Below are 258,411 nucleotides of genomic sequence, written 5' to 3'. Positions count from 1 at the left end.
GGAAGCAGCAGGGTGGTTTCCCTTACTGCTTTTGCAAGGCCTTTTAACTTAAGCCAAATCCAACATGTGGAGATTTCATTTCACATTTCACATTTCATTTGCGTAGTGACTGAAGGTGGACCTTTTTCAGGAGCTGTGTACACCTGATAGACAATGTTCCTGAAGACAATCTTCCTGAGCCTGTTGTCTCCCTTGTAAATGGGGGAAATGAAGTGTGACGGATAATGAAACAGTGCACAGTGCCTGGGACACAGTAGGCGCTCAATAAATGGTAGGTTATTATTCTACTTCCTCCCTTCCCACCTGCGGGGGTCCTAGCACCTGTATAAGGAAGGAATAGGTAGAAAGGAGAAAGGACAGGCTTGAAATGGCCCAAAGGGGTGTGAGAGCGCCCTCTGCTGGTCACTAGTGGTTGGAGGCCGAGTCGGAAGCTGTCAAGGTGAAAGGGGCTGCACCCACCACTGGAGAAACGGATCCACGTCCTCCAGGGCCCAGCACCAGGCCGGCTGGGGACAGAGCTGTCCCATCCACTGTCCTGAGATCCCTCATGAGGAGGAGGGAGCAGCTTCCGTCCCTGTAGGGACAGGTACCAGGAGCCACCTGCGCACATTTGCAATGGCAGGGACGCCCAGCCCCCAACCCTGACCTTTGCACTCTGAGGGTCTCCCGGCTGCCAACACTCACTGCAGGTGTGGGTGGAGGGATGGGATGTGGGAAGTGAGAGAGGAGGATCCATGTGGGTCTGGAACGCCCACCATAACCGGCTTCTCCAAGGTCTGGGAGCCTTCAAATACCTGGCCCGCTCCCATTCACCCCCTACACCCATCCGGGGCCAAGCCTGGTGCTTCTCCTCTGGGTGCCCAAGGTATCCTGGGTTCACCCTGCACAGTGGACAGTGTCTGCTCAGAATCTCCCTGCTCTAGAAATTCCTGCCGTAACATATAGAGCAGCCATGGTCTTACACGACTCAAACCCCTGGCCACAGTTGGCTGGTTCTGGAGGAGGCACCTGATCTGGATCGGTCCAGACATAGTCCCTTATCCCTGGCCAAAGCTAACTGGATCCAGGAGAAGAGAATAAATCCCTTCCTTGTGGACTTTTTGAAACTGGAATCTAAGGAGCAGTAGTCAATCCCCTTTTCATGTGGGAAGCAGTAAGAATTCAAACTCAGAAGCTCTTGGAGTCCATGTGGGTAGAACATCTGTGGTTTCTTCCTCATCTTCAGGTGATAGCGTCCTTATCTTCTTTTGGGAAGTGCTGGCCTCCCCTCCCTGTGGTCTGATAGGACTGATGGACCAGGGGCTGGGCCCATCAACTGGGCTGATCCATCAGATTCCCTCCAAGGGCTCTGGAGCTTGTACAGAAATGCACAGGGAGATCAGATGGTTGGGGTTCAGCTGTTCCCTAGCAGGGCCCCAAAGATGGGGATCCCTGAAGCCCCCGTTCTGTCTTCCCTGAGACCTGGTTAGTCAACTGTATTTTTTCCCCAATTCTCTAAGCCAGGAGTTTCCAAGAAATTCTGCCCTTCTTTCTCTTCTCCAAAGCTTCACCCACCACACACACGTTTTATTTTGAAAAATTTCACAAGTTGCAAAGTTGAAAGAAGAAGAGTACAATGGAATTCTTATTCCTTTTGCTTAGATTCACCACCTGGTAACATTTTACCACATTTGTTCACATAGACGCTCAAACTTTCTTTTTCCTTCTTTATCGTTTGCAAGTAACACTTCATCCCTAAGTCCTTCAGCAAATTCTCCCAAGAATAAGGACATTCTCCCCCGTAACCATAATACCGTTACCCCATTATGCAGTTGTGCAAAGTTGTGCACGTTATTCTCTGTTGCACAACGAATCACCTCAAAACTTACTGGCTTAAAGCAACAACTGTTTTATTCTCTACCTTGATTCTGTGGGTCGACGAGTCTTGGCCAGGTGACAGTGGCTCAGATCTCTCTTGCAGTTGTAGTCAGACGGCTGCCTGGGGCTGGAGCCAGCTACCTTCTCCTTGCTCACGTGGCTGGTGGATGAGACCGCCTGCTGGCTGGGACCTCCACTGCGGCTGTTCGTCAGAACACCTATGGGTCGTTCCCCATGTGGTCTGGGCTCCTCCCGGCATGGTAGCTGGGGACCGGGACACCGGACGCGGAAGCTGCAGGTTCCACAGGGCTGGTCCTGGCACAGCATCACTTCCACCATATTCTTCTACTGGGCAAGCAGTCACAGAGCCCAGATTTAGGACAGAGCCCCATCTATTGCTTGGAGGAGTGTCAAAGAACTGGGGGGCTATGTTTTAAAACTACCACAAATCCTCGCAAATTTAATGTCGACACCATAACACCACCTAACACGGTCTCTTTTTAAGTTTGTCCCCTCGTATTTTGTCTTTCACGACATTGCCAATTTTGAACAGTCCGGTGGTCTCTGTAAGAGTATCTTCCCATCCATATTTATCTGGCAGTGTCCTCGTGAGCAGATTCAGGTGAAAGTGTTCCTGGCAAGAATACTACCTAGATGGTATCGTGCAGCGCCTGCAGCACACCCGGGGCACGTAATGCCAGTTTGTACCTTCGCGGGGAAGGCTGAGCTGGGTCACCAGGTTAAGGTGGGGCCCACCGTTTTCTCCCGGTAAAGGTACCTTTTCCTCTTTTTCTAGGTGTTATTAAGATTTACCCCACGGATGGCCATTCCAGGTCAACTTTCCTAAGTATGCGATATGCCCCTTCAATATGTAGATTATGTTGTGTATTTCTAGAAAGTTCCTTCTTTTGGGGGCAGGGGGGGTTCTACCTTTTGTTTGATATGAGTTCTTTTCAGTTGTTTTGTTTCCTTTGGGCACTCCAGTGACTTGTGTTCTCCTTGTATATCTTCTTCTGCCATCTCTTTCTCTCTGACACCCTACTTTTTTTTAAACTTTGTTACTGATTTTTTAAAAAAGATTCATATATTTATTTCAGAGGGAGGAGGGGCGGAGGGAGAGGGAGAGAGAGGATCCCAAGCCAACTCTATGCTGAGCACGGAGCCCGATGTGGGACTCGATCCCAGGACCCTGAGATCATGACCTGAGCCAAAGGCAGACGCTTAACCGACTGAGCCACCCAGGCGTCCCTACTTTGTTATTGATTTTACTTTTGTTTTCTTGGTTCTTTTCTTTCCTTCTTTGATATGAATGCCTCTTATTATATTCTCAGTTGAATTTAATTTCTCTTGAGTACCTTGCAATTTAATCATCACTTCTGAGAAGACTTCGACTTTTTTTTTTTTTTTTCAATTTCTTTCCGGATATTTGTTAACTCTTATTTCGGTTTCTAATTTTTTGACGCATTTCTGCTGGATGCTCCCAAATTTCTGATTTAAATTGTTTTCATCTCTGCAAATGGTCGTTTAAGAATATAGTCCAAGTTGAAGTGTTACGTCAGAGTTGTCCTCTGCCTGGTGGTGTTTTTCTGGAGGAGACTTCTCATCAGCTGAAATATTTGTCTTTTTAAAAAAAAAATTGTGGAAGGAGCGCCTGGCTGGCTTAGTCGGTGGAGCGTGTGACTCTTGCTCTCAGGGTCATGAGTTTGAGCCCCATGTTGGGTGTAGAGATTACTAAAATGAACAAACTCTAAAAAGTTATTGAAGTGTAGTTGACACACAGTGTTGCATTAGCGTCAGGTGTACAAGAGTGACTTGATAGTGTCCACGTTCCTCAGCGCTCACCATGGTGAGTGTAGCTACCATCTGTCACCACACGTTCCTACAACATCACTGGCTATATTCCCGATGCTGTACTTTTCATCTCCGTGACTTAGCTGTTTTCTAACCAGAAGTTTCAGCTGAAATGTTTTGATTCTCATTTCTTGCTTTTCTCTTAGAGTTGGATTTGTATGGATGTTGTCTGCTTTTTCCTGTTCACGCTGAGGTATCTATTTTCTTTGACCAGCAATAATCGGCATTAGCAGACCGGGTGAGAGGTTTGGGTGACTTCATTTCTTAGTTCAAGAGCACCCTCAGGGCGCCTGGGTGGCTCAGTCGGCTCGGGTCATGATCTCAGGATCCTGGGATCGAGCCCCACATCAGGCTTTCTGCTCAACAGGGAGTCTGCTTCTCCCTCTCCCTCTGCTCTCTCTCAAATAAATAAATAAAATCTTTAAAAAAAAAAAAAAAGAGTAGGGCGCCTGGGTGGCTCAGTTGGTTAAGCGACTGCCTTCGGCTCAGGTCATGATCCTGGAGTCCCGGGATCGAGTCCCGCATCGGGCTCCCTGCTCGGCAGGGAGTCTGCTTCTCCCTCTGACCCTCCCCCCTTCTCATGTGCTCTTTCTCTCTCTCATTCTCTCTCTCTCAAATAAATAAATAAAATCTTTAAAAAAATAAAAATTAAAAAATTAAAAAAGAGTACTCTCTTCTGTTGGAAGAGTGAGGTGACATTTTGAACAAACCGATGAAACCTTTTGGGGAGGGAGGATTGATACGTTTGTTGATTTGCTGGCTCTTCTTATTTCCATCAACTTACTCCCTTACTTCGAGCCCACAGCTCACGCCCTTCCCTCCATCCACCAGCAAGCCTCCCAGGGCCACCTTCCCCTCCCCAGTTGCCCCTGTCACCCAGAACTGGTGCCTTTTCAAGACAGCTACTCCGGCCCCACACATTCAAAAACGCCTTCCTTCCTTTATTTAAAAAATTTTATTTTTAAGTAATCTCCACATCCAACGTGGGGCTTGAACTCACAACCCCAAGATCAAGAGTCGCACGCTCCTCCAACTGAGCCAGCCAGGTGCCCCCAAAACACCTTCCTTTCAATTCTGCCAGATGCCAGTGCTGTGATCTACTGGGCATCAGACCTCTTCGCAGTATTTCCACACCAGGGCAGGGCTCGCAAGCTCTCAGGATCATTTTATTTGTGTCCCCATCCAGGCTCTTGCTGCCCTCTCTTCTTTGGCACGGAGTCTCCACCTGACCTTCTCTACTCTGTGGGGTCCAGACCTTGTTCTGCTGCTTTCGGAGGTTTCTTTCTCTACTTAGTTGTAGACTGAAGTTCCCAGCACTCTGTTTCTTGGTTATGCTGAAGGCAGGGGGTTAAGGGTGCTTAAGCTCCTTCTTCCTTCTGTGTGGCTTTGGGAGGACATGGGCAGAGATTTGGATTTGGGCTGCTGTCATTATCCTAAGGGAACCTGAAACCCAGCTCAGGTCCTCTTAGTGAACTGGCTGTGACCACTGGTAAGTTACAGATGAGTTATCAGGTCAGTTCCTGTTAGTTAATTTTTGTTCAAGCTGGCCAGAGTTATCCTATTGCTTCCAAAGAATCCTAGCTGTAACATCCTGTTTCCGGCCACCCTGGATGGAGCTGGGTTGCAGGGAGAGGCAGATGGGAGCTGGAGAGAGAGGTGGAGGAGCTCTGGAGCCCTGATTTTAAGCCATCCTGAGGTCCAGGGGGCATTTCTGGGAACCAGGTGGCTTCATAATTCTGTATATTTACTGACACTTTTACTGAAGTAAAACACACTTTCACAGAATGAACACACCCATGCCATTAGCATCCAGATGAAGGACAGAACATACAAGTCACCAGAAGCCCCCTCATGTCCCTTTTGGTCACTATCCCCTCAAAGGTAACCAATATTCTGACTTCTCTCACTATAGGTTATTTGTCCTGTTTTTATACTTTGTATGAATGAAATCACCAGAATCACACAGTATGTATACTCAGGTCTGGCTTCTTTTTGCTCAATATTATGACAGTGGATTTTACCCACGCTGCCGAGTAGATTTGGGATCTATTTTGGGGATTCATCCAGTGCCCTGGGAACCACTCCCTTTGTCTAACGAGCATAGCTGTGACAGAGAGCCCTTGAACTCCGTGGGCCCCCACCCCCACCCCGAGCGGGAAACACACGCACCTCTCCACCCCCTCGCCCCTTGCCATTTACACTTCCAAATTTGGAAACACCTCTTTTCCTGGAGTGCCCCCCTGCACCTGCTCTCCATCCTGTCCCCTCAGAATGCAGTCCTCGGCCGCTGGGAGGACATGGCTGCACTATTAGTAAAAATATCATACGGATAACTGCGTGTTGGCCGCAACCTCTTTAAGTTGTGCGGAGTGGAAGTGTGCACAGGAACGGCTTGGGGGGCTCCATCCCCGCTCTCTGTTAAGCTCTTCAGGATGGGGGCCACGCCATGTACCTCTGGGGGACCATGGTGAGGATGACAGGGGCTTCCCCATAACAATGGGGTTGTCAATGCTGTGCCCGTGATGCCTGACGCGGACGTCCTGGGCAGGTCTGGACTTTGCATCACCTGGGATGAGGAAGCCTGCGCCCCCCCCCCCCCAACAGGGGCTGATTTAATTGGTTTGGGAGGCGCCTGGACATGGAGAGTTTTAAAAGCTCCCCAGGTGATTCTAGTGGGCAGTAAGGTTGCCAACCACGGGCCTGGCACATAGTGGGAGTGCGGCCAATGCTGACTTTGGGCGGAGAGAGAGGCGAGGCTGGTTTGGAAGGCTGGGTGTGCAACTTCCTGTGGCTGGCGCCCCCCTCACTCCCCTTACCTGCTTCCTCATTGCATTCCCCCCCCCCCCCCCCCCCCCCCCCCCCCCCGGCTTCTGCCCACCTAGGAATCCAGGACATCCCTCACCTGCTGCTTTCTGCCCCCGGGTCAGCCTGGCTCCCTCTGGACTTGGCGGGGCATCAGAAGAGGCCCCCTCCCTCCCTGCCATCAGAGCAGGTGAGCCGGGCTGCACATGAATCCGAGGGGGCGGCGGCCCAGCTGGGAAGCAGCCTTGAAATAGACCCCTCGCCGCCCCCGCTGCTTCGCCCCGGAATCTGCTCAGGTGAAAAACAGGCCTCTCAATCCCGGCGTCTCACCGGGCGTCGGAGGGAGGAGGCGCCGAGCCCTCCCCGCCGCGTGGATCCCGGCCTGGGTCGGGCTCAGAGCCGCGCAGACCCTCCCCGGCCCGGGCCAGCGCTGCAGTGGGGGCGCTCGGCCACCGGGCGGCGCTGCTGGCCCGCGCTGCGGCGCCCTCGCGGCGGCTGGGGCTCCCGGCCGGACTGGTCGGGGCGGGAAGGCCAGCGCGGCCGCTCTCCCGAAGGGGGGCTCTTCATGCCCCTCCCCTGTCCGGAGCGCCCTGAGATGTGGTATCCCTGAAATTCTGGGGTGGAGTGGGGCTGAATGGGCCCTTCCCGAGGAGGCTGGGAGGGCGCGCGTGCACAGGCCGGGGCGTGCAGCCTCCTGCCGGAGCCGGCAGGGAGAGAAGCGGGGCCACCATCCCTGCTCTCCTGGTTCTTCGTTTCCTCGCACGTTTCCCACCTGCTTCCTGATTCTGAACTTTGGGATGGGGGGAGGTCAGGACCATCTATCCATCTAATCGTTCATCTGTGTGTCTGTGCACCCGTCTACTCAGGCACCTGGGTTTGCTCCGAGGCTGTAAATCCAGCGCACGCAGGAAATAAAGGGGCGAGAGATGATCCTTCCCCGCTGGGGAAGCGGACCACTGAACTGCAAGCTCGAGAATTCTCCACCAGGGGTGATGGTTAAGCTGGGCCTTGAAGATCGGGGAGGGGGTCTCTGGACAGAGAAGAGAAGGTGATCCAGCCATGCAGGTGAGATGGAGGAGGAGGGCCAGGGTCTCACTTGGGCTGGAGGGTGCAGGGGAGCGAGGGCAGCGGGGAGACGGTGCCAGGAGCTCCACCATCTCTGGGGCCAGTCATCGGAGCAGCCCTGTGAAGGGAGCCATATCAGCCCCTCCTTATCAGTGAGGAAACTGAGGCTGGAGTGGTCAAGGGACCTGCTGTGGCCCTGCAGTGACACAGTAAGTGTCCTGGCGGGGGCTGAATGCAGGTGTATTAGGCTCAGGCAGAGAACGAACCTGGCCTTGAACCACAGAGCACATTAACAGGCCACACCAGGCCAGGGTCGGCCGAGTCAGCTCACAGTCCTGCACACCCGGATGCTGGCCTGCCAGAAACATAGAGGGTCTTTCTTGGCCCTGGCTTCTACTTTTGTGCCCCTGAGGTTCCCCCGGCCCCTCTCCTCCCCACTCACACCCTGCTCTTGGGACGGGGTCTACCATCAGCCACCACCTCTGCATTGTGTGGGGAGAGCCTTTGGCCCTGGAGAGGCGAGTTAGGCTCTGCCAGCAGGTGGGGAACCCTTGGTGGGACCAAGCCAGTGCCTCAGGGTGCCCACTCCTCCTGTGACCGCCAGGGGCTGGGGCCAGAGAAGCCTTGGGTACAGAGGGTAGGGGCTCAGAGCTGGGGCTATGCAGAGTTGGGCCAGGGACAGAGGTCAGACTGAACCCCACAGTGAAACTGGTATGCCATGCTGGCCCAGTGCCCCCCCTTTCTGGGCCTCCGTTGCTCCTCTGTACCCCAAAGGGGTGGTTCAAGCCCCTGAGGTGGGGAGGGCTGGGGAGGCCCACGTGTGGGGATGTTGGGGTGGGGCTTCGTGCGTGGTGGGGAGCCCAGGGTCCCAGCTCAGCTTGAGAGGCCCCTCCTCCCCACCTCCCCGCTCTCCCACCTTGCCCCTGCTTATCCCCTGAGTCTTCAATGGTGGGTGGGTCTCATACCCCACTCCAGCTGGTTGGAGTTCTATTAATATTTCAGTTTGATGAATTAAGGATTCTTTCTACCCTCCTTCGGATGTCCCAGGAGGGAATTAAAAGCACATCCGATCCAGTCAAACGCCATTAAAATGCAGCCCACGAGGGGAGGAGCTGGTGGGTGTGGGCTTTTCTTTCCCAGCACTGCTTTGTCCTCTTTGGGGGGGGGCGGTCTGCATGATGGGTTGGTCTTTGTGAGGCTGGTACAAGAGGCAAGAGAAAACTGGGGCAAAGGAGGAGGGCAAAGGGTATTTGCAGGAATTCGGCTGCCTTAGTGGGGGATCGGATCCCGCGTGTGGCTCAGGTTTCCAGGATAACTGAGGGTGTGGGGTGAGGAGGGGCCATGCAGCTGTGACCCCAGCCCCATGACCTGATCACGACTGCCCCCGATGGGAGTTGGATGTGTTCCGGGGCAGCTCCTCCTCCCTGGCTCTCTGGGCTGTGCCGGAGATACCTCTGCAGTGAGGACCAGAACCTTGGAGACAGCGTGAACGGGGTCGATGCTCCTGAGGCTCTGAGAGCCGGAGGTCCTGGGGGTCATTTCCAGCTTTCTGTCCCATCAACTGTCTGGGTCCCCCTTCAGAGGGAGCAAATGCTGGGGCTTCCTTCCAGCACTGTCTGGGAGGTTCTTAAGGCTGGACTGTGTTGGGGGGGTGGCAGGGACTGACAAAGGGGCTCGGTGGCAATTTCCAGCCCAGCTGTCAATCGGTCAGTCAAGCTGTGTGGCCTTTTCCTCTTCCCAAGGGCCTGGGGCCCATTTGGAGGACAATCTAAGGCTCTAATCACAGAGTCCCTTACACTTGAAAAGGCTTTCTTCTCCCCTTCTTTCCTTCCACCCCCAAATTGGCCCAACCCAGCGGCATCAGGATCCACATTTGAGGGGCACCTGGGTGGCTCAGTCCTTAGACGTCTGCCTTCGGCTCAGGTCATGATCCCAGGGTCCTGGGATCGAGCCCCGCATCGGGCTCCCTGCTTAGCGGGAAGCCTGCTTCTCCCTCTCCCACTCCCCCTGCTTGTGTTCCCTCTCTCGCTGTGTCTCTCTCTGTCAAATAAATAAATAAAATCTTAAAAAAAAAAAAAAAAGAGGATCCACATTTGACAGGAAGGACACGGAGGCTCCCACGGGGCAGGGGACTGGCGTGGGACACCATTAGAACAGTGGTGCTGTGGCCGTCTGCGGCTGGGCGGTCCGCGGAGTGTGCGACTGAGATCGGGGAGAAGTGTGGAGGGACGCCCTGGAGAAGGCAGAGCAGGTGGGGCACAGCCAAGCAAAGACATTCCCTTTCCAGCTTGGGCCTGTCCCCCTCCCACCATGGCCAGCTGGACTGCGTCCCCTCCTGCGCCTGGCACCTGGCTGCCCCCTCTGGGGCCCAGAGCCTGGCCACTCAGCCAAAGGAGCAGGCCCGCCATGAGGCAAGGCCAGGCGGGATGGGCTTTTAAATGTTAATTGTATTTTGACATCCCGGCTTGTGACATCCATCCTAATGACATTTGGCTCACAGCTGACAGCCCCCGGACATGTGGAGAGAGAGGGATGATAAGTAGTTTTAAATTGCAGTGTGGCAAAGAGGCTGGAAAATCCTGAGTCTTAAGAAAAAAAGAGAGAGAGGGAGAGGGGCGGGAGAGGGGAGGAGGAGGAGGTGAAAGTAGAAATCAGGGAGGAGAAAGAGGAAGCCTCCTTCTCTGGGGGGGGGGAGGGGCGGGTCAGCCATTCATTTGTTTAACAAGCGAACATGTACTGGGCGCCTACCGCATGCCCTACACCGTCTCAGCACCGAGGGTCAAAAGCCCAGGTGGGCTGTGCGCCCCACCGCCCCGCCTGGCTCTCAGCTCTTGTAATTCCTGCTCCTCTGTCAGGGTCTAGGTGACTCTCTCCCTGACCTCCCTTCCCCGCCACCCTTGAGCTTGAGGCAGCACGGATGCCTCCCCTACTTTTCCTTTCTCCTCTCCCCTCCCTCTTCAACCCTAAAGGTGGGGAAAGCGAGGCCGAGGAAGGGAAGGGGAAGCTTCATCTTTCAGGCCAGGGAGCTCCAGGGCAGAGGGAAGGAGCTAAAATTGACCTTAGACCCTTTCTCTCCCTTCCTCCACCCCACCCACAGCTCTTCCCCTGCGCACCCACTTGGTGAACCTCCCCTCCTTCCCAGCTGCCTCCCTCACCATGCAGGCAGGAAGAGACGGAGACCCCCTAGCCCAGTGTTCTGTACTGTTCTGTTCTGTACCCCCATTCTCGTGGGGTGCTCCTGTAGCATGTGTTAAGCTCTCTCTAGCAAGCTGGTGCTGAATGTCCCCTAAGTCCTCACGTACCTCATCTGGCTTCTGCCTCTGGTCCCACACAGCTGGGTTTAGCAGAGCTGTGTTCAGAATCTGCTCTTTTTTGCTCTCTGCTCTGTCCGGTCCCCTCGTTCCCTTTGCAGGCGCAGGTGGGAGAGCGTAGGTACAACTGGGCTGTGTAACGGGAAAGTCCTTGGTCCAAATGGGATGATTCCAGGCCCTTATCGGAAACCATTGGGGCTGAGAAAGAATTTAGAAAGAAAACATGGCACGGATATTATATATTGTACGACACCCCAGGAGGCCTTGGAGGAGTATCCCCCAAACAAATAGGCCGGTTCCTGTTCCTGCCATGAGACAGCATCTCCCACCGAGAGAGCCAGACAGGGGCAATGACTAGCTCTTACATCCGGTTTTGCAGCCAAATGGGTTTGTGGAAAACTTAGGGACAAACTTGTGGTTTTCAGAGCCTTCTGGACTTTGGAACTGTGGAAAGGAGATCGCCGCTTTAGCCAGCTTGTGACTCCTGAGAAAGTCTGGAGCTCATCGGAGCGGTCCTGGAGGTTGGACCCATACTGGCCTAAGGGAAGAGCAGATCCCCGGGTCCCTCTTCTGCTAGTCCCCAGGGGTGTCAAGAGGGGGTCACTTGCACTTTGTCCTGGCCTGTCCCACAACCTGGGCTGGGGGAATTTCAGAGCACCCATGCCCTTGAGACTCAATATCTCCGTGGGGCAAAGCAGAGGGCTGGTGTGACCCTGGGAGGCAGGAGAGGAATGACTGACCCCAGGATTCTTAACCCCAGGGTCCCCGCCTCTGACCGCAGCTCTTCTCCACTCCTCCCTGCCTGCAGAGTGACTTATGCCCCACTAGAGAGGCCTGGAACCCCTGCCGTCCCTTGTAGTCGACTCTTCATCCTGGGAATGTTCTGCCGGGGGACAGTTATTGTTTAAACAGACTACCCCTTCAGGGGCATTTTCATCTAATGGACTGGTTTAGGGGAAACCAATATTAAAGCCCATCAGACATGGAGGTTGAGCCAACTTGACACGGGGACCATCTATTAGGTGTCCCAGGCCTGCCAGGCTCTCCCCTGGCCCCTGTACCTTCAAGTTCACTTTGATTGATTTCAACAGATTCTAAACTTGAGGATTTTCAAAGGCAATCACCCTCTCTTAGTAGGCTTCTTTTGCAATGCAGAAATCAGAGGAGCAGCTTGGTGGGTTTCAGGTCCCAGCACAGTGGGTGGGAAGGAGCGGGACGTGAGAATAAGAGCTGGAAGAATCTGCAGCAGCATGAGGGAGTTAGATCAGACTTCAGGAAGAACTTCCAGGTCACAGAGACAGGAAGCACAGGTGTATTATTATTTGTATTATTATTTTCTCTAGGACTACCTTCCTCTTTCTCTCCTCCCCGCTGAGCCCCTACCCCCAATGCTGAGATGGTGTCTCCTTCTCTCTGGGTAAGCCTGTGCGCATGGGATTGATGGATTAGAATGACCACCGTGCTTACCGCCCTGGTGTCAATCAGGTCAGCCTTTTTAAAGGTTTCAGAATGAGACCCAACCCTGAATCTCAGCATTCTTAGGGAAACCTCACCCAGCCCCTCATCTCACTGATAAGGAACCCAATGCTCAGAGAGACGGGGCAACTCACTCAGGTCACACAGTCTTAGCACCAAGGACCTAGCCTCTTGCTTCCAGCCCTAGGCCCCCTCCCCCCACCTCAGCCCCTCCCCGTCAGGGTACAGCTTGCTGAATGGGGCATCTAGGAATTCAGGCCCTTGTGCCACCTGGTCTGGGCCAGGACCCTTTGTTTCCTGACCCCTTGAGGTCACTTTTGATCCTTCTTCCCCTACAGAGGTGGCTCTGTAGCTCCCTTGTTTCCACGTGATGCCCCCACTCCCCCAGGTCGGGGGACACCAACTGAAGTTCCTTGAGGTGTATGTGTGTGTCTGGGTGTGTCTGGGTCTGAGGGTCTCTGCGTGTGTGTGCCTGTCTGTATATATGTGTGTGTGTGTTTGTGTATCTGAATGTGTCTCTATGTGTGTGTGTCTGTGTGTTTCTGCGTCTGTCTCCATGACAAGTCAAGTCAGCCCAAGTCAGCAGGAGGGAGAAGGAGGGTGTCCCAGCCGGACCAAGCTAGGGCTCATCGGAGAGAGTGGGCGGCTGAGCACTCTGGGGAGGGGTGCAGGGAGGCCCGGAGTGGCCCAGGACGGCTGCCCAGAAGAATGAGGCTTCAGGCTGGGCACCTTCAAACTGGACGAGTCCACAAACCCAGCCATCTGCCAGCCAACAGCGTTTCTTTTTTTAACCCCTGAAAAATATAGCCTGCCCAGCCTTCTGCGACACAGCTGGTGGGGGGCGGGGGGGCAGGATAATTATGGCCGGAGTGAAGGCAACACCGAGGGGCAGGGGGTGGGAAGAATGGCTTCCTTCATTTGGCTTCTCCATAAACCATGGCCCATTTATTTTCAGTTTAATTGATTAATTAACTAATTTATTAATTAATTCCATACAAGGATATTGAGGACTATATCCTGTGTTAAAAATGTGGTTCCCACTTACTAGCACCTAAACCCAGGACTGGGCGCTTTGCACACGTCCTTTCATACCCAGGTGCTTGCCCTTATGGTAACTTTCCATGAATTAGACGAAGGACCCCCTTTTTGACAGACACACCTACCTCAAGGTAGGACGAGCCACTTGCCAAGCCCCAGTCAGGCTGAGCTTGAGCCTCCCAGCATTCCCTAAATGGGTGGCTTCTTGCACCCCAGCCCTGCCCTGTGAGGGCAGCTTCATGGCCCTTGTTCTCCGGGTGGGAAACTGAGGGACCCTGGGCAGGAGAACCCAGGCAGCCTGTGCCCAGGGCCAGGCTTCTCCGGGAGTGACTCGAGTGTCCCATAAGCCCAGAGCAGTGCAGGTTTGGCTGGGCAGAGCCACTGGATGGCAGGAGCTTTCGTGGCCTGAGCTTCAGTCTCTGTAAAATGCGCCATGCTGAGGTGTGCGTGGCCACGGGGTGCACACCTCAAGGGCAGGACGGCGTCCAGTCATTTGTGGATTCCCAGGGCTGGGAATGGAGCAGGATCTCGGCCCGTGCTGGTTGCATTAAGAAAAGGCATGAATGAATGCATGTTCTAGGTCCTTCCATCAGAGACTTCGGTCTGTCTGGATAAATGAGACATGTATTTGGGGCCATTACATGTGTCAGCAAAGAGAGTTCATGCTTTGCCAACATTTATTCTTTCACCGAACATTCATTGAGCTCACAGTATGGGCCAGGCAGGGTGCCAGGCTCTGGGTGAACCATGGTGAACAAGTTGCAGTTCTAGCTTGGCATAGTCTGGAATTCTGGAGGAGGGGATGCCTGAGATGGTCTTCGGGAAGGAGCAGGGGTGTTGGATGAGGGGCAGGGAGAGAGGAAGGGCAGGCCAGTAGGGGGAGGGTCATTCCTGCTATCCTCAGACTCCCCAGACATTCCCGTGACCTATAAGGGTGCTATCTGTGGAAATTAGGGGTTGGGCTGTAAGGGGGCGCTGAGTCCCCCCCAGGCCCAGGCACATTTGAGCTTGGGGGTGGCACCCTGCAGATCAGCCAAGAGGACTGGGGTGCTGATGGGGAGGGAGGCCACTGCCAGCCACTCTCCCCCCAGCTCCCTGGCACTGTGCTGAGCACCCTCCCTGGGACAAGGACAGTCACACGTCACAGCTCTAATTGAAGCTGCTTCTGCAGTCTGGGACGAGATGCTCTTGCAATCCTAAGAGGGCTGCATGGCTCCCTCCCCTCTTTTTCCCCTGCCTGCCTCTAAGGCCAGCCCTCTCCTGGGATTTTTCACAGCTGCCGCCCCCCCGCCAAATGCCCGGGAGGATTGCTGGGGCTCCAGCTTCTCCCTGACTGAGGGATTCTTTCCCGGCTTGTGTTGGCCTACTGGCCAGGCCACCTGTTACACTTTGCAAACCAGTGCTGGAGGGAGACCAGCAGGCTGTGGACCATGGGCTGGGGGTTCCCTTAGCCTAGTGGGGTTCCGGGGAGGAGGGGGGCTCAGCGGAAAGGGGCCCTCCAGACAAGCTGTGAGACTAGGGGCAAATGGAATGGTCTCACGGGGCCTCAGTTTCCCCCCTTCGTGCTAGGCTCGCACCGGGAGTGGTGGGGCGTGCAAATGAACATGCCACATGGGGCATACGCCACGTGCATGCGGATGTGTGAGAAGAGGCCCTGCGGGTGGGGGTTCTAGTGACGCACAGGGGTGGGGAGGAGCGCAACCCCTTTGCATCGCCGCGCTTTGCTGTGCTTCTCAGGGTGTGTGTCGGAGGCTGTGTTCCCTGACCCTCGACCTTTGGAGTCGGGAGGGCCCCCGACACCTCGGGTGGCTGAGCTGACACCCGCAGTGTGTGTGCGGGGGGGAGGGGGCAAGGAAGGGGGCTTCCAGGAGAGGGCGCCGGTGGGGCGTGGCGGGAGGGGGAAACACTGCGCGGCGGGTGTGGCGGGGTGGAGGGGCGCTTTGCGAGCCCCGGCCTTCCCGCAGTGGAGGTGCGGGGTCGGGGGGTGGGCGCCCAGGTTCTCTCTCTTTAAAAGGCCGGCGGAAGCGCGGCGCGCTCGGCCCGCACTCGCCGCGCAAACTTGCCGGGCTGGGCTCGCGCCTTCCCCGAGTGCGGCAGCGGCAGTGGGCGCGGGGGCTGAGCGGCTGCCGTCCCCTCGCCCCCTCGTGCTCCCGGGCGCTCCCGCAGCCTCCCCTCTCCGCGTCTTCCTCGCTCCCCCGTCTCTCGCTCGCTCGCCAGCGCGCTCTCTCGCTCGCTCTCATTTTTTCCTGCTGCTGCTGCCGCCGCGGCCGCCGCCGCCGCCGCGGCGCCGCCGGACGCCCGCATCTCAGCCGGGTGCGCTCGCCGGTCGGCTCCCGCTCCACTCCCTTCCCCGCCCGGAGCCCCCGGCTGGACCCCGCTCGCTTCGGCTCGGACGCCGGGCTCCGCGGGGCCGGAGCAGGGCTGGCCGCCGCTCCCTAGCTCGCTGGCTCGCTCTCGCCGGAGAGGCAGCAGAACGCCGCGCGCTTGGAGGCAGCTCCGGCCGGGCAGCCGCCAGCTCGTCCCCGCTGCGTCCGGGACTCCGGGCGGCTCCGCGCCCGGCTCGGTCCGCAGCGTCAGCGCCGTCCGCCGCGGCCCGGGCTCTGGGCAGCGCGAGCAGCCAGCCTCCGCCGCCGCCGCCGCCTCTCTGCGCCCCCGGGGCAGGCGGGAGCGGAACCGACCCCTCGCCGCGGCTCAGACCTCGCCGGCGCGCGGTGAGTTGTGGCCCGTGGGGAACCGGCGGAGGGGACCGTGCCCTCCGGCCTCTGGGGCGCGGACTGCGGCGGGGACATCGGGGCTCGGGGAGGTGGCCTTTGACGAGCTCCCGCGCTCAGGGCTGCCCGGAGGAGGGCCGGCGGACCCGAGACCGAGGCTGGAGGGTCTCCCTTCGGGGCTGGGGCAGGCTCTCCGAATGCCCCCGAGGGAGGCAATGGGGCAGACGCTTTTTTTTTTTTGCGGGCCTGGGGGAAAGTGTCTCTGTGTAGGGGGGGTATTTCGGGTTCTGCCGGATGGGGGGTCGGGCCAGCTCTCAGGTGGGGGCGGCGGCGTTAGCGCGCCCCCTCTGCGGAGGGGCAGGGCAGGCGGGGGCGCGGGGCGTTATTTGCACCCCTTCCCCGCCGGCTCCCGGCGGGAGGGCTGGCAGCGCCAGCCTCGCGCGCTCGGCTCCTTTCCCTTGCACCGCGTCCCGCTCCCCCGGCCGCCCCAGCGCCACCTTCGCCACCGGCCGAGCCCGGCAGCCGCTCGCTCGGAGCCGCGGCGGGTTGGGACGGCTCTCCAGGGTCTGGGGTCTCCCCGCGGCCCCGGGACATCAGGGTCAGGTGCTCCACGGATACTCGGCACCGACCCTCTCCGGGACCCTGGTGAACCCGAGCCTCTACCGGGGCCGCCGGGAGGGTGGCCAGGCCGTGTGTGTGTGTGTTGGGGGGTCCCCTCCGAGGTCGGGCTTCCCCGGCGCCCAGGAACTGGCAGCGCCCCCTCCCCGCGCGGGGGCGGGGCTGCGAGGTGGAGGCCCGGACCGAGAGCGGCGCCCCCGCACCGGGGCGGTCTGAGGCTGTTTGTGCTGAAATGGGGCGGCGGTAGCAGCGGCGGGAGTCCTGAGGCCCAACGTACGAGCGCCCCCTGCCCCCAGGCCACGAGTGACACCCCCTCCTTCAGACTTAAGGTCCTTTTTGGAGGAGGCTCCTTGTTTCCTAACCCCTCTTGTCACCATGCCTGCCCCTGGGTGCGGGGAGAGCTGCTTTGCGGGACTGAGCTGGGCTTGCCGAGTGGGGTGCCGGAATCCACGTGTTTGTTGGAGCGGTGGTTAGTGTGTCTGACCCTCTGTCGTCTGTCGGAAAGCTCTCGGTGACGGGGGAGGGAGTCCTGTGTATGTGTGTATGTGTGTGTGTTCCCATCATAGTTCTCCATTCTGGGGTGAGAGTGGGGGCCCAGGGCAGGCAAGGCGGCCGGTGCTCCAAGTCTTCATACTGGGCATCCCCTTCCCACAGCCTGCTGCGCAGCCTCACGTCCCTGGGGCCAGCTCATGGTGGAAATTAAGAATGTTCTAATTCCCATCTTCCCACTCCCCCAGGGTGAGCGCTGGGTCTGCCCCACATTCCTCCCTGAGATCCACAGGGGATGCGGGGCCTCAGGCTCTGGGTCTGCATGAGCTCCTCCGAGGCCAGTGCCTGGGTGGTGGGAGAACTTCAACCAAGAGGTGAGGAACGGCAGGGAGCCTTTCCTGGTGACCTCTCCTGAGGTGGCAGACAGAATTCCCACAGAGGTGTCTGGAGGCTCCAGGTGTGGTCACCTCTCTTGGGCAGGCTCTGGGGGCCAGTAGTGAGGGCCCCTGAAGAGAACGTGTCTACAGTGGAGAGTGGGGGTCAGAGCCCTTGTCCCTTCCCCTGGTCCCTGCAGGGGACCACTTGGTGGGCCTCTTTAGGCGTTAGTCAGAGTCCTGTTCTTGGCATGGGGTGGGGGGCCTTTGGGGTTGGTGCCCCTGAGCCTTTGCTTAGCCTTTGCATGCCTGCCCACTTATGAATTAGGTGACCTCTGTCTTCACCTTCCTCCAACTTCTGTCTATTAGCCATAAACTTTCCCCCACCTGTCACCACCTTCAATCTCTCAGAGACGAAAATACCAAAAAGTTAGATCCCCCTGAGGTCCTGGTTACTGCAAGGGCTACCCCTCCCTGGGACATCTGCATTTAAGAGAGGCCCAGAGAGGGAGATGGCAATGCTGAACCCCAAAGAATGCTCTACTGGCAGGGGGTCTCAGGAGAGAGATGCATGGGATGGAGGGGGGCAGGCAGCAGGCACAGAGAAGGGGTCCTGAGCAGGCAGAGGGGAAGGAGGGGAGGCGGGAACACGTCAGGAGTTGAGCTGCTTTCTCGGCCTCAGTGGCCTAGCGTAGGCCGCTGTCTTCCTCCCTCATCCCCCCTCCCCCACCCTGCGTCTGGGCGGCTTCATTCTGTTGGAGGCGTGACGTCCCTGGGAGGAGCGGCAAACAGGCCGCCTGAGGTAGGTGAGGGCACCAGTGAGGGAATGAGCGAGAGTGAGCAGCATGCTAGCGGGAAGCGTTGGGGGGTGGGCCCAGGCCAGGAACGCTCTGAGGGGCCCCCGGCCCAGCTTCCAGGATGCTTGGCCCCACCCAAACCCACCCTGCTGCGGGGGGCATTGCTGGCAGGAAAAGATGGGGGGCTGGGACCCGCGGGTTTCTGCGCTTGATAATTACAGCCAACAGACACATCCTCTTCCCTAGACAAGTGCGGAGCCGGCAGCCCCTAATTACCACCCACCCCAAGACATCTGTCCACCCTGCTGTCCTCCTCTGCTTGGCCGAGAACCCAACTTGGCAGTGGGCAGGCCCCACTGGCAGCCTGGGCAGCTGGGCCCCGCCGGCTGCGGGACAGAAGGTTATCTTACTTCTGCAGAGTGGAAGCTGCCTTTTGCAGCCCGGAGAAGGTGTGGGGTTGGGGGGCCGGTGGGGCTGGGGGCTGCATCAGGGCTCGGGCCCTGCTCATGGGGGCTGCCAGAGAGCTGCCGGCTGGCTGGGCTGACCTGAGGGAGGAGACCCAGGGGCTTCCCACGGGGGGCCGCCCGGCCTGGAGCCAAGGACGCTAGCTTTGTGTGGCTCCCACCCAGCCTGGTGTCTGCTCCTGGAAAGAGCAAGGAGGGCTTGTTTTCATGTCAACTCTGCCCTAGTTAGCAGGGGACTATCAGAAATTAATTGAGAGATTTCACTGCCTTTGGCCCTTGCAGCAGGGCAGGCCACCTTTTCCCGGCTCCTGGGAGCTCGTTCCTTTCCTGGCTGTCTACCGTCTCTGGCCTCCCTCTGTCCTCTCGCCCTGCCTCTCTCCCAGTATCCCCCTGCTGCCTCCCAGCCCAACTCCAGGGCCGCAGCTCTGCATGCCCGGCAAGCTTCCTTCTCCCCGCCAGTCCTGGAGTCAAGCTGGGGGTGGGGGGCTTCGGCCTCCGCTCCCTCCACCTCTCTTTCCCTGCCCAAGCCTGCTCCTGAGAAGGAGGCGTATCAGCAGAACTTGCTTGGAAAAGACAAGACTACCCCACAGCCCTGCCCAGCCCGCCTCCTAGCCCGCGGGCCTGAGAGGGCCTCTTGCAGCCTGTCCGTTGTTTCTCTTGGCTCCTTGGAAAAACGAGCACCACAAGGATAGTAAAAATCACCCCTTAAATTAAAGCTGATGACTCCCGTCGAAATGTTTTATTATTAACCTCACCGTTTAGCAGTCTCGCGGCAGCAGTGAGGCATAAAGATATGTGTACACACGTATATTAAATAAATTGGGGAACGCAGTGCGTAATGACATTATCTGGACCCCGTTCAATTAAGGTCGATATTATCTGCAGTCATTGGGAAATGCCAGCCCGTAATGCCAGCCCATGCCATTTTGGGCTGAGCCGTGCTGACTAGCTGGCTGTGGCGTCTAGTGAAGCCTCCTTGTTCTGGAGAAAGTACTGGCTGTGGCCCGGGGAGTCCCAGGAGAGCTCGGTCAGCTGCTGGTCCCAGTCTGGGTCCTGCTCTGTCCCCTACCCTCAGGGGGACAGGAACTAGTCCCCCGCACTTGTTTTCTGGTGGGGGCTGTGACTTCTAGTAAAAACACTGCCAGTGCTATGGCTCACACCTTTACCAGCGATTTTAGATCTTTAGAAATCAAGACTGGGGACTTGACCCGGATTCTTAGGTTTCTAGTGAGTGATTACTTCTCAGGTGTCACCGTCCCTTCTCCCTGCCTGGCTTCAGTGTGGCCTACTAGGGAGGGGAGTGTCACCCACCAGTGTGGTCATGTTCGTGGCCGTGCCAGACAGTGAGTCTGCTCTTTGACTTGCTAAGCCAGTCTGGGCCCTGGCCTGGCAGGGCAGTGCTGGGGTGGGGGGGTGGCGGTCTTATTTAAGGAGAGGGGGACAGGAAGAAGGAGGAGAGAGGAAGAAAGCACATTAGCCGGGAAGCCCACAATGGCACCAGCTGCAAACAAAGACACTTGCCCACTTGGATTGTGCCAGAAGACTGGGGAGGGGGGAGGTAGGTGGGGGCAGGGCGAGTTGGGGCAGGAAGGAGAGGCCTGGGGGTCTGCACGGAAGTGGGAGCTGGAAGTGGGGGCTGGCGGGTGGAAGAGATTTGGGCTCTGGCTCTGGGGGAGGGGGAGGGTCAGGGTTGGGCCTTTCATGGGCTGAACTGGTTGGCGGGGGCGGGGGGGTCCAGGGCTGATGAGATGGGCTTGCTTTGCCCTCCAGGGCTGTGAGCTGCTGTGGCCTTAGCAGGTGGCAGCTCTTGGAGTTTGTCATGAATCCTTGCCTGTCACGGTGCTCCAGGCTCTCCAGTGGGCTCCCATTTCTCCAGCCACAGAGGTCTTGTTAGATCTTGTACTCGATGTCCTCTCTGACCTCCTCTCCCACCTCTCCCCCTTCCCGCTGCTCTCCAGGTCCTTGAACAATGAATGCTAAGCACGAGCTCAGGGACTTTGCACTTGCTTCCCTCTACCTGGGACACTTCTCTCCCAGAATGGCTCACACCTTTTCTGTTTTTAGTTGCTGCTCCTATGCCACCTCCTCAGAGAAGCCTTCCTTGATTATCTTTTTCTGAAAAAGCCGCAGGGTCTTGACCTCTCTCCTTATCTGCCTTAGGTTTCTTCCTAACCCCTGGATTCCCCGAAGTGCTGCACATCTTTGTGCAGGTTTATTTATTGCCTGTCCTGTGCCACCCCCTAGGTTGGCCCCACAGGGCAGGTGCTGGTGTCCGTCACTCGTAGCAGTTTCCCAGTGCCCAGAACAGAGCCTGCACACAGTAGGTGCTCAGCACATATTCGAATGACATGGTCAATAACTGGATGGTCGTGGCAGAAGGGATTGTATTCTATGCCTGACCACATGGGGGGTTGTAAGAATTCGGTGCCAGGTCCGAGTCCTACTCTGCCGACACAGGATGCTGCTGCAGACCCTGCCCTGGGCATCACCTGTGGCTGCCTGCTGGCTCTGGGCAAGGACCTGCCTGTGTCTTGTTGCTTATTGAGAATTTCCTGTGTTCCGAGCCTTGGGCTAGGCACAGGGGATGCAGAGATGAGGGTGGCCCACGCAGGCCCTTAAAATCTTCCAGGCTCATCATTGCCAGATAACAACAGAGAGAGAGGCGCGAATGTGCGAGAAGGAGGGAAAAAACTGGAATAATCAAGGCAGGCTTCTTGGAGGAGGAAGGGTGTCAGTTGCTACCTGAAGGGTGGGAGTCACAGGGAGGAGGGAATCATAGAGTGGGGGAAGCACAGCGATGGATTTGAAGTTTTCTCTTTAGTTTCTATGGGCATTAAGCTGAGGAATGACTTCCTCATCCCTCCTGTCCTCCAGCCGTTTCTTCTTTCCTTCCCCATACATTGCGGTGCCCAACACAGGCCCAGCACAGAACCAGTCACTTCTGAGTCAGGCCCTTGCTGTTCCAGTAGAGCAGGGAGGGGATGGCTTGGGAAATGAGATACGTGGTTTAGGCACTTGGGAGGGTTCCTGATACAGGCTGGTGAGCTGGAGCTGCTTGGGGCTGGGAAGGGAAGGGGGCACGGAGCCCAGACCTCCACTGTGCCCTCCTCCTGGCTCTTCAAACATGGCTTGGCTGGCCCGGGGAGTGTCTGGGAGCAGGGCTTCTTCTCTATTAATGTTGACATTGATCGCCTGGGAGAGAGGGTGGGAAGAGCCCAGAATCCTTCACTCACATCACATCATTCATTCACTTCCACAACCCCTGGTGGGGGGTGCCAGGCACTTGCCAGGCTGGGATGCAGAGATAGCAAGCAGAGTCCGACACGATCCCCCAAGTTGTGGTCCCTGTGGAGAGAGGGTTGGGCTGCTGGGGTTTGAGGGAGCTAACTGGCCATCCCCCCTCTCCCCATGGGCCGGGAGTCCCGGGTGGAGATTGAACTATGGGCCTTGTTGCTGTGCAGCAAGGTGGGGGGCAGCTTCCTGTTACCTCCCTGGGTCTAGGCCCTGTCCATTTGGGAGGAGACTGTCCAGCAAAGCACACCTCTGCTGGGCCAGTGTGGCGTCCCAAGGGGGATAGGAGGAGGTTCTCCCTCACTTTTGCCATTGGGGAGCCAAGCTGCCAGCTCCTTCTAGGGAAGTGTGAGATGTGGGCGATGAGGCATCTAAACAACTCGGGAGATTCAAAACAGGCTCCACTCATCCATCCACGATGCCTAGCTCTTCTGAGCATCTGGACTGGGCCGCCTGCAGGGGCAAAAGTGAAGAGAGAGGACTCAAGTGCTGGAGGGCGAGTGGAAAAGCTGAGGGGGGGAGGAGGCCTGGCTTAAGGAAGGCAGAGGTTAGGGGGTGTGCTGGGGGCGCGGCAGGTGGAAGAGCCCAGAGCTTGAGAGCAGCTCTGGGTGCGGCCCCCATCCCCGGGAGCAGAGTGCAGGCTCATTCCCTCTGACTCTGTCCTTGACTTTGGGGTTTGGGAGAATTCTCTTTCCTTAGCTTTGGGAGAATAAAAAGCAGCTTAGTGAAAAGTAAATCAGAGGTTAGTAAATCACAGTGGCTCTCTATGGATCTGGTTGTTGTTCCGTGGTTTGTGGTTCTTCCTGGCTCGCTCCCTGGTTGTGGAGGGAAGGATTTAGGTTAGACGTGAGGAAGCATGGGATCCAGATCGTTAGGACTTGGAAGGGGTCACTGAGGCAGGTTGGGGGAGTTTCTCCCTGCAGGCCTGCAGATATCAGAGAGGCCCTCAGATAGTGGGGTGCCTGGGCTGGGGGGGAGGGTAGACTGCCACCCCCCCCCCACCCTGGCTCTCCTCACATCCCCTTTCATTGAAGAGGATGTTTTGAAAAATACTGTTGTGTGTGGAGATGACCATGTGCTCTTCCCTCTGCTCATCCCTCCCGCCTGTCTGGAGCCAAGGATCTGACAGGGGGTAGAGGGGAGGAGAATACAGGGTTGAGGAGAGAGGTGGGGAAGGAGAGGGAAGGATAGAATAAGAGGCCCCCTGGGAGTGGGTGGGCACACTGGTTTAGACATGCGGCCTTCCTGGTGATTTCATCTGGGGAGGGATATGTCCCCCTCCACCAACCCCCAAACGTCTGAGGTGTGAGCTTCCCTGGCTATTTTAGATTTGGGGGGGGTGGTCTGAGGACTCGGAGCCTCCCCCTATCTGGTCCCCCTTCCCTAAGGTGGAGGCAGCCCTGTGGCGTCTGGAAGGATGGCCTTGCCTCCCCTTGCTGCCCCACCCCCAGGCTCTGTTCCTGGTGGCTCCTTTCACTTAGAGTATTTTTACTTTTCCCTTGTTCCTGTTACAGGATCAAAGGAAGGAGGGGAGGCTAAAAGAGGCAGTGGTTTGCCTAGCTCTTTGGAGATGTTCAGTGAAGGCAGACCTGGCAGGGCTGAGGGATGGAGTGGGACCCACTGCAGGCTGGGGTGGGGCCCAGTCCTGGCGGAGGGAAGCCCCTGAGCAGTCTGACCAGCTTGGGGCAGGGCCGGGGCCTTGAGGTCTTGATTCCAATCCTGCAAGGATTTGCTTTTCTTCTCACCGAGGCCTCCTTCCTCCATGTTGCCTCTGCCTCTCCCCATTGTGCGCGTGCGCGCTTGTGTGTGTGTGTGTGTGTGTGTGTGTTAGTGTGGTAGGTGTGGGGTGTGTGTATGTTTCTGTATGGTGTGTGGCGTGTAGCTGTCGGGTATATGGTGTGTATGTGGGATGTGGTATGTGTATGTGTGTATGATGTGTGTGCATATTGTCTGTGTGCTGTGTGTGTGGTGTGTTCCTTTTGTGTCCGTGTGCGTGTGCGTATACGTGCCTCTGTGTGCACGTTGCTCGGCCTAGAGGGGCTCAGGCTTGCAGGAGAAGCCAGTGGCGAGCCCTCACGAAGAATCTGGAAGCCTGAGCAGGGCCCGACTGTCGGGAGCTGCTGTTCGTCGGTCTCCCGGCCTGCATCGGCCCTGCTGCGGCCTCGGCACCCAGCCTGTCGTGATGCCAGCCATCCCTCCGTTTTTCATCCAGGCCGACCAAGCCTGGACCTGCAGGGTGTTCGGGAGGACCCCTGGGCGGGCGCGGGGGGGCGCGGGGCCTGCACAGCGCTGTGTGCCTGGGGCGGAGGTCGTTGTGTGAGTGTCGGAGCATCAGCTTCCTCATCTGTGCGGGAGGGGTGGGAGTGCCAGCCGGCTCCTGGGGGTGGGAGCGCCACCCGACAACATAAGCCAAGCGCTTAGTATGGTGCCCTGCACGGCGCAGTACGTTGTCATTGCTCCCCAGGCCTTCCAGCCTTTGGACAAGACAACGCTTCATGGTGCAGGCCCGGAGGGGACTCCTTCCCATCCCTGTCACAACTGAAAATGCCCTGCAGGGGCAGTATGGCCCCCAGATGGCCTCCTCCTCCAACCCCTCTGTCTTAGAGATTTGGGAACAAGGCCTTTCCAGAGGATGGCAGGGCGGGTGCAGGACTGTGGGAGTTGTCCGAGGCTTCTCCAGTTGTTCCTGTCTGAATTGCGGTGCCCTGAGTCCCCCATAGCCCCTCACTCCCCGTGGTCCCCGTGGTCCCCGGGGAAAGCGATCTGATAAACTCAGGCACAGGGAGGCGGAGGTGGAGATGACAGTTCCATCCAGGGGTAGCTGCCCCCTTCCAGCATCTTAACAGCTCTTAACTCTCAGCCTTCCTCCAAGCACTGACCGCCCCCCCGCACTGCTAGGTCACTGGCTCCTGGCTTCATGGGGGACAGTGGGATTAGGAAGCTTTCCTGCAGGCTGCCCCAGGTCTCTCCCCAAGTCTTGCTCCCTCTTGACTTGCTCTGTGACTTTGGCAGGGTTATGGGATGCCTCCGGGCTTCCGGTTCCCCTGCAGAATGGGGTGCCGGGGAGTTAGTAGCTGTGTTCTTGGCCTCTGAGGAGCTAATGGGTGAGGGAACATTTTGATGAGGGGTCAGAGGTGAGGTGAGGGTTCAGAAGGCACTTGCCAGAGAAACCCAGGAGTTGAGGCTGGACTCTGGGGTGCTGTACCCTCTTCCCTCTCCTTTCCCCAGATCTGGAGCAGTCAGGGCCTTTGCGGTGGGAATTACAAGTAGGGGACAGGTGGCTCTGAGACCCCTGTTTGGCCTGGATGCAGGGATCACATCTCTAGGAAAACCTCCCAATCCAAATGCAAGCCCTTCTTCTAAATGGCTAGGGAAACTGAGGCATAGGATGGGCATGTGGCTTGCTGGTCTTCATTTGACAAGCCCATAAGGAGGGAAACCTGGGAGTCAGCCCCCCAGCCAATCCCTGACTCAGCTTCTAGCTTTTCTCCCTGTGGCCTTTTAAGTTGAGGGGAGGGAGGTTGCTGCTGGCTTTGAGCGGGAGGCTGGGGCAAGGGAAGGAACCCCAGGGGAAATTAGCCCAAATTAGCAGTAAGAATGAGGAAGAGCTGGTGTTCTCTCCTCTACCCTTGCAGATAAATATTTAATCACAACAACAATAATAATGACAACGATCATAATAATGTGCAGTAGCTCAGGCCGTAACCTGAGCCCCACTCTCAGAGGGAGGAAGTGGGGGAGAGAGGAGGAGCAGTGGAGAAATTGAGAGATAAAGACCATGAGAAAGATGGCGGGGAAGGAGGCCAAGCAAATGAAAAGGAGGCTTGCCTTCTTGAGCTTGGAGCCCCTGGGGTTACCCTCTGTCCCGGGGTGGCTGGGCAGCTGGGGTGGAAATGTGAAATTTCATTGCCTGATTCAGGAGGAGGAGTCTGAACCCGGACAGCCCCAGCTTCTTCCTGGCTGCTCACTCTAAGTGTGAGCAGCTCCCAGCTTCATTTGTTCTGCAGGGGGCCTTGCAGGCTTCCCTTATCCCTGAGTCCCCAAGGAGCCTAAGTGTCTCTCGTTCCAGAGCGGGGAGCTGGGTTCTGCGCGGTGTTTTGCTTCTCACTACCTGTGTGACTTGGGCAAAATGCTCTCCTGCTCTGGGCCTCAGTTTCCTCATCTCTAAAATGGGGTGGGACCCTGTAGAACTGGTTTCTTGCTACTCCTTCATGTGGGTGAGTGTTGAGGAAGACCCCTCTTCCTCCCAAGTCAGTTCCAGGCTGTTCCTGGGGAGTGTGCTCTCTGATGCCCGGATTTCTGACGGCAGTGGGTACAGGCCTTGTGAAATCTTCGAACATGACCTAATTTCTGCCTCAGGCTCTCCCACTCGAACCAAAGTTGAGCAGCAGCTGGGAGAAAACCAAGTTCAGATTTGTGGAGCCTGTGGCAATAACCTCCAGCATCTCCTTCTCTCAGGCTCCTGATGAGAGATCAGAATAGCTAATGTCTTCTTTGGGCTTCTGTTTGATTCTCTCTCTCTCTCTCTCTCTCTCTCTCTCCCTTCTAAGGTTGGTAGGAGGAAAGCACTGAAGCTGTTTTCTCCTTGATGCCAAGATACGTCAAGCTAGGAGCACTCTCTTTTCACGCTCCTCCGTCAAGAACAGGCCTGCAGGACGTGGGGACCGAGACTAGCACTTTGCTTCTCCCTGGCCGCTCCCGGCTGCCTGGGAGCATGGCCCGTGTCGGCAACTGAGCACTGCCCGAGTGGCGGGGAGCACCAGCGTGGGTTACCCCGTTGGCCGCCCTCAGCCACCCTGCTGCTGAAGCTGCCCTGGAGAGACTTGTGGGAGCTGACCCACCCATGCTCACCCAGGCTGTGGGGCCAGGGGCCTGCCAAGGCTAGGAGTGGGGCCTGCCGTTCATGGGTCTCTAGGGATTTCCGAGATGCCTGGGAAGACAGGCTGGGGCTGGTGGTGGGCCCAGTTGCCTCTTTGCCTGCTCCTTAGCCTTTATGGCCCCTGGGTGCCTTTCTCCCTGGGGAAGCCCAAGGGCCACCCCCACATGAATTCCATCCGCATAGATGGGGACATCACACTGGGGGGCCTGTTCCCAGTGCACGGCCGGGGCTCAGAGGGCAAGGCCTGCGGAGAACTTAAGAAGGAGAAAGGCATCCACCGGCTGGAGGCCATGCTCTTTGCCCTGGATCGCATCAACAATGACCCGGACCTGCTGCCCAACATCACGCTGGGCGCCCGCATTCTGGACACCTGCTCGAGGGACACCCATGCCCTCGAGCAGTCACTGACCTTTGTGCAGGCGCTCATCGAGAAGGATGGCACGGAGGTCCGCTGTGGCAGTGGCGGCCCACCCATCATCACCAAACCTGAACGTGTGGTGGGTGTCATCGGTGCCTCGGGGAGCTCAGTCTCCATCATGGTGGCCAACATCCTTCGCCTCTTCAAGGTTAGTGCCTGGCTGGTTGGCCCCAGAGGTGGTCTTCCAACAGCCCCAGCCCTCCACACCCAGGGTGCTGGGCCTGGCTAGTTTCTTTCTCCTCTTCCCTCCTGGACTCTGAGGAAGAGGAAGAGAGTTATTCCCCCCGCCCCCCGGAGCAGTATCTGAGAATTTGGGGGCAGTCCTGTGGTCAGAGCTTAGGTTCAGCGGAGTGAAGATGTCGGGAGGGCCCCAGCTCCGTGGTGCTGACTATGGTGCTGAAACAGCACCATCGCCCGGAGCTCCTTGATCAACTCAGCTCCTCTGTGGGGAATTCTGAACCAAGAGAGGAAAAGGAAGTGCTGGAAAACAACAGAAGGGAGGAGGAGATAGGTGGACAGATATGTAAAAAGACAGTTAGATGGATACGTAGAAATACAGGTAGACAGAAAAGGACAGAGTCGAAGAGATAGATAGGCAGAATGGAAATACGAATGTTGGAGATTGCCGGAGACATAAAGCAAGACTTTTGTTTTGACATTGTTTTCAAATAATTGCAATTCTCAAGAAAGATATGTTTTTCGTCTAGTAGCTGAGAAAGCCCAGTGTGGCCCTCCTACTCCACCCCAAGATTATGCTTATAAAATGTGTCTTGATTTTTTTGGAGGGGGCACTGGGCTACAGCACCTGCAGAGGCTGGACGAGGACAGGGAAAGGGCCTGGCAGGAGCAGGCAGTCTCTGTTTCTCTTGCTCCCTGCCTGGAACCAAGCTTCCCTCGCTCATTTCCTTCCTTCTGCCCTTCTCTCTTGCACACCTTTCTCCCTTTCCTTCTGGAATCCTTCCCCACCCCCTCCTTGCTACCTCCCATCCTCTCTTCCTGGGGCAAGAGCTGCTGATTTGCAATTCAATTGAAGCCAAGTGCTTTGCTAAGCTGCTAAAACAACTGAAAGCTACCGGGTAGAGAGAAAAACATTACAAGCATTTTACCAATAATTATGAGCCGCTCTTCTCTTGGAGCCTGCCTTGTTTGCTCTGTGTGTTTGTGTGTGCTTGTGCTTGTGTGCGTGTGTGTGTGTGTGTGTGTAAGGGGTAGGGGTGTGTGTGTTGGGGGGGAGAGAGAGAGAGAGGGAGGGAGAATAAGCTGGAGGAGGAGGAAGGAATGCACAGAGGAAGCTGCTGGGTCCCTCCTTCACCCTGGTGTCAGGTTCTCAGCCTCTGGAGGTGGCCCCTTCCCTCCTCAAAGTCTCCAGAATTAGGCGCAGTGGGCTGAGAGAGGCTGTCTGGGCCCATGCAGAGTGGGAAGTGCTGAGGCCATTTGCCCAGTCCCATGATACATAGTACTTGGGGGGCATTTCTAGGGGCCTGGGTAGAATTGGGGATGAATGGTGTAGAAGGCCATCAAGATGGGCAGGGGGGTGGGGGTGGGTGGGAAAGAAAGAGAGTTAGAGTTGTCCTGTCACAGCATGGGGTGGGGGTTGGAACTTTCCGGGGTCATGTGCCATGTGGTTCTCACTTATGGGCCTTCTTCCTGGAGTGTTGGTTTTACGTGATGATCAAGATGGAAACACTATCTTAATTTTCAAGCAAATGGATGCATTATGAAGAATGCCAGATTAAGATGAAACAGAAGGCTTGAAGGAAACCTTGCCCTTGCAGTAGACGATCAGAACAACCCCTATGGGGCTGTACTGCCAGACGTCATTCCTCGTAGATGGTTTGGGAACGGGTAGCCTGGTCCAGGTCTCCCACCTGCGCTGTTTTGCATTGAGGAGTGGAGACCCAGAGGGGAGGAGGAAGCAGGGCTCAGCTGCCCAGGCCCTGGCCTGGCGGTGGCTTAGGCTAGCTGAGTCATCGCTTCAGCCCACCTGCCCCAGGCCTGAGAGGTGAAGCCACCTGGGGCCATCAGCAGAGGGGATGAGCCCCAGACTCCTTGTCAGTCTGTCTGGGTGGGGCCTAGACCCCTGTCTTAGAAAAGGCCAAAAGTTTCCTTATTGGAGCTTTTTATTAAACGCTTTCGGTGACTCTGGGTGTTTCAGAAGACAGCCTGATGGGGCCCTCATGGCTGTGACCTCAGTGAGTGACCCCGCCTGCCCCGCCATCTCCCAGGGGCGAGCCAGTGCCCACTTCATAGGGAGGTGGAGAGGCTCAAAGGAGTGGAGAAGTGTCACGACACAGGGTAAAGTCTCCAAGAATAGGATCTGTGAGTATTAGGACTTAAAGCATGTTCTTGGAAATGTGGCCATTTTGGGGTGAGGCATCCAGTGACCCCACATGGGAGTGCACTTTGACTTCTAGTCCCTCTCTGGTTGGGGAAAGGTCTCTGGTGGGATGAGGGTGACTCACCAGCCTAGGGGCTCCCAGGTGTTCCTTTATCTCTGCTCATCTGGTCACCTAGGAACATGCCGAGGCCTCAGTTTCATCTGTGCCTCCTCAAATTGCAGAGAGATGAGGGGGATGGGGCAGGGGGTCAGGAGTCTCCCTGGCTGCACAGAAAGCGCGATGGGACTGGGAGGTAGAGGCCTGGGGAGGAGAAAAGGAATGGCGGGCAGAGGGGGCATGTTGGAAAGGGCAGGGCAGGGCAGGGGAGATGGGGAGAGAGCCAGAGGGAACCAGTCATCTGTGGTCTGCATTCCCTGTGTTCCTTTTAACAGCGTTAATGTTCCAGGCTGGCGACAAGAAGGCTCCTCAATAATTAAACTGATAGAAATGAGAGGCTGGGTGAGAAACTTAAAAGCCATTTACAGAGGCAAAAAGGTTAAACTTTGGTGGTGGTGGTTGGGGGGAGTCGGGAGCAGGAGCCCCTGGCTGGAGAGCATGAGGGAGGGGCGCCCAGGCCGGGGCAGCTCCTGTGTCAAGTGTCTCTCTCAAAGGGCACCGCTGCGGCCCCAGGCCCGCTCTGCCACGGCCAATAAGTGGGGCCTGCTGGGAGCTTCCACCAGAGGCTCTGATTATAGCTCCCCTTCCTCCAAAAGGTGAATTTCCTGTGCGCAGCTCAGAAAGGAGCTCTGGGCTTGGGGGTACAAGACGTGATTTCCTCCCTGGCGAAAGCTAACGGGGTGCTGTCGGGGTCAGGGTGTGAGCAAGACTCAAAACTAGTAGCGCTGGAAGGGGCCAACTCCCCATCATACAGATGTGGAATCTGAGCCCCGATTAATTGTCAGGGCAGGGCTGGAAGTCAGGTCCCCTGCTCCCAGGCCTGACTCCTTCCAGAATGTCTGTCCAAATAAACTGGGTTGGAAAGTGGGACCCAGGCCTTCATGGGGACCAGAAGCCCTGACTCTGGGAAGTTGTGAGTCTGACTTGACAGCTTATATCCCTTACTTCCTGTTCCCATCCTCTTCCTTCATCCTCATTTTGGCGCTCTCTTCCTGGGACGGGGAATATTGATGGGTGTAAAGAATACGTTTTGGAAGAGATCCTAAAGGCCGAGGATGTGGCCTGCGCAATACTATGTTGGGACAGCCCAGGTTCTGGAGCCAGTTCGGTCTGGGTTTGAATCTTCTTTCCACCGGACTTCCTTCACCTCCATTCACCCTATAGGTCATTTACACCATAGTGTGAATAAGCCAATAAGATCTTTTCCCGAGAGCAGCCATTGCTGCGGGGAGAAAGAACATATCAAGTGCCTTGGAAGGAAGCAGTTTTCAAATCCCAGACTTGTAAGAGCGAGAAGGATTCAGAAATCATTGCATTGAGTCCCTCATTCATTTGCAGCAGACAGAAAAGCTGAGGCTTGAAGAAGGGGGTGTGGCTATCCAGCATGGTGGTTAAGAATTTGGATGCTCGGGCCAGATAGTCTTTGTCACTGTGGCTAATGGTTTCTCTTGTTTGTGCCTCTGTTTCCTCATGTGTAAAATGGGGATGAGAACGGCCTCGTAGGCCAGGTGGGAGAATTAAGAGTTAATGTCCAGAGCAGGCCTAGCACGGTGCCTGGCACACAGTCAGCCCGCAGGAAATGTCACTGCACAGCTTGTCGAGGGGCCTGAAATCAGCATGAGAGACTCCATTGATGTGGAAGAGGCTGGAGCGGGTGGGCAGTGACAGACGGTGACCTTTGAGGCTGATCCTGGAGAGGCCCCACCATCTGCTGGGTCTCTCGTGTCTTCCTGCAGACCGAGCAGCCAACCTAACTTTCAGAGAACGAGCTATGTCTTGCTGTCACACAGTGGGGCATGGGAGGAAGGAGTGGAGGGAGGGTAGAAGGGGGCAGGCAAGAGAGGGGGCGGAGGGGACATCGGTGAGCGGGGCGGGGGGGAGGGTGGAGATGGGCAGGTGCCCCAGTTTCCTAGGAGAGGCTGGGCCAGGGGCGCTGCTGAGCTATATTATCCCTTCTGTGCACCCCCCCTCCCCCGCCTCCCCGCCTGGCAGTGTGATGCTCTTGACCCACGTGGGGCCGTGAGTGCTGTAAAGGTTTGTGGCTTGCTTCTGGAGAAAGCTGCCTGCCTGGTGCTTGGCTCGTTCTACTCCTCAGCGCCTGGCCCAGGACTCTGGGGGAAACTTTGTGGCTTAGATAACACAAGATGTTCTGTTGAGGATGTGGCTTTGTGTCTTCAAACTGTTTTCACTGCACAACCAGGAGGAACTTTCGAGAGAGTCCATCCACACTCCCAACAGCTTGCCCCTATCCCTTGAAGACAGCTTCATCCTTCCAGCGCCCAGGCCAAAAAACTTGGTGACAGCTTTGACCATCCTTTTTCTACTGTCAGCAAACCCTATAAGGCTTTCCTTTCAGAATGTGTCCTAGATGTGACACCCCCACCTTTCCCACCCCTGGAGCCTCTCCCCCAGACCATTGCAGGAAACTTCTCTTCTTCTCCCTGATTTGGGCCTCTCCACAGCCAAACCTTTGCTCAGGGGCCACAGCGATCTTTCTAAAAGCCAGATGGAATCTACTCACCCCTATTAAACCTTTCATTGGTTTTAGATCAAAATGCAAACTTCCAAACTCCTGCTTCTCTGAGAGGCTCTGTGCTACCTGGCACCCTGACCACATCTTTTGTCTCTCTTGGGTATACTCCACACACTCATACCATTTTCCTTATGGTCCTTGATGACACTATTTTCCCCACCACAGGGCCTTTGCACCTGCTGTCCCCTCTATTTCAATGTTCTCCCTTGACTCTCTGAGGCTAGATCCTTCTTATTCAACCTTAAGCTTAAATGGACTCCCTTCAGGGAAGGCCCCCCCCCCCCAATTATTCTGTCTTGTTTCTTCATCTTTCCTTTTATGGCACTCATCACAGTTTGTATTCCTGTCCATATTTCCTCGTTTTCCTGTTTGCTGTTGGCTTCCCCCCTAGACTAGGGGTTAGCAAACTACAGCCCAAGAGCCAAATCTGGCCCACCACCCGTTTTTGTGTGACCCATGAGCTAAGAATAGTATTGGTATTTTAAGTGCTTGAAGAAAAAAATCAAAAGAATCATATGTTATGACACAGGAAAATCATGTGGGATTTAAATTTCGGTGCCCATAAATAAAGTCCTGTGCCAGGGCTCGTCTTGATCCTCACAGCAACCCCCAGGGGTACAGTTGTTATCCCCATTGTACAAATGGAGAACTGAGGCCCAGAGAAGCTAAGCAACTGCCCCAGGTCACACAGCTGGTGTGGTGGAGCTGGAATACAAACCCAGGCTGTTTGGCCCCGAAGCCACCCATTTTGCCAGTCTGCGCTCCTATTGCTTGGCCATCAGACAGACTTGGGTTTTACACCTGGCCTGATACTCACTGTGGGGCCTTTCTGAGCCTCAGTTTACTCACGGGCATGCTGGTATTCACCTGGCAAAGGTGCTAATGTGTACAAAGCCCTTAGTTGGTGGTTAGGGGACGCTGGTGTTACCCGAAGGTTTTTTTTTTTAAGATTTTATTTATTTATTTGACAGAGAGAGACACAGCAGGAGAGGGAACACAAGCAGGGGGAGTGGGAGAGGGAGAAGCAGGCTTCCCGCGGAGCAGGGAGCCCGATGCGGGGCTCGATCCCAGGACCCTGGGATCATGACCTGAGCCAAAGGCAGACGCTTAATGGCCGAGCCACCCAGGTGCCCCTACCGGAAGGGTTTTGATAGATGTTAGTGTTTGTGAGGTGCTGGGCCCCTGGAGGGGTGGGGGAGGAGTGGGCAGTGGGGCTTGCTGAGGGTGACTATCAGGGGCTGCTTCCTCAGGTGGGGAGCACGTAGCCCTTGCTTTTACTGCGTCCCTCTTTCCCCCAAGCACTGGGTGTCCCTCTGTGGTGAGCATCCCGGAAGGGGGACCTCAAGACAAGGGTCAGGCTGGAGCCTGGACAGAAAGGGGAGGGAGGTGGGGGGAGGGGACACATGGCACCGGGAAGAAGCTGCAGCCCCACGGGGGAGGCTCAGAGCCCCCCACCCCTGTGACTACTCCTCTGCCCATTCTCTCTGTGCCCTCTGAGCTCTGTCCAAACCACCTGAACGTTGCCCATGGTGGAGGGGTTCGAGGGGTACCCCCGCCATACAGTCAGATACTGGGGAGACAGAGGTGGCGGGAGGACGGGTGGGTAGGGCTGCTGGGGTAGAGGTTGTGTGGCTTCAGTGGTTCTCAAGCCCGGCTGCTTATCACAGTCCCCCAGGGGAGTTTACTAGAGCATTCAAATCCTCAGCCTCCAGGGGGCTGATGAGACCTGAAGGCCAGGCTTGTGTTTGGACACCTGCCGGGAGGCTTGGTTGACCACCAGACCCAGGTGCTCTGAGTCAGTCTAGTATTCCCCCCCTCCACCTGGCTTCCCCAGGGGGCACCCTGCTCACCCTGCAGTCCTCTCAAGCTTGCTGCCTCCCAGGTGCCCCCTGGGCTTGCAGACCAGCTCTGAACACAGGAGGTTTGGGGGTGGAAGGTGGGATTCTGCTCTGGCGACTGGACTGGCAAACAGGCTCCTTACTGTGAAACTAAAAGGAGGGAGAGGGTCCTCCAGGGCGACTTCCCAGAAATGCCCGGGAGGGAGGCCTGGGGTCTCCTGGAGTCCAGGTAGGAGCTGACAGGGTCCCTGGGCGAGGTGTGGGGCTTTGCGGAGGGGCTGAGGTGGGACTGAACTTGGGGAGGCTCAAGTTCACGACTGCTGGCATCTCGCTCTCTCTCCTGTCTGGACCTCGGCTTGCCCATCTCTAAAAATTAATTCCCCACCCCAGGAATTCAGATTAATTGGTCTGAGATGGGGCTTGGGTTCCCCAGGTGATACCCACGTGCAGCCCAGGTGAAGAACTACCGCTCTAAGCAACCTTATAAAACAGGACACAAAATGGAGTAAGGCCTAGCCCTGGTGAGCTTCCATGTTTGAGAGGGAAGACAGGCAGTGAACAGGTAAAACAGATAAATATCTCACGGGGAGGGGCAGTTTCCTGCAGAACGAAGCAGGGAAGTCACTAGAGAGGTGAGGGAGAGGGGGACCAATTTAGATGGCATGGTTGGGGGTGGCTTTCCTGAAGAGGGGACATTTGTGCAGAAGCTCGAATAGAGTAAGGGGGGGGGGTTGCCCTATGGATATTTGGAGGAAGAGTGTTCTACGTAGAGGGAACAGCAAGTACAAAGGCCCTGGGGCAGGACTTTGCCTAGTTATTGACCTAGGAACTCAAGAGGGAGGACCAAGACAGTCCTGGGGACGGGGGGTGGGGGGGGGTGGACCAAGGGGGTTCCAAAACCCACATCCTGATCCTTATTACTGCAAAACGTGTTGTGCGAGGGGGATCAGCAGGAGTCTGATGGCCTTGGGCAATCCCTGGGCCTTTTAGGACCTCAGTTTCCCTACGTGTAAAATAGGCAAGTGGTCCCTGCACTGTCCTTGTGGAGCCACGGAGGCGATGGGGGAGGATCTATAAGGGCAGAGCCTGAGCGAGAGGCTCATTCTTTCCCTGGGCTCCCATCCTGCTGCCTCTTCCCACCCATGCCCGCACTGTCCCTTTTCCACACCACCCCCCACCCCAGCCTGAGGAGGGAGAGCTGGAGACAGGAGCAAGGCAGGGCCAGCCAGACCGGGAGGCGGCAGGGTGCAGTGGTGAAGGCATGGGCTCCGGGGCCAGATGGCCTGGTTTCAAACCCCTGCTCTGCCATTTATTGCCGGGGTGGGGGGGGGGCACCGCTCGCTGCCTCAGTTTCCTTATCTGTGGAATGCCAGAAACCCACGTCACAGGGCACTGGGAAGATTACATGAATGCATTGCAAGTGCTCGGGGCAGAACCTAGCATTAGGCTGCAGATGGCGGCTGAGTGCCTGGTTGTTGTGGGCAGCCAGGAGCACTCACTGGCCTTGGCGGCAGCCACATGCTGGGTAGCTCAGATCTTGGCCCCAGGTCACTCCGCCTCTCTGGACCTCGCTCATCTCATCTGTGAAATGGGCAGAATTACATGTACCTTTCAGGGTGAGGATGTGGAATAATGCAGTGAGGAGCTGGTGGTGTGGTGGGTGCTCAGTAGGGCTCAGGAATGTTAGTCCTCATCTGCTGACAGCATCCAAGAGGGGGCTCAAGGGGGAGGGGGTGTGGTCTGAGCCATGCTGGCTGGGGAGCTGGGCAATGCCGAGGGGCGGATCACTGGCTTCTGGCAGAGGGATGAATGGTGAGTGTACTGAGTGTCCCCAGTGTGATGGTCCTGGGGCTCCCCTGACCCTCACTGAGAGGTGTGGGGGATGCTGGCGTGATCTCCGGCTCACCACTCAGGGGAGGGCTGTGGGGCCTCTTACCACTGAGGCCTCCCATAGCTCAGGGACCTGCCTTCTGGGTCTCGCTCTGCTGCCAACTCACTGTGTGACCTTGGGAGGAACGAGGGCATTGGATCAGGCGGGCTGACCCCACTCCTCTACCCCGTGGCCTCTCCTGCGGAAGGAGCGCTGAGCTTACTCCCCAGTGGTCAGGTTGCCACAGGATTGCCACGGGCCCCGTGACCTTTCTGGTCGTCTCTCCGGTGGAGTCCCGACTGCCTCAACCCTGCATGTTCTCTGAGCCTGTGCCGTGCTTTCCAAAACCTGCCTTGGGGATTTTCCTGGCTGTGCGCTCCTCCTGGAATGCCCCTCTTGATGTCTGATGGGCAGAGTCAGACTCCTCCTTCAAACGCTGACTCAAAATCCAAGACTTTCCTGAGCTTTCAAGGACGGAGGTGATCCTGGGGCACATGGGGCCCTTTGTGTGGCTCTTGTGGGTCTCCCTCAAGTCCATGGGCTTGTCGAGGGCAGGATTGGGCTGGACCCCTCTTGGTCGTCCCCTTCCCCCAGTGCCAGGCCTGGTCTGTCAGTGCCAGGGAGTTCCACCAGGTGTGGAACCGTGTGTGAGGGAGCTGCGCCTGCGGCAGGGGTGGGGCCCACACTGTCCGAGGAGTTATGCTCACAGTACCTCCCCCTGCCGAACCCTGAATGAGCTGTTTGCTTTTCAGTTTCCTCCCAATTTATTAAACTAGCATTTTTATGACCCGGACATGTTGGAAATGAAAAGAAGGCAAATTCTACTTTATATGCCAATTGACCTTTACGCTTGCCACTTGGCTCAGGGGCCTGGGCTGGGGCGAGGTAATGAGATGCAGGCTCCAGCCTCCGGGCTCTGGGGTGGCGGGGCGGAGTGGTACCCTGGAGCTGTGTTGGGGGCAGAGAGGCAGGGCCCCCCTTGGCCCCCAGCCCCTGCCTCATTCTGTGGGACTCTGGCTTTCTCTGCTTCCCTCTCCTATTCTCCCCACATCTCTCTCCTTGCTGGCCCGTATACCTTCTCTGGCTCTGCCTGGGCCACTCTCTGGATCATGTGGGGGCCTCATCCATGGTTAAGGCCAAGAGGTAGGAGTGGCCCACAAGCTCACCAGGTCCTGCACAGATGTGCCCCAGCCTCATTGGCCACTCTGGCCACCTGCCTGCCTCAGCCCTTGATTATGGCCATCTGCGTCTCAGGACTGAGCGCTCCCTGGTGGGCACCCGACCCCTCCAGATCCCCCTTCCTGACTCAGATTGTCCCCCTCAACCCCAACATAGTTCCAGAAATTTCCCCTTGATTGAAAATGTGGCCTGGCTGTGGGCAGCTGGCGGCTCCAGGCTCTGCTCTCCTCGCCTGTGGGGTGGCCGTGGGCCGGCTCTGCGAGAGGCCCAGGGTAGTGGGGAGGGGCTCAATCACTGGGATGTGACACTGTTTCAAAAGGGCAAATCCTGGCTCTGCCCCTCCTGGCCATGGGACCTGGGGCAGGTCCTGCGAGCTATTTGGGCCTGTTTGCAGATCTGTGAAATGGGGAGGACGGTTGTGAGCGTGAAATGGGACAAGGCAAAGTGACTGGCCCAGCGCCTAGCGTGTAGTAGGTGCTCAGGAAACAGTAACTGTGGGGAAGTGTGCTCATGCAGGAGTGGGAGGCTGGATTCTTCTCCCTGTCCCCTTCTTTCACTCTCTCACTCCTGGACCTGAGTCCTCCCCAGGGTTTAGTTTTTCCTGGGGCCCACTGAGAGGGGTCCCAGGATGACGAGGGAGGCAGGAAGCGCAGGTGCAGTGAGGGTGGGACCAGGCCTGGCTGCCTGCCTGCTCCCCAGCCATCCCCAGGGGCCTAGGAGGAATTTAAAACTCATTAAGGCTGAAGTATGCTGGAGGAGCCCGCTGAGCACCACCCCCGCACTGTGCAGGAGCAGCAAGGGGCCCTAAGGGTCCTCTGGTGTCTCTGGCCAGGGCTGCAGGGTAGAGAGACAGCACTTACCTCATTCTCCATCCCCCCCCCGCCGGGGGTTTTGGGGGAGGCCCCGGGGGAGGCCTGGCAGCATTAACCTCAGTCAGGGTCAGGACTGTGGGTGTTTGTGTTCAGTGCAGTTGCCTCCTGCCCTCTGAGTTCAGGTCCTGAGAGCTGTCAGGGGATCCAGTGTGCCCCCCTCCTCCCTCCCGCGGTAGCAGAATGGAGAGGGCGAGGCTAGACCCTTAGGAAGGACTTTGGGTGGAAGACACCCCTCCCTCCCCCCCTCAGGGGAGACATTTGAGGGTTAGGACTGGGCCCCACCCCCTGGTGTGTGCGGGAGGCCTGGCTTCCAGGATCAGGTCTGTTCTGAGGGGGGATGGGGGAAGTGGGGTGCACAAAGCTTTCACAAAGGAGCCTTTTATCCAAGATGAGTGGCATCTCCCATGTGGGCCTGACAGAAAAGGGGTTCCCCTCTCTCACAAGGCATCATGAATTTTATTACCCCCAAATTTCAAGCATATGGAGAATTATAGAGCCTAATAAACTACCCTGTGCCCACCACCTGGCTTGGTCAAATATTGATGTTTTGCCCAAAAGCATCAACATTTGTTTTCATTTTGAGAATGAAAACATGCCAAAGGTCATCAGAGGCCCTGCGTGTACCTCTTTGTGCCCCTCCTCTCCTTCCTCAGGCAGCCACTGCCCTGTCCTGTATGGATTGTTTCTTTTTTATTTTTTAAGATTTTATTTATTTGTCAGAGAGAGAGCATAAGCAGGGGGAGCGGCAGAGGGAGAAGCAGGCTCCCCGCTGAGCAAGGAGCCCAATGCGGGACTCAATCCCAGGACCCTGGGACCATGAACTGAGGCGAGGGCAGATGTTTAACCGACTGAGCCACCCAGGCTCCCCCTGTATGGATTGCTGCTAAGTCTTTTAATTACTGTGTACTTAAACATAGTTTTATTTTGCATGTTTTATGCTTGCTGAAAATGTGATCGTCTTGCATGTCCTGCGGCTTGCTGGGTTTGCTTGGTATCACATTGCTCCTCAGTGGCCTAGTTCCTTCTCTTGGTCGTGTAATTCCCCACTGGAACAGTGCCCCGTGCATTTACTTGTTCATTTGCTGTGGGCACCTGGGCAAGTTCCCTGATGATCTTCCTGGTTCCACCAACGGTATTGCACAACCACCCTTGCCAGTCTGTCTTTGTGTTCTTGGGAGAGTTTCTTGTGGGTCGCACCAAGGAGCGGAATTGCAGACTCATGGGGGATAAGCCTCCTGAACTTTCCCAGAGGCTGCCAGGCTGCTCTCTACATTGTATGCAAGGGCGCTGATTTCCAAACCTGCCTCCCCATTGGAACCTCCTGGGGCTTATTAAAACACAAGTTTTCACCAGGTGCCTGGGCCTACACAGCCTTGCTAAGGGGACTCTCAGGGTGTGAAGTCTTATTTCACCAAGCTCCTGGGGGCTTTGTGGACCTGCATTTGGAGGTGCCTCGCCTGGGTCTGCCACTCACTTGCTGTGCAACTTTGGGTGAGTTGCTGGATCTCTCTGAGCCTGGGTGTCCTCCTCTATAAAATGAGGATAATGATAAATGGTGAGGACTCAGTCAGGGTTGGCCCTTGCCTCCCCCGGGATCAGCTTGATATTTTGAGGCTTGTGATGTGCCCAGGGTTGCCACAGCCTGACTAGGCTCTTGTGTCATCCAGGGGAGGGTCGTACCTTCTTGACTCCATCTGTGAAGTCAAGCTTGGATTCATTGTTTTACTCAGCAAACATGACGGACCTCTGCTTTGTGCAGACCATGCTCTAGAAACCCGGTGTATGGGTCAAGGCCCCTGACTTCGGGAGTCAAGGGGTCAGGGATTTCATGACAATGAGATGAGGGCTTTCATGGGGTGGATGAGGTGCCCTTCACCAGCCTGGTAGGGGGTATCAGAAAAGGCTTCCTATAGGAGGGCAACTAGCTGAATAGCCAGGATACAGTGAGCTGGGTGGGGGGCTGTGCTGGCCAGCAGGGGAGGGCCTTCCAGGCAGAGGGACCTGGAGTCTGAAGGCCTGGTGGCAAGAGGGAGAGCCTGGTGCTTGTGTGGAGGTCGGCTGTCTCGCTTCGGGCACTGCCGAGGCTTGAGGTGACACGGTAGGACCCGGGGCCTGACACAGGCGCCGACCTCCTGGCAGTGGTCGCTCTGAGGCCTCAGGTGGCAGCTGGAAGGGGGTTTATGGGAAGCCTGAAGTGTGAGGAAATGTTAAGTGCCTTCTAAGTACTTTGATTATTTTAAATTGCTTAAGTGGTTTCTAAGATGGTCCTAAGTATCCCGGGGATACAGACACAAAATCAATTAGGAAAGTACAACAAGCCTCCATGAAGGGAGAGTTAAGCCCCCTCGCCTGCCTGCCCTCCCCCATGCCCACCTAGGCCTGGTTCTGGCCCTGGCCAGTCAGCCTGGATCAGGACTTCTCCTCTTACCTCCAGCATCAGGCGGGGAAGCCCCCAGCCTCTGTGCTGGGCCTTCCTGGCCTTGAGTCCTGGCTTCTTTCTCAAGCATTTTGAGAGGTGGGGGGAGAGGAAGATGTGTGTGGAGGGGTAAGGGTGGGAGGCAGAGAGAGGGATTGTATGTGGAGGGGCCTGAGGGGGTCTCCTTTAAAGATGCTTCTCTCTCTTGAATGTGCCTTTTATCCAGGGGCCCTGGATCCCCTGGTCCCCTAAGCCTATAGTATTATTTTTGAAGTGCATCATACATTCCCACGGGCATTCGAAGGAAGCCAAGTACATACCCCAGCCCCACCACGGAGGCAGCCACTGCTTCCTTTCAAAGAGGGCTCGGGGCTGGACTCGGGGCTGGACTCGGGGCTGCCGTGTTGCACACTCTGGGGGCGCCGTTCATTAGTGTATCAGGGGAATGCTTGCACACCTGTGCTTTCCTTCGTGTTCACACGACCGCAGCACCTGCGTGGTGACCTTGGGGATTGTTCAGCGGGGAGTAAGGAGCTTGTCCTTTGTATGACCACACAGTCCTCTGTGCTTCCGGTCTCCTTGCGACGGACACTAGGTGGTTCCCAACCTTGCCAGTTTGTGAGCAGGCTGCGTTTGTGCATCCACCCCCCTGCACATCCCCAGAGTGCCGGGTCAAAGGGCCAGTGTAGTTGTAATCTCTTGGCCTCCTGCCAGCTAGGGGTGAGGCCAGCACTCCCTGGGGCTGGGTCTCCACCTCTGCTGGCTGCTGGGAGGGGCTGGGAGGAGGCCCCATGGCTGATGCTGACCTGGCCTCTGCAGCCTTGTGTAGCAGATCGTGGGGAGCAGGGACCCCAGTCCTTAGCTCAGGAGCTGCCCAGAAGAGTGAGTGGGCCCTCCTTCACTCTGAGTCTGCGTGGGGCAGGGTGGGGGCAGTCCCAGGCCTCTGTGCAGGTCCGGCAGGAGCAGGAGGCCCTGGGCTCCTGGGCCTCCATCCCACACACATGCTCTAGGAAGGTGCTGAGAACTGGCAGGGGTGGGGGTGACCATTGCTGTCCCGGCTTGGTTGTCTGCCGGCCCATCCCCCCGCCCCCATCATTCAGGTGCGACTACTAGCAAAACCGCTTTCATGCCCATACTCTGCTGTCTTTGGACTCCATGACTGCCTTGTGTATCCACCTAACAGATGCAGCTCGGAGGGGTGATGACTCCTAGGGTCCCGCAGCCACTCAGGGCTGGAGTTTGGCTCGTCCTTCGCCTCCCTGGCTCCTCAAGGAGCACTCCCGTCCCAGGCCCGCACATTATGCTCATCCCTCCATCTGCACCTTGGTTTAGACACTTCTGTCTGCTGGGAGGGCCCACCTTCTGTTCTAACCAGCCTTGGGCCCTTGACAAAAATCACTCAGACTGTCAGCTTCTCCATTTTCCCATCTGCACAATGCATCCAGACCCAGTTTCACTGAATACTTTCTGAGGGTGGTGAGGCAGGAGATTTCCCACTTCTTCCCGGAGGGCCTCAAAACTCTCCTTTTGGGGGGCTTGAAACTGTTCTTCTTGTTTTCTATGTAAATTTTCCAGGTAATACGTCCTCTGAAGTATCAAGGAATCCGCTGCCTTCTTTCTTCCACCCCAAGGTACACAGTGAGATGCAAGAAAAGCCTTGTGACCCGAAGCACATTGTACATATTTATTATATTAATTTTGCATAATTCACCAAACTCTCTTTGAAAGAGCTGTGGCTTCCCTTACTGAAAACCCTCTTTATTCGTCCCCATTCTTCACATCCAGTGTCAAACCTCCTCCTCCTCTGGGGCCCTTCCTGCCCTCACCAGTCCTCACCTGGATGGGCTCCAACTCCCCTTAGTCCGTGCTGGTCCCAGAGCTTTCTTTCCTTCTAGCCTCCCCGCCAAGAGAGACCCTGAGGTTAGGGACTGAGTCACCTATTTCTTTTGTGGGTCTCCACAGAAGCTAGAGGGATGAGTTGAAAAATATATTTTTTAAAGATTTTCTTTATTTATTTGTCAGAGAGAGAGAGAGTGAGAGAGAGAGAGTGTGTGTGAGCATGAGCAGGGGGACCGGCAGGCAGAGGGAGAAGCAGACTCCCTGCTGAGCAGGAAGCCCGATGTGGGACTCCATCTCAGGAGCCTGGGGTCATGACAAGAACCGAAGGCAGACGCTTAACTGACTGAACAACCCAGGCCTCCCAAGTCGAAAAATATTTTTAACAGAAAGATGTCAATGTGGAAAAAAAAAAAAAATTCTCTGTTCCTAAAAGAAATCAGGCACAGAGCCGGCTGGAACTGAGGCAGCAGGTACTTGCTTTGACAATGAACTTTCCCCTATTTCATGAGTGATCAAATGAGTGGGTTTTGCTCCAATTTGTACAGTGGTCTTTGGCAACGTTGAAGGAGGAAGTGGCTTTTTCCTTAGCTTTTGTTGGGTTTCCAGTTTAATTAAAAATATGTATGTTTTCTGTACAGCTTGAGATTCAGCATGTATGATTTTGGGAACTTTCAGGCACCTGCTGTCAGCAGCTTCTGAGCATTTCTCAGAAACTGTGGTAGGGCCTGAGGGCCCGGAGTAGAATAGGAATCGGGGGGACAGGGGTCACTCAAAACCACTGATAGTGTACGATCTTTCACAGTTACTCCTTGGACAGTCCTACAAAGATGTCCTAGTTTACATGAAGAAACTGAGGCCCATGGAAGTTAGTATGTGGGGCCACCTAGCTAGTCAGAATCAGAGCTGGGCTTAGAACCAGATTCCCAGCCCAGTGCTTGCCCTTGCACCTCCTGGATGTCACGGGCAGGTCCTTTGAGGCCGCCGCTCTTAGTGTGGGAGTCTGCGGGTGCTGTCAAGGGGGTTTGTAGGCTGGCGTCGTGTCGGTCTTCCCGCGGCCCCGTGGAGCACAGGAGAGTCAGCTCTGGGTTCCTATGTATGAGTGTGGCCCCATGGCCCCTGACTCCTTCCTGTGGGTGCTGTTATAAAAGTCAACGCGTTCATTGCAGAATTTGGAGGAAAATAGCAGAGCCTGAAGACGCAAATGAAAATTGCCCACTCATCCTACCATCCAGAGTTAAAAACCTGAAGCGTGTGTGTGTTTCCTTCTAGCCTTTCTTGTGTATAATTTATGAAGTTGCGACCATAACATCTCTGTGGTTCTGTAGCCAGCTTTTGCCCACCAGCCTACAGTTGGGAGCATTTTCCACTCTCCTCAGTCTTTGAAACATGGCGCGTAATCCCCCATCAGGGGGCCCTATCGTGTTTTAAGGCTGGCGGGGTGTGGTTTCTGGGCTGCTCCCTCGGCCGTGTCTGTGCCTTTCCAGTGGGCTGTCTCTCCATGAGGCAAAGGAACAGTGAAGGCTTGGGTGCTGGGTGGTGGGGAGCAGGAGGTGGGTGGGTCCTACCTAATTGGACTGGTTATCCTGGGAGAGACAGGTGCTCAGGTGAGCTCTCTGAGAGGGCGGACGGGAAGGTGGACATGGCAGGTGGAGCGTGGGCGGCAGAGTCAGGTGGCCCCAGTGATGCCATGGGCATGGGACACCAGGGTCTGGAGAGACATGCTCAGCTCAACTACAGGCATGGGGCTGAGAGGTTGTGGCTCCCACTTTATTCCCGCTCAGGATGGAAGCCCCCCAAAGCCCCAGAAATGAAGCTCAGGGATTCCAATCTAGGGTGGTGGAGGAGGGAGGGGGTGGGCTGGGGGCCAGGCTGCCACAGAGGGGAAATGACCTCACCTGTACCATGTGCTGTGGACAGGTGGGAAGTGTGGCTGGGGATGTCTGGAGAAGGAGGTAGAAGACCCTGGGCTCCCAGGGTGGCTTTGCCTCAGCGGCCCATCTGGCTGCCCTCCACCCCAGTTCTTCCCTCTGGCCCTTGCCCCTTCTGCTTTGGTTCCCCTGCACCATTCCCTAAACCTCCCAAGGTCTGATCTGCTGGCTTCTGCTTCTGCTGTTCCCTCAGTCCCTGAAGAATGCTCTGTCCACCTTTTCTTTCCTCTACATTAAAAGAAAATTGGGGCACCTGGGTGGCTTAGTTGGTTGGGCGACTGACTTTTGCTTGGGTCATGATCCCGGAGTCCCGGGATTGAGTCCTGCATCAGGCTCCTGGCTCAGTGGGGAGTCTGCTTCTCCCTCTGACCCTCTTCCCTCTCATGCTCTCTCACACATTCTCTCTCTCTCAAATAAATAAATAAAATCTTTAGAAAAAAATAAATAAAAGAAAATTGAAGTTTAACTTATATACAGTAAAATACACACATTTCAGGTGCACCACTTGATGCGCTTTTAATAAATGCATGTACCTGTATGAACATCAAGACCGAGAACATCTTCAGTACCCTAGAATGTTCCCTTGAGCCTCTCCTAGTCAATAGCATTGCTTCCCCAAGGCTAATCACTAGCCCGACTTCAAACAGCATAGATTATTTGCATCTGGCTTTGAGCTTCATATAAACAGAATCATAGAGTAAGCCTTTTGTGTCTGGCTTCTTTCACTCACATTGTCTGGGAGATTCATCCGTGTGGTTGGTATTGTTCTTTTTCCTCGCTCTGTACTATTCCATTGATTGCTTAGTTTATAATTTTTTTACCCATTCTGCTTCTGCTGGACATCTGGGTTGAATCCAGTGATTGGCTATTATGAATAAAGCTACTCTGAGTATTTGTATACACATCTTTTAGTGGACATAAGCACTCATTTCATATATATATATATACATGAACATGCACACATACACGCACACACGTGCGGAATTGCTGGCTCATCAGCTACGTGAATGATTAGCTTAAGAGGCACTGCCAAGAGGCGCCTGGGAGGGGTGCCTGGGTGGCTCAGATGGTTAGGCGTCTGCCTTCGGCCCAGGGTCCTGGGATCAGCCTTGCGTGGGGCTCCCTGCTCAGCAGGGTGTCTGTTTCTCCCTTTCCTTCTCCTGCTCCCCCTGCTTGTACTCTCTCGCTCTCTCTGTCAAATAAATAAATAAAATCTTAAAAAAAAAAAAGGCACCTGGGAGGCTCAGTCGGTTAAGCGTCTGCCTTCAGCTCAGGTCATGATCCCAGGGTCCTGGGATTGAGCCCCGCGTCGGGCTCCCTGCTCAGCGGAAAACCTGCTTCTCCCTCTCCCTCTGCCCTTCCCCCTGCCTGTGCTCTTTTGGACTCCCTCTCTCTCAAATAAATAAAAAAATCTTAAAAAAAAAAGAAGGGACTGCCAAACATTTCCCCAAAAGGATTATACCTTCTTGCTACATTTTTTTTTTTTTTTTTTTGCTTTGGACATTTTACCTGTGCCTCAAGGCCCATCTCAAATGCTACCTTTCCCATCATCTTGTTGGATAGCGACACTGGTCATTCGGGTGTCAGCTCTACAAGTCAGGGTTGTGTCTCTCTTCCTCCCGGTTGGAAACATAGTAGGTACTTACTAACACCCGTGGTTGAATTTATGTGTCTGGCCCTCAGTCAGAGCTTCACAAAGGTCATCGAATGTGGGTGATCAGCTGGGAGATCCCACAGGTGAGGAAGCGGGCTTGTCCAAGAAGCAGCAGAGGCCTGCCGCAGCGCCTATCCCCGAAGCCGGTGCTCATTCCACTGTTCTTGGCGGCATGTGTTTGCAATTTCTTGCTCTTTTTCAGCTCGCCCACTTTGATTTCACTCGGCCTCATATTCCAGTCCGGGGGTTGTTGAATTAAATCTCGTGGGTGACCTAGTTAGCTTGTGACCCAGCCAGCTCCTGAAGGATCTGCCAGCTTCTTCTTCCTCCTGAGACTGTGCCCCAGAATCAGGGATTTTCAGGTTGGGGTGCGGGTGGTAAGGCTGCAGAAACCCACTCCTATGAAACAAAAGCCCTCTGCTAGCATGGCCCACATTTGTACCTCACTTTAACGTTTCCAGGTCCCTCTCCATTGAACGTGACACTCCCTGGGCATCACAGCCTGGGCATCGTCATTTGCATTTTCCAACTGAGGAAGGCAGAGCCCATGGAGGTGGTGTGATGTGTCCAGAGTTCATCGTGGAGGTTGGAGAAGAGCTGGGGTGCCCCTTGAACTCCTGCCTTCTAGCCACGGGCTGAAAAGTGTTTCAGAGAGTGCTGGGAGCTGGTAGAGAATCGGAGTAAGGCTCAAACCCAGCCAGGCTTGTCTCAGGGCCGCTTTGGGAAGCTAGAAAGGCTCTTTTAGGTCACTGATTTACTAAATGGTCTTTTCAAGCCCTGAAGGTTTTGCCAGGTGTCTTAGGGGCAGCCTCCTAGAGGACGGGGGCACTGTCCGTGGTCCTGAACCAGGACTTGGCTGTGGGGAGGCGAGGGAGGGCAGCCGTGTTGGCCTTGGGGGCACTGATGGCTTCCCTGGGGGTGCTACCCTGCCAGTTTTGGTGGGATCTGGGCATGTGGCCGGGAAGACGGTGCGGGTGCCTTGATATTTTAATTGAAGCCTGGAGACACGGTTGCTCTCTCTGCTGCGCTAACAATGTACGGAATAAATAATTCAGTGGTGGCTGTGTTGTGCCTGCTGTCCTCACCCATGGGGGTGGCCACATTTGTGCTCATGCATGCAGGCTGCCAGGTGGGCCAGGAGCTGCTATTATAGGCTGGGCCAGAGGCAGTGCGTTGCCATTTTCACAGGGCCCTGGCCACCTCTCAACCCTGGTGAATCGGTTTCCTCCAAGGCATCCCCCAAGGAGAGGTTAGTGGAATGTGGGGCCGGCTGCGCCCATGTGCTGCAGTTAAGTGGCACTGAAAAGTCCGTTTGTCCTCAGACCAGCCTGAACTGCCAGCAAACTGGAGGAAAGGCCCCTCTGAATGGACACTCTCCCTGGACTGTGTTTGAACTGGTTCCATTTGATTCAGCAAATATTTATGGAGCTCCAAGTTTGTGCAAGATACTGGAGCAGGTGGTAGGGATGGGAGAGATTGCCAGAGTGAATAAATCTGGGTCCTTCCTGGATGGGGGGGTGACATACATGTGATTTGTCATAGCTCAAGTTGGGGTGTGGGAGGGCTGTGGTGGAGGAGCAGATGAGGGTCTGTGGGGCCTCAGAGGAGGCAGAAGTCACTTCTGACAAGGCATGCATGGGAGGGGGGGCTGCCTGGAGGAGGTGGTCAGTGTCCTGCAGGCAGAGAGGAAGCCATGACAGTGCTCTAAAGGGCAGGTGTAGCTGGAACTTTAGGTATGTCTGGTTGGATGCAATAAAGCTTGTGGCATTGGGGGTGGGGGGAGTTGGGTGGTGGATAAGTGGAGAGTGGGGCTGGGGTAAATTGGGGCCTTAGACCAAAGGTGTGGACTTGATCCTATAGAACAGTGCCCTGGTTAGATTTGGGGTTAGAAATATTCCTTTGGGTGTGGAGTGGAGTGTTGGTTGTAGGCTGAGCCCGAGTCTGAGAGAGTGCTTGGGAGCCAATGGAACAGTTCCGACTAGAGGTGATGGTGGCCCGAATGATGGCCTTGAGCGTTCATTCATTCATTCATTCATTCACCCATTCACCAGTCAAATAGTGACTCAGATGCTGGGGGCTCAATTAGGAATGTATCAGTGAAGGAAAACACATACATACAGTCCTTGCTCACATGGAGCTGACCTTCTAGAGGGGGAGAAAGATAGTAAACAAGGTAAACAATAATTCAGGTGGTGACAGGCACTATGGAGGAACATTGCATAGAGTGAGGAGTTTCGAGAGAGAGGAGGAGGGGAAGGGCTCTTTTAAACAAGGTGCTCAGGGAGAGGGTTGTGAATATAGATCCAGGCAAGTAAGGAAGGGGGCAGGTGGCTGGATGGTGTTTGGGCAGAGGGCACAGCCAGTGCAAAGGCTCTGAGGCAGGAACACTCATGGTTCATCTGAGGAACAACAAGCATGCTGTTCAGAGAGGAGGGGAAGGGGTTGGCAGGGCTGGATCGGCAGGGACTCCTGGGTGCCAGGACAGAGTTGGACTATTCCTTCCAGTTGTCATGGGCAGCCTTTGGGGGATTTTAAGCAGAGAGTGATGGGATCAGATACATGGTTTAAAAGGTGCTCGCTGGCTGCCCTGTGTAGACTGGATTTATAGCATTGTCAGGGGTGGCCGGCGGGGAGGAGTTTCTTTGTAATAACCCTCCATCCTCCTCCATCCCTCTCTCTTCCATTCTTGCCTCCCCTTCTCCTAGGGGGCCAATCAACCCCCAGTCCTCCTCCACAGAAAGCCCCCGAAGAGGCTTCCCAGGGGCCTGGCAATTCTGAGGAGCCCTGCCCTGCACCCGGCCCCGCACCCCTGGTCCCCGCGCCCCCTGCCCGCCAGGGCTGGGACCCTCAGCCACAGCCAGATGCACCTTGCTCATGGTCCTCTCTGAGCCTCAGCATTTCTCCCCCATCAAGTGAGCATCAGTGACAAATACCTCCCTCACCTGGTTGATGTGAGGTTTAAATGGGAGAATGTATGTGGAAGCTGAAAATGGCAGGCGATTATTCTTATACTTTTCAAAGCTAGAGGGAAACCAAAGCGAGTGGTGGGGGGGGGACCCTGAGAGTAGTTATTTAGGAACCTGTGACTCTAAGAGGTGGCCTGGCAGAAGCATAAGTGGATTTAAAGGCTGTGAGGAAGAGAAATTCGGGGAGGCAGCTGCCCAACAAAGTGCCAGAGGAAGTCGGGGGTGTGGGGCACATTCTTGGCCTGAGGGTGATGCAGTGACCTGTGGTGCTTGGTGCCCTGATCTGGGGAGACTCAGTCCTGTCCTCACAGGAGTCCTTCCTCAGCATCCTCTGTGCCCTGCACCCCCTTCCAGCTCCTTCCTACCAAGAGACTGGGGCCAGGAGGGTGTTTCCAGCTGGAACCGTGGGCATCGGAGTGTCCTCACTGGGAGGGTGGTGCTCATGCTCCCCGCCATCCACACCCAGGCCCTTCTCCCCCCACAGAGAAGCTGGTGAGTCCCCTGCCCAACCATAGGTAGCTCCCTCTGTCCCATCGCTGGAGGGTGGTTGAGTTAACTGTCATTCATATTTTTGGCAGAGAGCTGGCAGTGAGACCTAAACTGGGAGTGCGCTAATTGAGGGGCTCCTTCTGGGGAAACCCCTGTGATTGGCATCCGGGTGTCATGGCTCTGCCATGGTCCTCCCAGCGGCACAGCTCATAGAGCTGTAAGCAGGAGACACCGCCTCCCTGGGGCGGGAGAGAGGACAAAAAGAAAAGGCCTGTTTAATTTAATTCCATGTTTTATTGCTTGTTGGATAAATAACCTTCATTAAGATGGAAGGTGGGGGGATGGACAGGGAGAAGTTTGATTAATTTCGAGCTGGTTTCTCGTTTGTTAATTTTCTTCCAGTTCAGCAGGATTATTAAAACAAATTACAGACACTGCTCTCTCCTCCCTAGGCTCGAGTGGGGCTTGGCTCGCAGGGAGTGATCCCGCCCCCCACTTTCCACTACGGCTATTTAGGTGCAACTTGGGGTGAGGGAGGAGGCTTCCCCACCTCAGGGTCTCTGGGCAAGGCCCCCCTATTTCTTGTTTGGGTTTTCATGTCCCCACAGCCTCATGGAAGATCTAGACAGCCAGGAAAAGGAGCATGGGGGTGCTTGCCAACGCATCCTCCTCCCAGCAGTGCCAGTGACCTGGGCAGTTAGTGCCTAGGGCAGGGGGCAGGCCTGCCAACCCCAGCCCCCACGCCCGGTATCCATGGGAGCAGGCCAGGCGGGCAAGCAGAGTAGGCGAGTACACAGCTTCTGGGCTGCCCCAAGCTGGTTCCTCAGTCCTCCTCCACCCCCAGGACCTGGCCACTGCGTGGTCTGGCCCTTTCCCTGCCCATCAGCTCTCTCCCACCTTGAGCTCTGCCCCTGCCAGGCTGGATCTCCCACTGGCTCCAGCCAGCCCTGCAGAGAAACTGCCACCTGTCAGGTGTTAAAGGGCGATAGCAGGTCAGCACTTTTCCTGCTCACTTGTGGGCAGTTAAGAGTTCCAGCTGCTTGATGGGCACCTGGGCTTGGCAGTGACTTTTGGGAGGGGGTTATGAGCACTCTTTTGTGCTCCCCAAATGTACTGTGAATGATGACGCCACCGGTTTTAACTGTACCAGAGTGCTGTGTGTGTGCGCGTGTGCATGTGTGAGCCTTTCTGGGATATCCGCGTGGCACACCCATGTGTGCAGGTCCTCCGATTTGGGTGGACTGACTCTGAGTCTGCTGGGCCTGCAGTCCAGGGCTGAGTTCTACCATGTGTGTCTGTCTGGGTGTGTGTTTCCTCTTTCCTGGCCCTGCCACCCTCAGCTGAGACTCTGGAGCATGCGGTAGGACTGTCTGGAGCTGTCCGCCTGGCCATGGCAGCCCCCGGAGGACTGTGGAGAAGCCTCTCTCTACTTGGCTCCTTGCAGCCCGTGGGGCACAGGGTCCCCTTGGAGAGGGGCCATTTTCTGTGGGCTTCTAACTCTCCACATGCCCAGCCCACCCCTGCTGTCTTCCCAATCTCCAGGCGGGCACTGGAGGAATGGGTCCAGTGAGGGACAGATGGCCTGCAGCCAGGGCCAGGGAGGAGAGGGGCACCGTCTCGATCTCCAGCGTCTGGGAGCCTTGGCCCCTGTGGCTCTCGGGCTGTTGGGGCTGCCAATCCTGTGAGGCACAGCCAAAAGACTGAGCTAGACACTTACTCAAAGAGAGACACACGTTATATAAGGTTGAAGTGAGCAGGGCCGTGGGTAAGGGGACAGGGCATGGGGTGGAGCTGCTTGAGACGAGCTGTTCAGTGACAGCATCTCTGGGAAGGTGCCACTTGATCAGAGGCGTGGATGGAGTGAAAGAGAATGCTCTGTAGCTGTGTGGGGAAAAGCCAGTGAGGCAGAGGGCTAGACAGCGCTGGGATGCTCAGGGGCTGTTTACGGAGGGAAGTGGGGGGGTTGGTCAGAGCTGAGGTCAGCAAGGCAGCAGGGCCCACACAGGTCTTGGCTTTCCTTCCAAGCAGGGGGCTGGGGACTGGGGAGGGCGTTGGGGCAGAGAGTGATGTGGCCTGACGCATGTTTTAAGCAGTGGTCCAGCCTGGGAGTGCCTCCACTGTGCCCCCTGTGTGTCCACGTGGGCCCACCTGTGACCTAGACCCCCAAATGGAGGAGAACAGGCCAGATGCCCAAGAAGGGCTGCAGGTGGGCGTGTAAATATAGTAGAGTCAAGGAGCCCCGGGGGGCCTTCCAGCTGGGGGCACAGGCTGGGTCTCTGTAGCTCCAGAGAACCACATAGAAGCACGTGGAAGTGACAGAGAGGCAGATTTCAATTAAGAGTCCCGAAAAGCCTGGCAGACATTGGAGCTGGGATGGGATCCCTTGTGAAGTGGTGAGCTGCCTGTCCTAGGAAGTGGGTAAGCCCAGGTCCCTGTCAGGGGCACTGTAGGGGGGCAGTCCCACCGTCCTCATCTAAGAGTCTGGTTCAAGGCTCCCTCTTCCAGGTAACATGGGGTTTGAAAGAACTCACTTTGATCACAGTGATGGGGATTCTGGCCCCTGTAGCAGGTGTTAGAAAATGCTTGGAGGACTTGAGCCGAGCTTTATGCTCCTCTGAATTTACCTTGTAGATGCCTGCTGCCTGCTGGCGCTGAGGGAGGGCCCGTGTCCTAGCTACAAGGGTGGCCGGACACTTCACCAGGCTCTGCTACCCGAGGCTCCCCCCCAGTGGGACCTGCGGAGGCCTGGCTTAATGGGCAGAGCTTTGTCCACCGCAGAGATCCTGGGGCAGGGGCCTGAGTGGATGAGACAGGGTGGAAGGGGCCAAGAACCACTCAGGGCTTCCCTCCAGAGAGCGGTGTCAGTTCAGATTACCAGTTGCTGGAAACTGGACACATTGGGCCAGGACAGGCAGAGCCTGTGGGCATCTCCAGCCTGTCCCCTCATTGTCTGGACAGGACCCAGACGTGCTGGTGGTTCCTGCCATGGGCTCTGTCTCTGGCGTTGGTGGGCCTGGGTTTTGATCAGTAGCTGTGATTGAGGGAGGATGATTTCTCTCCTAGTTCCCAAGTTTTGCCAACAAAATGCAGATAGTAATGTCTCCCTGGAAGCGTTTTGTTATGAGTGAATTAAGTGAGGTAATGGTAGAAAACACTGTCTGGGCCCAGACCCCTGGAGGTAACCTCAGGATGTACCAGTGACAGAGGAAAAGGGAAGGGGCCAGTACATGTGTCTTAAAGAACAGGTTTGCTCAGCAGGGGGGCCAGGACCCATGCCACTGGGGACTGCTGGGACACTGTGTAGAGCAGGTCCTTGGTCCTGGGTGGGGACTGTGCTCTCCCCCACCATATCCGAATATCTGGCCCATTGTGGGCAGGTGGAATGTGGTCGCTGAACTGAATGGAACATCTGGAGGTTTCTGCAGAAGGTAGAGAGAAGTAGAAGGGTCTGGGGAGAGACCCACCCAAAGTCATACCTGCCATCCTTCTGGAGATGCCGGGGCCTTCCAGGCTGGAGGCTGGATCTCTGGGCTGAGAGTCTCAGGAGGCAGCCACTGAAGAGCTGAGAGGGTCCCAGAGGGGATTCAGTCCGGTCCTTATTTCATAATGGGGGTGGGCAGTACAGCCCATCTGCCAGGGCTCAAGTCCCTGTTGGGCCACCTGCCAGATGCCTATCTTTGGGCAAGTAATTTAACTTCCCTGGGCCTCAGTTCCCTCTCCTGTGAAATGGGCAGAATTCTGGTATCTCTGCCTGAGACAGGATTCTGGGGACGAGTAAATAAATTAATGTTGAGAACTGAGACTGGCCCACAGTAAGCACTCAATACATGTAAGCTATTGTTGTAGTTGTTACGATTCTTAGACGAGAAAGCTGGAGCACTGGATGGAGGAGCGTCTAGTTCGAGGCCAGGCGGTGAGTTGGCGACAGCCTGGAATTCAGGTTCTTTCCATCGTGGCAAGCTCACGGAGCTGTAGAGGGTGAGGGCAGTGGAGGTGAGAGGCAGGGCTGGCCTTTTCCTGCTCTGGGCCTACTCCTCACCCTGCCTGTCAGGGTGCAGCCTCCAGGCCTCTGGAGCACCCCTAAGAGCCTGCTTATCTTGAAGGAATGGGCTTGGCTTAGAGGAGAAGCCGGGATCCGGATAACCTGTTTGCCTGTCTTCTGGCTCCAGGCCCTTCCTTCGGTTTTGGTGAGCTTGGAGTTTAGCGAAGGGCTCGCTGAGTGTCACAAGGAGGGAGATACTTGGGAACTGGAGGGCTTGTGGGGAGGGCATACTTCTCTCCATCTCCACAGGTACTCCCTGGCCCTCTGCCCTCCCCTCTTACCTGGACTAGTGCAGTGGTGCTCCAGCTGCTCTCCTCTGTCCTCATCTTGTCCCCACGCCTGTTTTTTGTACAGGTGCATCTCATGCTCTATTCTCCCATCCTCTTTGTGTTCTTGCTTTTCCTTGAAACTCCCTTGAGCTCTTGGCCACAGGGCCTTTGCTCTCGTTACCCCTTCTGCCCAGGATGCTCTTTCCTTCCCTCTTCACCTGGATATCCATCCTTCAGGTGTCAGTTTACTGTCTGTCCTCAGGAAGCCTCCTTGGGTACCCTGACCAGATCAGGCCCTTACTCCAGGCTCTCAGGCCCCTTGCCTCGTCTTCTCAGCACATCTCGGAGGCTGTGATTGTGTCTGTGTTGGTATGCATATCTGGTTAGAGAGCATTTCTCCCACTGGACTCAGCTCCCTGAGGACAGATATTTGTCTGCTTTTGCCCACCCGCATGCCTGGTGCTTATCATGATGCTGCACACACAGTGAGTGCTCAGTAAACATATTTGAATGAATGCATGTTGGGGTGGGAAGCCCATATCCCCTCTACCTTTGCCAGGGGCCGGAAGCCCTCATTTTGCAGGCTGAGATGGGGCTTCCACAACAAACGTCCCCCAAGAGGGACCCCCGGGGTGGGACACCATCCGGAGCATGCCACATGGGGGCCCCTTCCTGACGGTGCTAAAGAAAGATGCTGGTTCAGGGTGAGGGGCTGCTGGTGCCTGAGGACAGAGGTGGGGGCAGTCAGGGATCAGAGAAGCCCTGGGAGAGTGGTAACACCCCCTGCAGGCTGGGTGCTCAGCAGCCTGCTCACCCCGGAGCCCCACTGCATGCAGGGCTGGTTCAGAGGGGAGGGCAGCAGAGAGACCAGCTCTACTCGTACTCCTGGCCAGCCGGCAGCCCACCCTGTGGTCTTGGCTAAATTGTTGCCACTTGGCCTCTCCGCTGCTGGGTTTCTTCATCTGGACCAGGCCAGTGCTTTGCAAACTCTTTCTTTAGAAACAGATACATGTCACCAACAGAATCATGTAGAGAAACTCATTTATGAGAATCAGGTAAAAGCAGCCTGCTACTTTAGTTCATCTATTCATTCATTGATCATTCATATTTATTTGCAGAATCTGCAAAATTAGGGCTTTGGTGCCAGGCACTGTCCTAAGTCCCGGGGCTATGTAAGTGAGCAAGGCAGACAAAAACCCCCATCCCTGTGGGACTGACATTTCACTGGGGAGGCAGATGATCAAGAGGACACATGAATGAAATGTATAGTATCAACAGGTGGTGATGAACGCACAGCCAGTGCCAAGGTCCTGAGGCAGGCTCCTGCCTAGTGTGTTGGGAAGAACAGCATGAGGCCCGAGTGCCTGGAGCAGAGCAAGTGAGGGAGAGAGGGGTGGGTGGTGAGATCCAGAGGCTCGGGGGTGGCTTGCGTAGGGTCTAGTGAACTCTGGCTGAGATGGGAGCCTCTTGAAGAGAGGAGGGACATGATCTAAGTTGGGTTTTAAACGGGTGCCAGCTGGGGAATGGGCTATGTGATGGGATGGGTGGTAAGTGTGGGAGGTGGGGGACCAGTAAGGAGGCTGCTGGGATAGTGCAGGCCAGAGATGCTGGAGCTGTGGCCCAGGGTGATAGTGGCAGCGTGGTTGAGCCGTGGTTGGATTCTGGGTTTATTTGCAACGTAGAGCCACCAGTATTTGCTGATAAATCAGGTTTGGGTGGTGAGAGAGGAATCAAGGACATGTCTGATCCTGTGGACTGAGCAGCGATTACCTGGCTAGGAAGGACTTTGGGAGGATCTGGGGGTCCCAGTAGATGGCCAAGGGGAGCAGGCAGTGGGTGGGAGCCTGGAGTTTGGGGGTGGGTCAGCAGGCTATAGGTGGCCTGGGAATGAGTGGAGAGAGGGGCTGGAGGACTGAGTCCTGGGGTTGCCAGCATTCAGGACCAGCCAAGGAGGCTGAGGAGGTGCTGTCTTAGAGGAAGGAGAGCACCAGGGGAGCAAGGAACTGGGCAGCCAAGTGGAGGGACTGCATGGTCAGATGTGCTGTGGGGTCAAGTGCTGTGAGGACTGGTCGCAGGGCTCAAGAAAGAGCCCCCAAACCACAGGGGATCACCTGGCTCTTGCCTGCTTGGTGGCATGTCCCTCTTGCTCTGGTCTTGGCTCCCCTCCCCCGCCCAGGGCTCAGGCGCCCTTTCTCCTCTGCGGGAGCCCCAGAGCTCCAGTGGGGCCTCCCCTCCCCCGCCAGCCGGCTCTGGCCCAGGCTGTGATATAAATTACACGGAGTGATGGTGATGTGACTTTTATCGGCTCATGTGTTCAATAATGTTAATACATCCCATTATATCATATATTAATACAGAGCCGTATATTACACGCGGCGCAGCACATTAACTCGGGAGAGCCCTGGGGCAGTCGCTGTGGTTAATTTCCCTCCAGCCCGGCCACGCCCCCACGGCTGGCGCTCCACGTGCAGGAGCGGGCGGCGGGGCGCGGGGGCAGCCGTGGTTCCGGACATCTCAGGTGCACCCCCCTTGCTGAGCTTGTCCCAGGCTTGCCCGCACCTCCCGCGGCTTGTGGTTGTGGGCAGATGTCATTCCCGTGTTGTGGAGGCCCCTCCCTCTGTCCTGACCTTATAAATCCAGCGGGCAGGGGTCATTAACCTCTCCCCCCTTGAGCAGATAAGGAAACTGAGGCTCAGAGAGGCGAAGCAGTGTGCTCACGGGATGTGCTGGGGAGAAACCTGGGGCACGGACTCTTGACCCCCCATCCTGGCTGCCCCCCCCCCCCCCCCCGCCTCCCCGGAGCGTAGGGATGGTGTGGACAAAGGGCAGGAGCCCGCAATGAAGGTGGAGGGCAGGCCAGGTGTGGCATAGGACTGCGTGAGCTCTCAGGGGCTGGAGTCAGACAGCCCTGGGTTCAGGTCCTGCTTTGCCACTTGCTCTAGTTTTATGTCCGTGTTTTCATAGGCCTCTGTTTTCTCTTCTGAAAAAACGAAGGTAATGAATAGCATTCTCTTCATGGGGTTATTGTGTGAGGATTAAACCAGATAATCCCTGTGAAGTGCTCATTAAGGCACAGCTACTACCAACACCTGAGCAGCCTCTTGCCTGCTGACCCTCCCCCCATGTCCAGCCCCTGCTCAGCCCCGCAGGTTGGTCCCCAGGGGTGCCGGGCCACTCTGGGCCCCCCACCCCTTGGACACTTGCGTGTGGCCCAGTGCCGCCTAGCTCCCTGGCTCATGGGCAGTGCTGTGGCACAGAGAAAGCCCAGCTTTGCCATCAGATGGGCCTGGGTGACCCCAGGCATGCTCCCCAGCCCCCTGAGCCTCATATAAATGGGGCTACGGCTTCCTGTCCCGGGGCTGTGGTGAGAATCAACAAAGGGAGAGTCTGTATCAGCTAACTGCACCCGGTGTGCAAGCAAGAGGTGTCATCATGGCTCCTAGTGTTTGGACTGCTGCTCTCTTTCTAAGATTTAACATCCATCCTCCCATATGAGCCTCAGAGTAAGGCTTACAGATGAGAAGATGGAGGCTCACCGCTGTGCCCATTTGACAGATGAGAAGATGGAGGCTCATGGGGAGGTGACCGGCCCACGGTCACACAGCGAGGCAGTGGGCGGACGGTGTGGCAGCCTGTTTCCTTGCCTCTGGGAACTTGGGCTTTGAGCCCTTCTTGGAAAAAGGGGTGCAGGCCCTGTGGCCCCAGGGGCTCCACCAGGCCCCTGGCCCTTCCTCTCTAGGCCTCTGGGCTCCTCCGTCCCCTGGCCTCCCCTGATATGTATCACTCTTGACAAGGTGATGGAGTCAGCATGTAAAACCTGCAAAAGTGAGTGTAATTTATTGATCTACATTTTGCTTATGAAATAGGACAAGTGCTGATTTGAGGATCTTGTTTGCTCTCTCCCTTGCGCCGCCCGCTCCCCCACCTGTGCTCTTATCTGCGGTAACTCCTGCGAGCCTGCCTCTGAACGGCTCCTTTGTCAGCCCGCCCAGGCCCTCCATTCTGGGCCCTCTGTTCTTCTCCAGCCTCTGTGCCTTATCGGGGCCCCATTTTTTCCTGGGCTCCTAAGAAAGCATATAATGTTTAAAAGGGTGAGACAAGGGACTGAGTAAAGCACTTTCTGGGGAAATATTTGTTCAAAGGCCTGTTGCCTGCATCTGTCTGGTTCTCTCCTGGAAAACATAATTCAGAACAGTCCTGGAAATTAATCCAAGTGTCCACGTGCTCTCCTGATAAGAGGCCGGGTGGGCCCTGGGGAGGGGGAGACAGAGGTGGGTGTGGGCCAGCTCCACAGTGATTGCCTTCTAGGGTGTCGCTGGGAAATCAGGGGGCTGGGGGGGTGGGGACAGGGCTCAGCAGGCCCCAGGAGGTGAGGGACACCCCTGCTGAGCCCTGGGGAGGGAGGAAGGAGACCTCTGAGCACCATCTGTGCGTACCAGGCACTGTCAAGGAGGGGCCTGCTCACCCAGGCAAAGCGTCAGACCATGTGAGAACCGGACCTCGGCCAGTGACCGGCTCTGGGACCCGGGCAAGGCCCCAGGGCTGTGTGGTTGGGTCTCCACAGCTGTCTCACGTGCTGGCGAGACTGCGGAGCTGGTCCTCAGGCTGCTCCGTGGCAGGAATGCGGTGGCTCCTTTGCTTATGGGGCACCTGCCCTGTGCCGAGTGCTGAGCGAGGCCTCCTGTGGGGAATAAAAGAAAGGTCCCTGGATTTGTGGAGCTCATGGGTCACGAGGAGGTGGATATTAAGTAAGAAAGTAAATGCTGAGTGCGTTAGAAAGCGATCATTGTTCTGGGGAAGATCAAAGGAAGGAAGGTGGAAGTGGGGTGCAGGGGAGTGAGGGAAGCAGGATGGGTGTTAACTAGGGTGGCTGGGGAAGGCCTTCCCAGGAAGGTAATGTTTGAACAGTCTTCTCTCGAAGGGAAGGATGTGAGGGAGCGAGCCACATCCGTGTCTGCGGGGAAGAGCATTAGGGCCGAGAGAACAGCTAGCGCAGATGCCCCGAGGCAGAGCGTGTCTGGTGTGTTCAGGGTTCAGCAAGGAGGTGGGTGTGACTGGAGCCCCGTGAACCAAGCAAGGCCAAGATGGGAGTGGCTGGAGATGAGGTCAGAGGTCATGTGTTGGAAATGCTTTGTTGAAAGGCCAAGTGCTGCTGATAATTTTGACAGACTGCCCTGAGCTGAGCTGTAAGAGGTATTTTATTAGCACCTGGCAGGGGCTCCCAAAGGGAGGCTGCTATGTGAATTTTGCATGAAGAGGGGAGGTCTGTTATATCTCCCGGCTCCTGCTCACCTTCAACACCCCAGTCCTTGCTGCAAGATGATATGAGTTCTCGCCAAGCTGTTTCCCCCATTATGATGCCAGGAGGGAAGAGGCCACTTGTGACTGTGGGGCTATGTCACCCCGTGTGGGGTGGGACATGGGTAATGGTCCTGGCGAGGGGCCCTGACCTGGCCGGCGGGGGGGCAGTCCCCGGTGACGGTGGAGCTGCCCACACATCCTGGCTCTGCCTGGGGCCTCGGGAAGAGAAGCAGGGGCCAGGAGCCCACTTTCTGGCAGGCTTGGGTGGGGTTGGTGATCCTAATTAAAAGCTTGGATCCGAAAGGCTTGATGATGGAATTTCTAATTAAATCAATTTCATCTCGTCCGGGAGACAGAGGTTTGCATATGATAAGCATGAAATTAATAATTATGTTTAGAAATTAGCTGTTGCTCAAAGCAGAGCCATTTACACAACCCTCTGGGGCCCCTGGCCCCCACCCCTGCCTGATCCTTTGTGCTGGAGACAGATGGGCCACTTCAGCCCAGCGTGTGACAGCCAGGAGTAGAGGGGGGGCCGAGCGCGGGAGAGGAAGTAGGGCTGGCTCCCTCTGCTGCTGCCCTAGGGCCCCACCCTGCAAGAGGTGTGGGCAGCCCTCCTGGTCCCTGGAGGCTGTCAGCATCGCCCTCAGATTCTGTGTGTGCACCAGTGTGCGTGTGTGCATGCACATGTATGTGCGGGCCTACTTGTACAAGGGGGAGGCTGGGGCTCTACACGACAGTAGCCTGGGCTCTGGAGCTTGTCCTTCTGCGTTCAAATCCTGCCTCAGCCACTTGCTAGCTGTGTGGCCTTGGACAAGTTTCCTAACCTCTCTGAACCTCAGTTTTGGGAAAATGGGAAGAATAAGAAGGTCTGTTTCATATGGTTATTGTAAGATCAAAGGTGTGAAGGCATTTGTAACTACTTAGGAACTACTTAGTTCCTCGCACATAGTAAGCACTCAATAAATGCTAGTTTTCTTTTCTTTCTTTTTTAAGATGTTATTTATTTGAGAGAGAGAGAACAAGAGAGAGAGTACGAGCGGGGTGAGGGGCAGAGCCACAGGGAGAAGCAGATTTTCTGCCGAGCAGGGAGCCCAATGTGGGCCTCGATTCTAGGACCCCAGGATCATGATCTGAGCCGAAGGCAGATGCTGAACCGACTGAGCCACCCACGCGCCCCTGAATGCTAGTTTTCATGACGATGATGATGATGATTGTGTGCGTGCATGCGTGTGTGTGTGTGTGTGTGTGTGTGAAGGTAATTCAGTTCAGCCCAAACTAGCGTGTGCTGAATGTGGACCGGACATCTCCAGGCTTGTGAGATGGACATAAGGAAGACCTGTTCCCGGGCGTGCCGGGGCCAGAGCACGATGCTTCTGCCACTCTGTCAGTCATCACTGGTGAGGCTGTGCTGAGAACAAACCACCCTCACGTCTCTGTGGCTTAAAATACATAAACTAGGTACTTACCGCCTCACACGTCTGTGTGGGTCGGCTGAGTGCTCTGGCCCATCTCCTCAGGGACCCGGGCTGGTCTGGAACGTTGCTGGTCTTGGTAGCAGAGGGAAAGTGTACCCTGTAGGGTCTCACGACTGCAGGGAAATGCTCCAGCCCCGAAGGAATGGCATTTTCTGCTCCCGCCTTATTAGCTAGAACGTGTCACACGGCCGCAGCCAACCACAGGGGTCAGGGAGTTGGATTCTGCCGCGTGGCGCCGGGAGGGCAGGAGCTGGACATGTCTCCCGCGGCTCTAAGGACGACATCAGTTGTGTGTGTGTTTGTTACTGGTTATCCCTCCCACTAGAATGTCTGTCCCACGAAGGCAGGAATTTGTCTCTGTGTGTTTACCCCAGAGCCACAGAGCGTGCAAGTGCTGTGGAAACCGTTTTCGGGCGGGCAAATGAATGAACAAATGAACGAATCAACGGGGTTTCTGAGGAGTGCGGGTGGGCCGGGAGAGTGTGGGAGGTGAAGGCTGGTGGCCTCGAGAGCAGCCGGGTGGAGGGACCACAGGGGCCTGGTGGGCAAATTTTGCTGTCTTTTAAGATAGCGTTTGGCTCCTGGGAAAATCTGATGCCCACTTCTCAGTCGCAGCGAGGAGATGTTGCAGGCCACAGTGTGAGAGGAGGGGGGTCTCCAGGCCTGGGGGGTGGCAGAGCCCGGGGGGTGAGTGCCCCGGGCACTGAGGTGGAGACAGAGATGAGATGGTGGGCGCAGCCCCCAGCTGGGGCCGAGTGGCTGACTGGTGGTGCTGGGACACAGGCCAGCCCAGGGCCCAGCCGGGGTGCATGGCCAGGCCCCCGAGTGACTGGACACCTGGGGCTGGGAGTTGGTGGCAGGTCTGTGTCAGCAGAATAGGGTAATGAGATCCGATTAATGAGGCGTCCTGGAGTGAGCGGTGCAGGCCAGCCTGACCCGAATTCCCAGAGGATCTGTGGGGAAGTGGCCAGTGGGCCCCAAGTGACCTACTGAGTGTGGGGAAAGGCCCCCGACTCGGGGGCCGAGAGGAAGCCCTGGGGCAGGCGTATCAGCGTCTATCCAAGTCCTTCCGAAGACTGCCCAGATGCCAGCTCAGCCCCGTGCCCAGGGTGCCCTCTCCACCGCCCCCACTTCCCAGGCTTCGGAAGTCCATTTCTCTGTTCTTTAGGGGGGCATCTCCATGCGGTATGAGTGTATGAGGCCTTGTGGCTGTCCTATGCAGTAGGGTTACTCTTTTTTTCTGCTCTTAAACCCTGGGGTCCTTGTCCGAGATGGGCCCAGTCAGGGCCGAGGGTGGGGGGCCATCCCCACCCCCTCCATGTGCTGGGTCCACAGCCCCCCTACTCCTCTTATGTCTCCCTGCACCCTTCAGGCGTATCCCTGGTCTCTCACTGTGAAGGCCCTGCCCAGCTGTGCACCTCTTCAGCCTGTCCAAGCCCTCAGCCTGCACTGCCAGGCTTTTCTCTCCTTACAGCTCCCCCGCGAGGCCCCCAATGAATCTCTTGTTGTCCCAAACCTGGCATGTCAGCCTGGAGGTGTGTCTGAACCACCTTTTCCAGCCCCCACCAGGCTAGTTCTCAGCACCTGGCTGAGAGGAGGTGCTTGGTACCCCCACAAGAGTGGGTGAAGTGCCTACTGTGGGCCCAGCTCTGATGGAGACACAGTCCTCCTCCTCGTCTGCCCTCCCGAGGCCCCGTAGAGGGAGGAAGGGTGGCTGGCAACACCCACAGAGGAGGTGTTGCAGCAGAAGCCCCTTGGGAGACGGCGCGTGGCTCAGGCGGGTGAGGGGGCTGGGGGCGGGGGACCGTGTCCCTCAGCCCTGTCCGTGCAGGCCCAGGCCTTCTCTCCTCTCACTAGCTCTCTGAACTCCAGTTCCTGCTCGTGCAGCTTTCATGTACCTAAAAGCCTGGCTGCCTTTCATCTGGGAGGAAAATAATGGATGCTGAGAGCCGGGCAGTTGAGGCCTCGAGCAGCCGGGATCAGAAGGGCAAAGAGCAGGAAGCCAACCGAGGGTCTGCCTGGCCTACTGCAGGGCCTCCCCACTTCCCTGGTGAGAGAGGGGCCGCAGTTAGCCAGCTGGGGGTCCCGAGGTCTGCGTGGGCCCTGGCCGGGGCTGGCTGCCGGAGGTGGCAGCAGGGTCCAGCTTCAATCTGTGGCTGCCCGGCCTGGCTTGTGGGTGGAGCAGAAGGGACAGAGTCAGCTGGGAGGGTGGGCAGGGCCCGAGGCCAGGATTCCGGAATGGCAGAGCAGCTCAGTCTCTGCCTTGTTTCTGGTATCTCCTGGCTGTGATACTCAGAGGGTACTTTCATCTCTCTGAGCCTCCGTTTTCTCATCTGCAAAATGGGCACAATGGTCCTAGCCTCGCCTCCCTCTCTCCTGCTAATAGCTAGCATTTGCTGAGGGCCCCCCTGTTTGGAGCACTTGGCATGTATGTGCCAGTGCAGTCTTCTGTCTTGTCACTGTGGCTTCTTTATAGGGGAGGAAATTGAAGCCCAGAGAGGCTGCTCGCTTGCCTGAGGTCACAGAGTTGGATGACAAGGCTGGGTCACCACACAGCCCCAGGCAGGCTGGCTGCAGGGTGTGCTGGAAGCTTCCGTGCTGTGCAAAGCATTAGGGAAGAGACAGGAAGGGGAGGTGCTTTTAAACATTAAAGCACACAGGAAGAGGGTTGGTGTTATTGTGGGGTGGCCTTGGGGTGGCCATGGTGATGGTCATGGACACCCAGCTGCTTGGCTCGGGGTGCTGCAGGCCTCGTGGAGGTCAAGGTAGAGGTTTGATCCCTGGCTGTTGTAAACAGCCTTGAATGAAGTATCGGCTTTCAGGAAACTGTGCCCTGGGTGGCTCTGGGGCGCGGGGCAGGTTTCCTACCTGTCAGCTCGCTTCTCCTCTACTGGGTGGTGTGGGACATGGAGCAGCCACTCTCAGGGAGTCCCTCGATTCTGCTAGTCTGGGAGCCAGTGAGTCAGAGCCTGAGCTGTGGGCATCCTGGGGCCTACCAGTGTTGCCGTACCTAGTGGGGATGTGGGGCTGCTGGCCAGGCCTGGGACAGCCTGAGAACAGATTCAGGCTCTAAACACACACGTGTGCGCCTGGACACACAGGCATGTAACATACTTACACATGCACATGCATGTGCACACTCACACACGCACACATATGTGCAGGGGCCTTTGCATTGGCTGTTCCCTCTGCCTGAAATGCTCTCCCTCCAATACCCACATGGCTCCCTCCTTCACCATCTTGAAGTCTTGACTCAGATGTCGCCTGGTCAGAGAGACTTCCCCCGGCCCCTCTAACAGTCCCCTGCTCTGTTCTTCCTTTTTCTCCTGGGCCCTTATTTCCATCTAACAGCTTAGGATCACCTTTGCATGGCCTACCTCTGTGTCGATTGGGAGCCCCACGAGGACAGAGTGTCCACCTGTCTGTCGCCAGCACTCAGAACTATGCCTGGCAGGCTGTCAGACTCAGTGACTATCGGTAGGAGGAGTAATGAATGTGCTGGGTGCTCACGTGCTTAGGGCACATGCTCCAGCACGTGCACACACACGCGCACGCACGCGCACGCACACACAGATGCACTTGGCATTCATCTTCATTGCTGCTCAAGCCCGGAAGCAGCTTTTGTCTTTCCCCACGTGGCATGGACCTCCTTGTCACTCGAGAAGCCTGAGAGAGAGAGAGGGAGAGCGTGATTGCGTGCGCGCGCACACGGGGTTGGGGGGTGAGTGCGCATGGAGTGGGGAGAGATTTCTTCACTTCCTCCCTGCCTCCCATCTCAGTCACTCATCCCTTGGGTGGGAAGTTCTGCTGGGTGCCAGCTCCAGCCACAGTGGGTCCCTCTGGGGTGCCCCACCTGGCCCTTCCGGGGATGCAGTGGGTGTTGGGAGTAGTCTACTTTTCTTTGTGTGTCCTCAGAATGGCCTTGCCCAGCATGATGGGGGCACCTTAGGATGCCTGCTGAGTTGACAAGTGGGCCAGGCATCCTCACACCAGGAGGACATGTCTGGTGCCCCTGCAGCAACCCCACTCGGTGCTGTGGGAGGTCTGAGCAGGCTCTCTGGAGCTCAGGGAGGGCTGCCTGGAGGAGGTGACATGGGCTCTGTGGGCAGAGGAAGCCAGGCAGATGGGACCGAGAGTAGGCCAGCTGAGGTCGGTCAGGGGCCCCTGGAATCTGGGTTCCGGCTGACGCTGTGCTGCCTTTGGCATGGGTGAGGCTGGAGGGAGGAGGGCCTTGGAGGGCCTGCCGGGCCAGCATTCCAGAAGGAGGCGCCCCAGCCCTGGGAGCATAGCCGTAACTGGGCTGGGAGAGGGGCTGGGAGGTGTGGGGATAGAGGGCTAAGGGAGGTGTAGCAGGAGGGATTATAGCTCACCTCAGAGCTAACTTTTCAAGTGTTTACTGCCTGCTAGCCATTCACAAAAATTCCCTCATGTGACCCTTGCAACCCTATGAGACAGGGATTGTAATTATTCCCATTTTGCAGCTGAGAAAACTGAGGTCTGGAGAGGTGAAGTAACTTTCTGGAGGCTTCCCAGCTAGTGGGTGGCTGAGCTGGGGTTTGAACCTGAGCAGTTGAGCTCCCCAATCTCAGCTCGAAACCACCCTGCTAGGAAGCTTGGAGGGTCTGGAGCTGAGGAGGAGCCTGCGAGGGTCGGGGGAGGTGGGGCTGGCAGGGGATGCTGGCTTATCCCCCTGACGCTACTCAGGAGGCTCTCTCCTCCTCTCAACCACTTCAGGGCTGGGTCCCTTTTCCAGGGTCTGGGGAGTTGTTGGCAGAACAAAGGTCCTTCCTGTGCGCGTGAAATCTGAGGCCAGGGCACCCCTGCAGACTGACCCACTTACCCGCTTACCCTGCGGGAACTCCATGCTTGGCCCTCCTACCCTTTGTGGGAATTGGGGTGTGCAGTGGGGCGGGGGCCTGGGTCCTAATATCTGGACATCCATCTGTCCGTCTGCCATCCCAGCCCATGCTGAGTGCCTGAACTAGAGGAGAGGTGGGAGGTGGCTTGGAGGGAGGAATGAAGGGTGATGAGTGAGCAGTCTTCTGTGTGAGGGGCCCTGAGACCTCCCTGGGCTTCCTGCCCCTCTGCTGGATGCAGTCCCTTTTGACTCCAGTGCCGTGTTGGGAGAAAACATCAGAAGTAGGAGACAAGCTTCTTCTAATTAGGAAGAGAGTGGGTTCCCGGGCGTGTGATGAGCACTCCTTGCTGAGGACCAGGCACCGAGGGAAGCTGACAAACAAATCTGTCTTCTCTCGGGACCTGCTGGGAAGGCAGGTCCTGGCCCTGCCCTCTCCAACACCTGCTCTGGCTCCAGCTCCAAATTTGGGGCTCTTCTGTTCAGCGGCATGCCCCAAGGGTGCTGTTGATTTTGTTTTGTTTTATTGTTAAAAATGTGTTAAATCCGGACATTTCGGCTGCATGCAAAACAAATGGGGTGGTGAGCCCCCAAGTACATGGGACTCAGAGTTGTCTGCTCTTGGCCATCGTTCTTTCTTCTTCCATGTGCTCCCATTGTGATGCTTTTGAAGTGAACCCCAAACCTCATCATATCACCGCACTCCTCAGTGTTTCAGTACAGACCTCTAAGGCAGTAGGTCTCCACTGGGGATGGTTCTGCACCCCGGGGGGCCCTTGGCAATATCTGGAGACATTTTTGGTTGTTGTGACTGGGGGAGGGGTGTGCTACCGGCATCTAGTGGGTAGGGGATGGGGATGCTGCCAAACATCCTTCAGTGCAAAGAATAGCCCCCCAACAAAGAATCAGACCCCCAAAGTCTTAGTAGTGCTGAGGCTGAGAGACGTTGCTCTGAATGACAGACCCTTAAACACCAACCAACCCCTAAAACCATGATACCCCTTGGCTGACCCTAAAAATAATGACACTCCTAAAATTAACCACCAACTGTCCAAACAGAGACCATGTTCTAGAGGGCACTGTGTTCATGCTCAGCGCTCTCCACGGCAGAGGGGACTGGCTAGTTTTCGGAGGCCATGGACACAAGTAGGAGAGGGGACGGATGCAGGTGCTCAGGAAGATTATACTGTAGTTTTCCAAGCAGGTGGTATGTTTGCATGATTCTGCATGTAAAACATGCAAAGGGTACCAAGGGAAGGCTCTCCCCTCAACACTGTCCCCCAGCCACCCAGTTCCCTCTCCGGAGGCTGTTTTATTTCAGAGTGGGGAGGGTCCATCCTGCCCCCTCCCATGATAGGCGGGGTGCTGCTCACGCACGGAGCTGGCCTTGCTGCTTTGCTCCTGCTGTGGGTCTTGGAGAGCTGTCCGAGCCTCGCATGGAAAGCTCCCAGGATCTTTTTCACGGCTGAGTAGTATTCCTTGTGGGGCTGTGTTTTTTTGTTTGTTTGTTTGCTTTACCAGATTATTTCCAAAGGTTTGCTCTTACAAACAGTGCCATGGGGGTTATATGCCATCTTAGAAAGACCACAAGAGCTACAATGAGAGGGCTTGGGGTTACCCTTAGTTGCTCAGTGAATCTGGACAAGCCATCATCTGTTTTCCCCACCCCATCTTTCCCTTTCTCCTGAGTGAGTTCAGTGAGGGGAGACAATGAGGGGCCTGCTGGGGCCCACCTGGGGGGCATCACAGGGGGCCGAGCTGGGCCATGTCCTTGTCCTCATGGGCGTCCTCCATGGAAGGTGGACCCTTGCTGTCCCTGGGGATGGGGACACCCTAGGCATAGGCCAGGTGGGCAACCACTTGTCCAGGGGGCACCCCAAATCCTCTTGTCCTCTGGAACATTTCCCACCCTCAGTGGCCAGACTGGCCAGGAGGTTTTTGTCCTTGGGTTGGATGTCAGCCATAGGAAGAAGGGCAGCTTAAGGGCTCTGCATCTCACCTTTGCATGGAGAGGGCCCAAGTGAGGTCTGTGGGGGCACAAAAGTGCTCTGTGGCTGGGAGCACCAGGGCTGGGGGCAGGGTGCTGGAATCTGCCATGGAGGCCTGTCTGGACCCTGTGTCCCAGGCTGTGGAGAGAGGGACTTCCTGGGGACCTCACCCACTCTGTCTTCCTGTGATTCCATCCTCTGGGTGGCCAGGGATGTGGGATAATGGTGGGGACTCAGGTTCTGTCTCCTCGGAGCTGGGCAGGATGAAGGAGCTGGGAGTTCGGCATCTGCTGGGTGCTGACATGAGGGGCTGCCTAGGGGCGGGTGATGGGCCAAATGACCTCTCAGGGCCCCTCTTGACACCCTCATCCCCACCCCATCCACAGCCTGAACTGTGTCATCTACCTAGGGATTTTCCCCTGCTGGGATCTTCCAGCCCTTTTGTAAATGGAGGCACCCAGAGGCTCCAGTGTGTGTTTATGTGTGTAATCCTGTATGATTCCCTGGTGTGTGTGTGTGTGTATGTGTGTGTGTGTGTGTGTTTGGGGGACCACCAGACACAGGACCCAGGTGATGCTGGTTGGGACACTTTTCTGGAAGAGGAGGGCTTGATGCTGATGCGCCAGTCACTTCTCACCCTGATGTCAGTCCCACTCCCACTGGGGATGGGGAGGACATGGGGAAGCCTGGCGGTGGGGGCAGCTGAGAGGAGGTGGGAAGCATTGGGACTCTGGGCTGGAGCCAGGGGAGGGCTACCCAACCAGGTGCTCACACTTCTGGGCCTTAGTTTCCTCCTGTGTCAAGCGGGCTAGGACCCACCCAGCTCACATCACAGGGTCTCCCTCAGGACAAGAAGGGCTGGGGCAGTCCCGAGGCTATGGGGATGGGGAGGAGACTGTTTGGAGTGGTGTGGTGCTGGCTGGGCACGGTGGGGATGCCAGCCACCCCCATCAGCGGCCCCTCTCGCCCCCAGATCCCCCAGATCAGCTACGCCTCCACAGCCCCTGACCTGAGTGACAACAGCCGCTACGACTTCTTCTCCCGCGTGGTGCCCTCAGACACGTACCAGGCCCAGGCCATGGTAGACATCGTCCGCGCCCTCAAGTGGAACTACGTGTCCACACTGGCCTCGGAGGGCAGCTACGGCGAGAGCGGCGTGGAGGCCTTCATCCAGAAGTCCCGGGAGGATGGTGAGTCATGCTCGGGAACAGGGGGATGTCAGGGCACAGTGGCCCAGCGCTGCCTGAGAGGCTCTCTGGGTCCTGCCGTGGGCTCTGCCTGCCCCGGGCCATTCCCCTCGTGGACCTCCGTCTGTCCCCTGGGCCCTGGGGAGCTGTCCGTGGCCTTGCTGGCCGGCTAGGTAGCCCCCAGGACTAGGGGGTGGATGGGAATGACTTTTGCCGACCAGGCCAGGCAGACGGAGGGACTGTTGATATTCTGGCATGGGATCCAGTGGAACAGGGCTGTTCTCAGGCAGAGGGAGAAGGGGATGGGGTGGAGGTGGTTTTGTTTAGTGAGGGTCTCAGGGACCCAGGAGATGGGGCTCAGCCAGCAGGTCCTGGGAGCCAGGGTTGTGTGAGGCATTGGCTGTGTGGTGGGAGGGAGAGACCGGGGCGGGCAGCGCTATGCTGGTTCCTTGTGGCTTCAGGGAAGTAGGTGCCTGTGGGTGGGATGTGAGGAGCTGGGAAAGAGATGTGCTCTCCTGGAGGTCTCCCCCACCCCCCATCAACCCCTTACCACAAGCCACCTTTCCCCCCATTAAGCTCCCCACCTTCCCTTAATTGTCCTCAGAAGCTCCAGGGATAAAGTTTTAGATATCCACAAGCAATAAGAGGCTGGCACAGCAAGGGTTAACACTCCGGGCAGCCTGAAGCCTGGCCAGCTCAGAGGGTCAGTTCTGATGGCCATGCTGAGGAGGGCAGCCTGCACACGGGGCCGTGGCGGTGGGTGGCCAGCCCAGCAGTCAGTCCCCTGGGTCGGGGGCTCCACCTGGGTCTGGGTGAGCCTTGCCAAGCAGGCCAGTTCATTGAGGGTGGGGTGTTGGGGGGAAGCAGACAGGCTCCTCCCCTCCTGACAGACCCAGCTCCTGGCAGAGGGGCCCCTGGCCTCTCCCAAGGCTCTATCTCTAAATAGCTCACTGTGGTGCCCTCGACCTTGGAGGATGGCATCTGTATATTTATACGCGCATAACCCTGGGACTCTAATTGCTTTTCCTGGGGAACCACAGAGTATCCAGAGGCTGGCGTTGGTAACACCCTGTGGGCATCATCCTGCTCTAAGTCTCAGATAAGCCCCTTTAATTGTACAGCCAGAGCAGCTCGGGAGCCTGCAGCCTGGTAGACAGGACAGAAGTGGGGCGGCCCTGACTGATGCCCGGGCTCCAGGCCACTCGCCACGCCGGCGGCTGGCCAGGCAGAGGGGAGCATGGGTCGGATGGGCCCCCACTCCCACCTCCAGGCAGGTGGGCTGCAGCTCCCTGGGGCCCCCTGGTGGTGCCACAGCCCCCTCCCTCTGGCTGCCCACATGTCCTTTACTGCTTTGCTCCAACGCGACACCAGCCCCTCTCTCGGGGCCGGCCCCACCCACCGCACTCTGCCGGGTTCCTGTCCTCAGTGGCTGGCATCCTTTCCCAAACGAGCCCACCGCCCTCTGTTTCAGGTGCAGTCTCTACAGGATTTGGGGACAAAGGTGCTAGAAGGAGGGACAGAAAGCCTAGAATTTTAGTGTTCCGTGGTATTCAGTCCCGGGCACGAGGGACCTAGAAGCCACTCTTGGTACTCACGTAGCTCTCCCTATGTGCCTCACAGCTGCTGAGCACACGTTTGACACCTGTTGTCCCCGGTAATCCTCCCTACCGGGTGAGGTAGACACCCCCATTTTAGAGGGGAGGAAGCTGAGGCACAGAGAGGCCTAATAATAACCAGCCCCAGGTCATACCGGTAAACGGGCAGAGAAGGGTTTGAAGCCAGGCGGTCTGGCTCCAGGGCTAGAGGTCACAACTGCTTTTGTAGTCATCACTCCATCTTCTGCCCCCGTTTCCCACAGATGGGGGCATGACAGGCAGACAGACAGACACACACACACACACACAGCCTGGAGGGACACTTGCTGACATCTTAAGGGTGCGAGAGGCATGGGATTGGGGTGAGGTCTAGGTATTGCATTTCTTAAAAAAAGATTTTATTTATTTATTTGTCAGAGAGAGAGAGAGCATAAGCAGGGGGAACAGCAGGCAGAGAGCGAGGGAGAAGCAGACTCTCCACTGAGCAAGGAGCCTGACACGGGGCTTGATCCCAGGACCCTGGGATCATGACCTGAGCCGAAGGCAGACGCTTCACCAACTGAGCCACCCAGGCATCCCTAGGTATTGCATTTTGGCTGAAACTTGGACTATTGTTTGAATTTTCCACAAGCATCTAATCAGGCATTTGGTGGTCAGAGAATATATAGTCTACTCAAGACTTTTACAGAGAAATTCTAGAAAAAGAAGAGAACTAGCTGTGCTGCCAGGGCCTGTGGCTCAGGGGCACTCCTGGCCTGGCGCAGGTGTCCCTCACAGCGCCCCCTGCACCCCATCCCATCACCGAAGGCCTGACCTCCCACGTCCTTAGACCCTCCTCCTGTCTCCCGTTGCAGCCCCAGGGCCCTGGCTGGGCCCGCTCTCGTGTATGGGCCTTTAGGCCTCCCCACCCCACCTGCTAAATGAAATTTGATTTGGAGGAACGTCTTTGGGTGGGTGAAAAGAAAAGGAGAGAGAAAGCCGCGCTCCAGCTGGCCAAATTGAAATCAGAATTGAGCGGCCTGTAGAAAGAGGCCGCTGTACCTTGTAGCCTAATCCCTGTGAAGGATTAAAGATGTCTTTGGCCGTATATGGTATTGATTCGTCCTCTGAAGTATAAATCATCTGTGAGTTGCTCAGAGGAGTGCCAGGCAGCGGCGTAGAGGGGAGGGCGTGCTTGCCAGGCGGAGGATGCACATCAGAGCTGAGGGGAGAGCTTGGCCAGCGAGTCTTGGGTGCCTGCTGTGTGGGCTTGGGGTCCTGCAGGGGAGCACCATTGCATCCATTTTATAAATGAAGAAACTGAGGCCCAAAGGAGTAGGTCATTTCCCCAAGGCCATATAAGCAGGATGTGGAGGACCAGGGACTGGAACCCAGCTCTGTCCTCTGGGTGGGGAGCTCTTGTGTAGCACTCAGCATGGGTTGGGCCATTGGCACGGGGCTTAAAGAAAGCCCTGGCCAGCGTTTTCCAGCCCCCATCAGCGCCGTGCTCTCCCACCCCAATCATTCAGTCATGTGGCTCATGCCCCAGGCCATCCTGTGGCCCTTGGTTGAGCCCTGCCCTGTACCAGGCAGCCTCCCTGCACTATCACGAATCCTGGTGACAACGTTGTGGGTCCGGTGTTTCTGTTCCCATTTTACAGAGGGGGGAACTGAGGCTCCAAGGGGTGAGGTGGCTTGCCCAGGCTCACACAGCGAGGTATTGGAGCAGGACTTGGAGCCAGGCTGTCTGTCTCCCCGCCGCCCGAATCACCAAGGTGGCAGCGTGTGGTTAACGGGCAGCTTCTGGAAGACAGATCTGGGCTCTGGCTTGGCTGCCTCTTGGCTGTGAGAGCCCGGGACAGTCACTCAGCTGCTCGGTTTTGGTTTTCTCACCTGTGAAATGGGGATAAACCTGGTCACTGCCAGAACGGAATGTGCTTCTGGCCCACGGATGTGGGAGCTCAGAAACACACATCAGAGGGCTCTTATCTGGGGTCCCGCTGCCTGGGCTGCAGCCCTCCCTGTTGCCTGGCCACTCCTAGGGAGGCCCGGGGAGAGCTGGAGGGCCCGTGGGGACCAGGCTGGGCACTAACAGTAGCTGTAGGTCATGTTCAGGGATGAGGCTAGGACAGGACAGCTGGGCTGGTGGTGCCCGGGCAGCGAGGTGAGTTCCAAAGGCAACTAGGGCGGGACACGCGTCGGGGTGAGGGCTGCATGTATGTGATTTTCTGGACATGTGACTGGGGGGCCTGCCTCGGTAGGGGTGTCCGTGGACAGGCCTTTGTGTGTGTGCATGCTCGCATGAGGCATCTGGTGCATTTCCCCATCTTTGAACGCCAGGACTCCCTCCTCCTGGCCAGGCTGCTGAGTAAAACCTGGGATTAGGCATGCCGAGCAGGCCCCGCCTGGGCTCTGGAGACAATGGGAGTTAGTCACCCCGGGAGGGAGAGACAGCCTGAGGGGGTGGTACCAACGTGGCCCTGTCCTCAGTGCCTCCCTCCACCATCCTGGGCCCCCTCAGGGTTGGGGTCTGGGGTATAAACTTTTATACCCCCACAGCATTTCTCTGCCCATGGGGCCCCATGTGAGCCTCAGTTTACTTCCCGTAGTAGTCCATTTCACGGATGAGGAAAACAAAGGCTCAGGGAAGTTAAGGGGCCTGCTCAAGGTCAAACAGAAGTGCTGAGTAGCAGCCCAGGCCTCCTGTGTGGGTGATGGGAGAATGGATGATATTAGTAGGTAATATTGATGGGAGTCCTTCTATGAACCAATTCTTGTTTTATGTACTTCATGCATGTTAACTCATTTAGCCCTCAAGACAATCCCATTATATGGATGGCAAAACTGAGGATCAGAGAGGTTAAGCAACTCCCCTGAGGTCACACAGCTGGAAAATAGCAGGAGTGGAATTTGAATCCAGCAGGTGGTTCCCCCACCTCTGGTGCATGTGGCAGGAAAGACACAAGCCAGCTCCTGGCAGGGGCTTCTCCATGGGGTCGCCTGGGGGCTTTGGTTCTGGTCCTCTCTGGTGAGCGATTCCAGCACCCTGGGCACATCCAGGCCTGTGCTCCTAGGGTGGGAACAAGATGGCCGCTCTGGGTGGTGACAGGGCAGGAAGGGGCGGGGGTGGATGGGTCAGCCTGCTCCTTGGAGGACGTCCTGTCCCTTGCTCAGTGAGAAGTTCCAAAGCCTCATCTCCCCGCTGTGTCCCTGTGTCCCCTATTGGTATTCCGGAGACACTGGTGAGTCAAGCTGTTGCTGGTCTGACCTCCAGCTCCAGCTCCCAGGGCTGAGCGTCAGACTTGCATTTAGATGGCTCGGGTCAGCACAGCAGCACGGATGGAGACTGGCAGGGCCGGCAGCCGAGGCTCAAGGCTGGGGCGCCTCCTCATCCCACTGCTATGTGACATCTCTGGACTCATCTTCTCTTGCTGTAAAAGGAACGCTCTCCTCCTGGAGGCTCCAAGGGGATGGGGGAAGAGCTTGGCCAGCTGGAAAGATTTGTGGTACCGGGGTTGGGGGTGCTGGCTCTGCTTATGTATCTGGGAAACCAGAGAGGAGAGGTTTGTCCCAGGGTGCCCCCAGGATCCAAGACCCCCTAATGGTGGACAGAATGCCTGCTTCCCGTCCCACTGCCCCTGGCCTTTTCTCCTTCTTCTCCCCTCCATCTCTCTGCTGCAGCCACACCTGCCTCCTCACTGCTCCTCTAGCACTCTGGGCATCAGCCCACCTCAGGGCCTTTGCACTGGCTGGCCCCTCTGCCTGGAACTGTCTTTCCCTGAATATCCACTTGGCCCACATCCTCCGTATATTCAGGTGTCTTCCCAGCTGTCCCCTCTTCAGAGAGGCCTTTCTGACCACAGTATCTAAGATAGCCCCTCCCCTGGCCGGTTACTCTCCTTTCCCTGTTCCTGGCTCTATTTTTCTTATAGCACTTGACAAGTGAATTTATATTTGTTTATGGTCCACAAGGGCAGAGGTTTTTTGCCCATTTTGCTCTCAGCTGCATCCCTAGGTCAGTCCCTGGCACATAGTACTGCCTAGTAAATGTCTAGGGAATGGGTGACCATAAAGCCCAGCCCCCAGCTACTTCTTTAGCTCTTCTCCCAGGGGCCTGAGGTTGTTCTCCCAGCCTGCAGAAGGGCAGACGGAGGCCGACAGAGCAGAGGCACCTGGGGTTGGGTCGGGTGGCCCTGGGACCTAGCTTCCTCCCCCAGTGAGCTCCCTGGCTGGCCCCGGCCCTCTCCTGACTCCCCGAGGACAGAATCCTTTCCTGGAGGCAGAAGAAGGGATATGAGAGCTCAGGGCCACTCTGTAGCTGCATCAGGCTGAGATGTGGGGCTCCACTTCCTCTCATTTCTTGCGACAGTGCCTGTCTTGGGATTCTTCATCCTGAGGGGCTGCCTGCCCCGGAGGGCAGGAAGGGGAAGATGCTCAGCCTTCCAGACCTGCTTGAGTTTCCCAGCTGGCTTAGGCTTCGCACCCCCCATGTAGGCAGCCCCGGTGTGAGGAGAGGAGTTAGGGGCCCTGCTGGCTCTCGGTGGGCACGGGAGGAGCGTACACCACCAGACCTCGTGCCCTGCCCTGAGTAGGACTCAGTAGAGTTTGCCTGAATAAGTGAATGAAGGGATGTGATGATGCATCTGTTAAAGGAAGAGCTATACTGCAGGGCTGCATGGGACCTGGCCCAGCAAGACGGGCTTAGACAAGTGAAGAGGAGGGGAAGGGCATGCCAGCTGGGGTAACAGCATGAGCAAGAGGTAGGAGTGAGTCAGGCAGATGGGACCCCACTGAGGGGCTTGGCCTGGTCCTAGTGGCCATGGGACAGGGACCAATGCAAGACAGAGCTGAGCAGAGTTTTTTCAAGCCAATGCTGTATTTTAATTTTTTTTGGCAGTTGGGGTCATGTCGGCTTACCCCAGGGAATGTATTAGCACACACCATTTCCACCTGCTGTGTCCCACTTGCTCAGGACCCTGGGGGGTCCTCTCTGCCCTTAAGGCTCAGGCCAAGGCCCTGCCTCCCTGCAGGCTTCCCTCATCTGCTCTCCCCCCATGCAGAGATGCTCACCTGGAGGGAGGATGATGGTCCCCAGGGCTCACCACCTGGGAAGCCTCAAGTACACCCACCACAGTGCCTACTGAACTTTCCCTGAGCCTCTTTCATATGGCTCTGCGCCCCCTGATGCTGGGGAAGGACAGGGCTCACTTGGCTCTGTGCTTCTCGCCCTCCCTTGCACACAGCGGGGCCTTAATAGATGTTGATAGAATGAACACGTGAGCCAACAGATGACCAGCCCTGTGTCCTTGGGTCTGTCACTGCCCTTCTGGGGCCTCCTTCTCTCCTCTGTAACAGGAGAGTCAGCTCATCTCCAGCGTCTAGCTCTGCCCCCCATAGGCTGTGTCCTCACAGTCCAGGGTGCCGGGCTCCAGGCATTTTTCTCCATCAACAAAGGCTCTCATAGAAGTGCTGGAAAAGAAGACACCCCTCAAGACCTAAAGGAATGGGTGTCAAATGGGGATGCTTCAGAGTTTGGTCTTTTGGTTCAGGAATGCTTGGGACCAATTGCACAGGGACAGAGCCTGGAGCATGCAATCTTCTCACCCCCAATCAGATGAAATGTGGTTGACATTAGCTAAGGGGCCGGGGGGCCGGAAGCAGGGAGGAGTCCTGCCACTGGCTTTAGCTTGGTGTGTATGAGCTTGCAGCATCTTCTCAGGGGGAGACCTCTGGACTCTCCCCCCAGGTGCTTCCTGAAGCCACAGCACAGGGACCCGGCAGCCAGGGCCCAGGATGCCCTGCCCACCGGCCATCCATTCTCCAAGGATGCTGAGCAGAAGTGGGCCCCACCTCGCAGCCAGTCGCCACCATTCTAGCTTAGCAACCAGGCTGCCCTGAACTTGAGACCCATCACGTCTTCCACTGCCTTGGTCTGCTGCCCGTCACTCTAACGTAGGTGGAAATTAAGTGGACCTGGCATGCGCACCCCCTGCCGGGCCACGAGGCCCACCGTGCGCCAGCTGGGTCTCCTGGCTGGCGCTTGGAGATTGGCAAGGTGCTGGCATCAATGTGACTGCTTGGTGATTGCCAGGTCAATCTCCGTACTGCTGTGAAGATGAAGCCCGAACTTGCCTGGGCCGCCTTGGAGACTTGGCCTGTCCACTCTGATTTCTCTGCCACTCTGGCCTTTGGCAGGGTGCTGACACCTCTTGATTCTGTGAGTCCCCTGGGTTGGGTGTCATTGGGTCACTTTTCCTGCTCTCTGCAGTTCGTCTTTGATGTGTTCACCCTGGCCTATCACAGCGGGGCCGTGATCCGTTCTGCGTTTGCCTCCAAGCTTGACGGGAGTGACAGGAGGAGGAAGATGTTAGCCGCCAAGCCCTTGTTGCTCTGAGTTTGCATGCCTGCCCTCTTGGACAGGAAGCAACATTTTCTCTCACCAGCCTCCTTTGTGGAACGCGTCTGAATATTTCTTTGGGGTTAAAAAAACTTCCCTTTGTTGGTGGCAGCCCCGTTGTAGCTTTGACCTTCTGAACCCTGTCCCCTGGACGCTGCAGTAGGGCAGAGTGGTTGAGAGTCCAGATGCTGGCTCTGCCACCAGGAGCTGCACCACCGTGAGCGGTCCCTCAGGGTCTCTGGGCCTCAGTTTCCACCTGGTGAAAGGTGGATATCGATAGTACCCGCTTTTTAGGTTGCTGTGAGCATGAAGTGAGTGAATCGGTGTAAGGCCCTCAGCACACGAAACACCATGCTGCCAAAGGTGTCAGTTGTCGCCGTGACTAATCAGAACGGGGGCGCGGGGGCCCAGTCTAGTTCTGCCTCTGTCTCTGGGTGGCCACGTAACCCTGGGCCTGTCACTTTCCCTTGTGGAGTGTCAGCTTGATGACCAACGTGAAGGTGATGGGTTAGGGGACCTCGGAGCTGCCCCAGCGTGCAGCTCTGCATGCCTCACTCACCTCTCTTGGCTTTTTTTTTTTTTTTTAAGATTTTATTTATTTATTTGAGAGAGAGAGAGTGAGTAAGCGAGTGAGAGAGAGCACAAGCCAGGGGAGGGGCAGAGAAGCAGACTCCCCCCTGAACAGCGAGCCCAATGTGGGGCTTGATCCCAGGACCCTGGGATCACGATCTGAGCTGAAGGCAGACGTTTAACCAACTGAGCCACCCAGGTGCCTCTCTCAGCTTTTCTATCTGTCCTCGCCACATGGAAGTCCAGGTACCATAGGGTTGGCCTCCAGCTTCCAGTATGTCTCTTGTTGCTGGGCCCCAACCTGAGCCCACAGAGGAGCCCTGTGCACACTAACCTGATCCCTTCTGAGCTCTTCCCCTTTGTTAAAGAGCAAGCGGTGAAGGCCAGTGACCTTCCCTGCTCAGGTTTGGGACTTGACCTCCAGGGACCCTCTTCACCTGTTGGCTGACTGCTGGACTTCAGCCTGTTTTCCTGTCAGAGGTGGGGTCCCCAGTACCCCCCACTCTGAGCTCCTTGGAGATGTAGCTGAAGCAAGCCCCATACTGCTTTTTCCCTGCAGCTCTGGAAAGACCCTGTGAGCTCACCGTTTTCTTTCTTCGTCACCCTGAGACTTCCTACTTCAGGCCTGTATGGGGCTGTTGAGTGTCCTGGGTGTCTCAGACTCATCCTCTACTCCTATGTGACCTTAGGCAAGTCCCTTTCCCTTCCTGAGCCTCCTGTTCTTCATTGGTAAGACCAGGAAGGGGCTGGGTGCCTTCTTCAATGGGCTCACACAGGTGGACACACAGGGATGCTTGTAGCCATTTTTGCTTATTATTCCGTGTCCACCAGCCCTCTGCCCAGAGTCTTTGAGCCCCAACAGGCTCCAACTCCTGCATTGGCCCCTCAGCCAGCCTGGCCTGGCCTGGGTGAAGACCCCTGAATCTCCTTTTTTTTTTTTTTAAAGGTTTTATTTGTCAGAGAGAGAGAGAGTGCACAAGCAGGGGGAGCGGCAGGCAGAGGGAGAAGCAGACTCCCTGCTGAGCAGGTAGCCCAATGCAGGACTGGATCTCAGGACCCCAGGATCATGACCTGAGCCGAAGGCAGATGCTTCACTGACTGAGCCACCCCAGTGCCTGTCTCCTTGTGTTTTAATATACATATTTCTTAGGGACATCTCATTAACCATCCTCACAGAAGCTGCCAGGCTCTGGCCCCAGTGTCAGCCCCTACACAGCCACTCTGAGAATTGTCCTTTTTTTTTTTTAAATAGAAGTGAGTGTGGCTCAGCATGCCCACAGGAGAGCCTGGGCCCCCACTGCTTGTCAGTGGCTGAGGTGGGGTTGGCACTTAGGTTTGTGTGACTCGGGAGCTTGAGAGAAGGAAGGTGGAGTCTTCCCTCAATGAAGTATTTGTTCCTGTCACCTGTCTTTCTCCAGGGAGACACTGATGGGTCAGCTGTGGGGAGGGACATAGGAGGACTGCCCCCAACAAAGGCCAGAGGTTCTGCTCAGGACCAGGGGAGAAGGAGGAGGTGGAGGGACTCCTCTGATGGGGAGTGTGTGTGTGTGTGGGGGGGGTTGGGGGGATGGATCAGGAGTCATCAAGTCATGGTGATTGTGTAGGAGTCTGTGAGAGATCCTGTCTAACAAGCCCCAGAGGTGGGGAGGGACATATCCCTTGGTGGTCACTCCTTCAGTGCTGGTTTCCCTTATGTTCCTGGGGTTTTGAAGGACTCAGAAAGATGGAGTCCAGGCCTCTAAATCACATAGAGCCAGCTTTGTGGGATGTAGCTGGTGAGGTGAGGGGCATTTCTTCTCCTCTTCGGTCACTTCCTCTCTCACCTCTGTATGGTAATTCATTCATTTGCTGGATAAATATTTATTGAGCACCTACTGTGTACCAGGCATTGCACCAGGATACCAGGCATATGGCAGTGGACCAAACAGATGAAGAACCTTGGCCTTGTGAGCTCCCATTTGGGGAGAGGGCCAGAGGAGCTTACACAAACAAGTAAATGCATCATTATATAATACAATTTCAGATAGGAGCTGATGGCATGTTATGGAGAAGAATAAAGCAGCGTAAGTGGGCAGAGAGGGCCAGGTAGGGGAGATTATCTCATATAAGGTGGTCAGGGAATGCCTTTCTGAAGAGGTAGCATTTGAGCAGAGCCCCAGATGCAGTAAGAGAGTGAGGCTTGTGATCTCTGGGAAGAGTGCCCCAGGCAGAGACACCAGCAAGTGCAAAGGCCCTGATGTGGGAGCCTGCCTGGCATTTGGGGAATAACCAAGAGGCAGGAGCAGAGTGAGTGAGGTAGAGGGAAGTAGAAGAGGGGCAGATCACGTGGGGCCTTGTGGGCCACTGGGAGGATCTTAGCTTTTGTTCTGAATGAGATGGGAACTATTGGAGGATTGTGAGCAGGGGAGGAATGTTAACAGACTTGGGTTTAATAGGAGCTTTTCAGCTGTTGTGTGAGGGCAGGGGCTGAGGCAGGAATGCCAGTGAGGAGGCCACTCCTCCTCCACAGGTGAGAAATGTTGGTGGCTTAGACTGGGGGTGGGGATGATGAGAAGGGACAGATTTAGGGTGTATTTTGAAGCTCAAGACGGAAGGACTTGCTCCTAGATTGCATGTGGATGGGAGGTCGCCCATGCGCTCCTGGGTTCAGCACCATGGACAGTGGCAGTGCGCCGCTCCCCCCCAAGGCCGGACATTTGGGGAAGTCCAGGTTGGCTCTGGTCCCAACAGACTGCCAATTCTCTGCCAGTCTGTGGCTGCTGAGCAAGGCCTCATCTGTAAGGTACAGGTTCCTTTCCCTCGATTCTGTTATCAAATTCTTTTTTGCCAAGTATATTTATTTCTGGGCACTGCTGCGAATTCTTTTTGGGATGAGTCAGGTCTAAATGTAATTACAGGTGATCCTTGCGCAGCACAAGGGTTAGGGGTGCCAAACCCTGCGCAGTTGAACATCTGCATATAAGTTTTGACTCCCTCAAAGCTTAACTATTAATAGCCTCTTGTTGACCGGAAACTTCACTGATAACGTAAACAGTTGATTAACACGTATTTTGTATGTTATAGGTGTATACTGTGCTATTCCAATAAAGCAAGCTAGAAAAAAGAAAATGTTATCCAGAAAATCCTAAGGAAGAGAAAATACATTTATAGCACTGTACTGTATCAAGAAAAATCCACATACAAGTGGACCTGCACAGTTCAAACCCGTGTTGTCCAAGGGCCAGCTGTTTATAGCTGGGAGAAGAGGTTTGGACACTTTTGTCTCCAGAAATCTCTGCATCTGGCTAAACAGTTGTTTTGGGGAGGGGGGGCTTCCTCGAGGAGGGGTGACGGGAGGAGAGTTAAAGGACAGGTGGGCCTGTCCCAGAGGAGCAGGAGGGTGTTCTGGGTGGGAGAACTGCATGACTGGTGTGGCTCTTCCTGACATCTTCCTCCTGAGAGTGAGGAGGGGCAGCCTTCCTGGGAAACCAGCAGGCCTACGTGGGTTGGGGGAGCCTGGCCCATGGCAGAGAGTGCTGCCCTCCAGGAGTGCCACAGCCTTGCTGTGTGTCTTTGGACAGCCACTCTTCCTCTTTGCCTCTCAGTTTATCCACCTGTAAAATGGGGATAATTGCAGTCCCTACTTGGCTGGCTATTGTAAGAATGACAAAAATAGGTGAATTAGCCATCAAAAAGGCCAAGAAAGGGCCCGAGGGGGCCTGATTTTGAGGCCTGAGACCCCAGTGGTGAGCACTTGGCCTCTTCCTGATTGGGGTTCTCCCCCCTCCCATTGTGACTGTCCTCCCCTTTCTTCCTGACTTGCATGGTGCCTTATATCCACGTCCCATTTTGCTGTAGACAGAATGATCATATGGATATTCTATGCAAATTCTCATTTTTAATGAGCCAGAAGGAAAGCTAATGACCATTTTACAGACATTTTGGGACCCAAGGGAGGCTTTGGGATTGGGGGAGGAAGCAGGACAAAGTGACAAGCAAGAGGAGAGGGGAGGGAGGGAGGAGAATGAAGATGGAGAGGGACACAGTTCCGGCTGCCGAGGGGGGTAGGGGAGAGGGAAGCACGGGCCCCATTTACCATCTCCCAGAGCCTGCCTTGCTTGCCTCATTTTATAGATAGGGAAATGGGCTCAGAGAGAGGAGGCAACTTGCCAGTCACCCCAGAAGGTGGGAGAAAAATGTAACTATAACATTATTCAGGAAGAGAAACGTGCATGTTCTGCTCTGGACAATCCCTGGGCCTCCCCACTTTGGCCCTGGGTTCCGCCCAGCTCCCCATCTCTGGGGACAGTTCCTGGTTTAGCATGGTGCCCCTGGTCTCCAGAGCATACCTCACTGGCGCTGGGTCCTGGAAAGGAAAATGGAAAGGTGGAGGAGAAGGGGAAGATAAGCCGGAGAAAAGGAAAGTGGAGGCAGCCAAGACAAGGCTCTGGCTTGTGGGTCCTTATCTGTAAAATGGTCACTTAAGCCATGGGCTGATTGGGAGGAATTAATGAGAGAACATGTGAGCACTGCATGAACATAAGGGGCTGTGGAATAATGGGGGAGTGTGCGTGTATTTGTGTGTGTGAGAGAGAGAGAGAGAAGAGACAGGATGGGGTGGGGGATGACAGAAGAGGAAAGCAGGGAGACAGGAGCTGAAGATGGAGCCAAGAGACTTTCTGGACAGTAGGCCAACTCTTAATTAGGTCGTTCCTCAACATCTGTTGTCTACTTCATAAATGGCTATCGGCTCCATGAGGGCAGGATTCTGGGTTGTCCTATTCATAGTTGTACCCACAGTGTCTAGGACAGCGCCTGGTGCTTAGTAAGTGGTTGCTAATCAGTGAATGCTCTGAGCCCGGCAGCGGCCATCTCCCATAAATTTCATTCACTGTGCTAAGCTCAGTGATGGAGATGTTGGGATTGCTATGGGTGCCCAAGGAAGAAGAAGCCTAGGGATACCCCTGAAGGCTTCCTGGAGGAGTGGGCCATGCACTGAATCCTCAAGAATGGACAGGGGCTGACTTGAGGAAGGAGGAGTTTGGGAAGGGGAATTGGGCACAAAGGCAGAGAGAAAAGAGACTGAGCAAAGGGAGGAAGAGAGGGGCACCTTGGTGTGTGTCGGAAACTGTAGGTGCTGTTAGAGGTGGGGAGAGATGGGTGATGAGGGTGCAGGGCCTCAGGCGGGACTGGGCTGAGGAGTTTGGACTTTGCCTTGAGGGAGGTGGGAGCCACTGAGGCAGGGGAGTAGTGGAATGGGGTTGGAGTTTGGGTGGGGCGGTAGTGGGCCAGGCTGGGCAGGCTGAGGTTTGTGTGTGGGTGTGGGGCTCTGGTCTGGTAAGATGGTGTTGACAGGAGTGGGGGTGCACAATGGGTTATGGCTGAGGGGTCAGCTGGCTGCTTCCAGGTGAGGCTGGACCTGCCCAGGAGCACTGTGCCAGCCTGGGGAGGGGCCAGGGCGGTGTGGGTGAGGACTGTCTTAGGCGAATCACGGCCCCTCTCTGTGCCCTGATTTCAATCAAAAAGGAGCACTCCCTCCCTCAGCTCTGCTATGCGGGATGAGGGTCAGCTGAGCATCCCTTTCCCAGCTCCCCTGCTCCTGGACACTCCGCTGAGACCTACTCAAGGCTGTTCCCAGGATCGAGGCCTGGAGCCCCTGTCTGAGTCCCTGTCTCTCTGCTCCGAGATGTGGACTAACAGTGTTGGGAGAGCCTGGGGAAGTTTTTTGGGGTGAGGTGGGCCCTGCAGCTCAGGGCCCACCCTGGGGCCTCAGCCCTAGACCTTTGTCCACCAGCCTCTACTAACCTGAGTCCTGGGCGGCCCAGCACCTCAAGAGAGCCTCTCATGGCACGCTGGGTCAGGCCGGTGTCCGCTGCTGTCCTCAGTGCTGTCCTTCTGCTGTCCTCTGCTGAAGCCAGTTAATGGAGCACGTACACATTCACCGTCTGGGTCCTCCCTCCCAGGTGTGGCGCAGCAGCCCATCTTCTGGCTGAGGAAGCTGAGGTCCAGTGGGGTGAAGGGATTGCTGGGGTAGGTCAATGCCAGGGCTGGACAAGGCCCCCCGGTTCGCTGCGTGTCCTGCTGTTCTCCCACCCCTCCTGCTGGCCTGGCCTGAAGAGCAGGGGGAGAGGACTGGTGCGGGAGAGGGTCCGGGAGGACTTCATTACCCAGTGCCTGCTTGTAGCAGGTGGGGGGGTGTGGAGCCCGCCGCCGGCGGGGAGACATGCTTGGCCTGCCTGGGTAATTACATCTCAACATTTCATTTTGCTTGTCAGTTTCCACTTCCTGGGGATGTGGGCTCCTAAATATTTTATTCCGGCCTGCAGCCGCCTGTTCGTCCCTGGCCAGACCGCAGGCCCGGCAGCCAGGCCCTCGCCCCGGGCCCTGCCTGCCCAGCTGAGCCTCCGTCCCTGCTGTGGGGGTGGAGCTGGCCAGAGGTCATCTTCTTCACACCTCTGCCCCACACAGGGGTCCCCGCCACCAGCCCCTCATTGGCTTCTCTTCTCAAGGGGTCTGGTGTGAAGAGGCTAGGCAGACAACATTGCTGGAAATGAGGCTCTGTTCAACCACTGTTGGTTAGTACCTACTGTGTGCTTGGCACTCTGCTGGAAACAGGGGAGTTAGAAAGGAGAAAGACACAGTCTCCCCTTAAAGGGGCGTATGGACTCATGGGGGGAGCCAACGATAATATTACAATACAAACACTTACTGAGTGTGCGTGTGCGCCTGGCAGCGTTCAGAGCACCTTTCGTATATTCCCTTATTCTTCACACTCTAGTACAGGGACATAAGGCCCAGAGAGGTAAGTAACTTGTCCAAGGTCACCCAGCTAAGAAGTGGCAGAGCTGGGAGGCCTCACGCCCTGAAGCAGGGGAGTTACCGAATGGGCCCAGCTCAGGCAGAGGAGGGGCGAGCTGGTGGAGAGGGTGTGAGGCGAGCCTAAGTGGACACGGTGAGTTCCGGCTGGGGCAGAGGTCTGGCATGTTTCCAGGGGGGAAGAGGTGGAGAAAGGGAGCCCCTACGGGTGTTGGGCGGGTAGAGGAGCAGGAAGGGTATTTCCGGCAGAGGGACCGGCTGAGGCTGAGGGTGGGAACATCCAAGTTCACTTGGAGAAAGAGGTCCTGCTGTGGTAGAATGTGGAGTTTGAGGCCGAGGAGGCAGGGGGTGTCACCGGAGCTGGGGGTCTTGTTCTGTGCAGGGCTGCTCGGCAGAGGACTCTGAGCGAACACTCAGCAGTCCTGGGTCTGGCTGACCCCTGACTTGCTGTGTGAGCCTTGGGCAGACTCTTCCTGCTCTGAGCCAAATCTGAGAAGTGGGTAGGATTCCTTCAATCAGAGGATGCCGGCCCTGGCCACTGAGAGTCGGGGAAGGTGCGGCCTGGGGGGCTGTGTCGGGGCAGGGGCCTCCCGGGGAGAGGAAGCCCTGGGGGGAGACGGGTAGGAACCAGCCTCTCACCACCACCTGTCTTGAAACCTCTTCGCTTCCTTTTCTATTTTTTCCCTGCCTTTCTCACTTTAAGGGTGTTTTGCCTAAATGGGTTTGTGTTAAGATATTAGGTCGATCACTCAGCAAATTTCCCTCTGCTCAGAGCTGAGCGCCATGAATAATGCAGCTCTGAACAACGCTGCCACTGCCCAGTGGCCTCCTGCGGGGGGACAGCAGCACTCAGCTCAGAGGCACTGAGCCCCACGGCTGCGCTGACGAGTCCCCCCAAACCTGCACCCTCTTCTCCCCCCAGATATCCCCTCGGAGGCCCGGCCTGTCCACGGGGCGACCCCTTCAATCCTCACAACAGCCCTGCGTGTCTGGGGTGGGGGTAATGTCATCCCGTGTTATAGACGCAGAAATGGACGTTCGGAGAGGTTGGGCAAAGGAGCTTTTACCACGAAGCAAGTAGGTGGTTGAAGTGAGACATGGGCCCCGCTGTGGCCACACTCAGCCTCTCCTGGTGTCACACCAGGACAGCTCTTTGATGCCTGTGTCCCCTGCACCCCCAGAGCCAGGCCTGTTCTCCACAGGGTGGAGGCAGAGGGAGAGGGTTTCAGCAGGAAGACAGGATTTGCCTCAGTTGGAGGGGCCACCGAAGCTGCTCGGCAAATGGTTGTTGGATGACAGGGATGCTGGACCCCGCCGTCAGTCACTAACCGCCCCCCAACGGCACTGCCCAGCCAGGCCCCCCTCTGAACCAGTAGCAGAGGGTAGGTGTGAATGGTGCCGAGGTGTGGTCCGGCTGGCCTGGCAGCTTCGTGGCCGTGTGGCTGTGGGGGGCCAGGTGTGGCGAGTGGTCGCGTGAGGCTCTGTGGTCGCCGTGGGAGCTTGCGTGGCTGTGGGATTGGGTGAGTGGCGCCCGTGTATGGCCAGGTGTGTGTCCTGGTGGCCGCGAGGCTGCACACAGTTGTCATCTGGTTTGTGCCTGTGATGGGTGGGGCTGTGCGTGTCCTCGTGAGGGTCTGTGGCCCTGAGGTTGTGTGAGATTGTGATATGTGATCTGTGAGGGTGCGTGTTGCCGTGTGTGCATGTGTGTGTGTTGGGAGGGGGCGGCTGGGAGTGGTGGGAGGTGCTGAGATTATTCAGGAAGAGAAACGTGCATGTTCTGCTCTGGACAATCCCTGGGCCTCCCTGCTTTGGCCCTGGGTTCCGCCCCGCTCCCCATCTCTGGGGACAGTTCCTGGTTTAGCATGGTGCCCCTGGTCCCCAGAGCATACCTCACTGGGGCTGGGTCCTGGCCCGGGCTGGGTGAGGAGGTCTCTGTCTTCCCGGCTCCTGCCCTCCTGCATGAGCAGCTCCTACGCCTACTCGCCTCACCTGTTCTGCAGAGGCCTTGGCTCCAGGAGGCAAACCCAGGCCTTCACAGACTCCACCGCACTTGACCCTCACTCCAACTCCACCCCGTGTGGCTTCTTTAAGTCCTTTCCCATGTTGCAGTTGGAAAGTCTGATGCTCAGAGAGGCTAAGTGACTTGTCCAAAGTCACACGGTGAGTGAGCTGTGGAGCCAGCATGCTCTGCCTCAGGATGGAGAGGCGGAGGGAGCTGAACGCAGGTGCAATACTCATGCTTTGCACAAACCTTTGGTGGAGTGCGATAGGGAGGCACCTCCAAGTTGGAAACCGGGGGACTGTCTTCCCCTCCCAGTCCCTTGGTACTGGGTCTTCCTGGCTCCAGCCAAATCTCTCACAGGGGGCCCAGCACTTCCCTAGGGCTGGAGTCATGCTGGCCACAGCAGGGAGGGTGAATATTCTACTTCATGCTCTTCTCCAACTGGCCCTGCTGTCTTCAGACTCTGAGGACCTGCCAGTTTGCATGGCTATCTTATACTTTTCTTCACTTCTTCTTTTTGTTGTTGTTTTTTTTAAGTAAACTCTACCCCCAATGTGGGACTTGAACTCACGACCCCAAGATCAAGAGTCGCGTGCTCTACCGACTGAGCCAGCCAGGGGCCCCTTCACTCGTTCTTCTTTTGCACATACATTTCCAAAGCGCTCATAGCAAGGAATTTGCATCTAGGTGGAGAAGCAAAATCTCAAGGCAAGGCAGGACCTGAGAGAGATGTCCAGGTGTGTGTGATGTCCAGCCCCTGCGTGTGCATGGAGTTCACGAGTGCGTCCTGAAGGGCAGATGCTGTGAATGGATTATCTTTGTAGCCCAGAGCCTGGCATGAAGTAGGTGCCAGGCGCAAAGTGGGTACCCAGTGCCTTTGCATACAGATGTCTGGGCACTCGGTGTGACCAGGCGGTGGCTCAGAGCGGAGGTCACGGTGGGTTGCAGGGCTAAGGAAGCTCCCAGAGGAGGTGGAAGGGTTTGAGCAGGTGCAGGTGTCCACCTTGGATTCCCACAGAGTCTCTGCCCCAACACCAGTGCTAGCAGCTCTGGCCCCTTCCACCTCCATCAGTCGGGTACTCAGTGGCTCATTCATGCAGCAACGATGAATCAGTGCCCGTCTCTCGAGCAGGTGCGGCATGATTGCTGGGCCCCTTGAGGCTCTGAGCGGAGTTGCAGACACTAAGGAGATAACCAAGGCCCAGTGAGGGAAGGCTGCAGAGGGTCACTGCAGCGCCAGGTGGGGGCCCTCCCGGCTGGGGGAGCAGCCTCTGCAAAGGCCCGTGGAGGCGGCGGATGTGGTCGGATGGCAGGTTCTCATAGGGAGCCGGGTAAGGCTGGATGTTGTAGACCTCAAGTCCTTGTCTCTGTCTCCCTCTCTGTCTGTCTGTCTGTCTCTCTCTCTCTCTCTCTCTCTCTCACACACACACACACACACACACACACACACACGGAGCCACAGAGGGTTGTAGGCAGGGAGCTGTGTGTCAGATGGAGGCTGGAGTGGACACTAGATAGTGGGGAGTAGGTCCGGGAGCAAGAGCAGAAAGGGACAGTGGCCATGAACCAGGCCTGAGCTGCCCCCTGCCCTCCCCCCCGCCCCGCCACCCCAGAGGCCTTGAGCCCGCTGTGGAGCCCCAGACCCAGCTGGAACCAGAGCTGGTTGGAGTCTGGGCCCATCCTCACTGTCTCCCACAGCCTTACTCAGCCTGCAACAGCCACGGGTCAGGGGCATTCTCTCAGAGCCTGGGCTCTTCCCGACCTCAAAACCCCTCAGGCCAAAGGTCTGCTGCCTGAAAACAAAAGTAGCACTGGAATAGTCACTGACCCCTCTGAGTAGCTCCCTTTCCTGAGAGCGGATTTGGGAAGAGGGCCTGGCTTTTGGAGCAGAAGGAAAGAAGGGCAGGGCCATGCGTGTGTGTGTGTGTGTGCGCGCGCACGCTCGTGCATGTGTGTGGCCATATGGTCCAGGGTAACTCCCAGCCTTCCCCCCACCCCCCCTCTCTGCTGGGAACCTATGGGAGCCTGGGGGCCCCCCTTGGGTTGTCTAACTCCCCCCACCTTTCTCTCTATGTTGTAATTTGCTGCCTTCACATTTTGCCATAATGTAGATTTTTCCACTTGATTTCCCAGGATTTGTCTTTTCATTGTTTTTCTCCCTTTTTAAATTTAAAAGGACAAACAAAAGAAAAAGCAAGGAAAAGAGAAAGAGAAAGCGGAGAGGAGCCCACGTCTGTGCTGGCCTCCTGAGGCTGCTTGCCTTCCCTGTGAGGGGACAGGCCTTCCTGGGCCACCTGCACGCTTCAGCCGCAGGGAAATTTCTCCTCCCTGGGCTGGAGCCCAGCACCCGGGTTGTAGAGTGTGATCCCGGGGCCCTGGGTGCTGGAGAGAGACCGCGTGGCTGTGGCGTCCCCCTGGGGAGCCATGGGTGCAGCGCGCTGTCCTGGCCACTCTGCCTCATGGGGCCCACCCCACTGCCTGCGTGCTAGCCGCTTAGCTCCTTCCTCAGGGCCTGGCAAGGGTGGGTCTCCTGGTGAGTGAATGAGAATAGGATGAGGACACAGATGTCCAAGCCGGGAGGGTGAGACCCCTGGGGAGGAACCAGAGAGCCCAGGTCCCTGACTGCCCCCACCGTGGGGGTGGTCTTGGCTGAAAGCAGGCTGCTCTGGTGGGAGGCCTTTTCTCTCTGCCTGCCCTGGCTGCCAGGGTGGGCACAGCCCACAAGGGGGGGTGCTGTGAAGGCAGGGGATCTGGGGATTGCTTGGGGGATGGCAGGATGGTGGGGAAGGCGTATTTAGACAGGTGGAGTGGGGAGAGCCATCTGGTGGGGGGGCAGGGAGGTGTGGAGAGGAGGAGGAAGCTGGGCGCAGGTACAGTGTGTGCAAACCCGAGTCCCCTGGGGCATTAGGGAGACCCCTCCAGGTGGGAAGTCTGGCTGACTGACTCCCCCTGGGTGTCCCTTAACGCAGCGCCCCTTCGTGCCTGCCCTGCTGGTTTCTGCCCGTCCCTGTCCTCAGACAAGCTCCCCAGATCGTCCGTGCTGATGGAGGGAGCCAGGCACACACAATCCCGGGCAGCGGTGGACAGAAAAACGAGGTCATTTCAGCAGCGAGCTCTCACTTGAGGGTGGGATTTACAGGTCCAAAGTATTTTCAATTCCTGGCTCACAGGCAAGGCAGCAGCTCCTAGGGAAAAGTCAGAGCAGAGTCCAAAGCGGCCTCTGCCTCCTGAGCTGCCTGGCCTGAGCCCCCTGTCCTCCAGGACACACCAGAGTGGGCCGAGGGGATGCCGCCCCCACCTCCCACCCTCACTTCACCCTGCTGGTTTCCTCCTCCGCCTCCAAGAGGTTTTCTGCCACTGCGAGTAGGCTGTCTGAGGGTAGGGGCTCTGGCTTCCTCCCAGCTGTGTCCTAGCATCTGGAACTTACCAGGCACCTAATGAGCTCAGTAAACATTTGTTGACTGCATGAAGGGAAAGCAGTGGGAGCACGTAGGCGGGGTGTGTTGGCCAAAGTGTGGTGAAGCGTGGAGAAGCAGGCAGTGGGCCCCGCACCCAGGGGGCCGTCCCCTGCCACTGTGTGCTCCTGCCAGCCAGGAGGGCTGTCCCCTTGCACTCCTCCTCTGGCCGATCGCTCTCTTTTCTGGTCTTGCTTTTCCCAACTAGACCGTGAGCTCCAAGGGAGGGATCTTCCTTGCTATCATTTCTCAGCATCTGATTGTGCCAGGAACCGAGCAAGGCACTTTTCGAATGGGAACGCATGAATAAATGCCTGAATGAATGAACACACCAACGCACAGACCCGGCCTTGCCCTTGGGGAGTGCAGTGGGGGACAGGCACTGACACAGGTACATCCGCTGGACCTGAAGAACACCCGGAAGGGTCATCGGACCGCAAATGGAAAGGGCTCAGAGACCACAGAATACAACAGGAAACCAGGATCAAGTTTTGCTAGTGGGGTCTCTATGCCACATTCAAGTCAGGGCAGGTGCCTGGAGGGGAAGATAGGATTTCAGGAGCCAGAAGGCTGGCGGGCACCCCATTCTCCTCCCCTCCAGCACACTGTGGATGCCACTGGGCTGGGAGTGGCTGAGGGGCTCCATTTCACAGACGAAAAATGGAGGCTGGGCTGTGTCCCGGTGTTCTCCATCAGGCAGCCCACGTGAGGCCTAGAACACCGTCATTGCGGCTTGTGTGTGACAGGAGTTTTGTCTGGTTTGGGTTCTGGGGTCCACGTTCACTAAGCATTGACATTTTGCCATATTTGCTTCTGACTATTATTTAAAGAAAGAAAGTGCGGATTGTCTAGAAGACAACTCCCCCCTCTCCCGTCCCCCTTGCCCTGTGGAGACCTTCTCGGCTCATTATTTTGCTTCCCTCCCTTGAGGTAACCACGACCCTGAAGGTGGTGGGTTCCCTTCTTGCCCTTGCTTAGTCATTCAGCATGCATTTATTGAGCACCTACTATGTGCCCAGCACTGTTCTAGGCACTGGGGAGGTTGCAACCAATGCAACGGACAGGAGCTCCTGCCTTCACATGGCTTTTGCTCATATGGATGTGTATCTCCGTATATGCTAAGGCTTATTACATGTGGTCTTTAAGTTTCTCATAAACAGGACAGATCACTTTGCGATTTGCCTTTTTGATCAACTTCCGGTTCTCAGGATTTTTATTGTGCCAAAACATGAGAGCTGTTTTCTTTCCACTGTACAAACACCACAGTTTATCCGTTCTTCTGTTGTAAAACATTTAGGTCATTTCTGTGTGTTTTCTGTTTCAAACAGTGCTGTGGCGCCCGCCTGCCTGGGGCTCCTGGGGCCCACGTGCGGGTTCTGAGCCCCCACAGGGGGCGTGCCTCCACACTCCACTTTACTACATGTCTCCACGGGGTCTCCAAAGGGTTCGGTGGACCCTCCCCCACTGAATGGTCCAGCTGTCCGGGATCAGCAGCAGGGCCTTGAGGGTTGGATCATCCTCGTCTGTTTTGACCAGTGGGAGGGGAAGGTGTGGAGGGCGGGCTGGGCCCTCACTGCAGGGCTGGGGGAGGGAGGGCGTTGGAGGTGGGGCCCAGGGAGGTGAGGGGATGCCCCAGCATTCACTGCTTGTTCCGTTGGCGCTGTGACAACACAGGCCAGAAGCCACAGAGCGCTGGCCCGGGTTTGAAACCCCCTGGTGCCGGGGTGAGAGCCTCAGCTGGAGGTGGGCTCTGCCCCAGCTGCCGCGTGCCCCTGGGCAAAGGGTGGCTCCTGTCCGGCCTCCTTCTCCTCGCTCCCTGCCCAGCTTGGGCCCGGAGATCTCCGAGGTCCCTACGCCTCCATGTGTTCAGATGTGCTTGGCAAGTGGCCGTGGCTTCGTGCCCATGGTCCTGCGAGTGGACGCGCTGACCTGGTGGACAGCAGAGCTTGCAGCTGGCAGCTGGGTGCTTGCCGGGGGCTGGGAGGCTGGGGTATGGAGTGAGGGGCTTGCTAAGGGGGGCTTCGGGGGACCCCAGACTCCTCCATGCCCCCTGCCTTCTTATGACCTGTGCCTGGAGTCTGAGAGAGGTAGAAGGTTCTAGCTTCTGAGCGGAGATAGGGAGTGGGCTTGTTCCTTGTTCCTTAGGTTTAATTCAGTTCTGTTTACTGTCCGTATTTTATCCAAAGAGAGAGGCCACAGGGGGAAAGGAGTAGGGGTGCAGAGAAGGGCGCCCTCCCTGCTAGAGAGGTTTGAAGAAGGAATCCCAGGCGGGTGTTAGCCACGGCCCCCACGGTGATGGTGATGGATCTGCAGCGGCTGGGATGCAAGAGGGCTGGCGGGCTTGGTGTGTGATTGGGGTCTTTTGTGGGGAGAGGGGCTGCAGGAAGTAGGGGTCCGCAGAGACCCAGTGACCCAGGCCTTTTCTTTCTCTGCCTGAGAGAGGGTCTGGACACAGACCCCGATTGCAGTCCCACTACGGGCTGTGTGACCTCCGGGGGGCTACCCAGCACGTCTGAGCCTCAGCCCTCATCTGTAAGATGGGACTATTAGCCCCTGCCCCGGGAGGTGTGAGGACTCCCCTGCCAGGCTTGCAGGGGCTGCTTCAGTAAATGCTGGGCCCTCGGGGGCTGCTCCGGTCCTCTCTGGCTGCAGCGGGGGCCGGGAGGGCAGCCGAGGTAGAGGCTATGCTACTCGCTGCTGGGAGCTCGTGTTATATCAGCAGAGGCCCTGGTGAGCCAGCCGCTTAATCCCTATTCTGGGGTCCCTGAGCAGCCAGGCTGACATTTGGGCCACAGTGCACCGGGATCCTGTGGGTACTTGGCTTCTCACCTCGGGGCAGTGACAGCAGTGGGCACTTCCTCCAGAGCAGGCCATGTGCCCAGACGTGCCCATGTCTACGGGCCGCAGGTGTTTCCTTGACCTTGTCCCCCAACTCCTTCCCCACGTGGCCTGAGCCATGGCACAATGGACTGGCTGAGGGGTTGGCTGTGGGAGCCAGACAGCCTGTGTTTAAACCCCCACCCTACTCCTGGCTATCTGCGTGACCTTGGGAAGCCCCTTAACCTCTCTGTGCCTCAGTTTCTTCGTCTAGAACTTGGAGATGTGCCGATGACACCCCAGTTGAATGAATCCATGTAAGATTTGCAGAGTTATATTCAACACACAGTAGATGCTTCTTAAACCGTTCCCTGGTATTTTCGAGCTCTGCCGAGCCCCCCAAACTCCCCTCCAGTCGCCTCCTCCTCTTGTGGTTGTAAGAGTATCCTGCTCAGACCGTACTCCTGTCTCAAGTACCTCGAGGCTCACTCACATTCTAGCTGACGGAGCTGTGGTCATTTAATTCTTCTTCCCCCCAGAGAAAAGAAACGTGCAAGATATGCCTGGGGCTGTCGGTGGGGCTGGGGGGGCGGGACCACCCCCGCGGATCCTCCTAGGGGGGCATGGCCCAGAAATAAAACCTGATCTGCAAGTTTCTTCCCGTTGGAGAACAATTAACTCCCATTCCCTGCTTCCCTCCCTTCTGCCCCTGGCCCCCCTCTTCCCTCCTGGAGCCAGGTGGCTCATCCTCACCGCCTCCCCCCCCCCCCCCCCCCCCGTCCAGCCGCTTCCCCTTGTCCATCTGTCTCTCCAGATGGGGGGGAAATGTCACAATTGGCCCACTTTCTAACTGGAAAGGAACCATATGGAGGGTTTAGCCAGAAGGTGAGCGTCTGCCCAGCCGCCATTAGGGCAAGGCCAGCGCTGTGGGCAACAGAAGGGCTCTCCTTGGCTCTCTCTGTGGGACCCGCGTCTGGAGAGACCAGTCCTGCCCAAGGACCCGGCCTCCTTCTCTCCCTTCCCCGGGATCTTCTGGTGGCCCTGGTCTTTCTAGTGCTTGGGACTTCTTTGTTGCCTTAGGAGAGAGCCAAGGAGCTTGGCCAGCCTGCAAGAGGCAGAAAGTAAGGGAGGTGGGTTCTAGTCAAGGGCGGGGGCAGAGGACCATGGCTGCTTTGCCAGCTGTGGAGAACCAGAGGGTCCACTTCCTGGGGACAGGGATGTGAGTGCGTGTGTCGTTTGGCCCCACGCCTGGCAGGTGCCCGGCATAGAACAATCCCCCTTCTAGTGGGTGTACCTTGTTTCTCCCCAGAATGCCCCCTATCTGGCTGTGTATGCCTCCTCCCTCAGATTCAGCTCAGGGTCACCGCCTTTGGGCAGCCTTCCCTGGTTGCCACCTCCCTGCCCAAAGGTAGAGCCTCCTTCTTGAGTGGGGCTGGGTGTTGGCATTTCTCCTGGTGGGGCCGGTGGGTGGGCCTCCCACAGAGGGGCATGGACTCTGTGCAGGAGCGTCAGGTGGCCCCAGCATGTGCCAAGAGACCATTTGGAGGCCCACGGGTAGCAGCCAGGTACCCAACAGAGGTAGATGGTTTGAGGCATTGCTGGGTCCCCGAGGGATCGTGTTTGGGGTGGAGCTGGGCTGAGACCTTTGAGTAGGACCCTGAGGAGACTGACAGTCTTAGATAAAGGATCGGCTTCATTAAGAATAATCCCCCATGCTTTTCTATCAGCTGAGCCCTGACTCTGCCACCTGGGGCGCTGGGGTTCTTAATCCAGGGAGGCTCCCTGCTCTGTATCGCAGTAGGGGCAGGGGACTGTGTGGCTTTGGGCAAGCTACTTCTCCTCTCTAGGGTCCTCGTCTGTCCAGGGCTGTTGATAACAGCAACAGTACTCCTCAAGTGCTTTCGTACCAGGAGGTCAGCTGGGATTTCAGTGCACGGAGGACACCTGTCCCCCGCCCGCACTGGACGCATGCCTAAGGCTAGGAACTGGCTGGGTGAAGTCTAAGGTGCTCCCAGGGTTTCTGTGAGCCCCACAGCCTGGGTGTGAATCTGGCCCTCGAGGTATTGACTCTGAGTTCTGGATGCTTCCAATGGCCTGGGGGCTGGGCTTCTTGTAGGGGAATGAGCTCAAGAGATAGTCAGGCCCTGGCCCCTGGCCCCTCCTCCAGGAGCCAGCTAGGTGGCAGTGGGCCAGAGGAGGAGAGACGGGAGGGCTCCCAAAGACCCCCCGATGCCTTCAGAACTCCTCTGGTCACCCCACCTGGAGCACTCCGTTAGAATGGTTTTCCTGGGGGCTCTTGAACTGGGACTGGGGGTAGAGGCGTCAAGGCACGCTGTGGGAGCTGGGGAGCCCCACCTACTGAAGACCTTGGAAAGGAGAGCCTAGGACGACCTGGAGCGATGGGCCTGGGATGGCCGGGTGTGAGTCAGCAGCTGTGTGCAGTGCTCTTGTCAAGGGGCCTGTTGATGAGCATGTGATCCAGGGGCAAGAGCCCTGGGAGGTGCGTGTGGATGTGGATGCATGGTGTGCTGATAGCCCAGGGTGGGCAACTTGCTCTCTTCTCAGATTTACTCCTCCAAAAAAAACTTTATGAGGTGGTTTCAATGAAAATAACCATCATTTACTAAGTACTCCCTGTGTGCCAGATATTCTTGTATTTATGTGCACTAACTCGCTTAGCTTTGTAACGACCCTGTGAAGTAAGTAGTATTATCTTCACTTTATAGATGATGTATCTGAGGCACAGAGAGGCTCAGTAACCACCCTGAGGTCACACAGCAGTAAGTAGCAGAGCTGAGATTTAAACGCAGGCTGTCTAGCTCCTAAACAGGATGCTGTATTGCCTCTTGCTGGAAGCCTCTGTTTTATATAGGGGGGTACTGAGGCACAGAGAACTGAAGTGACATGCCCAGGGTCATCCAGCTGGTGAGTTGTACCGTGGCTGTTCTCCAGCCTGGGCCTGGAGATAAGGACGTGGGAGCTAGGAGTCTGGCTGGGGGGCCGTGAGCAGCCCCTGGCTTCCATCTCCTGGAGGGAGTGTGTGTTGGGGGGCGTGGGGTGAGACGGGGAGAGACTGGCACTGCCCAGCTTCCCCCGGGGCTGACTGGCGCCCCTTCCCACAGGGGGGGTGTGCATCGCTCAGTCGGTGAAGATACCGCGGGAACCTAAGCCTGGGGAGTTTGACAAGATCATCCGGCGCCTCCTGGAGACCTCAAACGCCAGGGCGGTCATCATCTTTGCCAATGAGGATGACATCAGGTGAGATCAGGCCGCAGCTGGGCGGGGATTGGGAGCCGGTCATGGGGAGAGCTATGGGTCCTGCTGGAGACCTTCCTAGACAAGCCCGACCCCACTGTAGGATCCAGAGAGGTGGGGTGGGAGACCCCTCAGGTTGGGGCATAGGCTGCTGCTAATGGGCACCCCTTCTCCCGCCTCCTCGTTTCCTGCATCCATTCTACCAACTGGGGATGGTAAGCAGGTACTTTAACAGTGGAGCTAAGGCCCTGGGCTTTCAGCCAAAGCACCTAGGTTCTAATTCTGCTCTCCCTCCTCCTAGCTGTGTGACCTGAGGCAAGTTTCTCAACCTCTCTGTGCCTCTTTTCTGCTTTAAAAAAAGGTGGGGGCACCTAAGGATGCCTGCCTGATAGTGTTATTTGAGAACTGAATGCAGGAACATGCATAAAGGGCTTCGAGCCGAGTCCGGCACGCAGCAGGTGCCCAGGGCATGCAGAGCCCCTGTCAGCCCCTGGCTCCCCTCTTTGGCAAAGCTTGGAGTAGTGGGAAGAGGCCTGGGCTGTGGGTCCAGTCCCGGCTTGGGTACACACTCACGGTGGGCAGTGTCGTCCCCTCCCTGGGCCTCAGTCTCTGCATGTGCAGAGGAAACAGGTGGACTTTTGGGTGCCAGGACCATGCAGTGCAAATGCTGGGCCAGCCCAGCTCTCTGCACGTCTGCTTCTGACCCTGAGTCAGAAGCTCGGGTGCACTGAAAAGCACCCATCTTAACCCACTTCCCTTCCTCCTGCCTCTTCCCCTGCTACTACCTCTCAGACTGATGTCAGAGCCAAGATGGGCCAGGCGTCTGCCATTGTCCTGTTCGGTGGGGAGAGACACAAGCTCTGAGCTCGGGGAGCCCTAGTCTGAGGGGAGACACAGTCCTGCCTCAGGGAGCCTCGGTCTGAGGGGAGACACAGCCCTGCCCTCAAGGAGCCCGGTCTGAGGGGAGATACAGCCCTGCCCTCAGGGAGCCCAGTCTGAGAGGAGACACAGCCCTGCCCTCAGGGAGCCTTGGTCTGAGGGGAGACACAGCCCTGCCCTCAGGGAGCCTTGGTCTGAGGGGAGTAACAGCCCTGCCCTCAGGGAGCCCTGGTCTGAGGGGAGACACAGCCCTGCCCTCAGGGAGCCCCAATCTGAGGGGAGACACAAGCCTGCCCTCAGGGAGCCCCAGTCTGAGGGGGAGACACAGCCCTGCTCTCAGGGAGCCCCAGTCTGAGAGGAGACACAGCCCTGCCCTCAGGGAGCCCTAGTCTGAGGGGAGACACAGTCCTGCCTCAGGGAACCTCAGTCTGAGGGGAGATACAGCCCTGCCCTCAGGGAGCCCCAGTCTGAGGGGGGGTCAGAGACACAACCCCTGCACTTGCGAAGAAGGATAAGACAGTAGATATGGTCCTCCCCAGACCTCCTCCCTCAGTTGGCTGGCCTGAGGTGTCAAGCCTGCTGTGCCCCCGGCCTCCCCTGTCCTCCAGCCCAGCCAAAGCTGCCTGTCTGCCCCTGCCCCCATGTGTCTCCCTCCCTGTTGCTAACCAGTGTCCATCCGAGTCCCATTCTTTCCAGCACTTTCCCCACTTGGTAAAGACCCCATCCTGGACCTGAGTTGCAGCAAAACTTATCTCCCCCTGGAGACATTGCCAGGTCCCTGCAGGGATGGAGTGGGAAGTTCTGGAAGATCATTAAGGCCACAAAAGCCAACAAGACCAGCTCTAAGGACGGTGTCTCAGGCAGCGAAAGGCTGGGAAGGGGGAGTCAGAGGCTACTGAGCCCAGGGGCTGCTCCTGACCCCCCTCAAGGTTTACAGGCCCCCTACATTCTGCCTCAGGACATTCCTGTTGCCCACAGGTCTGCCAGCTCCTGGAGCAGGAGGGTCTCTTCAGAAGTCCTTTCCCTCACTTAAATCACCAGTCCCTGCACTCCTGTCCCCACCCCACCCCCGAAGCCCGGCACTCAAATCCCACCCCCCACCCAGAGGTGCGCCCCGCTCCAGGCCTGCTGCTTAGCTCAGATGGACCCATGTGCTGGGAGGGGAGGATGAAGGCACCGGGCCTCATGTCCTAGACAAGAGGCACCTAGGGGAGTGCCTGACTCCAGAGGGAACTGGCAGCAGGAAGTGGCGGGGCGGAGGGCATGCAGAGGCATTTCTGGAAATCCAGTGCATTTTCAGAAGCAAACAGAAGTAAAAATAAACCCAGGTGACTTTGCAGGGAGGGAGGCCTGGGAGCTCTGGTCAGCTCTGACTGGCCAGATGCAAGTGGGTATTTATAGGGCTGTGGGTGTGGCTTCTGGGAACAATGCCCCCCCCCCCCCCCGATTTTTGTGCCCTGGGCGGGGAGCTGCAATAGATTTGAGGGGTCTGGGATCGTCAAGAGTCAGGAGCTACTGGAGGAGGGAAGGTGTGGGCTCTGGGGCCTGGAAACCTGTTTCTCCCTGACAGCCCCAGGCTGTCCTGCCCCTGCCCTGGCTCAGCAGCTGCTCCCGAGCCCTGTTGGCTGTGTCCCAGTTTCTATAGCACAGCCTCTTGCCTGCTGTGTGATCCTGAGCAAGGTGCTCGCCTTCTCTGTGTTCCAGTCTCCCCCTCCCCCGCCCCCCGTGGGAGGAGCTGGGTTGGGGGAATTCTGCCCAGTCCTCGCTGGCTTTCTCCTCCCTGAGTGCCTCCTGTGGGCGCCGCTCTGTGCTGGGCTCTCGGGTCCCTGATTTGATGACAACTGCTGTCACAGTAGGACTGTGGAGGGGGTGAGCACCTGCCTCGCACCCTTTCATCCATCCAGGAGGGTGTGGGAAGCAGCTCTTCAGAGGCCCTAGGCTTTTGGCCCAGAAAGAGGTGGGGTGGAGAGGGCTCTGCTGGGAGGGGAGCAGCGAGAGCGGAGGGGTAACCGGTAGACAGGTATGTGTGTGCGTGTGTGCGCGTGTGTGCGTGTACACATATAAATGTGAGAAGGAGACCAGATGTGGCTGTGGGATTAGGGCCAGGGTGGCACGAACCTGAGGACACAGACTGAGCAGGTGTAGTGCCGGGGGCCTGAGTCAGATCCAGGGTGCGCACGCACCTAGGGAAACAGGTATGGTCTTACGAGGACAGATGTGGCCCTAGGGGCAGGAGTGGGTGTGGCGGCCTAGAGAAAAGTGTGGGCCAGGGGCCCGAGGAACCATGGGCCTGGGGGAACAGGCATTGGCTATTCGGGGGACGTGTGTGTGCCTGGGGGCGTTCAGCCAAGGGCCCCCGCGAGCAGGGGTGGCCAGGGCGGGGCAGTGGCAGGGGCAGACACGGCCGGGCTGGGTTGGTGTGTGTTCCCACAGGCGTGTGCTAGAGGCCGCGCGGAAGGCCAACCAGACGGGCCACTTCTTCTGGATGGGCTCGGACAGCTGGGGCTCCAAGAGCGCACCCGTGCTGGACCTGGAGGAGGTGGCCGAGGGTGCTGTCACTATCCTCCCCAAGAGAATGTCTGTACGAGGTAAGCCTGGCAGCCCTGGACTGCGCCCCCCCCGCCTGCCCCCACTGTCTGTGTGTTCCCCAGCTGTTCCTTCTTACTGTCCCCCTACTCCATTCCTTGCCCACTCCTCATCTTCCCGCATCCTGTCTTTCCTCTTCCTTGGCCCACACCCTCTCTGTGCTGATGCTTGAGGCTGGGTGGCCTTACCAGTTACACTTGACCCAGCAGGATTCAAATCCAGATTCAGGAGCTTTCTTCTCCCTCTTCAGATATTTTCGGGTGTGGGAGGTGTGTGGCACATACAGGAAGCTTATTTATCAAGGACTTTTCCTTCATCTCCACACCCTTCCATCCCTTCTCCCATCTGGGACCGAGAGCCAAGGCCCTTGCTCTGCCTGGGGCACGTCCTCTGTCAGAAGGGCCTGGGAGCTGCCAGCAGGAGACAAGAAGAAGGTGATGTGCCAGGTTCTCCCTGCAGGCCCTGCCCGGGTCTGGCAGGCCCTCGGTGGTGTCGGGGTTGGGTCTATCCTGTCTGGCATCCCTTCCTCTTGGGGCAGAACCCACAGTCACCCTGGGTAGGACTGGTCTGCTCTGGCCGGAAACTCGCTGTCAGTGAGGCGTGAAGTTCCCATTAGTGGCCCAATTTGGCAGGGACCTCCCTGTCCTCACCGCAGGGGAGGCAGGCTCCCAGGGCCTTCTCCCCTGCTCCTGCTTCATTAAATAGAGGCCAGCATTGATGTTGCTGGGAAGGCCTGCAGACATCCGTCTCTACCGAACTTTCTAAGAGACCAAGGCCTGAGCACGGGAGGCCCTTGCTCAAGGTCACAGGCAGCGTACTCCCTTTACCCGGAGGTAGAGGCCGCAGAAGTTCCCATGTTACCCTTCTCAGCCTTGAGCCATAATAAACACAAAACAGTAGTGACTGTGGCTACTGGGAGACAGCTCATTTAGTCTTTCCAGCGACCCCATAAGACACTTTTTTCCACATTTAGTAAATGAATACATTAAGGCTCAGAGAGATGGAGCGACATATAGTGGCTATTAAGTGGCATACTTGTCTGACAAGTCCCTTTTCTCTCTGCGATACTAGAGAAGACTTTGAGCAGTGGTTCTCATCCAGGGGGCGATGTGACCCCCAAGGGACATATGACAAAGTCTGGAGACATTTTTGGTTGTCACAACGAGGGAGTGATGCTGCTCGACATCCTGCCCCCCACAACACATAATGATCCAGCCCTAAGCATCAAAAACGCCAAGGCTGGGAAAGCCTGCCCTCGCCCAGTCCCTCACCAATGTCAGCATTCTCCTACAGCTCCCACAGTCACAGAGCCCCCACTTGAACCCTGCCCTAGTGTGGACCCTACTGAACTTTCAGGCCTTCTGGCCCACCCCCAGCAGCTCGGTCAATGATGCATGTTCCTGGGAACAGTCATGGATGTAGAAGGGGCACTGGGTGGGAGAGAGCAGGCACTTTTCACTCGCCAGCCTGCCCGCCTTGGGGTGAGGTTTTCTGAGCTTAGAGCAGAGGCGGTGAGTCCCCTTTGGAACATCTGGAGGAGGAAGCCGTGTCTGTCATCGATGAAGAAGTTCTGGACTCAAAGACAGAAGATCCAGGCCCTCCCTGGTCTTGCTGTGTGACCTGGGTCATCCCCTACCCTCTCTTGTTTGGTCTCCTCTTCCCAACCAGAGAGCGCAGGTGCTCCCAGCCTTGGTCACCACCCCCACCAGCCTCTCTGCTCTAATCTCAGGACCCCCAGGTGGCTCCTTCTCAAAGAGGCCCGATATTAGCATTTTGGTGGTTAAAAGGCCAAGCATGAAGCATCCTCACCGCACACTTCTCTTCCATAAAGGCAGCAGTTGCAATATTACACATGCTTCCCCTGGGACTTAATACAGCTCTTTTCATTTTGAATGAAATGAAATGCTCCACATTTTGTTTTTTCTGGCGGGGCCCTGGATCAGAGGCTGTGCTCTTCCCTTCCTCTCTCCCTCTGCCTGGGCCATCTCTAAACCTGGGGTTGGGGGAAGTGGAAGCGGGGAGGGCTGGGGGCAGGTGGGGAAGGCGGGGCGCGAGGCCCTGACGTCCTGGTTCCCTGCCAGGCTTCGACCGCTACTTCTCCAGCCGCACGCTGGACAACAACCGGCGCAACATCTGGTTTGCCGAGTTCTGGGAGGACAACTTCCATTGCAAGCTGAGCCGCCACGCGCTCAAGAAGGGCAGTCACGTCAAGAAGTGCACCAGTGAGCACGCGCGGGGCGGGGCCAGGGTGGGCCCTGGGTCGGGGGTGGGCCTACCACCGGAGCGCGGGCGGGGAGAGGGGCTGGCGCCTGGGGGCGGTGCTGGGGGACCCACGGGGCGGGGTCGGAGGGAGTGGGGGGCGGGGCCTTTCGGACCGGAGGCCTCCGGGGTGGGAGGGCTTAGAATCCTAGAAACCGCCTGCTCTCAGCCGTCCCTGATGCTGCTGGGGGGAAAGCAGTTCTGTCCGGCTTGCAGCCACCTTGGGGTTCATCTGAATGTCCCTGGGATGAGCCCACAGAACTGACCCCAGCTGCCCCGTGTGGGAGTCCAGATGCTCACTGGTCTGAGCATTCTGCAGAAACCATCTCTAACCCCCTCACGGTTCCCTCCGTCATTCAACAAACACCAGTTTGACTCCCAGGGTGTGCCCGGCCCTGTTCTAAGCACTGTGGATATAGCACTGAACGAAAGAGTCAAAAATCTCTTGGAATTTTTATCCTAATAGGAAAACGTTTAAACAAGATAAATAAGTGAACTATATAGAATATGTCAGAAAGAAAATGTGCAGTAGAAACAACTAAAACAAAAAGATGGCTTTCCTGTAAAGGTAACATTTGAGCAGAGTCCTGAAAAGGATAGGGAATGGGCCACAGGAGGATGGGACAATGGGTCCATTCTACAAATTGGAAAACAGAGGCTCAGGTAGGTAAAGGGACCTGAGTTCCCATAGATGGAAAATGGTGGAGCCCGATTTGAACCCAGGTGGGTCTGAGCTCTAGGCCCTAAGTCCCCTAGGGTAGCCATCATGGTGTGTCCACATTTGGACACATTCAGATGTGGGTCTCTCTGTACTCTTGGTCTGGGCAGCTCTGCAGCAGAACCTTGCCTCAGTGACTTTGAGGGAGCTCTGGGTGTCTTCAACATGAGTGGTACCTGTGGGAGGATGGTGAACTCCCTCTTGTATCCTCCTGGACTGATCGGTATAGCTTGGGCAGAGGGCCAGATGAGCAAGGGGCCACTGGCCTGGGTGCAGGGACATGCTGCATGGAATCTTAGGCGGTGGGGAGATCCCCCCAGGGCCAGGGGAGGAGGAAGCTGGATGAGGTTGGTGGGCATGTGGGGAGGATGCTGCCCTCTGGTGGCCAGGGCCCTCTGGGAATCAGAAGTATTGGCCATTTAGGAGCGTGGGTATCCCCCCTCCCCTCTCCATCCCTGGGGCCCAGCAGGCATGCTCACGTGTGGGTTGTACGTGGTAGTGTGTGTGCACACATGGGTGTGTGTGACTGTGTGTACCTAAGTCAGTATGTCTAAGAGAGAAGGGGTATGTGTGCGTTTGTCTGACGTAGGGTCTCATGTTTCTGGCTGAGCCAATAACCCCAAATACCACGGCTTGTTGTGCATCTACTGTGTTCCAGATGCTTTAAAGGCATTATCTCATTTCGCTCTTACAACAGCTCTAGGGGCTTTTGCGATCCCCATATTATAGAGGAGGATATGGAGAGTCAGAGAGGCCAAGCTGCTTGCCGAAGCCTGCACAGCAAATGCCTTCATCAGGCAGTAATCACAGCGGAGGTTTAAGAAGTGCAAACGTGACAGCACAGGAGACAGCGTTCGTGGGTAGGGTGACCGTACAGCTTGGTGACTCCTTTTCTCCTGGCCGAATTTTAGAAAAATCCCATTTATTACTATTTTTTAAAGATTTATTTATTTATTTTAGAGAGAGAGAGAGCACAAGCAAGAGGGACAGAGGGAGAGGGAGTAAGAGTCTCAAGCGGATTCCATGCTGAGATGGAGCCTGATGCGAGGCTCGATCTCCTGACCCTGAGATCATGACCTGCGCCAAAACCAAGAGTTGGATGCTTAACCATTGGCGCCACCCAGGTGCCCCTAAAAACCTTTTATTCTTAAAAGTGCCTAAATGGGGTAGAAAATTGTATAGTCACCCTGATTATAGGTCACCAGACCTGGCTTGAAGATGGGGATGGGGGACACTGGAACTGGGGTCAGGATGGGTAACTGGGGTCTCCCGTATCCCGCCTGCCAAGGGCGAGGGGCTTTCTGGAGTGACTTCTTGGTCTGGGAGGGGCAGGAGTGGGGAGGGCCTTGGTCAGCCCCTGTAGGCTCTACCCAGACTCCCAGTCCACAGGTCAGGATTTGCAAATGTCTCCCGCCTGGCTGGTGAAATGGGGAAAGGGGCACCTCTCCGCAGCCCTAAGGGAGGATGTTTGGGCTCTCAGAGCCGGCAGAGGAAGGAGGGCGAGAGCACAATTCAGAAGAGCGTAGAGCTTCACTGCGAGCCTAAGGCAAACTCTGTGACCTCTCTGGGCCTTTGCTTTCTTATCTGAGGAATGGGATTGATGGTGAGCCAGCCCAGAGGGTGTCTTGGGATGGAAATGAGAAAGTATGGAGGTACTTTGTGAACTGAAGAATGGGGCCTCTCAGGCCTGGCGGTGCATTGGAATCACCGGGCAGCTTTGAAAACTACAGTAGCCCTCACCCCCAGACTCGTTCAGTCAGAACCTCAGGGGTGGGTTCTGGGCTATAGATTTTGTGAAAACTCCCTGGATGATTATGTGTATTTAGGGCTGGGAAGTCCCCAAGCCTGGTTTGCTGTGAATGTCCTGGGGATTTTTTTAAAGCTACTGATGCCTGACCCCCAGACCTTGTCAGTGAATTGGTCCTGGGTGCAACCTGGGCATCGGGATTTTTTTCAAAGTGCCACAGGGGGTTCTACTGTGCAGCAAAGTATGGGAGCCTCTGGGTGGGAGGGAGAGGCAGTGATGGGAGGGAGGATGGCATGCACCCCAGGCAGGAGGGAAGGCGTAAGCAAAGGAGCAGAAACTGGAATGAGGAGGGGTATGCATCACAGGGAGGGGTGGAAGGACAGCACCTTACAGCTGCATCTGAAGCCCCAGCAGGGGTGGTAAGGGTCCTGGTGTGACCCCAAGTCAGGTGTGGCGAGCCCGTCCATCTCGGGGTAACGTGAGGAGCAGGGCTCCTGCTGGGAATGTTTGTGGGACCTGAAGACCACCCTGGGTGAGGGCGAGGCAGCTCTGGCTTCCCATGGCCTTGCCCGGGTTTGAGCTGAGCCGCTCCCTTGGGAGAATGTCTTAGGCCAGGAGGGCTGGGGTGACGCCCACGGAGGGCTGGCTCTGCACTGGGCACCTGGTAGGGGGCAGGGGAAGGACTCGCCCCTGGTCTGGATCTGACTCTGTGTCCTCCCTGCTGTGTGACCTTGGATGAGTCATTTAACCTCTCTGAGTCTCAGAGAAGACAGGAAAGTCACCGCCCATGTCAGTGGCTTGTCTCGAGGACTGGAGATGAAGGTATGAAGAGGCTGGCTGAAAGATGGCATGCATGATCGGTGCTGGTAAAATGCTTGTTGATATGGAAAGGGAGTGGGAGCGATGGGATTTCCAAGTCTATTGGGACCAGTGCTATGTGTCAGCTGTAGGATCTCAGGTGAGGGAGGGCAGTTGGTATAGGCTGTCGCAGGTGCAGCACCCATTCTACAGAAGAGGCTACTGAGGCCATTTGAGAACATCACAGCCTAGAGAATTGGCAGAACTGGCTTTCTACCCAGGCAGCCTGGCTCTAGAGCTGGTGCCCTGCCCAGTCTCTCGGGTTTCCTGCCCTCCCCCTCCTCCAGCCCCCCTCTCTCTTGCCCCCAGCCAGCCCAGGCATGCTCTGTGTTCTCCTCCGACCCCTGCTCTGTCTCCAGAGCCTGGCTTCCCACTCACTTCTTCCAGGATGCCTGCCTCTCCACCCTGGGGGCCTTGTATTGGCCCACTCTGGTCCCCTTGACGCCAACAGACTCCATGGTTGGCCTCTGCCTGTTTCAGTCCCACAGGCTGCTCCTGGAGGGCGCTAATTCCTCAGCACCTCCAGCCTGCCTGCCAAGGGCTGGGCAGAGCACTGCGGCGACCCGAGGAAGTCTCAGAAGAGCCGCAGAGGCCGGCGGGTGGAGATTGGGCTGGTGTGTCTCCAAGTGGTAAGAGGGAGAGGGTATCACACGTTCTTTCTCAACCATACAGCCAGGAGGGTCCGGCAGACCTGTGTGACCTCGGCAGGGCATCATACCTCTTGAGGCCTCAGTTTCCTCATCTGTAAGATGGGAATCGTATTACCCACGCCTATCCCCCCAGAGCCCCACTCCCAGCAGAGCTATCTTGCTCACCTTTTCCCAGAGAAGGGGCCCGAGATGATCTGCAGGAAGCACCTGCAGATTGCCCAGGGGCCGCCCCACACCTGAGCCAGGGAGGGGTCACTGAGTGGGGGGTGGTCTTTGCAGCTGTCAGGCCCAGGGGAGGGCAGCACCTGCCTCCGTCTCTGTCTCCCTGGGAGCACGCGGAGAGGCTTTGGGAGTTAAAGGCGGAAACAAGGCGGATGTGGCATCCCTCTTCTTGAGAGCACAACCAGCCAGGTGATGGCCGAGCGGAGGAGGGCCCGGCTTATGAGGTAACAGGAGAATTTACTGCCTGCTCTTCCCAGGGGCTGGGAGTTCTGACAGGGAGGGCGGCTGCATGGCAGCTGGGGATGTGTAGCAGACTCCTGTCACCTGCCCGCACTAGCAGCCACGACACCACCACCAGTAATAATAACAGCTAATAGTTATATTGGATTTATCGCTTATCAAGCCCTGTTCTAGTGTTTGGCATTTAACCTTCGCAGCAACCTGTTTTACAGATGGGGAAACTGAGGTACAGAGGGGCTGAAGACTTGCCCAAGGTCACAAGATCATAAGTAACAGAGCTGGGATTTGAACCTGGGCAGTCTGGCTCCAGAAATGTCCTGCCTCAGAGCAGCTGATAATCTTAGGCCCAGGGCCCTCCTGGCTATTCCAGCCTGGCTTTGAAGGATCTGCCGATCTACACATTCCCAAAGGGACCTGAGAAAGCTTCCTTCCTGGGGAAAGGCAGGGGGACCAACATCTGAAATTGCCTGTTATCTCTGGTGGGTGCCAGGCTGTGCCGCCTGTTAGAGGAACTCACCTTTATTCAAGCCATCAGTCACATGGCGGCCGGAGGGATCCTGGGCCCGTCCCCTCCGTGCTGCTTCTCCCTTGTCCCAGCGGGTTTCACTAAGAGGCTGATTCCTGGGCTCTGTGAGGGGAGCTCCCACTGCCCCTGGGAGACAATTCAGCTCTCTAGACAAGGGGGTGGGTGGTGGGGTAGCTCTGGCAGTCAGTGCCTCGGGTCTCCAGGGAGGGCCCCACCATGAGACCAGAGAGAATAGACCCCAAGGAGCCCCTTGGAAGGAAATTGAGAGTTCTGGGAGCCCAGGGAAGTTGCACTTTTGAATAGGGAGGTCAGAAGTTCTCATGGAGTAGGTGATGCTGGAGCAAAGACCCAAAGCTAGTGAGAGAGCCCGGCATGTGGAAGCCTGGGAACGAGCATGCCAGGCAGAGGGCACGGCCTATGCAAAGCATGCCTGGCAGGTCAGGGGAGCAGTGAGGAGGCCCATGTGCTTGAAGCAGAGTGGGTAACAGGAAGGAGATGAGGTCAGAGAGGCGGGGGGGGCCAGTCCATCCTGGGGGTGCCTGGTAGGCAATGTGTAGGGATTTAGTCTTTTCTGCCGAATGAGACAGAGCCATTGCAGGTTTGAAAGAGGATTGACGTGATCCGATTCCTGTTCTAAGAGACTCATTCTGTCTGTGGCCTGGAGAGAGGAGGTAGGGGTGTGGGCAGAGTGGGAGCCCGGTTTGGAGGTCTGTGCTGTAGTCCGGGCGGGAGGTGACGGAGTCTGGAGCAGGTGGTGGCCTTGGAGGTGAGGAGGGGTCAGACTCTGCCAGTTTTGCAGAGTGGCCATAGAATTTGCTGAAGGATCAGAGGTGAGAGAAAGGGGACGATAAATCAAGGATGACCGCATGATTCTTGGCCGTGCAGGAGACGGGGGGAGGAAGGTCGGGCTGGGGAGGAGAGTCAGGAGCTTGGTTTAGGCATGAGATGTCTGTCCGGTGTGGGAGTGGGAGCAGGCATTAGGGGGGACACCTGGCTGGCCTTGGATTTGGGGAGTTGCTGGCATATGGATGGGGCTGGCTGGAGACACCAAGGGAGGGAATATGGTTTAGGGTCCTGGCACTGAGCTCTGGACACTGGGAGGTCAAGGGGGTTGGGGAGGGGAGCCATCAGGGAGGCCGGAGGGAAAACAAAGCTCAGCCCCATCACCTGCTGTCATGCTGCGGGTGGCGGGTGGTGCAGAGAGAGCAAGTGAGATGGGAGGAAGAATGGGTGAGGGGATTTGGCAGCGTGGGACTCCTTGAAGAAATAGGTGCAAAACCCAGATTGGAGTTGGTCAGGAAAACAAGGGAGAAATTGATGACAGGTGAGTAGGGACAATGCTTTCGAGAAGTTCCATTCGAGAAAGAGAAGGCATGATGCTAGCTGGGGGCAGGGGGCGTCGAGAGAAGGTTTTTGTTTGCTTAAATGGGGGAAATGAAGGCATATTTCCATGTTGAGCGGAAAGATCCACTGGAGGGAAGGCCAGGTGCTGCTGGAAGGGGAAGGAACACGGCTGGGTGATGGGGCATGAGAGGATGTCCCTGTGGGACAACTGTGATTCTAGTCCCCTTCCCCCCACCCCCGGGACCCCATCCTACCCTGTCTGGGAGAGCTAAGCCCCAGGCTCCTGGGCGCAGGCCTCAGAATCAGCCCGATGCAGAGAACAGCCTTGCCTGGGAGCTGGTCTGTGCAGGTGGCAAGCGTGGCTTCTTGTCTAGTGGTCTGGTGTCGAGTGGTCTTGGGGGCCGGCCTCATTTCACAGACAAGGGGGCCAAAGCTCAGAGATGCCAAGCAACTCACCAGGACTGCAAGAGACCCAATGGGGGAGGGTGGTAGGCTGCTCCCATCGAGACGTGACACCCATGTCCTGATTCTCAAACTGGGGTCTGTGGACATCTGGGGACACGCTCTGGAAGTCAGACTGTCAGGGACCCAGGAGTTCCAGGATGATTCTTGAACTTGGCGTTTTCATTCAGTGGCCATCCAGAAGTGATCTCTACCAATTTCAGAGACACAAACTTCTCTGCTGCTGTGAGCATTTGCCATCGGAAGTCAGGGTCATAGTGGGGACTTCAACTTCCGATGTCCTCAAGAATATGAGGTCATATTCTTGAAGGTCTGAACTGTTGTCCTTCAAAAGGGGTCTGAAGCTGGTTCAAGGTTGAGGAGCCATGGGCTGTACTGCCACAGAGCCAGAGCGAACCCCTGAGAGAGTCAGGAGCCCACCCCCGCCGGGCGAGTCACCGTCCCTCCTCCCCGCTCAGGTGGTGATCCTCCATCTGCCCCAACCGGTCATCCGCAGAGACACCTGAGCTGGCCCCGACTTCCCTGGGACACGAGTGGGTGGAGAGCTGAGGCTGGGGTTGGGAGTTTAGGAAAACAGATAGAGGGGGCCAGACAGAGTTGGAGCTGCCTCAGACTGGAAAGCAGGTGTCTTGATGGAGGGGAGGGCCCCGCAGAGACCATGGTGTGAGGGTGAAGAACAAGAGTGTGACCCTAGGAAAGGGAGAGCCTGCCATGTGATTTTGGGGCATGAAGGGCAGGACTGGGGAGCATGGAGCCCAGCTTCAGGAGCAGGACTCACGGGACCCTCAGAAAAACCTGCGTGTTTCAGGGAGGTGACGAGGAGAATGGCTCAACCACAGGTGAGTCAGGAAAGAGGGGGGATGGCCTGGAAGCACAGTGTGGCAGCTTTGTCCCCCCATCTGTATATCGGCAGGCAGGCTGACCTGGGCCCCTGTCTGCGTGGGGTAGGTACCCTGTACTCATCTCATCTTGAAGGGAGGAGAGCCCGCATGCACCAGGCTGTAGGCAGGATGGAGGGGGAGGGATGTGGGATCTTCCGCAGTGGAGGAGTGCCCACGAGGAGAGGAAACAGGTTTACGAAGCGATTCTGCGTATAAGGTATGATGCAGTGTGTTATCTGCCTATTCCTCCTTAATCCTTCCAGAGACTCCACAGGGTCAGTATCATTACCCTGAATTTACATCTGAGGAATGGACGTTTTGCTTGACCTGGGCCATCTAGCCGATCCCTGGCAGAGCCAGGACAGAGGCCCAGCTGTGTTTGCTAGACTGTAGCTCCTAGGGGGATCTCTTATCCTACTTCCTGGAAGTTTGCCCAAGGGATGAAAACTGGTGTGTACGTTTGCATATTTGTACGTAAATGCAGGCTCTGCACGCAGATGGGTGTGGTGTGTCCACGCACTTGTGCTGGATTGCACGCGTGGACGTCCGCCTGTGCATAGAGACACGCCGGCGCCCCCTGGTCCCCTCAGTGCTCACCAGCCCCATCTTTGCCAATGGACTTACTGGCCCTGGGAACGGGCCTTGGCCTAAGATTGGCGGGAGCCCAAGTGTTTTTCTCCTCAGATGGGCAGCCCTGAGGTGTCCTCCACGTCGTCTCCTGGAAGGCCCCAGCGGAATCAAGCCCCACGCCTGGCATCCTGCCTCCCTTCCCCAGCCCAGATTCCTAGCCCCAAGGATACTTCCAGGTGTCACCTCCCAGAGAAAACACCCGTGGGCCTCTCAGCCCGACAGTGGGTGAATCTGGAGGACCGGACGCTTGGATGTTGGTTGAGTAGCCGTGTCTCTGTTACCTGTGTTTATACGCATTTGGACACGGGTGTGTGTATAGATGTGCATCTCAGTGCCCTCAGGGTTGCGTGTAGCCACCCTGGATGTGTAACTGTGGAAATACACACGTGTGTACATCATTGATTTTTGTCTCCTTTATGCGAGGGAGCCTCTTTGAGAACTGTGCTCACACGCGCGTGCAAGCGTAACGCGCAGGAGGGTTGCAGCTGGGCGGGGTGAGTTGTGGCGAGGTGATGGGGGAGACAAGGAGGAACTCTGATTATTTCAACCTTGACAACTCATTGCAATTACAATTTACAACCTGCAGACAAAGGCTGCAGTCACCGTAGTAACCATAGCTGCGGGGTTTTGACGGAGAAAATCCTTTCCGATGGTTTCCCCGGCTGGCTGTCACCCGTGGCAGAGCCAAACGCATCTCTGGCTCACTGCACCCCGGGACACAATTAGGACATCTTTAAACCGTTGCTGCTGTCATTACCACCATGTGTCTGGGATTTATCTCCTCCAGTAGTGCTCAGAAATGTGTGTCCTGCTTCCTCCCAGAACTGCCTGGGCCTGGGGGTCCTGCCCACCCACGAGGGGATTTTCTGACCCCCTCCCCACTTCTCTCCACGACCACCACCTGCTTTGGACCTGCAGCAGCGATCCCTAACTCCCAATTAGGCCTGGGCCCCAGAGAAGGGGCAGGAGGCAGACCAGGGGCTGGATGGGGGAAGAAGACGGGGAGGGATGGGATGGGGTGGTGGAAACTCTTATGGAGCCAGAGAGATCCAGGTTCAAATCCCAGCTCTGCCACTTCCCAGCCAGACCCATCCCCAGGTATGTATGAGCAGGTGCTAGGTGACAGGATTCCTGGGAAATTCTGGGTACATCACTTGACCACTTGCAAACCTCAGTTACCTCCTCTGTGAGGGGGGCCAGTTCAGCCTACCTCCCAGAGCCTCGGAGAGGAGAAATGCCAGGCATGTGAAGGCTCTCGGTGAGCACCAGTCATGCTGTGGGGTTATTAGCTGAGGAGTCAGGAGATGCATGGAGAGCCATGCTGGTTATGGGCACAGCTTCAAACATTCAGGACGGAGCAGCTTGTCCTTGTTTAACTTGTATTTATGACTCCTGCTCCGTCCTCCCCACCCCGCCCACACCATGTGAGCCACTTGGGCCCTGTCGTTGTTGCCTCCTGAGGGGCTCAGGGAAGGGCCCTTGGAGTTTGAGGGGTATCTGTGTGTAGAGGGCATGCTCGAGGCCTGGTGTCCTCTTGTAAATAAAGGTCCTTTGCAGGTCACCCCTCTGCACATTTTCTCATCTGTAATTGGGGCTGGACTTGAGACAAAAGTCAAGGATGTGAAGGTGTGTCGAGAAGTCTCTAGAAGTCCATGGCTGGCGCTGTGACAGCTCTGGGGTAGAGATTCTGGAGGGGCAGCGCTGATGGGCCGCTGACTGCCCACAGGACCCCAGAGCCCCTCTCGTAGAGATGTGGATTCTCCTGGTGAGGCTTCTCTTCACTCTGGCCTTGGGGCAGGTGGCTTGAGACCCCACTTGGTCCTGGACCTGAGTGGCCCGGGAATGGATACTTCAGCTGGTCCCGCTGAGGACGGACCCCTGGGGGAGGAGAGAGGAGAGGCTGAGGGCAGCTCAGGTGGGGACGTGCAGCCAGATCCCTCAGCCCAGTGTGTCCTTGGCTTTGGGAGGGAGCTGCCTGCTCTCTGCAGTGGCCTTAGCCTCCCCTCCGTCCTGGTTAATAATTCAGTCTCTCGCCCATATGAAATTAGGCTGTGATGGCAGTGTGGGGTTGTTGAGCGGTATTTTATGTTTTCCGTTCTTCAGGCTGAGGGGAGCAGGACTGGGGGTTGGGTGGGGTCCAGGGCTGGGGCTGCAGCCTGCAACCTGCCCCAGCCCCCTCTGTTGCCCTCCCTTTGGGGACAGGGTTGTCCCTGGGCTTCTCTCCTGGGTCTCAGAACCTTGTCATCAGGAGCTCGGACAAGAGGGCAGGCTGGTGAAGCTGGAGAATTTGCCTTTCATGTTTATTCCCGTCTGTTTGTGCCTTGGCCTAGAAATAGTGTTGTTTTATTAGCAAGGCTCTGCTGGCCCAGGAGCTCCGAGGCAGGGCCGGACTTACACCTGTCTGTGCTGTCAGGTGTTTGACCCACCTCTGTGGCACTTGGCAAAGCACCATGCGTCTCTTCAGGTCTTGTGACTATTAACCCACTAATCCTCATTAGGGACCCTATCCCAAGCCCGTGAGGCAAGTACCATCATTATCCTCATTTTGTACTTGAGGGAACTGAAGCCCGAGAGATGAAGTGACAGGTCCAAGGTCACCCAGCTGGAGGGGTTGGTGGAGCTGGGGTTCCAGCCCAGACAGTCTGGACTTTGAGTCCAGGCTCCTGCAAATGCCGGGCAGTGACGGCGGATAGTGAGGACCTTTGCTGACCAGGAGAGAGCCAGGGAGACAGCTCCCAAGCCCGCCCTGCCTCCAGCCCCGAGGCCACACTGTAGGAGCTGTGGGCCTGTCTGGACTGAGCGGGGTCCCCAGGGCCAATGGGGCATGTGCCCCAAACTGTCCAATCTGAGCAGTGGTGACTCTTGATCTCTGACCCCGAGGTTGGGGTACCTGGGGTCAGGTTCTACCCTTGGTGGCTGAGGCAGGCATATGAAATATGCCCCCGGCTCTGTGGGAGCTCTGGGCAGGCAGTTGGCTCATCTGTAAAATGACAGAATTGCCGCAGATGACCCCTTTGGTCCTGCCATTTCTAGCACCGAGAGCCATGATTTCTGTCATCCACTCAGCAAGTGCTGAGTATCCACCCTGAGATAGGCTGAGAATGGGGTGGGGCCCTGGCCACCTGACGCAGCCATTCGAGGGCTGACAGCTGGACAGGCTGGTCATGTGGGGCAGCAAATGTCCTTGCCGGTGTGAGGGGATTAGATGGTGGAGAGACCCCAGGCACAGCGGTGTGTTTCCCTATATATACATACCCTGCGTCTGCGTCTGAGGTATGCAAGCAGAGGGATGGACGTAGTGACCTCTGGAGTTCCCAGGGGAGCAGGGCCTGGCACTGACCCAGCCCAGCCTGGCCCCCACACAGTAGACATGGGAGGCTCTGGCTGTGGCCCATGGGGCTAGGCTGGGGTGCCGCCACTCCTCCTGCTTCCTGCTGGGGAGTCTCCTCTGCAAGGTGTGGCCCTGGCCCCCTAGCAGGGAGGCAGTGGGTATACGTGGTGGGGGTGGGGGGTTGATTTCTTTGTCCTGGTCTCCAGGGAGGAGGTTACAGGCTGTGATGGGGGCAGGGACTGCAGCCTCAGGAGGAGAAGCCTGGCTTCTCTAGCATTCTGCCCTTCCTCTCCCTGCCTCCACTTTGCATCCTCCAGCCCCCTCCTGTCCCCTCCTCCTATCCCCTCCCTGCTTTCCTGTTCCCCCCCCTGCCCCACCCCAATCCTGCTCTTAGACTCCCTCAGGCATAGAGTAGCACATAGGCTGGGAGCTGGAGTGCTGGGGTTCAGGGTCAGCACTTCATGGTTCTGGGACTTCACTGGGCTTTACTGTGCCTCAGTTTCATCTCTGATGGGGGCATAATCACTCACCTCATGGCACCCTGTTGGGAATTCAATGAGTTAATGTGCATAAAGGGCTTAGAACGATGCCTAGCATAGAGCAGGTGCTCACTAGACCTTAGCAGCCCTTATTCTTCATTATGATTGCTAGCCTGGGCCCAGGCTCGGGTAGCGCCTCCTCTTCCAGAAAGCCTTCCTGGCCTGCTCTGGCCCAGGGACCTCTGTTGCTGACCTCAGAATCCCCCCCATTCTGATCACTTAGCACAATAATAATGTGGATCAGTCACCTACTCGGTGCCAAGTGTTTTCCATACCTCATCTCATTTAAGCCTCTGTGGGGCAGGATTACGATCGCTTTTTACTGAGAGGACACTGAAGCCTTAGGCAGCTGGGGAGCTTGGGCCCAGGGCCTAGGGGGTGAGGATGGGAGGCCAGAGCCCCAAGGCCATGGCGCCCTAGGAAGCCACTGCTGTTTGCAGTGAGGTGAGGGTGGGAGTGGTTCCCCACTTGACAGAGCTCACTCAGTCTGGCTAATGGGGAAGGAGTGGGTGGGGATGATGGTGACTTCTGGTGTGTGGGGCAACTGGAAGCCATTGAGGGCACCAGGTGGCCTTGGTCCTAAACCCTGAGGGATCTGCAGCCAGGCTCTCACCCTCCCTGGGCCTCAGTTTCCCCACCTGTACCCTGTGGCAGGGGCAGCGTGCCCTGGCTGGTGTGGCTGCCCATCCGTGAGCTGCAGTAGGGTACCACTGCAAGATACAGCCCTTGTCCTGGCGATTTCCCAGCCCGTGTGAGGGCCAGCGGCTCCTGCGATCAGTCTAGGCCAGGCAGGGGGAAGGCAGGGAGGCTCCACAACCACAGGGAGACCCCTTGGCCAGTGCCTTCTGCGGGTGATCGTGACATGCGGGCCTGCCTGGCTGTTCTGGGGCCTTAGGGCATGGGGTCTGGCCATACAGTGGCAAGGGCAGTGGACCCTCCCTGTCACCTTTTGGGGTTGTCCCCCATAAGACCACTGCCTGGGTGATAGAGCGAGCACTGGGCCAGGAGCCAGGAGGCCTAGGTGTGCAGAGATGGGCTATGTCACCTCTCTTGGCTCTGGTGCCCACCACATGGTCTGTGAGGACGGTGAGCCTCATGGACGCCGCCACGCTGGGCGTTTCGTTGCAGACCGAGAACGCATCGGGCAGGACTCGGCATATGAGCAGGAGGGGAAGGTGCAGTTCGTGATTGATGCCGTGTACGCCATGGGCCATGCGCTGCACGCCATGCACCGTGACCTGTGTCCCGGCCGCGTGGGGCTCTGCCCGCGCATGGACCCTGTGGACGGCACCCAGCTGCTCAAGTACATCCGCAACGTCAACTTCTCAGGTGGCTGCCCTGGGCCGTGCACTGGAAGGGGTCCTGGGGTTCCTCGTGGGGGAGGAGGCGGGGGTCTCCTCAGATATTGCCAGGGGTTGGAACCATGCAGGGGCCTCTTCAGAGGTGTCTCTGCCCTGGGCTCCTGATCCTCCCTGCTCCTTGGTGAGAGCTCAGCAAAGATACGGAGTGTGTAACATTCACTGGCCCCCACAGGCATCGCGGGGAACCCCGTGACCTTCAATGAGAACGGAGATGCCCCTGGCCGCTACGACATCTACCAGTACCAGTTGCGCAATGGCTCTGCTGAGTACAAGGTCATCGGCTCCTGGACGGACCACCTGCACCTCAGAGTAAGTGCGTGGCGGGAGGGCAGGGAGGGGCCCTGGGAGGGATGGACAGAGTCACTCATGCCACCCAGCCCCTGGGAGGGAAGAGCAAGGGGAAGCAGCCGCTGATTAGCCGGGACTAGCCCTGACTCCTCGTTTGCTGCTGCCGAGCCTGGGCTTTCTTCCGTGCCCCACTGCAGGCCTCGAAGGGCCCTGGGTGCCACCCCTGCCTGAAACAGTGGGACTTCTGCAGTATGCCCTTTCCCTTGGCCTGGGGCCTTCCTGCCTGCCGCCTGCTGGCGGGGCGAGGGGGGGCACTCTGGATAATCCAGACAACTCACCCTGGAGGGAAGCGCTCAGCGGGTGCGGGGAAGCCAGGTGAGGAGGGGGAGGGCTGCATCAGGACGAAGGAGGACAGTGTCTCAAGGCAAAGGGCACAGTCAGGTGGGGTTTCCGGTGGGGGGTAGAAGGCTGTTTGAGAGTGTTTCCTAAAGCTGTCAAACGATACCTGGAAGGTCATCATTTTTCTGGGTATTTTGGGCAGCTGAGGGGGGGCGTCTTCTCCTGAATCTTCTTAGCTACATTTTTCCCAGCCCCTGATTGTGCCAGGGACGTGGCGGCTTTCCCTCCCTGGCCTCAGTGTACCTAGCTGTGACTAGAGCCATGTGTTTAGAGAGAAAGGACCTGTGGTTCATTCCCCGAGGAAATGCCAGTGGACGTGGCCCCTGCCTTGCAAGGTGAAGGGGTGAGCCGTGCTCGGGGTGGGCACGGTATGACAGCCGGATGGATGGACCAGTGGGACACAGGAGGCTCAGGCCCGTGTCTGGCCTCAGCTACCCCTGTTCCAGATCTTGGGAGAGTGGCATCATGTTCCTGCTGTCCCCTGTTGTAAGAATCTCTTCGGCGACGAGCCCCTCGAGCTCCTCAAAGCTCTTCCTGCCCATGATCCCATTTAGCTCCGACAATCTTCTGAGTCAGGGGAAGTATCTCCACAAGCCCATCCTGAGGGGTGTTCCAGAGGCCACGTGGCAGGGGGTGGGGGGGCAGAGCCCATTCCTATGGTGATGCTCCTTGGGTGGCTGAACGGAGACAGACAGAACAGAGCAGGTGGGAGCACTTGGCAAACGGGGCGATACCCCAAATGGAGGCATGTCTCTTTTGGGTGCAGTGGGAGGAGCAGTGGGGGGGCCAGGGATTCAGTTCACTACCAGCAGCAGCGGCTCATCCTTCCTGAGCGGCTGCTGTATGCAGCGACTGTGCTAAGCATGTGACCCTACTGTATGGACGGCAGCCCTGTGAGGTGAGGCAGGCACTGTTCTGATCCCATTCTACAGCTGTGGTAAGTGAAGGCAGGGCCTCGGTGTGGGGTGGGCCGTGGCCTCCTCCTCCCTGATGATACAAGGCCCCTTGGCCAGCGTGGAGTTGGGGCGGGGGGAAGGTTAGGGGGAAGAGGACTTCGACCATCACAGCCTCCCCGCCTTCTGAGGGCTCAGTTTGGGCTGTGCTGTGGGGGCCACAGAGCAGGCCGGCCTGGGGTGGGGGGCCCCTAGGAAGAGACCTCACCCTGCCCGCCCCTGTCTTCCTCCAGGGTCTGACAGTGAGGTGGCCTCTCATGGCCTCTGTCATAGATTCCACAGAGAGTCCCGGGGTCCCCTGTGTGCCAGCCCCGTGCTGGGGGCTAGACACGCGGCAGGGAACATGCACAGAGCCCCTGCCCTCGTGGGGCTGACCTTCTGGGGAAATAGTCAGAATTTCCGTGGTGCCTTCCAAATGGAAGTCACACTAAGTAGCAAAGGGCAAAGTGGCCTCATATCTGCTGTCCTTGGATCGGGTGGGAAAACAAAGGCTCAGAGAGGTTGAGGTGTTCGCTGCAGGGCTCACAGCCAGCTAGCAGCACACCTGTGATCCCAGGATTTGCCCGCATCCAAGGCTGTCCACGGGAGCCAGAGTTTTCTGGAACAGCCACCATCGCCCTGTGTCCCTCTGTGGTCTCATAGCTCCAGCGCATGGGGTTGTCCTACCTCATTGTTCCTGCGGGGACAGTGGCCCCGGTTGTTGCTGTGCTCTTGGGCTCCTGGGGGACCACATGGCCCTGTCAAGCCCAGAGCCACAGGCCAAGCTCCTTCCCTGAGCTTTTCCTCCCGCCTCCCATGAGGCCATCTTTGGCCCCCCTCCTCTTTTCCTCAGCTCTGAAACCGTCCCCTTGCCCAGCTGGTTATTCCTTCTCTGGCCTCCAGGACCGGCACAGAGGAGCACCTTTCTGGCCAGGCCCGCTGCTCGCTAAGTGTCAAGTCCTCCTATGAGCCACTCTATTTGGAACAGATGCTTTGAATATGGCTCCCAAGTGTAGTCCAACTCCCTTTGCTCAAGGCCTGGGGCTCTTCTGGGCCTCTCGCTTACTTACCAGACTTTTCTGAAACATTGAACTCGGTAGGGTGTGCCAACATGGTTCCTTTGCTCACAGCGATTGTGTCTTCGGAGACACATTATGGCGACTAGCACTAATTTAGAGCAAGATGTAAAGAAACTCTAACCCCTGGGCACAGATTCTGTATCCTCTGCGCAAACTTCCGTTCACTGCTGTCTGCTGAGCGCAGCTTCCTGTGCCGCCCAGAGGAGGCCCCGTGGGCTGAGCCGTGGGGCAGCGCATCTCCCAGCAAGCCCATAAGTCACTTGCACGGTCTGGTTACAGCTCAGATCCTGAGACAGTAGGTCTGGGGTGGGCCCCAAGGTGGCAATTCCAACAAGCTCCTGGGTGATGCTGATGCTGGTCTGGGGTCAGGGCTCCTGAGTTCTCTCTGCTTCCCCGTGGGACTCCCGGTTCTCATTGCTGCGCTCTGGGCTCAGTGTCTCCATACGGTCCTTAAGGGTTTTGGATTTGCTCAGGATGCCTCATGGGGGTCAGCCGTGTCTGAATCATGCAGGTGGGCTTATTTAAATCCAGCTGTTGGGCCCAGCGGGTCATGGCTGGGGTGCCAGCCAGTGGGGTGGCCCAGGGCACCGGGTGGCATAGCCTGAGGCCAGCTCCCCTGTGCTGTCATTGCCAGATAGAGCGGATGCACTGGCCGGGGAGTGGGCAGCAGCTGCCCCGCTCCATCTGCAGCCTGCCCTGCCAGCCGGGTGAGCGGAAGAAGACCGTGAAGGGCATGCCCTGCTGCTGGCACTGTGAGCCCTGCACGGGGTACCAGTATCAGGTGGACCGCTATACCTGTAAGACCTGCCCGTATGACATGCGGCCCACAGAGAACCGCACGGGCTGCCGGCCCATCCCCATCATCAAGCTGGAGTGGGACTCGCCCTGGGCCGTGCTGCCCCTCTTCCTGGCCGTGGTGGGCATCGCCGCCACGCTCTTCGTGGTGGTCACCTTTGTGCGCTACAACGACACGCCCATCGTCAAGGCCTCGGGCCGCGAGCTGAGCTACGTGCTGCTGGCCGGCATCTTCCTGTGCTACGCCACCACCTTCCTCATGATCGCCGAGCCCGACCTGGGGACCTGCTCTCTGCGCCGGATCTTCCTGGGGCTAGGCATGAGCATCAGCTATGCGGCCCTGCTCACCAAGACCAACCGCATCTACCGCATCTTCGAGCAAGGCAAGCGGTCGGTCAGTGCCCCGCGCTTCATCAGCCCTGCCTCGCAGCTGGCCATTACCTTCAGCCTCATCTCCCTGCAGCTGCTTGGCATCTGCGTGTGGTTTGTGGTGGACCCCTCCCACTCGGTGGTGGACTTCCAGGACCAGCGGACGCTCGACCCCCGCTTCGCCAGGGGCGTGCTCAAGTGTGACATCTCGGACCTGTCGCTCATCTGCCTGCTGGGCTACAGCATGCTGCTCATGGTCACATGCACCGTGTACGCCATCAAGACGCGCGGTGTGCCTGAGACCTTCAACGAGGCCAAGCCCATTGGCTTCACCATGTACACCACCTGCATCGTCTGGCTCGCCTTCATCCCCATTTTCTTTGGCACTTCGCAGTCGGCAGACAAGGTGAGTGGTGGGGCTGGGGGCGGGGGGTGGGGTGGGGGAATGAGGGCCCTGAGCTGGGGGTAGCCTTGGGGGCTCGCTGGCCTTTCCCCCTGCTCTGGAGATGTCTTCTTCCACACCTCACTGCCTCCTCTGTCTCCAGTCTGTTCTCCAGCTTCGGGGTTGTCTCTCCTCTCTCCCACCCGTTCTCTTTTCCGGCTTCCCCTCCCCACCCCTCTCATCTCCTTCCTTCTGTCCTCCTTTTCTCTTTCCCTCCCTCTCTCCTCTCTGTCAGCCTTCACTCTCTTCTAGACTCTTCCCCACCTCTCTCCCTACCCAGCCCCATCTTCCCCACCATCCACTCCTCTCTTCCTCATCCTCTCTCTGCCCCTCTCTCTGTCCTCGCAGGATCCCCATGGGTCCCTGGATGGGGGATGGACCGCACTCACTCCTTCTCTCCTCGTCCCCAAGCCTCCGAAGCCCGGGAGCCTGGGGTGTCAGCTGAGGGTCCTCTCCTTCAGCAGCCAGAGCTGCAGAGGGGCTGCCTCCTGCTGGCTCTGTCAGGCCATCCTGTGGGCCTGGACATAGCCCAGGGCCCCGTGCACTCTGCCCACATCCCAGCCCCAGCACTGCCTGGCTTCTGCAGGGTTTTATCTTGAAGGATTGAGGGTCACTGAAGCCAGAGGCTAGAGACTGGGGAGGGGCGGTTGTGGGGACCAAGGACCCCAGCTCCTCGTCCGAGCTCCATATCTGGGATCCTGGGCAAACCAGCTGGCTTCTCTGCCTCAGTTTCTTCATCAGCATATTGGGACCATGATCCTTCCCTTGCAGTCCTTAAGGTGTTATAACAATCACATGGCCTGATGGGTGTGGAAGCTGTTTACCCACTGCGGGACAGCTGGGGCTGAGGAACGCAGAGGAGGGTGATGGCGACAGGGGTCAGAAAGATGGCAAGGTAGATGGTGGAGGACCCAGAGGCTGTGGGAAGGATGCTGGTTCTACCGTCAGCGAGAAGGGAGCCACTGCGGGGTTCTGAGCAGCGAGGGACATGATGTAGTGCAGGTTTAGATGGAGCCCTCTGGCTGCTGGGTGGAGCCCTGAGGAAGGCAAGCCAGGAGCGGGATGGCCAATGTGGAGGTGACTGCAGCGAGCCCAACAAGGGGCTGCTGGGGCCAGGGGTGAGGGGAAGTGGGGGCTCCTCAATGTGTCTGCAGGGGGCGCTGGCCGGATTTGGGATGGATTGCATGTGGGGCAAGAAGTGCAGAGGAGAGTCAAGGATGACTCTGGTTTTTGGTGTGAGGATCGGAAGGAAGGAATGTCTGCACCCTAAGGTGGGGAAGACCACAGAGGAGCCAGTTTGGGGGCCGAGATGGAGCAGTCATTTGGACGTGCTGAGTTCGGGCTGCCCATTAGAGGTCCGCGTGCTGCTGTTGAGCCGACAGCTGATTATACAGGGCTGGGGTTCAGGGCCGAGGGCTGGGCTGGAACTGGAGCTGGGGAAGTCGTCAGCCCATGGCTGGCATTTGAAGCCAGAGCCTGCCCAGGCGTGAGTTACTAGGGATGCCTGGCTTTCAGTGAGGCTGCTGCCAAAGCCATGATGGAGGGGGTGCTTGTCATGTGCCTGACACTCTACCTACTGGCCAGCAGGCTCCACAGTAGCAGGGTAGGGTGGATGGCACCATCCCCATTTACAGATGAGGACACAGAGACACAGAGAGGCCAAGTGACTTGTTTGAGATCACACAGCCAGTAGGTGGCATGGCTGAACTTGACCCTGCTGTGCCTAACTCAGGAGCCCCCCACCCCAAGCCCGGTCCACACTGCCCCCCTGCAGCCCTGGGACACCTTCCTGCCCTGGGGCCTCCTTGGTAGGTGCCACCTCTGCTCCAACAGCTCCTCAAAGGCAGGAGCTGTGCCCTCCATCCTGAAACCCTTGGCCTGGCCCAGGGAGGCCTGTGGCCTGCCTTCCAAAGGTGGCCTGTGGGCTGAGGGGCTCTGAGAAGCAAACCTTGGGGTTGGCAGTGAGTGCCCTGAGATCAGAGACCAGGTTTGGCTCCAGGTCACCCCACACACCTGAGCCAAAGCAGCTACCAGGCCCAGCTCTCACTGTGAGCCAGGTCTCCTGCCGCCCCCGGCCCTCCCTGCTGAGGACAGGCGCAGGCAGAAGCTCCATGCCCCGCAGTGCCCAGGGGGCCCACAGAGCCAGCAGGGGAAGCCACCCCCCACTCCAGGAAGCTGGCAGCTTGAGAAACTTCCTTCAGCAGCATCAGGAGGCTCCTTCCCCTGCCTCCTCAGGGAGTAAAGGTGCATGGCTTGAAGGCAGACAACATGGCAGCTGAGCCCCTCACTCTGCCTTCCCATCGTTTCCTCAGGGGGGACCCTGCCCTCCCAGGGGGTGGGACCCTCCCCTGCCTCTGGCTGCTGAGGCCCCACCCTCCCGCTCAGCCCCCCACATCTCTCCAGGCCATCCTGCCTGCCTCGATTTCTCCCTTTTTAGGAGGCTCCCCTCAGTATGGATGATGAAAAGGAGCCTCTGAAATGATCTCTCCTGAAGCCCAGAGAGGGGCAGAGACTTACTTGCCTGGGGTTACACAGCAGGCTAGCCTCCCAGCCACAGGTGGTACTGAGACCCTGCTCTGCCCCTGATGGCGGGGCGGTGGGGGGGTGGGGGCGGGACATGGGACATGCCCCTCCCCTCTGGGCTTCTGCAGGAGGAGGGGGCGGGGGATGAGCTCTGAAGTCCCTGCTGGGTCAGACTACCTGACTTCCTAGAGGCTCAGGCAGCCCAGGGGCTGAATCTGTGTCCGGTCCTGCCAGCACTAGGAACGCGCCTGGAGAGAGTGGGGTGGGGCTGTGGTGGGGAGTTGGTGTGGTCAGTGGCTGGGTGGTGTGCGGATCTGTGTGCAGGTGGGTGCGTGTGTGCACTCTGGGTGGGGATGGGCAGCTGTGTACGCTGAGAGCTTCATGGCTGCTGATATGTGTGGGTGCAGAGGAGTTGTGTGTATGTGCAGATGAGTGCGTGTGCGGTGGTATGTGTGTATTCAGGTATGTGTGCAGATGTGGGTGGATGCCTCTGTGTGTGTGCATGTGAGTGTACCCAAGTGCATGAGTGTGTGTGTGTGCACGCGTGCCCCCAGGTGTGAGTCTGAGTCGAGTATGAGCATACAGCTGTGAGTTCAGGCGTGTGTGTGTGAATGCAGAGATGCATGTGTCTATGGGCGTGCATGTCTGTGGGCATGTGGGTGTGTCCAGGTGTGTGTGCACACGCGCTTGCAGGGGCTTGGCGGCACCCAAATCCCCCCAGCATGCAGGTGGCGGTGCGGAGTGAAGCTGTCTGTGCTGCCCGGGTGAGCAGGCGGATGGGTTTCCCCACACTAGCCTGGATTTCCAGGGGTTATCACGGCCGCCGTGTGGCATTACTCTGAGCCATCTGGAGCGTGCTTTCTCTGTCGCGTGGGGTTCCCGCTCAGCTGCACTTGGGCAGGACCTAGCCACAGAGGCTGGCCAGGTGGTGGGTACGTTCATTTATCTGATTTGTACAGATTCCGAGCTTCTCAGTAGCCACGGGGTCCCTTGGACCCTCTGCCCACCAGACCTCGCACGGAAACAGGAAACTCCTCATCTCCCTCCACAGTGGCTGCTTTCTGCGCCCTTTGCCCCACCCACACCCATCAGCAGCTCTGACAACGTCTTCACTCTGGGGAGCAGTCACTTGTGAGGCTAAGGCAGGATTTCTTGCAGAGGACAGAGTGTAGCCAGGTCCTGACCAGAAAGGGGAGCAGGAGTTCAGGCACCTCCGTCTGGAAGATGGGTTGGCTGGAAAACAAGACGAAATCAGATCCTTGAGGTCGCCTCTCACCCCCACCCCCGCCCCGTCTTTGAGACCTGCATCTGTGTCTGGGCCCCATCCCTGCGGAGGAGGGGGTGCCTGCTGGGTTCTACAGGTTCTAGAGGACCGCTGCTTCTTTGATAGAATCAGCGTGCTACCACCTCCTGGTGACAGCGTGTGCCTTCACACAGGGGGCTCCGGGACAATGCCTGAGCGGGTGGGAGGGTGGGAATTCCAGACCCCAGAGCAAGGAGAGGGATTGGGGGTGTGCAGACCCACTTGTGCTTGCACAGGGCCAGCCACCTCCAGCCTGCGATGGCTAGAGGAGCCCCCAAGGCCCCTGCTGGAAGGGCAGGGCCCCAGTGGGTGGGGGCAGCTCTGCTTAGGTTTGATCGGTTTACACCCCATCTTGTATTTTGTTTGTGAAAAGGCTCCTAGGCTGAAAAGCAAAATAGAACACCAAGGATTGTACTCTTTTCCGTGCTCACGGCTGGCTCCATGGTTTTCAGGGCCTTGTGCAAAAAGAAAGTGAAGGCCCTTGTTCAAAAATGATTCAGGATTCAAGATGGTGGCAGCAGGGCATGAAAGCAAGAGTGTGTGCCCAGGGCTCTGCCTCTGCCTGTGTTAGTGGAGGGGCCTAGCATCCCACAGAGGGCCCAGGCAGAGTGGCATCTGGCCCCCAACACAGAGCTGTGTCCACCGCAGTGCTCACTCTGTCCAGAGAGGGGGCCTCTATCCCTGGTTCCACCTACTCTATATGGGCCCCACCCCCAATCAACAAGGTGGGGGCAGAGGGCCTAAGATGGATATCTGACTTAGAAACGTGACGCTGATACCGAAGAACCCCCATTGTGAGAGGGGAGACGGCCCTTGCCCTCAGGAAGCCCCCAATCTAATGAACGAGACGTACTCTCACCCAGGGAGCTCCCAGTCCAATGGTGAAGATCCAGAAAACAAGCCTCATCTTGATTAGCCCAGAACTTCATTATTTTCCCCAACGGTGTGGAGCCTGTCCCCCCCCCCCATTAGCCCCATCTCAGGGGGTGGGAGAGGTAGCCAGCACCCTCCCACTGGCCAGTCATGCTGGGAAGCAGCACTGTTACACAAGAGAGTGTGGCTTGTGTGTGAAGACAGGGGATGACTGTGTCCAGAGGGCTGTGTGCTCCCTGGGGGCCAGGCTCTCATTTCCCTGGGCCTGTGACATTTTCTGAACAGTGACAAATGAAACTGCCTCTCCACGCTCCCAGGCCCCTTCCCCATAGTACTGTGCAAGCTCACCGAGCTTCACAGTCTGGGTTTGGCTGACCTCGTGGGTTGGGAGAGGTAGCAGCTATCATCCCATTGCACTGATGAGAAAACTGAGGGTCAGAGAGGGCTTGAGACTTGCTCAGGGTCACATCGCTCTTTCCTTTCAGACCCTAGGGCTTCTCCAGCCTCTCTCTCAAGGGTAGCTGGAACGATAGCCTTCAGATCCAGGTCATGAAGCATTTCTGGAGAAGGGCAGGAGATGGGGTAGATTATGAGAATGGGTGTCAGAGGGGGTCGGATAGAGCTGGGGGTCAGGGAGAGCTTCCTGGAGGAGGTGACACATCAGCCAGGCCCCAGGGGAGGGGGCCCAGGCCTAGAAACGTCAGATTTGGGGGGCAGAGCATTTCCTGCCTTCCCCATGCCCAGACCTGGGGACTACAGCCTGGGCCTCCTCTGGCCCCACGCAGGCTGAGGGGGGCTGGAGGGACAGCGGAGGCCTGGAGAGCTGGGAAGGACGGAGGAGGTGGGGAGGGGCCCCCAGGGGGCAGTGGGAACTGTCAGGCCCTGCCTGGAAGGCCCCACTGTTGAAGAATGGATTATCCGACACCCAGATTAATGGCCTTTCATTTTGCTCAACATCTGTCACCGTTAGTGCTGGGGAGCGAGCGTGAAATGAGCTTTGACTGTGCTGCCATCGCCATAGCTTGCTGGGCACGGCGGCTCCCGTGCCAGTGGCCTGCTCTGCACAGGGTGGCAGTGGGGGGCGCAGTCACTGGATGGGGGCCTGGTCAAGGGGCTGCGGCACGGCCGCTGGGAGTTACTCCAAGGCCCCAACAGACGTTCATCTGACTCCCAGCCCTGTGCAGGGTGCTGCTCTGGGGAGGGTCAGCTGTGGTCCCCTGAGGTCCCTTCCTTAGGGGTGCTCCCCCCACATAGCATGTAGCGGTGGGGAACACTTCCGTGCACGTACCATGGGCCGGACATTGTACATACGATCACCATTTACCAAGGCATTTCATGCTCACAGCGGCCCTATGAGGTAGGTACTATAATAGCATGCCCACGTGGGGAAACCGAGGCACAGGGTGGGGCTTGTCCAGAGTCATACAGCTGGAAGTGGTGGAGTCAGGATTTGAATCCAGAGAGTCGGGTCTAAAGTCCCAGCTGGACACCACGACTCCCTTCAGCCCGAAGTCAGTGGGACACGGGGCAGGGCTCCTGGCGTCTGTCCCCGTGTCTGTCTCTGGGGTCGGGACCGTGAGGCCGGGGCAGAGCCCTCTCTGACGGCGCCCCTGGCCCACCTCCAGCTGTACATCCAGACGACGACGCTGACGGTCTCGGTGAGTCTGAGCGCCTCGGTGTCCCTGGGGATGCTCTACATGCCCAAGGTCTACATCATCCTCTTCCACCCGGAGCAGAATGTGCCCAAGCGCAAGCGCAGCCTCAAAGCCGTCGTCACCGCCGCCACCATGTCCAACAAGTTCACGCAGAAGGGCAGCTTCCGGCCCAATGGTGAGGCCAAGTCTGAGCTCTGTGAGAACCTCGAGACCCCAGGTGAGTGCTCGGCCCCGCCCCTTTCCCCTGGGCCTCGCCCAGGCCCTCCTCCTTCTTGGAGAAGGCCAGGCCCCCCACCCGGGACCCTGGCCACGCCCCTCCCTGAGCCCGTCCTCTGGGGGTCCTGGGAGAACCCCGAGGCCGCGGTTAGTGGGAGCCGGGAGAACTTTGAGACGCCAGGTTAGTGTCCCTCTGCCCCGCCCCATCCTGGTAACCAGGAGAGAACCTCAAGGTCCCACCCCACTAGCCTTAGCTGCACCCTTCCAGGGATCTCTGACCACCAAGGGTGAGGCCATGGGGGCACCTGGATCATGTAGGGTGACGGGGGACTCTGGGATTTCTCTGCCCTGGCGCGCACATCTGGGCCTGTGCCCTTTCAGTCCCTCTGGGAAAAGGGGTTGTCGGAGGGCCCCTGCCTTCTGGCCCTTTAGTAACTTGGGCACAGAGGCTCTGCAGCCAGCCTGGCCACCGCCTACCAGGGCCCTGAGAGATGGGGACTCAGGAGATGGGTCCCCAGGATGGGTAAGGGAGGAAGTGGGTTGGACTGAGGAGGGCCTCCAGAGGCCTCAGTTCTCAGGTAGCTGGGTGTTCCCAAGGGATTGTCCAAGGAGACCTCCGCAGTAGAGGGTCATGCTCTGCGAGGGACCTCGGTATCTGAGGGGCAGGCCCAAGGTCCGCACCTGGGCAGGAATGTGCATGGGAGCGAGTGAGGCCGCCATCTTTGCCAGCTCCTCTGGTCCCTCTGCAGCCAGCCCTCTGTGAGGAGAAGAGATGGAGAGGAGAGACGGGCTGGGCAAGCGAGGGACAGGTGGGGCCTCTGGGGCACCAGTCGTAGTGGTGACCATTTCTTGAGCCCTGATCGTGTGCCACATTGCCACGCAACCTTGAAAGGCAGGTTTTTATCATCTGTGTAATACAGATGAGGAAAGGGAGGCTTAGCAAGGTTAGGGACTCACCCGGGTCACACAGCCAGCAGGTGGCTGGGCTGGACTTGACCTCCACGGTGGTATCCCTACTGCTTCCTCGGAGAGACGGAGGCCTCTCTGGGCTGAGCCGTGGGGTCTCCTGCCTGTGGGGTGGGCCTCCGGGGGCCTCCCAACTGCTCCGGCGGGGGGTAGAGATGGAGGGGTGGCTGTGGTCACCCCCACCCCTCTGAGACCTTGGCTCCCTCCTTGGACATCGTGCAAGTGTCCAAATAGTTTAACTGGCAGCTTCTCCTGCCTCCCCCGCTCTCTGAAAGTCCTGGGGGCTCCCATTGGTGGGGAAGGAGAAGAGCCTCCCCCCGCCCCCACCCTCGGGGAGACTGTCAGTCCCCATGGGACCTGGGAGTTAGCACTCAGCTTCTTCCCTCTTGTCCTGGGAGAAAGGCCAGAAATGGACATTGTTGATGGCAGCAGGAGGGATATGGGCTAGACTACAGGAGGGACTGGAGCACAGGTTCCAGAGAGGAGGCCCTTTGTCACCCACCAGGAGGTCAGGAGAACAGGAGACCAAGTCTCCCTGGTGTGTTTTGGCTGGGGTAGCACCTCTCACAGGCTCCCCACCTCGTGGCCCTGGGGAAGCATCTTCCCTTCCTTTCTCAGCATGGCTCCCATGTGTTGAGAGACTGCCATCTGTGGAAAGAAGGGAAGTCCCTTCCTACATCCAGACAGGATTTTTCACTCCCAAAGCCCTCTCCCTTGTTGAGTGATCTTCACAGCAGTCCTGTGAGGCCGGGGTAGGGCTAGAGGTTTGATTCCCGCTGAGGCCCAGAGAGGGTGAGTGACTCTCCTGAGGTCACACGGCAAGGTGGTGGCTGGCTGGACCCACACAGTGTCTTTCCCTTGACCTCGACTTCACATGGCCTCCCCATCTCTGTGTAGAGCAGTGCAGGTGGTTTCTGACATGCCCCCTTCTTTGATGTGCTGAAGATAAGGTGTTGCCCCCCTCCCCCCATCTTCTGCCAGATGACCTCTGGTTCCAATCCTGCTCCTCCTCCCAGAGCTTCCCTGGACCTACAGCCCTGGGACTCCCTTCAGGCCCCCCACCTGGGCCTCCACTCTGAGATGGGAAGGGGCATTGTCCTCCCAGGACTCCCCACCTCTGGCCTTTTGTGTCTAGATCGGCAGAAACCCCAAATGCAGCCCCTCACCAGACCCTTCTGTCCTGAGCAGGGGCCCCTCGCTGCTCCCCCCCACACTCCTGCCTTTCGTTTTCCTCCTTCCCATGGAGATTTACCCGTCCCGGGTTTCACCCTCTTTGCCTTACTCTGCTGGTGCAGGAGCAGGTGTGTCCAGTGAGCTCTGCTCCAGGGCTCATCCAAGTGGGGCATTAGCCACCATCATGGTGCTGTCACTGGCCAGAGGCAACCAGAGGGCAGGGCCTTTCTGGACACCTCTGATGGCTCCTCTCTGACATGGCTGCTTCTGCCTCTGTTGAGGTTGGTCCCATGGGGACAGGGTAGAATTACCACCCCTTCCCACCCCACCCCTCCACCAGACAAGGAGCTGAACGGAGGCCCGGGGAAGGGAGACACAGTGTTCCCAGCCCCGCTTCCTGCAAGGGAAGGATGAGAGCTGTTTGCTCCCCTACCCTGCTGTGGGAGCCAGAAACCAGGGCCCCACACCCCCACTGTCCCTTAGCTCGGTGACAGCAGGAGATGTGGAGGTGCCGGGTGGGAACCAGGTGATTAATTCTGGGGATACCAGACTGAGGGGGTGTGAGCAGGAAGAGTGGGGGAGCTGTCACTCCTGTGGAGCAGGACATTTTTCACTCTGTCACTGGCAGGTCACATATCTTTACACAAACAACAGAATAAATAATTCAGGGGCCCGATTGTGGGCAGACTGGGCACAGAGACCCAGGGCAGCAAATGGGGGCTATCAGCTCGTGCTTGCCACCGCCCAGCTAATTGTTATCTGAGGCAGCAGGGACTAAAAACCAGCAAGGGCCTATCACCGGCAAGGGATGGGTTCGGGGCCCTTGGCTCATACCCTCCGTCCCTCCCTTCGGGCTGAGGATGCCCCTGGAGCGTCACTCTCCCCACCCTGTCCTAATTGCTATAGTATTTCAGCCCTGCCCCTTTGCCCACCTCTTCGCAGGGCTTAAAGAGTATTTCCCTCCACCCTGTGGCTGAGAGCCACCCATTTTACAGATGAGGGAATCGAGGCTCTGAGAGGTTCAATTTGTCAGAAGGGCTTCTTGGCAGGTGCTAAGATCCCCTGTACTGGGGAGGGTAGGACTGGACCTGAAGTCTCCTGACTCCTGGCCACAGTGTTTCCTTTTGAGCCTCACCATTAGCTCCCGGGGGCCCGGGCAGACTCACTGCTCCCATTTTCCAGATGGTGAGACCGAAGCTCCGCTGAAGGACTCTGGGGCCCCTGGCTTGTAGCTGAGGGCCGAATGCGCTTCCAGGTTCTGGAACCCAAGGATTGGATTTTCTATTGGAGACAGCTCTGGTCTTAGAGGGACGGCAGGGCCCAACTGTCCCTCACCTCCCCGCCTCTTTCCCTCCTCCCGCCGCCTTGGTGCCCCTGGCCCAGGTGCCCGTTTCTCTACAGCTGGTGAAGGTTTGGCTGTCCCTGCTGCAGTTTTCCTTCACCTCTGAGCCACAGCTGCTGATGAGTTTATAGGTTTGGAAACTCAATTTTATCAGTTCACCCAGGGGGTGATGGAGCCCTGGGGAACTGATTCTCACCGGCCTGGCCTGCAGCTCGTGATTCACAGAGCCGGCTGCCGCCTCTTTTTCTGACCGTGTGGGAGAGAGCAGGGTGGAGACATGGGGCTGGGGGAGCTCCTCAGGGAAAGAAGTCTGGGCCAAAGGGCCACCGCTCTCATGCCCCAGGTGGGGAAACAGAGGCCTAGCAGGGCAGCGGGGAGCTGCCAGAGGTCACAGAGGGAGGGAGTTAAGAGGCTCCTGTCCCCAGAGCGCTCATCTGCGTACCCTCCCACCTCCCTTTCAGCACCTCTGCCTTCGTGGCCCAGCTCCTTTGCCCAAGTGTGCCCAGCCCAGGCCCCTCTGGGGTGCTGCCCCCTCAAAATAGCCCTGTCCACGGCCCTTCTTCCCTCGTGGTCAGTCGGCACGCTGGAGGCACATGGGTCATTTTAGAAACGAAGCTGGCAAGCCTTGGCACGCCATAAGCCTCCTCCTGAAGTCAGGGCCCCGTTTCCTCCCATTGTACCTGTCCAGGTGCCACCTAAGACTTGCCACTTCCAGGCTATGGCCCAGGCAAGTGACTGTTCATGTTCTGCTTGAGTATTTCCGCTGACAGGGAGCTGAATTACCACATAAGGCCACCCCCTGCACTCAGGAGAAAGTTCTTCCTTTAGCTCCCCTGTACTCCACCCCTTATGCCGCCCCGCTGGTCCTACGGGGAACCCCTCTGCTCACCCCACCCCCCACAAGTTTGCTTCTGGCCACACTTGATGACCGTCTGGGAGGGGGACCTAGCAATCCTGCCTATGTCGGTGGGCTTCCAGCTACACTGATGTGGTGGGTGGGCAGGATTGGGGATGCGGGTTTCTTCCCTCTTGCCCCATCAGCTCCCAGAGGGTTGTGCTGAGGCTGGTCGCTCTCAGTGTCTGTTCTGTCCACGGAAGGCAGAAGAGGGGAAGTATGGGAGCAGCAGTTTTAATCAAATGACATGCAAGCGGCACACAGCCCTTCCACTCACATGTCATTAGCAGGAATGTCATTGAGCAGAGAGTGTGGGAAATGTGGTCTTAACTCAGCAGTCATGGGCACAGGGTAAAGAGGATCGGAGGGTCCAGTGTGCAGCCCGCCACACTGCTCCCCCTCCATGTCCTTCACTCTGGGCCGGCCACCCTGGCCGAGCCTGGCAGAGGCACCCCTTTTCTGGGGGACAGGCCCCTGATGGAGTGTCAGGGCAGCTGTGCGCCCAAGGGCACCGTGACCGTGTCCCACCCAGCCGCCTCTGCGCACCAGCACTCAGCTCCCACCCCAGGCAGCAATTCGGACCTTCATTACTCTCCACTGAGCAGTCCCAGGCTGTGGAGGGAGACCCTGGATCCAGACAGGGCCTCATTTGTCACAGGAGGGTGGCCCTTATCTGGCCTTGTCACTAGGCTGCCGTGAGGCCTAAACCCCAGCCGGCAGAGGTGGGGGAGGCTCCGGCTGCCCGGAAGAGCTTGTCAGCCAGCTGTGTGTGTGTGGGGGGAGGGCCCCAGGGGGCTGAGACCGGGAAATGGGGGGTACCCACACATGCAGCCCTGGTCCCGGTGGTGGCTGAGCGACGGCCGGAGTGATGGGTGCAGATAGGGGAGACTCAAGGCTGAGGTGAGACACGGACACCCAGAAATGGGAAGGGGAGCCACACTGAGGCCTGATGGGACCTCCTTCCACCTTCCTTGGGTGAGGGATGGGGGCCGAGTTACTCAGAAGGGCCAACTGGTCAGCTAGTCAGTGTCCAGCCTCGCAAGGCCCTGCCGCTGGTTCCATCATTTATTCCCTCCGTCCCAACCCGCCACTCCTATCCCCTAGGCTGCCAGGCTATGTTTAATGTCTGTTCTTTGCATGTGCTCTTCCAGATGTGTGCTGTGGACCTGAAACACTTCTGTTGATAATACTTTAAGGCTATATATAATTATATCACAAATAAAAATGATTCTCCTCAAGTGTGGTGGAGTTAGGAGGTGGTGGGGGCTTCGTCGGGGGCGGGGTTTTGGGGGATCCTCCCCAAGCGGTGGGGTTGGGAGGGAGTGCCCCTTAAAGGAGGGGTCCTAATTAAAGTGACAGAGTGAAGAGGGCAGGGCACTCCAGGGAAGCAGCCTAGCCCCAGCAAAGGTGTGGAGGTGGGAAGGATGTTCAGACACTGGGTGAGTCCAGGGAGTGGGGGAACTTGGTGCCGGGGGTGGGGGATGCGGTGCTAGTTGGTGGGTGAGGAGATGCAGGGTAGGGGAAGGGAAGGTGGGGAAGCAAGGGGATGGGGGGGGTGAGGCCACCATGCAGTTTGCGGGATGTGAACTGCTTGGTTCAGGGGTCTGGACTTGATGCTGTGGGCATGGCAGTGCCTGTGCGGAAGGGGGGTGTTGAAGAAGCCAGCCCCTGATGCCTGGGTACCCCTGGTCTCTCTCCTTCCAGCACTGGCCACCAAACAGACCTACGTCACCTACACCAACCATGCAATCTAGCTAGGCCACCAGAGCCGAACAAGAGGAGGAGGACCCGAGACCCTTGTGGCTGACGCATCGGGCCAGGGCCACTCCCAGGGGCCCAGCTGATGTCCTGCCTGCCCGTGGGCGCCCACGGACGTGGCTTGGTGCTGAGGACAGCAGAGCCCCCGGCGGTCATTGCTGGGCAGCCTGGGCAAGCCGGGCAGGTGACAGGAGGAGAACAAGGGGCCAGGCCAGCTGCAGGCCACCCCAAGGGCCTGCATCTTGGACCACGGCCCCTCCCAGCCCCAAATGACAGGGGCTCAGGCTGTGTGGGCCCCAGAGCTGGTTTTCTCTCTCCCTTCGTCTCTGCTGTCCCCTTGGTGACTGTCCCAGTCTCTTTCCATCCCTGTCTTTATTTTATCACTGCCTTTTCTGCGTCTTCACCTGTCTGAGTGCTCTGCTTTTCCCCATCTTCTTTCTGCCTCTGCCCCCTCTCCCTGGTACATCCTCCATCTCCAGGTCGCTCCAGTTTTTTTCTCTTGTGCTCCACCTGGGTCTCCTGTGCAGTTTTCTTTCCTGTCCTCAGCCCCCTCCTCCCCTTCATTACACCCAGCCTTTGCTTTCTCCCTGCCACTGTCGCTCAATTCACCAAATCTTACGTGTCGCAAAAGAGAAAAAAAGGAAAAAAAAAATCAAAACACAAAAAAAGCCAAAACAAAAACAAATCTTGAGTGTGTTGCAAAGTGCTGCGTCCTCCCGGTGGCCTCTGTGTGTGTCCCTGTGGCCCCGCGGCCCGCCTGCCCGCCCCCTGCCCGTCTGCCGCGTGTCCTGCCCGCCTGCCCCCGCCTGCCCCCGCCTGCCCCTCCTGCCGATGACACGGAGTTCAGTGCCTGGGTGTTTGGTGATGGTTATTGATGACAATGTGTAGCGCATGATTGTTTTTATACCAAGAACATTTCTAATAAAAATAAACACATGGTTTTGCACCCTGCCTCCACATCCACTGAGGGTCCTGCAGGGGGACCCCTGTCTCAACCAGCAGCAGGAGAGCCTGGAATTAGAGGCAAGGAGAAAGTGGGTGATGATGGAGACCTAGGGCTTCAGGGCGGTGGAGGCTGCCCCCGGGGTTGGTATGGAAGTGGGAGCACGGAGAGGCCCTGGGCAGCGAGGGACCAGGACTTTGCAGCAGATTCCAGAAATCAGCCCCTGGGGGTCCCCTGAGGAAGGGGGATGTTCTATTCCTGTCCCCTGCCCTGCAGCCCCTACGGCAGGTACCATTTCTGCCCTGTCTCTCCCCTGACTCCCATTCCTCACACCTGAGACTCCGACCCCACCCCGTAACTGGAGCCTCTCCTTCTCTGTCCAGCCTGGAACCTCTCCTCTTGAAAGATTGGCTTCCAGGCCTCCCAGCACCCACAGCCCTCCCCTCCTGCCCGGCCTGTCTCCAGGTTGCAGGTGCTAGGATGATGTGTGTCTGTCCTGGAGACTGGAGTGTGGCGTGTGTCCGTGTGAGCCAGGTGCGTGACACAGGTGTGTGTGTGGCTCCTGCAGCCCTGCGTGTGTGTCTGTTTTGGCTGCGTGTCTGTGTGCGCTCCTGGCGCCTCCATAGGCACGCGTGTCTGTGTAGTGTGTCTGTCTGTTTAGGCCCAGGTTGGGCGGGGAGTCCACAGAGCACCCACCGTGAGGATGCCAGCCACGGGCCGGCGGCAAGTGTGCAAGTGGTGTCCACAGCCGCTGGCTTCCTTGGCAGCTTGGGAGGTGGGGAGCAGGGAGCAGTTTAGGGGTTGGGCCCCGCCAGGGGTGAATTACAGAGCCGGGGACACAATGAGGCCACAGGCCGCCGCAGCAGCCCAGGCTTCCTGGCCCCGCCCCCGGGCCCCCTTCCCCCTCCCTGGCCGGCGGGTGGGGTGGGAGCCAGGCTGGGACTGGGTGTGTGTGTCGGGGGGTGGTGTAGAGGTGAGGCTGGTGCACTGGACTGGCCACTGGGAGCGCCCCCCGGGGGAGGACGGGCGTCACACACACCTCTGCTCAGGAAATCTGGTCCCCTGGAGAGTCAGTGAGACTGTGCGTGTGGAGAGCACCTACTTTACGCTAGGTATTTGTAAGGGAAGCGGGAGGGAAGGGTGTTTCCCACTCATTGTCTTGCTTGCGCAGGACGGTTCCTAAGACTGCACCCCAGAATAGATTCTACCCAGTGCTCTAGCCTAATCAGGCAAAACTAGGTTGTCAGACCAGGAGTGTTTGCCAGAAGCTCCCAGGGAAGTGTGCGTGTGTGGTGTGCATGTGTGCGTGTATGTGTCCGTGCATGCGTGTGTGTGTGCGCGCGCGCGCGTGCACATGTGGTGGGGGTGGTTTGGATGGAGAAGGGGAGTGTGCCATCTCCAGTGTGGGCACCTTGTCCCCCTCTCTGGTCTGTTTCCCTCTCAAGGTGAGTGCCATGCTAAGGCCCAAGGCTAGGTGGAAGGTCTGATGCTCAACCCAGGACTTTCCCAGCTGCCCTCCCCACATCTATGGAGCCCCTCTTCTAGGTTCCAGTGGGGAGAATCACCTTCTTTCCAAGGGGGGGTGCTGCCCCCTCGATTCCCCTCAGCACCCAGAGCCAGGGGAGGCTCTTGGTGAGCCTCAGACCCATCAGGTATTCCTGAGGCTTGGCCTAGTCCAGTCTGCCTAGACTCTAAGAAGGGGCATGTGGGAAAGAGACACCCAGGCCCTGCCCTCAGGGGGGTACCAGTCAGATGGAGGAGACATAGCCCCACCTTCAGGGACTGCCCTGTCTGAGGGGAGAAACACAGCCTCTCCCTCAGGGAGCTTCCAGTCTGATGGGAGAGATACAGCCCCCAGCATATTACTACAACCTAGAAATGCTGAATATCCCAAGTAACATCATTATGGGACTAGGGTGGGTTAAGTGGGGAAGTCTCAGGTGGGGTGTGAATTCTAAGCGGCTATGTCAGGTGAAGAGAGGAGAGGTGTGTAGGCACCAGGGGCATGAGGTAGAGAGGAGGCACCAGTCTCCCCAGGACTTCTGGGAGTCAGACCGGCTGCAGCAGAGTGGGAGGGCGGGTGCCACCCATCACCTCAAAGGCACCGCCAGCGAAGCCTGGGCTGGGATCCCACAGGTGGGCCCGGGTGGGACCTGTTCTGATGCAGGGGTGGGGAAGGCCCAGGACTGCTCTCCTTTGCTCCCTGTGCCATGCTATTAATTCCCCAGGCTCATGTGGGACACCCAGGAGAGTGGACCGATAGGAGTACCTTCAGAGTTTTACACTTCAATAAGATGGGGGTGGGATGCAGTGTTTCTGGTTCCCTGGAGAGAGGGCTGGTGGCCCCCGGAGACCCTTGCTCTGCAAGAGGGGTGATGAGGTCTCCCCAGGCTCCCAGGGAGAGGCCCAGAGGTACTAGTAGGTGGTCCCCAGGGCTGCAGTCTCCTCCTCTGTGGGTGGGGCCGGTGAGAAGACATTTTACCAGCTCCCCAGGTGTGGACTAGGCAGCCCAGTGGGCCAGGTAAATCAGTGGTTTTCAAGCTGTCCCAGCACCAGAACCCTTTCTTTAAATCAGCATCAGCATCCCTGGGAACATGTTAGAAAAGCAAATTACGGGCCCCACCCCAGACCTGCTGAACTGGAAGCTCTGGGGGCGGGGTCCTGCGGTCTGTTCTATAGGCCTTCCAGGTCCCCGTGAGGCAAGCCCAAGTTTGAGAACCACTGCTTAAAACTAACCGTGTGTGGGAAGGCCAACAGGTGTGGTTGCAATGTGTTGGGGGGGCGGTGGTGAGGGGTGGGAGGAGGTGGTATTCAGGCCTAGGGTTATCAGGGACTGGGGTTTGGGGGAGGGTGGCAGAGTTCCTGGGATGCCAGACCTTCAGTGCTAAAACCAAGAAAGTCCTGGAAAAACTAGACAAATTGGCCACCCCGTCAGACCCTGTTCTTAACCATCCATCAAACAGGTAATAAGTACCTACTACGGGCCAGGCTCCAGGTGCACAGTAATGAACGAGATGGATGTGGAGCTGGACCTTGGGGTTTCTGCAGCCAAGAGGGAACAACACCCACTCAAGAGCTTTTGGGGCCCAAAGCCAAGACTGGGTTGCTACCAGCCCTGGGCAGGAGGCCACGAAGCTACCAAGCCAGCAGGGGACACAGGCCACCTCTGTGGAACTCCTAGGTCCCTGGGGACTCAGCTTGAGAGGCAGATTACAAGCTTGAGTCTCTTCCAGCTCAGCTGGGGCGTTCCAATGTCTCAACGTCTGCTTTTCTATCCTGCCTTCTCAGGCCCCGGAGGCAAAGGCAAAGGGGACCAGAAAGTGGCCTGTTAGCACCATGCCAGGTTCCTTCCACACCATCTCGGCCTCCAGGTCCAGGGAGGGGCCCTTGGGAGCCCACAGAAAGATGCTGAGCTTCCAGAAGGCTGTGCGGCTCCTCTCTGGCCAGAGGACAGGCCGTGGGCCCTTTCTTTTAGATGCTCTCACTGAGACCTGCAGCTTTCTCCTCCCAGCCTGGGGTTTCCAGCTCCCCAACTCTCCCCAACTCAACATCTAGGGGAGCTGGGGCGCTCTCCCTGGCATCTAGAGCTTCTCGCTGCCCCCCCCCCCACCTGCCCTGCACTGCTCTGGGTGCCCAGCCGGGCTTGGCCCTGGCACTCAGCTTCCCAGGGCTCGGACCTCCCTGCAGACGGCCTGGTACTGAATGGCACATGGTGCCCAAATCTCACTTCAGTTGGCAAAAACAGCAATTAGCATTTAATGAGGCTTCTTGCTTTATTTTTAGGTAACCTCCAAGGCCCTGCCTGTGTAATTCAGCCCTCCATTGCTCGGCAGATAATTAAAGCATGTCACCATAATTTGCCTTTTTTTTTTTTAATAAAGCCCGTAATTATGTTTTTATTGCGAGTGGTGGGGGGGAAGAGGAGGGAAAGAAAACAAAGAGGTGGAACTGGGGCAGGAAATGGGGCTTGGCTCCCTTTGCCAAGCTCCTCTACCCCACTGGCAGAACCAGGACCCCCATTCTGGATGCAGCAACCCCTTGGCCTCCTCGGCTTCAGGGTCCAGCCGGGGTCCTGCCTGCCCAAGACTGCCTCCTTGTTGGCTTGCCTCGCGGGCACTTCTGCAGTCCTCCTCTTCCAGGTTTGGTGGGGAGGGCCTTCCTGTTCTTCCCCTTTCCTTATAAAAGCAGCCCGTTTCCTTCAGAGCATCCCAGGGGGCAAGAAAGGGGTGGGGCTAAAACCAGAGATGGCCCCGAGTTGGTTTCCTGAGCTGCACACAGGCACCTGGGCGTGCTTTATGCTACCCTCCCGTTACGTGTTTGAAGATTTCCACAGCAAGTGAAATCAAACTCCCCTCCCAGGAAGGGGTCTGCTAACAGAGCTTGGCATCTGGAATCTGCTCTCGGGGGCACTTGTGACTTGCTGTTCTTTCTCACTCTGAGGTGAAGGGCTGTCTTTCTGCACTGGGAACCACGCTGCGGTCAGTATTTTGATGCTGGCGAGTGGTGGCAGGCCACCCTTCCGGGGCCTCTGAAATCCGACTCTCAGCCTGCAGGCCACGCTAGGAACAGGGAGGGCTGCTGCCCACATCGGGGAGCCCACTGCCCCCAAGCATCTTCCCAACTGCTACCTCTACCAGTAAAGCCTCAGGCTCAGGGGCCAAGGTGTGTTTGCCCAAAACGCATCAGTTGGTTGGCAATCTTATTGGAATCAGGTATCAAGACACCAGCTGCCCTGGGGTGTGGAACAAGGGACAGGTAAGTTGTGAAAGAACATGCAGATTGCCTTAACTCAAGTAGCAAGTGGTCCCTCCAGCACTTTCTGAACACCGCATCAACCCAACATCACATTACGTTCATGTCGTTTGTTCATCTTCTTCATCCTCCCACAAGACTGTCAGCCCCGCTCTAGGGCAGGCATTTCTGTCAGTTTGATCACAGCTGAACCCCCAGGGCCTAGAACAGTACCTGACAGCCTGCAGGCGTATAATAAATATTTGTGGAATGAATAAATTGGGCGGGAGGGGCGCGGCTGGAGACCCAGGGGAGACCTCCTTAGTTGTAACCCTACCTCCACAATCCCCAGCGCTTGCTTCTATCTCTGAGTTTCCGCCCCAAGTCCAGTGGTCATTTCTTCATTGTAGCTGCCCAAGGTCTTTCCCCCAGAGGCCTGAGGTGAGCTTGGATGTAGTATGCTGGTGGCCGGGTAGGGAGCTGACCACCCCCAACCCCCCCTGAGGGTGACAGGCACCCTTGGAATTGGAATGGGGAGACCCGGATTCTGGGTAAGGTTCTGCTGCTAACTCACAGGGCGCCCCTGAGCAAGCTGCCTTCCCCTCTCCGGGCCTCAGTTTCTTCATCCATAAAATGAGGGCTTGAGCTCTGAGCCTTCCGAGCCTGGGTAAGGAGCCAGCATTCCAGCAGTACAGGAAGGGGAAGTGACTGCCAAGAAGAGTCTTTTGGGGCATGTTGCTATGGCAACTGTGCACACACCGAGGGGTGGGGGAGGGGCTTGCTACGCAAATCAGGCCCTTGCTTTGGCATCCCCAGTCTCGCTTGTCTGTGTGTGATGGGAGAAGGCTTTGTTAAGATTGAGGATGGCGAAGCGGTGGGCCCGCCGGCGTGAACTCTACCATAGTGTGGTGTCTGGGCTTACCTGTGAAACAGCAGCAGAAGAGGAAACTGAGGCCCAGAGGGTCAAGAAGTTCATCAGGATCTGAGAGGCCCCGGACAGACCCTCCCCACCGACCTCCTGGTCAACCTAGGACATTAAGGAGGCACGGTTTTCAGAGGGCCCCGGTAAACCTCTCGCTGGTAAACACTGTCCCTCCTGCGGGTGCTCTTGGGAAAGCAGGGAGCAGAGCTGGGAGGGAAGAACCCTGGCTTTGGTCTCTGCCAGGTCCCTGTGACTCGGGCGCCTGAGACACTCAGCCCTCCGACCCTGGGACTCTGCATCTGCGAAATGGGAGGTGTAAGTATCTACCGAAGAGGATCTCAAGCCTCCAAAAGGACACACAGCAGGTCAGGAGGGGCCTCGCGCCTGCCCTGGAGCCTTGGCCGCCTTACCCTCCAAGACCCCGCTCACCCTCCTCTGTGGTTTAGGGCTTTTCTTCCCCCCACTCCTCAAATGCCGGGGCTCCCTCTGGGGCTCCAGGCCCCTGTCCACTCATTCTTCTCTTCTCCTACCTCAAAAGTTCCATGGTCTCTCCCATCTAACCTTGCCACCTCAGCGCTTCCCCAATATTCTGCATCCTCCCCCTACATTTCCCAGCCTCCCTTGCAGTTGGGCCGAGGTCACGTGATAGTTCTGACCAATGAGCTGTGGGGGCGACCACGCCCATCCCTTCTGGGCGGGGCGAAGGCGCAGGTGTTCCTGGGCCAGGCATCTCTTTTGCTGTGGCAGCCGCGGACGTCGCGGTTTGAGATGGTGGCATATAAGATGGAGGGACCTGGGTCTCAGAATCACTGGTCGGAGCATATCCTCTGTCAACCCACTGTGAACTTGGTATGAATAAGAAATAAGCTTTTTTTTGTTAAGATGCTGAGATTTCAGGATTTATTTGTTTCTAAGTTCTAGCTTTTCTTGTTCCGACTAATGTATCATCAGGCAACTGCCAAATTTATATTTTTCTCTCGGCCACCAATCCTCCTTCTGTGCACCCTACTAGTTACTCAGAATCATCCATGGAGGAAGCCATAGCCTCTCCTAAATGTGTTCCTCTCCCCATTTTGGTGATCCAGCAGCCTCCTGGGCCAAAAACGCCGCCCCTTGCCCTGCACCCGACTTCGCACCCTGGGTCGGTGGCTAAGTCTCCACCGTTCTCCCTGCCGTCTCTGGACTTCATGCCCTCACCGCCTGTCGCCCTGGACGGTGGGACAGCCCCCCGCGGCTCCGCCAGCTTCCAGCCTTCATCTCGATTCCGTAAACATGTGGCTCCCTGCCTTCTGGCTTGTGTCTTTCCTGGGAGAAATCTGCCGTCATCCTGATCTTTGTCCTTTCATATACAGTGTCTCTTTCCTCTGGCTGTTTTTAAAGATTTTTCTCTTTACCGCTCTTTTAAGCAATTTGATTATGATGTGCCTCGGTATGGCATTTCTTCATGTTTCTCGTGCTTGGGTTTTGTGGAGCTTCTGGGATCTATGGGTTTTTATGGTTTTCATATTTAGGAAGTTTTTGGCCATTATTTCTTCAAAACTTTCCATCTTCTCTATCTTCTCTCCTTCGGGGACTTCTATACATGTATTAGGTCTAAAAGTTGTCCAATAACTCAGTGATGCTCTATTCTTTCATTTTGTAGACTTTTTATTACTAGGTCTTCAAGTTCACTAACCTTTTTTCCTGCGGTATCCAGCTGCTGTTAATTGTTTCTAGTGCATTTTTCATCTCAGTACGTAGCTTTCATCTCTAGAGGTTTGAGTGGGTCTTTTTCATACCTTCCATGTTTCTAGTTAAATGTTCATTTTCCTCTGGCTTCCTGAACATGTGGAATACAGTTACAATAACTGAATATCCTTGTTGGTTTCAATTGATTGATTGATCTTCTCATTATGAGCTGCATATTCATCCTTCTTTGTGTACCTGATAATTTTTTTAAAGATTTATTTATTTGTTTTAGACAGCAAGAGAGAAAGAGAGAGCAAGAGAGTGAGCGTGGGGAGGGGCAGAGGGAGAGGGAGAGAGAGGATCTTCAAGCAGACTTCCTCCTGAGTGTAGAGCTCAATCCCAGGACCCTGAGATTATGACCTGAGCCGAAATCAAGAGTTGGACGCTTAACCAACTGAACCACCCAGGAATTCCATATTGGATGCCAGATATTGTGAATTTTATCTCATAAGGTGCTGGTTATTTTTGTATACACATAAATATTCTTGAGCTTTTCCGGAATGTGGTTAAGTTACTTGGAAACAGTTCGATCCTTTCAGGTCTTGCTTTCAAGCTTTGTTAGGGAGGGCCAGAGTGGCATTTCATCAGGCCTCGTTCTGCCCCACTATGAAGCAAAACCTCTAGGCTTCCTGCTCTGGCTGGTGGGGCATGCGTAATCCCAGGGATCATTCCCTCTAAGCAGCTTCGGCCTGCTTCCTGCTAGAACCTGATTGCTCTCCAGCTGAGCTCTGGAGGGAGGACTCTTTGGGATTCTCTCTATGTAGCCGTCTCCTCTCTGACCTCTGACCTGTGAACTCTACCCACCTTGGCCTCTCTGTCTACCCAAACGCAGGAAACTCCAGGCTCTGCCTGGGTCTCCTCTCCTCAGGCCAGAGCCTGGAAGCTCTCTCTGGGCATATGGGGAACAATTGCAGGGCTCACCTCATTTGTTCTCATGTCTCAGGGACCACTGTCATTTGTTGCTTGACGTCCAATGTTTGAGAACCAGGGGTTCATGTGTTTCGTGCATTTTGTTGCTGTTTCAGACAGGAAGGTAAATCTGGGCCTTGCTACTTCATTTTGGTTGGAAGTGGAAGTATCCTCTTGTCTTTCTAAGATGCAGATAAGCCCAGGTTATTCCCTGCTCATTTTTATCAGAGGTTCCTTGGTGAGGTTGGCCTAATAACAAGAAGGGCTAACTCAGTGCCAGGCACTACTCTAAGTCCAACACGCATCAGATAGTTTCACCTTTGCAAAGACTGTGTGAGGGGAGTACTGATTTTGTTGTCCGCTTTACAGATGGAGACACCGAGGCTCAGAGAGGTTAAATAACTTGCTCAGGCGCACACAGCCAGGAGGTGGTGGAGCTGGGATTTGAACCCAGGTGGTCCAGCTCTGGTGCTCACCCTTAGCCTCCAATCTGCATTGTTTCTCTAAAACCCACTAACTGGCTTCTGCCCACCGTTCCTTTCTCCCTACGGTTGTTTCTCGAGCACTGCCACGTGCCCAGGTTCGCTGCTAGATACTGGAGATGTGGAGCAATGAGCTGGATGAAATAATTATGAACCAAAGGGGAAGTGGAGGGTAGGTCCATGCACCCGGAGCTTAGGGGCTCTGAGTCCATTTCCTGAAGGAGTAGCGCCTGAGCCAGTCCCAGAAGGATGAGAGGTCTGTAAGCTAGAAAGAGGAAAGACTATTTCAGGGATGAACAAAGGGACAGAGGTGATAAATAACATGATATTTGGGAAGAGGAGCCAAGTGGGGCATTGGGAAGATGGGGATGAGCACTATAGGGGTGAGAGATGAACCTGGGGAGGTGAGCAAAGGTGAGGGGAGGAGGGCCTTGTAGGGTCTGCCAAGTGGCCTGGACTTTCTTCTGAGGAGGGAGTGACCTGGTCAGAACTGCAAAGTGGGATGGGCATTCTAAGGATGATGGTTTGGAAGGGCCTGGCCTGCAGACTGGGAGACCTGTGGAGGCCACTGCCTTGAGCCTGCTGAGAAGTGAGGACCTGGAGAAAAGTGAGGAGCTCGAGGGGAGCAGCCACCTTGGACTCAGGGATTGGAACCAAGCTTAAGGGGGCAGAGCCACATTACAGTCTAGGAGCACCCAGCTCTGGACCGTTTGTGTGGGAGAACTCAACTTCTGTCTTCAAGCCATTATATTTTACAGCCTCTGTAACAGCAGCTTAGTATGTTCTTGAACTAATGTATCTATATGCCGCTGATTCTTCATCATGCTGCTTTGACTTTCCTACCCTTGTCTTAACTGTTGCCTATGTTGGTCCCTGTACCAGGGATGCATTCCTTCTGCCACCTCCACCTGCACTTGCTTGGACAATGGTCACCATAAAGTCAAGATTCTACCTTGGTATTTCTTCCTCTGGGAAAGTCCTGCTGTGCCTCCACTCCACTCCACTTTCTTGTGTTTTCTTGACCACTTCTGTATCCAAGACCACAAGCTTCTCAGGGGCCGGCCATGTCTTATTCCTCTTTGTGTGGCCAGTGCCCCCTTCTAGTGGGGACTCAATCAATACATGGTGGTTGAATGATTCTGAGAAGTGGGAGTGGAGAGTGCATCATGGGGCTGTTAGGAGAATTCAGTGAGCCCACTGTGACAGTCAGGTGGGCTAGGTTATGCTGTGTAACAAACGACTACAAATTCTCAGGGACTTAAAACCACAAAGATTTTGTGCCTTGCTTGCAGGTCAAGGGGAGAGGGCTCTGCTCCTATCATAGTGACTCAGGGACTGCAGATGCTGGAGGCTCCCCCATCATTTCCACACACGCTTTCTTAGCAGGAGAAGATCATGTGCAGAATTTGCATAACAGCTCTTAAATGCTTCCACCTGAAAATGAAGCAATCCTTTCTGCTCATATTGCATTGGTCAGAGCAGATTCTATAACCCCATATAGCTTCAAAGGGACGAGGATTTGTAATCCTGTGTGTCTGTTAGGAGAAGAGAACTGGACATGTTGGTTAGCAGTGGTGATGTCTGCCACAGTCGGTTATGTAAAAGGTCTGGTACAATATTGAGAATGCAGTGCAGTGATCAACCAGGGCTTGGTTTTGCTCCCTAGTCATTCATCATTCAACATGTATTTCACCATACACCATGGTGAAAGACAGGTAATGTTCCTTGTCTCACGGAGCTTATGGTCAAGTGTGGGAAGAAGGGCAGACATGTCTCAAATCATCACGCTCATATGTAAGTAATTACAGTTTGTAATAAGTGCTCTGAAAGCAAAGAACAGGGTCCCATGAAAGAGAATAATGGTGTGTGTGTGTGTGTGTGTGTGTGTCTGTTTATAATAGGATGTAGATTCAGGGAAGTCCTCTCTGAAGCGGGTGCCTTTGAGAGGAGACTCAAAGAAAAAGGAAGTCAGGGGACAAGTGTGGGGGAAGAACGGTTTAGGCAAAGGGAACAGCATGTGCAAAGGCACTGGGGTGGGAAGGCGTCTGGCAAGGAGGCTGAGTCTGGTGCAGAATGACTTGGTGGGAGTATGAAGGAAGTGAGGATAGAGAGGCCCAGGACCTGGTACCATGCAGCCAGAAGGCTTCTGGAAAGCTTTAACCAGGATGGGGCCTGACATGCACTTTTAATGACTTCTGAACTGTTTGTACATCCAGGGCTCAGGCCACAGCCTCTTTTGCTTCTCCAACTGTTTTCCCCCCAGGGGCTCTCATCAGGTCCTGTGACTTTGACTCCCAGATGTGCATCTTTAGCTCTGTTCTTGCACCTAAACTCGACCCCTGTGGTCCCCTGCCTACTCCTCAGCTCTGCCAGTGTAAGGTAGGGAAAAGTTTTCCTCCACCCTCTTAGGGTCCCTGGCTGGGTCTGAAAATTAAAACAAAGACATATTAACAGGAGAAAAGCATACAAATTTACTTAATGTAAGTTTTACATGACACAGGAACCTTCATAAGGAAATGAAGACCCTGGGCACCTGGGTAGCTCAGTCAGTTAAGCATCTGCCTTCATCTCAGGTCATGATCTCAGGGTCCTGGAATCGAGCCCCGCATTGGGCTCCCTGCTCAGTGGGGAGTCTGCTTCTCCCTCTCCCTCTGTGCTCTCCCTCCCTCCCTCCCTCTCTCTCAAATAAATAAATGAAATCTTAAAAAAGGAAATGAAGACCCAAAGAGACAGTTAGACCTGAGTATTTTTCTGCTAGGTTTGATGAAGAGTGGACAGCCCTGTAGAAATAGGATGGGTTAGAGAGTGCGAGGGAAGTGTAGCAAACCACGGGAATGTAATAGGCTTGTTTGTTGGGAGTCTTCTTGTCATTGCTTTGTCTTCAGAGATAAGGAAGCTCCTTTCCTCCAGGTGTAGGGAAGGTGCCTCTCACCTGAGGGTTTTATGACCTGTTTCACGGGAGAGAGTTGTTTTCTCAAACACATTCAGTGTCAAACATTCAATATGCATGGTGCCATATTCTGGGGTAGTGTGTCCTGAACCCCATTACCAGGTACCTCCATCTTAGCATGTGCAGATCCAGACTTTTGAGCACCCATCAACCTTTTCCTCCCTCCTCTCCCCTCTCGATAAAAGACCCCACCATCCTCATGGTCAGAAGCCTTGGGTTCAATCTTGACCCCTAATCCCCACCCTTCATCCAATATGTCAGCAAATCCTGTTGGCTTGCCTTTAAGATGTCTCAGAATCCAACTGCTTCTCGTCGGGTGCAAACCTCCATGATCCTTGGCCTGGGTCATTCAGATGCCCTCCTAAGTGGCCCTCAGCTTCAGCTCTTACCCCCTAACTCTGTTCCCCAAGCCGCGGCCAAAGGGGTGTTGGGAAAATATAAATCGTATTCTTTCCCACTCCTGCTTAAAAACCTCCAGGTTTCCCCCTCAGACCTCTGGCCAAGTCTGGGAGACTCAGGAGGTGGGCCCTCGGTGCTTCTCCTGCATTTCCCTCCTTCCTTCCTTCCTCCCTCCCTCCCTCCCTTCCCTCCCCTTTTTCACTCCTCCCAGTGCTTCACGTACTGCTCTCTCACCATGGAACCTTCTTCCACCTAATTCTGGTGAGCTTCACTGAACTAAGTTGTCTTCAGAAAGAAGTGTTTCCGGATTGGCCCTCAACAGCACATCCATCACTGCTGGTCACCCCACTTCATTTTTCCTCCTGGACCTTGTCACTCCCTGGCATCACATATATACTGATTTTATCTCTCCCCCTGGGGGGAACAAAAGTGCTGAGTGGACAGGGACTCTACTCTGTTTTCTATGAAACTTCTAATGCCCGAAAGAGTGGAAATATCTGTTGAATGAATGAATGGCCGGAATGACCTTGGAATTCCAGGGACTGCCGGGGCAACAAAGACCTTGTTTTGTTTCAGGAAGAGGCTGGTTGCATACAGTTTGGGTTTTCAGAGGTGGAGAACTAACGGCTTCGGAACAGGCTTCATTTGCTTTCTCTTCATCCCAGACTGGGCCCTGTGGTTACAAACAAGCGAGAGCCCACCCATATTTGTTCTCAGAGGAAACTATAAAGTCACCACAAATTGGAGTGCGGATGTTGCAGTTTCTGAGGTTAAGTGCATTAAGTTGTGTAAACTGGGGGTGTTTCTAGCCTGGTTGTGCCCTCAAAGCATTAGAGAACCATTTTGCCTAAATTGTGTTTGGGGAACTCAGCTAAACTGTGGCTTTCCCAACACAGTGTCACATTGAAGTTGAATAATCCAGACTATGGGAAATCTATGTGCAGTTACTATGACTGCCTTGTCTGGGCCCAGAAACCAGGCCCCATTCATCCATCCATCCATCCATCCATCCATCCATTCGAAAGTCCATACTGAGCCCCTCCTGTGGGCCAGGTGCCAGACACCAGAGTGGACAAGGCCAACACAGGCTCCAAGGACAGGATGAATATTCCTGCTGTGGGAACCGCTTGGGCCTGGGGCCGGGAGGAGCAAAGGGCACTCTCTGTGGGTCAGGGAGGTGAAGAGACCTGGAGATCTGGGGAAGGGGGAGGTCATAGGAATCAGGCCTTGGCCTTATGGAATCAGGCAGGGGCCACGAGGATAGGATTTAAGGGTTTGTGAGCCCCAAGAGTCACTGCTGCTAGAGGGCATGTGACACCCTCTCAGGATTCTCTTGATGGTCTCCCAAGCCTTCAGTAACATTCTCGGGGTTTCCAGGTACACACAGGTGCAGGGAGAGGGGGAGAAATAGAGAAGGTGGTTACCAGTCAACAAGAGGTGAGCTGGAGCAGCAAATGTTAGAGAGGTGGATGCAAACAGGAGTGACAAGTGGATATACAGGACACCCAGAAATACTCCATAAAACAGACAACTATCCTTTCAAATGAATGAATGAATGGAAAAGCTTTAGAGCGTCAAACATAAAGAAGCCTGAGTGTTAGGGAGCTCCAAAGCTGCAGGGAGTCCTCAGGTCATTTGCACATATATCTTCATGACCTAGATCAGAGTTTCTCAATAGCAGCACTGTTGACATTTTGGGCAGAATTATTTTTTTGTTGGGACAGGACCTGTCCTGTGCATTGTAGGATGTTTGGCAGCAACCTTGGCCTCTACCCAAGAGATATCAATAGCAACTCCCTCCTCCAGTGGTGACAACCAGAAATGTTTCCTGGGGGAACAGAGTTGTCCAGGTCCAGAAATAAAGGTCTAGAAGAAGGAAACAACCTGTGGGCTCTCATGGTGGGGAGTTGTAATTGAGACCTCTGTGAAAAACCAGGGCTTTCAAAGGCTGCACTTTGGGTGAAAGGATAGAGAAAAAAAAAAAAAAATCCATCCAGTGGCAAAGAGAAATGGTAAGAATAATTGTCTATTTCAGCATGTGCTCCAGGTAGAAAGAAAAACCTTTACATTTGTAACAATATGCCCACACACAGGGGTTTAGGGTAAACATTTGCATTACCTATGTGTTCCAGGAAACTCCCAAGAGGTGAAATTAACCCCAAGTATGTTGGTAGTACCTGGAGCACCTGGCAGAAGCAAAAGTAAATTCTCCCTGGAGAGATACACCCTTGACTCCTGGGGTAAGTGTTCTCATGGATAGAGCTCAACCAAGCTTGAGTTTACAATACAAAATTACAAAGCACACGAGGAATCTCATGAGTGAGTCAGTGAAAACAACAAATGGTAGAATTAGCCTTCAAAACTTAAGATATTGAGATGATCACATCCAGGATATTAAAAAAAATTGCTTGTTTAAAATGTTTATAGAGAAATAAAGATGCTACCAGGAAAACCAGGCAAATATGACAATGAACAAAGACTCAGAAATGAAAGTGGTAATGTTGAAATTTAAACCCAATGTTTGGTTAAACAACAAATTAGATACCGTTGAAGAGATAGTTAGTGAACTGGAAAATGGATTTGAAGAAATAATTGGCCATAATGTAGCACACAGAGAATATGAACAAGTGGGAAAAAGACATGGGATATAGAATGAGGAATTTAACAAATGTCATCTAGGAATTCCTGCGGAGATAGCTGAGAGAATTGGGGGAGGCAATTTTAATAACAATATGTTGATTAGGAATTTTTCCAGAAATGATAGAAAAAAAAAAAAAAGACAAATGCTGGGAAGGAAGCATGAAGAATTCAAGCAGAGTAAGTAAGGAGAAACCCAGACTTAGAAACACTGTGATGAAACTGCAGAACTCCAAAGAGAAGACCTTAAAAGCATCCAGACAGGAAAAGTCAGATCACAAATGGCCCAAGATGGAACTGTAGGGCATGAACACTTGGCCTTGGGACACCCAGCGATTACCTGGGGAAGGGTACCTCATGAGGAATGCCGGACTGCTGCCTGCATGAGGGGTGGGGCCTCAGACCGAGATGGTTCAAATATTAAAAGACATATAATCTCAGTATCCCCTTAGCCAGGGCCTGGTGGTTGCACAGCCCAGGGTGTGGGTGTGTGGGGGGCACGCTCAGTCACCTCTGGGCAGAGGCCTGGCCCACAGGCTGCAGGAGGCTATTTCTTCCTGGAGAAGGGGAGGGCCACCTTTGGACACAGCCCAGAGAGGGCAGTGTACAGGAGTATGAGTTGGGGGTATCTGGAATGGCTCTGGGAATTGACTGCCCGTCCTCCAGGCCTGTTTGGGGTCAGTGCCCTCAAGGGACTCTGGAAGACATCAGGGATGGGGGGCTTGAGGGGGGTTGTTGTTCATCTTTCCAATCCACAAAGGTGGTGGAGGAAGGATGAGAATGGTGGGTTGGGGGAGAGGTGGGCCTGGGGTGTGTGCGGGAAACCAGGGGTGGCAGGGAGCAGGAGAGAGGCTCAGAAGGTTGAGGGGAAACCCAGGAACTGCCTCTATTTCTGGATAAATGCAGCGGTCTCCTGCCCTTCCATACACACACACACACACACACACACACACACACACACACACACACCCTTCTCTATTCTTGCTATGAATTTCTCACCAAACAAGCTTCATTAATCGTCTAATAACCAGATTAATTAAGGACGCTGAAAGTAAACAGCAAGAAGGTAATTTGCTTCTGATTACTGTGTAATTGTAGGAGGATGAACTCATTTGCATATGCAAAGAAGGCTCCCTACACAGCGAATAACAATAGAGAGAAGTAATTGTGTATCTGACCTGCACCCTCCATCTCTCCCTGCTGCTTCCTGCCTCCTCCAGCCCCCTCCTAAGCCTCTCTAGAAAGCTGATTGAGAGGCCCGCAGCCCCGCCAGTGAGGACCCCTGCTCCCCAAGCCCGCTGGCCTAGGCCGGCTCCTGCAGCTCCTTTCGCTCGCAGAGAGGGGCGTCTCACAAAACAGGGATGGGGAAGTCTAGTTTTGGCCCTACCCGAGTGATCTTGGCAACGTGCTTCCCCAAAGCAGCTCGGGGTTGGAAATATATTTGTCTGATTTCCTTAACTTCAAAATGGGCTCGCACACCCGCACTCCGCAGTCCTCAAGACAACTCCACTAAAAGCAAGTGAGGGAGCGTTTTATAAATTGTAGAGCGCTCGGTCAAAGCTTGCTGGGCATTATTTTTTACCTGACCCCGGGATGGGTTGAGTGTGTGGTTTCAAAGACCCCTTAGAATCCTGCCTCATCCAGGAAGCCTTCCTGGATTGTGCCCTTCCTGGGGACTGGCTTTCCTCTGGGGCTGCAATTTGCTAGTTTCTGTAGACACGCTGGCTCAAGGCTCGCGCTAAATCCCCAGTACCCTGGGGCCTGGAGGGGAGTCAGGGCCCCCAGAGTACCCCCCTTCCCCCATCAAAGCTAAACTCAGGCTTGGGGGTACCCCATGCGGGGGCTCTTCTTGTCGCCCAGAGCCTCAGACGCCAAATTGTCTCCTGATGGCGGCCTCCGTCTCTCCTGAACTCAATTTGCGTTTTCAAAGCAGCTAATAAGAGGCATTAAAAAAATCCATTTTCACCCAGGATTGAATCTGACTGGAGCAAGATCAATGCGCAGAGGCCTCCCTCCTTCTCCCCCCACCCGGCCCCCGCATCGCCATGGAGACCGCGGAAGCCGCCGCACCCAGCTCGGCTCCAGCCCGTCCCTCTGCTCCCCCACATCCTTCCAGCGCCCCGACCCCACCCCCGCTGTCGTGGCTCCTCCACACTCGCGCGGGTTAGCTCACCGGCACCCACCATGCAACCTCTTACAAGTGTGTGCCTGTGTGTGTGTCTGGGGGAGGTGGCTGGTTCATCGATTGAACTGCACCCCAAAACTTGATTTCAGCCCACCACCACCTGCTCAGCCAGCTGCGATAACTGCCTAGCTCTAGGAACCCGGCAGCTTTGCCTCTGAGCTGCTGCGTTCATCATGCGCCGGGTTCACATTCCGCTTGCCCCCTCTGGCTCCGAGACCTTGGGCAGATCACTTCCCCCTCTGGTCCTCATTCTATTTCCTCCTCTGTAAGAGCAATACTGATTCCTTCTGTGCAAGATTGGGGTGAGGATGAGGAGGAACCATGCTTCTGATGGCAAATATATTTCCAACCCCGAGCTGCTTTGGGGAGACACGCTGCACCTGTTTACACGCTGGGTGGGAGACAACCCCGCAGCAGCATCGGGGAGACCCCTACACTGCGATCTAGGGCTGGAGCTTTCTGCTGTAGACTGTGGCCCGCTGCCAGCCTGACAATGGCGTGCCCTCTAATATGCGCGGAATTCTCAGTGATGAAAGAGGGACCCCACATTCTACCGTGGTGGATATTGGAGAACAGGCTAGCTTGGCTGCTTGGGTCTGAATCCTGTCTTGCCCACTTACTGCTGTGTGGTCTTGGGAATGTTCACATCTCTGTGCCTCCCTTAGCTCATCTGGGAACCGAAGAGAATTATTGTACTGACCCCATAGCACTGTTGTAGGGAGTAACCCATCCAACTATAGGAAGTTTTAGAACAGGGGTGACACACAAGGAGTGTCAGCTTGGATTCTTCAAATCTTAGACCATGGGTTTTATGGGAGAGGGAGGCCCTGCCCCCAGCCCTGTCTCTCCCTTTTCTCTCTGTCCTCTGAGAGCTGCCCCAGCCCCAGATCAACGGGCCTCCTGCAAAAGTCTTTGGTGGTTTCCTTCTGGGTTTAGTCTTTGGGGATTAGGACACCTGCGTGGGCACGGAGGTCAGCTCTTGTTACCAGTCCATGGCCACTCCCCGGCCTCTGGCCTCCCTGATCCTCAGCTCCTGTGTTCCCTCATTTCCGCCCACAAGCCCTCTCACTACCTCTGATGCCTCTTGCCCTGTTCTGGTCTCCAGAGAGACCCTTAGTGGATGAGTGGGATTGGGAGGCAGGATGATGGGGCTGGCCTGGGTTTTGTACAAAACAGATTCTGGAACTGGAGGGATGTGGGGTGTTCCGATCAGCGCTCCTGGGGACAGCTAATGGCTCCTCATTAGCAAGCACCATTGATTTTGCGTGGCTCAGCCTGGCATGGCAACAGCCCGGTTTCCCTTTTGGAAAAAAATGCCTTTGAAGGCTTAGGAAGGTTTTCCGGTCTCACAGTCTCTCCAGGCTGGCCAGAGTTCCCTCAGGCTTTCATCTCAGTGAGTGGGTCCTCCAGGCCTTGTCTTAACAGGAAGATTGGCCCCTTTAAACACACACACATACACACGCACGTGTGTGCGCACGTCCAGCCCCTCTCACCAAAAGCTGGGTGAGTCTCCCCTGTGCCCTAGTTGCCTCCTCTCCAGCCCACTTCTTCCCTCTGGTGCCCATCATGGGACCAGGCTGTCCGGGACGGGGGTGGGGGGACAAAGCTGTTGAGATGGGTGGAGGAGTCTCAGGCTCTCAGTGGTTTCCAGCGGAGGAGCGGGGAGTTGCTGGCCTGTGTGAAATAGATATTTAAACACTCAGTGGTTCTAATGAATTTGAGGTCCTGGCTTTGAGCCCTGGCTCCACTCTTGAGTCAGCTAGTTCACTTCTCTGGGTCTTAGTTTTTCTACCAGTAAAGTGGAGATGCGAATAACAACATTAGTAATAATGATCAATGCCAGGTGCCTGGGTGGCTCAGTCTGTTAAGCGTCTGCCTTCAGCTCAGGTCATGAGTCCAGGGTCCTGGAATCGAGTCCCACATTGGGCTCCCTGCTCAGCGGGGAGTCTGCTTCTCTGCCCCTCCCCTGGCTTGTGTGCATTCTCTCTCTCTCTCTCTCTCAAATAAATAAAATCTTAAAAAAAAAGATCAGTGCCTTGAAGGGTCATTACAAGGACCAAACGAGGTCCAGGAAACTCTTGTAAACTGGTTAGGTCTTCCCTCCTTGCTTGGGAGGGCAGAACTTGATATCCCTCTCTTGTATGTCTGCAGAGCCCAGCCAACACCAAGTGTTTAACAAATGTGGGTGGATTTGAAAAATCAGAGGCTCCAGGAAACCCAGGCCTGAACTCATGTGGGAGATGGAGAGAGGCCAAGATTTTCACCCAGAGGAGAGGGGGGTAGAGAGGGAATTGGGGCAAGAAGGCATTAAAAAATCATGGCTTTCATACAAGTAAAAAATAAACACATATGAGAGACTTAGTGGAAACCAGTAAGATGTTACAACTGGTTCAAAGGAGAATCCAAGGGTCCATATACAGGACACCGGGAAGTGAATTTACAAATAGATGAGAAACTGGTCAATAGCCATAGGTCAGTAATCATTTGCACCCCTACCAGACAGAAGTCATTTGCATTTCTATGGAAAAAATAATTTGCTTTAGCATCAGTTTTGTTCAACTTACAGGGTTGTACACACTGCTCCAGGGCAATGAAGGGCAGAGGACCCTATAGAATCATAAACCCAGGCTGCGCAATAGACAGGATAGTGGGAGGTTCCCCCCGTTTTGAAGTCTTTCACCATTTTTTATGGGCTGGGAATGAGAGGTAGACAGAGGAAGGGTCCAAGGGCAGGGCCAAGGACTCATCTCATCAAAGGCCTACACTTCACCCCCTTTCAGGTTTCCGGGGCTTTCCTGGGTCTTGGGGCTCTTGTGGGGAGAGAGCCTGAGCCCCTGGGAGCCCTAGCATCCATCACTCTTCTTTCTTTTTATTAGTTTTAAAATTGCGATAAAACAGACTTACAGTCAAGTGCACAAATATTAAGCCTAGAGCTGAGGAGGGGAGGGGCAAAAAAGGAAAAAAAGTCTACAGCCTGATGAATTTTTACACATGTATACGCCCACATCACTGTTACTCAAATCAAATCATAGACCTTTTCCAGAACTTCATAGGGGTCCCTCACGCACCCTCCTAGCCAATAACTAACCTCCACTATTCTGTTACCATAGGTTAGTTTTGCTTGGTTTTGAACTTCCAGTGAATGGAATTGTACAGTATGTACTCTTCTGTGTCTGCATTATTCCAACCAGTATAATATCTATGAGACCCATCCCTGTCGTCATAAACATCAGAAGTTTGTTCCTTTTCTTTGCCGTGTAGTACTCCATCGAATGATTACACCACAACTGTTTATTCTTCCTCCTCCCGAATGTGAACATTCTTGCATATGACTTTTTGTAAACATACATTTTTATTTTTCTCCAGTAAATGCCTTGGAATGGAACTGCTGGGTCTTAAGTTTGACACGTGCTTAGGTTTAGGAGATGGAACAAATAATTCTCCAAAGTGGCCGTACCAGTTTCCATTCTTCCCAGCAGTGTGTGAGAGGTTTAGTTGCTCCGCATCCTCACCAATGCTTGGTGTTGTCAGATTTTTTTTTCGTCTTCATCTTAGCCATTCTTGTGGGTGTATGGTGGTATCTCATTTTGGTTTTAATTCAAATTTCCCCGGCAATTAGTGATATTGAGCACTCTTTCATAGTTTACTGAATATTTGGATATCTTCTTTGTGAAGTGCCTGGCAAAGTCTTTTGCCCATTTTTAATTGGTTGTCTTTTTCTTTTTGATTTGTGGGAGCTCTTTATATGTTCTGGATGTGAGTTGTCAGATATGTATGAGTAGGGGGCTTCTTCTGCTCTGCGGCTTGCCTTTTCACTTTCCTCATGTTGTCTTTTTTTTTTAGAGACATTTATTTATTTATTTTAGAGAGACAGAGAGAGAGTGAGAGAGAGCGAGTGGGGAGAGGGGCAGAGGGAGAGAACCTCAAGCAGACTCCCTGATGAGCGTGGAGTCCGATGAGGGGCTCAGTCTCGGGACCCATGAGTTCATGACCTGAGCAGAGACCAAGAGTTCATTGTTTAACAGACTGAGCCACCCAGGGGCCTCCTAATGGTTGTCTTTCTATGAACAGATGTTTCAAATTTCAATGAAACCCATTGTTTCTTTTCTGGTTAGTGTTTTTGTGGTTATGTGTAAGATATCTTTGCCTATCCCAAGGTCATGCAAAATATTCTCATATTTTTACCTGGAAGTTTTATTATTTTACTCTTCACATTTAGATCTATGATCCATTTAGAATTAATTTTTGTTTATAGTATGATGTAGGAGTCAAGCTTTTTTCCCCTATATGATCCAATTGAGCCAACTGGTCCAGCACCACTTACTGAAAAGACAGTCCTTTCTCCACTGACTTGCAGTGGTGTCACTGGGGAGGAAAACTTTTCCTTGTACCCTTTAGGTTCTTTGGCTGGTCTAATAATTAAATTGAAATAAGACAGATTAACAAGAGAAAGACAAATTGGGGTGCCTGGGTGGCTCAGTCAGTTAAGTGTCTGCCTTCAGCTCAGGTCATGATCTCGGGGTCCTGGGATTGAGCCCCACATGGGGCTCCCTGCTCAGTGGGAGGTCTGCTTCTTCCTTTCCTTCTGCCCTCCCCCTGCTCATGCTTTCTCTCTCTCTCTCTCCCCACCAAATAAATAAATAAATAAATAAATAAATAATATCTTAAAAAAAAAACAAATTAAATTTTGTACATATGGGAGTCCCATAAAAATATGAGACCCAGGGACAAGTCGGGCAGTTGAGGCTTATAGGCTATTCCGAGCTAAGGAATGGGATAGGGCCCTGGAGCTTCACAGGGGAGGAGGGTAATTCACAGGGCAATAAGAAAAGCAGAAGTTTGGTAATTAGATGTTTACCCTGCCATAGAAGTAGGTCCTTCAGATAAAAGTTATCTCTGGTAATAGCTCTCTGTCTGAGTCAGGCTCCCTATCAAATTCTTTCAGGTAGTTAAGGGAGAAGTAAAAGTTTTTCTTGAGTCTGCTGTGTCTTGATTGCTTTCAGTTCAATATAATCTACATGCGAAAATGGCACATTTTGGGGTCATGTATTCTGCTCCCTTTCAGTGCCCTTGTGATAAATCAGTTGACCATGTATGTGTGGATCTATTTTTGGATTCTCTCTATTATAGTAGTCTATTTGTCTACCCTTAAACAAATATCACTGTCTTAATTGCCATAGCTTTATAGAAAGTTTTAAAATCAGTTTGTTTAAGCCATTCATCTTTGTTCTTCTTCATGATTGTCTTGGTTATTTTAGGTCTTTTGCATTTTCATATACATTTTACAATAGGCTGGTCGATTTCCATAGAAATGGGCCTTTGACTGGGCTTGTGCTGAATCTCCAGATAATTCTGGGGAGAATCGACACTACCCATGTTGAGTCTTCCAGTCCAGGAGCATGGTCTATCTCTCCAAGCCCTCTCTGCAGGGCCCTCATGAGCCAGTTGCTCCCGGGGGTTGGGGGTGGGGCATCTACCCGTAAGGTTTCCTCCTTTCTCCCACACCTGGACACTAAAGAGGCTGCCTAAGGGTGGGCAGGGATAGGACCTGGCCCTCTCTGGTTCCTGGCCCACAGCATCCAGGTTGGGGAGAGTCATTCCAGGCAGTCAGGCATTATGGCGTTTGCAAATAAGGCATGCTCTGGATTCCTGGCATGAAGCAGCTTATGTGGCTACCTGTTACCTAAGGAGGGCAGCCAGGGCTGGCAGGGGGCATCCAGGGCTGTGGTTTAGGGGAATGCAAAGGGAGGAGTTCCCAGGGCAGCCTGCCTGACTTGCTTCTCTTGGACCTGGTCCAGTATTGTCCTTCTTAGCTGCTGCAGAGTGAGACAGAGAGACCTCGGTCTTGGTCCCAGCTTCAGCTAAGTGCTAAGCAGACTCTACTTCAGGACCTTTGCACCTGCTATCACTGCTGCCTGGACCGCTCTCTCCCCCGATACCCACGTGGTTCACTGTTCCACTTCCTTCTAATCTCTACTCACATGTCATCTCCTCAGAAAGGCACCCTGACCATCCCATCTAAAATAGCACACACTCCCCAGGCCTCTATCTTCCGGTGTTGCTTTTTCTTTCTTCATAAGTGCTATAAAAACATTCTATGTATCTGTTGCTTTTTTATTCATTGCCTGTCGATTCCCCACTGGACTATAAGTTCCATGAGGGCAGGACATTCGACCCTGTTCATTACTTATTCTCAGTGCCTGGAACATGTCTGACACAGTTCAGGCTCAATAAATACTCACTGAATGATTGATTGGTGAGTGCAATGAGGCTGAAAGTGCTGTCTTGTGTCTCTGTGACCACCTCTCCTTGTCTGTATAAAGGGAGATAGAGGCTGCTCTCTTATCTGATCCTGCAGTTGTCAGGATAGGCCCAGTTATGCTGCAGTAACAGACAAGCTCAGAACCTCAGTGCCAAGCTCTGACTCCCCTGGGTCTTCCCTCTGTCTTATCTTTCACGATGTGCCCCCTGGGTCTTTCACCTCTCCTCATGATGAGGAAACACGGAGTAGTCACATGCCGTTGGTCTCTCTAGATCAGTCTTATCCGTAGGTTGTAAGTTCTTGGATTTACCCCACCCCAATCTGGCATCAAGAAACTGAACTCCAACCACTTGTCCCACCCAAATCTTTACACCCTGCTTGTGACAGCTGTGTCCACCTTTTATTTTTTTTTCTTAAGATTTTATTTACTTATTTGAGAGAGAGAGAGAGAGAAGGCATGAGCAGGGGAAGGGGCAGAGGGAGCAGGATCCCAGGACCCCAAGATCATGACCTGAGCTGAAGGCAGACACTTAACCAACTGAGCCACGCAGGGGCCCCTAGGCTGTGTCCTCCTTTTTTATTTTTTAAAGATTTTATTTATTTATTTGTCAGAGAGAGAGAGAGAGAGCACAAGCAGGAGGAGTGGCAGGCAGAGGGAGGAGCAGGCTCCCCGCCGAGCAGGGAGCCCGATGCGGGACTCCATCCTGGGACCCTGGGATCCTGACCTGAGCTGAAGGCCAATGCTTAAGCGACTCAGCCATCCAGGCGTCCTGGCTGTGTCCTCTTGTAAAGGAAGCATAGAGATAGACCATTTTACCAGCAGGGTACAAACCTGCAGTGGTGGCTGAGTAGCTACCAGTGAATTTAGGGCCTAGGAGGAAAGAAGGCCAGCTGGAAGCTGGAAGAACCTCTCCCCCCGCACCCGCCTTGCACATGCCAAATCACATACAGCTCATGGGGCCCTGCCTTAAACACAGAGATGGGTGCGGTGGTGGAACAAAGCCCACACAGAACAGCACACAGAGAAGGGGTTCTCACTGCGCAGGTGGGGTTCAGGCAGGGCTTCCTGGGGAGAAATGCAGAGGCTGGAGCTGTGAGCCTGGTAAGGGTAATGGAAGGGGGGAGGGCAGGAGGAGGACAGGAAGGAAGGGAGAGGCAGGGGGCTGGGACTTTGGAGCAATGCCCTCAGGGACCCCAAGCTTGAGTGAGGCTTCTCTACAAACCCGCTGGGGGAAGATCAATACCTGGTTGGGTCTCTAGGCCCAGGGCTTGAGGATCCTTGTTCAGAAGCCCCATGAACAAAGCAGGTCTCTCCAGCCTCGCCCCAGGGCCCCAGGCCCACGGAGGGGAATTTGGCAATGCCATTCAAAAGTAAAGTGTCTTTTCCTCCCAGTCCTGGTGTTCCACCACTGCCTGAGGGCCTGGGGCCCTGGGGCCCTGGGGCCCGGGGGCGGTTCTGTCCTCTTCAACTTCTGATGGAGTGGCTGCCCTCCCCCATAAACCGCCCTCCGTCCTTGAGCAAGCTCCCATTCCCTTGCATGGTCTCAAGGCCCTGATCTCCCTCCCTCTGGGGCCTCCTGCCCCTCTGTTTCTCCCTCCCAACCCTGTAGGCATCACCACACCCGTGCTGCCCACTTCTCTGTTCCCCCGCTTCCGACCTTTACTTGTGCCATCCGCTCAGCCTGGAATGCTGTTCCATTCTCCATCTGTTGAAACCCAGGTCACCTTTCAAGACTTCACCAAGATGGCACCTCCCTGAGGATCCTCTCCAGAGCCCCAGTCAGAGCCTCTCGTCTGTGCAGTGGGTCACCAGGACAACCGACTAGAAAGCTTGCAAGGAAGCTCAGGGGCCAAGAGCCTGAAGGAAAGATCTGGACCAAGAGACCCAGGAGAAATCAAAGGAGGATTCCAGTCCCATTTATCCTGAAGTAGGGGGCGGGGAGGGTGCAGGATCGGTTAACGGTGGTACTGGGAAGGAATCATCTGGATTTTACAAGGCCTTGTAGTGGTAGGAAGGCTCTAAGAAGAGGGAGATGGTGATAGCAAAGGAGAGGTTGGGGGAGGGAGAGGATTAGAGCTGATGGGACTCCTGGGAGCAGGTGGGGGATGGGGCAGGGCTGGTGGGCAGCCAGGAAGCCACAGGGATTTGAAGTGATGAGGGGAAGTCTCTAGAGGGGCCACCATTTTTGACTGCCTGGGCTAGCTCAGGGGACATCGGCTCCCAGGAGGGTTTTGATCCTGGGGTTTCTCTCCATCCAGGAACAAACAGCACACACACCAGGCTGGCGATGGATAAGACAGAGACTGCAGCGTAGATGGTATGTTTGCACATGTCTAGGCTATTGCCACTGATATCCAAGAGAAGCTGGTAGGAGGATTTGGTGGCTTGAGGATGGGAGGGGGACAGGGGGACTTTTTTTCCCCCAATATTTTGTCATGATAATTTTCAAGCATATAGAAAGATTGAAAGAATGAAATAGAGAACACCCATCTATCTACCACCTAAGTTCTACAATTACCATTTAGCTAGATTTACTTTATCTCACAGGTCTCCATCGATCTTATTTTTTGATACATTTCAAAGTAGTTGTGGGGCGCCTGGGTGGTTCAGTCGGTTAAGCGTCTGCCTTCGGCTCAGGTCATGATCCCAGGGTCCTGGGATAGAGCTGAGCCCCACATCGGGCTTCCTGCTCAGTGAGGAGTCTGCTTCTCCCTCTCCCTCTGCCCCTATTCCCCAGGTGCTCTCTCGAGCTATCAAATAAATAAATAAAACTTAAAAAAAAACACAAAACATTTCAAAGTAGTTGCAAGCATCAGTATATCCACCCCTAAACACTGCGGGGTGTGCATCATTAACTAGAGTTCAATATTTGTTTACAGATTTTTTATTTTATGTTTGTGTGGGGATGTTTGGAGATATTTACATAAAGTGAAATGCAAGGATCTTAAGTGGAGCATTTCTAGAGCTCTGAGAAATGGATACACCTGTGTAATCCAACTTCCATCAAGATATAGAACATGACATCACCCCAGAAACCTCCCTGATGCCATGCCCCTTCCCAGAGAATCTCTGCCAGAGACTCTTCACTGTACCTCTTTTGTATGACTGATGTTCACCAACATCCATTCTCCCCTTGAGCTCGCGGCTGCCCAGAGAAGACCACATTCCCCAGTCTTTCTGGCAGCTTGGAGTGGTTATGTGATTAAGCTTTTATCTATGGAGTGTGAGTAGAAGCATCATGCAGCTGCTTCTAAAAACCATCCTTAAAAGACAGCTGGTGTGTCCTTGGCCCCAACCTCCTTCCTGTTGCCTGGGACACATCTCTCATGGCCACCAGGCTGGACCATGGAGCAGGGGACACACCACACCCAGGGGTGGGGGAAGAGTAGGCTGGAGGGAGCCTGGGTCCCAGAGCTTTTGAGGGAGCACAAATGATCTGGATTGCTTGCTCCAGACTTTTCAGGTGAGAGAGAAATAAACAGCCACCTGGTTTCAGCCACTGTCAAACAACAGTCTCTGTTACAATCAAATCAATTCTTAATGGCAAACTTTCGCGCTTTTTAAGTGTGGTATTATGTGCACATATTACCTATTCAAAAAAGCAAATCATACCACAAGAGTAAACATAAAACAAATAAAAAGAGACGCCTCTGTAGAGACTGTTCTCTGCCCTTCCCACCCCAGCAGGCCGTGGTGACGCTGCAGCTGGTTCTATTAGTGACAACTGCAGATTGGTGTCGCACAGCAGAGACCCAAATTAACAGTGGCTTCAAACACGATAGAAATGTGTTGCTCTGCACGTAACAACCGGAGCCAGCCAATATCACAGACTTCTGAGCCAGCCTCCCACTCTCCCAACATTCCGTGTTAGCGGGACGCTGCAGTTTCTAAACACAAAGCCTGGCCATCGGGGCTCGCGCTTGAGGTGACCACAGGACATTGTGCCTTCCCGGAGATGTAGGTACCCATCTGGTCCACACAGTGGTGAACCCTCTGACGTCTGCCTGCACGCTGGGCAGGGGCCCCTCCAGTCTGTAGCAAAACCTTCCAAATGTGGGGCGCTCCCAGCACCAGCCATCTTGGGGCTGGGCCAGCTCCCAACTGTGCTCGTGGGCCGGCTCCATGTTGCCCTCTCTGTCCCCAGACAGCCTCTCAGCCTCCAGGGCCCTCCTGGGGCCTGGGGATTTGGAGGCGTGTTCTCCTTACCAGGCCCCGCAGCAGGTTATCAGCCAGCCTCCTGTCCTCTTGCTGAGGTCCGGGCCATGTTCACACACCAAATCTTAATCTTCTTAGGCTGTCCTCACTCGGAGCTGTCGGCTCCTGTGCCCTCTGCCCTCTCGGCCGTCGGCTTCTGATCCCAGCTGTCACCGTTCCACTCCCCCCCACTCCGCCAACCGAGTCATAGCAGGTGGCCATCCCAGGGGCTGTTTATCTGGCACAAGTATCCCTTAAAAGTCACTCTTGGATTTGGGACTTTCTTTCTTTTTTTTTTTTTTTAAGATTTTATTTATTTATTTGACAGAGAGAGACACAGCAAGAGAGGGAACACAAGCAGGGGGAGTGGGAGAGGGAGAAGCAGGCTCCCCGCAGAGCAGGGAGCCCGATGTGGGGCTCTATCCCAGGACCCTGGGATCATGACCTGAGCCGAAGGCAGACGCTCAACCGACTGAGCCACCCAGGCGCCCAGGATTTGGGACTTTCACTAGACTGGCAACAGTAATAACTTCAGTAATAGTAGCAATTACAGCAATTGCTTTTTTTTTTTTTTGGAGAGAAAGAGTGCGCCGGGGTGGGGGGGAGTGGGGGCTGGGAGCGGAGGGGGGAGAGAATCTTTTTTATTTTTTTAAAGATTCTATTTATTTGAGAGAGAGAGCGTGCACAAGCACAAGCAGGGGGAGGGGCAGAGGGAGAAGCAGACTCCCCACTGAGCAGGGAGCCTGACTTGGGGCTCCATCCCAGGACCCTGGGATCATGACCCGAGCCAAAGGCAGTCAGTTAACTGACTGAGCCACCCAGGCGCCTGAGAGAGAGAATCTTAAGCAGGCTCCACACCCAGCCTGGAGCCCGACACAGGGCTCAATCTCAAGACCCTGAGATCATGACCTGAGCTGAAATCAAGAGTCGGACGCTTAACTGACTGAGCCACCCAGTGCCCCTACAGCTACTGCTCTCTCAATGCCTAGTAGGTGACAGATGTCATGTGTCCTGAGGCAAAGATTGCTTGCTTCCATTTTACAGATGACGAAACTGAGGCTCAGAGGTGTTGACAGACACTTCCAAGGGTTGGATTCCAGGCCAAAGTGTCCTACGGCTCTGCGGCTAGGTCCTTCCCCAAGTCGGGGTAAAGGCCTGGAGTCCAGTCCAACTCAGCCACTCACCAGCCATGTCACCATGGGCAAGGCCCTTTGCCTCAGCCACCTGGGTTTCTGAACCTGTCAAGTGGGAAGAAGGATGCATGGGACGCAGAGACATGATATGTGTGACATCTTGTCTGTGTCCTAGGCTCTCCGGGGCAGGGATGCCTCAGGCCTGGCCCTCCAGGACCTTACTCAGTGCTGCCATGTTGACCTGAGTGGCCAGTGATTCTGTTGACTGACGCGGAGGGACCCAAGGTTGGGAAAGGGAGAGCCACAAGGGCTCCTTAGAGTGGGGTGGGGATGAGGAGGTAAGAACAGGGAGCGGTGTGGATATGAGGGTAGCAAGGGTCAGAGATGTGAAGAAGCCAGGATGACAAAAAGTTGGGGACAAGGGAAGAGAGTCTTAGAGCAGGGCAGAGGGACCTGGGAAGCCTGGGGGAGGTGACCCCTGGTGGCACACCACGAAAGAACAGGCAGAGATCCAAGGGGCCAGGGTTGGCTCCTGTGTGAGCCACTCTTTGGCAGAGAGTCCTTGGTCCTGGATGGCTGCAGGTCACTTCTGTCCCTTCCAATCTGCACCCCTCAGGCCTGCCCACTCCTTCGGAGCTTGCGAATGTCACAGTTCTGAGCTCCCCTCAGGGAGGCCATTCCCACCACCCCAGAGCCCCCTGCCCCTCCTGCCCTGAGAGCCTGCAGCATGGGGGTGGGGGTGGGCAGTGGGTGACAGGGGAATCCGGGGCAACGAATTACAGAGAAACCTGTCAGCCCTCAGGGCAGCCTGTGGAGGTGGGGGCAGGTGGCAATTTGGAAGAGCAAACTCTAGACTGTTTACCCACTGAAACGTCTCCGGGTAGGTATTTACTTTTCTGGGATTCTGGGAGGGGGAGAAAAATGGGCATGGGGCTTCCAGGGGCCTCAGCAAACAGCAGAGAGGTGTCTGTGTGTTAACTGATTCTGTCAGCTGGCTAGGCACCTCCCGGAGACCATTGGCTTGCACGCTGGGTCTGGGCAGCTTGGCGACCACTCGGAGGGCTCAGCACTGGTGGGCCATAGGGAAACGTGGAGGTCAATGAGGCTGTACCCCACCCCACTGTCCAGAGAGGGGAGGTCACAGCCCCACCAGAGGGGAAGCATTTCTGGGTGAGGGACTGGGGCCATGTAGCCACTGGGCACTTGGGGCGAGCTGAGCACTGTCGCCCATGCCCTGGGGCGGTCCTCCAGCTGATCTGGCAGCTCTGGGGTCCAGGACTTGAGACCCGGGCAGCCCCTTAACCATTTGGGGTCTCTTGTTTCTCTGGCTGCAGTGTAGGGAGGTGAGGGCTCCCTGGGAGGTTCCCAGGTATTGATGGAACTTTGTAGAATTTGAAGAGCTAAGTAGGAACAGAGTGTCATCATTTCCCAGCCTATTTCTGGAGGTCGGCCGGTTCTCTTTTTACGAGAGGAGGTAGAGAGAGTCACCATTCTGTGCCTTGTGCCCTGCCCTGGGGAATGGGTGTGATAGTAAAAGTACCCCCCCTCAAAGGTAGTTGAGGGGAATGAGTCCGTCCTTGAAAGCTCCTGGGGAGTGCTCAGCAGTGTTGACTATTAACTCTGTGAATGTTTGTTGGGCGTTGTCTCTGTGCCAAGGACCCAGGGACAAGATTGCACAGCCCCTCGGGTGCGTGGCTGGCTCAGTCAGTGGAGCGTGTGACTCTTGATCTCGGGGTTGTGAGTTCAAGCCCCACACTGGGTGTAGAGATGACTTAAAAATGAAATCTTAAAAAAAAAAAAAAGATTACACAATCCCTGTCCTTTAGGGGCTCAGTTCTCAAGATGTGGTTCCGAGACTCTTTGGGGGGGCCTCATAATAATACTCAGGTGCTATTTGCCATTGTCATTGTGCGCTATATTTGCAAGTGATGGTACCCAAGCTCTGGTGCTTAAAAATGCTGGAGCCTCAGTAAATGTCTAGGGAGCAGATCAAACTGTACTAAATGAACAGTGGCCATGGTTTTCTTTTCTTGCAGGAAGGGGAGGAAAACTTTTCCCTTCTTCTCTTCTAGGTTGTTCTGCTGGTCTAAAAATTAAATTGACAGAAGACAGATGAACAGGAGAAAAACAAATTTAATTTCATATATGGGAGCTCATGAAATATGAGACTCAGGGGCGCCTGGGTGGCTCAGTCGGTTAAGTGTGCGACTCTTGATTTCGGCTCAGGTTGTGATCTCAGGGTCGTGAGATCGAGCCCTGTGTTGGGCTCCATGTTCAGCAGGGAGGGTGCTTGAGATTCCCTCTCTCCATCTCCTTCTTCGTGCCCCCCTTCCCCACCCTGCTCTCTCTCTCTCTTTCTCTAAAAAAGAAATGAGATTCAGAGAAGTGACCAAAGCAGGCAGCTTTCATTCTTTTTAGGCCAAGAAACAATACATTTGTGAAGAACTGATAAGACAAAGAAGTTGGGGCTTGCGACAGAAAATTAATGATGAGGTAACAGGTTTTGTTTATACAGCCTTCTTGGCCCCAAATTCCCTACCGCTGGTGATAAGAATGTTTCTCCACCTCCCGGTACAGGGAGGGCACCTTTCACACGGGGGATTTATTTGCTGCTTTTAAGGGGACAAAGGAGGGTCAGAGTGTCCTTCTTCTCCTGGCCGTTTCCCAAGTAACTGTCATTCAAGATAATCAATATGTCAAAGTGGCATATTTGGGGGTGGTCTGCCCTGAACTCCATCCCCAGTTTCATGAAGAGTCCTTGATTTGCCAATACAAATCATTAACTTTATTAAATCTATATCCTTGAGTACACATCCTTTTCATTTTCCGTGTGATCAAGTGGGAAGTACATATATACGTATTTTTTTTTAAAGATTTTATTTATTTATTTGACAGAGAGACAGCAAGAGTAGGAACACAAGCAGGGGGAGTGGGAGAGGGAGAAGCAGGCTTCCCGCTGAGCAGGGAGCCTGATGTGGGGCTCGATCCCAGGACCCTGGGATCATGACTTGAGCTCAAGGCAGACGCTTAACGACTGAGCCACCCAGGCACCCCGGGAAGTACATATTAAGCATCCTGAAGCACGGTCATTGTCTCAAAGAATCACACTTCTGTGATTGTTTGAGTTGGAAGCTAGAACAGCCATTTTCATTTTTACTTGGAAAACAAAACAAACTCGTTATTTTTCTTGGGTATTTGACATACATTTTCCTGAAAATGAACCAAGCCAGTGTGTCACTCCAAGGAAAACAACTGTTAGTATTTATTGCCAATGATAAAATCTGAGTTTTCAAGCAAAATTTGGAATTTTGGGCCACTTTTGTCTGCAACCAGGAGCTTGACAGCTTCCTAATATTTCAAGACCTTATTTCCAAATGGCCAGTACATGGTATTACAAAATCTTACACTGGTAAAAGATCCATTCAAAGTGTAATATAAACCAATGGATTTTAATGTAACAGAATAGGAAAAGTTTGTTGGTAAGGTTTCAGATTCCAGACTTCAATTCACCCTCAAGAATCTACAACATGTGGGGGTACCTGGCTGGCTCAGTCAGTAGAGCATGTGACTCTTGATCTCAGGGTCATGAGTTCAAGTTCCATGTTGGGCATGGAGACTACTAAATTAAAAAAATAATAATAATAAAAAAAAAGAATCTACGACATGTTGAGGTTTGGTGTAATATCAAAGAAAAATGTCCACAGTAATGGAAGAGGCTACTAGAATTATCCCTTTCCCAGGTCCCTAACTGGGTGAGGCCAGATTTTCTTTTCCTTTCTTTCTTTCTTTTTTTTTTTTTTTTAAGATTTTATTTATTTATCTGCCAGAGAGAGCACGCAAGCAGGGGGAGTGGCAGGCAGAGGGAGAGGGAGAAGCAGACTCCCCGCTGAGCAGGGGGGCTTGATGCCAGGACCCCAGGTTCATGACCTGAGCTGAAGGCAGACGCTTAACCGGCTGAGCCACCCAGGTGCCCCCCGGATTTTCTTTATCTAATTCAACCAAAACAGCATATTGCAGGAGATGGAATGTAGAAGCACATACAAGGATCTAGCTGTCTTCTATTAAAGAGATTTGTGAAAATGTGAAAAATTCTGTTCTCTCTTTTGTTTCCCCAAACAGTCATCTTTCACAAAAATATATTACTTATATTAACATGTACTGAGTTTATTATTATCTTCACATGAGTTAATAAATGAATACTTACAATTTTCTCCGTTTTAATTTCAAAATATTGAATAAACCTCCATAAACAAAAGCTCTTTGGGGTCCTAAATAATTTTTAAGAGTGTAAAGGGGTCCTGACACCCAAAGATTTGAGAACTAGTGATCTAGTACATGTGGCGTGGGGAACAAGCAAACAGTGATACCCAGCCAGGTGAAGGCTAACGTGGGAGACAGATGGACTGACTGTTGTAAGTCAGGAGGGCTCCCAGGAGGGGGTAACCTTAAATTCAACTAAATGTGGCTGGCAGATTGTCCTGGTTACTAGAACAGAGGCTGGTATGAGTGTTACCGATCTATCTATCATAGCCGCTAACTCAGGAAAGAAACAGATGAGCCCAGGTGCCCTGCTGGGGCCAACGGCTCTGGCCTGGGGAATCCGAGGGGTCTGGAGAAATCGAAAGCAAGCTCCTGGCTGCATTTGCCAACACCCGTGCCAGACAAACTCAGATAAACTCATTTGTCGTAAAAGAAGCCAGTAACTCAAGAGACGGGGCTTTGGAAGAGAGAAGGGAGAGATTTATTTCAGGTGTCGACCGCGGGGGTAGGTAGCAGGCTCAAGCCTTAATAACTGACCTCTCAGCCCGCGAGAGGGATGCCTAGCATTTTACAGGAGAAGTTCAGGGGAATGTGTGCAGGAGAGCGCGTATGTGTTCAGTACACGATCCTGGGAGGCGAGGGGACGTGTGGGGTGTGGTCTTCGAGGCCGTCAGTTGCTATAAGGACTTTCCTGGCCTGGCTGTTGGAAAGTTCCAGTCATTACAAACCAGCGATTTGAGCTGTTTTCCCCAGATCAAAATGCTCAGGCTTTTATGGACTCCCCCCTCCTAGGGTGCTGTGTGCATCATGCACACTATGTGGTCAGATCCAGCTGCCCCCAGCACAGCCCCCTCACCTCCGACCCCTGGCAGAGAGGCCTGTGGACACCCTGTCAACCCCCGCCCCCACGCCTCCAAGCTGGGGTCAACACCCACCCACCTTGCTGGGCCCCCATGTCTCCAGTGCTTTTGCTAACTCTCCACCCAGCTGCGGGCTTATGTCTCAGGGACCGCCCTTGACCCCCGGATCTGCCAGGAACATGCGCAGCTGCTGCCGCAAGCACGGAATATTTGACTGACAGCCACCTTTTCATTTTTCTAACAGAACAAGAAGCTTGGAGGGCCGGCCCAGTTGCCCACGGAGGTCACGTGGCCACCACCAGCTGCAAGGGAGGTTGGGAAGGGTGGTTTTACTGGTGTTCTTCCCGTTACCGGCACAGAGCTCCTAAAACTCTTGGAATTTCCTAATGGAGGAAGGCAACAGAGTGTCTTCTGTTATGTTAAGGAGGCAACTTTGGGACCACACCTAAACCTGGGGGCTGGTTGCCTGGAGAACCAACCCCGGGGGATTAGAGGGTTGGAACTTTCAGTCCCACCCTCAGACCTCCAGGGAGGGGAGGTGGGAGGTGGGAGGTTGAATCTCCAGGTAGACAGTGTCCCAATTGAGTTAACTCGACACCCAGCTGCTGTCAGGGAGCGCATGGGGTGGGGAAAAACCCATTCCAAACGTTGGTGTCAGAATTGGAATTGGTTTCAGAGGGTGAGCGGGCAACCAGGCCTAATGGGCACAAATATCTACTCTTGGAGAGCTCTTCTCCCGAGGGTGTCGTCCCTGCCGATGCCTCTGAAATTGTTTTCAACTTCTCTCCTGGGCTCTTGATCAGTGATTCCAGTTGCCTGGTCCGGTTTCACCTTACAATCACGGGTCCCAACTCCATCCAACCAAGACGAGCTCTCTTCCTGGGTTGGGAGCCCTGCAGTTCTCTTGGTTGGCCGAGTTGGAAATAGGACATCCAGTGGCAGGCTTCTCCCCTGTAATGTCCTCCCAGCTTGGCCAGATCTCCTCCTGACTCTCACTGCCCCATCCTAGCTCCGTGTGCCATCTCTGTCTCTAGCCTCCCTTCCCGCTCCACTGGGCCACCTCTGTCAAGGACACACATCTCCCTGCTCAAGGGACTTCCTGCTGCTCGGCACATCCCCCATCATCTGGCCCCAGTCCGCTCTTCTGGCCTCTTAACCCATTCGATATATATACACCTCTAAACCTGGTGGGGACACATTTGTGCACACGTGTGTATCCCTGTACCTGCATACCGTGCTCTGTTCTAGCTTGGGCAGACCACCCACCATCCTCACTCTGGGAACACCTCTTATAACTTTGCCTTTGCATCTTTGCCTACACTGTGCTCAGGGCTGGGAATGCCCTTCCAGCTCAAGTTCTAGTTCCGATATTTTGGCTTCAAAGAGCAGAGACACTCAAGTTACCTTAATCAAAGGTTTATTGAAGGATGTATGTGGCCTGGAGCCCGAGGCCCACTTGATGAGTGTCTCTAGTCCTCGCCGGGCACTCCTGCCTCTGCATGGTCCCCTTTCCTTGAGCCACCAGGCAGCTGCCTGCTCCCCCATTCCTCATAGAACGTGCTGGGCTGTTGTGTGGGTTCGTTTCCACAGGGCCCATCGTGGCCTCTCCTCGTACTTCTCTCCTCCTGCCCTGATAACTGCCTGGTCTACTGCATTGTGGTCGAGATCCTGAGCAGACTCCAGCACAAGCCACATAGGTCAAGGCAGCCTCTGTCACTATAATGTGCTTAGTTGCCCCCAGTCGGGTGGCTTGCTCTGGTCCAGCCAGGGCAGGCATGAGATCATGTCACCAGGCTGACCTTCCCAAGGGGCTGGGGCCGAGCCACAGGGGCAGGGGTGATGACCCTCAGCAATCCTGTCCCATGTCCCCAGGTCCTCTGCTCTGTCAAAGCTCTTCTCAAATATAATCTCCTCCAAGAAGCAGAACTTTCTTGCAGTTTCCAGCTGCCCAGCACAGGGACTGGCGTGGAAGGAAGGCCCATGGCAGGAAGGAGGAGAGAAGAGGTGGGCCAGAGCTTACCTGCAGAGGGCAAAGAAGCTTCTCCAGCTACAGTTAAGTCAGAGACAAGGTAGGGAGAAAAGGCCTGGGGCAAGACGGAGGGAGCAAGTTGCCCCCCTTGGACAGGGTACCAGCCCCAACTCGCCCCTTTCCTTTATCCTCATTACCTGCTGTCCTGAGGGCTGCTAGGTTGGTGAGCCTTGCCGGCAGCACCTGATCCTTTTATAGAGGATGCTGAGGCCCAGGGACAGGGAAGGCCAGAGACCTCAGCCAAGATAGCCCTGCTGTGCTGGGCCCGGGGCCTGACTCCCAGGGGAGAGTATTCCCAGCCGCCTGCTCTCTGTTCCCTCCCACTGCGGGGCTTGCTGGTGGCTGATTCTTTCTGCCTCAGGAATGCAGAGGCTCTGCCCAGGCCCCTCTCCCCTCTTCCCAGCTGGCTCGGGTGGATTCCAGTAAATAACGTGCTGCCCATCAATCAGAGGTCACTCAGGCCAGGGCCGATCGATGGCCGCAGACAGCTGGGCAGGCGGGTAATGAAGTGCCAGCTCCTTGGCGGGGGGCAGGCCTGGCCCTGGGATTTAATCCCCTTGACTCTGGGACAAGCCTCCAGCTCTGGTGACAGAAGGGAAGACAGATGAGGTTCCAAGGACAGGGAGGGGAGGGGCTGGGGCAGGGGTGGAGTTGGCGAAGCTCTGGGTGGGGGGCGCACAGTGCTCTTTTCAACCTTTCCAGGCAAACCTCCCTTAGGGATCTCCCAGGGGGGATGCACATGCCCCACCCCACCCCACCCCTGCCCACTGGGCAAAGCACATTCCACACCATGTACTTACCCCCGCAGGCATAACCTTGTTCCTCTAAAACGGGGTGCTCTGGGGGCAGAGAAGATCACAAGCATTGTTGCACATTTCTTATCTGTCAGCTCTGTGTCATCTTATTTGGTCTTCACAGCAGCCCGGTTTGATGAATGTTATTATGTCCAACCTATAGATAAGGAAAGAGGCTCAAAGAGGAAGCCATGTTTAACAAGTAGAGCTGCCCTATAATGGACCAGGCCAGGCAGCCTCATAAGGTGGTGAGCTCTCCATCACTTTGGGCATTCAAGCAGAGGCTGGAGGAGTAGCTGTTGGGGGGCTATGGAGGAATTCCTGCAGAAGATGGGCTTTGTACTACATAGCCTTGGGGTCTTTCCCAACTCTGAGCTTGTGTTAGTCTTTGGGAAAGAGGGAATGAACTGGGTTTGGGGGCAGGTCCCAGGGCCCCAGGTGGAGGGATTGTGAGATGTGGCTGCGAAGCTACACTTCCAAATCATGTCTGCATGGACCCCTTTGGGTCCTCTGGAGGCACTGCAGAGCCCACAAATGTTTGACTCAAGTTCATTTCCGGTATTGTTCTTTACGATAAAACAGTATTTAAAAATAGAGGCTGGCAATTAGGTTACATAACTTGTAACCCCTTCGAAATCACCAGAAGGTTTGCTTTGAGTGGACCTGGGGCTGAAGATTGTCCTGCATCTGTGTTTAATTGAAGAGTATTGCAAGGAGGGATAATAGAGGAAACAAGCCTCTTTTAACTTGCAATTACTTATCTGCACGAATAAACTGTGTATAACACAAACAAAATGTGAAACAAGTTGGAAGCAAGGACAGAAACCGTCATTCATAAGCCCTTTGTTTTATTTTATAGTCAACAAAACAACCTTGTTCTCATCTTATCTAATCTTGTTATAATTGTTCTCTCTTATTACAATAAGAATATGGCATACGTGTGAGCCTATCAAGTACACTTATACCAGCAAAATACGACTTTTCTCTGTTTTGCCCATTGTAATTCTACTTCGATTTTGTTCAAGAAAGGAGTTCTGTTGAAAACGCTGGAATGTCACTATAGCAAAGGGACCTAGGCTGCCACCCCCACGCCCTTTCCAAGCAAGTTGGGGTGAGGGGCTCGGGATTCAGATTCACAGCCCCTGCCTCTCCGGATACACAGATCACAGGCTCGGTGAGCAGGACCAGCGGCGAGAGAGGAGCTTGATCTGTGCACTGTGGGTGCGGGGATAAACAAGGGGCAACCGCAACATTCTGGCTGGTTCTTCCCCAGGAGGGGGGACGGGAGGAGAGGCTGTGGTGGTGAGGGGTGAGCTCAGTCACCTTCAGAGGTTGTGTGCAGGTCTGATGCAGGGGGCCATGGGTGAGCAGAAATACTGAGGGTGAAGAGGTCACAGGTAGGAGAAAAATACACAAAGATGGTGGTGTCTTCCATTGGGAACAGAGGGACCGGCACATGCGAGCTGGTCTCCATTCTTGATCCTACTCTGTTCTGTAATCTGACAAAGAGGCCCAGAGGCTGTGGCTATCCTGGGCCCTGAACTGTCTTCTCTTCCAGAATTCCCTTCTGGGGCCTGCCAGGTTTTAAGGCGATTTTTTTGGGTCACATAGATGCCTATTGGCTTCATTTCTATCATGTGTGTCTGCCCTACAGACTCTGAGCTTGACGTAGAAAGAGCCCATTTAGCCTGACCAGCAAGACTCAAGGTCTCCTCTCCAAATGGCCCCCAGACATGGCCTTGATTGAGTGAAGGTTTGGGGATCAAAATGCCAACCTCATCTCTTATCACTCACTCCTTCTCTCCCTACCTTTCAGCAACCCCGGTCTTTGGTCTGCTTCTCCAACCCCATCCAAGCACACTCCTACCTCAGGACCTTTGCACTTACTATAGGTCCTTTACCTGGAAGTTCCTTCCTGCAAACCTTTGCACAGCGGGTTGCTTCTCAGTCTCAGGTCCACCTCAGGTGTCACCTTCCCAGACTGCCTCCCCTGACCACCTCATCCAGTGTAGCCTCCCCTGCCCCCCCACCAATTCGGTCATTGGGTTTTCTTTTCTTCATAACACATGTCATGTCTTATTTACTTACTTGTTTCATGGAGTATTTTGCTTCTCCACACTAGGATGTCAGCTCCACAGGGCAGGGACCTCATCTGCCTTGTTCATTGCTGTGTCCCTTACTCCTAGCACTGTGCCTGGCACACAGTAGGTACTCAACAAATGTGTGTGTCATCAAGGAGCTCAGAGCTTTGGAGCTGGGCGTGCTTTTCAGAGATGATTTCCCGAGAAATGGGGGACTTCATTTTTAAGCACAGAAGCTTGGAGCCTTGAATGGGGAAATGGAGAGAGGGGTTTGCAGTGGGAAAGTAGGGGGGGAAGAGTGGCTACGTAGACATTGAAGGCTTGGTATGGGGGGGAGCAGGGGGCAGCAGGAGTTCTGGCGTGTGGGAAGACCTAAAACTTGCTCTGGGGGAAAGCCAGCTGGAAGGCAGAAGGTTCTGGATCTCAGTGATGTGACAGGAAGACACCAGGGCAAGGGGGCCCCAAGGAGGGGCCCTGTTTCTGGCCCTCATTTAGATCCTACTTTCCAGGAGAGTGAGGCCCAGAGCTCGCTACCTACTTAGCTGAGAGAAAGATGGAAGGAGAAATGCAGGGAGGGAGAAAATTGGAAAAAGAGCTTTTAAAATAGCAAACTATCATCCAGTCACAGTGTTAGCCAGTGGCTGCAGCAGACAAGTGGCTTGGCTTTGCTCAGAACCCGGGGGCAACTCCATCTTGCCTTGCAGGGGTCCCACTCCACAGAGGATGGGGCGGGCCACTGGCTCTGTCTGGGGGGTTTGGGAGAGTTGTTTTTTTTTTTTTAATTTAATTTATTTACTTATTTGAGAGAGAGAGAGTGAGTGGGTGCAAGCTGGGGGAGGTAGAGGGAAAGAATCTCAAGCCAACTCTACGCTGAGCACAGAGCCCAACATGGGGCCCGTTCTCATGACCCTGAGATCATGACCTGAGCCAAAACCAAGAGTCAGACACTTAACCAACTGAGCCCCCCAGGTGATCCTAGGAGGGCTTTTGACAGGTGGGGGGAGTTTGCTTGGTGCAGGGAGAACCTCACCTTAAGGGACGGGCCTGCACAAGCAAAGGCTAGGAAGGGCAGAGAACTTTCGGGAAAGGTGTCTAGACTGGTGTGACTGGCTTGGAGGAGCCTGTGGGGTGCGGAAGAAGGGGCAGGATGGCAGACCACCAGGGAGCTGACACTCTGCCAGGTGACAGGAGATTTAGCGGGGCTCAGGTCTGGGCGCTCCCCTTCCAACTCCCGTGGTCGGTCCGGGAGGTGTGCGATGCCAGGCCGACAGGGGAGGACAGAAATGTGTTTGTTGTGTCCCCCTCACCTCCTGAAACCCAGCCGTCCTTTCATCTGGGCTCACCCTGCTCACCTCCCCGTTTCTGATCTCGTTTAGCGGGGCAATTAAATTTTAGAGACCCATCAGCACAGTCCTTCGAATGCCAGGTTCTTCCCAGATAGAATTATTTAATAGACTGGATGGTAAGTCCATGGGCTCCAGCTGGGGCTGCCGACCCACCGAGGCAGAAAATTAATAAACACGGTGCCTGCCCCCGCTGTCCTCTCTCAGCAGGGCCTGGCCGGCCTCTGCTCACTCTCTCCTGCCCGTGGGGGGCTGGCAGGGACAGCTTCCCCTGGCAGGGGGCACTGGAGATTTTGGGAGGAAGGACAGGAAAGCCTCAGGGACTTAGCAGACCATCTCGGGATACTGGGGCCAGTCTGGAAGCCCCTTTCTGCCGCACTGTGGGACATGTTACTTAACCTCTCTGGCCTCAGTCCACTCATCTGTGTAATGGGATCAAGGTGAGGCTCGCAGAGGTGATACGTGTAAAACGCTTGGCGTGATAACCAGCCCGCGGCGGGAACCCAACAGGCAACAGTTCCTTCCCTCTCCCTCGCAGGTAACCATGATTCCTGTGCTGATGGCGGGGCCTCCTGCCTGGGGGTAGGGAGGAAGAGGGCTGAATGGGGAATAATAGTCACCAGGCGGCTCCTGACTTACAGGGCACGGAAGTGCTGTAGGCTGATTGGAACTTGGATGTGTGGCTTCAGGAAAAGAGGTCCCCACGTCCAGCATCATGGGTAGGAATCTCACTCTCTGCATGTTCTGGGGCAAGTCACTTAGCCTCTTGGGCCTCAGTTTCCTCACCTCTAAAATGGGCACAGGGAGTATGGTGAGGCCTGGTGGAGTATCGGGAGACCATGCTGAGCCCCTGGCATGGCAGCAGGTGTCCTGACAATTCGGCTAGCCTCCCCACAGTGTGTCGGGCAGCCCCCAGGGGAGAGGAGCATCTGGGGAGAGGTGGAGGGGGCCCAGGAAAGGGTGAGGCACACTGCTGAGGAGATGAGGAGCATGATTCTGGGGGACAAGGGCCTGATGCCCAGCTTGAATCCCAGGCTCATGTCGGGGGGCAGTGGCTCAGGCTCTTGCTCCCTCCCCACACTATTCCACACCCAGTGGCCCTCTTTGCTGGCTGGTGGGTGGAGCTTGAGGGGGAGGAAGGGAAGAGGGAGCCAAGATATGGGGGGTGGGGGAGGAATCCTGACCTGGGATCCCATATTCTTCTAACAGATATGGATCGCGCATCTACTATATGTGGGGACACACAGGGACGTCAGCAAAGATCCTGTCCTCAGGGAACTGATGTTAAGCCAACGCTTAGATGCGGGTCAGCATGGTGGACAGAGAGGGGGACATTGAGTGTGTGGTAGCAGGAGAGGGGGTGCTGCTTTTCATATGGGGCTGTTATGGAGGGCCTCTCTGAGAAAATGACACCTGAGCAGAGCCCTGAAGCAAGCAAGGGAGCACGTGGGTATCTGGGGAAGAGCATTTGGGCAGAGCGTAGAGCCAGTGCCAAGGCCCTGAGGTGGGAGCAAGATTGGTCTGTTTTTTTTTTTTAAAGATTTATTTATTTATTTATTTATTTATTTATTTATTTATTTATTTATTTGACAGAGAGAGAGAGACACAGCAAGAGAGGGAACACAAGCAGGGGGAGTGGGAGACTGAGAAGCAGGCTTCCCGCTGAGCAGGGAGCCCAATGCGGGGCTCGATCCCAGGACCCTGGGATCATGACCTGAGCGGAAGGCAGACGCTTAACGACTGAGCCACCCAGGCGCCCCAAGATTGGTCTGTTTGAGCAGCAGAGGCTGCGTGCGTGGAAGTGTGGTGCTTGAGGGGAGAGTGGGGGGGGCGGGATGAGGTCAGGGATGCGTGAGGATACAGGCCTTGTGTGCACTGCTTCACTGGGAAGAAATGGGGGGCAGGAGAGGGCTCTGAGCAGGAGAGTGACAGGATGGGACAAGGTTTTACCAGGGTTTCTGTGGTTTCTGAGGGGAAACTGAGTATAGAGGGCAAGCGAAGATGCCAGGGACCAGTGAGGAGGCTACTTGAGCTGTCCAGGTAGGAGGTGATGGTGTCCTGACCCAGGGTAGGGACAACAGAGGTAAGAGAAGGGCTGGCTATGTTTTGAGGGTAGAACCAACTAGAAGCACAGACCCAGATTTGAGTCCAAGATGGTCTGTCTTCCTCAGAGCTCTGGCCAGCTCAAGCCTCCCACCGAGCACATTTCCTATCCCTCAGTGCCTTGACTCTCTTTGGATGACTGGTCCCTCTGCCCCTTCCAGGAACCTTCTGGGGCCTTGGGGAAGCAAGCTATGGTCTGGGGAGAATCTTCCACTGAGGTCTTTCCCTCCTGTTCATTACCCACCCAGGGCATCCTTGCACCCCGGGGTCTGAAGTCTTGAGTGGGGCTGGGAGGAAGGCGCCGCCTCCAGGTGGATGAGAGGGAGGGGTGTGTGTGTGTGTGTGTGTGTGTGTTTCTGCCACAGTGGGAGATCCTGCAGGGGTGGTGAATGGCTCTTTAAGGCTGCGGGGGGGGGGGGGGGTGATGGGCAGGCAGAACGAGGAGGTGCCACCTTGGGGGAACGTGTCCCTGCGGGTCCTCAGCCTCCTTACCCCGACCTTCCGTCCTTCTGTCGGGCGCCCGCGGCCTGGTGCGCTCCAGCCTGTGGTTTCCCGTGCTCTCCTGAGCCCCAGGAATCAGGCGGAGAGAAATCAGCCTTGTTTTCCGTTTTCCTTTTAAAGTACAATGAAAAGGTTCCCGATTGCCTATAAAGAGGGGCTCTGCCTCGCGCTTCCCAGCTTCCCACGCAGCTAGCTGCGCCGAGGGCGGGGGGGTGGGGGGGTGGGGGGTGTGCGGGACCGCGCTGGCCGCTGGGGCCCCACCTCCCGTACTACCCGCATCTGCATTCGGCAGCCACTCTCCCCGCTCCCCCGTGTTTCTGAGGTGCCCAAATATGAAGACCGCCAGCGAGGGGTGTGTTCTGAGGTTTACTTCACAATCTGCACTTTTAACTTCCTGGTCCTTGGGGACTATAGCAAGTTCAGGGGCAGTTGGAGCAGGGGAGGGGTGGCAGGGTAGGCGGGGGACACGCGGGGAGGGAGGTTCGAGGGCGCCTCCTCACGCACTCCCTTCCCGCAATTCACCCTTGGCTGCAGACAGGCAGAAGGAAGCCTCAGGGAAGGACACGCAGCGTAGGCAAAGGCCCTGAGGCGGGAGAGAGCCTGCACTTTCAAAGAACTGAGAAAAGAAAGGCTCATGTGTAGAAGGCAGGGTTGCTGGTGGGAAATGAGGCTGGCGGGTAGGAGCCGAGGCCCTGCCTGGTGAGGAGTCTGGCTCTTGCTGGAGCCCACTGGGAAGCCTTTAAAGATTTTCAGCAGCAGAATAACATGGTCAAATTAAGAAAAAAAGATTTTTTAAAATTAAAGTACAGTAAACTGGGCTTTTTTGGGGAGGGGATTGTGTACGATTCTATGAGTTTTTAACACATGTATAGATTCCTGTGATCACCACCACAATCGGTATACTGAACAATTCCACCAGCCCCCAGAACTCCCCTGTGCAATCATCCTATCCTCCACCCCTAAACCCTGGCAACCATTGGTCTCTTCTCCGTTGTTACAGTTTTGCCTTTTCCAGAATGTTATGCAGATGGACCTTAGTCACTTGGCATTATGCCTTTGGGATTTATCTCAGTCCCTTTTCAGTACTGAGTAGTATTTCATTGAATGGATGCACCACAGATTGTTTATCCCTTCGCTTATTGATGGGTATTTGGGTTGTTCCCAATTTTCGATGATTAGGAATATAGCTGCTATAAACATTCATCTACAGTCTGTGTGTGTGTGCCTGTGAGTTTTCATTTCTCTAGAATTAATACTCAGGAGTGGGACTGCTGGGTCCTTTGATACGTGTATATTTAACTTTATGAGAAACTGCTAACCTGTTTTCCAGAGTGGCTGTATAATTTGTATTCCCACCAGCAACGTAGGAGAATTCCAGTTGCTCCAGATCCTCATCCGCATCAAATATTTTTAATTCTAGTTGTTCTTTCGGTGTGCAGTGATATTGTGATTTTAATTTGCTTTTCTCTAATGACTGATGATGTTGAGCATCTTTTCATGTGCATATTTGCCATTCATATATCCTCTTTGGTGAACTATTAAAGTCTTTTGCTCATTTTAAAACTTGTTTTGTTGTTGTTGCTGTTGTTTACTGTTGAGTTTTGAGAGTTCTTTATATATTCGAGATGCAGGTGATTTATAAATATTTTCTTCCCAGTCTGTAGCTTGCCTTTTTGTTCTCTTAATAGCATCTTTCACAGAGCACAAAAATGTTTAATTTTGATGAAGTCCATTTTATCTATTGTTTTCATTATGGATTGTGCTCTTGGTGTCATATCTAAGAACTCTAACTTTAGGTTGTGAAGATTTTCTCCTATGTTTCCTTCTAAAAGTCTCATAGTTTCACACTTAACATATAGATTTATGATTCACTTGGAGTTAATTTTTGTATAAATTGTGAGGTTTAGGTTGAGGTATATATTATATATATGTATATGTGTGTGTATATATATATATATGTGTATGTGTGTGTGTGTGTATATATATATATATATATCTCCACTTGTTCCAACACTACTTGTTGAAAAGGCTACCTTTTCTCCATTGAATTGCCTTTGTACTTTTATCAAAATCAATTGACCATATTTATGTGGGTCTATTTCTGAGCTCTCCATTCTGTTCCATTTCCCTAGTTGTTTATCCCTTGTTAATACCACCTTTCCTTTATTATTGCAGCTTTATTAAGTTTTAAAATTGGGTGGTGTGATTCATCCAACTTTTTCTTTTTTCCAAATTGTTTTGGCTATTTTAGTTTCATTGTCTTTCCATATAAATTTTAGAATCAGCTTGCATGTATCTACCAAAAAATCTTACTAGGGTTATGATAGGAGAGAATTGACGTTAAACTATATTGAGTCCTCCAATTCATGAACATGGTATGTCACTCCATTTATTTAGGTCTTCTTTGCTTTCTTTCATTGGCATTTGTAGCTTTCAGTACACAGATGCTGCACATGTTTTGTTATATTAATACCTGAGTATTTTATTTTAGGGAACTATTGTAAATGATATTGTTTTCTTTTTTTTTTTTTAAAGATTTTATTTATTTATTTGAGAGAGAGCATGAGAGGGAGGAGGGTCAGAGGGAGAAGCAGACTCCCTGCCAAACAGGGACCCCGATGCGGGACTCAATCCCAGGACTCCAGGATCATGACCTGAGCCGAAGGCAGTCGCTTAACCAACTGAGCCACCCAGGCGCCCAATGATAATGTTTTTTAAAATTTTGGTCTCCAAGTGTTCATTGCTAGTATATGTAAATATAATTAATTTTTGCATATTGACCTTATATTCTGCAACCTTACTCAACTCATTTGTAAGTTCTAGGAGCTTTTTGGGTAGATTCCATATTTTCTACAAAAACAATCCAGTTGTCTGCAGAGGGGGATCATCTTATATCCTCCTTTCCAATCTGTATACCTCTTATCTCTTTTTCTTGCTTCATTGCATGGGCTAGGACTTCCTGCATGATGTTGAATAAGAGTGATGGGAGTAGACACCCTTGCCTTCCTCCTGATTTTGGAAAAAAGCATGTTGTTCTTCATTATTAGGTATGATGTTAATTGTGAGTTTTTGTAGATATCCCTTATCAGATTAAGAACGTTCCCTTCTATTCCTAATTTGCTGAGAGCTTTTTACTATGGATTGATGTTGAAGTTTATCAAATGATTTTTTCTGCTTCAATTAATATGGTCATGTGATTTTTCTTCTTTAGTCTATTAATATGGTGGATTATATTGATTGATTCTCAAATACTGAACCAGCCTTGCATTCCTGGGATAAACCTCACTTAGTCATGGTATATTATCCACTCTATTTATTGCTGATTCTATTTGCAAATATTTTGCTGAGGATTTTTAAAAATCTGTGCTCTTGAAGGATATTGGTCTCTGGTTTTCTTTTCCTTTACTACCTATATCTGGCTTTGGTATCAAGGTAATGCTGGCCTCATGAAATAGGTTAGAAAGTGTTCCCTTTTCTAGATCCTGGAAGAGATAGGTGTTATTTCTTCTTTAAATGCTTGGTTAAATTTGCCAGTGAAGCTATTGGGCTGGGAGATTTCTTTTTTGTAATCATTGAATTGAATTTACAAATTCAATTTTTTAAAATAGATACTCTTTGGATAATCTGTTCCTTCATCTTCTCCTTTCTCCTCCCCCTCTTCTTCCTCCTCCTCTTCTTCTTCCTCCTCCTCCTTTTCTTCTTCTTCTTCCTCTTCCTCTGATCTGTTTCTTTCTTTTTTTTTTTTTTTTGATCTGTTTCTTCTTGAGTGAGTTTTGGTAGTTGTGTCTTTCAAGGAGTCAGTCATTTCATCTACCCTGTTGAAAGTAATGTGTGTAGAATTGGTAAGAGTATTCTCTCATTATCCTTCTAATGTCAGAGTCTGCAGTGACATACATTTTTCATTACTAATATTGATAATTTGTGTCTTCTCTTTGTTCTTTGTCAATTTGGCTAGTGGTTTATCGATTCTATTGATCTTTTCAAATAATCATCTTTTGTTTTATTGATTTTTTCCTATTGCTTTTTTAATTTTCAATTTCATGGCTTTCTGCTCTTAATTTCTTTCTTCTGCTTGCTTTGGGTTTATTTTGCCCTCCCCCACCTCCAGTCTTATAGTTTCTCAAGATAGAACTTGGATTGATGTTTTGAGACCTTTCTTTTAATGTAAACATTTTAAAGCTATGAATTTCCCTCTAAGCCCTACTTTAGCTACATGTCACAAATTTTGACTTGTAATTTTATTTTTGTTCCTTTCAGATGTTCTTGAGACTTTTTCTTTGACTTATAGATTATTTATAAGTGTGTTGTTTTATTTCCAATGTTTGGAAATTACCAGTTACCTTTTTGTTATTGACTTTAATTTCATTATGGTTGGAGAACATTCTTTGTATGACTTCAACTTTTAAAATTTGTTAACATTTGTTTTATGACCCAGGATATGGTCTATACTGGTGAATGTTCTATGTGCCATTGAAAAGAATGCATATTTGGCTGTTGATAGGTGGGTCCTAAAAATGTTATTTAGATCCAGTTTGTTAGTGGTGTTGTTCAGTTCTATATCCTTATGGATCTGTACACTTTTTCTATCAAAGGCTGAGAGAATTATTGAAATCTTCACCCATACTTGTAGATTTTCTCTGTTTTTTGGTTCAGTTCTGTTAGTTTTTGCTTTATGTATTTTGAAGCTTTGTTGTTGGGTGCTTACACATTTAGGACTGTTATGTCTTCTTGGTGAATTGACCATTTTTTAAATCAGTATTAAATGTCCTTCTTTATCCCTGTTAATTTTCCTTACTCTGAAATCCACCTTGCCTGTTATTAAAAGAGCCACTATAGCTTTCTTTTTTTAAAAAAATATTTTATTTATTTATTTGACAGAGAGAGACACAGCGAGAGAGGGAACACAAGCAGGGGGAGTGGGAGAGGGAGAACCAGGCTCCCCGTGGAGCAGGGAGCCCAATGCAGGGCTCGATTCCAGGACGCTGGGACCATGATCTGAGCCGAAGGCAGACGCCCAATGACTGAGCCACCCAGGCGCCCCTATAGCTTTCTTTTTATTACTGTTTACAAGGTACATCTTTTTCCATCCTTTTACTATTAACTATCTATTACAAAATTTTTTATTTTAATAGACAACATACTGTTGAGTCTGACTAGTTTTTTTATTCACTTCAATAATCTCTGATTTTTAATTGGAAGTTTAGGTCATTTGCTTTTAATGTAATTATTGATATGCTTGGATTAGAACTTCCTTTCTTTTTTTTTTTTTTTTAAGATTTTATTTATTTATTTGAGAGAGAGAGAACACATGAGAGGGGATAGGGTCAGAGGACAAAGCAGACTCCCTGCCAAGCAGGGAGCCTGATGCGGGACTCGATCCAGGGACTCCAGGATCATGACCTGAGCTGAAGGCAGTTGCTTAACCAACTGAGCCACCCAGGCGCCCTAGAACTTCCTTTCTTAAAAAAAAAAGATTTATTTATTTATTTTAGAGAGAGACCACGATGGGGAGGGGAAGGGGGAGAGGGAGAAAAAGTCTTAAGCAGACGACTTGCTGAGTGTGGAGCCCGATGAGGGGCATGATCCAATGACCCCAAGATCATGAACTGAGCTGAAACCAAGAGTTGGCTGCTCAATGAACTGTGCCACCCAGGTGCCCCTAGAACTTCCATTTTATAATTTGATTTCCATTTGTTCCCTTTGTTATTAGTTCTTCTGTTTCCCCCTGTCTGCTTTCTGTTGGATTATTTGACTATTTTTCTGTATTCTATTTTAATTTATTTATTGAGAGGTTTTTTTTGTTTTTGTTTTTTGTTTGTATTTTTTACTGTTCTCGCCTTGTATACTTTTTTTTCTTTTACCTTAGGAAGGCTGAGTAGATTCTAAATTACTTTCCCAAGTTTTCATAAAGCTCCTTGAGACAATACAAACTAACTAAAAGAATCTGTCAAGATTCTCATTTTTTAGACTTCTGAGAGAAACATAAGCTACCACTTGAAAACACATTGTATTATTTTACTATGTGCATGCCTTCAAGGAACTGGATCCACCTGGATTTCCCTGAACTAGGAGGAAGGTGTTCTGCTTAAAGGCTGTGCAAACTTTCTTCAGAGTTTGGCATCCCATTTCATAGATGTTGGCTTCAGTAGATCCTGAAGATTTTCTTCAGGGGCCTTTACCCTTGGAATTAATGAGATTTAATGTCTGCTCTGTCCTCGGATTCCTGGGGACCCTACAGAAATCTCTTAATCCATTTCCATTCTTCTAGAATCATAATAAATTGACTGTATTTTCTCTGGTCCAATGAAGATAAATCTTTTCCTCTCAAAGATATGAAGTTATGGATTTTTTTTCATTTTTATAGAAATATAGTGGAAACTAGTATACTCAGCATTTTCTCAACAGAAACACCATGAGGCAGCACTTCTTCACTCTATCACCCTATAAGGTGATTGAATCACAGCCAGAAATAGCTTTTAGAGATCATTTAGTGTAGCCCCTCGTTTCGTAGAGGAGGAAACTGCAAGGGAGAGAAGTAAAATGATTTGCTTAAATCCAACAATAAGGTAAGAATGAGACCGGGACCCAACTCCTGTGTCCCTGGCACTCAGTTCCATGTGCTTTCCAGATTCTAGGCTAATGTTTCTGTGCTCCTAAGGTATTTTATGGTGGTGACTCTGAAGCATCATATGGTCTCAAAGTGCTGAATTAAATCTTATTCATGCTTATATTGTTATATCCTTGCAAATAGCGATGCCAAGTGTGAGGTATATTATCTATGATAACTTGACTAATCAAAATTTTTGGTTAAACGGAACATTTCATTTTCCAGGCATCTCTGGAACATAGTGGACACTCAAGATAATATTAACTGATTTAAGTTGTTGCCATCAACAGAATTTTTTTTAAACAGAATTTTCTGTACTTACATTTTTTCTGAAAAAGAAAAAATTTAATTTTAATTATTATTTTTAAAAATGGAAATATGATTGATATGTAACATTAATTTCAGGTGTACAACATATTGATTCAATATTTGTATATATTGGGAAGTGAGCACCACAATAAATCAAGTTAACACCCGTCACCATACATACTAATGAATTTTTTTTCTTGTGATGAGAATTTTTTAAATGTACTCCCCTCACTAGTAACCTTCAAATATACAATCCAGTTTTAATAACTATAGTCACTATGTTGTACATTACATATAGTTTTTTTTTTAAGTGGTGGATCTAGTGATTACAATACATATACTTAACTTTTCTGACTACTCAGCAAATTTTATTTGAACAAGGTCATCTGGCCACAGTGTGGGGTTGCAGGGAGGTCAGTAAGGATCAGGATTACCAGATTTAGCAAATAAAAATACAAGATGATCCTTGAAATACTATGAGAATTTCATAGAATTTTAACTAGAAAAGAATTTCAAATAAGCAATGAAAAATTGTTCTGTATAAGTATGTCCCATGCTATATTGGGATATACTTATACTTTAAACGTAATTTTTTAAAATCTGAAGTCCAAATTTTATTGGGCATCCTGCATTTTATCTGATAACCCTAGTTAGGATGTTATTTCAAGTGAAGGATGAGGGGTGGTGGCTATGAGATGGGTGCAAGTAGACTGATCCATAAAGAAATGGGAGGTAAAATCTAGAGGACTTGGTGATGGATGTGACATGGGAGAGAGAGAGAGAGAGGAGTCAGGATGGCCCTACGGCAACATGTGACCGATGCCTCATCAGATGGAGACTGGCACCGTTGCTGAGATGGGGAAGCCAGGAGAAGGACTGGGTTGAGCTGCAGTGGGCAGTTGGGATGTACTGATTAGTGTGTCTTTGAGACATGCAAGTGGAGGTGAGAGGCCGGTGCTTGGCTCTCAGATGCAGGTGTCTGTGGGGTCCACTAGGCAGAGAGCACACTGTGTGGGGGATAGGAGGACCAGGGCCCCGCCTAGGAGCCTGACACAAGTGGCCACATGGAGGAGGAGGACCCGGCAGAGGAAGCTGAGAAGACGCATCCCAAGAAGGAAGAGGGAAACAAGCAGAGAGTGTGTCTCAAGGTATAGGGAGTGGGCAGTGGTACCAAACCCACCTGAGAGGCGGAGCAAGCTGAGTCCTAGAAGCCAGAGGGAGGTGGGGTTGAAGGATGTTTCATTTTTCCTTTGGATGGGAGAGATTTGAGTCTGTTTAAACGTAAATGATGGGAGAGAGAGAGAGAGTGAGCGTGGAGGAGCGACTGGTGGCCAGATTGTAGAGATTCTCCAGAAAAGGGGAGAAGTTATACTGCACAGGTGGGCGGTGGTGAACGTGACCTTGGCCGGGAGGAAGGACCCGTTCTCCAAACCACTGGGACTGGCTTCATTTGGGTTCCCTGAAAGCAGAGCCTGAGACAAGACTTGGCACAAGTTAAACTCCAAGTTTAACTCGGAAACAGGTTTATCTGTGAGGTGATCCTAGGAAATAAAAATGAGGGAGTGGAAGGAGTGAGAGAAAGAAAAGGAAAAGCTAAGGTGGGACAGGATTATCGAGCTGGTCACCACTGTGGGCAGCAGGAGGTTGCTCCTTCTGAGACCTCAGAGGAACCTGCAGAATGCATCTCAGCATTGTCCCTCAGAAGGACATTTGTCTGTCTGCACCCATCTTCCCTGAACGAGGTTGCCCCTGGGGTATTGACCCCCTACCCCCTCGGTCTGCTGTGTCTGTAGGCTGCATGAGTGCTGTCGCTGCCCTCTCCCCGCAGAGAGAGTGGATGTGCCCCGTTGCGGTGCTTGAGTATGGAGAGCTGTCTACAGCCAGAATCCCAGGAGGGCCGATGGGATATGGAGCAGGGCGCTCAGATCATTATCACAGGGCTAGGGTGGGCAGTCAACAGACAGGAAGGTGAGGGGATCACTGGGGGTTCCCCCAGGAGGAAGGAAGGAGGTGCTGTGTTGAGGCGGGAAGGAAGTGGTGGAAAAGCCAAGGAGAAGGACTCAGAAGACCTGGAGGGACGAACCTATTCATTGAAGGGGTGAGAGAAGCCAGAGTAGGTGGATCCAGGTGGGTGGGTTTCAGGGCCAAGTGGGACTGGGCGGGGCTTCCACTGCAGCCTATAGGGGCCCCCAAATTCCTCCTTGACCTCATCCATCTTCCATCCTCCCCCTCACTCACCCTGCTCTGGCCACACTGGTGCCTAAACTGTCCCTGGGACTCACCAACATTCCTGCCTTTGCCCTCCCTGTCCCTTCTATTTGAACCGCACCCCCACTCCCTATACCAACAGGGCTCCCTCCTCACTTCCCTTGCCAGAGAGGCGCTCCCGAGGACCTGATAGAAGACAGCACCACCCTCCCTCTCTGGCCTGCTGTGGTCTGTCTGCTCAGCACACATCACCAGTGGACATTGTCACGGATGTTCATTCACCTGTGCATTGTTTATGCTTGTCACCCCTCCTGCTCATCTCACTCCTTGAGGCCAGGGTTTGGGTCTGGTTGGATCCAGCTGCACGGCAGGTGCCTACTCAGTGCCTGGCACAGTACCTGGCACAGAGTAAGTGCTCAGCACCTGTTGCTGAACAAATGAACGTGAAGACTGAGGCCCAGAGAGAAGTGGCTTTGGCGCCCCAGGGGTCAGCTCACACCTGCTGCACGGGGAGGCTTTGTGCTGGCTGCCGAGGACACCGGGAGAAAGACAAGTGGACGATCAGGGCCACCACTCTGAGAGGCCCTCAGGGCTGTGGGCACAGGGGGAGGCTTTCTGGAGAGGTGGCACTTGAGTTCCCAAGGTATCAGGAGCTGGCTGGCTGAAGAACAGGAGAGGGAGCGCTCGGCAGCAGAAACGGTGTGTGCAGAGACACCGGGCATGGGACAGACCTTTCTGGGAATTGGAAGCACGCTGTGGGTACGGTGGGGGGCGGAGGGAGGCTGGCAGGGAGCAGGGAGGGCATGGTTTGGGGTGATTTCTAGATACACAGGCAGGGGCTGGATCAGGAAGTGCTTTGTGCCCTGGACCACAGGGGCTTGGGATTTATAGCTTAAGCTGCTGGGAGCCCCTGAGATGCTATAAGCAGGTGAGGGACATGATCTGATTTGTAATTTAGAAAGCTCTCGGTGGCTGCTTTGCAGAGGAGGGAGAGACCTGGAAGCCAGGAGACCAGTTAAGGATGATTACAGTCAGTCTTCCAGACCAAGACGGGAATCTGAACCCAGGCGGTGGCCGTGGGGAGAGGTGTCTGGGAGACTCTGCCAGGGCTGGGGAGGGGAGGCGTCCAGGTGTCCATGTCTGAGGGCAGCACCTGCTGGCGCCGGGGGAGGGATGTCCGTGTGCTCGGGGCTGCCGTGGCAAGAACAGAAACCCCAGTGCAGGCAGCCGGGATGAAGAGCAGGGCTGGCTCCATAATTTGTAGGGCCTGATGGGCTCCCCTGTTGGAAAATCATGAATCATTTCAAGGTGGCAACAGCAGGACCTCAGGCCGGGTGTGGGGCCTGTGGGACTGCCCAGGTCACATGGCTGCGAAGCTGGCCTGGGAGGGGGTCAGCTTTGGCTCACAGAATCTGGCGGAAGACTCGAAGTTAGGAGAGTTAGGGAGGGAACGTGGCCTTCAGACAGCTGCCAAGAAGACACTGAAGGGCTCACAGGACCCTCAGCCACCAATACTGCAGTTTAGGGGGAAAGGTATGGGCCTTCACAGCAGAAATAGGGGAGGGCATGTCGAGTTAGCGAACTGGCTCTTAGATGGTCTGCAAGGGAAGTTGAGGTGCACAGAGCCTCACCTCCTGCCGCTCCTCGCTGACAGGACATCTTGCTTTGCTCGCAGTTCAGGCTCTAGCCCCTCTGTAAAGAGCATAAGTTTGGCCCTTTGAGCCAAGACTGGGGGGGGGGGGGCGCTGCTGGAGATGAGGTCCCTCCTCAACCAGACCACGCAGATATGCTGGAGGCCAGTGTGCCACACCATCCTCCCAGAGGCTCCAGATCCTTCCAAGTCTGCATATTTACTCCTCCCCTCCATACAGGCTCCTCCGTGTCAGCTTTTTAGGCCCAGCCTTCTGCTGAAGGAGCTCATTCTTCACCATCCAAGTGTCAGAAAAGCCAGTTCAAAGGGGCTTAGTTTTCATTATTTTTATTTATTTAACACCAGTATTTCCAGGTGTATGTGCACGTATATATCTAAAGGGTTTACAAATGATTCACTTTTATCCACATAGCAACCCAATGAGATAGGTCTTCTCCTTCTCCCTGCATGTTCTTCTCCTTCTGAATTTGACAAATGGGGAAAGCTGAAGTAGGTTGCTTAACAAGATGTCAGGAGGTTGAGCAGATCCAGGGTAGTACAGTGGCTCAGCACATTATCTTAGACCGCATTTCTGCTCATTATTCCATTCATCTATTCTCAGCATGTCAGCCATGTTTCCCTTCATGGTCACAAGGTGGCTGCCACATCACATACTCACACCTCAGTATCCAAGAGCAGAAAGAAGGGCTCCTCTTCTAGCACAGGGCTTTCTTTTCAGCAGGGAGTAAAACCTTTCCCAGAATCCCTGGGCAAATTTCTCTTTATGACTTATTGGCCCAAACCGGGTCACATGCCCACCTTTAAACCAATCACTGGCAGTGGGGAGCAATGGGCTAGCTGTGATTGGCTTTGGCCTTGGGGGAGGAGCCTTCCTTCCCTGAGCCGCCACAGCAGAAGATTGGGCAGCTGCTGGGTGGGTGTGACCGCTTTGCTTCTCAAAGGGTCAAACCTTTTTGCTTCCCCACTTTCTGAAACCATCAGAGGAATTCAAATAAGTGTCTAAGAGTCAGAAATGGCGGGGCGCCTCTGTGGCTCAGTCATTAAGCATCTGCCTTTGGCTTAGGTCATGATACCAGGGCTCTAGGATCGAGTTCTGCATGGGGCTCCCTGCTCAGCAGGGAGTCTGCTTCTCTATCAACTCCCCCCCCATTCTCAGACCTCTCCTTGGGTCGCTTTTCCACTGTTCACCCCTTAAATATCGGGGTTCCTCAGAGTTCACCCTGGGCCCCCCTTCTCCTCTCAGTCTACATGCTCCCACCCATCACCCCTCCCGCCGCCCCCCCCCCCAGCCCCGGGGCCTGAATCCCCACCTCTGGGCCAGCGTCTCCCAGTCTTTCCCCTCCAGACTCCAGTCTGTACCTGCCTACTGGTGACACCTCCACCTGGACACCCCCCAAGTCCTCAAACCAATGGGCCAACTCAGAATCTTCACCTTCCTCCTCGTTCCTGCTCTTCCTTTCTTCTTCCCTATCTTGGCCAGTGGCTTGCTTCATCTTCTCCCGCCAGGCAAAGGAGGAGATCTGGAATCATTTTTAATCCCCCCCCCCACCTCCAGTAAATCAATGAGCCAAGTGGAGTCTTCAGAATTGTCTTCCAAACCTATTCTCAAATCCGCAGGCTGCAGCCACAGCCCTGGTTCAAGCTTTTAGCCATCTCTCTCTCTCTCTCTCTTTTTTAAGATTCTGTTTATTTGGGCGCCTGGGTGGCTCAGTCGTTAAGCGGCTGCCTTCGGCCCAGGTCATGGTCCCAGAGTCATGGGATCGAGCCCCACATCGGGCTCCCTGCTCTGCGGGAAGCCTGCTTCTCCCTCTCCCACTCCCCCTGTTTGTGTTCCCTCTCTCGCTGTGTCTCTCTCTGTCAAATAAATAAATAAAATCTAAAAAAAAAAAAAAGATTCTGTTTATTTGTCAGAGAGAGAGAGAGAGAGTACAAGCAGAGGGAGAAGCAGGCTTCCCGCTGAGTAGGGAGCCCGAGGCAGGGCTGGATCCCAGGACCCTGGGATCATGACCTGAGCCGAAGGCAGACGCCCAACGACTGAGCCACCCAGGCGCCCCGCTTTAGCCATCTCTGCCTAGAGCACTCCTGACGCCCCCTTGCTGGCCCGCCTGCCTCAGGCCACCGGGTGCTGATCCAGTCCTTGGAAGTGCTGGCAGGGACAATGGCCACACTGTACTGCGGAACTGGCTCCCAGGAGAGCGGTGCCTCTGTCTGATCAGGAAGGCTGATTCCCAGGCCAACATTAGAGCTGTTCATTTAAGAACACATCCCGCACCCTGCAGCTGAGAGTCGGTCTGGAAGCCGGGAGGAGGATGCCCCTGTCTCCTGCAGTGGTCTCTGCAGGATGCTGGAGGCTGGACCCTGGATGCTGCAGAGCCACCCCGTGTCTCTTCTTCCTTGCCAGCTAGAAACAGACAAGGCAAGAGAAAGACGGCCACACCTTACTGCACCTTCCAGATCATGGGCGACTGCTTCCACCTGGTAGAACCTAATTCAGATTTTTAAAAATATATATTTTATTTATTTATTTGAGAGAGATCGAGATCGCAAGTAGGGGGCAGGGGCAGAGGGAGAGGAGAAGCAGGCTCCCCGCTGAGCGGGGAGCCCAATGTTGGACTCTATCCTAGGACCCTGGGATCATGACCTGAGCTGACGGCAGATGCTTAATTGACTGAGCCATTTAGGTGTCCCCCCAATTCAGATTGTTTTAGGCAGAACTTAATTCAGAAAATTCAGATTTTATTTTATTTTTTATTTTATTTTTATTTTTTTTTAAGATTTTATTTATTTGACAGAGAGACAGCAAGAGAGGGAACACAAGCAAGGCGAGTGGGAGAGGGAGAAGCAGGCTTCCCGCCAAGCAGGGAACCCGATGTGGGGCTCGATCCCAGGACTTTGGGATCACAAGCTGAGCCAAAGGCAGACACTTAACGACTGAGCCACCCAGGCGCCCCAGAAAATTCAGATTTTAAAACTTAGCTGCAAAGGAGTTTGGAAATGTAGTGTCTAGCTTGCCAAGCCCTGCCAGACCGGCAGGTGTGCCAGACAGGAGTGAGAATGGTTGCTGAGGGCCAGTCCACGGCTGTTCCAATCCACCCTCCTTTTTGCACCCAAGGAACATTCTGAAACATCGGTCAGTTAATGTCATTTCACTGTGCTGACTTCCCCCAAACCCCAGTGCTCCTGGGAGAAAGTTGGTCTCTCCAGCCTCGATTGGTGTCTGTCCTCATGATGTGACCAGGACTACCTGTCAACTGCCACCATTCCTTAAGACTCAGCCCCACGTCTCCTCCCAGCCCCTCACTTCCACCCAGCAATGGCACCTTGAATGCATCTCGGGTGTGGGTGTGGCCCCTTCTGAATTACGTGTGGGTTGTATGGGACTCTCCTCTGCCCCCCTCCTCTTCGGGTCCTCACATATAGGGAGTGTGTCCTTCCTCTTGCGATCCACAGAACCTAGTGTGGGAATACGGAGACATCACAGCAATTGCTTATAGGATACTTACCATGTGCCAAGTGCTAAGTGTTTTATATTTATTAACTCATTTGATCTTCCTTAACAGCCCTCCCAGGGCATGTGGCAGAGGCCACTCTCCATCCGTCATTGTCCCCTTTCTCCTCCCTGGGCACATGACTTGACCCATCTCCCAGCCTGCCTTACAGCCCAGCCAGCCCGTGTAACACTTTCTCAGTGAGGACATCTGAGCCGAAGGGAGGTGTGCCTCCCCACTCCTTCCCCTCGGCCAGCTGGCTAGCGGGACACAGAGGAGACCCCGCTGAAACCAGGGGGACACCGGCAGGGCCCCTGGGCCGGGGGAAGCCATAGGAGGGAAAGAGCCTGACCCACCTGCTGCCATGAGCTACCCTTCCCGGGCTAAAATGTGAGTGGGAAATAAGCAGCCATTGCATTTGGGGTCGATCATGGTAGTTTAGCCTGCCCTGACTAATGCGGGGGAGGCTGTTGTCATTCCCACGTGATTATCTGCATTCTGGAAGTGGGGAAACTGAGGCACAGGGCCTTCGGTAACTTGCCCTGGGTCACACAGCTAGTAAGTGGAGTGCCAGGATGAATCCAGGCAGCTTGGTCCCCATGCTCTGTGCCCTCAGTTGGCTCTGAGGAAGTTGGGGGCAGAGGGGGGCAGTGGGGACCTGGAGGCTGCTAGCTGAGGGGCTGGACCGGGAGGCTGGGAGAAGGCAGAGGTCAGAAACAGTAGCAGAAGGGGGACCTAGCTCCGGGGAACAGGGGAGGGAGCAGGGGAAGGGGGCTGGTGAAGGGGAAGGAGGTGCAGGGGGTGTGGTCAGCAGCTCCCCCCTGAGATGGGGCTGAGTGGAGTGAGGCAGTCCTTGTGTGTGGAGATGGGAGGGGCCAATACAGATCTGAGTATCACAGATGGAACCCATGCGGTCAGGACTCCAGGGAGCCTTGGCCATCCTCTGGTGCACCTGCTACTGAGGAGGAAACAGGCTGGGGTGGGGAGGGGTTAAGCGGCTTGCTACAAATCCCAGGGTGTGTGTGTTTTAACTCCAGAAGATGACTTGTGTGACACATGCTCAGTTCCACACTCACATCTGGAGCCCCGGGTAACCCTGGGCACCCCCGCCAGCCCCTGGCTCGTCCCGGTGTCACCGTGCTTATTAACTGTTGCACTCGCAGAGAAATAACTGCTAGCATGTTAAAGACGGCGTTCATTAATTAACCAGGCACTTCATTGAGAGTCAGTGGTGTAATTGTTATTCGTGGTGGATAAATACTAATTGAATATTAAGAACATATTTGTGCAGAAGGAGTCGCTTCAGGAGTAAGCTGTGCCCTTTGTCAGCCAGATGTTTGGACTCGTTATGGAGGCTGAGTCATTAGCCGGGAGCGCCCCGGCATTCAGGCTCTGCTGTTCCGTGTCAGGGAAGGATAGGCTCTCAGGTGGTAAAAGGTGGGGGCTGCGGAGGGTGTTGCCACAGACAGACCTGGGAAATAACGGTTTTATTAAGCAGATGGCAAATATGTATTGAGCTTTAACTTAGGCAATTCTAGGTGTGATTTTAGGCGCTGGAGAATACCTCCTTCCCCTTGAAGTCCTTAGACATCTGGTTTAATCCCAGCCAGGGAGACAGGCAGGGTGGGGCCTGTAAATTCCATTTTACAGGTGGGAAAATTGAGGCTGTGTGAGGCCAGGTGACTTGCTCAGGATCACGAAGCCACGGAATTGCAGTCTCCTTGCTTCCAGCTATGGCCTCATTCCTCGTGGCAGGTAGCTCAGGCTCGGCCCCCAGATCCCTGGTCAGCCAAGGAGAGATGACTGTCTCCCCTTGGTTCTTTGGAGTCCCCATGTCTTAGGACTGACTTGGCCCTCCCCAGCTTTCCAGTCCTCCTTACTGGCTCAGTCCTGCCAAGGCTGCATGAAGTCATGTAATAAGGATTGGAGGCTCTGAAGCCAGAATTCTTGGAATCAGTCCAATCTCTTACATGCTAAGAAATCTTGGGGCAAATTACTTAAGTTCTCTGTGCCTCAGTTTCCAAATGATGAAAAGCTTTCCTTCTTTTCCCCTCACCACCCAGAGAGACACAGATATGTGCCAGGTATGCTGCTTGCTAGGAAGAACATGCACTGTCCTCTTGGCCAGATGCTATTGGGCAGTGAACAACCTGCCCGACTGTATGTGGCAGCCTTGCTTTCAGGGTTGTTATGAGAGTAAATAAGATATCACACCTAATTTATGTTCGTAATCCTCCAATTTTCTGATTCTACCTCCTGAAGAACTGGGCATGACTTTGCTGTTACCACATGCTGCCGGCAGCCTCCTCTACAAGGGCTGATAAAAGGATGTTGACACATGGAGCAAGAACATGGAAGGAGACAGCTCTTATCACAGCACCAAAAACAGCAGAAGGTCTGCAGAGCCTGGTAACAAAATCCTGGTCCTGGACCCTCAGAGCCCCTGAAGGAGGAGCCTTCCCTCTGACCCAGGTCCAGCCTCTGAGTCACTTGGTCTTGGGGAGAGCTAGCTGAGAACCATGTGAAACTCTCAGTTTGGGCTCCCCCAGAGGCAGGCCCTGAGACCAGAATTCAAATCCAACTACACTCAAGTTTAATTGGGAGGGGATCCCAGGACAGGCTGGGAGGCTGGAAGGCAGCGCCCTGGGCAGAGAGGGCTCAAGCCCCCTAGGGGCCTCTGGGAGGGGTGCAGAGCAAGCCCACAGTTACCTCACCAGGGGCTTCCAACCCAGGGCTGCCGTGAAGGAGGGCGGCGCTGACCTGGCATCATGCTCAGAGAGACTTCTGGCTTGGCATTGAGCCGGTGGGCTCTGAGTGGAAAGGGCCTAGGGGATATGGCAGCAGTGATGATCAGCCCCACAGCAAAGCGCCTTGTCACTGCTCACTGTGAGTGAGTGCCCTGCGAGTCTGGGCCGGGAGGGCCTCTTCCAGCTGAAGAATTGGAAGAGGACACCCCAGGGGCTTCTGGCCTAGGGACCGTCCTTGCTGTGTGCAGGCACCATTGTATTATGTCATCCCCATGATGCAGGTCCTCTTAGGAGTCCCCTCAGAGGAAGTGAGGCTCAGAAGGGTTTAGTGCCTTTCTGTCATCACAGAGTCACTGAGTGCAGAGTTGAGTGGCTCCAGAGCCCACGCTCCCTGGCCTACATGATCCACGCTGTTGGAAACCCACCAGGCCCAGAGGGGTCCACAGCCTCTTGCCCGCTTCACTGAGAGTCAGTGGTGTAATTGTTATTCGTGGTGGATAAATACTAATTGAATATTAAGAACATATTTCCCAAGCCTCCCCATTTCCTCCTCTGAGGACATTTGAACCCATCAGGGTGGACTGTGGTGGGTATGAGTGCTCTGCTCCCCGAGTGGACGGAGCCCGGTCCTGGCAGGGCCGTGCTGAGGAGGGTGAGGCCAGGATGGCGAGAGCCAGGAGACATTTGTCTCCCACCAAAATCTCTGTCGTTTCTTGTGCTTGGACCTGGCTCACAGCGAGGTGGGGATCTAAATGAGGTGGCTATCTCCTCAAGGTCCCCCAGGGCAACCTCGCAGAGCCCCTGGGCTTGGTGAGATCAGCGGAGTGATCTGGGGGCGATGTCAAGGAAGAGACTCAGAGGGGCTCACGCCATGACCTGCACAGCCTGGGGTGTTGGGTCTCTGGCAACCAAGATGATGCTTGAGAGAGGCCAGCACGGCCCAAGGCATTGGCCCCGAGGCACACTGGGCCCCCGCCCCGCCACTGCAGTCTCCTCGTCACAGGCCCCCCACTCTACCAGCAGAGCTCTCCTGGGAAGCTGATGACATCAGAAGTGCCCCAGGAAGCCACCCACCCCCAGGGAGACAGACAGACAGGACTATTTATATGGAGGAAATGCAGCCCTGTCACCCTCCAGCTCCAAGTTGCCTTCTGCTTCCCCTGTTTCCCCTGCTCCCCCGCTCTGCACCCCGGCTGCTGATGCCTATATTAGGAGCTTGGCAGATGGAAGGAGCCGGGACCCTCCCCCACACCCCGGGCTCTCTGCACGTGCCAGGACGCCCCTGAGCCAGCGAGGGCCTGGCCCACCCTCCCTAGGCTGCCTGCACCTGCCTCAGACCCTAGTGGGTAAGGACTCCATGTCAGGCTGATTCTGGGGGGCGGGGGAACAAACCAAAGGGACCCATAGAGAGAGGGTACAGAGAGGTGGATAATGGCTGGAAGATGGGGAGCAAGGAAGGGTGCAGGGAAACAGAGTGTAGAGACATGGGGGTGGTGGGGGACCAAGGAGCAGGGAGGAGAGGTAAGATCTGAGAGGGAGGTGTAGAGCAGAAGAGAAGTCCGAGGTCTCAGGGGTACACACGCCCCCTCAGGCCAGCACAGTGACAACTGTGTGCAAATTAGGAAAAGGCGCCCTCTGTGGGAAGATTGAATTAGAAAAGGGTGTAAGTCAAGTGTGTGTGTGTGAAGAGAAAGACACCCTTCTTCCCAGAGGATGTGGCCCCATGCCAGGTCACCCGGCTTGGGGAGCAGGGCAGAGGCCCTATCGCAGCCCCACTCATGACCTGGGCAGCTGTGCCTGGCAGCCCGCTCGTGAGTTCCCAGCAGGAGGAGGGGCGGAGGGAGTCAAGCCTACCTTGGGGCCTGAGCTCGGAGCTGGGGGCTGCTTGAGGTGGACCGCGGTGCTCTGCTTGCTGGCAGCTAGGTTCTAACCATTCAAGAGGAGATCCGTTGAACCATGTTGGCAAGTAGACAAACAATTCTTACCATCTCCCCGTGGGGGGCTCATGAGGAAACCACCCAGCATGTTGCTCCAGCCAGGCAGAGAGCCAGCAGAGGACCCACGGCAAGCTCCAGCCTGGTCTACTATGGGGGCAACAATCCAGACCTCCGGCCCCCCACTTCTGGCATCAGTAGCTGTTTCTCCCAGGAGCCCTAGGGGCAGGATGAGCATCTGGCTCAACATCCCAAGCCCACCTGGGGCCCATCCTCTGTCCCCCATTTCTTCCTGTATCCAGCAAGTGGAGCCGCTCACCATCCCAGTAATCTGATTGGTGGGGGTGGGGGGGTGGGGGGGGTGGGGTGTGTCCTGCAGCTTTGATTCCTGATTGTGTCTCATGGCTTTAGCACTGGGAGGTGTGAGACTGAAGTGCAATTTGCATTTTAATAAAGAAAGTTGTATTTCAGCCATTTGCATTTAAATAAGTGCTGCTTCCTCCCACCCTGCCTCCCCTGCTGATGGTTCCCAGGCCTTCCCTGCACAGCCTCCTCAGCCCTTCTTCAGTGGGGGATGATGGGAAAGCAGGGATCCTCCCGCCTTTACTCGAGTACTCTCTCTGCGGAGCTCTTGAGCCCAGGCCCGCATGCATGCGTATGCGTGCACGGACACAGCACGTGCGCACGCAAACACGCGAGGGGGCCCTGCTCAGACATGCACAGACACCACACACTGAGTACATGCATGCACACCCGGGCGGGAGCACGCACACACCCAGCCACCAAGAGTGACAAATTGCCCCCTTGCCTTGTGCTGGCCCAGCTACCCTCCCCCGCCGGGGAGCCCAGCCCTGTCTACCCGCAGACCCAGTGCGTCTGGTCATCCCCGGCTCCTAACTCTGGGCTCAGGAGAAGGACGGGGTGTGTGTGAGTCAGGAGGGGCTGAGATGCCTGGCGGAGCAGGGATGGTGAGTGGTGGGGTTCAGGGCCTAGCACCTCCCCAGGGTCTCTCGGGCTCTGCCGAGCGCGCCGTGGGCTCCTCAGAGGGCACATGGGCTGGCAGCTTCCTTCTTCCTCTGGCCTGCTGGGTCACTCCCCAGTGGCTGCCAGCTTGCCTTTCCTGGCTAGAGCGCGGTCTCCTGAATCGGCTGCCCGGTCCCTCGTCCCCTCCCGCCTCCCAGACTCTCCCAACTCAGTTTCTTCCAGACAGCATTCCCTCTCCTCTTGGCGCCCTCCTCTCTGTCCCCGCCTCCCCGGCTCTGCCAGCAGCGCTGCGGGGGGTGGGCAGGGGGACGACACAGACTCTTCACAGCACGACGACCAGCAGCCTTCACTCCGGGCGCCAAAGCGCTTCCTCGGCTCTGCACCGGACAGCCGCGCCTATTCCTAGACGTGTGAGCATTAACAAGTCCCAGAGTCAAACACCTGGCTCCGGGTTGGGGCTCAAGAAATGCAGATTATCTGGCATCGCTGCAGAGCCCTGAATTCACATGGCCCTCCTCTGTGGGGTCCCAACATAACGGCCGAACCAACCCCTGCCACAGTCCAGTGCACAGGGAGATGCCTGGACGCTGTGTCACCTCACCTCCCGGGGCCTCCAATTCCCCATCTGTAAAATGGGCACTATGATGTCTGCCTCACCTCCGTCAAAGGATAGTAGAAGGAGCTGATCAGCAAAAGTGTGCTCGTGCTGGGGAAGCTATAAGGCAAAGTGGGAAGGCGTGCCGGGTCCGCTTGGGGCCCAGGAGGGATAGACCCCTTGCTGCTTGGAGATCCCAGCCCAGAACAATGGGCATTTCTCTCCCCAGCAGCCAGGACACCCAGGCCAAGCCTGGGCGGGACCATCGGTCATCCCGGGGCCCAGTCGCCATGTCCCTGCTCCACCCAGGAGGGCCCAGACACCATCTCTGTCCTCCCGGCCAACCCCAGGACGCTGATGATATTGTCCTAATTACAGATGAACAGACTGCAAAGCCAGGGTCCCTCCATCACCTCAGAGTCCTGGCAGGCTGCACAGAAGGTTAGAATCTGGGCTGAGATGAGAGGAAGTGCTGGTGACAAATCATGTAGCTATTTGGATTAGAGCAGAGGGGTCTGGCCAAGGCTAAAGCCAGAGCCCTGAGGGAAGAGTGTGCCGGGCTGTTTAGGGACAAGGAGGCTGTTGTGGAGTGTGTCCTCAGCCCTCGGGGTGCTGGCAAGCCTGGTGTGGATGTTCAAATGTTGGCCTCTCTTTGCCACCGTGGTTCTCATTTTCTGTGTGTGCTGTGGTGGGCAGAAGGTTGGGAAGCAGGGCCTCAGGCAAGAGGTGCCCCAGGGAGCTGAGAGACGCCAACTCAGGCCGCCCTGAGCCGGAAGGGCAAGGATGCTGGCCCCTGGGATGCAGTTGTAGCATAAAACGGGAAAACTCAGACTGCAGAGCAGCTAGGTTGGAGCTTGGCCAGTCTCGGGATCTCCTGTCCTAATGGTTTGCCCCAAATGCCTTCCTGGCCTGGCCATCCTCATAAATGCCTCCAGACTCACCAGTTAGGGTCTTGGAGGATTTCCCCTTCTAGGCGCATGTTTAGAATTCTACCCCACTCCCGCAGACAAGAATGCCCATGCAGGCACGACCCCCAGCCCAGCCTTGATGGTCACGTCTCCCTGTTTCCAGACACCGTCCACAGCCCAGCCCTGGCCAGTCTCCTTCGCATGCTCCTGAACATCTGCCTCGGGAGAGCTCTGTGGAATGCCTTTGCCTTCCTGGCTGAAGAGCCAGATCTTTGGGCAAAAGCCTAGAATTCGGGAAGCCACAGCATTGATTAAAATGTGTTATAATTTATGGAGCATTCACCATACGCCGGGTCATGTACCAAGCACACTATTTTATCTCCACAACGACCATATGAAGCAGGTACGCCTGCCGGGCTCACCCAGAGCACTTTGACTCAGGCCCCACTCTAGCCTCTGAGCTATAGTAACTTCTTCCCTCCCTCCCTCTGTCCACCCTCCTCCCCAACTTCCTTCCATCTTTATTTGTTGAGGTCTTGCTTTGTGTCAGGCCCTCTCTGCATGGAGTTTATATTCTAGAACGAAAGCCCCTCACTGTTGCTATGCAATGGACCCTCCGGCATCTGAAGTAGCCTAAGGACCCCTTCTCAGAATAACATTTGAACATCCACACAATAAAAGTTATGAGTCAAAGGAAACTGATTATATAAAATGCAGTTATCAAAATATTAAGAAATTGGGATGGAGTAATACATGGGCTTCTTTATTAATGCACTAAATAATAAGATGGAGCAGTGGGTCTAATAAAACTACAATCACTTTGAAGTAGGGTTGAGCATAAATGATATTTCAAGACTGGTGTGGCAATTATGATATGATTTGAAATTATCTGCGCTTTCCATGTGTGAAGGAGCCACAGGGTTCTGTGACAACTACTCTGGTTTGTCGCTAACAGGCACAATGAAGGAAGTGCTAAATTTCAGCTAAAAATGAGTAAAATAAAGACATGATTTTTTTTTTCCCATTCCCATTCACTGACCCCCTGAATTTCCAGGGATCGTTGTTAATCCCTGGACCTGAGGCCCTTCCTAGGAGCTGGAGACAAAGGGAAACAAACAGCTACTAGCCGTGAAACGCAGGGAAAACCAGTGCAGAGGAGGTGGGGAGGGAACCCCTGCGGGAAGTGAGGGAGGGCGCCTGGAAGCATCTGGGGGGAGAGGGAACGGGGAGGAGGCCCATGAGGTGGGGGTGCCTGAGTGGGGAGAGAGAGGCAGCCATGAGGTGGCAGAATTTTGAGCCATGCTGAAAACTAGGATTCATCCCAGGAACGGCAGGTCAGTGAGACCGCGGAGGCAGGCGGTCCGACCAGTGCTGTCATAGGGGCGCTCTGGCTGCATGAGGAGCACCCACTGCATTCCTCCAGGCGGCAGTGGGGGTGGGAGGAGTGGTTGGATTTGGGGGCACGCTTTTCAGGCAGAGTCGGCAGGAGTTCTGGGGAGGGTTGCAGGTCAGAGCGAGAAAAGGAGAGGCGCTTCTGCCCTACTCCCTGACCCCACCCTGAGGGCTGGCAGCAGAGTGAAGGCTCTGGGTGCTTGCCCCGCTGCACAAGATGGGGTGGTGGAGCTCTGGTTCCACTACCGTTCCCTACCCCTCAAGGTGCCCTGCGGGAGCGGAGGCAGGAGGCAGGGACAAGGGGGGAGCCCCCACTAGGGGCCAGATTGCAAACTCACCCCTCGGGCGTTCCAAAGCAAATGCTCTCCCTCTCCCATCAATCACTATTGTCTTTGAGGACACCTTCCTGCTTCCTCTGCATAGTATTGGCTTTGCTAAATTACTTGCTTTGCCAACACCCAGGGATTTCCTCAAGAAATTACTTATCTGCTCTGTTGACACGGATGTCCTCTATTTATTCTCATTTCCCAGGCAGCTCTGAACGTCCTCCAACACACCTCCCCCTCCTCCAGGGTCATTTCCAAAGACAGCTGCAAGACTAGGAGGCTTTGTCCCAAACTGATAAACAAGCCACCCTAGTAGATGCTCAGAACATGCTTGTTGACTGAATGAATGAGGTGACTAATAAGGAGAAAAAGACACCTTCTCAGCTCTCTCCAAGTCTGTTCTCTCTCATTTACCTTGAGGACCCAGAACATCAGATGCACCCACAGACCTAAGTGAGATCAGGGGGCTGTCCCAGGTCCTGAGGCCTTGGCTTGGCCGCCATGTTGGATTGTCCATGCCTTGCCCCGTAGTCAGCTGGACGGCAGAAGAGCTGGTGGTAAAGTCCTTGTCTGTCTCTACACTCACACCCATTCCCATCTGTCTCTGCATCACATCCTGTCTCTTGGCCTGTCTCTGTCCCTCACTGTGGCCATGCTTTGTGGCCATTTGGTTCTCTGGTGAAACAGGGTCTGGGACCTAATTTTTTGCCCTCCTAGCTCTCCCCCAATAAGGCTGGTTCATGGGACTTCAAACTCCCTGCCCCAGGAGGGGTCTTATCCCAGGAAAATGCCCTTTGGGATGCTCAGGGAGTCCAGAAGATTCCTAAAGCCTAGAGCAGGGGTTGGCAAACTATGGCCTGTGGGCACAATCTGGCTCACCACCTGTTTTTGGATGGTCTGTGAGCTAAGAATGGTTTTCACATCTTTAAATATGTGAAAAAGAATCAAAATAAGGATAATATTTTGTGGTGTGAAAATTATATGAAATTAAAATTTCACTGTCCATAAATAAAGTTTTATTGGCACGCAGCCATGCTCCTTCATTTACGTAATGTTTACGGCAGCTTTTGCACCATGTCTGCAGAGCTGGGTGGTTGTGACAGACTGTATGCGGCCTGTGAACCTCAAATATTTATATCTGGCCCTCTATGGAACAAGTTTGCCGACCCCGGGGCCTACAGCCCATGGCCCGTGGAGCCTAGACCCAGGGGCAAGTCCACACCCCCGCCCCGTCCCTCACCTGCTGGCTTGGGTCACATAACCAAGCTCCTTTATCCCTCAAGGAGCGAGCATTTTCCCACCAGTAATTCATACCTCCTGCTAAGGTCAGTTTGAGGATTTCACGAGATGGGTTCGGGTGGCATGTGGCGCTAATGGGCACAGAGCGGAGGCTCACAATGCAACCTCTGAGAGTTGCCCTGAAGAGGCCAGGTGTGCAGGGCACCTGAGGGTGGCTCAGGTCATGATCCCAGGGTCCTGGGGTCCAGGCTTGCATTGGGCTCCCTGCTTGGTGGGGAGTCTGCTTCTCCCCCTCCCCTTCCCCCAGCTCATGCGCTCTCTCTCTCTCAAATAAATAAAATCTAAAAAAAAAAAAAGTGGCTAGGTGTGGCCCATTTCATCCTGGCAAAAGCAAGCTACCAGGACCGCGGCAGGGCCAGCCTGACAAGTGGGGCAGGATCAGCTGGCTTCTCCTCAGGGGTGTAGCACCCTGGCTTTGGGTGGGAGAGGAGATCCATCAGGGTGGGCCACCACCTGGCCAAGGAGGCAGGTGGGGGAAGAAGGGTGTGGTTCAAAGAGCACTGTACAGGTGGCCCCGGGGGATTTGGGCAAGCCCCTGCCCTTCCTGGGACTACGGTCTATTGGTATCACTGGGGTCAACTTGCAGCCTCCCCCACCTCCAGATCTGAGACAGGGCAGACACTGTCAGCATCTCCCTACCCCCTCCCAGCTGTTTATTACCCCTAAGCACCTGCTCCCAGGGCAGGGCCCTCTGAGTGTGGCTGGGCCCAGAGGGGGGTGGGGGGCGGTCACTCAGGAACAGGTGGAGCTTGCCCAGGCTCTCGCCTCCCACAGTGGCTTTATTAATTGTTTATATTGAAGTCTGTTAATTGGCAATAACCAGCACGCTGAAGTGTCTTTTAATCACCCCCTTTCAGGGCCCTGAGGCTGTGAAGAATTGGTGGATTCAGTAAAGTGAGAAAGAATTAGCACCCCCTCCATCCTCTTCATTATCACAGTAGATAAACTGCCAACACCTGTCACACAAATGGAGTGGGAAGGAAAACTGGCCCCTCCTCCTGGCCCTGCCAGAAAATTCTGTGGGTGAGGTGCAGGCCTGACCACACTGGGCATTGCACGGCCGCAGCCCCTCCCACCCAGGCACACACGCATGCACCGCCCCCCCCCCCAGGTGTGCACAGGCCCGCAGTGCTGTGCTGTTCTCGAGCCCCTACTCTGTGCCAGGGGCTGTGCTCCCTGGGATACCGTAGTTATCTGTCATTGCCCCGGAGGAAACTGCAGACCCACAGGAATCAGACCAAAGAGGAACATTAGGACAATGAGAGAGGCCTGTGTGGGGTGCTGTGGGAGGCCAGAGGGCCAAGGACTCTGTTCTTGGGGGGCACAGGGCCTCTAGTTCATACGACCTGGCGCAGGTGCATTTGCGTGCCCCGCTGCATCTGCCCAGGCTCCTGGAGCCCCCATCTCGGTCCTCAGGTGAAGCTCTATCGCACCCACACTCCTGTGGTTCCCAGGTCTCTATCACTGGGCTTGGAGGCAGGGCAGCAAGGGGAGCTTTGTAAACAGGTGGGGTCTGGAGCAGGGGCTGCTGCCTGGGTGGGAGGGGCCGCAGCGGGAAGCTGGGTCTGCCTCTCCGCCTGGTCTCTCCCCAGGGCCCGGCCCTGCCGTGGCCTCCTGTAACCCACCCCGCGCTCCAGCCACATGACCGCCAGCCCCGCGGGGCCTTGTTCACAGAGCCACTGCTCTGTGCCGCTCCCATCCCTCCTGCCAGGCTCTGGGGCGGCGGAGGGGGCCTGCGCTGTTCGGCCTTGTGCCAGATGGCGAAGGAGCCGCTTCCATGAGGGACACGAGAACGTCTGCATGCGGGAGAAGCGGGTCAGAGAGGGGACCCTTCTGCATCTTTACACAGGGGACAATGGTGGCTTGTTGACAGTGTCACCACAGTGCCCGCGGAGGGGACATGGCCCAAAGCTGCCAGGACTTGAGAAGGAGCTGCCTGCAGCCCACGTGGGCCATCCCTTTGGGGTCTCCCTGGGGATGGGCCTCTGTGAGAAGCCAAGAGAGCCCGAGAGCAGATGGGGGGCAGGGAACAACCAGGGGCTTTAACAGTTGATGTGACCGTACTTGTACTAGGAAGTTGCCACAGGAAATGCGCCCCCCCTCAGCGACTGTCTACACATCCACATCCTCCTCCAGAGGATGGGGACTGGGTTTTATTTATCCCTGTGTCCCCGGCCAGGGTCTGGGACCATGGCGGAGCTGACAGGGACAGTTCTACAGCTCGTCCCTGACACTCCGGTGCCTGATGGGAGCGGGAGTCAACACGGACCCTTGGGCCTCGGGGCCTGGGCAGGCCCTTCTCCTGAATGACATTGCTCCTGGGAGGCCCCTGATCTTCCTCCCTGGCTCCAGCTCCTCAAGGGGACCTCCTGTAGCCCAGCAAGCTGGGGGCATGACTGTGCACTCATACTCAGGCCGGGGCAGGCATCTGGGAGCAAGGACAAAGGAGAAGCCAAACCGTATATCTTTCCCCTTGAGAGCAGCCTGGGCTGGCCAGCTGGGGGGAGGAGGGCAGCTCTGCACATCCAGGGCCCACGTGTACCTGGAACCTCCCATAAACGAGTGATCGGACCCCAGGGATGTCACTTCCTCTCTTTAGACTCCAATTTCCTCATCTATCAAACCAGCATCCTAGGTCTGACCTTGCAGTTTCCCACCCAGAGAGCTCCGGAGGTTCCCATTACTTACAGAATGAAGCCGAGGGTCTTCTGTGGGCCTACAAGACCCCAGGGGGCCTGGCTCAGCTGCCTTTCCAGCCCTGCTCCCCATCTTCCTGCACCAGGCGCCCCACATTCCTGCTGCGGGGAATTCCTCCCTGTTTCCTGAGTGTGCAGCTCTTCCACATTCATCCGGGCTCCTCCTTCAGCTTAGAATGCTCTTTTCTGTCTAGCAACATGCGGCTCATCCATGAAGACGCCACTCTTTGACTTTCTTTCCGCACCACGCGTCCACCCCATCGGTGGTGCTCGCAGCCTATCATCATCCCCGTGGCACAGAGCTTCTGCAGGAGCCATGCCATGGGGGCTATATACTCCCAAGACCTACATGGAGTCGGGCACGGTAACTCTTTGCCAAGGGAGTGAGGGGGCACAAGTGCTTTCTGAGGTCCACTGCAGCTTTGGGATCCTGATATGGGGGTATATATGTGGGAAAGGTGAGAATCAGTAGTTGGGCGATGGGGAGGTGGGGGCAGCTATGTCCTTGAGGAATGACCTCAGGCCTTGGAGCTCCAGTATACCCCCAGTACCCCACGGCCGCCACAACTTTCATAATGGGCTCACTACGAGAGTCATAGGACTGAAGCATGAATTCAATAGGATTAGGTTTGACCAGGAGTAATAGAGACAAAATATCAATATGTCAAATCATATAAAAGTGCATTTCTCTTTCATGTAAAAGTCCAGGGTCAAGTAGTCCAGGGATGACGTGGCAGTTCGGCTCTACAGTCCTCAGAGACCTGAGCTCTTTCTTATTGCTTTGCTATCTATGGTCTCCACTCCAGGATCACCTCATGGTCCAAAAGGGCTGCCACAGCTCTCACCATCTCATCTTCATTCCATCAGCAGAAAAGAAGAAGGGATGAAGAAGAGGCAAAGTGTGTATGCCAACTGTCTTTAAGCAAAATTCTGGAAGCTCTACATATGTCCCATTGGCCAGAACTTAGATAATCACTCCTAGCTGCAAGGAAAATGTCTTTACACTCCAGACAGCAACTGGAAGACAGGGTGAACAGATACTGGGGAATCAGTAGCAGAATTTTCCCCAGGGCTCAGCTCCTGCATTCGGTGTGTTCTCCCTTTTCCACTGTTCTTGGCTGAGTCCCCAGAGACACATGGGCTGGGAGTTTGTCCCTGTCCAGCCTCTCTGTGGACATAACCCTACAGGGAGACAGTGCTCGTCTGCCTGCCATGGCATCCCCTGGTCCAGGGCAGGGTGAAGTGGGGAGAGGACAGCCTGAGCTAATAAGGCCTGCTGGGCCCAGGAGCCAAGCAGCCAGAGGGCAGCCTCCCGGGCTTTGCTGGCTCTCTCCCCATATCCCTGTTCTCCAGATGCTGTGCTCGCTCCGGGGGGACAACTTCTGGTGAGGGCAGGGCCACCACCTGCCTTTCTTTACAGCGGTCAGTATTTCCCAAGTACCACAGGTACTCAGCACCAGACCAGGCGCTGGGTGTGCAAAGGAGCTTGAGGAGCCTGTAGGTGAGTTAGAGAAGGTGTACGCATACCTGTCACCGCAGAGAACAAAGAGGACTCAATGGGACTCTGTCCCTGGCCCCGGAGGCCCTGGGCTAGGCACCCCCCCCTTACCCTGCCCACAGAGGCCCCACATCCCACCTTCTCCTCTCACGGCCTGGCTGACATCAAAGCGAAGCTTGTCTTCAGCTGCTCCTTGTCCCCACCAGCTCCTTCCTGACAGGTCACATTTCTGCCTTCTTTATTCTTCACGCTAAGTGCTCCACAGAGGATGGCCTCAAGGAAAGTCTCTGCTATGGAATGTTTTCCTCTCTGCCCTGGGTTTCCGGACCTTGTCTGATAGCTTAGCTTGATTGATTGATTGATTGATTGATTGATTCATTCATTCATTCAACAAATGTGTTGGAGGCCATGAGGACACAGGAGACACAAAGTTCCTGCCTCCAGGAACTTCTGTGCTAGGGTAAGGGCCTTGCCTCCAGGCCTCCACTCCAGCCACAGAATCCCAGTTTTCACTTGGGGATCTCCCTCCTCTTTTTAGTCTGTATTGGACTGAGCGGACCCCACTCCCGGCTCAGGTGGCCACATGACCCCAGCCTCACCAAACCCATCAATACCAGGGCTTTGAAGTGGTGTCCCCTTCCTGTGAGTGTTTTTCCGCTAGTAGAAGGCAAAGCTGGGCTGCCAGGGGTCTTCCCTGCCTGCCCGTGACTGAAGCCAGCTCACAGGAGTCAAGACAATCCTGATGACATTGCTTGAGCATCTGGATCCAGCTGTATCTGAAGCTCCAGATTTTTACCTTGACTTGAAATAAATCCACCTCCCCCGTTTTTATTTTGCCTGAGTTAATTTGAATACAGTTTCTATGACTTACAACTTGATGAATACAAGGGTTTACGATGTCACCTCTCCATGGGTATTTGGATTTAAATAGGAAGAGCTCTGGAAGTGGAGACATATTTAAACCCTAAAGGAATAAGCTAAGGAAAGAAATATATTAGAATATTTAGAATAGGCCTGGCCTCTCCAGTGAGCCTGGGCAGCTGGCTCCATCCTCTATCTGATTCACTGCTGAGCCCCAGATCCACTCTGTCTCTGCCCAGACCTCCCTCCGGGCTCCGGAGCTACCGGCTCCGCCTAGCTTCCCGCCAGACATGCCTGCCTAGACAGCCCCGTACCCACCGCACCTGCTACACGTCCCAAATTCAATACATTCTCCCCCGCCTGCCTCCACTGTAGCCCTCTGTCCCCTTCACCACCATCAGCCCGGGTCCCAGCCCCTACCAGTCCAGCGCGCCCGCCCCCCGGCCCCGCCCCGGCAGGCCCACCCCCCTGTTCTGGCTTCCCTCACTACCTGTTGCCTCCTGCTCACAGTGCTAGCGCCCTCTTATTCTCTCCCCAACTTCCAGGTCTGCTCTCTCCCCACCCATTTCTGGCACCTGCCAAGGCCTCGTTCTAAACACAGGTGTGTTTGGGACAGACTCTCTTTGGTCCCTGATCTTCGGGTGGGGTGCTGTGGTCTGGCAGGACTGCTCTGAATGGCCCAGAAGGGGGAGGACAGGGAACCCTGGGAAGAGCCTGGTTCCTGGCACCTTGGAGATAAGAGAGGCCGTGGGTCCAGTCTCTGGCGGAGGGAGACGGAAGTCCAGTGCCATCTTAGAGATCCCCTGAAGGGTGGAACTGTCCAGAATATCCCACTCTGCCCAGTGCAGGCTAGATTTGGCTGAACTTTGTTGACCACACTTACCTCTCTACCCGTGAAGCCCAGGAGTGGGTGGGTGGGTGGGGTGGGATGACCAACACTCTCATGACATGAGGGGAAAATGTGGGGCCTGGAGGACCCCACTGGGGACAGCCCCTGCCTTCCCAAGAGGCCTCCTTAACAAAAGTGGAGGAGTTTTTTTTTTTTTTTTATCAGGAGCAGAGGTGCAGGGAGGAGGCAAAGCTCCAGGGCGAATACACCTATCCCTCACTCGGTGACTTTAATTAATTTCTAAAAGCCCTGCCCCTGGCTGAAAAGCCATAAAGATGAAAAAATGTTTTCATTAATTTTAATGAAAAAATTACAGTGTGTTCCATCCCATACCAAGACACCCAATTTCTCACAGAAAGACATAGTAATTGTACAAGGGAAACATGTTTATGGAAGGAATAAACAGCGACCTGAAATTAAACCCTGTGGTCAGTAACTAAAATACAACGTGATGAAGGTTTCTCGTCCCCGCTCGGGAGGGGGCAGGGCCCTGCCAGGTGAGGAAGGCAGCAGGGGGCGGGGTGCCCCCCGGGGACCCACTTCCAGGCAGCGCCTTTGGGGGCTCCCGGTTATCTTGCGCTAACAAGTAGTTAGAGAAAGTGGACTTCGGGCCAAAGTCAAGGCTTACCAGAGTGCACTTGCGAACAGATGTTAGCGACGGTGCGTGGAAACTGCCTCCTGCCTCCAAGCCGCTCCGTGTTCACCGTAACCAAGCGAAGCGGTTTGGTCCGTGCAGAAGTGGTCCCGACTCTGAGGTATTATTCCACAGGACGACCTCCCCCAGAGACCACAGAGGTGAGTAAACAGGTGGCAAGAGTGTCTTTCGCTGAAAACGGATTGCAGAACTCTACTTTTTAGAGTTGATTTAATTATTGGGTCTGGGGGTGAAATGGTTTTATTACAGAAAAAAAAGGGGAGGAGTTGTTGGCTGAAAAGTTATGTACCTTGTTTAAGAGCCAGTGGGGCAAAAAGTCTCCAAGTGCAGAGCCTGAGGCAAAGGCCTGTATCTTCCCAGGATGTGGTCCCCAGGTTCCCAGCCTTGTCGGGAGGGGGCTTCTACGCCTCCCAGGTGCCAGCCAGAGGGGGGGCGGATTTGGGAGGAGAAAGCCAGCCCTCCTAGTGGTTGATGGTGTTTGGGAATTCAGGAGAAACAGAGCTAGGGCTGAAGCAGGTGGGTTTTCCCTTCTACCCTCCACCCCCACGGGCCCTGGCTCGATCCCCTCCAAACAGCTAGCTGAGGGCCCAGAGGAGGAAAAACCTCATGAACAGGGTTAGAGTCTGAGCTTATAAGATTCAAGCCAAAACATGGGCCTGTGATTCTATGATCATGTGGGGAAGGGCAAACCTGATTCCTCTCCCTGCACCCCCCCATTGTGGAGTCTGCTGTTTGTGGGGCCCAGCATCCATTCCCCCCACTTTATGGCAACAAAGCCCCTTATTTCCTTTAGAGGAACGCCCCTCTCTACCCTTGGTCATGCTGCTTGGGCTCCTTTCAGCCCTGGGGCGGGTGTGTGTGGTGTACTGGATGTCTGCAACCAATCAGTGAAAATCCCTGGCCACAGAAACTGGTCCACCAAATGGGTACATGACCCAATTTAAGCCAAGGAGACACAAGGATGCTGGGGGATTCCAGGAAAGGAGACTCTTCTGCTTTCCCAAGAGTTGCCAGCAGAGTTGTGCTCGCTCCCAGCAGACTGGAAGGCAGTGTGCAGAATGCTGGTGGCCATTCTGTGGGGGCCAGAGAGGGCAATGTTAGGATAAGGTCAATACCATGGAAGGCAGAGGGGAGTGGCAGGAATAAGGTCTTTAGTGATATCACTGGGTTGCTGGATCCAGCCTCGCCTGAAGCAGCTAACTTCATATTTTTTCAAAATTGTGTGAGCCCTTCTACTTTTTAAGCCAGTATTTTCTGCTACTTGCAACTAAAATATTCCCTCCTGATATTCCTGGTTTCTGCTCCAGAGAGTATAGAGGGTCACTCCCACGTGGGACAGAAAGGAGAAGCCCTGACACGGTTCATCACAGGGTTACTGAAGATGGAGCTCTGCTGGGCACAGCCCACATGGGGCCGGGGGCACCAATGGCATCTGATTCGTGATGGATAGTTCAGGCTGCTAAGTGCTTGGTGACTCAGGGTTAGGTATTCAGTCTCTGTGGAGCCCAAGGCAAGAACCCATTTCCTCGAAGGAGAAAGCTCTAGAGACTCCATTGGGCCTTTCCCACTGAGAAGTGTCTGCCTGCTGCAAGCTCCATGCAGCACTGAGCCCTGCCCCGGACACTCTGAGCTCCGCTGGGCAGGCACTGAGGTCAGAGGGGCTTGCGCCACAGCCCAGGCCCCTGCAGAGCCTCCGCTTGCTCGGGACCGCCCCCCCCCCCCAAAGCTGGACACTTCCCAGCCTGCTTAGGAAATGTGTTGGCAGAGTTGACCTCAAGGCCGCTTCCAAAATCCAAAGAAGTCCACCAAGCATTGTGCCTCCTCTTCAGAGGCAGGAGGTTCGAGTTGCAGCCAATTCTCCTTCACTTTGGAGAGAGTATTCCAACATGTCTCAGACCACGGGCCTGCAGGATCCTCACCGAGGTGTTGGGCCCTGGGTTATGTCCCCGTCTCTGTCACGTGCATCTTACCGAGACGTCTAGGGCACCTGCGACGACCTTCTTGTCGGATGCTGTCAGTGTGTTGCCATCCCTTCAGAGCACAGACCGTGGGCAGGGGGATGCCCCGTGGGCGCGGGCGGGGGTCCAGAGAGGAACTGGAAGGCCACACCCCGGAGGCAGGACCGTGACATTCTCCTGCTGCTCTGGTCAGGAGCAAGCGACCCGCTTCCGGCGTCCTCTGTTTGTCCGATGGAGTGCGTTCCACTTTCCAGACCAGCCGCTGAATACCAAGCGCCGGGGCTGAAGTAGTTTGCTCAGCCACGGAGACCACATCTGGAACAGCAGCTGCGAATGGAGTCGCCCCCCGCATACGGTTACAGCGCGCCGTTGCGGTTTGCCGAGATCTGGGATAGAGTGAGGGTGCCATTGGGATCATCACAGCCCCGTGTTTCTGGTGTTTGAGGGTGGCCCTCCGCTCTGCCGTCTCCTCGGGGTCATGGTGCTGCTTTGGTTCGCTGTGACTGTAGGTAATGGGGGCGTAATGGCTTCCTCCTGGCCGCTCCTCTTGGAATAGGTCCTCGTTTTCCGTTCGGGAAGCTGATGTGGGTTTTCTGTCACCCACGAGGACCTCCATTTCCTCTCGGGAGCTGGGGATGTAACCCATGGCGGGGGTTGAGGCCCCAGTGACCTAGTGTGGGGTGACTCCAGTGGGGAACACAGTGAGCCCTGAACTCCCGAAGTCAGCTCTGACCTCGGGCCACGTGGCATCCCAGGAGGGAGAGTTATAGCCAGGTACTCGTCTAACCACCTGTCACTTCTGTGCTCAGCAACCCAGGTAAGGGACAGCAGTTTCCTGTGGGGAAGCCAGTTGGAAGACTCATCACGTCGTCTGTGTGCTGTCACAACGAGGTCCTTGCTCAGAGGCACTGCCCACCCCTGCATTTGGGAGGCCCTGGGTCGGAACCAGCCCTGGACTGGGAATTCTACCCCGGTTACAGGTCCCCAAGGGAGCCCAGTACTTGGCAAACCTAGAGGTGAGGAAGGCCTCAGTGGGCTCCTTGCTCATCCCGTCCCAAGGGACCCTCGAGCAAGCACCCATGCTCAGGGATCTCTGCCCCCCAGACGCCCCTTGCCTCTCAGGGATGACCATGCCTACTATCTTCACATGATGACTTTACTGGGCTGGGCCCCCAAAGCTCCTTCCTTCCACCCACTCTAAGATTAGAAATCCCCCTGCAAGAGCAGCCCCTTTGCCAGAATTCCTCAGCTACGGAGAGCAGGTAGCTGAGCCCATTTTAAAGACTTGGAAGGTAACGGTTGATAAGGAGTTTGGTATCAGCCATGTTTCATGTGTGGCCGTGAAAACACATTTGGCCTACTGTGGGGTTCCTAATTGACCCATGGCCCTCGCTGCTGCACTGAGTCCTCCACTGGATTTGTGTCAAGGCGACACACCCCCAGGTGGCACCCAGGCCTGCTGTGCCTGGCAGCGACACCAGGCAATCCTTGTCTTGTCACATGCAGGGCTCCTCTTGCGAGTGACTTTGGCCCCAGGACATCCCATTGGCCTGATGAATGTATCAGAACTGCAGTGCTGTCTGGGATTCTTCCTAGCGAGCCTTCCTCCCTCCCCAGTGGTCTCGGGCTGCGCTGCAGTCTGGTGGCCCTGTCCCGCCTTCCACCTCCTTCCCCATTGCCCTTCACAGAGCGCCCTCCTGATGTCTGCTTTCCTGGAGGACTCGAGTTCACTCATTCCATATGTTAGGTTGGATAAGAGGCTCATGGATGTTTGTTACCTTATTCTTTATACCTTTGTCTGAAATATATTATTGATTTTGGTTAAAAAAAGAAAGATTATGTGATCTCTTTTCACTAGAAGTATCCTCGCATGGGGCAGGAAGGGAGCGTCCTGGCATGGATGGGGATTAATAGATCTAGTCAGCATCCTTGTCTTGTTTTCCTCCATGCCTCTCATTATGCCAGGGATTTCCTAGGCCTTTCTGCCCAGTTAGTGAGGATCATCATTTGGCCCAGGTTTGCATTGGTGACTTCAGCAAAATGTCAGAACTTGTGCCAACTGCCCGGGAGAGCACGCTGCATGCAGACTTTCTGTTGACTACACCCATCTCCATCAACGTAGCCGAATCCACGCTCCCATCCCTCCTGGCTTGATGGAGGCACCCTCAAAATTCATCCCCACGTGTATCCCTCATACCTTAGAAATACAGACTAGGGACTTCCTGCAGATCAGTCCTCTGATTCTGCATTGTATTATCTGGACCACATGGGGCCCAGATCCTCAAGATTCTGGGAGAAACCGAGGGCGGGTCATGAGGGAAGTCAAAGGTGGAACAGTGAGCCACCTGGGGGCTTAGGGTCCTCCAAGTTCTCATAATCCTCCCAGATATCATCAGTCCAGTAGGATACGAGTGTTTCCTGACCAATGCCTGCCCTTCTACCGAGGGGAACTGGTGAGGTTGGGAATTCAACAGACACTGTCATTCAGTAACTTCCAAATCAATCTGTAAGTTCAGTCATCTGCAATTTCAACTCCATGGCTATCTGCCATAAAAGATTCCTTCAGCGTGGTCATCTAATGGCCCGAAATTGTATTCTGTGCCTTGGGGCAAACATTTTGATTTGAACCTGTCATTTTCTGGCTTTAAATGATCCAGTGTTTAGGAACAAGCATCCAGCCGATGGGCCCGGCGCTCGTCATCCTTTATACAGTGGCTGTGGCCGCTGCCCTGCTTTGACTTTCAGCTGGGACATGGTCCCGGTGGCTGGAGGGTAGGACATGATTAGCTGTTCACTACTGGTCCCCTTGGCTAACCTCTCCTCTGTCCAGTCATATGAACCTGAGGCTTCCTGATTTGGGCCTTGTGGAGTTACGAAAACCAATTCCAAGTAGCTCAACAGCCCTAAGGGTTTTCATGAATCTCACTCCTGGTACTAATTTCTGAATTGGGATTATTTGGTTGCAAGCACCAAAAGGTGTGAAACAAGAGCGGGCGATTTACTGAAGAGGCAGCAAAGCAGGTCACAGAGCGGGAGGAAAAGCTAGACCACGGGCCTCAGGATGGGGGGAGCATGCGCAGCTCGGGGGATCCAAGGAGCATAGATAGTCTCGCTCAGGTACTGCCCCAAACTGCCTCAGTTCTCACCACCTTCCAGCCCTGTGGGTCTCCAGCAGAGATGCAGATTCTCCAGAGAGGTGCTGATGGGGCTAAACTGGGTCACGGACCTAACCCTATGGTGAGGGACACGGTGATGAGATTGGCCACCTCCCAGAAGCGACACAGAACCAGGGAAGCTGTGCCCTCCCCTCCTGTGACCAATGAGAAGATGCTGAGCAGGTAAAACCAGCATGTGGATTCCATACACACTCCCTTTCAGTTCTGAGCCTTTTGGCATTCTCTTCCCTCTTCCCTGGAAGGCTCCACTCTCCTGCAGGCCTAGGCAGAGATGTCGCCACCCCTAGGAAGTTTCTGTGAGGTTCCACACCCAGGATGAGTGCCCCTCCTAAGTGCTTCCATGGCACTTGTGTCCCTGCAGTTTCATTGTTTGTTTACTTGTCTTTTTCCCTCACTGGATTGGGAGCTCAAAGATAAGGGGGATTATTATGTTTGCCTTGCTTACAAGTTATAAGCCTTAAATCGACAAAATTCATGGCACACAGTAGGACCTCAGTAGCTATTTGTTACATGAAGAGAGGATGAAGAGCTGGCTCTTTCACTAACCAGCTGTGACCTCAGGGAAGGCCCCTTCCCTCTGGGCTTTGGTTTCTTATTCATAAAACACAGAATAACAGCCTGTCCTGTTCCAGGAGAGTTTGATGGCAAGAGATAGAAATCCGCTCAAGCTAGCTCAGCACAGGGGGATGGGGCATTATGAGGAATCAGGGGTTTCTCACAGACCCCGAGGGCTTCACCAGGAGCAGGGCGATGTCGGGCATCAGCTCACGCAAGGGCTTTATCTTGTTCCCTCCCTGGGCCGGGGGGTCTCATGCCTGCCGCTCACTGCTCCAAGTTCTTGCTTCTCATCTCTGTTCATGGATGGTGGGGCCTCTTCAGCCCACATGTCTCAGGTCTTTCCAGCTCCGGCGTCGTGGGCTGGGTTCCCAGGAGGCAGACTCCGAAATGGAGAAAGCGGGTTGATGATAGCTGTTGGGTGGCTCATTCACTATGTGGGCCACGACCTCTTACTGCTGGCAAACCCTTGGGCAGGTCACTTAATTGCTCTAGCCTCAGTGTCTCATCAGTGAAATGGGGATAACTATAATGTCTACACCGTTAGGTGAATTCGTAACACCTGGTATATGGGAAACGCTCAACAAATGTTCGTCAGTATTATTACCCTGATGATCAACAATTCCGATGGTGGCGTTTGAGGCATGGTGGCAGCGTGTCGGGGGTGAGGCATCTGTTGTGCCCCTCGTCCTATGGGGTTCTGCCTCGGAAAGTACAGCTCGCTGAGCTACGAGTGATGTGATGAGCTCCATAGAGGCAGGTGGGGGTCAGGATTTGGTTTCAGTTTGAGATGTTTGGGGCCAGAGAGTGGGGCATCTGAGTGTGGGCATGCCCCATCTTGGCGGGGGGGGGGGGGGTGGCCAAGATGGCCTTCAGCTTGGGGGACGGGGCAGCTCAGTGGGTCAGGGGGGAGGGGGGACTGGCATGTGACAGGCTGGCTGGGCCCCCCTCGGACCAGGTGGAGTTCACTGCAGTGAGTGAAATTTGGCCCTGGGGCCCCAGCACCTCATTTCTCTTCTTCACTGTTAGGGAATCAGAACAAATCGCTTGTGAGCAACTTTAATAGAGTGATTCAATTTGGTGAACAAAAAAAGCAAAAGAGAGGGAAATATGTATTGCTTCTAGTCATAGGGCCAGTGGTTAATCTCGGCTTCCCAACCCTGTCCCGGTGGTGGCTTAAATAATGAAGCCGAGTGCGCAAGGGCTAAATGATCCCTCCTGTCTGCGCTGGCTTTCCTAGTGGAGCCAATGGCCCGTGTACCCCGATGCCCCCTGGGATGGTGTGTGGGCCAGGCGCCCTGATGGGCTCCAGGCATGCATGCACCCCCCATGCCTGCAGACCTGCGCGCACACCATCCCCCCAGGCCTGCCCCCCCACGCACACATACACACGTGCGCACACATACTCACACACGTGCGCGCACACGCTCGATGAGCCAGGGAGGCAGCCCTCCCACCCCAGCGCTCTGCACATTCTCACATGCAGCTCGCCGCACCCCGGCCCACACTGGCCTGAGAAGTTGGCCTGGCCCCTCACCACTCCTAGCCTTGGTTTCCCCATCAGTAACATGGGCTTTGGAAGAGGTAACAACAGCTTGAGGCTTTCTCTTCACCACATCCCTGGTGCTGGCAGCTGGCAGAGTGACTAAGAGCCTAGGTTTGGAGCCCCACTACCTGCATCCGTGTGACCTGGAGCCAGTTACTGAACCCCTCTGTGCCTCAGTTTTCCCATCTATGAACCAGGGCATCGCAGTTGGGTCTTGGGGTTGTTGTGAGGGTCCAATGAGTATACAAAGCATGGACAACTGTGCCTGGCCTGCAGTGAGCACACACAGGGTTAGCACTCTTGGCGGCGGCAGCGGGATGCTGGGGAGGGGTGGGAGGGGCCCCTGGGTCAGGCACATATTGATATCCATGACAAGGCCCTCTCTCGACCACTTACATCAGGACCTCTGGGCAGGACATCCGCGTTGCTAAAACTTTCCAGATGACTCTCCAGCTGACTCTACTGCGCAGCAGGACTGGGAACCACCATGTCAGACGATTACTGGGAGGGCAGCAGGTCTGGGGTGACAGGCACAGCCCAGATGGAGGCCACCCGGGAGTCCCAGCCAAGCATGACTGCAGGAAAGCTTCCTGGAGGAAGGGGCAGAAAAGGTGAGGGACGAGGTTAGGGGATAGGTGGTGGTGTGGCTGAGGCGGGAAGGGGCCTGGGGCTCAGGGGGCACCTGGGGGCACCCTGGGGCACCCCCTCAGCTATCTACCTGCTGCCCCACCCTCCTGGCTAGGATGCTGGCTCCTCCCAGCTGCCTCTGCTCTTCCACTCCTGTCTCCCGGGGCGCCTGCGCTCCAGCTGGTGCCCGCCTCGTTAATAAAGGCAGATTGCTGCTCAGCTCATCCGCAGCACTCCTGACGGGGCCATTAATATTCCAGGGAAGATTAACTGCTCCTCTGCTCCCTCCCCTGAAGCCGCTGGGCCCTGCCTGACAGATGAGGGCCTCTGGCTCAGGCAGCGATGACACCTGGAACCCAGGCAGGGGGCTGCCGGAGATGACCTCTGCAACTTAGGTGCTTTCCTGCCTCTGCGGGCCCTTCCAGGTTTCCCCTGTGAAAGTGGAAGAGCATGAATGAGAGAGCCTAGAGAGGCAGAGTGGGGATGTGTTCAGTCCCGGGACTCTATGGCGGGAATCTTTTTTTTCTTAAAGAAGTTAGATACCTGGTAGCTTATCTTTAACTGATGGGTTATGTGACACTTTTCATACACACGATGGCAACATGATCAGCGGACCAAATGCAGGAAGCCGGCGGGAGCCCAAGGCTGGGGCGGCGGCAGGAGCACAACCCGCCAAGCTCGGAAGATGCTGGGCCTCTCGAGGGGCAGATCTAAATTTTCATTCTTGATTAGGAGGTGCGGAAATCAAGTCCAAACATTATTCCTATGTAATCCCTTCCTAAGTCAGATCGATTTTCTCCATGAACCACTTGGTTCCAAGTTCTTCCCCAAGTCACTTGGTGGTCTTGCTGCTGCGGTTCGGAGCTACCTGCGACCCCTTTCCGGAGCCAGGGCGGTTGTTTGACCTGTTTGCTTCTTCCAGAACGGTTCCAGCAGCCCCCGCGGGGTCCAAGAATTCTGTCTATGGAGGGAATCTTAAGGGATCTAATTCGTTCTTTTTATTTGGCTCAGAGAAGGCACATACATGACCTACCTGCAGTCACGTGGCAGGGGTGGAAGCCAGGACTCCAGACTTCGGGCTCAGAAACCTTTGCATGTCAGACCCTAGGGCCTGGGCAGGTGGACGGCACCCCCCACCCTCCCCAGAGGACTTGGCATGGGGCAGAGGTATGACAGGAACGGTGGCCTCTGGGAGCTGCTGGCAAGGTAGGGGCCTCCGTGAGCCCTGCCCGCCTCACTGCGGGGCCTTCACCTGGACCTGCTGTACTCAGGGAGTGGGGTGTGTGTTGGGGGGGGTGCGTGGGCAGGACGGGACCAGATGTGCTGCCCCAGGGGCCCTGGACTGGGCTCCTCCCTCCAGGTGATCTCTCGTAACTTCTTCCCTGCCTGGCAGTGGCTAGGGGTGGGTCCGAAGGAGGCAGGAGCTTTGAAGGAGGAGAGCGGGAGGCAGCAGAAAAGGGAATCCAGTCTCTGAAGACTCTAATTTAAGGACACACCCCTCCCTTGACTCCCATCTCTTCTCTGCCAGCCTCCCGCTCCCAACCGTGTAACCATGTACACACACCCCCTCCACACTACACCTACTACATAGCACGTGTCACTAAACATCCCCCACGTATATACACACGACGCACAACACACACACCCACACGTGTCACACGCACACTCAAGGGCGCATGGAACTCCTCTATTCCCGGGCTTCTGATTAGCACATAAATGCTGCCGACACCCCAGTCTGGGTCTGGCCCAGCCTCTCTCTGAGCTCCAGACTCCTATCTCTGCGATAGAGTGGCCTCCCATGAAACACCTCCTGGTATTCACGTCCTGTCTAGTCCCCTATTCTTCAACCTTGGTCACATGGCAGAGGGGATGCTGCGTGGCTTTGGAGACTGGGGCATTAGAAGCCTTACTGCTGGGACAGTCCTTGGAATCCGGCCTCCTTGCTGTGAGGAACCCACAGCCCCAGCCCGCGCCACCTGCCAGTAGGGTGAGGAACTCATCTTGAACCTCGAGCCTTCAGATGGCTCCAGCCCCAGCCGTCACCTGACTGCAACCTCACGGGGAACCCCAAGCTAGAAATGCGTGGCGAGCCCAGAAAACCCGTGAGAGAGAAATCGTGTGTGAAGCCACTCTTTGGAATGATTGGCAATAGATAATCAAAGCCAAGATGAGTTTGGATGAGACCTAAGGCAGAAGAGCCTGGACTTCGGGGAGTCCCTGCTGTGGCGCTTCTGTGGGTCGTCTTGTGGGGCCACCGTCAGGGTAGGGTGACCTTTCTTCTGAAGGGAGCAGACAGTCACTCATCCTGGGTGCAGGGGATCCGGGCAAAGGAAAGGAGGACATGGGTTGGATCTTAGAGCAAGGGTGTTAGGAGTAGATCCCACTGCAGCTAGCAGAAAATTCTCAAATGGCAGTTGCTCATAATGGAAGTATGTTTCTTGCTTACACAATGTCCAGAGGTAGGCAGTTGTGATAATCTGATTTATAATAAGAAATATATATTTTGTCTTTGTCCACTGTGCCTGGTACAGAGCTCCTGACGGTGTCTTTTGTTATGTTAATGAGGTGACTCTTGGACCCCACCTAGGATGGGGGCTGGTTGCCAGGAGAACCCACCTTGTGAGTGAGACCTCTGGGGAGGAGGGAAGGGCTGGAGATTGAGTTCAATCACCAATGGCCAACGATTTAATCAATCGTACCTAGGTAATGAAGCCTCCACGAAGAAAAGATGGGGTTCAGCGAGTTTCCGGGTTGCTGGCCATGTGGAGATTCTGGGAGAAGGGCGCCCTTGGAGGGCATGGCGGCTCCAGGCCATCTTCCCATCCTTTGCCCTACGCGTCTCTCCCATCTGCTGGTTCCTGAGTTGTGTCCTCTTATAATAGACTGGTCATATAGTGAGTAAGTGTTTCTCTGAGCTCTGTGAGCTGCATTAGCAACTTAATAAAACCCAAGGAGGGGCTCATGTGAACCTCTGATTTAATGGGTCGGAAGGACAGGTGACAGCCCAGACTTGTGATCGGCATCTGAAGTGGGAGCAGTCTTGCGGGACTGAGCCCTTAACCTGTGGAATCTGATGATATCTCCAGGTAGACCGCGTCGGAATTGAGCTGCATAGGCTACCCTGCTGGTGTGTTGCAGAATTGCTCGGTGATGTGGGGAAACCACACCCGTTGTGTTGAAATTGGGTGCAGAACCCTTAGCAGTTGAGGCTGATGTGGCATGCTGGTATCAGGGGCCCAGGCTTCAGCGCCACTGTTTGCAAACTCCAGGGATGCCCTTCACATTTCTATTTGCCATAGAATACAATGGAAAGGGTGCCACCTGGAGTTGGGCCATGTAGGGTATGCCAGACTTTCTGCTCCATTGGGTGTGGCTTCCATTCCCAAGGTCACCCTGCCTTGTGATCCAGGGTCACTGCTGGAGCTCCAGATATTACATCTGCGTTCCAACTGTCAGGAAGGAGGGACGATGAAGGCCACACCTCCTCCCTGTATAGACACTGCTTGGAAATGACACTTACTTACACCCCATTAGCCAGACTTAATCACATGACCATATCCAATGGTAAGTAAGATTATGCTGGATGGGTATGTGCCTAGCTCAATCAGGAGCTCATAAAGGAGGGGCGCCTGGGTGGCTCAGTTGGTTAAGCATCTGCCTTTGGCTCAGGTCATGATCCCAGGGTCCTGGGACCGAGCCCTGCATCTTCACTGGGCTCCCTGCTCAGCGGGGAGTCTGCTTCTTCTTCTCCCTCTGAACCCCCCCCCCCACTCCGTTGTGCTCTCGGTCTTGCTGGCTCTCACTCTTTCTCTCTCAAATAAATAAAATCTTAAAAAAATAGGGAGCTCATAGAGGAGAGTGGATACTGGGGACACCAGCAGACTCTGTGGTAAGGGGAACCCTTGTTTTCTGGGTACAGGGATCACTTTGGCCCAGACCCCCAGGTTTGGAGAGGTGGGGGTAGGAGGCCTGTGGCCATTTGGAAGGAAGCAGAAGGCAAGGCCAGAAGTAATGCAGGGAGCTGGCAGCAGAAGAGACCCTTTGGTGTGGTCATGTGATAGAATTATTCCCAAACTTTCAGGGGCTTGTCAAAAGCCACGGCTGGGACCCTCCAGGGAGGCGGGGAATCAGGGAATAGTTTTTCCCATGCTTGGAACAACATGGATGAGGAGGGAGACCAGCCCCTTCAGAGGGCTGTGGCCCCAGACGTGTTGGTGGCAAAGAGCCTAAGGGGCCCACTCCTGAGGACACCCGAGTCCACACTCCGGGTCTCCCAGAAGCAGGATCCTCTCTTCTGGAAATCTGCCAAGCCTCCAGTGGGCGCTCTCCACAGACACCTCACACCCAGTGTGTCCAAAAAAGAACACCTCACTCCCTCCCCCCTCTTCATACTCCAAGCCTGTTGTCCCCAGGCTTCAGTCTTCCCCTGTGTGTTCAGCCCAAGTCAGACACCTGGAGACAACTGGACTCCATCTCATACTCCCCAGTCCAGTCACCAGGCAGCCCCTCCACCCTCTCAACCTCCCCTCCCTCTGCCTCCACTGGGCTCCTATAACCTCGTCAAGATCACCGAGGCCACATCAGGACCTGTCCCTCCTCTGCCTGCCTGCTCTAAGCTCATTCTCTCTGACAGGCTCATTTTCATACTCTCGCAGGTGGCTCAGTATACAAAATCTTACCCAGGTCCCCCGAGCGATCCGGCTCCTCTATCCGATGGGCTTTCACTGTCCTGGGCCCCAGGGCCTTCACGTGGGCTGCCAGGCCCGGTCTGCCGTGCTGGGAATGCTCCCCCACTCACTGCAGGGCCGGCACCTTGTCATCTATTAGGTTCAGCTTAAATGTCACTGCCCCACAGAACGTAAGGTGCTGAGGCTTCAGAAAACAGTGTGGCTGTTTTTTAAAAAGTTACATTCACCAGGGGACCCAGCAATTCCACTCCTAGGAATTTATCCAAGAGAAATGAAAAAATCACCCATCCACGCCAAGGCTTACTGTGAAATGTTCAGAGCAGCTTTGTTCGTAAAAGCCAAAAATCGGAAGCAACCTAGTTGTCCATCACCCGGTGAATGGATGAACAAAATGTGGTCTACCCATACAGCCGAGTGCTAGTCGGCAGTGAAAAAGTGTGAAGCGCTGCCACATGCTAGAACAGGGGCCTTCACAGCCTGCTTAGTTGAAGGAAGCCAGACGAACGACATCACATATCCTAGGATTCCATTTATCTGAAATTTCCATGGAAGGCCTATCTACAGGAACAGAAAGCAGATTAGTGGTTGCCAGGAACGATATGAACTCTCTATGCATTTAAAGACTTACTGGGTGATGAAAATGATCTAAAACTGGATTATAATGATGGATGCACAGCACAGTCAATTTACTAAACACTGAATTGTCCCTTTGAAAAGAGTGAATTTTAGGATATATAAAATATAACTCATTAGAGCTGTCAAATAAGAAAGATATTTTAAAGAGTCGCTTCCCCAAAGCTGGATACCTGGTCCCCGTTAAATGTAGTGCTCCTCGCCTAGTCTCAGGGTCCCTTGCTTTTCCATGACAGCTCTTGTGTCAGGGGAAACCATACCTTTGTGAGGTGATTGGTTTCAGGCAGACCTTCTCAAGGAGGGAGCCTCCATGGGGAAGGGCCTGGGTCTATTTTCTTTCAAGCAGTTTTATTGAGATATAATTTACATACCATATATTCACCCAGTTAAAGTATACAATTCAGTAGTATAATGAATTAGTATATTCACAGGTAAGTACAACCATCACTGACTCCACTGACTGTGGAGTCAATTTTAGAACATTTTCCTCACCTCAAAAAGAAGGCCATACCCATTAGCTATCACTCACCCCCCACCCCCCGCCATCCCTCCACCTAAGCAACCACTAATCTACTTTGTCTTTAGAGATTTGCCAATTCTGGACATTTTATATAAATGGAATGACATCATATGCAGTCTTTAGTGGTTGAGCTCCTTTGCTAATAAAGCATGTTTTCAAGGTTCATCCATGTAACAGTATAGAACAGCCCTTCATTCCTTTTATGGCTGAATAATATGCCATTGTATGGATAGATCACATTTTGTTTATCCATTCATTCATCAGTTAGTTGGGTTGTTCCCACCTTTTGGCCATTATGAATAATGCTACATAAATATTTACATATACATTTTTGTGTGGACATATATTTTCATTTCTCTTGGGTATATAACTAGGGGTGGAATGGCCAGGTCATATGGCAACTCTTACGTTTAACTTCTGATGCCAGACTACTTTCCCATGGGGCTGAACCATTTACATGCCCACCAGAAGGGTTTGAGGATTCAAATCTCGCCATATTCTCCCCAAAACTTATCTGACTCTTCGATCATGGCCATCCTAATGTCAAGTGCTAGCTCATGGTGTTTTTTTTTAAAGACTTACTTGAGAGCAAATGCTCATGTGTGTGTGTGCGAGGGGGGAAGGGCAGAGGGCGAGAGAGAAACTCAGACACCTCGCTGAGCACGGAGCCTGATGTGGGGCTCGATCTCATGGCCCTGAGATCGTGAACCTGAGATCACAACTGGAGCAGAAACCGAAAAGTCAGGCGCTTGACTGACTGCACCACCCAGGTGCCCCCTCTCTCATGGCTTTCATTTGCATTCCCTTATGACTAAGGGTGTCAAGCATCTTTTCCTGTGTGTATTGGCCATTTGTAGCTCTCCCTTGGGGCAATATCTATTCAGATCTTCAGCCCATTTAAAAATCAGGTTATTTTTCTTTTTACTATTGAGTCCTAAGAGTTCTTTATTCTAGATACAAGTCCCTTATCAGGTATCTGATTGGCAAATATTTCCTATTCTTCAGGTCGTCTTTTCACTTCCTTGTTAGCGTCCTCCGAAGCACACAAGGTTTTAATTTTCATCCAATTTACCTTTTCCTTTTGTCGCTTGAGCTTTTGGTGGCATATCTAAGAATGCGCTGCCAAATCTGAGGGTATAAAGATTTATCCCTATGTTTTCTTTCAAGAATTTTATAATTTTCTTTTTTTTTTTTTTAAGATTTGAGAGAGGGAGGGAGAGAGAGAGAGAGAGAACACGAGCAGAGAGGAGGGGCAGAGGGAGAAGCAAACTCCCTGCCGAACAGGGAGCTCGAATTGAGGCTCGATCCCAGGATCCCGGGATCATGATCTGAGCCTAAGGCAGACGCTTAACCCACTGAGCCATCCAGGCGCCCCTATAATTTTAGTTCTTATTGGTAAGTCTTTGAGCCTTTTTGAGTTAGTTTTATGTATGGTGTAAGGTTAAGCATCCAACTTTATTCTTGGGCGTGTGGCCATCCAGCTTCCCCAGAATTATTTGTTAAAAAGACTCTTCTTTTCCCTTTGGGTGGTCTGGGCACCCTTGTTGAAAATCAGTTGACCACTAACACATGATTTTATTTCTGGACTCTCAGTTCCATTCCATGGGTCACGTTGTATGTCTGTCCTTAAGCTGGCACCACACTGTTGTGAATTCTTTTTTTTAATTGAAGAATAATTGACATACAATATCCTACTAGCTTCAGATGTAAATCATAGTGACTCGATATTGTTATACATTACAAAATGCTCTCCACGGTAAGTCTAGTTAACCGTCTATCACCACACAGTTGTGAATTCTGTTGCTTTTCGTCACATTGCCTGGAACACTGCCTGTTCACATTATCTGTTGGATGTTCAAAGCCCAGCCACCAAATGCCACCAGGAACACACCTGTAATTTAAAAAGTTAGGTTTATTTAGCTTGCTGTGGGCAAAGGAGAAGACACCCTACAGGAACTCCAGAGAATCTCAGAAGGAAGGTTCTGAGAGAGTCCTCAGGTTGGTGCTGAGTGATTTGAGGAGATGTTGGGAAAGCAGAGGCAGGCTGGGGGTGGGTGCTGCCAAGAAGTGGGCTGATGCAGTGGTCGGGATCTTCATTTATATTAAGAGGTGGGAGGACTCAATAGGCCTAGAGCTGTCACTGCTGGGGAAGCACCATCACTCAAAGTGGCTGCAGCCGAGTGGCCTGGTCTGTGTGTTCTGAACATGGTCTGCGTTCATCCGGGAACTCCTGGGTCTGATTGTCAGCAGGGCTGTCTTCTATTTTCTGGGAGTCAACAAATGGTCCCCTCTGCAGAAGAACTAGAGCTTCAACAGCCAACCAGACCCTGCGTCTCCTATGACATCTACTCTCAAGCTGGCTTTGGGGGCCCACACAGGGACAAGGGGCTGGTGGGGAAGGTGGGAGGTGTGCACTGGCCAGAGTCTAGACCACTAACTCACCATGTGGCTTGGCCTGGTTGTTTTCCTTCCCTGGGGCTCAATTTCCTCAGGGCTCAATTTCCTGTAATATAGGGAGATGGGATGGACAGCGCCTGGACCTCCTTCCAGTTCCTTATCCGTGATGTAGCCGTTGTCTTCTCCTATTTCAGAGAGAGGGAAATCTTCGCTGATACACGTCCCTATTTCACTGCCCCCCACCCCACCACACACACACATTCCCTCTCTCTCCCTCTCTCCCTGCCCCCCACACAGCTGACTCATCTGGCCTCAAGTCCCTATTCAGTCTTTTAGCTCAGCGGCAACCAGACAGTTGGATTTTATACCTGGCAAAATTTTCTGAAACGTCTTTGGAATCCACATAGGGTTGCTAACATTTTATGCTGTCAAATAGGACATTAAAAATCACAAGGACTACCACCTGTTGCAAGCATTGTGTCATAAAAGAAAGGATGATAGATAAAATAAAGGATCATACTCTCAAACTGCTTTCACCCCCCTCATATCTTGGACAGTGATAGAAAGCCCTCTTGGGATGGACTATTCTCACCTGGGCTTGGGCCTGGCTGCCTCATCTCCTGGCTTTGACTCATTAAAATGCAGACACCGTGAAAGAGTCAGCCTTGATTTTCCATAAGTGAGTGGTGGGCTCTTGGAGGGGTTGGTGGCAGGCAGATGTGGGGGTGGGAAGAGCTCGGATCTGGGCTCTGAACACCAGGGCTCTGGAAGCTGCACTGACCTAGAGGGAAGGACACGCGTGCCCAGACGCATCTCACTGCCTCCCTAATTGTGAGACTGGAGACACAAGCCTGGGAGAAGGTGTTGAGAACTTGTGAAGCTCTGATAAAATGAAGGTTGAACTAGAGGTTCAGTCGTCCCTCTGGCCTTAACACCTCCCCAACTGGCCCCTTCTACGTCCAGTCATTTCCACCTCCAATGTTCACCCAAAGCCTGTGAGAAATACTGTGTGCGTGTGCGTGTGTGTGTGTGTGTGTGTGTGTGTGTGATTCCTGTAACCTCCTTAAGTGTTCTTGTGGAAGGGAGTAGGAAGTGGAGAGTAAGTTGTCTACCCCCAGAACAATGTTGTGGGTCTGGTTTTTTAACTCTTTAGGGTCACAGAATAAGACATGGCATCTGTGGGTTCTCTCTGGACAGTGAAGAGCTGCATTTAAAGATGGGACCCCTCCCACACCCTAGAGCATTCCCCCAGGGCCTAGAGGCGCGCTCTGCTACTGTGCCTTTAAAAAGTACTCCTGTGTCACAGAGGAAACCAATCAGCAGATGGGGGAGGAGCTACATGGGAGCCTGGCCAGGAGTCCTGCCTATAAAGAGTCTGTAGGAAGCCCCGAGAGTGACAGCCTCCTGAGGGAGCCCGAGTAAACTTTGTTTAAAGGGACAGTGTCCCAGATGGGCTACTCACATGGTGTAAGAATCCAGAGCCCCTGAACTCACCGTTGCATCCTCAGAGTGGCAGCTGCCCCCACCCGCCCTCCCCAAGATGATAATTTGCTGGGAAAGACGAGTGATTTATCTGTCTAATTGGGCTTTTATTTGCATTTTAAATCATGCTCTTTTGCTAAACTAATGGACCCCCTATTTATAGATGACTCCAACACAAAGTGACTACTAATTACTACAATTAATATCACGTTAAGGGCTTGCCAGCCAACTTCGCAGCAACTTGTATCGCCTACTCATTTTCAATTAAGGCACATTGACAGGGAGAATACGTGGTTATTAAGAGCGGGCCCTGGGGTGTAATTACTGCTCACAAGGTCATTAAGCAGCTCCCCTGCAGGGTTGGCACCTTGGAGCCTGGGGGCTGGGGCCCAGATCCTAGGGCCATAAAGCCTCAGTGCCCCAGGCTGCCAGGGCAGATGGGGGCCTGGCTCCAAGCTGCCTGGAGGTGGAGCAGATCATGCCAGAAGGCTTGGGGCTGGGATCCGAGAACCAGGCAGGGAGGCTGAGGGGGACGATCCAGCCTTTCTCAAAGACGGCAGTTTGTGGCAGCCAGCGGAGAGCTGACAGAACCGCAGCTTTCCTGGAGCAGCGAGTGTCTATGGAGGCCTCCTCTGGGACAGGCAGGGGGTTGGCAGCCAGGCGGTGGGACTGAGAGGATGAGAACCCGGGAAGGAGACAGCTGGTAAAGCACTGTGTGGGGGCGGGGCCTGCGAGCCTGGGGGTTAGAGAATGCGCTTCGCTTCGGGACTGGGAGGAGGCCCAGGCTCCAAATGCTGGGGAATGGTCCCTTCTGACAAGGAGGAGGAGAGTTTGAAGGTGAGGAAAAGCCACGGAAGAGAAGGAAAGGCCTGGCAGGGATGCGGGTGGGGGGATGGGAGGGCAGGGGCAGAAGTCAAGGAAAGTGAGCACCTCAAGAGGGTGCTCTAGTGGCTGATTGTCCCCTCGTTCTTCTCTACCCATCGGCAGAGGCCAACCCACCAGGGACAAGGTTCAGGCCGGTGGGAAGGCTCGGGGGCCCAAACCCAGGCCAGGCAACCTGTGGGCTCAGGCCCAAGACACCGCGGTAGGTGATGAGACGCCAGTCCTGAGGGCCAGTGGAGGGCCGTCCCCCTTCCGCCTTCTGGCACTTCATGTTTACAGCTCAGACATTGCCATGGTGGAGGATTCAGACCACAGAAGTCTGCAAAGACTACAGAACAGGGCGTTTTTTCCCCTCAGAGACCCAGTGGTTAACCATGAACCGGCGTACCACCATCCTGGGGCAGCCTGGCAGGGCAGTGTGTGTTGGGGGCTGTGGTGTAGCAGCTTCTTAGCACTAGGCCCCATGTACGTAGAGCATACACAGCAGGATGAGTATGCTTCCAGAACTGAGTTCAGCAGGGACCCAGTAGAAGCCCACTTCTAAGAAGCAGCCATGTGGATAGTATGGGGGCCTCGGGAATGAGGTGGGATCTCTGTGCTCAACTCTAGACCTGTTGTCTTGATTTGGGAAAAATGTGTAGGTCTGAGGAGACACTCCCTCCCTGTCTCCAGCCTCAGGCCCTCACTCCACACCCCTCTCACCAGACTAGCACCACCCGACACACACCTACTACCTCATCAGGAAGGGGCACTGGGCCTTCACCAGCCAGTGGGGAGGTGAGGGAGTGCACTGGGCCCTCCGGGGGAGAACTGGGGTAGGCATGGGTGGGTAGGAAGTTCCTGCTGCCCCTGCTCTTCCAGAAGGTTCTTCCCACCACCCTGCACTGACACATCCCCCCCAGGCTCTGTCCTCCTCTTTCTGTGCCACCTCCATTGCCTTGTTTCTTGGCATCCTACCCTTTCTAAATCGCCTCTCGCAGCTTCCATATTCCTCCTCTGCTCTCCATGCGGTAGATGCTTCATCAGTGTTGGTGGAGAGAAGGGGAAAGGCAGGGAGAGCGGGTGGGAGGAATTACAGTTCTACATATCAGGCTCAGGTTTGCCTGCCCGAAAATGATGGGGGACAAAGAGGACAGATGTTTCTCTCTCACCTTAACATAGGCAATCCAGGGCTGGTTCTTGGTGGTGCCACGTTTAACCATCGGCTCTTTCATCCTCACGACGTGGGCCCCGTCTCGTGGTCGGAGATGGCAGCCATCACTTGTCTGCCTTGCACGCAGGGGCAGCAGGAAGGGCCGGGAAAAGGAACACGCTGGTCCCCTTGAGGTGCTTCCGGAAATCCACACATGGCCATTGTTGGCATGTCCATTCACAGGGCCGTACCTGGATGCCAAGGAGGGCTGTGGGATTGAGCAACCACTTCATTTCCCCTTCACGGCAGGGTTTTATCAGAAAGGCAGGGCTGGAGGTACAGGGGCAAGAGCAGTCTGTCACACAGGGACTACGGCACTGCCTGACAGGATGGTCGGGGTCGGTGAGGGGGGAAGGGTTCCTGATCCTGGACAGCCGCTACCAGCTGCCACGCCCCACAGTCCTTTGGCGATGCTCAGAAGCAGGACAGACTGCAGGAGCCTGGAGAACCAGCGCCGACTTTGGCCTCCTTCCTCGACCATCGAGACGCTCCCCGCTTCTAGGGCTGGGACTCGGCATTCTCACCTGGTCCTCCGTGGAGCTAGAGAGCTTGCTTCCACAGCACACGTGTGCACAGCGGAGGCCCCAGGCTGTCCCGACAGTGGGCAGGGAGGAGATCCTTCGATGGAGAAGAGGGGACTGGCAGGGCAACACAAAGCTAGGGCCAGGGCGGTTCAGATCCACAGAACTGAGACGAACACAAAGCAGAGGCCACAAAGCGGCAGGGCGCATTTGGAGAGAGGTTGGCAGTTTGGTGGGACTAGGAGCGTGGGCTGAGTGCGGAGCTGGGGTGGAGAGCACTTGCCATGTGTCAGGCATCTTTCTTAGAATCAGAAAAGCTTTATCACGTGTTTTTTCCTCCCAGAGATCCTATGAGACACATGCTGCCCCATTTTACAGGAGAGGTTGCTGAGGCTCGGAGAGGTTAAGTATTTGCTTGGGGCCCTGAGCTGCCAAGCATGGGGCTGCCATTCATTCATTGCTGAGTCACCTGCTGGGATGCCCAGCTCAGGGGCTAAGCGACCTTGTCATGAAACCCAAGGGAGAAGTGTCATGGAGGGCAACCCCAGAAGGTAGGGTAGCATACAGCCCTGCAGACCCTAAGGCTGTCTCCCCATGAGCTGTGTCGTATCTCCCCCTGCTCCACCCCCAAACATCAGACTCAATCTCTCCTGTATTCCAGTGTAACTTCACCCAGGCCCTCTTGGGCTCCCACTGATCTTTTCCCACCCCCACCTCCCTGGTAAATGAAACCTCCACCTTCTCCCACCACTCAGGGCTCAGAAGGCAGTCAGAAGGGGGAGGCAGTCCAAAAGGGGAGGCTGTCCGAAGGGGGAGGCCCCCAGGGCTGTGCCTCTGTTCCTGGGCCTCTCACAGACTGGATTTTTCTTGGGGCAAAGAGCATGTTCAGTGGCTGTCCCTTGAGCCCACCAAGCTGTCTTACTTGGGAGTGGCCGGGAAAGGAGCCGTTGCTGCCAACCAGTGAAGAGAAGGCATATAGTAGGCATTAAATAAATGCTAAGCATTTTTCTTGTCTTTGCCATCATAACACACAGGGCCTTAGGTGCAGGGGCTCTACTGAGGCCTGTCATCTCTCCCAGCCTCCCAAGGACCCCACGGTGCCGAGGGACTGCTCCCCACACTGCTCCCAGTCCAGTCCGGCTGGCTTGTACCGCTCTTGGGTTTGCGTCCTGCCCCCCACCCACAGCCCTCAGACTTCCTTTGTTTGGCATTAGTTTTGTTCCCCCACCCTTCCGGCTGGAACATCAGCTCCAGAAAAGTGGGTGCTTGTCTGTCTTGTTCATAGATGTATTTCTGAGGCCTCGGCCACGTGGTTGTGGCCCGAAAATATTTGTTCAATGAATGAATGAGTGAATGAATGAGTGAGTGAATTACTATTCTCATCCTGATTCTACTTAAAACAGCCCCTCCCCTCCTGGGGCCCCTCAAGTCTTCCAGCTTTGACCCAGCACCCTGTTTGCCATCCTGGGCTCCTTTCCTGTCTCTGTCTATGCCTGGCTCACCTCGTCAAGCCCCCTCCTCTGGGGGGCCAGCCGGGGTTCTTCCTCCCCCCACTGCCGTTCTTGTGCGGGGTTCACCAAAGCCCCTTGGGTTGGTTCAAGACATAAGGTGATTTATGAAAGGATGCCCCGTAGCTCACATGCTCTCGGGACAGGCCACCAGGCGCTGCTGAGCCAGAAGCAGGATTCAGCTACCCCTTGGGTCCGGGCTGGCTGACCACACCCTTCTCCCCCCTTGGCATCTGGGACACTGGGGCTGGATGCCAGAAACCCTACTCCGCCCCCGAAAAGCTCGAAGACTCTTCATTTTCTGGAAGATGGAACTTCCCAGGCAGCCTCACAGCAGCACATCTGCTGACGGAAGCCCCGATCACTGCCTCCAGATGAGAATTCTCTGGATTCCCCTGAACTCCTAACAGGGGAACTGATCCCACTCCCACCCTAAAGGGGAAGGCGTCTGTGACAGGTCCCTGCATGGGAGGGCGTGGTCTGCACCAAAGCCCATTCTGATGGAGGCAGGGTTGCTCCCCTTCTGCATCCCTTGGGAACAATCCAAAAGGCCCAAAGGTCCTGCCCGCATCCTACCCTCGGAATCTTGTAATCTGAGTTCTCTAAAGGGGAGCCGGGCCCCTGGGGGTGCCGGGAGCCAGGAGGGAGGCTGGGGTCAAGAGGATGGGATGGAATGGGTGGGAGTGGGGGAGGGAGATCCCTGGGAACTCTCCTAGGTGCCCATCCAAGGCCACTGGACAGTGGCCCAAAGGAAAGCAAAGACCCACTTGTACATCCCTTGTCCTTTTTTTTTTTTTTAAAGATTTTATTTATTTGAGACAGAGAGAATGAGAGACAGAGAGCACGAGAGGGAGGAGGGTCAGAGGGAGAAGCAGACTCCCCGCCGAGCAGGGAGCCCGATGCGGGACTCGATCCCGGGACTCCAGGATCATGACCTGAGCCGAAGGCAGTCGCTTAACCAACTGAGCCACCCAGGCGCCCCGATCCCTTGTCCTTTACTTGTCTCCCTGGTGGCCAGTGGCAGGAAGGTTTTGTCCCGGGTGCTGGCCTCGGCCAGGGGGCAGAAGTGGGTCCCAAGCCAGAACTCGGCGGAGCTCCTAGACCAGATACCCACATCTTCCATCTCTTCCCCCATGTGCTTGAACCGGCCTCTCCAACCAGATGTGGCCTCTTCTGCCTACAGTCGCTCCTCCCTTGCGTCCCCCTCCCTCACTGAAGGCCACCACCACACACCTGGCCTCCCAAGGCCAGGAGTCACTCTCTCCAGACTGCGTCTACCCCTTTGTGGGTCTTTAAGCCTTGTATGGTCTCTGCAGTCTCTCTCCATCTCTGTCACTCGGTGAGCATTGGCTCCTGTCATCCCTGCCTGCTTAACTGCCGTTGTCTCCTAACTGGTGCTGATCCCCCAGCCTGGCCTGTGCCACTAGTGGGCCGAGACCTCTCTCCAGCCCGCCCGGGGTCCCCTCTCTGCTGTGTCCTGGGCCTGCTGTTTCTCCAGCTCTGGTTCTTCCCCGACCCTCCGGCTAAATTCCTCCCTGTTCCTTAGCTGTGGCATTTTGCCCCCCTCACTTGCTCCTTTCCGTCCTTTAGGCTTCAGCCAGGAGAGCGCCACCTCCTGAAAGCTCTCCTGCCCATTGCCTTGTCTAGACTGGGAGTCACGCCTCTTCTATGTGTTTTCCAACCTGCCACGCTGTCCCCAACCTACACCCATTGCACCCCCGCCCACTCGGTGGTGGCAAAGGCCATATCCACCTGTTTTCTGCCGAATTGCCATAAAATCCTAATCCACTCTTCAGGGCCCAGCAGGAAGGCCAGGGAAGCCAGGACTCTGCCCTCAGCGTGAGGGCCTTTGGCGGGATGGAGGAGGAGATAGGGAGGCAGCTATGCCAGAATGCAGTTCACTGGGGGGCTGGCCTGCACCCCAAGGCCCTTCTTCCTCCCTGGCCATCCTCAGTGACTGCATGTAGAGATGGCATGGGAGGTGGTTCTGGCTGATGAGACGTAAGCCAAGGGGATAGGCCCCAAATGGCCCAGTCTGCCCCATCAGGCCTTCTCTCCCTTTCCTCTGGGCCTGGTGCCTGGAAGAGCATTAGCATTTGGTGGGCATGAGGGTAGAGGGGACATGCTAAGGTTGGCAGAAAGATAGACAAGGTCTCGATGGCCTGGGCCCCCCTCCCAGCTTGCCAACTTCCACGTTTCCTCTCCCAGTGGATGTGGGCACTATGCCTGGGCCACTGGCCAAGATCCTGGGGGAGACTCCTCCTGCCCTCCTCAGATGTCCCGGTTGCCCTCTGGGGACCTGAAGATACCTCCTTTCCCTGCCACCATGCCCTCACCCCTAGTCACAGAGACCCCGCTCCAGACACACTCCTGGCCCATGAGCCCGGTCAAGGCTTTCCCAGGCTTACAAGCTTTTATGATACTGTGTTTTAAGCCTCGGTCTGAGCTGAGGTCCCCTTAGTCCTCCTTGCCCCTGGAGGAAAGGTCACTATACATTATATACTACATGCGGCCTGATCTCAAACTCTGGTTTGTCTGGCTCCTCTATCTACCTTGGTTGTGGCTGCCAGAAACCCCGGCCCTGCAGGCCTGTCCCCTGTTCCTGGAGGGTGGACTAGGAGATCCCAAGGAGGCACTCCGCTGACCCAGCCTCCAGGGATCATCCGGACCTCGAGGCTGGCGGTGTGGATAGGGGCGGCCAGGCCCACCTATCTGGGATCCAAGAGCAGATGTGCGTGTTTGGCTCCTCTATCATAGACTTTGGGCCCAGAATGGTCTTGTAGGCACAGGATGCTCAGCTCAAGGCCACATGTGGGATCAGTCATTATCAGCACCTCGATCTCTGGCTCTCAACGCTAATGACCCAGTGAACACCTTGGAAAGGACCAGGGATGCTGGCAGCCAAGGAGCCCTCCTGACGGCAGAAGGGCCACCTGACGGCAGAAGGGCCACCTCCCCTGACAACACAGTGGCTGATGGGGCAGGGCTGCAACATTTAACCAACATGACAGTTGGGCAGAGAAAATGACATTTCTTTATTTGGTCTATAGCTTAAAAAAAAAACCTGCCCAAATGCTCAGTCTGGTTCAAAGTTCAGTCCCATTCAATAATAGAGAATCTCTCCGAGGCCCCAAATGGGGCCTGCTCCGGTCTTCAGGGTGGGGCTCTTTGCTCCACCAGGGGACAGGGACGTGGCACGTTCTGTGGCTCGAGCAGTGTTCCTACCGGCATTCTGGGCCAGCTGCCGCCTCCACGTGGTCCAGCAGTGTTGGCGCTGGAGTGACCCTGATGCCAGGCACCTCCAACAGAATAGCCAGCCACTTCCGGGTCTTTCCTAAAGCACATGGGAACCAGGGCAGCTCAAGAAAACTCAGACTCAGTGACCCCTCAGTCTGCCGATGAAAGGTGTCTGTGCGACACTTGCCCTTTGTTTTGGCCATACTCTGTTAGTAATGCTCTCCTCCAGATGCTCTGGGGCTGAACCCTGGGAGAGCGGTTTCTCTTTCTCGCTCCTCCTTCCCAGAATCCCCTGGGCAGGCAGGATCTGCTTTGCCCCCTCCTTTTCTACCTGGACCTCACTTAAGTAAAAATTCCATAGTCCAGTTCACTCAGCCTGGCCCTCAACATACTACTGAAGATGATTGGAGAGTTAAACACCCTTCTTTCAGAACTAAAACCTAGTTTGCTAGCTCCTGGGGTTGTAGCTCACTCACTACGATAGAACCAGACACCGGTGATTACTTCCACTGCCTCTTTTGTTCTTTCTAGAACCTATTGGAATGCTCCCGTATGCCAACTTCACCTGTGATGCGGGCCACTTCTCTGTCTGGGCTTTATTCCTGGGTTTGCTCCCTTGTTCCTGGATGGGGTTTTTTTTGGCATGGAAACTAGCCAGTCCGCCATGGGAGTTGATGTCACTCTAGTCCATTAAGAGCCCAAAGCCCCATCCCATCCCCAAACCAATGCCATCCCTGTTCTTGCATATATTTTCTGCCTGAAAAGTTGAGGCTGGTAGAATGCAAGTGCCCTATAGACGAAGAGTCTTCTGCCATCCAGACCAAGTTCAAGGCCAGGCCACTGTCCCAAGGGGCCTGGCCCCATGGACAGCCCTGTCACCAGCTCCTCTGGACCTCCAAGCTCTTCAACCAGGGACAGTGCTTTAGGACTAAAGCACTTCCTGGTTCTAACCCAGACTCTCAGAAGCAATTCTCCCACTCTCTCGGCTGCCCCTTCCTGCTAGTAAGGGCACCTCAAAGCTCCACCGTCATCTTCCCCACTGTCAGGATCCCAAATGCCACACACACAGGTTTCTGCTTTCGTGGCTATTTGGGGCTAACCCTTAGCCCTCCATCCACTTAACTTTATTTACTCTAACCTCCAAAGTTTATGTATTCCCCAGAAACCAGAACAGCAGTGAGGTCAAACCTCAGAAACCCTGATATCTGATCCTTACAAAAATGGCATTCCCAAAAACCTTTGCAGCCGGATATCCCAGCTTGGATTCCATTCCCTTCACTTATGAACCAGACTCTCGGGCAGGATCAGTCCCAAAGGGCACTGCTTCCTTTGAAGTCCTTTAGTTTCTAGGCAGGAACCCCCCCTCTTCCGGCACCAGTGTTACTTGGTCTTCTCTGACCGATGGGGGCCTGGGGGCTGCCAGGGAGGCCCAGCGACTGGTACATGGGTCTGTCATGGCCCCCCATCAATCTCAGGCTGTCTCAGCTCCCATCATCTGGGGGGGTGGCCCCACTTGCAATGGGGTCTTCCTGTGCTGCTTCAGCGGGTTGATTCTGGCCCCCCCTCATCCCCCCCTGACTTCCTACAGCCTGTGAATGCACATACAATTCCCAGAACAAACTGGATCACAGCTGACCTCCAGGAGACTCAAGAAAATCCAAAGAGGTATGAAAGCGAAGTGGGGGCCACCAAGAACCAACCAGAGGATGAGGCCCTCCCAACCACTGACGCTTCTGCTCGGTCAGGGACAAATGTTTCATGCCATTTCTGAGATTTCCTGAACATCTTTTAGGTGATCTGTTACCCCACTTGTTCTTGGCAGAGAAGCATTTAAAATGGACAGGACTCCATGCCTGACCAGGAGGTGATTGGCCAGGGGGCAAGAGTGCCCCTCCGAGGCCGCTGCTGAAGGCAGGGATAAGAGCCAACGAAGGTAGGGCAGGTGGTTGCAGCTGTGAAGGAAAGAGGATGCTGAACCTAAGACCCTGAGGCTCAAGCAAGAGGGGGACTCACGGGGATGGACCCAAACCCGGGAAGCAGGACGGGGCTTCTGTGGCAAGAGCCCGGCTACAAACACAGGGGACTGGGATAAGGAGGGGGACCTGAGTGGGCTAGGGAGTTGGGGGTGATATGGGGGAAGCAGATGTGGAAGACGGTGGGTCCCTGCAGAGGAAATGCCCAATGGGGCACTTTGCTCTGTGGGGACGGCAGCACGGGGAGGCTGCAGAGGCTCATCAGATTGGTGCCCGATGGGCAAGTGAGGAGAGTCCAAAGCCATGCCTCACTCTACAGCTCCTGGGCCCAGACACCAAGCCCTAGAGGTTCCGTTCCCCCAAGGCTCAGCCTTGAATGCTCTTTGGGGATGCTCTAGGACACTTCCAGACCTTCCATGAGGGGGTGAGGGGCCTGGGCAAGGCCAGACAGGCCAAGAGGACATAGATGGGGTGAAGGGCAATCTGCCCCCTGATCCTTGCTCTTTGACTAGTTTTGACCAGCCCTAAATATCCCCAACTCAGACTGGTATCAGTTTGGGGTTCCTCTTTCCAAACCCAGATATTTTCTCTCTTAAAAATAAGAGATTCAAACTCCCTCACAAGTATAAAAAGAGGGAAGGAGCCCCTTAGAAGAGAGAAAAAGGTATCATCAACCTATTCTAGAACCCACCTTCAGTGAAGTTCTTAAGTTCCTCTCTGAGCTTCCCTATCCCACTGTCTGATATTTCCTGAACTTTGAAGTGATGGGACCCGGTGGGCTAAGGTGAAATCTCAAGGTGCTTTCTATTCCTTCTCATTGCATTGGCCATGCTGGGGTCTTGGAGGCAGCGACTGCAGTGCGGTTAGCTAGGAAGGAGAACAGGACTAGAACTGCTTATGTTAAAGTTGAAAAGAGGTCCAGGTTAGAGTCTCCATCTAGAACTCCTGCATCTGGGTGGGGGGCGGGGGAGGTAGCCCCACCTGGCTCCTGCACCTAGCTCAAGGCCCTCCTGCTGCCCCCCTATTGGACCGACTGCTGTAACCCAAGGGCTGTGACACCCCATAGGCTCTGTGTGCTCAGCACCACACCTCCCACTCCATCAGACAATCTGAGGACCGTGCTTCTCCCTCTCTGACCCTCAGAGACCCCCTCTAGACTGTCTGGCCCTCAAGAGCAGGCCCCATGCCTAGGCAGGGGCAATAGAACTACACATTTTTGGTCCTTCCTTTCCCTGCCTCCAGGGGTTAAGGCTCAAATGAAATTAGGCTTGTATCCCATTTCACAAATCTCTCAGCATGCCCTCTATCGGGGAGCAAACACTGACCAGCAAACACTGGGCTGTGCCCTGCCTTCCAGCCATCCATCTCCATTGTGCAGTTCAATTTGGCCTGTATTCATGGCCTACCTGGGCTGTGCCCTGCCTTCCAGCCATCCCGGAGCCTGGCCATGGTCCCCAGCTCTGCCCTAGGAGGGACGTCCTTCCTTCCCCTCCCTGTGCCCCAAACCCTATGGGGTGTCACAGCCCTTGGGTGTAGCCCAGAATGCATTCCCTACCCCAGCCAGGAGCTCTCCCAAATGGGGTCCTGGGATGAGCATCAGGGAGGTTTGAAACGACTCCCACCCCAGAAACCTGGTGTTTGTCCATCAGTCGTCATCCACCCATTCATCCATTCAACAAATACTCATTGAGTGCCCATCTGTGGCAGGCCCCATTCTAGAAGCTGAAGGTACAGCTGCAGTCAAGAATGACCAGAACCCCGCATGCATGGAGCTTACCCTCTAGGGAGGAGAGAGAGAAAACCAATAAGGAAACAGAGACGGACAAGATCAATCCAAGATCAATAATGTCAAGAAAACAGGACCAGCAGGGTGGCAGGACACTCCTGGGAGTGGGGCTTTGGGGTGGGGGTGGGCACTGGAGCTGAGAGGCATCCGAGAAGGCTTTTCTGAGAGGACATTAGCTGAGTTGGAGGGAGGAGGATGAGCCAGCAATGCACAGAAGAATAGAAAAGTGTTTCAGGAGAAGCCAGGAAGTTTCTATTCTGGAAACCAACCAGGGGTCAGAGGAAGGCGAGATCTCTGCTCCCTAGGGAAAAGCCACTGGCCGTCCAGGGCTCCCTGGAGGCCCTTCTGCCTAGTGTCTGTTGGGCTTGTCTCTGATGGGAACCTGGCTCCCAACACCCCACCAGGAGCCCCCCTTGCTACCCCACTTCTAGCTGGCTCTTACTGCAGAGGGAGGGCAAGCACAGCCCAGAGTAAAATCACATTGGAGTTCCTCTCCCCCACTCCCCACTCTGTCTGTCCTTCCCCCTAAGATGCAAGAACATCGGAAGGACGATTTATCACCTCCATTGTGCAGTTCAATTTGGCCTGTATTCATGGCCTACCTGGGCTGTGCCCTGCCTTCCAGCCATCCCGGAGCCTGGCCATGGTCCCCAGCTCTGCCCTAGGAGGGACGTCCTTCCTTCCCCTCCCTGTGCCCCAAACCCTATCCACCCCCCTCCACAGCCCTCCCTCTGAGCTGCCCTGGCTGGGCTGGACTGATCATGGGGCCCTCGGGTCCCATATGCAAAGCAGTGGTTCCAAGGTGCAGCCTGCCCACTTGAGGCAATGGTCTGGCCCCTAAGTCTGTCCCCTCAGCCCAGTGTCCAAGTCCACACCCTTCCTGAGCAGGTCTTACCTGCTTGGCCCCCTCACCCCACTACCTCACTCCTACCGCACCCACCTAAGCCTTTCTTACATTTCCTTGCTCCCAAGAGCGTCCCCAGCACCAGGTTTAATTCCTTCATTGCCCTTGAACTCCTCTCTTCCATCCCCACAGAGATGTCATCAGTTGTTGGGGCCAATGCCATTGCTGTCTATGGCCTGTGCCCAGTGCGCCGCACTCAATACCTTTTCATGCTGGACCACCAGCCACCATTACCCAGGCACCCTGGCTTCCCTGAAGCTCCTCGTTTATCCCCCGGGGGGTGGAGGGGTGCTTTACGAAAATGCAGTTATCTTGCTAGATCTTGCTTTAGTTTTAGAGATTAAAACCAAATTAAGCCATAAATGGAGTATCATAAAGCGCTAAATAAAATATGGGATGCAGGCATCGTTGTCAGAGGACTGGGGAGATGGTGGTGGGCTGGAGCGGAGGAGAAGGGCCCAGGCAGGCCTCGGAGAGCAGGTTGAGAGTGCTAGGAGAAGTGAGGAGGGGGGCGGGGAAGTTGCAGGTATTTAGATACGCCCCGCCCCCACCCCCAGAATGAATCCCGGGGCGGGAAGAAGGAGGAGCCCTTGGAGGCCTGTTTCCGGCTGCTTCCTTGTGTCGCTGAAGGCATTGGGGAGCCCAGCAGAGAGAGGCCTGGGCAGCCGACCTTCTCTTTGGTCTTTCCCAGGGGACACACTGGCTGAGGGCTGGCTGGTTCTGGAGAGTTTGCTGGGGTTGAGGAAGCAAGTGGGGAAAGTCCCTGGGGGTGGGGGTGGGGGGCTTCACTAATTTGGACGTGGGGGCATGCAGGAGAGTGAGACAGGCAAGGCATGGCCACCTCCATGCTCAGGAAAGAGGCCCTTTCAGCCTGGCTGGAAGTGGGCTGACCACAGGCTCTGTTGTTGGTGCAGGTGGAGGGTCCCAAGGGGAGGAGAGGGGAGGGGAGGGGGGCAGGCGCTGCGGCCGGGCCAGAGACCAGCCCTCCAAAGGAGGCTGAGGCAGCCTGCCAAGTAGCGCAAGTCTGTCTGCAGAAGAGAGGTTCCCATCGTACTGCCGATCATTTGCTTAGATGTGGTCCAAGAGAGTGGCCATTATTTCCCCTACTCCCTTCCCTGCTCCCAAGGCCCAGAATGCCTGTCCTCCCCACCACTCCATGTCAGACAGAGCATCCTGCCCCAGCATGACTCTTCACACCTCTCCCTTTCTCCTTATACGTTGGGTATCTTCTTCACCTGCCTCCCTCTGCCTCATCCTCTTCATCTCCCCAGCGCCCTCCTTAACTTGCCCTGGATTCTGGAACCTCCGATTTCCAGGTCGATCCACACATAGCAAGTGCTTGCTGCCACCCTCTTGGCCCAGCCTGTTCCGGGCTGGTTCACCATCTCGTGCTACCACTCCCACTCTGTTTGCTGGATTCATTTTCCTCTAATTCTCCGGTTCCTCGGAGGATTTCAGCTCCGATCGATGCAGGACATAAGACAGGTAGGGCCTCTGAGACTGAAAGCACGGGCTGGCCGGAGATCTCCAAATTGCTGGGAGTGGGATTCAAATGGAACCAGGGTGGTTTTCCGACTAAAATAGGAGAAAACGACAATTGGTGTCACACTGTACTGGGATTCTGGCTGGTACCTACCCCAGGGCCAGTCAGTAGTCACGAGGACATGCTCAGGGATCGGAAGAAAATGGTAAGGACATAAGAATCCGACCCTGGGCAGGCCCGGAAGTGACAGAAAAGCAAAGACAAACACGTAGCTGTGTCCACACGCCTATCACAAGTGGAGAAATCGGATGGGGTGGTTGGTGCAGTTGCGACAGGAGTGAGTGAAAGAGAATTGGTGGAAGGCAGCTTGGACCGATGGCAGCAGCTCTGACGGACGAGAAATTCTACAGGAAGGAAGAAGCTAGCAGGGGCTGCACCACAGGGGCGGCTCAAACGATTCTCCGATTCTCCTATATGTGGAGAAGCAAAGAATCGACACATAGTTATAAAGCGCTTGGTTTCAAGAACTAAATCTCATTTTACTAATTGCCCCGAGATGTCCCCAAAGCTTTCTAGAACTTTCATCTTTTCCAGTGGTACCACTTTTCTGCATTATGAGTTCCGTATGTTATTCCCATCAGTCTGTTGCCATTTCACACCTCAGAATGAAACTCCCCTCTCTGGGCCTGCCTCCTCAGGACGAGGCGCCGAGGTGAGGCTCTTGGTGAAGATAAATGGCTGCTTCCTCAAATACAGAGTTTTCTCATCCATAAAGATAGGAAATAGGCTGGGTTCATTCTCCAAAGGGACCGACTGTGGAGTGGGAGGGGTCCTCAGGGCTGTGGCGAGGCTCTGGATGCCCACGTGATATTTCATGCTTGGTGGTAGAGGGTCGGCCCCAGCTATGCCCCACAGGTACTCAATTTCCGGGAAAGGCCCTAGGATGAAATGTGGCCATCAATAAGGGGGGAAAAAATCACAAGAAACTGAAGAGCAAAAACTCCACAGAAAGCCTTGGAGAACACTTGAAAACGAGAGAAGAAAAGAAACCAAGTGTCTTACAGAACAAAACGTCTCGGGCCATGACCAGATACCACGGAATGCCCATTGCAAAGCCACTGTGAGCAGAAGGCCCGCTGGGAGAGGGGGGGATGCTGGGGGCCAGCAGCCCGGGACTCCTCACCTACCCCCCACCCCCCCCTCCCAAGGGGCCCCTCGCAGACATCAAAAGTGGGAACTAAAGGACCACTGGGGCCCTAGGAGGATTCCATCAGCGATAGAATGACAGCAGGACGCACAGAAGCCCAGACACATGTCTTACCAACCAGTGGCAGACGTCCGCCCGGTCTGCCCATGACACAAGAGGAAGAAGGACTGCTGCGCCCACTGGTCCCCCTAGCGCTCCCTCACGGCCACCCAGTGGGCTCCCCGGGAACCAGAGCAACTGTGGCCGGGAGAGATGCCTTGATCCTTCTTGCCAGGACTTGGGCAAAGCCCTGGCCACACATAATGTCCATTCAAGCACCTTGAACAGGAGAAGCTTCTCTGCCCACCACTGTTGGTAGTGGAATACTCCGGTTAAGCCCTCACACTCCCTTCTTTCTGGCCCCGACGTCGTAAGACCTCCAGGCTGTTTGCCCAACAACTTCTAGCAGGGATGTTGGGGATCCCTTGGGCATCTTGGGACAACTTAGAAGAAGGCACCCCCCACCCTGGGATGGATCCAGGGCAGCTGGTACACACCAGAGGAGGGATAGCGCCCGAGATGGCCCTCCCAGGTCCTCAACTTCAGGCGAAGGAACTGTGCGGTCCCATAGTTGTAGACCTTGCTGCAGGAGGCGCTGGACACAAAGCCTGGAGCATTCCAGAGGGGAAATGGCCTTTAGTATTTATGATGCGGTTGGACATCGGGAAGGCCTTTCGCCATGACCGATGAGGGTAGGGGGAGAAGGCGGAGGTGGTTTGCCCCCTCCCCCAGAGCACTAAGTCAGGAGGAGTCACGGCCACTCTGATAGTTCATGTGTCCCTCTGGCCAGGAGGATGTCCACCTTCCGTGACAGGAGGCCATCTCAGAAGCGACCGCCCTTACAGCCCAAGGCAATTGCTTCACCTTAGATAGTCTCTCTTTTAAACTTTTTATTGAAGTAGAATAAACACACAGAAAAATGCCCATGTCATAAATGTATACGCAACGCATCTGACCGACCGGACGGGCCCGTGGAGCCGGCATCAGGATCAGCAGGTGGAACGGTTAGCAGCCCCTGGAGAGCAGTTGGTACCCCTCTCTAGAGACTTCTCTCCCCAAGAGTCGTCACTGTCTTGAAACCTAACACCACAGATTACTTTTGCCTGTTTGTTGAACTTTACAGAAAAGATTGTAAACAGCACCTAGTCTTTTATGTCTGACCTCTTTTGCTCAACAGGCGTATGTTTTTGAGGTGTATCTATGCCATTGCATGGAATTGTAATGTCTTCCCCTGCAGAAATATACCACAATGCATTTATCCATTGTACAGTTGATGGGCATTCAGGCAATTTGGCTTTTTTTTTTTTTTTAAGATTTTATTTATTTATTTGAGACAGAGAGAATGAGAGACAGAGAGCATGAGAGGGGGGAGGGTCAGAGGGAGAAGCAGACTCCCTGCCGAGCAGGGAGCCCGATGCGGACTCGATCCCGGGACTCCGGGATCATGACCTGGGCCGAAGGCAGTTGCTTAACCAACTGAGCCACCCAGGCGCCCGCAATTTGGCTTTTTAAATTGACCTTTTTTTTTTTTTTGCTGATTACAAAGATAATCACATAGTCAAAGAGTCATTTTTATTTATTTATATTTATTTTTTCATCAAAGAGTCATTTTAAAACATGCCCCCATTTTTCAATCTCATGGAGAATTCCAGGCTCTGGGAGTCCCACTGGGGGTCTCGGCATCCAGGATTCACTTCCTTCCTTCACTGCTTAGACCCTGTCTCACCAAGATTCAGCCCTCTGGGCTCTTGCCCCTTTGTCTCAGCCTCCGTGGAGACCTCTAAACGGGGAACAGTCTCCAACTCAGGCTGTCAACTGCAAATGCTCAGGCCTCTAAGTACCTCAGGAAAGATGCCGTCCAGGATGATCTGTGCCCTCAGTACCTACCCTCCCCCCTCTTTCACTTGGCTGTGAAGTCTCCAGACCCCTTGCAACTACTAACCCAAACCACCTCTGAAAATGCCCTCACAGCAGCTGTCTCATGAGGACAGAAGGGCCCGGAGCCCGGTGGCCTTCACCTGCCTCCCATTCCTCCCATGTGCTCACCAACTGCCCCTGCCTCTCTCCCGAGGTCTCTCAGATCCCCCGACCAGGGCCTCGGGGCCCCTCCCCAGCCCCCCAGGACTTGGCCTTCAGTCTTCTCCCTCAATCCAGAAACCCTCAGCCCCTCTGGCTCTGAGGGCATCTCCCCCTCATGCTGCTAACTGGGCAGCCCCTTCCTTCCCTGCTGGGGCCACACAGCACCTCCCCCACTCCACAGAAGCAGCCCCAGCCGAGCTCACTCCCAGCCTCGCTAAGTCCATAGGGCCCCAGCCGAGCTCACTCCCAGCCTCGCTAAGTCCATAGGATACAGCTGGTGCCTTCCAAATGTAATCTGACGCGGGTCACAGGAGTGCTCTCTCTGTTGAGACACTTCCATTGATTTCTGGGGCAGCGATTTTTCCTAATCTCTCTCCCTCCACCCCTTCATCCCCACCCCGCCCTTCAGAGTCCTCTTTCCCTGGTTCTCTTCCTGGGCCTGCCCCTTCAGTGTCCACTTTACCCAGAGTTCTGGGTTCATCTCCATTTTCAGCCTCCTCCTCTCAGCAGCACCAACTACAGGGACAACCCCCCCCACCTCTCTCCATCCCTGGTCCCACCTTTCCCCCCACCCACCCCAGAGTTCAGGCTTCCTACCCAGCCATTCCATCTGAAGGTCCCAGAAGCCTCAGAAAGATACCTTTCAAATAAAAGCACATTCAGATGAGAAAACAAACCGTGTTTTCACAACACAAACCCCACAATGTAAAGCCCAGCAAAACCTTGGCAGGTGGGTGGCAGAGCAAACAGTCTGTCCCTCCTGAGCATGCATGGTGCCTAATCATGCGGGGTGGGGGGCCTCCCACTCTACCCAAGAGGTGCATCAGAATTCCTGGTGGAGGGCCAGATTTGTGTGCTCACTGACAGGAAACATGGATTTCAGAAGCCAAGAAACCTCCCTGGAGAGGAGGACTGTCTCAGCCAGGGAACCAGCAGGGACAAAGGGCCTGCCACCCTGGGTAGCTTGAGCAAAGCTCAGTGATCCAACTGTTTACAATGACAGGATTTAGAACATGCTTCAGTAGGACATAGAAGACCTTAGAGCCGGGGAAGTACACCGTTCGCGTGCCCAGGGAGAGCCGCTGTGTGCAGAGTGCAGCCGGCCCTGAGCTGGGCCTCCCCCCAAGGGACATAGCCTGTCCTCCGGCCAGCTTCATTCTCCTCCCCGTGGATGGGGTCAATGCCTTTCGGCCGCCCTGGGAGACATCGCTGCAGTCCGTTTAGGTCAGCCTCCTGCCGCCCAGAGTAGGACAGAGAGGCCTCGGACAGGGTTGGAGCGTGGCTGTGGAGAAGAATGTCAGTGGGTGATGGGTCAGCTCCACTGGGACATAAAATGCAGACAGAGGACCGTCCCTGACACTGCGATAGAGACTAGGAAGTAAAACTGGGGGGACCCCCTGACATCACTATAGCCTTGTCCCTCTGCCTCCCCCCCCCCACCTTCTTGGTCCTCCTTTTGTATTGCCTGGAACAGTTACCAATCAAACCCGCCCTTCACTAGAGAGGATCTGTGTGCTCACATCCATGTGAGAAGAAAAGCGAAGAGCAAGGTGGAGGATGGCGGGATCCTGCCTCTAGGATTTCATCTTTGGGAGGTGCCACCCAAGTTAGAAAGCTGGTCGAGGCAGCTGGTGAAAGATGAAATAGGCAGGTCCCTGGGACTGGATTTTAAGGAGGAAGAAATCTGAGACAGAAGATGCGTCATCAAACACTTGTATAGAGAAGAGAAATGGATCACCAAAAGCAAACCTCAAAAGTAGAACTGAATGTGGATGTTTTGGGATGGAGAACCTTTAGCACAAGGGCAGTCTGAGGAGCCACACTGGGACCTGTCTTATTTCCTGGGGAAATGGGGCACACAAAAGAGAGTCCTGATGCCCAGCCCCTGGGGAGGGCTGCAGAAGCCTCGGGGCAGGGGTGGGGTGGGGGAGGGAGGAAATGGCAGACTTGAACTTCAGGGTAGACAGATGATAGTGCCCGTGGGGGAAGCATGGCTTCCAGTAGCGCCTCGCAGTGAGGAGGAGGATCTGGGCACCCCCAAGCAGGTGAAGCCAGTGAAGGGCTGAGACCACCCCCAGAAAGCATCTGACCCAGCTCATCTGACCCAGACACAGCAAGGAGCTTCCATACCTGACACCCACTTGAAGTTCTGTTCACTCTACCTCAAGCAAGACAATACAAGGCTTCTTCTAGTCCAGAGAAGGGAGCCAGGAAGTTCAAGGGGTTCTAGAAAGAGGGCTGTCTACAAATCCTGATGTAGCGTCTGTGCATAAAGATTTGTCGGCAGAGATCATGAATCAGCTCAAGAGATCATGCCCTATCAGGACTAGGACACCCCTGGAGCTGTAGCGGCCTATTTAACGAAGCAGGTAGTTTCTCTCGGGAGAATTTGCTAAGTTGAAGATACATTTAAAGTAGGCCTTAGGCACATGGAGAGCACGAGGAAGTCCCATAAAAGTTATGGCGGGGGGAAGCTCTGGGAGCCCCGACTGTGCACCCAGCCCCAGAGGGGCCACGTCCTGCCCGTTGCCACAAGTCAGCCTTCGGCGCCTCTGCCCTGGGCAGAGGGCCCAGGTGTGGCCTCTCTTACACTCCCTGCCACCCTGGCGTGTGCACGCATTTGGCCCTGTCATCTGCAAGCGCTTCCTGTGTGTGGTGAAGGAAAGGCAGGTGTAGAGGTTTGGTCTGTAAGAACCAGAGTGGTTTCCAAGCAGCCATCAGCCAAACGGTCTCCGCAGAAAGCAGAGCTCAGTCGGGGCTGAACCCGAAGCTTGGGAGTGGGGGCGGGGTGGGGACAGTCGCCAAGAGCAGTGAGGGAGCCCTGCTCCCTGAGGCCCAAGCAGAACCCGGTGCGCTGGCTGGGAGGCCATTCCGGGAAGTGCAAGGGCGAGGCGACCCCCACCCCCACCCCGTGTGCTCATGGAAGCCCGGTGCAGGGAGGAGTCCTGGGAGGGAGGGAACCTGCTTTACACGCCCCCTACCCTCCACCCCAAGGAACCCCAGCAGGGTTTCATGGGTGGGTGGAGGGGAGCACATGCCTGTGTCCCACACCATCAACCCCAGAAGGGGAACTGTTTCCAGCACTTTGCCACTCTCCTGCCTCAGGCCCTCTTCTAAGCAGTTTCAAGCTTTTTCTGCCTCTCCCATTGTTCTCCCCTAGAATTATCTGCTGCTACTCACAGGTGCCCCTGGGGACTACATGGGTAGAGTCTCCTCCCCAACCTTCTTTGGGGGGTGGGGGCAACAGCATCCCTCCCCGGGGTGTTCCTGCTCCTCCCTTCCTGCCGTCCCTTCCCAAAACTGCTTTTGTTTTCTTTCTTCAGAAGCAGCAGTTGCTGAGATGAGAGCCAGGAGCAGGAAGAGAGAGACCTGACCACCAGCCGGTAGGGCTGATGGAGGCCCCAGGCCTCGCTGTCCTTCCAGAGACTTTGAAGGCAAAAGGAGGAAAAAGACCTCAGGAATTCAGCTCTCCTCTCTCCCTCCAGCTAATGGCCTCTGCCTCTAGCTCTTCCGGAAAGACCATTCCAGACTCAGAGTGGCCCTCCTCCTGGAGCAGAGCCTTCTTGGCCTTTAGGGGAAGCTGAAAGCCCTAGGTCATCCTGCCTCACAGCTTTATCTGGAATCTAAGAGAGCACAACTTGATTGTTCCAGCCATGCCAATGGGCAGGTCCCCATATCCTAAGAGAGGGGGAATGAAGACCAGGATGCTCAAGTCAAACGACAAGGTCAGTAGTGTAGGGAATGAGACAGAGTAAAAGCAGGCGACCCTAGAAAGCAGAGCTCAGTCTGGAAGGTGGCATAATGGCTGAGAGCCAGGGTGCTCAGGTAGAAGGAAAGCATCCTCCCTGAGGATGGGAACGAACCCAGGTCTTTGGAGCATCACCATCCACCTCTCTCCAGGCCCTTTCTGCACCACTGGCCCCGACCACTGCCCCTGGACCTCTCCCTCTCTTGTGACTTCAAGGTGGCCTGAAGGCCAGAAGACAGGTAAAAGCCATTGGAAGGAGGTTTGCTGGCTAACAGGAACCCCTAAGACATGGCAGAACCAGAGGTGCCTGGTGGTTATCCCATAAAACCCTCTCTTCCTTTTGGTCCCATTTGGCTCTGTGCTTGATTGCCTTCCTCCAGTCCAGTCCTGCATCCTCTGTGTGCATCCACCCCCTTTTTCCTTGGGAATATCTTTTAGCTCCTCCTCCTTTTTCATCCTTGTCTCTCTCCCTCCTGGACTCTTCTCTCTCCTACCACTGTATCTGGTCTTGCCATTCCTCTCTGACCCTTCTTGTGTTTCTCCACCATTAACACAGCAGATGAGGGCCAGAATCCGGAGCTGAAGTCACAGAAAAGGGGGTCACAGTCCCTGGGTAGAGCCTCACGGTGTCTGAGGAAAGACTTGCCTCTCCCCTTCCACCAGCCCCATACCATTCTGAGAGACCCGAGGTGTGAGGCAGGCAGGGTGGGCTGCCAGGAGGAAGCTGCAAAACATGCTAGCTTCCCACCCACACCCCATCCAAAGCCTGCCCTTCCATGATGGTGCTCCTCTTCCAGCTCTTCTAAAGGTTAGAAGCTGCTCCTCTCCTATCCATCCCAGCCGGCAGCGCCCTCCTGACTGCCTGCCTCATCTTTCTGACCATTCTGGCCCCTTCCTTGGTGACACTTCCTCTTCTTCTTGGAGCCCCGCGGCCCCCTGCCAACATGAGCCTCTTCTTCCCATCTTCATCTATCAGCAGCAACCCAGTGGACTCCCAACATTCACCTCCCCGCCAGGGCGGGGAAGAGTGCCTGGCACATAGTAGGTGCTCAATAAATATTTGTTGAATGAATGAATTGAGAACTCTGGCCTCAGGCTCACGGGTTTTGCCTTTGCCCCAATCCTGTCGCCACCTAGACAATCTTAACAACTCCCAAGTGGAAACAACATTGTCTACTTCTGCAACGCCTTCATTGCCATAGCCAAGCGTTGAACCTGGACATCACCTACGAGGCTCCAGGCTGGCTCTCTACCATCCCTTCTCTCAAAATGCTTCCATGGCTGCTCATCCCATCTCTAGTTCCGCATCCTGTTCCTCTACCTCATGTTGCTTCTTTACATCTCCCGTTATGCTGGGCTGGCATTGCTGGCCTTGCCTGTCCCCAACCTTGGAACAATGTGACCTTTCTCTTTAGTCTTACACTTGAGCTCTGCTAAGAGAAAGAAAAATGCAGAACTGCCCGCCTGTTCTATTTCAAAGGTATGAAGACCAGTGCAGCTGGCCCTCCTCTGACGCCAGCCAGTGGCCAGTTTACTAACCCTTTCTCCCATTCCCAGAGTTTCCCACTGCCCTCAGATGTCCTTAAACTGTTTCCATCCCTAGCCCACTCCCTTCCGTGACATACCCACTCTCAGTTCAAGGTAAAAACCGGGTCATCGACTGGAACTCCCTCCCTGGTCCTCTCACCCCCTGTTATCTGTCTATACCCTCCCCCAAACCTGTTCCCCACTCTTTTTTAGGATAATTCCTCCACTCGGGACTTCGGATCCCACAGACTGTTCTGCGTACACCAGACTGGCTCTCCAGCCGAGCATCCCTCTCCTTAGCATCCTGTGAAATTACTTCCGCTCTTGCTTCCCTCCCCCCAGCCTACCAGTGTCAACAGCTCCCAATAGATATAAACCTTCCCTCCACCACGCCTCTTCCTTAAGCTAGCATCCTCTTCCAAAAATGCTGTTCACCAGAAACTTCTGGAAAGATCTTCGCAGTCTGTGGACAGCTTGCCCATCCCTCCTGTCCATTCCACCCAGTGCGATTGGCCCCTGCTCCCCGCAGTCTAATGAATCTGAGCTCCCAGAGGGCAGGAATCTGTCTTCATCGCCATCTCCTGCAATCTTTTTCCTTTTTATCACAGAAGAAACACACGCTCGTTTGCACCATACCACAGGGAGAGTCAAATAGTGTGAGTCCCCCCAGTACCCTACCCTGAATCCCATTCTCCAGAGGAAATGGTGTTAAAGGTAGAATATGTATGTATCCTTCCAGATATTTTTCTGTGCACAAACATATATAAAGTTTTATGCACACAAACAGTTGTAAAAACTTAGATGGGATCGCAGGACACAGAGCAATCTGTTGTTTGCTTTATGTCATTTAATGCATCAACATGTTTCCATATCAGTGCCCACAATCCCCAATGCATTTTTGGTGAGGCTGCATCATATCCCATCACACGGGATATTTACGTGAATTTAGCCACTCCCCAGTTAAAAACTGTTGGGTTTGTTTCCAAATTTGCTTAACATCATAAGGCTACCGCAACTATCCTTGCATGCATAACCTCACAAAGCTACTTGAGCATTTCTGTTGGAGAGACTGTCAAAAGTGTCTTTTTTATGTTAAAAAAAAAAATGGTCCTCCAAAGAGGCTGTCCCAGCTCCCCTGCCCACCCACAGCACCAGAGGGTGATGCTTCGGTCTATGACTGGGCAGGAGCCTGATAACCATTCCCTCAGGACATCCGTAGCATGGCCTCACCCCACACTTCTGTCCCTTGGATTTCTTCTGACCTTTTCTCAAGTCTTACCCCATTCCCTCCACATTGGCCCGTCCTCCCCCCCGCCACCCCGCTGAATGCTGTCTCCTGAATTTCCTGTGTTTACTTTTTGAGCGGCCTCCTATATCATCTTTATGCTGACGGGCCTCACATGGATCTCTAACAAGCCCCTGCAGCCCCAGACCCCTTCTTTCCAAATGCCTCAAGGAGCTGGGAAGCCAAGCAATTCAAGTGAACTGCCCAATGAATGAGGGTTGCACAGGTGAGTGTGTGGAAAAGGAGAACTCATTTCACGCCTTTCATTCATGCATTCTACAAATATTTATTGAGAACCTATTAAGTGCCGAGGTATTGCAAGAGAAGCGGGGTGGGGAGAGGGTGGAAATGGTGAGCCGAACCAGGCAAGGTCAGGCTTGGGGGGGAAAGAGATGTGAATCAAATAACCTGCACAAATAAATGTATGAGTTCAAACTGTGCTAAATGCCACAAGGGAGCGATTCGTGGGACAGCTGCCAGGTCCAAGGGGCCCGGGAAGGTGCTCCTCAGGGAATGACATTAGAATGGAGGTCTGAATGATGGGCAGGCTTTGAGCAGATAAAGCAGGTCGAGGAGGAGCTCTCAGCATTGGAACAGAAGGCCTGACACATTCCAGGGACCTCAAGGCATGAGGACAGAGTTTGATACATGGCTGAGGGCTTGGGAAAGACTTGGGGCTGAGAGGCGGGCAGCAGGGTAAATAAGATGTGTGTTTTTTGAGATTCCTGCTCTTGACCTTGCCTGAATTTCTAGCCACAAGAAAGAACAGAAGAACACTTGTTCCCCCTGCTTTGCCCCTCCCAGGCCACGGGACCTGGGATTTAGGATGTACTGATTGGGGGCTGTGGGGGGGGAGTAGAGGGGAGAAGCAGAAAGCAGAGGCCTTCACCCTGCCTCTCATTAATTGTCTTTGTTCTATCCCTGTATTCTGCCTTTGCAGATATAACCCTTCCCCTTGGCTGGACAACTCAAAACTTCCTACGAGTCACTGGAGAGCACAAGTTAGCATCTGAGCCACAGCTAAGGGTGGGTGGTTGGGGGGTGGGGAGGTTGGCTTTTGACCAATGAGTCTACTCTTCTGTTCTGCCAAGCCCCCCTCTGGCTTCCAGAGGCATGCTTTTCTCAACTCTGGCATTCTGTGCCAGGCAATGCTTTCTCATGATGGAGGGGGGTTCGATTTTTTCATTCACTGGCATTTGCTGCTCTTGCAATCTGGGCACCTCTCAATTAAGGCTAAGAAATGCTGATCCTTGTGGATAAAACAAAGCCACTTAACTCGGCCACTGGCCGCTGGCCCCACCATCCATCTAACTTAAATCTCTCCGGATGGTGGTCTGACCACTGGCTGCCCTATCTGGCTACTCAAGTGGCTTCCACAGGCACCATCTTAAACGAAAGAAGAGGTGACAGAGTCTCTAGCCCCACCCTTCAGCCTATCAGCTAAGAACCACCCACTCTTTGCCCAGAGAGGCCCCACTGACCTCCAGCCAAAGGGACTCCCTTTTGTCTCCCTAGGAGGGAGGCCCTGCTTCCATCCCCCAGGAGATTTACCCTCCCCCGCCCCACCCTCCACTGAAGTTTGAAATATGCTAGGTGGTGGTTCTTTTCACAGCACCTGGCCAATCCTGTATTTGATGCCTCAAGCCCCCTTGGGTAATGCAAGAAATGCCAAGGCCCAGCCTACTTCCCTGGCCACCCCAGCCTCTTGTCTGAAGCCTACTGCCCATGGTGTGAGGACTTAAAAGTCCTCCAAGAAATAGGCCAGCCAGCTGCCACCCCTTTTTCCCAGCAGCCCTACAAACTTGAGCAAGCCCCCCATGGCCTCATTTCAGTTTCACCCTCGTGCCTATCCACACTGATGACCAACCACTAAGCCTGGCCTCAGGAGTCGCCACAGCACCGGCCCGGGGCCAGGTCTCTGACTTTGACCTTGTAGCAAAGGAGGGGGTGCTTCTCCATAAGGTGAGACCGCCCCTTCTTTCTGGATTTAGGTTCTGAAAGTGTGGAATAAGAGCTCAACGGCTCTCTCCCTTCTCAACCTGAGGCACCTCCATAGAGTTGCCCACCATTTCAAAGACCTCCTCCAAACAGAAGGAGAACGGCCATTTGTACTACGAGCACCGGGAGATTCCGGAACAAAGAACGAATGAAGCCAAACCCTTTAGGAGAACAAAGCTTTCAGGAATTAAACACTCAGTTCCTTCCTGGAGGAAACGACGTGCGGGTGGCTTCCGGACTCCTTCCACCTCGGCAGCCACGTGGCTCCCACCAGAGCTCCCCCACCTGCTCTTTGGGCCCTGAGCCAGGTGTTACGGCTTCCCAACCCAGGGGACGTGCTGGCTCAGGGTCTCGATGGGCCACCGTGTCAGTGGAGACAGTACTCAGTGACCTCGGTTCTCCAACACAAACTGGGGAACCGTCTTCTGCACGAAGGAAGCCAACGGGCCCACGAGGGCAGCCCCTGCTGATGGGTGCAGGGCCCGGGCCACCTCCAGCAGCTTCTCAACTCCAGTCCTTAGACTCTTCCGGTACTTGATGGAGAGTAGACATCAGAGAGCATACGGCACTTCTCCCGTGCATCTTCTCAGTTCCCAGTGGGTCTCTGAGCTGCAACCTATTCACTCAGAGAAGATAGGATGAGGATGAACTTGCTTCTCCCTGACCCCTCCCCGGAGCTGGTGGAGGCAGCTCCCTTCCTGTTCCGTGGAAGCCACCTGGTTTGGCGTGCCTGGAGAAGTCAGCCCAGCCACCCACTCTGTCCAGGAGTGTAAATACGGGGCCCCTTGGTGGGTTCCCAGAAGCCCTGCTCCTTCCAAAGTTGAAAGCAATGATGATCTGCTAAAGAAGCCAAAACTCCCAAGGAAACTGCTGAGAAAAGGAGGCAAGGAAGCAAGGGACTTGGAATGCACCCCAACCCCCCAACTAGAAAACCCAGGCGGGAGCTATGTCCTCTGGGATGGTCTAAGATCTTCCTATCTCTGGCCCTGAACTTCTGCTCCTTGTCAGAGGTGGGGGTCTCTGACAGCCCGGGGAAGGAGGCCTCACTCCGCAGAGCCCCCAGGCTGCCTTCAGGACACAATGCTCTTCCCAGTCCTCAGGGGATGTCTGAGCAACAGGTCCTCTGCCTGCTGCCCGGGGAGGGCAGGTGTGGCACGCTGGTTGCGGGGGAGGGGGGGCTGCCTTCCACCGCTTGTAGCTTCTAGGAACCCAGGGACACCCCTCTCGTGGCTGTGGGCAGTGACCAGCTGTGCTTGAACAGCTGTCTCCTGGAGCATTGTGGTCCCCGGGGTGGGAGGGAGCTGTCATGCTGCCTGCCTGCTGGGGACGAGGGGGGAGGGGGGGGCGATGTGTGCAGACCAGAACTAAGGGACAGAAGAAAGGAGGCGGCCTGTCGCAGTGCTTTTTCCTCCACATCTGAGTGTGAGTATCAGCGCGCCTTTCTTGGCAAAGAGGCATCTCAGGGTCCTTTTTAAGCTGCCATCCCCTCCTCCCGCGCCTTCTAATTAATATCTACTATGTGACTTATTTATTGGGAACAGATGTTGGTGTTTAAAGAGTGTTGAGTGGAGATCCTTTGCTAATCAATTTATTTTAACAGCTTTACGTGTTTACTACAAACCAAGCTGGAGAGTTCCTGGCCACTGGAAGCCTGTGCTGCGACAAGCTTGTGTCATGAGTGTCTCTCGCTCGCCCCAAGCCTGCTGCTGCCTGCTCTGTTACTCCCCACCCCAATCCTGGCCAACGTGTCTCCTCCTACTGGGAGTCTAATTTCATCTGGAGAAAGAGTGGTATCAGTCCTTCACTCTCCAACCAGAAAAGACAAGCCTTAGCCCCTTGTTTGGGACTGAATGGTAACTCAGTGAGATCTGGGCATGCCTCCCCAGGCCTCAAGCCAAAATTTCCCAGGTCGTGCCATTAAAGAAACATACCTGGGATGGCGAAGTCAGCCTGAAATTCTACATGAAAAAGGCTGCAGGACTAAATGACCCCATCTGTGCCTCTCCCCAGTGGCTCTTCTCACTGGGGCGTCAGAGAAGGCTAAGGCAGACTCGCCCCTCCGGTCCTAAAATCACAGCAAACTCCTTGGCAGGCCTGCTAAGCGCTGGGGGCAACTTAAAACATTTGGGGTGGTGGGCCGGTAAACGCTCCCAACAGGCAAAGGCCCTGCTCCCTGAGAGAATTTGTAGTCTGGGAGGGGGCCAAGCCTGCACCTACCTCCGTTTTTCTGCCCAATCAGGATGAAGAAAGAAAAGACAAACTCTGCCCCGAGTAACCCTTCTTCCCTGCCCTCTGCCTGTCCCCGGCTCTGGGCCACTCTGGGTTCTGGAACTGCCCCCAGTGGGGAGAAACAGAGGTGTTTTGGAAGGTCGCAGCAATTCCCATGCCCACATAGCCCCATTTCGTCCTCCGGCAGCAGCTGTCTGGGGGCTCAGAGGGTCTGCCGCCGTAGAGAGATGATCTAAAGGGCAGGTGCAGGGGCAAGGGCGGGCGAGTCATGGCGGGGGAACGGCCTCTGCCCCACTACTAATCTTCCCATGTCCCCAGCCCTGTTCCCACCCAAAGCTATGGTCCAGACCTCTCTGATGGTTCTGTAGCCTAAGGTTCTATAGCCTCAGGGTGTGAGCATCTCCTCCTGCGAGTCCATCTTTACTTGGGAGGCCTGGGTGGAGGAGGCGCCCAAGAGAATGTTTGCGTTTGCTTCTGCCTGGACCCCCAGGGATGGCATCATGGTCCCAGGAGCACTTTGGGGGTGAATTCCTCACTGTCTTGTATTTGTGGCTAAAGTTCATCTATGGGCCCCACTCTAATTATTAGAGACATGTATCCAGGGAAGGAGGGAAACTTTGCAATAACTGGAGATATGGGTTGACTACCCCCAGGAGGGGCCAGCAAGGGCTCTGTGCAGGGACGGGTGTCCTGCGAGCAGAGGACATACAAGGACCACACAAACAGAGGAGTAAAACCATTTCAAGTAGCTGATGCCTATGATGTTCCATCTGACCCGAAGCACGGGTAAGGAGCCACCACGTGCTTTATTGTGCCTCCCAAAAGGGTGACTGGCGATCTCAGAGCAGAGGAGAGCAAACAAACTTCCCTGCTTCATTCTAGGCAAAGCTTTGGAGGGGCCCAGGCTGGGGCTGTGGGCGCTGCCTCTGGCTGAAGTCCAGAAGAAACCATGACTAGGACTTCAGTCATGATAGAGTCTCCCTTGGCCTTGTCCAATATTTGACAGTTGTCACTCGCCATTTGCAGAGGTCCCTGGGATATGAGCTCCTACTCTCAGCCGCCAACACAGATCCTGACAGGACTCACTGTCCAGAATTCTCTGATAGTTCTCAAGGTGTTTTGGAGGCTTCATCCTGCTGTTCTCGCGAGACAGCTCATCTTTTGGGGGATTTCTGTCTGGGCAAGGCAGGTAGCCACTGTCTGAGTGGGGGCCTGGGCCCCTTAGGCGGGGGCTACTCTAAGTCCAGAAAGCCTCCTGAGTCCTCTTGTCTCCACAGTGAACTCTGCAGAGCAGGTGAGGGGCTTTGCCTCAGAAGATGGTCTGGAAAGCTCGCATATTAACAGGACCTGTAGGTATGACTTATGATGACATCCGTGCCTGCAGCCATGATCTACCTCTGAGAATTGCCCACTTTGTAGCCTTTAAAACCCTCACACACAGAGGTGTCCCCACGCCCCCGGAGCAACTAGCTATCTCAGGTCCTTTCAGGGATGTTCTTGTGGGGGCTCCGCTTCCTTGGCTCCGGGGACCAAACCCTCTGCCACAGCCAGTGAAGACAAGACAAGCAAAGAATAGCACAACATCCAGGATAAGATGTCACCTGGAAGGCCAAACGTGGCCCACCAGCCCTGGAGAAGAGAGCGACTCCACAGAGCACAAATGGGGTGCTCATCAAAGCTAGGGCCCAAGTCACCAGCAAGGCTAATGGGCCTTCACTTCCTTCCCAGCTCTGATTCTATGCACTTGTTGGGACCACTTGTCACCCACCTCAAAGATGCTTCCCTTTCAACTCTAACCTATTTGGGCCAGGCAGGCAGGCCTAGGGCTTCCTTGGCCCCTTTTCTTCAAGAAGTTAGCCCAGGCTGATCAGGCAGGCAAGAATGGTAGTCTCCATACACTTGTTTTAGGGAGCAAGAAGCTACCTTGGAGGTAGGGGAGTATTTACTGCTGTGGCCTATAGACAACCCAGTGTCCACCCAGAAATCCTTCATGTTTCAGCGAGAAGGGAACTTCCTAGGCGCTTTTATGTTCCTCGAAGGCACATCCAACTTATAGAAGTGTGAGCAAGTGGGGCCTGCTCAGCCTCCATTCTCTAGTAGTTAAAGCTCAAACTGATCTATTTCTTCAGATACTTTACATGATTTCACTTAATTCTCCAGCTTCTCCCCGCCCCGCTGCTGATGGAAATATCTCCTAAACGTGCCTACGGTTTGGGCCTTCAAGATCCAGCATGTGTCTGCCAACGCCAGCTGTATGCCGTTTCAAAACCCGGGCTGCGGGGGCCCAGAGGGGAATGAGGCACTCCCTGCCTGGAAGGGAGTCTGCCTCAGGTTGGAAAATGAGATGAATATAAGGGCATAGTGCCCTGGTGAACCCGCCTGCATCCACATATGCCGCACGGGCGAAGTCTTGAACCACAGCTAACCTGAATCCCTGCCTGACGCCTTGTGATCCTCCCAGAACACCAGAGGATTGAAGCCTCCCCCCCAGGCCATTGCCAACCCTGCCCCCTTCTCCCCTTAGGAGGCTGTTATGAGATAGTTTCTTAACCACCTCTGGGTTCTAGCTGGAGAAGAGAATGGAAAGAGCTCCTTTCCAAAGGCCCATGATGTAAAAACTAAGGCATGAACACTCACGCCTGATGGATTCAAGGTCTGGATACCCAGAACCATTGGAACTCAAGGTCAGATTCAAAAGATTTTCCGGTACCCTGGATCTGTGAAAGAAAGATGTTTCTCTGAGTATCTTAGTGGGGAGCCAGTTAAGGTCCCAAACTTCTCCTCTTCCTCCATTCCCATTGCACTGACTGCACAGATTCCTTCAGGAAATATCTCCCAAAGGTAGCTGAGGACTGACAGCAAAAGGCTGATGCTGGGTGACCTGGAGCAACCCATCCGCTTCCCCTCCAAGCCCTCTTATGACACCCCAGTCCTTATTTAATAACCCTGGCTGGCACCTGCCCACTCCTGGAGTTTGCCAGTCTTGTTAGCTGATTGAAGTCCCATTAATTTTCCACATGTCCCAGCCCCGGGGCCTATGTGCAATGAGCTGTCACTGACTTCTGCTCTGTAAAAGCAGGCTCCAGCCCACTCCGTGTATCACAACGGCTCCTTTGTGCCTCTTCCCAGACCCTCCATGCCAACATTTCTTCAAAGTGCTTACAGTTGCCCCTAAAGAGGCAGCTCTAGCAAGCTCACTTCACAGAAACCAAGTTGTAGGCCGAGCTATCCAGACTTGCTAAGTGCAACTTTAAAAGGGATAGAGTTGGCAGACCCTTGCCCCAAAGTATCCAGACAATATTATGACCTGGGGGAGTGGGGCACAGTGGCTTGCCTTCTATTTGGGGCCCAAATGCTGCACCCCCGGGGTGAGCGGCCTCCATCCCAACATACTCCACCTAACTTGCTGCCCCTGCAATGCCTCCCCTACACTCAGATGCCCGACAGCCCCGTCTTTTGTTCCAGCCTCCGCCTTTCGCCTGTTTGGGACCCCGCAGTGACCAAGAACAGAGGCTCCTGGCAGCAGGTGGGCTGAACGCGCGGAAGCCCGGAGCGCGACAGCGGCCAGCCCAGCTTCTCTCCCTCTGGGGCCATGGCGGACCGCGAACTAAGAAGCGTGGGGGCCTCTCTCCCGGCTCCCCAGGCTCCAGGACGGCGCCCCCAGCCCCGCTTCCTCCCGCCCCACCCCGTCCTCGGACCCTTCTGGTGCTCAAAGCCCGTCCCGCACCCCAGGGAGCGCAGGACTGCTCTGCCTCGCGGGCCGCACCCACGCAGCGGTTGGGAACTGCCGTTAGGCGGAGGCTTCCGCGCGGGGGCGGTGGGCGGGGCGGGGCGAGGACCCGAAGCCCCGCCCCTATAACGGCCGGCGCCAGAGGAGCTCGCCGGGGGTGGGGTTGAGCCTCAGGGCCCCGCCCCGCCCGCCCCGCGCCCCGCCCCACGCCGCGTTCCGCCGGCGCGCCCAGCGAAACGGTCACTCGCTCGGAGATTCCCGGTGGTGGGTGTGTGAGGCCCTCCGCCCCTCTGGACTCAGATGCCAGACACTCAGATGCCCGACAGCCCCGTCTTTTGTTCCAACCTCCGCGGGGGGGTGGGGGGCGGGGGTGAGGACCAACTTAAGAGGGTTTCCCCGGAGACATCCCTGATTTCAAATACCTGTCCCGTTGTCAGACGGAGCCCCTCTCCCCGCACTTTGGAGAATGGCCCATTCGTACACTTCCTAAAAGGTCTCAGATTGAGCTGAATAGAAGTGATCGAGGGTTACTATATTCAGATAGCTTGATCCACCAGATTGTCCCTGGGGTCAAAAACGTCTTTTTTGCAGGGCGGGAGGTGGGGGGGGAGGCTATAGACGTTGTTTTCCCGTCTTTGGGCTTGAGGAGGAACGGACAGTGCCAAGGCCAAGGACGTTGAGTGAGCAGGACAGAGCAGGTGAGAGGTGGGGGTAGAGTGGACCCACCTCACCCAATGAGACTGAAAGCCTTGCCCAGAAGTTTGGGGAGCCTTCAAGTCCTACTTCCCCCCTGAGCCTTCCATTCCTCCCCATCCACCCTGAAATTAAAGGATCTTTTTTAGCTTCTGCCAGAAAAATTCAGGCCTCAGTTCCTCCAAAGCACCCTCCTGCCAGAAGGAGTGGGCAGGCTACATCTCTCTCCCTATTCTAGACAGAGTTCTGGACAATCCGTGTCTTTCCTCCCCCACTCTGCCTTTCCTCCCCACTGAGGTTCCAACTCTAGTGAGGAGATAAAGCAGTGGTGTGAAAAGAGAGGGGGTGAAAAGTCATTTCCTTTCAGTTTAAGGGGCTCTAAGAGGAACCTGGAGGAAGTAGAATTAATAAGCTGAAAGTCATTGCCACCAACCCTGACATACTCCCACCTCACCACCCCCCAATCATTGCTTTTAAATACCTGAAGAACTTTTACAAAATGTAAAATGAATTGGCTATTTCTTGAGGCAAACCAGAGGTGGCTCTGGAATTACAGCATTTGTTAGTGTAAATTCATTAAAATAGAAAGTTTATAATTGTCCTCATTTTCATTGATGACCCCAGTCCAACTATTTTGCAGTAACCTCCTCCCAGCCCTCCCACCCAATCCATCTATGAGGGTTATTCTCACAGAAAGTCCTGGTAAATTGCAAGCAACTGTGCCCCAGAAGAGGAAGGAAGGAGGAGAAATCTGTTTTTAATTAGAGCTTGGACTTTAAAGTAGCAAAAGCTTAGAGGGACTTACCTTTAAAATGCAGATGTGTGTTGTGATGGTCTGAAGGGGGAAGGGGGAAGGATATAAGGAAGACAAGGCGGAGAATTCTCCCCTGTGGCCCGTGACAAATAGGTTAAGGTGGTCCACAGCAGAAGCCAGAGCTGCTCTGCCCCACAGCAGAGAGTAGGTCTCAGACTAGAGAGAAGTGCTGCTTGTCTCTGGTGAAAGTGGTAGTGACAGCAGGTGCATCTAGAAGGGGCTCCCAGCTGTGCTCTGCTGTGCTTTCGCCTCCTAGCTGGCTGTGTGTGTGTGTGTGTGTGTATTGTGTGTGTGAACCAAGCAAGCTTCATGGGGAGTCAGAGGGGGAGGCTGAGGTTTGAGTGGGGGATATTCACACTCTCGCAGATTCTTCTCTCAGAAGAGCCAATTTCAGATCACCTGCAGAAGGGCTCAGGGCTCGGTCATGTCACATCCCAAATGAGAGTGTCTTGATAATTCTAGGAAAGGGGCTGAAGCCCGGTGGGAGGGCTAACCAGGCATCAGTACTGGATAACCAGGCTTGGGATGGTAGAGAGGAGAGGCCACAGAGTGTGGAATGCCTCGCCACACAGGGGGACTTCACACACCAAGAGCATTTGCAGTTGGCAGCGATTTCCCTCTGAAGCTCCCTGCCAGCCTCCTAGAGGGTGAGGCTCAGGAAAGCCTCCATACAGGGGCAGCTTTGTTTTTTTGATTAGCACAGCCTTGGCATTAAAAGCAGAGGGCCAAACTCCCATGGTGCTTCCAGAAGGAAATCAGAAACTATAAACTAGGGGCCCAGGACTCATAGAATCTTTTGAAGACATTTTTGTCTGTTTTGAATGTTTCTATTTTGGTCAACTTTCTTTCTCTGTAGTTAAACCCTTAACACAGCAAGGAAGTGAGGAGCAGGCAAACTGTTCCTCTCAACAGCTAGGCTTGAGAGGAGCCAGATCCCTCTCAGAGAAACGAGAAAGACTGAACCCTCAGGGCTTGTTGTACAAAGAAGTAGTGGGTTGGGGGGGTCGGCAGAAATGGGGTGGTCTGGGGCTTCAGTACAGAAAGTCCCTGGGGATATCCCTGGGGGGGGTAGGCCTTCTGGCCCAACAAAAGAAACCTGAGGACAGAGGATTTGCATAGACGTCTGGGTGCCAGGAGGGACCAGGGAAAGAATAAGAGCGTCTGGCAAGTGAGAAGCTGGATCATGGCGGAGCACAGTTTAATCTCTCCTTTCTTTGATTTGTCCTGTGAACTTGCATACAGTCTGGCCACCCCAGCTAGACTGTTTGTCCCTCAAGAGCTGGGGCTCTGTCTTACTTTCTGTTCCTTATAGCACTTAGCTCAGTGCCCGGCACACTAAGTCAAACTTTATTTAAAACAATTTGCCTTCCATGGTATATTTGCAAACTCATTCTCAGGAGTGAGATCTCGGTTTATTTTTTCCCCTGTAATTTTAAAGGGATTCTCTCAGACCCTCTGTAGGCTAAGGGAATTGATCTCACAGTGCTTGAAGCTTCCTTCCAGAATTCTCAGGAAATGGAGCTTGTTGACTTAGTGGGCTATTTCATTCCATTTAGGATTAACATCGTCTAATATGTGTGTGCACATGGAGTGGGTGAAGTGCTATACAATTGAGAGATGGTATCATCTGCCATATGTCTTTGATTAGAATAGATTATTCTCTGCCAAACTGAGAAGGCCTTAAAGCAAGGCAGGTTGCTGAAAGGGGAGGAAGTCCAAAGAACAGAGCCAGAGTTTTACTAGATGTTTACAAC

The 258,411-nt window shown here is 54.8% G+C and overlaps 1 protein-coding gene across 1 annotated transcript; it reads left to right on the top strand.

Annotated features, from left to right (window-relative positions):
- Positions 1 to 26,706: 26,706 nt before the first annotated feature.
- GRM4 (glutamate metabotropic receptor 4) lies at positions 26,707 to 132,431 on the top strand. Its single transcript, XM_045865977.2, has 10 exons — positions 26,707 to 27,589; positions 68,427 to 68,643; positions 95,373 to 95,508; positions 98,818 to 98,972; positions 101,052 to 101,192; positions 114,506 to 114,706; positions 114,911 to 115,047; positions 118,071 to 119,006; positions 125,367 to 125,613; positions 131,693 to 132,431. The coding sequence occupies exons 1-10, from the start codon at positions 27,071 to 27,073 to the stop codon at positions 131,740 to 131,742; spliced, it is 2,739 nt and encodes a 912-aa protein (XP_045721933.1). The 5' UTR covers positions 26,707 to 27,070; the 3' UTR covers positions 131,743 to 132,431.
- The last annotated feature ends 125,980 nt before the right edge of the window (positions 132,432 to 258,411 follow it).

Source organism: Mirounga angustirostris, unplaced genomic scaffold (assembly GCF_029215605.1).
Source record: "Mirounga angustirostris isolate CCGP_5_RB_7025 unplaced genomic scaffold, mMirAng1.0.hap1 SCAF_8, whole genome shotgun sequence".
Lineage (NCBI taxonomy): Eukaryota > Metazoa > Chordata > Mammalia > Carnivora > Phocidae > Mirounga > Mirounga angustirostris.
This window is presented reverse-complemented; position numbering and strand designations above follow the sequence as displayed.

Excerpts from the sequence above, each read along its gene's own strand:
- GRM4 (XM_045865977.2), top strand. The coding sequence starts at position 27,071 with ATGCCTGGGAAGACAGGCTGGGGCTGGTGGTGGGCCCAGTTGCCTCTT. Across the intron at positions 68,644-95,372 it reads CCAGAAGTCCCGGGAGGATG|GGGGGGTGTGCATCGCTCAG; the intron begins GTGAGTCATGCT and ends CCCTTCCCACAG. Across the intron at positions 114,707-114,910 it reads CCGCAACGTCAACTTCTCAG|GCATCGCGGGGAACCCCGTG; the intron begins GTGGCTGCCCTG and ends TGGCCCCCACAG.